Source organism: Aulonocara stuartgranti (assembly GCF_965226115.1).
Source record: "Aulonocara stuartgranti genome assembly, chromosome: 7".
Classification (NCBI taxonomy): Eukaryota; Metazoa; Chordata; class Actinopteri; order Cichliformes; family Cichlidae; genus Aulonocara; species Aulonocara stuartgranti.
In genome coordinates, this window is record NC_138945.1 from 56,576,915 (window position 1) to 56,799,972 (window position 223,058).

At 40.7% G+C, this 223,058-nt stretch overlaps 17 protein-coding genes and 3 long non-coding RNA genes across 32 annotated transcripts; 11 read left to right on the plus strand and 9 right to left on the minus strand.

Moving 5' to 3' along the window:
• Positions 1 to 755: 755 nt before the first annotated feature.
• On the plus strand, positions 756 to 9,658 carry LOC309711224 (thrombin inhibitor hemalin). 3 transcript variants are annotated; one of them, XM_082541383.1, is made up of 7 exons: positions 756 to 2,611; positions 6,296 to 6,385; positions 7,357 to 7,548; positions 8,002 to 8,178; positions 8,322 to 8,366; positions 8,515 to 8,593; positions 8,696 to 9,658. In XM_082541383.1, exons 2-7 carry the CDS (start codon positions 6,319 to 6,321, stop codon positions 8,778 to 8,780), a joined length of 645 nt encoding a protein of 214 aa, XP_082397509.1. In that variant the 5' UTR covers positions 756 to 2,611; positions 6,296 to 6,318; the 3' UTR covers positions 8,781 to 9,658. The 3 variants fall into 3 exon arrangements, with proteins under 3 accessions (XP_082397509.1, XP_082397508.1, XP_082397507.1); XM_082541382.1 differs by having other exon boundaries at positions 757 to 2,611; positions 6,207 to 6,385; XM_082541381.1 differs by lacking the exon at positions 756 to 2,611 and having other exon boundaries at positions 6,181 to 6,385.
• A 3,050-nt stretch (positions 9,659 to 12,708) lies between these two features.
• On the plus strand, positions 12,709 to 26,433 carry usp3 (ubiquitin specific peptidase 3). Its single transcript, XM_082541377.1, has 15 exons — positions 12,709 to 13,206; positions 13,469 to 13,529; positions 14,027 to 14,164; positions 14,372 to 14,455; positions 16,148 to 16,229; positions 16,493 to 16,572; positions 19,521 to 19,634; positions 19,871 to 19,984; positions 20,193 to 20,342; positions 20,552 to 20,658; positions 20,911 to 20,991; positions 21,110 to 21,228; positions 21,354 to 21,467; positions 24,609 to 24,676; positions 25,255 to 26,433. Exons 1-15 carry the CDS (start codon positions 13,116 to 13,118, stop codon positions 25,721 to 25,723), a joined length of 1,872 nt encoding a protein of 623 aa, XP_082397503.1. The 5' UTR covers positions 12,709 to 13,115; the 3' UTR covers positions 25,724 to 26,433.
• A 1,465-nt stretch (positions 26,434 to 27,898) lies between these two features.
• Positions 27,899 to 33,254, plus strand: fbxl22 (F-box and leucine-rich repeat protein 22). Its single transcript, XM_082539077.1, has 2 exons — positions 27,899 to 28,512; positions 31,472 to 33,254. The coding sequence occupies exons 1-2, from the start codon at positions 27,941 to 27,943 to the stop codon at positions 31,818 to 31,820; spliced, it is 921 nt and encodes a 306-aa protein (XP_082395203.1). The 5' UTR covers positions 27,899 to 27,940; the 3' UTR covers positions 31,821 to 33,254.
• Positions 33,255 to 59,288: 26,034 nt separating this feature from the next.
• Positions 59,289 to 67,832, plus strand: ciartb (circadian associated repressor of transcription b). Its single transcript, XM_082542120.1, has 6 exons — positions 59,289 to 59,453; positions 61,534 to 61,996; positions 62,343 to 62,418; positions 62,931 to 63,009; positions 64,658 to 64,787; positions 66,166 to 67,832. The coding sequence occupies exons 2-6, from the start codon at positions 61,574 to 61,576 to the stop codon at positions 66,556 to 66,558; spliced, it is 1,101 nt and encodes a 366-aa protein (XP_082398246.1). The 5' UTR covers positions 59,289 to 59,453; positions 61,534 to 61,573; the 3' UTR covers positions 66,559 to 67,832.
• A 7,093-nt stretch (positions 67,833 to 74,925) lies between these two features.
• dapk2b (death-associated protein kinase 2b) lies at positions 74,926 to 90,173 on the minus strand. The gene is made up of 12 exons (XM_082539027.1): positions 90,007 to 90,173; positions 89,267 to 89,440; positions 83,443 to 83,664; positions 82,550 to 82,688; positions 81,395 to 81,524; positions 81,230 to 81,278; positions 81,111 to 81,137; positions 80,868 to 81,020; positions 80,366 to 80,411; positions 77,373 to 77,462; positions 77,169 to 77,255; positions 74,926 to 75,857 (listed from the first exon to the last, which is right to left on the minus strand). The coding sequence occupies exons 2-12, from the start codon at positions 89,341 to 89,343 to the stop codon at positions 75,780 to 75,782; spliced, it is 1,098 nt and encodes a 365-aa protein (XP_082395153.1). The 5' UTR covers positions 89,344 to 89,440; positions 90,007 to 90,173; the 3' UTR covers positions 74,926 to 75,779.
• On the minus strand, positions 77,470 to 80,359 carry LOC309709976 (death-associated protein kinase 3-like). The gene has a single exon (XM_082539028.1). It carries the CDS (start codon positions 79,653 to 79,655, stop codon positions 79,038 to 79,040), a length of 618 nt encoding a protein of 205 aa, XP_082395154.1. The 5' UTR covers positions 79,656 to 80,359; the 3' UTR covers positions 77,470 to 79,037.
• A 147-nt stretch (positions 90,174 to 90,320) lies between the features above and the next one.
• tbc1d2b (TBC1 domain family, member 2B) lies at positions 90,321 to 105,659 on the minus strand. The gene is given in 14 exon segments (XM_082539847.1): positions 90,321 to 92,525; positions 93,078 to 93,199; positions 93,853 to 94,038; positions 94,266 to 94,383; positions 94,472 to 94,966; positions 95,644 to 95,840; positions 96,000 to 96,110; positions 96,251 to 96,676; positions 98,742 to 98,974; positions 99,083 to 99,216; positions 101,726 to 101,891; positions 104,301 to 104,451; positions 105,205 to 105,626; positions 105,629 to 105,659. Coding segments are annotated over 14 exon segments (2,973 nt in total). The 5' UTR covers positions 105,645 to 105,659; the 3' UTR covers positions 90,321 to 92,329.
• LOC309710420 (uncharacterized protein) lies at positions 105,586 to 111,871 on the plus strand. Its single transcript, XM_082539848.1, has 9 exons — positions 105,586 to 105,669; positions 108,409 to 108,532; positions 108,635 to 108,777; positions 109,193 to 109,359; positions 109,901 to 109,990; positions 110,312 to 110,477; positions 110,562 to 110,717; positions 110,827 to 111,516; positions 111,608 to 111,871. The coding sequence occupies exons 2-9, from the start codon at positions 108,478 to 108,480 to the stop codon at positions 111,653 to 111,655; spliced, it is 1,515 nt and encodes a 504-aa protein (XP_082395974.1). The 5' UTR covers positions 105,586 to 105,669; positions 108,409 to 108,477; the 3' UTR covers positions 111,656 to 111,871.
• Positions 111,872 to 114,789: 2,918 nt separating this feature from the next.
• On the minus strand, positions 114,790 to 126,607 carry cib2 (calcium and integrin binding family member 2). 4 transcript variants are annotated; one of them, XM_082539083.1, is made up of 7 exons: positions 126,293 to 126,607; positions 124,761 to 124,988; positions 123,461 to 123,495; positions 121,552 to 121,663; positions 118,010 to 118,157; positions 117,737 to 117,932; positions 114,790 to 115,661 (listed from the first exon to the last, which is right to left on the minus strand). In XM_082539083.1, exons 2-7 carry the CDS (start codon positions 124,809 to 124,811, stop codon positions 115,640 to 115,642), a joined length of 564 nt encoding a protein of 187 aa, XP_082395209.1. In that variant the 5' UTR covers positions 124,812 to 124,988; positions 126,293 to 126,607; the 3' UTR covers positions 114,790 to 115,639. The 4 variants fall into 4 exon arrangements, with proteins under 4 accessions (XP_082395209.1, XP_082395207.1, XP_082395208.1 ...); XM_082539081.1 differs by lacking the exon at positions 126,293 to 126,607 and adding an exon at positions 125,667 to 125,730 and having other exon boundaries at positions 124,761 to 125,162; XM_082539082.1 differs by lacking the exon at positions 126,293 to 126,607 and adding an exon at positions 125,077 to 125,208.
• On the plus strand, positions 125,720 to 129,962 carry lrrc61 (leucine rich repeat containing 61). 2 transcript variants are annotated; one of them, XM_082539078.1, is made up of 9 exons: positions 125,725 to 126,097; positions 127,059 to 127,154; positions 127,234 to 127,380; positions 127,492 to 127,552; positions 127,717 to 127,802; positions 127,883 to 127,948; positions 128,044 to 128,112; positions 128,260 to 128,385; positions 128,490 to 129,962. In XM_082539078.1, exons 1-9 carry the CDS (start codon positions 126,070 to 126,072, stop codon positions 128,594 to 128,596), a joined length of 786 nt encoding a protein of 261 aa, XP_082395204.1. In that variant the 5' UTR covers positions 125,725 to 126,069; the 3' UTR covers positions 128,597 to 129,962. The 2 variants fall into 2 exon arrangements, with proteins under 2 accessions (XP_082395205.1, XP_082395204.1); XM_082539079.1 differs by lacking the exon at positions 128,260 to 128,385 and having other exon boundaries at positions 125,720 to 126,097.
• A 303-nt stretch (positions 129,963 to 130,265) lies between these two features.
• idh3a (isocitrate dehydrogenase (NAD(+)) 3 catalytic subunit alpha) lies at positions 130,266 to 136,399 on the plus strand. Of its 2 annotated transcripts, XM_082542529.1 has the most exons (12): positions 130,282 to 130,374; positions 130,697 to 130,762; positions 131,242 to 131,304; positions 131,433 to 131,516; positions 131,713 to 131,827; positions 132,127 to 132,314; positions 133,941 to 134,074; positions 134,160 to 134,262; positions 134,372 to 134,436; positions 135,177 to 135,261; positions 135,381 to 135,533; positions 135,625 to 136,399. In XM_082542529.1, exons 1-12 carry the CDS (start codon positions 130,348 to 130,350, stop codon positions 135,706 to 135,708), a joined length of 1,167 nt encoding a protein of 388 aa, XP_082398655.1. In that variant the 5' UTR covers positions 130,282 to 130,347; the 3' UTR covers positions 135,709 to 136,399. The 2 variants fall into 2 exon arrangements, with proteins under 2 accessions (XP_082398656.1, XP_082398655.1); XM_082542530.1 differs by lacking the exon at positions 130,697 to 130,762 and having other exon boundaries at positions 130,266 to 130,374.
• Positions 136,400 to 136,486: 87 nt separating this feature from the next.
• Positions 136,487 to 142,163, minus strand: acsbg1 (acyl-CoA synthetase bubblegum family member 1). Its single transcript, XM_082542525.1, has 14 exons — positions 141,715 to 142,163; positions 141,022 to 141,089; positions 140,668 to 140,936; positions 140,473 to 140,561; positions 140,200 to 140,320; positions 140,046 to 140,126; positions 139,807 to 139,956; positions 139,442 to 139,618; positions 138,987 to 139,168; positions 138,637 to 138,870; positions 138,289 to 138,506; positions 137,979 to 138,118; positions 137,571 to 137,817; positions 136,487 to 137,403 (listed from the first exon to the last, which is right to left on the minus strand). Exons 1-14 carry the CDS (start codon positions 141,747 to 141,749, stop codon positions 137,327 to 137,329), a joined length of 2,088 nt encoding a protein of 695 aa, XP_082398651.1. The 5' UTR covers positions 141,750 to 142,163; the 3' UTR covers positions 136,487 to 137,326.
• A 599-nt stretch (positions 142,164 to 142,762) lies between these two features.
• LOC309711956 lies at positions 142,763 to 145,131 on the plus strand. Of its 3 annotated transcripts, none has more exons than XR_014278140.1 (3): positions 142,763 to 143,109; positions 143,495 to 143,673; positions 143,895 to 145,131. It is a non-coding gene; the product is annotated as an uncharacterized lncRNA (long non-coding RNA). The 3 variants fall into 3 exon arrangements; XR_014278141.1 differs by having other exon boundaries at positions 142,764 to 143,109; positions 143,533 to 143,673; XR_014278142.1 differs by lacking the exon at positions 142,763 to 143,109 and having other exon boundaries at positions 143,354 to 143,673.
• Positions 145,132 to 147,301: 2,170 nt separating this feature from the next.
• Positions 147,302 to 150,295, plus strand: dnaja (DnaJ heat shock protein family (Hsp40) member A). 3 transcript variants are annotated; one of them, XM_082542526.1, is made up of 8 exons: positions 147,302 to 147,407; positions 147,755 to 147,896; positions 148,354 to 148,528; positions 148,636 to 148,740; positions 148,827 to 149,054; positions 149,151 to 149,381; positions 149,504 to 149,604; positions 149,710 to 150,295. In XM_082542526.1, exons 2-8 carry the CDS (start codon positions 147,765 to 147,767, stop codon positions 149,923 to 149,925), a joined length of 1,188 nt encoding a protein of 395 aa, XP_082398652.1. In that variant the 5' UTR covers positions 147,302 to 147,407; positions 147,755 to 147,764; the 3' UTR covers positions 149,926 to 150,295. The 3 variants fall into 3 exon arrangements, with proteins under 3 accessions (XP_082398652.1, XP_082398653.1, XP_082398654.1); XM_082542527.1 differs by having other exon boundaries at positions 147,337 to 147,426; XM_082542528.1 differs by lacking the exon at positions 147,302 to 147,407 and adding an exon at positions 147,480 to 147,634.
• Positions 150,291 to 152,629, minus strand: rps27l (ribosomal protein S27 like). The gene is made up of 4 exons (XM_082542532.1): positions 152,514 to 152,629; positions 151,941 to 152,049; positions 151,049 to 151,159; positions 150,291 to 150,498 (listed from the first exon to the last, which is right to left on the minus strand). Exons 1-4 carry the CDS (start codon positions 152,517 to 152,519, stop codon positions 150,470 to 150,472), a joined length of 255 nt encoding a protein of 84 aa, XP_082398658.1. The 5' UTR covers positions 152,520 to 152,629; the 3' UTR covers positions 150,291 to 150,469.
• Positions 152,630 to 153,557: 928 nt separating this feature from the next.
• Positions 153,558 to 156,588, plus strand: LOC309711954 (ras-related protein Rab-8B). The gene is made up of 8 exons (XM_082542531.1): positions 153,558 to 153,864; positions 154,405 to 154,465; positions 154,569 to 154,629; positions 154,725 to 154,802; positions 154,952 to 155,041; positions 155,155 to 155,220; positions 155,313 to 155,363; positions 155,459 to 156,588. Exons 1-8 carry the CDS (start codon positions 153,741 to 153,743, stop codon positions 155,549 to 155,551), a joined length of 624 nt encoding a protein of 207 aa, XP_082398657.1. The 5' UTR covers positions 153,558 to 153,740; the 3' UTR covers positions 155,552 to 156,588.
• trpm1b (transient receptor potential cation channel, subfamily M, member 1b) lies at positions 156,144 to 176,309 on the minus strand. 2 transcript variants are annotated; one of them, XM_082542523.1, is made up of 27 exons: positions 175,742 to 176,309; positions 168,196 to 168,272; positions 167,310 to 167,505; positions 166,809 to 167,022; positions 166,376 to 166,500; positions 166,123 to 166,294; positions 165,622 to 165,796; positions 165,407 to 165,530; positions 163,815 to 163,887; positions 163,583 to 163,683; positions 162,914 to 163,090; positions 162,681 to 162,815; positions 162,510 to 162,560; positions 162,252 to 162,392; positions 162,128 to 162,157; positions 161,740 to 162,032; positions 161,393 to 161,621; positions 161,175 to 161,306; positions 160,956 to 161,087; positions 160,739 to 160,867; positions 160,393 to 160,644; positions 160,106 to 160,298; positions 159,434 to 159,454; positions 159,209 to 159,353; positions 158,907 to 159,112; positions 158,283 to 158,415; positions 156,144 to 158,197 (listed from the first exon to the last, which is right to left on the minus strand). In XM_082542523.1, the coding sequence occupies exons 1-27, from the start codon at positions 175,799 to 175,801 to the stop codon at positions 156,853 to 156,855; spliced, it is 5,061 nt and encodes a 1,686-aa protein (XP_082398649.1). In that variant the 5' UTR covers positions 175,802 to 176,309; the 3' UTR covers positions 156,144 to 156,852. The 2 variants fall into 2 exon arrangements, with proteins under 2 accessions (XP_082398649.1, XP_082398650.1); XM_082542524.1 differs by having other exon boundaries at positions 160,124 to 160,298; positions 175,742 to 176,308.
• A 4,431-nt stretch (positions 176,310 to 180,740) lies between these two features.
• Positions 180,741 to 181,508, minus strand: LOC309711747. Its single transcript, XR_014278091.1, has 3 exons — positions 181,039 to 181,508; positions 180,897 to 180,936; positions 180,741 to 180,803 (listed from the first exon to the last, which is right to left on the minus strand). It is a non-coding gene; the product is annotated as an uncharacterized lncRNA (long non-coding RNA).
• A 12,544-nt stretch (positions 181,509 to 194,052) lies between these two features.
• LOC309711443 lies at positions 194,053 to 194,528 on the minus strand. Its single transcript, XR_014277975.1, has 2 exons — positions 194,414 to 194,528; positions 194,053 to 194,216 (listed from the first exon to the last, which is right to left on the minus strand). It is a non-coding gene; the product is annotated as an uncharacterized lncRNA (long non-coding RNA).
• A 21-nt stretch (positions 194,529 to 194,549) lies between these two features.
• klf13 (Kruppel like factor 13) lies at positions 194,550 to 213,582 on the plus strand. Its single transcript, XM_082541771.1, has 2 exons — positions 194,550 to 195,714; positions 207,071 to 213,582. Exons 1-2 carry the CDS (start codon positions 195,237 to 195,239, stop codon positions 207,364 to 207,366), a joined length of 774 nt encoding a protein of 257 aa, XP_082397897.1. The 5' UTR covers positions 194,550 to 195,236; the 3' UTR covers positions 207,367 to 213,582.
• Positions 213,583 to 223,058: the final 9,476 nt, after the last annotated feature.

Sequence of the window (223,058 nt, forward strand, 5' to 3'; positions counted from 1 at the left end):
ACCTGAGACAGGAGATTTTCTAATTTATTACAAATACTAGATATGGGGTATTCATACTCATCATCATCATGCATTTGTTTTCTTTAAACAGGTGTGAGTAATGTGACAGCATCAAAATGCAATCTGGCTTAAATGAGAGGGCAGCACAAACATGACGCTTACAGTGGCTACTCTCAACCACCTCCTGTCTGCTATCACCAGCGCCATTCTTATTTCCTGATTAAAGAATATCTATCTCTATAAATTGCTGTTTCAAGATAATCCAGATATGATTTTCTTTTGGTTAATGCAGCGGTTACTTCAAAGAAAGAAGGTCCTGGATTTGAATCCCGTCTTGTGCTCTTCTGTGTGGTGTTTGCATGTTCTCCCCATGTCTGTCAGCTCTCTCTGGCTACTCTGAATTCCTCCCCCATTTCAAAGATATGCATGGGTTTTAGGTTAATTGGTCATTCTAAATTGACTCTAGGTGCAAATGTAAAAATGAATGGAATTTGTCTCTATGCGTTAGCCCTGCCATGGACTGGCGACCTACTCAGGGTGTTGCCTTTCTCTCACCTTATGACAGATAGCATAGCCTCTAGCTCCCCCCACGACCCTGAATTGCATAAGAAGAGGAAAATAGTTGGATGACCTTCTTTTTAAAGCCTTCGGTAAACATACCACAGCAGACACGATGACGTTTTTATGAACATGTTTTACAGCATCTTTTATTAACTCCGGTGGCTGCTACAAACACACTCAGTCGGCTGCAGCCTTCCAGCTCACAGCCCGACTCACATCAACAACAACGCAACCCTCAGGACCCAGTGCAGATTTTCAAGCCGGCGAGGCATGATTGCAGATGCCATGCAGGTGGGTCCATCGCTCCTGCAGTGGCACCGCAGACCACGCCCCATCACACCTTACATCAAAGATTATCATATATAAACACCCACTTTATACAATAAAGGTAATAAAGCTATAGCTCTGCCATTACCTTTGGAAGATGTCACTGTGCTATAGAAGGTCAATACTGATCACCCACTCTCACTTAGATAGATAGATAGATAGATAGATAGATAGATAGATAGATAGATAGATAGATAGATAGATAGATAGATAGATAGATAGATAGATAGATAGATATCGCAAAGACAAGGAGCAAGATGAAGCACCTTCTGTTTTGGAGGTTTGTCTTTTCAGCTTTCAAAATCTGACATTAAGACATTCTAGGTACATAAAAAGTTTTTCATTTTACTTTTCATAACGGGCCAGGTTATTAGCACATAGCTTGATGTCTTCTCGTTGTTTTCTGTCAGGGTTATGTTTAAGCTTGCGTCTGAACTCCTGAAATTGTTATTTTGGTTATAATTGTTTTTTACTGACTTCATGTTCATATTATGACTTGCAAGTGAATAATGACTGTCTTCCATTTTGACCATTGGTATTTACTGCACATTTAATCCCTTGGAAATGGTATTTACATATGTCTGTGAAGGTTCTCAGTCATCCAGGTCATCATAGTCTAAGGAGTTTGGAAAGAAAAGCGTCTGGACTTTAAGTAGCTTGAAGACGTCCCACCTCTCGTCTGAGAAGCTTCTTCAGTTCTAAGGTCAAATGGTGGAGAGTCCCAGATTTTTGCCCTATAGGAGTGTCCCCTCCAGAGGAACAATTGACCCCCTAATGATCCTCTACCTAATCACACGAGCCAAGGTGTCACCACGGGTGTAGGTCACAATTAGCCAAGGTTTCAGGTGACCTCATTGTGAAACCGAGCCCCACCCTATCACGTGATTTCCTGAGGTCAGAAGGCCCAGGATGTGAGTGGGCGTTAAAGCGTCTGGGAAGGGATCTCAAAACTGGATTATAGATGGCAGACAGTTGGTGTCGTAAGCCACCGCCTCTGTTCAAAGATGGTCGTTCAAGGTGGACATAGATGGCTTCTTTCACTCCTCTTTCAAACTATCTGCAGTGAACGTTACTTTTAAAATGTATTCCTCTACAGATTACAGAATACATGCCCAAAAATGTATTTTGTAACGTATTCCGTTACATTACTCAATGAGAGTAACGTATTCTGAATACTTTGGATTACTTAATATATTATTATGCTTTTTACAACTACACAAATGTACTATTGCTGGTTATTAACCATAGGAATACCAACTAGATTTTTAAATCTTAATATAAAATAAGTAACAGTAGGGTGGACATTAGGTAAGGCACTTTTTGCAGTGATCTCGTATAGAAAACTATTCCGCGCATATATGAAACAGGTCTGCGGCTCCAAACCGTAAAGGCATAAATCCGTAAAGGGGCCTCTGGCTAATACGTCGGGTTCCGTGTTGGGCTTGTAGCCGAAAACTAGCTTTACTTTGTTGTCTGGGTTAACTTTGCTAGCGAGGGACAGAGAGAGGCGTTGAAAGGCTGCTCCAACGGAGCTTATTGTTTCGGAGGAAAACACGAACACGGTCGAGTCTTAATAGCTTACTTACAACTTGGCTCGTCAGGCACTCTTTCTGGCTGCAGTGGTTATTGTATTTACATGCTTCCAGCTCCCGTTTCTGCTCGGTGACAACTCGTATTTTTCGACTATTTTTCTCCTTCCCTCGCGTTTACAGACACATAACAGGTATGGCAGTCCATTCTCCCTGCACCACGGACTACACTGCCCATGACGCTACATTCTTTAGGGCTATGCCTGTAACACTCTGCCTATTGCCTTCATATTAAATCATTTTTGTGAATAATTTAAAAAAATATTTCTTCACGTCATTATGCAAGTAGGGGTGACATGGCCCGCGAGATTGAGACACAGGCATTAGAGCCTCTTAATGCGTGTTTTGTTAAAAATACAGAGGGCACAGGAAAATACTGCTGTGTAATCCATTCATTTCAACAAAGTAACTGTATTCTGAATACCACCTTTTTAAACGGTAACTGTAACGGAATACATATTTTGTATCTATTATACTCATATTTTGTATTTTAAATACGTAACGGCGGTACATGTATTCCGTTAGTCCCCAACACCGTCCATCTGCATCTAAAGGACAAAGGTCACTCCTTCGAGCATGCCAATGTTCACTTTTCAATGTTCACTGAAGAAGTCACTTGGATGAGTGACGAAATATTTCTCCCACTGAAAAAGCTATGTCCAGATGAACAGAATCAACTTTTGGGGAGACTTGGAAAAAATTTTAATATCATCCAGATAAACAAAGATGAAAACATTTACAAAATTTCCCTAGTATATCGTTTACTAGAGCTTGAAAAATGGCAGGTAGTTAGTGAGTCCAAAAGGGATTACTGTGTGGCAGTGGCGGCTCCTGAAAAAAATCTCAGGGGGGGCAATTTTTATGATATCGACTAAAATGACCCATTTAATGAGTACATCAAACAACACAATTTTAATTTAAATTTAAAATGAACAACCATATTCTGGCCATTTGTATAGATTTGTAAAAATGAACAACCATATTCTGGCCATTTGTATAGATTTGTAAAAATGAACATGAACAGATTTTTTTTTGCCTCAAGTCGTGATCAATTGATGCCATCAAGTCGACTAAACCTCTAAAAATCCCTGGATTGTCTGAGGAATCACTTTCATCATGTCCCCGCATTGCTAGCTCAAAAGCACCACAAAACTTAATACAATCGATGATTTTAGATAAAATATGACGGTTTTTATCTACCTCTTCGTTGTGCCTTCTTAAAGCAATCCGATGTCCATCATCTAGCTGCGCCGCTATGCTAGTTTTCCCTAGCACAGCTAGCTTTACACTGTTGTCCATATGAACTCGTGAGCTTTCATGTTTCTTGATTCGTTCGGAGAGGTGCTTTAAGTCGGTTTGTCCAGATTGTGTCCACGTCAAATCACACTTGTCACTTTTGAACAGTATGCACGGGAAACAAAAAAGTGCATTAGCTGTTCCACAGCCTGTCAGCCACGACTTGCGCTGGAACAAACTCCGACAAAAAGTCCTGTTGTATGCTTTTGACTTCTCCTTCGTTGCCTGGGTTAGTTGAATTTCGGGCTTGTCAGGTCCCAACTCTTTAACTTGCAGTTTTTCTGCCATTGTCCTTCTGGCAAAAGGGTAGGTTAGAAGCGATCTAACCGAATTTGGGGGAGGCTGTGCCTCAACCGTTAACAATACCGCTGCCATCGTCTCTCTCTGACCTTATAGCTCACTTAGGCTACTGACTGAGGTAAAATTCTAGAACAGCAAATCTTCGCGCGTTTTCTGCAGGGGCGCAATTTTAAGCGCCCCCAAACCATTTAATTCAGCGACGCTGATAGGTCAAATATTTATTATTTTCCCCTGGCAACCATTTAATGATAGGCTATTTCGAAGCATATCAAGGGCGCTTTGACGAGCGCCCCAGAAGAAGAAAAACACCGTTTGTTGGTTGAACTTTAATGAGTCAGCTGGTGAAAATGTTAAAATACGCCTGGCTGTATATGGGCACACACATAGTAAAACTATCATTGATGAATTTTTTAAAAATATATATTTTTACTCCTCCACATTTGGGGGGGCGGAGCCCGAGCGCCCCCTATGGGCCAGCCGCCACTGCTGTGTGGCCTAAAGGAGCGTTGAAAGCTGTTTTCCATTTGTCGCCCTCCAAATGCAGAGATCGAGTTTGGTGAAAATAGTGGCCCCCTGAAATGGTTCAAAGGCAGAGTTAATGATCAGAAGAGGGTATTTATTCTTTACTGTAATTTCATTCACGCCATGGTACTCAATGCATGGTCGAAGAGTCTTATCCTTTTTGCCACAAAGAAAAATCCTGCACCTACCAAAGAAAGAGGACGGATGGATGATGGCTGCTGCCAGAGACTCACAGATGTACTCTTCTATAGCATCCCTCTTTTCAATCTCCCTTTTCCCTCAGGCAATTATTGATCCTGAGTAAAAAGGAAACGACGCTTTTTAAAGATGACAGTTCATCGTGTGAGTTAACTCATCCTTCATTTAGTGAGTGAGCGCTTCAACAAACTCTTTGGAGATAGCTGTGCGAATTGGGTCTCCTCGTCCTCCACAAAAGAAACACAGTTCCATACACTTTTATGTATTTGAATATGTAACATGACTTAATGAAGACAAAATATGGACAATAATATATGGAAACAGTGACTACTCTAAACCAGCGGTCCCCAACCTTTTTTGCGCCACGGACTAGTTTGTGTCCAACAATATTTTCATGGACCGGCCTTTAAGGTGTCGCAGATAATTACAACAAAATAAAACCAGTACAAGTACCAAAAAAAAGAAAGAAGATTTATTAATAACACATGGGAAAATACCCAGGGAAACCAAGTTAATGATAAAAATGATTTAGAAAATTAACAATAAAAAACGATAAAACCCTGAAAACCATAAATTTCACACCTGAGCCTCGACTCTCGCGGCCCAGTACCAAATAACTCACAGACAGGTAGCAGTCCATGGCCCATGTTTTGGGGACAGCTGCTCTAAACCTCTTCTTTAACAAAATGGGACCTATTTACCTCCACAAACAGCATTTTTACTTTGTGATTAAAAGGGACCCATCTATCTCTATAGTTTGCTGTTTCAAGTTATATTGACAAATATATTTTTCTTTTTAACCCAAAGTCTGAAATAAAAAAAAAATGTTCAAGAAACCAGTTTTTATAGATGTGCTTTCACCCCTCTGCAGTCTCTAATCTCGTTGCAGTGGCAGTGCAGGGTCTTCCGGTGTTGCTTGGGATGAATTGCTAATAGACTGCACATAGTGAGGTTTGGATAAACTGACTCTGGCTGACTTTGGAGAGCTCAGGCAGCTATTTTAGCTAATTTATTTATTATGTAATTTCAAATAAAACCTCTTATTTATGAAACTCTGGTGTTGGTCTCCATATTTATGTTGCCTTTGAGTCAGGTTGTAACAATATATATAAAAACTGGTTTCTTGAAGCTTTGAGCCTTTCTTATACTTTTGGATGCTCAGTTTGAAATTCAGAAGGTCATCTTGACCATATCTTCATATCCAAATCCATGAAGTTACAGCAATGCGATACTTCTGTTAGCAAGCATGAACAGCTGTACCTGAAAAAGGGTCGGTGAGTGTATATGTGTATGTTTCTGCTGTGTTGTACGCGATCACAATAACACAAAATAGGAGTGGCAATAACTGTTTTTAACTTCTTCTATACAGTAAATGTAATAAAGCACTATGACTACCCTTTGTTTCGATTAAAGGTGTCCCCATTAGAGAAACTCTGGTCCAAAGGTCAGTTATGACCACCCACTCCCACTGTAGTTTATAACCTTCTCTCACTCCATGAAAGACAGCACAAAGGCAAGCAGCACGATGACGGGCCTTCTGGTGTTGGGGATTGTGTTCTCAGCCTTCCAAATCGGCTATTCCAACATTCCAGGTATATAAAACTTTTTTTTCTTCTTTAACTTGCTAAACAAAAAGAATAGCCGAGCGCTTTTTTATACGTGAGATTTACTTTTCATTATCAACCAGGCTTTCAGCTCACTTAGCTCATCTTTAGTGAAAAATCACAAAGACTGGAGACTTGTGTTGCTGTTTTTTTTTGTTTAGTTTTTTAATATGTACATGATTGGTGACCAAAACTGAATCAAATAGATAAGCTTCACCTTCAGTCCTTTCAGCCCAACATGGCGATTCTGTTATCAGTTTTTCTGAGATGAGTGGATGAACTGCACCACGCACTGGTGCAGTGTGTGGAATCACATAGAGTGTTGCTTAGACCTATTTTAATCAGTTCAATAGGAAAAAAAATGTTTATATTTATTTTGCAAGTCTAACGAGACATAAGTCATGTAGCGACTTCCAACTGATGCCAACAATGACTGTTTTCACTCTGGCTGTTTACCATACTGTAAATGTTATTTACATATTCTTCACGACTGCACAAAGCACTGAGATCGTGTTTGTCTGAGCCTGACCGTTATGGACATGCTGAGCTAAAACGACACTAACGCACAACTTCATCTCACTGCACCACAGAGTAATAGAATAGGAAAGGGTGCAGCTTTTCAGCACCCAGAAGGTAATAGCAGGTTAAATTAATGGATATTTAATTGAATTAAAGTTTAACTATGTTTATAAAAAGTTTGAAACCACTTCCTTACTGTGAAACCTATGAAGGGCGGGAGAGCTGAAAATGTGCCATAAATGATACTTTTTATTGCCATCATAAAAACAGGGAGTTGGTCTCTGCTGATGAGGTTAGTTAAACATTAGCTACATTTCTGTTTGAACATTATATTTTAGAGTATACTATATTATGTGTATTATTTGAAAACCAAAACATCCACTCAAATTTTTTTTTGCATATAAAATGTTTCTTACATTATGTTCTTTCTCATCCAACAGAATTCTGTCGACTACCTGCTGATGCGGGTCAGGGAACAAGCTTCAACTTTGCTGTGTATTATGATGTCAGCAAAGATCAGTGCAGCCCTTTCCTGTACAACGGTGAAGGAGGAAATGCTAACCGTTTCGAAACTGAAAGAGAGTGCTTGAGAAACTGTTCAGTCAATGCAGAAGATGTCTACCCTATGGATGGTAAGAATCATTTTGAATAAATCGTTTTCTAACCACTTACAACTTAATATGCAAAATCCAATCCAAACACACACAAAACATCTTCTGAAGAACTTGGGAACATAAACTAGCCCTGGCCTAGGCCAGACAACTCCTTCAGTGTAACTGACTGAGAGAGAAACTGACAGAAGAAAAAAGAAAAATGATCATTGTGTCGCATATTATCAGCACAAAAACCTTTTTTAACAGTTTTGTCCACATGCAATTTCTTTAAGTCCTAAGCAGCTGTAGGAAGGACAGGGGCTATTGAGTATTTGCAATGCGCCACCAAGTGGTGAAAGAGCACATCTTCCTAAAAATAAGTAAATGACTCGGGTGATTTGCCTTACAGTTATAATTAATCAATCAGTTAATTAGCAGCCATTGTTATGGATACTCTCAGTGATCAGTGACGATGATGTTTTCTCCCCACAGCTAGGAAAGCTTGCCACTTTAAAAAGGTGGAAGGTACATGCAATGGAAAATATCTGAGGTACTACTATGACTCTGTTTATGACAAATGCAAAAGATTCCTTTGGACCGGATGCCTCGGAAATGGAAACAGATTTTTTGACTTTATCAGCTGCAACTCCACCTGTGCTGGCATCCATGGTGAGCACACACATCTCTCTTTTACTGTCACTGTTACATGTTAATATATCAATATGTTATTGAATATTAATTAATGAGTCAGTGTTAATTTAAAAAAAACACGCAGTGCGATAACATGTTTTTTGTTTGTTTTTTGTTTGAAGTTGATGGTAATGAGGCAGAGGAGGATGAGCCAGACACTCCAATTGGTCAGTAGACACACTTTAACCTTAAAGGACATAATGTGAGAAAAACAGATTGTTTTAACTATTATGAGTCAACTTCTCACTAGCTTTTTACTTAGCACCATATCCATTTACACAAACCTTATTGTTAAACTGCCACCCTCTTTAACAGCGATCATCTGTGGAGTTTTGCTTGCACTCATCGTTGTTGCTATCATCGGAACGGTGGTTTTCCTAACGCTTAAGTCAAAGTAAGAACAATTTTGTTTGCCTTAAACGAAAAGAAAGATCATTCCCCACTGGTAATGGCAATTTTTCTACAATTACTTTAATACTCGTTTTACTTCCTGTAGGAAAAAGAAGAAGGGTGCTGGGAAAAGTAAAGAGCCCCAGGCTGATGCGCCTCTTCAGGCAGAGAGAGACATTGAAATGTCATAGAAAACTTCAAAGAGCAACATTTAGATTTTACCAGCTTGGTTTTGGGCAATAATCCGTCCACTAGTTTTGATTTCCTTATAACAGTCATTACATTATTGAAATATTGTGTTTTATTTCATTTCTATCTCTTAATTATTTTTTAAGCTTTGATCAATAGAATTAGTCATTGTTAAATGAATAGAAAATAGATTGTTGTAATAGTAGCAATAGTTAAATAATCAAAAAAAAAACCCTGAAAGACTTGCATCAATAATTTGGGGTCATTAGAACCCAGGCAGTGTTTTACACAAGCATTCAAACATAGGCAGGAGACAGGAAACAAGTTCACATTCGTTTGTTGCTTGAAAGGCTGTTAGTAGTTTGAGCTCATAATATTTCACTGTTTCCAAAACTGCATCGACACCTGGGGATTTGATGAAAAAACGTCTGAGGTCTGAATGCACGTGCCAATTCGAAGCCCAGCACGTATATTTAGAACTGTTTTTTGTACAATGATGTCTTACGCACTCTCTGTGATTATGTTTTCTTACTCAGCATTCGTAACTCTTGCACAGGCAGTAATGATCTAAATATAAAAAACGCATTCCTTCCTATCTTCTCACATCTTCATATTCTTCATTTAGTATTGCTTTATTTTGTATTGTATTCAGGGTATAAAAAGTATTCACAGAACATGGAATGTTTGATTTTAATAAATGTGCTGGTAGAAATTGATCTTAATGTCTTTTTCTATTTTTTGTTAGTGAGGAGGGATAAATGTTCAAAAAGACTGGAAATATCCTGAGCGTTGTTTTACTTTACAGGGTGTTCTTCTTAAGGTGCTTTTGTACTGTTTGAGTTGGAGCAAAGTTGAAAAGTGATCAAATTCAACTGTAACATTGTCTGATTGGTTCAATAAAAGATGCTGTTTCTTTTATTTGGATGTTAATTTTTTTCACTGTTAATTCCAGAAATACAGCTGGGATATATGCAGCTGCATTATTGGCTAGAATGTCCCATGCTGCAGAAGGTGACTTTTCTTTAAAAAAAAACAAAAAAACATGGGTCCTTGTCCAATCTCGTCATCTGCACCTCCATGTGGCTAATTTTACAATTAGCTTTGGGCAAACAGGATAGAACTATTTGTAATCTGCAGAGAGGTAATCACAGATTTCGCAATATTGCATTGCAATCTTAAATCTTTTTCATTCATTGGTATTTCCTGACTTCCATGTGGGAATTATGCAAGTACACACATACAGTATCTGCTCTGGGCCTGATGCTGGCTGTAATGTGTACAAATGGACTTTGGTGTTTTCTTACCATCTAGGAGAGAGCTACACTACTCTCACAGAATCAGGGGTTAGGGTAGATAATCAACATTCTTTTGCTTCATTTCCATGACTATGGTAGAAAAAATACAGCACACTTTCAGAAAGTTATGTGGGCAGCAGGAGCTCATTTTTAAAAAAAAATCAGTAAACAACATGTGAGACCACTACTTTATTAGGGTGAGAATAAGGGTGAAAATTACTATTCATCTGACCGCCCGCCTTTTGACTCGTGTGAAGAGACACCAACATATTACTCCGGTGATTGCTTCCCTTCATTGGCTTTCAGTGACTTTTAGAATTAAATGTAAAATCTTACTTTTGACTTATAAAGCGCTAAATGGCCACGCACCAAACTATTTGTCTGACCTTTTAGAGCTTTGTACGCCCTCTAGAGCCCTTCGATCAAGTGATCATTTACATCTTACCTTACACAAGTCTAGGATGGTTCATAGAGGGGATCGGGCGCTTGTGGTTGTGGCGCCGAATATGTAGAACGATCTACCTCTCCACATTAGAAAGGCCTCAACTGTCACTTTTTAAAAATCCCATCTTAAAACATATTTTTTCACTTTGGCTTTCGATACTACATGAGAGTTACCAATTCTTTTTATCCTAATTTTCTTTTAATTTTCTTACCTGTTGTTGATGTTAATGTCACTGCTTAATTATTACTTCTTTTTTTTTTGGTCAACTCTGTGTTGTCATTAAATGTGCTTTATAAATAAATAAATGAAATCTGCTTCTTAAAGCAAACCTCTAATAAGAGAATCACATGCATGGTCAAGATGTCCTGCTGAAGTTCAAACCAAGTGTCAGAAGGGGAAACAATGTGATTTAAGCAACTTTGAATGTGGCATGGTTGTTGGTGCAAGACAGACTGCTCTGAGTATTTCAGAAACTACGGATCTACTGGAATTTTCCCACAGACCATCTCTAGGGTTTACAGAGGATGGCCTGAAAAAGAAAATTTATACAGTGGCAGTTCTCAGAGTGAAAATGCCTTGCTGATGTCAGAGGAAAATGGTCAGGCTGCTTCGAGCAGATAGGAAAGCAACAGTAACTCAGATCTTAGTCGTTACAACTGAGATATCTACAAGCGCATCTCTGAATGTCGAACATTGAAGCAGATGTACTACGGCTGCAGACGACATCAAGTGCCACTGCTGACAGCTAAAGGTGGGAAAGAGAGACTTCATTAAAAAACTGGGACAACAGAAAAGTTGGAAAAATGTTGCTTTGTTTGATGAAACTTCTGCTGTAAAATTTGGAGGGCAGAGTCAGAATTTGGGGTAAACAACCCCAAAGCATGGATCTGTCAATGGACCAGAATCTGTGATGAATGTTCAATCTATGCCAAAAAGGGATTAAGGAAGCACTGAAGCCAAAACGGGGTCCAACCTGGTACTAGAAATGTGTAACTAATAATCTAGAAGTGAGTGCATGATAACTTTTAATAATGGGGTGAATGCGTTGGGACCTTTAAAGGTGAAGAAAGATGAACCCTGCATTACTGCTTATTACTTGACACCTTCTGCAAAGGGGACCAGTGTCAAGATCTAGTTTTTCTTTGTTATTTCACTTTATAATGTATTCATGTGGAGCATAGTCCTAAATATGCTAAATAAATTTTAGCTATGTGTAGATTATATTAGAAACTATTCTCCAATATTCAAAAGGCACATGTTGCAGTTTCAGCTAATGTGGTCAGTGGATTAAGGCCCTAGTTACTGACTACTTTCTACATTTAAAGACACTGTGTAATAGGTTCATCTGTTAGTTGTTAATGGTAAAAGTTCACTTTTTTCATAGGTTACTTAATCAGTGATATGTAATTTTAACAGACCATGAAGCTTTACAGGTAGAAGTAGCATCTGTCCACGTTTACTCGGTTATTAAATGGTAACAAAATCATTAAGTAATTTTTTAGGTATGATTGAATAATAGTAATTTTTCATCAACATCCCAGTTGACCAGAATGATATCCACATAAAAAAAATCTTAAATATTGATAATCTTGTATCGTCGCGTTTTACAAAATTGATGTAAAGTGGTCGTGAGGCCCAAGAAACAAATTATTACATTTCCCTAATAATTTGGCAAACAATCTCTATCCTCAGATTTACTACAACTCAAATCCCAGCGATTAATTGCAGAGTTACGTGGTGACACTGTTAAAGTTTTTAAACGTTAAAGTCCCCTTTGTCACCTACAGGACAGCACACGATGCCGAAACACGAAAATAGACGTCATCATAAGCTCGCATGCGTGTTGGCGACCGAGGTTTAAACAAGGGAAACTTACTAATGACCTGCGACGAAAAACATAACAAAACAAAACGTTATAGAGGACGTGGCAAAAATTGATGTTAATATTTGTGTAACTACTAAGAACATAACCTTTACTAGTGTTATAAGCTATTTATGCGTTTACATGCAATTTCAAAATGAAAATAGCTGCTGTTTTGTTAAAAACTGGAGCAGCAAAATATCAGTAAACATGACAGAAAGAGCTGCTGTCCCAGAGTAAGGTCGATTTACAACGTGGCTTTGGCCAGCTTTAAGCAGCAGTTAAAAGGGGGGACGAAAACGGAAGTGGTGGGAAAAATTCTCTGGTTAAGTTTTTAATCTTTGTCTGTGTGTGTGTGTGAGCCGGCAGACAGTACGTCACTTCCTCAAGTTATTTCCATTTGTTTGTGGAAAGCGCCAGCAGTTATCTGGTACCTCTTAACACCAAGGATAAGGTTACGATTTCATCTTACAGTATGTGCGGGTGGAAGCAGCGGCTCTTTTTATTTATGTAAACAGTTTTAATGTGAAATTATGGAAGCTATACAATAGCTGCATAACGCGTCGGCGTAAGCAAAAGCAGGAAAACGTGCGTTCGCCACCAGAAGTAGTAGATCTGCTAACGTTAGCTAGCTAGTTTTAGGTTAATTGGCTAACTATTGTTAGCTTCCCGGGTCCCGGTACCGTTGGTGTGTTAGTGCTGGTTATAAAGTCGGTTCACTCACAATCGTGAGCTGATGGAGTGCCCTCATCTGAGCTCAAACATAAGCGGTGCCTTTGATTCTTCCAGGTTCCCTAACGGTACTCCGTCCTCCTGGTGTTGCAACGGTAAGAGGAGCGTTTTTCTGTCTTTCATTTTACTTCAGTAAAATTAATTTCGTTGTACATAAGCGTAGCTCGGTGCGCAGTATTTTTGGATGCCAACTTGTGAGCAGACTGCCATATTTCTGTCTGCTAGGTAAGCACTAGCCACGAGTCAACAGCAGATATCGCAAGGGCAAATCACAATTCGCCATATCTTTATGGCTGTTGAGAGAATTATTCATTTACATATGCGAGTTCATTAAACGGAGTCATCTTTTATGTTCAGTTTGCAGGTCTAATAAAAGTCCATGGATTTGCCTTACCTGTCTGATGGTTCATTGTGGACGGTGAGTTTTGGTTTTGTTTTGTCCGCTAAACCGCCCTCTTAGTAATTTTATTAAGGAAGCTATTGACTTTGGGACAAACAACTACAATCATTCAGTCACTTAAGGACACACTAAATAAAGCGGTGTAGACTGCAGCCGGTGGTCACTGAGATGACTGTGAAAAACCCTCAGTTGTGATTTTAATATGATCGATCCTACTGGCCCTAGCCTGTGCTTATTCTGTTTAATAAAACGTAAAAAAATATTCTGCCAAACCTTTTTTTTTTTAAACAAAAAATGTGTTTCCAGAATTCAATTCACATTTGTAAGCTTTATAACACAACAGACACTTGTTAAACTTCTGGGACGGGAAAAAACACTTCTGATTTTAAAACATTCCCCTTGTGTAATTGCGTAAAACCTTTTAACTAAAAATAAATACATTTTTGAGCATAACTATTGAGTCATTTCAAGGAAATTCCAGATGTGTGTTTATAAAGCTGTCTCTTTCCTCATAGATATGTCAATGGGCATGCAAAGAAACACTTTGAAGAGAATCAAGTCCTTTGTGTTAGTCAAAGGAAGGGTGAGAAACATGAAAAAGAGAAAATCCATCATTCTGTTTGCATGGACTGCAGCAGCTACAGTGTGTTTTGGTAAGTGTTCTCTCTGACTACAGTCTGACTCATCTCTTACCAGTCAGAGGATTGTGTTGTCATTTAAAAAAATAAAATGATCCAACTTTATTAAAATCTGTATCGATTGTAATAATTTCTTCCACATTTCTATGCTACCGGAGAAAGATGTAACAATATTAGTATATTTGTAATAATAATATTTTGTTGTTAATGTGTATTTAATAGTTACAGATGTGATGAATTTGTTGTGAACGACACCAAACTTGGGCAAGTGCAGAAGTTGCGGGAACATCTTCAGAGTTTAGAAAAGTAAGTATTAAACAATATGTTCCTCATTTTACTGTCATGGTTGCCTTTTACTGTTTAAAAAGGACAACTTTTTTTGATATCTCAAGAGTAGGGCTGCAATGATTCATCGAGTAGTTCGATTATAAAAAATTGTCAATGCAAATTCTTTGCTTCAATGGTTCATTTAACACACACACACACCATTGTGTTAAATGATATAAATACGAGTTTTTCACCTGCATTTGTCACGAAAAACAGAAATTCAAACATATTAAGGACCAGCATGTGAATAAAAAGTTTGACAACATTAAGCCCACACAGCTCCCAGTTTTGAACAAAAACACAACAGCAGCAGTGATGATGATGCCGACATAATTAAACGCGTAGCTGGAGTTTGTATACAGAGGTGGAGCCACGCTGAGCTCTGACTGAGTGAAAGAAAACACAGGAACAGTGATCATATGAACAGTGATCACCAATAAAATCCTTACTGGGAAACAGCTAGCAGGAGGTCGTCATCAAAGCACCTGATCAACAAACTCAGACAAACTTTGTAGCTGCTCCATCCACCGCCATTTGTTTTACACCGCGCAAAAATCTGCAGTAAACCTCCAGAAGTTGTATTAAAATCTGCAGACGAACTGTTAACTTAGTCTAACACCATGTTTAAATTATACAGCTTACTGAAGGCTGTTTTTACATTGAAGTGGAACCTGCAGCAAACAGGGATGAGTCTAAAGGGGGGATGGAGTGTAGTAAACTATAATAATTTCAAGGCTTTTGTAACACTGTTCAGATTGAAATTGAAGTAATATAAAATATTGTATTAATTAAATAGCTTTTTTTAAACAATACATGGGCCAGTACATTCTGAGTCATTGTCTTGGTGGTTGTTAAGCTGGACACTGAATTATTATCAGTATTAATTAATGTCTACAAGACGTCTGTTTTGACAACACTAAAACATCAACATAGGAAGAGCCTTCCAAGAATACAGTAAAGGTAAGTTTTTATGCCTTAGTTTAGTTTTAGAATCAGAATACTTTATTGATCTCTGGGGGAAATTATTTTGGTTACAGTGCTCCAGTATAAACGGTAACAAAGACAATACACTAAGTAAGAAATAGACACAATATATACATGACTTGTATGCATATAAGTCACTATTGATAAATAGCTGAATAAGAGGAGAGCATGTGCAAAAAGGGTGTAGCTATTGCAGTATACAGTGTGTTAAGTGGATGAGTTGTACAGGGAGATGGCCACAGGCAGGAATGATTTCCTGTGTCATTCAGTGGTGCTTTTTGGTACTCTGGTGCTCCTGTGACTGACCAGCATGTCATGCAGTGGGTGGGAGGTATTATCCAACATTGTCTTTATTTTGGACAAGTTTGCATATACATCTTGTTTTATTCAAGTTTGACCTTTGACTCTACTTGAGATTATTTCTATTGTTCTGCATTAAACAAAATGTTTAGTTAAAAATGTAATTCAGTATGGCATGTTTGAACAATCAGAGAGTTTAGTTTGTTTTTTCATTAGAAATTTTGTAAAACAGTTCAACTTAAAAATATTTCAGTATCGATAGATTACTTGATTACTAAAATAATTGATACCTGCAGCCCTACTCTAAGAGTATGCTAGGCAAGTTAAGACATGCACCAAAGTAATCTGCTTTATCCAGGTGACGCAAGTAATCTTTTCTGCTTACAGTTCAGCACTAATGGGTGAGCGACAGAGGAAAAGGAAACTTCAGGACAGCCCAGCAGGAGATGGCAAGCTGTTAAAAGACAGTGTAAGTAATAGTTCAAGGCAAATGTTTGCTGCCTTGAAAAAAGAAGTAAAGATAGCAGCTACTTTAGAATCACACTCCCAGCACAAAAGACTGCACCACTCTTAAAACTTTTGCAAGACTATTTTTTACACTGTGGTGCAGGGCTTCAATTAAATGAGTCACAGCGTCTTTATAGAGCTGTACGCCAACTGACTTTAAATGTTAGCTTACAGCAGAATTTTTCCATATGGCTTTAAACATGCACATATACTCGTCTCTCTCAGGATGGCGTGGCTCTATGTGCTACAGGCCTGCGCAACCTTGGAAACACATGCTTCATGAATGCCATTCTGCAGTCCCTCAGGTAAGTGCACTGAGGACGAGGTATGTGGGTGATGAACCGAGTCTGTGGCACAATTCAGTGGCTCTGCCCCTGTAGAGCCAGGGCCCCACGAGCAGTCATCCTTTATTAATATAGTCTGGGGCACAGTTAGGGGGATTACAGAGGCTGCTTGGAAACAAGACACAGTCAAAGGCCAGGTTTCCCTGATAATACACATTTAGTCACAATGCTAAAGGATTAGAGCAGTGGGGTTCCACATTTACAGACAACGAAGCTAGTATTCTTGCAAAATATCTTTTTTCTTTTTTTCATTTTCAATATATTGATTAGTAATTTGAACATCTAAAAAATGTCACGAATAAGCAAATTTGTTGCTTTGAATTTTATTTTGTCAGGTTGTCATCACCTGGCAACTTCTGCTGCCTCTTTAAAGTCAGTGAATAAATAATTAGATGTATTAAGACAGTTTCAGCTGTAGTTTTTTTCATTCATGGTTGCCAACAAACATGAAAACAAAGGTTAAAACCTTGTGTGGACCACAGCATGTTTTTTTCAGGTTTTCCACACTTACTCTTGCTTTAAAAGTCCAAAGGTTGGATGTATGTTAGGTTCCAGCATCATCCCTTCAAATATGAAGTTAACTTTGTTTGAAAGCATGTACATATATTATATGTAACTTTGAGCCACACCTCTTAATCAGTGAATTCAGACCCTTTAACATAGCTGTACAGTGGGGCAAAAAAGTATTTAGTCAGCCACCGATTGTGCAAGTTCCCCCACCTAAAATGATGACAGAGGTCAGTAATTTGCACCAGAGGTACACTTCAACTGTGAGAGACAGAATGTGAAAAAAAAATCCATGAATCCACATGGTAGGATTTGTAAAGGATTTATTCGTAAATCAGGGTGGAAAATAAGTATTTGGTCAATAACAAAAATACAACTCAATACTTTGTAACATAACCTTTGTTGGCAATAACAGAGGTCAAACGTTTACTATAGGTCTTTACCAGGTTTGCACACACAGTAGCTGGTATTTTGGCCCATTCCTCCATGCAGATCTTCTCGAGAGCAGTGATGTTTTGGGGCTGTCGCCGAGCAACACGGACTTTCAACTCCCGCCACAGATTTTCTATGGGGTTGAGGTCTGGAGACTGGCTAGGCCACTCCAGGACTTTCAAATGCTTCTTACAGAGCCACTCCTTTGTTGCCCGGGCGGTGTGTTTTGGATCATTGTCATGTTGGAAGACCCAGCCTCGTTTCATCTTCAAAGTTCTCACTGATGGAAGGAGGTTTTGACTCAAAATCTCACGATACATGGCCCCATTCATTCTGTCCTTGACACGGATCAGTCGTCCTGTCCCCTTGGCAGAAAAACAGCCCCATAGCATGATGTTTCCACCCCCATGCTTCACAGTAGGTATGGTGTTCTTGGGATGCAACTCAGTATTCTTCTTCCTCCAAACACGACGAGTTGAGTTTATACCAAAAAGTTCTACTTTGGTTTCATCTGACCACATGACATTCTCCCAATCCTCTGCTGTATCATCCATGTGCTCTCTGGCAAACTTCAGACGGGCCTGGACATGCACTGGCTTCAGCAGCGGAACACGTCTGGCACTGCGGGATTTGATTCCCTGCCGTTGTAGTGTGTTACTGATGGTGACCTTTGTTACTTTGGTCCCAGCTCTCTGCAGGTCATTCACCAGGTCCCCCCGTGTGATTCTGGGATCTTTGCTCACCGTTCTCATGATCATTTTGACCCCACGGGATGAGATCTTGCGTGGAGCCCCAGATCGAGGGAGATTATCAGTGGTCTTGTATGTCTTCCATTTTCTGATGATTGCTCCCACAGTTGATTTTTTCACACCAAGCTGCTTGCCTATTGTAGATTCCCTCTTCCCAGTCTGGTGCAGGTCTACAATACTTTTCCTGGTGTCCTTCGAAAGCTCTTTGGTCTTGGCCATGGCGGAGTTTGGAGTCTGACTGTTTGAGGCTGTGGACAGGTGTCTTTTATACAGATGATGAGTTCAAACAGGTGCCATTCATACAGGTAACGAGTGGGGGACAGAAAAGCTTCTTACAGAAGACGTTACAGGTCTGTGAGAGCCAGAGATTTTCCTTGTTTGAGGTGACCAAATACTTATTTTCCACCCTGATTTACGAATAAATCCTTTACAAATCCTACCATGTGAATTCATGGATTTTTTTTTTTTCACATTCTGTCTCTCACAGTTGAAGTGTACCTCTGGTGCAAATTACTGACCTCTGTCATCATTTTAAGTGGGGGAACTTGCACAATCGGTGGCTGACTAAATACTTTTTTGCCCCACTGTATAAAATCAAGCACCTATCCATGCACTCTTCCTTTACCAACATTTGTGAAAAATGTATCCAACTGTGTGGGAACCTTTAGAGAAGGGAGCTCGACTGTCTCGCAGAGCCCGACCTCAACCCTATTGAATAACTTTGGGATGAATTAGAGTTTAGATTGCAAGCCAGGCCCTCTTGTTAAACATTAGTGTCTAACCTCACAAAGGCTCTTCTGGATGAACGGGCAAAATTGTCAAAAGCCTGTTATACTGTATCTGCAAATAGATACAGAAGCTCCTGCAGATGTTGTCACCCAGTACGTTTGTGCATATAGTGTATTTGGAACTTGGATCCTCGATCCCTATAGTGAGGTGATCTGGTAGGTGTGTTATACTGGGGTATTTTTACTAGAAGCATTTCCATATTTTCAGGATAACACTGCTTCAGTTCATGGGGCATACTGGGACATTGCTATTTCAACTAAAGGTTTAGAGACTTTTAGAATGCGAAGGTGCTTTGAACCTGTTCTCCCAGCGTTTAATCGTCCAGCATTTTATTTTGACACTCTCCTGCTCTTTCCTTTAATTCGTGACCTGTCGGCTGTCTGCTGATGTTACGTTTGAGACGACTGATGGCAAAATTTGTTTCTTTGACAGCAACATCGAGCAGTTCAGCTGCTATTTCAAGGAGTTGCCTGCTGTGGCTCTACGCAGTGGTAAGACGGCAGGAAGAAGGATGTACCACACCCGCAGCCAAGGGGACAACAGTGTGTAAGGTCCTCTTCTGAAGGAGGGACGATTTATGGGCAATAATTAACGTTAATTTCAGCAAGTAAAATTGGCAACATTGTTAGTTGTGAGTGGTTCTGTAAGGCATCCAGTTCTAATGTTATTGCTGAAAAGGAAAAGATGGGTAGGCAAATGAAGAAGAAAAAATCAGGTATAATTTAAAAATCCAGAAAATTATTTCGGTTAAGTCTAAAATAAAGTTTCTTTATGTTGAACAGATCTTTGGTGGAGGAATTCAGGAAAACTCTCTGTTCCCTATGGCAAGGGAACCAGACCGCCTTCAGTCCAGACTCCTTGTTTTATGCCATATGGAAAATCATGCCAAGTTTCAGGTACACCCACATTGTAAAAACTGTTTTCTATAAGTTAAGCTGCTAATGCAGAGCAGGAAACTGTTTCCGTTTCACTTCTGTTGTTGTTCCGAAGTGTTATCGTTTTTAGTCACACTACTAACAAAGGTGCATTGTGTTTCAAAAAACTGCAATAAACCATTGTGAGTCATTGCATGAATGCAATTTAAAGCTGTGTTTGTGTGTGCAGAGGTTATCAGCAGCAGGATGCCCATGAATTCATGCGTTACTTACTGGACCACCTCCACAGGGAGCTACAGTACAGCCGTAACGGGGCGTCTCATCCAGTCTCACCTCAGGATGGAGTCAGACTCTCTAGTACAGATGGCAAATGCTGCACGTGAGTCCTTCTAACCATACACTGATTTTGCTTTTGTTGTCTCAGCGGGATCCTGAATTTTTTTGCATATAGTTAATATTTCCTACTTTTTTCCAGTTAACACAGACTAGTTGTAACAATATACTATCGGCATGACCATATTTAGCAGTAAGTCACTATAACTTGAATGTAAAAGCTACTGCATGTTTTGTTTTTTTTATTCTTTACAGAAATGGGACCGCCAGTGTTGTGACATCCATTTTTGGTGGTATACTTCAGAATGAAGTCAACTGCCTAATTTGTGGGACAGAATCTCGAAAGTTTGATCCATTTCTTGGTAAGACATAAACGAAACCACACACTGAGCGGCTTTTGTTGTCCCATACAGCAAAGTTCATGTGTCAGTGTTTGGCAAGATAACACAAAAATAAATTTGGGTTTCTGTAGCAAATCTTTTTATTGTTGCTCTACATCATAAAGCAAATAAATGAATGAAAAGCCATTTATTATAGAGTTATAGAGTTAAACTTGATATAGCCTGATGGTGCGTGACACGTCATGTTTTTCCCCTTGTGTGTTTTTTACTCAGATCTGTCTTTGGACATTCCCAGTCAGTTCAGACAAAAGAGAAATAAGGACCAAGAGCCAGTGCCAACATGCACTCTACGTGGTAAGTTTCTTGTAGTCAAAAATGATCTTTTATAGGCCTAGTTTCAAAGTTTGTGACACTAAAATTCTTCAGAGCTTTTCAATTTTTTTGTGTGTATTTGTTTTTGTTTTTCTTTAAGACTGCTTACATAGCTTCACCGACCTGGAAGAACTCGATGACACAGAGCTGTATTACTGCCATAAGTGTAAAAAGAGACAGAAATCAACCAAGAAGTTTTGGATCCAGAAGCTGCCAAAGGTTTTTTTATATATATATATATATATATATTTTAATATACACTTCACTGTATCTACTATTAAACTATAAAAACATATGTTTGCTTTTACTTCTTAAATAAATTGCACTTTTGTTTCTACTCATAGGTTTTGTGCCTGCACCTAAAACGGTTCCACTGGACTGCCTTTTTGAGAAACAAGGTGGATACCTATGTAGAATTTCCACTGAAAGGTCTGGACATGAGAGGCTACTTACTTGAGGTGAGCCCAACACTCACAGCCTTTTTATTTTCTTTGTTTTTCCACAACAGCTACATTTAAGAGTCAGATCAAATGCTGATCTGCAGTTTAATCAGGAGACCGTAAGATATGCTTTTAATGGCAGATAATACAAAGGCCAGAGTAGGTTGGTGAGAAAACACACCAGCTAAAATTCATAAAAACTGCAGTAAATGTTTGCAGAAATTTGCTACAATTTTGCTGGCTCCTAAAAACTCACAGTGCTGTATCAGTAAACACTTGTACAGCCAGTGATGATCATCTTTTTCCATTTTTCTGCTCTTACGACAGAAAAACAAGTTCACAGAAATTACCATTGTGGAAATTGTTGGTATCCAAGTCAGTGTGGTAGGAAAGATCACAACAGGAACGTAGTTTACTTATGCTAGTTTGAATTTTTTGTAATGAAGCATTATAGTTTTGTTACTTAAAAAAAAATACATTTGAAAAAAGTAACACACATTTATCTAAATAAGAATTTATATCAACACAATGGTAAAAACACATTGTGGTTGTTGGCAGTGACACTGATTGTGATTGGTTGATGAGGCTGGTGTCCTAAAATGTACACGAGTGCTCTGATTGATAATAAAGTATTAAAGAAATATGCTAAATTATTAACAGTAGTGCACAGACCTGGGTTGTTAAACTACCATCTGTAGCAAATGCATTTTTCATTATTGGATCAGTGGTTACCACCTGCATTTGTGACTTTCTGATAGATCTCCAGCTGGTTACGTAGGAGGTCCGTGCTTGTGTTCACAACTTTGCAAGATGCTGTGATGGCTGATTCACACCTATGTCTGATTCGGGGACATGGAGTGTCTATTTCATTTCATTTCAGAGTGCAAACAGTTTTATACTGGGCATAAACTGCTTTTGATTAGGTCTTTATGTAAGGTCTGGAATTCAGAGTACTTGTGACAAGTATTAATCTTGTTTGTCTGAATGCTCCAGAGCTTCAGGGGGTGCTATTCTACAGCAAATCGCTTTTCTGACCGCTGTGCAATAAGTATGTCAGTTTTTTGTTATAATACGAGAGCTTCTCCTAACATACAACCACAATTCCTAAGTAGTTGGGACACTGTAAAATGCCAATGTCTCATAAATCCATATTTGATTCATAATTGAACATAGAAAACACATCCAGTGTTTAAACTGAGAAAATGTACCTTTTTAAGCAATATATAAGCGAATTTTATATATTTTATATACAGCAACACATCTCAAAGGAGCAGAGACAGGGTTACATATAAAGTTTAGCATTTTTTTGCTGAAATATGCAAGGCCAACCTTGAAAAAGATGTCATATGGATGCTCTAAAACCCATATGTGCCTTTCAGTGTTGATGGTGTCTTTCCAAGGCCTATTTCAAGTTCCAGTCACTCGTGCACTCCCATACTGTCAAAAAGGATTTCAAATTTCGATTTGTCTGATTTGTCTGTCTTTTAAATGAGCTTTGGCTGAGAGAAAACTGCAAGGTTTCTTGATCAAAGTCACATATGGCTGCTTCTCTGTATGATGGAGTTTTCCATGACAGAATCATGTCTGTTTTTAATGCATTGCTGACTGAGTGAAGATCACCACATCCAATATGGATTTTAAGCTTTGTCCCTTTGTCTCCAAATTCTGTGAATCCTTTCATTATTATGTACTGCAGATAAAGAGTTGTTACACATTTTTTTAGATGCCATTTTTTGTGGATTGGTGAACCTCTGTCTACTTCTGAGAAATTCTGTCACTCTAAGATGCTCTTTTTTGCCCAATCATCTGTTGCCAATTAACTGGATAAGTTGCTAATTGCTTCTCCGGCTGTTCTTTTAATGGGGCATTCGTGAATAAGCCAGAATTCAGGATTTTTGAGTTCCCATATGGAATTTGATGTGGAATGCCCACTCAGCTTTTATTTCTCATTAGGAAAGTCGGTAGAGCCCACCAACCCTGAGTTAGCGATCCAAGATGGAGTTGAACGTAAACAGTAGTAAAACTTTTTTTTTTCTTTTTTGTTTTTACATTATTTTGGAATTGGGTTTGTACTTTAAAATTATTAGCAAACATAAATCTTTAATGTTTGTGTGACTTTTTTTTTTCAGTCCAAGAGCTCAGTTGCAGATCTGCTCCTTTTGCTCTGTCAACAGATAAAAATAGTCTTGTACATTGTTCTTCACACAGAAGGTCAAACAACACATGTACACAAATACAAGCAATGAGTGAGAGCCTGGGATGTTGGCAGCTAATTTGCTAAATAACAGGAAAAACTGGTCTAGTCAAAACGACAGAAAAATCCTCGGAAAACATTAAAAAGTGAACAGAATTTAAACCATTGCAAACACGCACTGAGTGAGATTGTTTTGGCTCTGTGAGTTCAGCAGTGCTAGCAGCAGTGACCTTCTTTTCTGGGAGCTTCCACATGAAGAATGTGGTCACACCTGGCCTCGGCTGCTTGGCTCTAATCCAGTTTATTCCGGCGAAGCTGATATACAACTGCTTTGTTTTATTTTTTGTTTGTTTGTTTTTTAAAACATCAAAATACTGCAAAACAGCCTTGTTACCATGGTTGTTACTTGCTTTAATCTGTTCAACTGCCATCGAAAGTGTGGTGAACTGGAAGTGGTCAGTGTCCCTGTATCCCAGCTCAACCAGTAACTGCTATTGTACATGAATAAAATAAGAAAAACAGGCTTAACTGACTCGTAATTCTGGTACTGACTAGATCAGGGGTGGGCAATCTCAGTCCACGAGGGCCGGTGTCCCTGCAGGTTTTAGATGTGTCCTCGAACCAACACAGCTGATTTAAATGGCTAAATTAGCTCCTCAACATGTCCTGAAGTTCTCCAGAGGCCTGGTAACGAACTAATCATGTGATTCAGGTGTGTTGACCCAAGGTGAGATCTAAAACCTGCAGGGACGCCAGCCCTCATGGACTGAGATTGCCCACCCCTGGACTAGATAGTGCAGCAGCGTTTAAACACGTAGTCCATTAATCGCGTACATCTCTACTCATAACTGAAGGAGTGTAAACTGTTTTGATTATTATCTGTCTGCCAGTTTGTGGCTTGTATCCACTTCCAGGTGTTAAGGGCATTTCCACAGCATTTTCCTTTTGCTCTGTTGTTTTTGCAGCCAGAGAAGTCATTACCAGGGAGCTGCCTGTATGACCTTGTTGCTGTCGTGGTGCATCATGGATCTGGGTGAGTAGTTTAACATTGTTGAGTCTGGCTTTCCTGATTTGTTAGATGGCGTAAAATGCGGTAATTACACAGCTTTCTTAGTCAAGAAGCATCCATGTTTAGAGGTCATGAATCAAAGCTATAATTAATAACTGATTTAACTTGATGACTAATTATTTCCTCTGGATAAAAGGGCCAGCTTGATCCATATTTTGTTTTTTTTGTTTTTTTTGTACAAGTGTATTTTTTGTGTTGTAGAAGAATAAGGAACTGAATCCTAACATGCATTCAAGACTGGGCTATGGATCTGTGCATTATTATCTGCCAGCTTTGAGTTACTGTATAGCCGGATCACATCCGCTTTGTGAAAGCTGCAGTTTAAAAATTTATGTAGCCGCTAAAAGGCATTAGGCTGCAAGTCCTTGAAAACACATTTAGATTCAAACAGAATCAAAGTGCTTTTGTCTTTGGCCTCTAGGTGGCAGTGTTGCACTGCTGATATATTGTCGAGCTGAATTCTCCCCTCTTGCTTCAGCAACAATAGATGAACTCTTGCATGAAAGCAGGCAGCAGAATATGACGTGTGTTTGTGTTCACAGGGTTGGGTCGGGGCATTATACAGCGTACGGCAGCCATGAGGGTCACTGGTACCACTTCAACGACAGCACAGTGACTCTGACCAATGAGGATACAGTGAGGAAGGCCAAAGCCTACATCCTCTTCTACGTAGAGAGGACTGGTCAGGTGCCCTCTGACACAAGCGCATCAAACAGCACAGCCACGAATAAGCCTGCCGTGGACGCTGCAGCTGTGGACAGTGTTTCTCCAGAAATAGTTTCTCAGGACACAGTCGTAGCCGATACGGTAGCTACAGATCTGGATTTTGCGGACGCAGCATCGTCACACGAGGACGTCGCGGGCGAGAAAGAGGAGGTAGATGTGAACAAAGACATGGCTACACTGGCTGAGGGTGACACAGTATCAGTGAAAGCTGCAGCAGATGCAGATACCTCAGACAAGGCTGCAACAGAAGAATCTCACCAAGCTCTACAAACTGTTGCACAATAAATAATTCTTTGAGATTTCACTGCCTCAGACCAGCTCGTGACTTTTGTTTCGACTTCACCTCAATCACATTTGTCACCGTGCTTGATTATAATTTTCACATAACATTCACATTTTCACTCTTGTGTTATGATTTGTTTGAAAGCGTCATGTTTTAACTTGCTGCTTAATTTGTTTAGTAGACTTTTTGCATGTTTTCTCTCGATGATGTGCCCTCATACCGAGGTAGACTTCTCCATATCCAATAGATTCCAAAGGTGATCGTTTAAAGTTTAACGTATTGAAGCTTTAGCCTTGGAAAACCTCAGTTGGTCCAATGTTTAGCCTAGACTGAAGAGATTCATTGTCAAGAACACTGTGTAATATTTGGCATTTCTATTGTTTTTAAAGTTTCACATGTCATATTTTTCACCTTAAGAGCCCAGTAGTTCTGTTTTCCAGTCATTAGAGGATATTTTAAGATTTAGAATGCAATGCATTTGACTGACTGGTGCTCATTAGGGCTTTAGAAAGTTGTTTTAACTTCTTGACCAGAACCAATGTAAAAAGAAGTGATCATTCTCAAAAAGTTTGCCTGTACTGATGCTGGAGTATCATGTAACATTTTATGTTGATTTGAAATGGCCATACACGGGGACCTGAAGTGAAATTCTCTTCAAATGTGTACCAGGCAACATGAACATGACAGAATACAATGGAGAACATTTTATTAAGATGTTTGTGTTGGGCTGTTTTTATCATCGACGGCAACCGGCCGACCCGCTGCAGTAAAAGGCAAACAAGACGCCACGGTTCACGTTAGGTGGTGGTTGCTGCACTGTCACAAGGAAAGATGGTAAGACCAAAACTAATAAAGTGAAGTTCCAAGTTAAGATTTTGCAGGAGTGAATATTGAAGAAAAACATGTATAGAAATCTGTTCATTAGTCAGGAGTAGGGATATTAACCTAGCGAGCAGCTCTGGAGGAATTAAAGAACTGCATCACTAATGTTTCTACACTAGCCTCTATTTTTAAGCTTATACTGCGAATCTATTTTGTAAACAGGTTCATGTACTTTATGCAAATTAAATATCAAACTATTTATTGACGCGTATGTTAGGAACAGTTTTTTCCATTTGTGTGTGTGTGTACAGTAGACACATGCATACTAAAATATATTTCATGTGTATTTCCAGTATACAACTGTCTCAACACCCTTATTATGCCTTGTAATGATTAACTGGCTTTGATATGACCCAAGTAGGACTTCTAAAATGAGAGCCTTTAAGTTGTCTTCCCCACACAAACACACACACACACACACTCGCAGAGTCACCCTCCCCCCTGCACACGTGCCACCCAGTGAGCCGTCTCACTCTGGCAGGAACAGGCACTCCTGTATGCCGAGGAGCAGCTGCTCTTCATCGCCTGCACACAGGTGGTTGCGGTTTGTTATTCTGTCCCCATCAGTGATACAAGTGCCCCCCTTGTTTTGTTGTTTCAGATTTTTTGATTATATCCCAAATGTGGAAAAAACAACGTTGGAGATCTTGTAAGGGGCGTCGTGACACGGTGACGCAGAGTACAGAATGTGATCCGCCTTCCAGCAGTGGAATTTCCCAGTGTCCTGCTTTTTTATAGAGATCGCCGATAAAGAGTGACGTAGAAAAAGCTGGCAAGGAAGTGTGGAGTGATGACATGGGCTGAATGGTATTTTGCATTTTGCCAACTCTGTACGTCCTCTGCGAGCCAACTGAACAAACACTCTGAGTTGTAGTACTGTCTGTTCCTTGAGGCAAAGTCCTGCGTACGGCTTGTGACTTTCACTCACATGAAGCGTTTTCCACGTTATGTGGCTCTCTGATGGTCTCGATCACAATGCAGGGAATGCAGATCCCTTTAAGTACATTAAATACAGACTTTTTTTTAAACATTGGTACATTTCGCAAAGAATCATTTAATGTAAAAATTTGACACTGATAAATCATCCCATTATTTTTCACTACCTCTGTTTTTAAAAGTATCACAGAATTTTTTCATAATTCTTGAGGTGTTTTAGGTTTGTTTTTTTCCCTCCAACTTGACCCCTAACCGTAGTTGTTGCACGGGTGTTTCTGCACTACCCAGTGAAGGTGTTTCTCTTTTTTTTATGTCTCTTAGTGTGTATCTGAGAACTAGGCCAGGACAGTGTAAACATCTGGCTGAATCCAGCACTTGCTGCCTGTTGAGAGCCATGACAGATGGAAAGGGAGCGTATGGCTCAAACACTTCCATCTTTGACTGCACAGCAGTTGTCTTCCCAAAATAGCCCGTGCTCTACGGCCTTATATGTGCAGGCCTGTGTGGTGTGCCTGAGGGGGCATCATGTATCTAGGCCACACAATACGGGCTGTGGGCTCATTGTTGCTGCTTACCAGCAGGCCTATCACTGCCCCAGGGACGAAGCCTATCTCTATGTCTCAGGACAACACACCATGCATCTCATTCAGCTCAACCGTGAGTGTCTCCTTCACCTTTTCTCCTTCCTGGACAAAGACAGTCGGAGGAGTTTGTCCCTCACCTGTCATCAGCTGCGTGAGGTCTTCCTGGACCCCTGTCTCTGGAATCTACTCCACTTCAGCTCCCCTTGTCAGCTCAGGAAGGACAACTTTGTGCTGGGACCCTCGTTGCGTTACTTAACTATTAGTTGGTACTCCAGCATGGTCCTGCAAGTGTGCAACATTGAGGACTGGTTGAAGAGCTCGTTTCAGAAGAACATCTGCAGTAAACACGAAAGCCTGGTCAGCACGTTCCTGGCCCATGTCTGCTATATGTGAGTGTTTGTGTGTGGCTCTACCCTGCTGTGTTGTGTGATCAGAATGACAGCTGATAAAAGCTGAGAGAGGACACTGTAATATCCTGTAATAATACCTCAAGCACTGACTTTTAAACACCTTAAAAGTAGAGTAGAATTAACATGACATTGGCACAGCTTGTGTTCATCTTGACACTGGCACGAGAACAAATTGCGTCTCTCTTTATGTGTCTTGAGGATGCTCACACAATTTGGGGGAGGGGATGTTGCTTTCAGGGTCATTTACACCCACATCAGGGAACCAAATGGTTTTCATTTAAAGGCACGTCGCTCAGTCTAACTGCCATGTTTAGCTGCAGGCAGCATGGAACATGATCATTAGAAACAGATGGCATATCCACAACTGGCTGTGGAGACAGAAAAATGACACATCTGTGGGACACAAGACTGATTCTATTAACTAACATAACTGTGGTCACATATCAAAATATATTTAATGAATGACGTGACAGTTGGACTTGTTAGGTCGCTGAAAAGTAGCCGTTTTGGCTTTTGGCCTTGTGTGCGTGGCCGGGTCCAGGCAGGAATCGTCCCGGAGAGGCGTAATGAGGTCTCTGGATAATTTCTTCAAGGCAGCTAGTAATAACAGTCGATGTGAGGGAGCTTGGCCACCACAGCTGGCCGGGACAAGAGGAAGGGAAAGGGGGAAAGGGGCAGTCTCAGTGGCGTGTGTACAACCCTGTGAGGACTTCCTGTATTGTGAAATTTGAGATTTGTGATGTGAGAGCTGTGAGATGAGTCAGAGTTTAGAACCACCCACTTCGTCTGAGGCTTGCATCTCTGTGTCCTTAAGGCACACTCTCTGCATACTGATAAACCCTCCCAAATTGTCAGAAGAAAGGAAGCGCACGTGACAAAGTGGGAGGGAACACAGAGGCTGTGGGGGTGATAAAGAGTGACTTGGCTCCAGACCCTCCCAGTCAGCTGCATAGTGGAGATTTATGCAGGCAGGTGGAGCCTACAATTGGCTCTTTGTTGCCGTCAGAGGAATGAACATGTGCTCTGTCTGTGCCTGCCTCTTCCTGGATAAGACTCCACGCAAACTCTGACGCCAACCTCGTGTCTATAGTCTCTTTTTTTATCTACATGGAAAAAACTATAAAACATAGCATGTCTTTGGGCCTCTTTTGCAGTGTACTTTCAGTGTAATACTCTGCAGAGCCAGAAAACTACAGTAAATCAATTTTCTTAAGGTCACAGTATTAGAATTATACAAGATTAATTAACATGCCTGATTTGCAGTATAGTGTGGGCTGCGCAGTGGGTGGCACAAGAAGCTTTGGCATGAGACTGGTTAAACATTTCTGAGTAGTTTTACTCCGATCTTTACTGTGCACCATTTGGATAAACTGATGCTTTCTCTTACATAACGAGAGCATGCGTGACTTTTGCTTATGAAGTGCTTAAGAGATTTATCTGACAGCTGCTTTGGAAAATATTTACTACAAAATCTAGAAAATAGAAGGTTCCAGCAATGTTTTAGGCTTTTTTTGACGCAAACCTTTCCCCTCAAACGACTGAAGGACACGAACAGTAAATGTACACTACGTCTCAGTTCCTTTTAGAGCTCACTGGATAATTTGACCAGACAAATTAACCGTTAGGAAACCAAACGGCTCATTACAGGCATGATTACAGGTTGGTGGTGTGGTGTTCTGCTTGTGCTCAACATAGACCAGTCTGCTCTTGCTGCTGTTTCTTTCAATGGGAACTACATCATGTCTCAAACATAAATTAAAGGCATAAAAAAAAAATTCTGAACATTTTAGGCACACACTGCTAGGTGGAAGCACTTATATTTGCCCTCGCTACTTTGAGAAGATCAAGGTTTTTGCTTTTCTTTCATTTTCATTCAGCTGCTACGTTCCTACAGTTGGCGAATATATGAAATATTATGGGAATGAATTTGAAAACTAGCTTACAGACGGAACAAACAAAGAAACCCATTAAAAAGAAATTATTTTCCACTTAAAAAAACAAGGTGCTATGAGGCGGTGCTTTAATGCGCCAACAACTAAATGCCTGTATGTATGTAAGTGCACATATTCTATGTGTGTGTGCAAGACAGATTCAGATAAGTGGGTATGTACATATTGGAATAGCACACAAAAGAGTCTGCGCACAGTGGAAGTTCCATGAGAGGGCGGATTATGTAATGGGTTTAAAAAAATACTACTCCTCTTATCTCTTGCTTCTATCCACTTCCTATCCTATGTCATTAAAAAAGACAAACGAGTCTCTAAATGGAACTGTTTCTTTTTAGTGCACTGCCCGACTTCCTCAATATTTCATTAATGTCAATAGCGTCCGATCACATGCTCTGCTAAAGTCTCACTCTGAGCCCATGCAACAATGCAGCAGGGCACATGGATCGACTGCATGCTCAGAGGTTACTGGGGCACTGCCCTCAACACTCGCAGGCAGCTGGAATATGTCGGGCTCACATGTGGTGAAGTGGTAAGATTATGTAAGTCTTTATGTAATCTGAATCTGTCAACATGAATGACACTCACTATCCCTTGCCATCCCGGTGCCTGTCTACCAGCTCTGGCCTGCCGCTAGGTTGCAGTGCACTGAATGACAATCCAGCAGTGCATGCATTTCACAGAAACACTTGACATTTTGTTTTCAGAAGCGGTTTTCTCATTAAAATTGTTGTCGGCTCTTTTTTTCTTCACTTACTCACAAAAGCTTTTTAAAGAAAGGAAACACACATGGCCCGGTGGGACTCGGTGTACACAGAAGGTCTAGGTATTTAACAGCTCTGTCATTAAACACATCATGTGTCCATCTCGCAGTATATATATCCCAAGGCATTATGAGTAAAGATGACACAGTACAGGTTTTGTACTCTATGTGTGAAAAGTGAAAACCTGCCTCAGTTAAGCGACATGACTTACGGATGTCTCTACCACAGGTGCCCCAACTTGCTGTCGCTAACCATGTCTGGCTGTGGACACATCACTGACCGGGATGTGATTTCTGTGCTGCAGTGCTGCAGGAAGCTACGCTACCTCCACCTAGAGAACTGCGTCCGCATTACTGACTGCAGCCTGGAGGGCGTGGTGGCTCACGGAGACAATCTGGAGGAGGTGAAGGTGGATTTTTGTAGGAATATCACTCAGGCAGGGCTGCAGCACTGTAAGGAGATGAAGCCAGCCCTTCAACTGACTGCTGAGAGGAGCGCTGACTTGATCCCCGACAGCAAGTCTGAGGAGAGGGTACCAATCAGGAGGACACTGCAGAAGGTCCTGCAGAATTCCTGATGGTAGCGGCTCACACCCACACTAACTGGGACCATAAAAGAGCATTCATGTAACTTACTGTGTAATGACTCTACTGTGATGTTTTGTATGATTTGTATTTAATTTTACTTTGTTATACCTTTTATATGACACACATTAAATATAAATTTCTTTTAAATCTTGAAGAAATAGTTTGACATTTTTGGAAAAACGTGTAGTAAAGATGAAGATGCCACCAGGAGCCGCACAAACTAGAAACGGGAGGGAGCAGATCGATTCTATCAAAAGGTTAAAAAAAGACATTTAGCAACTGCAGAAACACAAACTGTTTTCACACCGCAGCCCTGAACTTTTGTTGATTTTGAGAATGTGACAACACAAATGGATAGACATAGCTGGACTAGACACAAAACAATCTTTGACCTGCCAGCTCGCTTGTACAAAGTCTGTGCAACGTTCGATTGGGTCAGTCTGTGCCCGTGTGAGAGCAGCTGCAGGTATCAGTCCCGTGTATCCATGGCCTTTGCTCTGCTCTCTGCACTCTGCTCTCTCTATCCAGATAGTTCACCTGCCAAACACGCTAAACCAAACACAGTAGTGTCTGAGGCAATCTCAAGCTATGTCCCAAGTTGTTTTCCTGACATTGTCCAGAGTTCCCATGTGCCAAATAATGACAAAATGACAAAATTTGAGTTTGCATAAGGGGTCACGTGACCTGTCTCTTGGCCAGGACTAGTTGACAGGCAACAAATGGAAACTTCAGGAAGTTTCTTCTTCCAGCAAAGTAGCTGCTGTCACACTGAATGACAGATCTTCTTTTGCCTTGTCTTATTTCCAGCACAGGCATAGGAGTGTTATCAATCATCTCTGTGTATCTCCAAATGATTGAATAGTCATTTTCCCTAAATGTCAAACTATTCCTTTAATAGCATTTGATGGTTTGATTACATTTTTTACAACCACTCCAGCATTAAAAAGTAAAATACATAAAAAACCCTCAAACACGTGTGTGGTCGTGATCTCCATCCAGAGAGGAAGGATTCTCCCAAGGAAAAATGCCTTAAGCCTGAGTTGTCATCTTACGTAATAGTGACAAAATTAGGCTGAACAGGCGTGTCTGTAAATACCATGTGACAGATTTATGACAGGTGACTGCGGCAGCAGGGTACTCCTTAATCGCTAGTTTCCGACACCCAGTTTTCCAATTTTTAATTAACTGAAGCAGTTCAAGTCGAGTGAATTTGATATGATACAAAGATAAGATGTAAACCTCCAAAGCTTAAGCAATTAAACATCATCATCCAAAATCATGTGAACTTCACAGAAAACTGGCTTTTTTGGAGATTAGGAACTTGTTAAACATACAGCTTTTGTACTGAAAATTAAGCCTTGAAAGGCGATGCAGGCACCCCAAATTTTCTGATTTCTTGCAAGCCATCAGTCTATACCTAGATGGTTTGGTAACAAACTGTTATTACACTAATTGATGCGTTATTACGATAATACTGTACTGTAGGAAAGCAGAAAATGGTGAGAAAAAGGCAGGCAACAAAAGGAAGACAGACTGGTTAATCGAGAGTTTCATGTTACAGAAAGACTGTGACTCAAAACACAGAAAGAAAAGAACTAGATGGTAAGCTCCAACAGGTGAAAGACCTGAACTTAAACCCTATCAGGCTGGTTTGGGATTAACTGAATGGGCAGAAGAGTGAAAGAAAAACACTTGTGGGAACATCTGCAACGGTTTTGAGGGGGAAGAAAAAACTTTCCACGTAGTGTTTTATATCTATAGTCATAAGTCATAAGTAAGGCTGAGTGAGTGCAAATATTGAATGTTATTTATGAGACACACAGATTATGGGGGATTATGCTAAATTAAAGAGTGTATATGTATATTTGTATGAGTTTGACAAGAACATCTGAAAAGCACACAACTCACTACTTGTCCTTATCTAATTATTCCTATTTTCTTTTTGTTTGGCCATGCAAAACTGATTAAGCAGTGTAATGTGGTCCATGTGGTTTGGACTACAACGGTGGCTCTCAGACCACAGAATCCTGGACTCAGTGCAGCTGGGACCTTGGATGACCAGGTGGAAAATACAGAGTGAAACTAATAAGACTGTTCCTCCAAGTACAATGCAGCACATGTCAGTAATACCACAAACTCCAGAATGACCACAGAGTGAAATCAAAACATCTCTAAAACCAGTTCAACAAAAGCTGAACGTAAACCAGGTAGGGGTGGAAATCATAGCATAACTGTTAGACTTCATTAGCTGTAACTGTGCGTACCTAAAAATCGACAAGTCAAGTTTTATTTTCATCTACATGTGGGAGAGGATAGTCTAGCACGTACTGTTTTAATCTTGGTTTCCAACAAAGCAAGCCCCAAGCCAACTATAATTATCGTTCTGGACTGAAACACAGGTGCACTGTTTGGAGGCCAGACAACAAAAAGTGTATTATTTACCATCAAATACTGGCTGAAACTGTTAGGAGCTAAGTAGGGAGAAAAAGTCCTAATGCACATCCGGCTGCCTGCAGCAGTCATGCACACAAACAGCACTGAGTGTCAGACATGTAAAAACACGACTGTATCAAAGCATCACTGCTCTGCTTGTTTCTACCAGGGGCAGTGTTTTTATGGTTGGATGATTGTGAGGGAAGATAATGAAGAAAGACCTGAACACGTGTCCATGTGTTTTAGCAGCTACAGCTGATGTAATGTGATTTTTCCTTTACATGTGAAAAAAAGAAAAGGTTTTCACAGGACTCTTTGCAGTCCTGTGTGAAAAACTAAGTAAACCCTTACAGTTTCCCTAAAAATTAAGAGGATAAGCAGCAGCCAGGTGCTGCTAGTCAAATCCACTTGATGAACTGATCATCAGCAAGTGTGGGCATATCTATAAAAGCGGAAGTTCTGGCAGTTTGCTGGTCTGGAGCATTCAGGTGCTTGTTAACACTCCTTCCCAAAAGTGGATGTGGATGCAAAATCACACTACAGGCCTCAGTTAGTGTGTTAAATGTTAAAGTTCATGGCAGGGAAACTAGGGTTGGAAGGGTTGCCAGGAGAAAGCCTTTTCTCACTTAAAAGAACATGGCAGCATGGCTTATGTTGTATCTGAGTAAACCACAAAACCTCAGGGGTAATCTCCTTTGGGCAGACAACACCAAACACAACAAACACATCATGTCAACTGTCAGACACAGCGGTGGCAGGGTGGTGATTTGGAGTTGTTTTGCAGCCACAGGACCTGGTCACATGGTTGCAGTCATCCTTGAACTCCTCTGTATAACAAAGTCGTTTAGGGCAGTGTTAGTTTTTGTAGCAACTTTTGATTTAGTTTTAGACACATTTAAACTCAAATCATATTGTTTAAGTCATAATTCAGGCATCTAAATACCTTTAGTTTTAGTCCACTAATTATCACAAAACTTTGATTAGATTCAGCTGACAAAAAAAAAGTGTGAAAGTTTTTCATGTTATTATTTTTCATGTTTGTTATTAAATGGTAAATGGTCTGTATTTGTATAGCGCTTTTTACTAGTCCCCCCTAGGGACCCCAAAGCGCTTTACACACCCAGTCATCCACCCATTCACACACACATTCACACACTGGTGGAGGCAAGCTACAGTTGTAGCCACAGCTGTCCTGGGGCAGACTGACAGAAGTTACCGGTGAGAGTTCCTCAATGTGGTTCAACAAGGGCCTTACTTTCCTTGACGTCCAATGTGAAATGTCTCCATATGTCTACTCTTCTCTTCCTCCAAAGGGTTGACATTTTGGGGAGCATGGGGCTAGCTGCACCATTTCCCATTAAATGTGGGTGTACTACCTGACTGCACAAGGAGATTACCTCCTACCTAATTATCTTCCCAGATTATTTTCATAATGTCAATACATTTCATCATATTTTGTCCTTTTACATCAGTTTTTATTTAGTTATTGGGAAACAAAAAGTAATTGACCAAAACTATGACGAAAATTATTGAACGAAATTAAACCAGGTCCAGAGTAAAAGGTGAGGTTACAACAGAATGTCTGAAAAAGAAAAGACAGGAAAGAATAGCCCAGTTAAAGTCCGGACCTCAAGCACAGAAAGTCCTGTGAACAGCTTTCTTTTTCATATGAGTGTATGCAGTCGCTTCAGTCTATCTGGACTATGAATAAGGTATTCAGGTCCAGCCTTCACACTTGTGGATTCTGGGAAAAGTAATTAGCAAAAAAGGCCGTTTATGCTTTCTGTTTTAGATATCTTTAGAGGAAGTTACAGTCTAAACTGAGCAACAACTTTCTGTGTTTTTTCATGTATAAACCCATGTATCCACTGAATTTGTAGTCTTCTCGCTTCATGAGAGGACTGTTCATGAGAGTGCTGGTGAAATATAAATCCCCCCGAGATCAAATGTGAACCCCCACAAGCATATGTCTCCACTTGTTTAAGCAGTCCTGGGAGAGAACACAGTGGATTTGGGTGTTGTGGATAACTACATCTTCAAACAGACCACACTTTGCAATTATATCCCCATTTTATGAGAATAGCCAGACACAACTTTCACGTTCCAGCGTCTCAAGCTGAATATTGTGCAATTTTAAGACTGAACTGAATGGCCTTTGGTCACATAATCCACTCAACAGGTTGCCCATCTGCAAAAGGATCTCAGCAAAGGTATAAGGCATGAATGTCACTCAAATGAAAATAGGCAAACATTAACAGCAGAACATACTCATTATGCAACACACTGACCTCCTGTATGATTATATAATCATATTACCGGGCTATTATTATAACTGATGCATCCATGTAAGGCAGCTGTGTGTGAAGTAAAATATTTGTTGGTAAAATAGCATGAAAAGCACAAGCCCAAAATGTGTATGTTAAGTGCTTGAAAAACTTTATTTTATTTACCATTTTATTCCTTCCCCCCAAGAGGAAGCTCATAACAACAGTATGGCGTCAGCTTCACTTTCTGCAGGCTTATGTTCTTACCTGCCAAAACCTGCACGTTTAAGAAGGGAGCTGGAAATCGGTGTACTCTGAGGCCTCACCGAACGAAAAGCACAGCAAGATTTCAACTCTGTGATCCTGTCGGAATATCATATAAAAAGCAAATTGCAAGGGATTGATTGAATTTGTTAATGTTGCTCCATTAGAATAACAAATTTCATTAAAAATCCTCTGCCGAGGGACCCAGCTAATCATTTTAATTAGCTGCTCTTGTGGTGTCACGTGGAGAGATGAAAGACCGTGATGTTAATGATGTGGCATTTTCTCGTGTTTCATTAGGCAGTCTCTTACATTTTAATGTCCATCAAAAGAGAAAAAGGTCATTTTTAATTCCAATAATTAATTTGTTAGTATAATTTGTGTTTAAAATATACAGCATGATGCTGCTGGTCCCTGACAGATGAGGTAACAATAGCAGATTAAAAACAACAGTTGAAAATCAACATGTGAATAACACCGAGGCGCACGCTTCCAGAAACACGTTCTTGCAAAGTTTGCTCTCCGTGCTCTTTTGCCATGAAATTATTCTGTTTATTTTAGTCCCCCAGCTTTTACTTAATGACCTCTAAAACTGACAAAAAGGGAAAGTTAAAGCAATGGAAAAGATCCTGAACAGAGATTGTGTTCTTTTAAGCAAAAGAAATTCACTTTTTTTTCAACTTAGCCCTTATTTGGTGATTTAGGATTGCACTCACTTGGCAGGCTAGGAAAGGAGACGACTTGCTTTTCATCTGCTGTGATCAGTTGTTTCATTGTAAAAACAACTGTTGACGGTCTTGGCAAAAGTTTGCACTGGTGTTAAATGGACCAGCTGTGACTTGTCCAGTTTCTACTCGAGTATATTTTTCAAATTGCTTTGCCTCTGATGGGAAGCTTGACTAAGTCTCATAAACCTCTAAAATGTAATGATGCAAAGAGTTCGAGCAGGTCTCTCCACCTGTAAAAGGAATAGTTTGAATATATTCACAAACAAGTGAAGTTCAAAGTGACAGTTGTTAATTTAACCAACCAGCAGCCCCAAAGTCAAATAATTAAAAAAAGAAAAAAGAAAAAAAAAGCAATATAATGATTTAAAAATTGGAAATATTGAAATAAATAGGAAAATGCATAATGGGATTCATTATTGCAACAAAAGAGATCATTTGTGTGAAACACTAGAAAACTGTGAAGTTTCAATAGGATTTTTCTTTTCGAGCATTTCTTTGCCTAGTTTGTGTTTGTCTGCTTTGGATACATAATATATGTTATATAAAAGATGGAGGGACATCTTTTGTAACCAGTGAGTGATGTGACTCACTGGTTCATCCTTGAGCTGAGCATTTCAGCGGTTGCCGTCTTAGTTTTTTCTGAAACAACAGACCTCAGTCAGGGTTGGATCTGACTGAGAACCCTGGAAAGCTGCATCCTCATACTGCAGTGACGTGTCAATAACAAAGTGAGGTACACCATAAAGCATACATTCCTTTAGCCTCCTTTTTGATTATAATGGGGAAAATTATTTACAAAAGGAACCCCAGGCTGCTTCAAACACAATGGAAAACCTGCAACTGAGGCCAAAAACTTCTCAGAAAACCGTTCACTGAGCTTATAGATGATGTGAGCAGTAGGCTAATTTTCCCAGACTTCTGTTCCATTTAACTAGTGTTTGAGATCAGAGGCTCTATCCCCTCCTGCAATTACAAAGAATTCATTTCTAAAGTAACTGCACGTTGGCGTCAGAATCATAGAACTAGAATCATTTTTATATACATTTAGTTTATCTGACTCTAAGTATTCAGTCATACATGGCTAACACCCTAAACACCAATGGCAGCAGAGTGTCTGAATAATCCAATCTTGCACAAACTCTTTCTTTGCTTATGAATAGCCAACCAACTGTACAACCTTACATATGAATATACATGATATCCATGATACTGGGGTGATTGTAGCTCAGGACAGAGATCAGATTATCTATTAATCAGAAGGTGGAGGGTTCAGTCTGCATGCCAAAGTATCCTTGGGCAAGATACTGAACCCCAAGGTGCTCTCTGACGCGTAGAAAAGAGCTTGTCTGAATATACATTAGCTGTCAAAGTTACATTTCACTCCATTCATCCTGTTTCCTTCCACAGTAACTGTAAATTTGAGAAGTGGCTTTTTAAAAGTGTGTTTAAACACCATCCAATACTGTTAGATTCAACATTTGAACTATATCACCCTTTTATCCACTTTCACAAATAACCCAAAATATTCCAAACCATGCTGCCTCTTGGGGGTTTACATTTATTTTGTCTTTCTGGCTGTGCCTTCTTGGGAACATATATGAACACTATACACAGAAATTCTTTTATAGGGAAAAGTGCAACTCATCTCAGCATCTCAATTTGTATCCTGCCATTAGCAGAGGACACTCCCTGTCTATAACAGCACTCAGGATGACAGCTGGCAAAGAAAAAAAAAAAAAAGAAGAAGAATCTATGATGTTATCTTAAGAAGTCATGCTTGGAAAAGGCCTTTGTGGAGCTAGTAGAGTGGGCCTTTACCCTGTGTGAAATATGAGCTCACAGAGATAGGATGCTGACCGTAATAGTGGGTGGGGAGGGATGTAGCAATTGAGGTGAAAGGCAGCCCTAAATCCCCAAATCAGCAGTTTCCTGGCTGCCATATAAGGTCAGCCATGGGAGGCATTTCCAGTACCCACCAAGATTACTTTGGGATTGGGAGGGGGTGGACTAGGAAACCAGAGAGGACTCATGTTTTTGATGTTTCTGAGCTTCCCACTTTGTGTGTTTGGGAGTCGGTGACTGAGCGCTTGTCCTGAGTTGACTCAAGAAGGGGCTCTGGGCATTTTTCACTCTTTCAGTATAGTAAAAAACATTTTAAATCCAGTGCATGCTATTTCAACGATTGGCTGCTGGACTGCTGTGTTATATTAGAGGCAACAACACAAATCAATATATGTACTGCCATTTAAACAGTCCAAAGGTCTTTGTATAAGAATCAGTGGTATAACGTATGAGCTGGCTCCTCCCCTCCCCTCTCCTCTATGCAGTTTACAGAGCAAAGATGGGCAATATTTAATTGTCTTCATAAGAAACTGGGACTGTTGAGGAGGGCCACACCAATCAGCTCATAAAGATATCAAATTAATATTGAGTGATTTCAGCTTATTGGTAGAGCCCTTCACAACAGTCCCAGTTTCTCATGCAGCCTCTTGGGTAATTAACTCCCCATCCCTGGTTTAGAGATCAGTAATGCAATGTGGACAGTGGAAATAAAGTCTTTTACTGTGTGAGACAAGGTGTAAATAGGTTTTAGATCAGTTACATTTAGCCAAGGGTCTGCAGGTGTGAATACAAACAGAATCCAATGGTTCAAATTTACAAATCTAATTAACTCATGTTGTATTCACAGAAAAACTAGAAAATATATAGTGTTTAAAGATTTCACAAAAAATATTAAACATTTTGAATTTGATGGCAGCAACACGTCTCAAGAAAGTTGAGAAGGGCACAAAAATAGCTGAAGAACATTTTGCAACTAATTATGTTTATTAACAACTAGTCAGTAACATCAGTGGTCATAAAAGAAGACCTTAGAGTTTTTCAGAAGGAAAAATGGCAGAGACTTACCAATCTGCAATAAAATACGACTACAAATTGTGACAGAATTTAAGAAAAATGTTCTTCAATATAAAATTACAAAGACTTTGAGTAGCTCACCGTCTACATAATATCATCAATATAGTGTTATCACAATTTTCAGAAAGTTTCTGTACGCAAAGCATAAGACTGAATATTGGATGATTTCTGGATGATCTTTTGGCCCTCAGGAGACACAGTGTTAAAAACAGGAACACTTCCAGAAATCATTGTGAACACAATTCCCTGAGTCATCCACAAATGTAGGAAGATGATGGAGAAACGCTGTCATCTTTTCTGGGCCAAAGCTCATTTAAAATGGACTGAAACAAAGTGGAAAACTGTTGTGTGATTGAATTTTGACATTCTTTCTGATTTACACAACACAGATGCTGTGTAAATCAGCTTGTTAGTAACACTCAGCGGTGCCTATAAGGAATTGGTCACACATCTGGACGGGCACCATCAAAGCTGAAAGGTAACTACACATTTCAGAGCAACACAGGCTCCCACATCAACATCCTTTATAGGAAAGGCCTTTCATATTTCAGTAAGACAATCTTAAACCACATAATGCAGCTGTTATAATAGCATGGCTTCATAATCGAAGAGCTGAGCATGTGTCACATTAAAAGATGGAAAAATTTTTAAAAAGGCATCCGTGGACTGGTGAGCAGCTAAAATCCTTTGTGAGACAAGAACTGGACATCATTCCTCTCCTAAAAGTCCAGCAACTGCTCTCCCCAATTCCCAGATGTTTACCGACTGTTATTAAGAAAGCGGAAACATCAAACAGTGGTAAACGGACTTTATCTTTAACTTGCTCTATTGAAAATTGAATAGGAGTTGGAGAATGACTGAATTCTGTTTTTATTTGCTTTTCCCCAGCTTTTTAGGAACTGGTGTTGTTTAATTCAACACATTTTGGGGAAAACACTGTGTAGGAAATATATGCAGTTACTAAATTAGGACATTTTCTCACACAGCAATTTAAAAAGTAGCACATACAGTTAGCTTAAACTGCAACACTAATATTAAAATGCTGGTCAAACATGGGGCAAGAACAATTTCCCTATATTTCTCCCATACGTTTTTATTGTTTCAAGTGCAGGACTTTAATTTCTTATAGATGATGTATACACTGGGTAATTGCTACTCTTATTTAAAAGACCAACTTGCATTTCCTTAGTCAGACAAATTTTTTACAATTTTGGACGCTATAGTTGGTTTCAGTTTGTGTAGAAAAGTGTTTGGACGTACTAGCAGGGTTAGAGACACATGAGACAAATATATCTGTGAGAATGAGATGTCTGAATTCCCTGTTAAGAGTTTAATTAAATTTACTGCCTCATAAGTCTAATTTTGAATGGCATTTTAGTGCAAGTTGCATGAGTATTGTATGTATCTTTATGTTGTATCTGGCAGTAGGTGTGAGTCTGTCCTCAGGCCCCACTGTGCAGATGGAGAGCGCATATTAATAATATAGCAAAGCTTTGAAGCCCCTCTCTTGTCCTGGGATACTTTATTCTCCACATTTCCTGAAGGAACTCAAACACTCCATGCCTGAGGTCTCAGTCCTGAGGTAGCTCTCTCATGTCTACCCAGCAGCACAGGCCACAGTTCTAAATTATTTAGGTAGCCGTGCTACTGTAGCTATGTGTGTATATTTCTAGGTATTGCTCTCCACCATGTTGTACCTTTCTGCTTCCAGTTTCACATTCAGTTCTTACCTGAGAAACAGCTTCTTCACTCCGCTCCTGCTCTGACGCTGTGAGGTGTTGTGTACATGAGATAGCAGAGAGGGAAATACAGTGAAATAGAGGATATGCAGTGGAGCAGCTTTGCAAAAGGAAGCCAGCTCAAGGACACGTGAAGTCCGGGCAAGAGACAGGTTTTGCGTCTGTCACAACATGACAGCAAGAGAAAAAAGAAAAAGAGAAAAACCAAAAGAAACGGGAGTCGCAACACAGATGGAGGTTTGACTCAGTCATTGGCAGTCTCTCGCCTCCCACTTTCACACGCTGTGAAACCTCATCAAGATTTTATCCCGGTTTTATAGGCAGACTTTGCTGCGAAAACTCAATCTTCCTTCCTCGGAGCGAGTTTTTACTGAATGCGCAGTTCTGATATTACATTTCAAACCTTCACTGATGAACGCAGGATAATAACTCTAAATTAAATTCAGTTTCTACATTGGGCTGGCATTTTGCACACTCAGTCTCCAGATGTTCTTTCCGTGAGCTCTCCTTTGTTCTCATTACACGTAGCGCCAACTGTAAAATGTCTGACTAAAAAAGGAGGTCCTGCTTAATCTAATCACCACACGCACAGCATCCAGGAGGTCAATGACTGCTCGTTCTCTGTAAAAAGTGATACTCTGAATTTACTTTCTACTCTTACGTTATAACTATGCAGTTTTCAAGAGACCTGCAGGTTACTGCAGATCCATTTTAAAAGGTGACGTGAGGTAAATGCAGGCGGTGTTATTTCCCACTAAGCTGCTCCAGATTTCACCCTGTTATTGACAGAGAGATGAAAGCTCCAGAAATCAACCCATTTTCATAACAATATGTATTTATGCACACATTTTTCTTCGTCCCTCGATACTTTCAGTGTGATCTAATAATTCCAAATTTGATTTCCCTGTGGTTCCTTTCTAACTTGTTGTGGCCTGAGGCACAAAAGAAATAGGAGGCAAGAGCACACAGAAGTGGGGCTAGTGCTCCCCAGTGAGCCAAACGATGGGTCTATTTGAGGAGCTATTTCTCTTTCTGTCTGTCAGAGCATCTACACAGGCTGACGAGCTCTGGCCGGAGCACATGTGAGGCAGGAACTGGAGCACTAAAGGGGAAGGGATGATGGTCTTTGGCCAGGCGTGAGGCCAGGACAGAATTAAAAGCAGCGCAGGATGTGAAGCTGTACACTGAGCCGATATCGCACACCGCATGCTGTTTCCTTGTCCCCCCCCCAATGTGGCCTGATAATTAGACAGGCAGTATGAAGGGCTCTCTGTGTCTGCTGTCGATCACAGACTCTACATAGAGGTTTCATCCTCAGACCAGGCTGCCTCTCCAACTGGTCGCACTCTACTGGGAATGTAGGAGGACAGCCAGCCGCCTCTGACGTTAGAGGACAGAGCAGCAGATGACATGTGCAAATAGGAGTGGGCGGCTGAATGAAGCTTGCATGTGAGTCACAGCGTGCACACATGAGCGAGCTACTTATAATTGCAGGCTTTCAACTTGAGTTCATAATGTGTTCACTCTTTTGATGTCAGCTCTAAAATTGCAGGGGAAACATAGATGGAGAGGATTGAAAACACAGAGAGCCATAATGGCTTCCTAACCTTGGAGAACAAAAGAAACGCAGCAACAGCCTCTTGAGCTCGCAGTTCCTTGGGTTTAGTAGCCAAGGTCAATTACCTCCACCTGAAGAATAAAAAATATTCTGATACACACTAGCTGCAGCCCGTGGCATGAATTCATCTGTGAGCATGTCCTCAATATCGTCTGTTCTTCTGGGTGATCTGACCAAAACTATGCGATGGAACATGAGAGTGCCATAAACCTGTCTGTCAGATCATTAACATCCAAACCGCTTTCATGAGAAAACTTTATTGGACAAAAAGCTTTGGATAAGACTGCAAGAAAACTTCTATTCACTTTCAGGATATTCCATCGCAGACGGAGTACAAATTGTACAAACCCTTTTTTTGATATGCCGAATGACGTTTTCTGTGGATTTAAATGTTTTTATCACTAATGCATTGAAATGGGACTGCTATTTCTGGAGCTGGTCAAGGTAGAGTTCATTTAAACTAATGGAGCACAGCCTGCAAGCTTGTTCAGGCAAGCTGCACTTTCATGCTCACTCTCCTCACATTATATGCCAAAACACTCCCCACCTAACACCCTGCACTCCCCCTTCTCTTTAGTGGTCTGCGTTATTCTCCCATTTCTCCCTTTGACAGCTCATTGCTGCTGCCCAGCATTGCTGGCTGATCTTTGGTCTTCCCACCACCATGATGATGTTTGCACATCACTCCCCACCTTCCATATGTAATGTGATGAGCTCAGAGTCTATACACCAAACTCTAACTCTATTCTACTTTAGTAATAAAGAATTTCAAATGTGAGTGGTCCGACTGACCTTTAGTAAGTGGGAATAAACTGAAAGTTGAGATTAAAATTAAAACAGACAGAGCACTAAGAATATTTCAATTTTCTTTCAAATCAGCTAATCAGAGCAATCTGTAAAAAACTGTATCATGTACCCATTTTAAATAAAAACAATTTTAAATCTCTTTAAGAAGCCAGTTACTGTCTATAATCTCTGTAGAGGATAATCTTGCTTTGCTAAATAATGCATTAAAAGCTAATAATCTGGCATGTATAAAAACAGATGCGACACACACTGCTGCTACCAGCCTGTCTTCTGCATGGTTAAACAGTGTGATGCTTTTCATAGGGAATCCTGGGACCTCTGACCTAATTTTTGTGACTCTCTCAATGAGCTGTGACATTTTGGCTGTGAACATTTTAGAAAATGAACTCTGACAGGTCAGACAAGAACACAGGTTTCCAGTTGCATTCTGCTCAAAAGCCAATGCCACCCGTCAAGTCAGGTGTATGAGTGTATGAATAGCTCAGTTTTCTTTTCTCGTCATTACCTTCCTGCAGAAGCAGAGGGGAATCAATAGTTTCATAGGCAATAGAGGCTTCACCATAACATGGTAGAAAAGAGGTCCAAGTCCATTTATGCAAAATATATTAATATTTTGAGTGCCTTTTTTTTCAAAGATTATAAAATAGGTCGTATTGACTCAGTGATTAAAAACGACCCAACGTTTTATAGGAGGCCATGCAGACTGAGAGTTTATAAAGAGCAGAAGGACGAAATGCCAGTCAGTCCACCTGCAGCTCAGACCAGAATTAATGTTTTCTTAAGAGATGAGCAGCAAAGCTCCACTGAGACCAGGAACAATGAAAGGTCATCATGTGTTAAGGACCAGCCACTGCACAGCCGTGTTATTTCACAAGTGTTTCCGGATCTGCTCTGAGAGAGTCGTTGTTAAGATACGCAGCGCCGTCATTGCAGGTAGAGCTGCTGATTGCTGGCAGGGCTTTTAATAGGTTTCCCTCTGAGGTGCTGAAGCTCATTACTCGTCTCTGTTGCTATAAACCTCCACGCTGTCGTACATCTGTTTTTGAGATCACATCAGTGGAAATGAGAAGGTTTTCATCCACATTTCCATTCATAAATACAAGCTACTTCGCTAATTGGTAGCTCTAAAATAACTTGTGAGATGGCTTCACATACATTCACCAGTATGCAGAAATGTACACAAACTCGGTGACCCGCTGAAAGCCCATCCCCCGGTTGCTGTTTCTCTTTGTTCAGAAATACCAACTACCAGGCTCAGCCATCTGTGACTCTCTGAACCCACTGACCTTGTGGAAAAGCAAATCCTTGAATTATACTAATGCATTTGGCTGAACCTTTTCCTCCTGAGGATCAGTTATCAGACTCACTGTGCTTAGCTGTGTTTTGGCGCCACTTCCCCTCCATTCAAATCCCTTTACCGCCGTACAAATGCATCTGAGAGAAACGCTCCACTGATCGTTATTTATCCTCATTGGATAAATATATGACTTTCCCTTCCAGGTCCGTACAGTATGTTCATTATGCATGCCATAGTGCTGTTGCCCTTTGCAAATGCGCTTCGCTGTTTCCAGGTGTTGATCTTTGCAAAAGGGAAGCATAATCAGAGGAGTGCGCATAAAGATATTTATCACAGGGGAAGTTGAGAAGGTGTATCTGGAAAAATAACACACAGTCTAACTGCATCACGTTTCACTGACTATATGAAAATACCACAGAGAGGATGGGCTTAACTCTGGCCGCCCAACACAGTTTGAAATCATAAGCAGAGGCTCATTTAACAACTATAACAGGGGAAATTTAGTGCTTTCAGGGAAACGAAAATATATCATTCAAAATCCCAGAGACCTAGAGGAAAGAAGATTAATTGCAGGATAAATTGTTGTAATGCTGAATATCCCTGACTGGCTTAGTTTGTGGCTATACATAATTACCCGCGTGGCCTTCAAACTGTTAAACTGAGATCTGCTGAGCAAACAATACTGAGTGGATTTCGCCCTTTGAAAGGTAATGGACCAGGAGAGGGCTCAGGCTAAAATTAGTTACTGTAACGGTGTTTTATCCTGACAATGAGCTTTCTGCCCAAAGTCCACACAACACCTCACCACTGCCTCCCTCCTCCCTGTCACCACTACTCTTTAGGCTGTTGGCAGATTCATTTGCGCTTGACCTAGTTAATGTCTCTGGAGAAATGGAGGAGTAAACACACACATGCAAATGCTCCACTCCAGAAAACCTGGAATTTTCCATTCTTCCACACCCAGTCCACAAGCCAGACCACGGGAGGAACATTTTGGGCATGTGATGCACTGCACGTAACAGCCTGATAACATATTGACAACACCAAGCCTAGTAGTGAGGTCACCTGTAGTAGTGAGGTCATCTTCTGAATTACCTTCAAAATGCATTTGATATTTACTTGATTGTCTCTTGAAAATGTTTAAGGTTTCAATTATTTTAAACTACAGCAGAGTGAAACTGAGGTTCATATTATTCTTCAGGCATGCTAGATTTCATTTGAGTATGCCACTAGTGGGAACTCTTTAAAAGAAAAGTCAAGGTAAAATAAGGAGCGCGTGTATAATATGTGCAATGTAACTGGAGACTAGATTTCCCTGGTAAAACAATTTGATCAAATTAACAATGACTAATAAAATGAGAGCAAAAGCCATCTCAGCTTTTCTTCAGTTGTTTTCTTTTGTTTACTGCCATCATTTCTATCCACCGAAAAGCATCCTGCAGATGGCAGGTCTGGCTGTAAATAAATATGACACCCAACATCTGCCCAATATTTGCATTTTCATGAAAACTGGTCTGATGGGGTTATATTTTCGTGTCCGTATCAAGTAAGCGCTGTTTAATTGTTCCGCCCAGATAACTGCCCATTCTTCTCTTTGATATGCCCATGGAATTATGGGAAATTCAAACGTTTAGCAACTCCAATAACGTGGCTGGCAATATTTTACTTGTGAGTCTGTGTGTCCTCATGGCAAAATCTGGTTCTGGTAACACCCACTGCAGTAGGGACACCTCAACGATATTCACTGCAACAGCACAATAGTTTTGCATCTGTACATTCGCATAGAATAAAATAGATTGTGTTGCAGAGATCAAACTGTAGTTCAAAGTTGTGTGCACTTCTATACATGTGTACTGAGTAAAGAGCTGCAATGTAAAGGGACCAAGGGGTTTATTATCTCCCACAAATCTGTCAACTACGGTGTCAGAAAATTGGTGTTTATTAAGTGTTGGGTTAAAATGGACTGATTCTTTTATAGTGCATTTCTACTTGATCACATGCCTCATTCATCCAAGCAATTTTTCTTTGCCCGAGTGCTTTCTATCTAACATTCCCACTCTGCTAAACTCATGGGAAAGCAATTTAAGACTCAGTATCTTGCACAACAATACTTTGGCATGCAGATGGGAGCAGCCAAGGATTAAACTACTAGCCTTCCGATTAATAGATGATCTGCTCTACCTAATGGGCTACAGACACCCCATAAAATAAAAGCACAAGATTTGGTGTGACTAGTCCTAATCTCAGCGCTACAATGTCAGCGCTTACTTTTATACTAGTTCTGAGCTGTTGTTATTATTGTTAAATACAATAGCAGGAAAAACACAAATAGCTCAGTAAGTCATAATGGTGTCACAGTGAGCCGGCATAAACAATACTGGGACACTAAAAATGATGCACAGCAATAACTTTCTTATGTGAAATGTAAAACGATCTAACATACACACTTACAAAACACTTTAATATATACATAGTAGTATCCAGTAGCACTGAGTTGAGATTTTATGTGCATCAAATAACAAGATGAAAAATTTATAAGCTGTAAAATTTAGACTCTGTGCTTATGTACGCTGCCTCTCTCTATCTGTCATTACTAATGCAGATGCCTGATTTGATCTGATTTAACCTGTGCTTTACCTGCAACGACTGTTTTTGTGTTCTGTTATAATGCATCACTGCGTCTCTTAATTTAGAAATAATTATCTGTAGACTGTAGTCTTCAGCTAAAATCCATTGTATGGGCACAGAAGACAGGAAAGACTGACAAATGGATACAGTGCAAACTCTTATGTGGATAAATTAAGGTTCTGGGGGTCATAAGAACTTTTTAAAGTAAACACTGAGTCACGGGCATGGAGATTTAGTCTAAAGAAAAATGTCACCCTGTTCGCTATCTGCTGCAACTGGCAGCTAAAAATTGCCATCTGGCTCATTCAGCACACTCTTGAGTATATTTCTTGAGTGTTACTGCTTTCTGAAGCACATAATGTGTTAACAGAAAAAAAAAAACAGTGGCACACTGCAGCTTACATCATCGCTTCTGGTAATAAGCCATGTGCAGTCTATTTTTAAGAAGATTCACAAACTTCTGCATTTTTGCATTTGCAGTTAACAAATTGAAACATGCCAAACATCACTGTTTGTGTGGCACTACAATGTTAAACTTCACATGGAACAAGGATGCTACTGAGCATGTGTGCTATTGTGGGGTAAACAGGATGAGGAAATGGGCTTTGAGATGAAGTCTGGCTGGAAGATCACTGAAGGAATTACAACAGGGGTGTGAAAGTGTCAGAAATGGCAGTGAGGGGGCTGGAACAAGATTCACAAACTGTATACAGAACGATAGGAGGTATGTGTGAGTGAGAGAGAAAGCTGAGGACAGGAGACTGCAAGAGTGTCACGTGTATGCCAGAATAAGCATAGAGTGCTGCAATCTCTGGACACAGCGGCAGCAAGTCAGGCCCTCAGTCCCTCAGGTTCCTCATGCTCCTTCCACATGTATGGGTGATCGTGGCTCAAAGAGTTGGCAGTTCATTTTGTAACCAGAAGGTTGCCGGTTCAAGCCCCGGCTTGGACAGTCTCGGTTGTTGTGTCCTTGGGCAAGACACTTCACCTACCGCCTACTGATAATGACCTGAGGGGCCGATGATGCGATATGGCAGCCTCGCTTCTGTCAGTCTGCCCCAGGGCAGCTGTGGCTACAACTGTAGCTGGCCTCCACCAGTGTGTGAATGAATAGTGGAATTGTAAAGCGCTATATAAATGCAATCTATTATTATTATGTAGTTTTCGTAGCGTCCACACTTTCGTCACCCCTCCTCTTGCTTGCCTTATCTAACCTTGTCCTCTTTAAGATTTGCGCTCTAGCTGTCTTGACAATTTCCTGCCTCGTGTAAACTGCTAACACGAATCAGAAGCATTTTGTTGCTGTAACTCGGGCTTATTTTCACTCCACTGATAAATTTTTGTCTATGACGCTACAAGAATGACTTCAGCTTTGCATGTATACATATACTACAGTACCATGCAAAAGTTTGGAGTCCTCCCTAATTTCTTTATATTTAGCTGTCCAGACTTCTTGAATGAGATTCAAAGCTCTTCTTTGAATGTTGGCTGCCTTTCATTCAGTTCTCTGTCTAGATGATCCCACAGTGCTTCGATAATGTTGAGGTCCAGACTCTGGAACTCAACATTACTGGTCCAGTAGGTACCTCTTGGCTAAGTATAGCTCTGGACCCCTGACTGAAATGCAACCACAAACCATGACAGAGCCTCCACCGTGTTTTACAATTGACTGTAAATGCTCACTGTTGTACCTCTCTCCTGACTTCCTCCACACATGTGGATGTTTTGAACTAAAACTGCATCTCCATAAGAACTGCTGCCACTGGCTTCAGTCTAGTTCTTGTGTAATTTGGCATAACTCAGCCTTTTCCCCCTGTTTCCATTTCCTAATATTGGCTTTTTGTCAACCATATTGAGACCATTTCTGATGAGACTTCAGTGAACAGTAGATGGATTAACTGAGGGGCCAGATGCATTTCTCAAGTCTTTTGTCAGCTAAATTTGCTTGTTTTATTCCCTGTTTGTTTAGTAAATGACTTTCAGATACTGGTTATCTACTGTATATAGGTTTTTTTTTAATTTTTTGAGCCTGTTACTTCTTCTTTTGTCCTCAGTTGTTTTAAAGACACTCACCTAATCACTCTTTGGAAATCATCTTGATGGTGCAAAAATACTATTTTATGCCCATCAGAGTGAACTAAAAAATGAGAAAAAAAAAGTTTTGTGACAGGTTGCTGGTAAAAATGCCCAAGATTGAATTTAAAATGGGTTCTTTGCTAAATTGTCTGTTGTGGGAAGACTCAACACAGGTTCATCCCTTTAGTTAGGTGACGTTTTCATGCTTCAATGATTCATAGATCAATGTTAAGTGGTTAAAAAATACATTCCACTAAAAATGATCAGGTACAAGGACTGGACTGAAAATGAGTTGAAAAGAAGAAAATGTACAAAGAAAAACTTTGACAGATAGAGAGAGCTATTGCTCAAAGCCGCTTTTAAAATTTAAGTCTTGCTCCTCAGAACCAAAACATAAGCAAATGAGGAGGTGACTCAAGACTTCTGCACAGTACTGTACATATATACTCCACATTTTGAGTGCACATGAGCTTGATGCAGACTAACTTTACTGTTATGTTGTTGGCATTTGAAAGCCATTACACAAACTCTTTTATGACCATGCATTAGAGCAGGTCCAGCAGGTGCCCCTTGGCTAAGTATAGGGTGCAGTCACTGCTTAAATGTGCCATCTTGTTGTTTCTGTTACAAAGAAGCTGATGGAGGAGAGTAGGAGTGTAACACCCCTCTGTAGCCCTCTGAATCTCAGCACTACTCCTCCTCAGAAGAAGAAGACTGGAGAGATGCCAGGTACTTTTTTTTCCCACTTTAAAAGGTTGGGATGACATCCAAACAAAAGAACACAAGTCCTAATGTGGGCCTCACAATGTTATGCAACTATATTACTGCAGCAGCAGCATAATAAAAAAAATATACATAAGGCAAGTTGAAGCTTTTCTGTTCCTATTGGTGAGCAAAACACAAACCTCACTCCTGGGGCACGGCCAAGGACACGTGTTAGCCACAAACAACCCCTGCTATTAAAGGTTTGTTCTGTGTGGAAATTTCAGCCTGACTCTTCAACCACACTGTAGAGCACTCTGAATGGGTGACTAATGCATGTGTGCTACTCTGCTACACCAGGGAGTTGTGACAATGAGATCCTGCTTCCTGTGACTCCATTTCAGCTCATACGAGCAATATATTACCGACATTAAACGTAACTAAATCACACTGGCTTAATGGTTGAAGAAGACCGTTCAAGGAATTAAATGCTCAAATCCACCATGGCATTGTCCAAAGTAACCCCTGAAGTATGCTTCCACAGCTACATATTTAAAAAGCCTTCTCACTAATCATTCGCATAATGAGAAATGTAATAAAATCTTTGCTTTGCTGTTTAACAGCCAGCGCATAGACTTTAACACATTCTTAATGGCTAATTTCTAAGTGTCGTAATGTAATGGAGGAAGCTGTAATTGATTCTTTAATTACCTGATATTCCTATAACGGCATTTGACAACTGACATGGCTGTTCTATATCCCCTGTTTAAATGGCTATATCTTTAATTCATTAAGACAAATACAAGCAGTATTGTGTTTATGTTTCCTCAATAGTTAAATATTGATCAAAAAATTCATGTTAATTATTTATAATTAACTGTAGGATGTTCAAAAATAATTATATGGGGCACAGAGACTAAAATAGAATAAAAAAGCTAAACCTTGACTGATTAAGGCAAAGTTCACAAAGTCCAACAAAGGAGTGACACAAGCTAGGAATTCAGAACTGAAGTGTAAGAAACAAGTGGTTGACAACAACAGGATGATCTGACAAAGGGTAAAGGGAGGGATGCACCCAAGGCCAGGACACACAGTCACACAGTTAATGTTAACATGGTGCTCATATTAACACAGAGTCGCTAAACACAAAGAGCCCCCTTAGGACATTCCCGGTCGTTAAGTGATGACGTGAGGAATCCTACTTCCGGGCCTAAAGTAGTCTGCGTTTAATATGGCTTTTGTGTTGTTAACATGTTTAATGTTATGTATTTTCTTCTATTTAATCTCAAAAAGCTCCTAAAACAGTCATTGACCACTGTTGACCTCCCCCTGCTTTTATTACCGCTAATCATTTATTTAAGCTCAGTTTTTAAAACCTTAGGATGTAACTACAGCCCAGCCCTTGCAGCAGTATATGAACGACTAACCTCGTATTGTGGATGGATTATCTCAGTTGTTCTCCTGGCTGAAGTTTGGTCCTTTTACAGCATCCTGCCATGCGATTACATTTGTTCCTGACCACCGAGAACACTCACGTTAACTTTTATCAAGTGGAAAAAAAGTTAGCTTGTTTATATTAAGCTAACATAGCTGTGTCGCTAGCGGTCACGTAGCACATCATTATATACCAGCTAGCCAAACTTCAGTAACCCTACAAACGTCACTGCTGTTTAGTTTTCTGTCTTCATTTATGTTGGAAGTGATAACATAGCTGTACGTTTTAATTTGTTTCCAAAACCCCGCAGTCAGGACATGCTATATTGTATTTAGATAGAAGCTAGCGAGCTAACTTCCTGCTAACTTCTAACTCCGTTAAATGTCATAAATTCCGTTTTCATGGATGCCTGGATGGTAAACTCAATTGTTACAGCTGGTAGAGCAGAACGCTGATCATTTTATTAAAGATGAAAGACTTCACAGTTTTTCAACTCTCAGTAATGCCATAGTGATCGTTTGATATATGGACCTTGTTACGAAATCAGGTTCACCCCGGTTCTTTTATTCATCGAAACTTCCAGAGACGGCACCGGAACTCAGTAGTTATTTCACAAAACCTTTATTCATCGTTATTCATTTTCATTTAAGCATGCACTTCTAGAAGGGAAGATGTGAGTGCACTCATGTGCCTATGTGAGTGCACATGAGTGAGTGTGCGTGTGGATGTGTGTGCATGACAGTTAAAACACTGTGGGTGTAGGTGACTCCCTAGAGGTCATAAAACCCATCTCCCTTCCAGACCACAGTTATCCAGTTACAAATGTTGAGACCTCCACCCAAACATTCTCTGGGGAATTTCCACTCAGCATTAACTCCTCTCTGTTTTACTTTCACAGTTCAACTAGGGAGGGTCTCCTATACTCTACTCCTAAGTTCATGACACAATCAGGCCTTTATTACATTGAGGGCAGTGTCAGTGTCTCTGCAATAATTCTAGATTCTATGTTAACACATTTCTCAACTCTAAAACAGGCTACACATAATTCTACATTCTATGTTAACACATTTCTAAACTCTAAATCAGCTAAGCATTTCTACAACCTGCAGCGGAGATTAGGCCCAGACACGGCTAGTGAAGTCAGACTTAACGACCGGATTCCACGGAGTGCTTGACATTGTGTTTGTGTCACCTTTTGTTTTACTTTTGCACGTGTGAACCTTGATCTCATCGCCTGACCAGTCCCTTTGACCCTTTATCTTTTGTCACTGTTGTCTTATTCTTTCATTCTGGCACCCCACGATCCCCTTTATCAGAACCTTTTATTCTCTGTATTTAAATGATAAAACCCACTGTTTTCTGTTGGACATCCCCTTCTTATCTCTAGTATTCTTGTAGTAGCTAGTCCTGTGTTGGCTAACCTTCAAGACGCACTCTCTTGGCTGGTAAACCCACTGTGTACCAAAGTACTTAAGCCTAGATTAACCCTTGATTATACTTCCTGCATCTGCAAGGCCATTAGGGCCCACTAGGGTCTGCTTTCGTAATCAGCATTCACATGCGTGGCTGTTTTGTTTGTGACCTAAATGGGAATTTACATAACAATGGCCAATAAGACTTTGCATTGCATTACATTACAATTGTAATTTAAATTCTAAAGTCACAAAAAATGTATGTGGAGCTCCCAAGAGCTCATCGTCTGATGACAAAAGTCACTCGAACCCTAGAGGGCTTGGGGACATTGAAAGCTTTCAATGAAATCCTGAGGAACTACACTTGAGTCAGATTGCTTAATAATCCAGCAGTAATTGTTTTTATCATTTAAACTGATATTTCACATCTCTGAAAAGACACATGCTGCTGTCAGAAGAGGCCTGTGAGGAGATTTGGGGTCGAAACTCATTGCTATGAAAGAGCTATGATCCTCCAAGTGAGGTTAGATACTTTGCTACAAAGAAATTATCAGCCCATATCGCATCACTTCTAGTTAGGATCTTGCACTAAAACGCCCACATGATGATTCCATAAAAGTGGCAGCAGCGGGAGCGTGGGCAGCTCTACGTTGGACATAAATTTGGCGGCTAGCCTGTTGTCACTCGTCTCATCAGCTCTCCACAGGGAGCCTCAAATACAGAATTGGTCAACCTATGTAATGGAAGTCCAATTATGTGCTTTATTTGTTTTGTTTTGTCATCACAACCCACAGATACATCTTTTAACAACAGTAGACGAGTGTGAACAGAGTTGTCAAAGCTATTGCCGGGTAACTTTTTTTGGACTCGTGTTTTTTTTTAATCTCTCAAAAATCCCCTTACATAACCCTAACCTTCACATTAAGATTATAGGCTATTACGCTGCTGCTACTAACTCACAATATTACATCATCTGGAATCAATATGGCTGCATGGCAAAAAAAGCTGTAGTAACAATGAATCACAGGAGGCTAATATTTTTAGGTCTTTTTTTGACGTGGAACCCGATACTTTAAAGATCGTTTCTCTGAGGTGTAAACTGGCCAAAGTTCCAACCTAGTGCAGGAATTATTCAATGCTTGTGGTGAGCTCACAGTGCTCTGCATCATGTGTAGCCCTCCTCATCTGTGCTTGGAGAACGCAGGCTGGAGCACTTACATAACCTAGTTAAAATATACCCCAGTCACATGTAACATTCAGCCCTGCAGATAGATATCCCACTGTCGCTTGAGCTGCTCTGGCAGCCGTTCAGACACTAGAGAGAGTATAAACATGCACGCACGCACACACACATACACAGAGCCATAAAATATTTGTCAGTGGTTTGCTGCCAGACATTCTCAACTGCCTGCATGTGAACTGTCTGTGTGGAAAATGGTCAGGGAGCTTTTTCTCTGGATGAAGCACATGTGACTGAAGTTGGAAGAGGGAGAAGGTGCAAAAGGAAGAGGGAGGGTGTATGACGGGGCGCCGGAAGTCCAACCCTTTAAAGCAACAAAAATGCAATGAGTATCACTCTGACTGCATAACCTCTAATATCAAATCTAAATGCGATTGGCTGCGCATACAACTGACACCCCACCCCGCTGCAGCGTGCCCACAGTACATGCAGTTACTCTTCTAGTGTGTGGGTGGGGTTTATTTGTAGAAGTAGCATTTACTGTAACAGGATGACATATCTGGAGGAGTAATATGCTACACTAGGGAGAAGTGGAAGACATATTTTCTAACCAAGATTAAAGCTAAACAGGGTCCAGACATGGTGAAGGATTGCCCAGATTCAGATTAAAGTCTAAAGCAATTTCAGGCATTCTGTTATTGTCACGTGGAACATCTGTGAAGATCACTGTAAAAAACATAAGCAGAGAACGGGATCCAAGTCACAAAGTTCATCTTCAGCTAGATTGATGGGAAAATTAGGTTTTATTCCTCAAAGCTGACATGCTCAATTGGTGGCTGAGACTTGAGGGAGGTAGTCCAAGGCTTTGCAAACATTACAGGAAAAAAAGTTATGTAATCCTGTTATTACAAGTCTATGAATCACTGCAAGGACCCAATATTTTGTACCGATGTCAATTATGTGCAGCCAGAGGACGTTTTTAATGTCTGGTGCACCTTTGTGTTTACATTTGTGTTCCCTGCAGCAGCTTTAGTTGTCGTTAACACAGTTATGGACATTCCTGTCGGTTTTCTCCTCCATCTGAGCTCCAAACCAAAACCTGTCCCTAAGTCGCACTCCTGCTATTAGTGGTGAGCAGGCATAACGTGAACAATGGTGTGGGAAGTCTGTTGTTTGCCGTCCCAATTTAAAGAAACCATGCATGTGTGTGTCACCATAGGTCAGGTTTTGAGTTTGGGAAAGCATATGGAGCAAAGCCAGGGTACACCCAGCTGAGTCATATACACAGTTCACGCGACAGATGTTGATATAACAGACACAAACGCAAATACGCTCCCGTGCAAATGGCACCCAAACACTCTCACATGTATGCCTGCGTCCCCTTGCAGCATATTTACCGGTAAGGCCACAGTCTCTCTCATTCCCTCACTTTATGCAAGTGTAACACGGGTCAGTTTAGGTTATTGGCTAGTGCTTTTGATGGCAAGTCATTCCATTAGACATGTGACGCTGCCTGAAAATGAGAAACAGATTTTACAATACCGTAAATCGTGCACACATGTACTTGAGTTCAGAGCTGCCTTTAGTCCATAGGGTGAGGTGCGGTTGATGCTCCCCACGCACACGTGCTGCGTCTTTATTTTTTCTTTTTTCGAGAAGACAGGGTTAGACAGGGACAGATGTTCAGCGTATGCCCTATAATAAAGTGGGTGTGAGTCTCTGATTGGTCTTTTATTTTTTATGAATGAGAGCGGGAGAAATCCAGTCTCTGTGGGATATGTTTTCAGCCTGCCTCTCTGACAAATTGAAAATCGCAGTGCCAGTTTGTGTCATGTGACTCATCTTGGATCCTGACAGGAAAACGCACAGATAAAAAGAGTTCCCTTTTGTGAACAGACTGCAAATTGCTGCTGTTGTTCTTTATGCGAATGACAGATTGTGAAAATTGGAGAACGGCTCCGTAGAATTGGATTCGTGTTAAACACTTAAGCATTCCTGGCGAGTACACAAAATACTGAAACATTCACGACAATCTGTGGCTAAGGTTTCTATATGTATGATGCCATGCGTGCGTGGTTCAGAATGCTGAATGTATGAGCCCAATAAAAGCTCTTTGAACATCAAATGCATGCAGATATGTCTGTTTCCTGTGCTTTGAGGTGAATATGATATATATATCACAGTGACAGCCTCAAAGACAAATAAGGGAAATGAGAGTTTGCTGGAAAGCTGTAGGAAGCTCTCTGTCGTCACAAAGTCTGGGGTCACCAGGGGATCAGAGCCTGGGGAGCAGAACAACAACAAGCTGTTTGTGGGATGTGTGAGAGACCGCTGTGACTTAGAGGACAATTAAAATTCAAAATGAATCTCTAACCATGCCAGTAGGTGTGTCACCTTGACTGGTTTTAGAATGCATTCTTCACAGCAGGATGTGATTACAGGCTCATCCGTAGAGAGCAAAGCTAGTGTTTGCTGGTGCCCTCATCCTGCCTGATCTTCATTGTGACGGCAGCACATAAAGCAAAAGTAGCCACATATGCTACTCTATGATCACTTGACCACAAATTGCCTTTTCAATCTAATTACAATGGTACAAGCTCATTATAGAAGGCAAAGATGACAGTCCAAGAAGTCCTTCTGCATTATATCTCAGACAGATTTGCACCCGGTTGTTAAAACTGTCTGGGCAGCGTCCTCGGCTCTGTAAACATCTCGCGGAGCCTTTTCGCATGTGACCTGTTTACTCTGGAGAGAGAAGGGGGGGAAATGTTTTGTTTCAAATCCTGTCTATCCGCATTGTCAACTGAGGGAGATGAGGAGACCAGGCCGTTTGTGCTTTTTGGGTGGGCGTCTCCCGGGCGCACGTGATCTCTCTCCCCGCCCCCCACCACTGTTTGCTGTGAAAGGGTTCGTGACTCACTGGCTCCAAGCTCAGGATTCTTGTCTGGCCTCTGACAGAGGGCACTTAATCCTACTCTCTCATGCAGTCAAACAGAGGTCCTATGAGTCATCAGTTTTACCATCATTGTGCCTAGAAAAAAAATAAATTATAAATTTAAAAAAAATACAGAGCTATGGTCAAGAAGAAGCAGCTTTGCGTGTGGAAAAGTGGTTCTGGTTTCGTGTATTTACCTTCTCAAGAAAAGCAAAATGAAACAATTAATGACTAATTCCACTAATGATTCATCTTAATGCATTATTTACTTAGTCACTCACAACTTGGAGACATCTTATGTAATGTCTTGTGGTATGCAGAAAGCATTCATGTACTTACACAAGTACTGTATAGTTTCGCAGCAGGTACTTTCTCTCGTCTATTTCTCCTCTATTTTCTAAAAGCTAGTTACTTTGCAGGTCATTCAAATTAAGCGTGTTATCATTTTATAACGTTAAACGATAACAAAGTAGCCTTATATTACAGATTTAAATGTCAGAAATGACCTAATAATATATATTACATGGACAGAATCTTTCTTATAATAAATACATGTGAATCGATCTTACCAGTTGCCCTTTACTTTCTCCCCCCCCCCACTCACCACACCACCACCATTAGCAAACATATTTTAAATGTGCAAAAATAAGTGCCTGCTACACTCTACCGAAGTGTCCTTGGGCAAACTCATTAACTCTCACACTTGTTCCTGAAATTGCTGACTGCGCCTTTAGCAGTGCCGCTCAGCTTACTGACATGCCTCAAGTCAAGCATCATCATCCAGATGATATAATGCCCAAGAATGCCTGTAGAATGACCACAGCCAGCCCTGGCTTGACTTTTCACCCAGCTGCTGAAATGAAACCGATCCGCGTGTCCACGTGTTTGTGTCATTTCCATGTCATTTGCATATGTAAACCGGCCTCGCCTATTGCTCCGCGACTGCACTGAACGGAGGAGCCGATTGGACAGTCGGAGCCGCTCGAGGAGCAAATGGGAGCGCATGCTCCTGCTAGTCCCGCCCTCCCAGACACGTTGCCTTGGGAGAAGCAACACGGGCCGATCACTGGGTGTTCTGCCTCCTCTCTCTCACGCCGCACGTCCAGCACATCAGCTGCTCTCTGCCTACAGTCCTACTGGATTTACCGCTAAACAAAGGAAGAACGACCAGCCGCTCCATCCTGGGAAGGTAGGCACCCATGCTCATCTCCTTTTAATGCCCAGAGCCTCCCGATAAATATCACTTACTTTGTGTTTCTGAGGGGACTAAGCGATATCCTAGTAATATTATTATTTTAAATCATCCAGAGGCATTTCACACAGACAACCTGGTCAGAAAAACAAAGAGTTTGCGGTTGTGTTTAGTGCTGCGATATGGTAGCCTTCCCGTGACAGGGACTGGTATTCCTGTTTCATTTCTTTCTTTATTGTTTAAATATATATATTTATATTTTACAAATTCAGCATGCTGCCAAATTTACTGAGACTGATGAGGAAGTATATTGTGTCTGTTACCCAACTGATGTGAAACCCGCATTTAGGCGGACAGATCAGACCTGCCACCTTATCTTCCTATGCGCGTTTTCTCTGGCGAGAGATAACGACGTGTGAATATCTGAAATATTCTCGTATATTTCAAGCATATCGGCGTACGTGTTAAGCGCTGGGCATCTCTATTCAGGTGCCCCACCTACACAGGTAGATGTAGACGTCGAGGTCGCGGAAGCTAACTGGTATATATATATTTTTAAATTGCTTTATGGGACCACCTTTCCTTTGATTCAGAAATCCACGGTGTTAGCTGTTATCAGTACCTCCTACTGCTATTTAAAGTGTTATTAGAATATAACTGTAGGCCTATATGAGCATGCAAAGGCCCAGGGCAAGTGAATATTTAGTAAGCTCGCCATGTGTATGCTGTTTTTATCACAGAAAGAAATTAGTAGTAGCGTGGAGCTAGTCATGGCACATATATGTTGATATATTTTCTCAGTGCTATTGGATTCATTTAGAGTTAGTATATTAATAAGAAGGGCGACTTTTATACAATTATAGAGAGAAATTAGATTTTCTTTTTGCTACTGCAGTGTCTGTGCATGTTTTGTGTTGTGTAATACAGTATTACACAACACAAAACAGACTGACATTGCAGTAGCTTGGAATTAGATTCAAGATTCTTTGGGACTTTGCTGAATCTCTTCTATGGCGCTCAATACTCACGTGCTCCTGTAAATCATTGCTTTGATTTAGAGCAATGATGATGTATATGTTTTGCGTTTTATTCAGTATATCAGTAAATGTCCGCTCCACCCCTCCTCTGTAACAATAAGATCAGAAGGCGACAAAGAATCAGGGAGCAATTAACCCCTCTACCCTCAAATTTTACAGGAAGCAAGAGACATGGCAGTCCTTAACTCTGGAAATCCTAAAATGATCTCTGTGCTGAAAATGCTGTTCTCACTTCCCCTCTTGTAATAAACACAGAGGGAATATACTGCAATTAAGCCTCCGTGAAGAGCCTTTAGTTGGATTTTCTTTTTTATTCAGAAGGCGTTCATTGCTGAAGAACGCTTCCCATTTTCTTCAATCTCTTTTTTCACCCCACAAGTGTCACTTGTGTTGATGGGAGGTCTGCGGTTCGTCGAACTACTAGTCGTCATGGTGGCAGACCTCTGCCCCTTTGAATAAGCAAGCGAACGAAGTGTATGAATGAATGTGGTGGTAGCAGCTGGCAGGCCAGCTGACAGAAGCGGACTGAGGGTGGTGGGGGGGATAGTCAGGGTAGCAATTGTGAAATTTAGAAATGTGTTTGTTTGTGATGTGAAGACGCTTGAGGGTTGCAGTGAAAAAAATTTGGAGGGACAAATGACGTGAGCCTCCCACCCACCACCCTCCGAGTATTGGATGGGGCACGGGACCGTTTGCTGTTTGCTTTTGATGGTGGCTGGCCTGTGTTTACTGGCTCAGGTGTTGCATCTGCAAAACAAACAGGTCATTGTGGTCCCAACAACTGTTATCTCACTGCCACCATCTGCTCCGAGTACACTGCTGTCCCTCCTCTGTCTTTATTGTTATTTCTGCTTGGCTGGAGTTTTTTTGTTCTTTCTTGACTTTTTGCTCGAGAACACTACATTTGATTATTTTGGCTAAAGGCCTTGATGTAGTTAATTTTTAATTTACTGTTTCTCGTCTCCGCATCTGTTATCGCTGCTCCCTTTAATATGTTTCGTGTTGTTGCAATGTAATAACGGTGAGTTTCTCTTTGTCAGGTCGGTGATGGTCAGTGCTATTTAGACCCTGCAGCTGAGGATGTCTGCTACAGATTCGGACAACTCCATTGACTGGCTGGCTAGCGACAATGAGGATAATGAGAACGAGCAGGAGCCTGACTGTACCAGAAAGCACAGCCAGACAGAAGCTCCTTTATCCCCCTGTGCCTCTTCGCACCTGGGCCCGACTGACAGCAGCTGCCGCTGGAGCAGCGACTTGAAGGAGGGCGACGGTAACTGGAGCGGGGTCAGGGAGGTCTCCAGCCGGGGATCTCCCGGCTGCATGGAAAAATGGGACAGAGACACCGCCACTGGACTGTGTAAAACACAGCAAGGAGAAAGAATGAATGGCAACAACACTCAGCAGGCACTGAAGAGACCCCGCGGCTCTACAGAGGACGAATGCAAAGAACGGCAGCTCATTGCCAACATGTCAGAGAAAGAGAGAATTTTTAGCAGCAAGGTGAGCGCCTCTGTGGTTCATGTGTGCTTTCCACAGACAGTGGTTGACAGTGTCAGCAAAACTAGCGCGTACCCTGTCACCCAGACTGATTCCCGTAGTGGTTTTACAGAGTGCTTCCTGCATGACATTTCCAGTAAAAATGACCTTCCCCTATTTGCTATCCGTTTCTAAAGAACTAGACTTTTTCTGTCTTAAGTCAAACAAAGCTAGTTAGTCATGGAAAGTTGTTGTCAATTAATATAACAAAATGAACTGGGGGGAGGCTGATTTATTATGAGCTTATCAGAAAAGGTTTTTAAGTTGTTTTATTACCCACTAACACTAATAAATCTGTTATTATTTTCAGTGCATGGAGTTACAATGCTACATTCATCCATTGTCATCAATCTTGAATGGCCTTCGTTCAGGGAGATACAAAGAAAGTAAGTCAGCATTTAATATGTCTTCTGCTTCACACACAAGATATTAACCTGATTGAACACAAAATGTCTTAGTTGAGTCTGTTTTTCACGGTCTCTTTTGTCTCAGAAAGAAAAAAACAATAGAGCGCATAGACTACGCAAGTCTTTGTGGAATAGGTGTCCTTGAGATATGAGCGCGAGACGTCTGAAACATGCATTGTCGTAGGACTGTCATCTAACCACAAGCATTCCTTGTATATGTGCGCATGTGTGTGTAAAGTGATGCAGTTCTTGAGTCAGATAGGCATTATGAGGATCTCTGAAAGAGAGCACCGTGTTCAGGCGGGCGCAAAAACTGCTTAGTTTGGGATCTTAGTCAAACCCGAACCTTGTGTGACCCAGCACTTCCTGGCCACAGAAGCAGGGAGTCTGTTCCTTCACACACACATTTCACACTACCCATCTGCTGAACAGACTCAGCCCTGCTGTCAACACAGTTCATGTGGCTCATGCTACAACTTTCTTCTTGCCAGGACTCAGCAGTTTCCAGGAGAGTGTCGCCATGGACCGGATTCAGAGGATCATGGGTGTTCTGCAGAACCCCTACATGGGGTAGGTGACCCACATTCTGCCCTACATGAAACAATGATAATCGGTACTTTGACATAAATGTGTCAGCGTAGAAAATCTGTGTGCTCTTTTCACTTGTGGTTTCAAACCCGTGTGAGAACCACAGTGCATCCCCCAGCATACATATACAAGGGCTACCCAATACTGCTTGCTATCTGTGGGTCGAAGTGGTCTCCGTTATGTTTCTGACACATGGCTCACAGCAGGTTGCTGCTACCCCCGCACATTCAGGATAAATTTACTGCAGAGATGGCTGCCTCTCACTAAAGCTGGGCATCTTGTTAAAAATGTATCAGGCTTCACTGTGAGAGCGGCCCACTTGTGTCTGTGTGATTAGCTCTCCACCGGCCAGACAGCATAATGGAATATGCTATCACCCCTTTCAAGGAGAAACTCTTATAGTCCCTGTTTCCCAGTCAAATTTAAAATGTTTTGATATTTCACATTGTTAAATGGAAAAAAACTACCAATTCTCAAGTCCTTATGATCTGATTTTTAGTGCAGTTTTTTCCCCACACATATAAAAAAGAATATCTGTCCATTCATTTGCGCATTTTCTTAACTGCTGAATAGAAAACTTCCATATCTGATGAACGTTGCTATCAAAAAATTCCAGAAACTCGTGTAATATATGTTTCAATTATCTGGAAACAGGAAACTGTCACATTTGAGAAGCTGGAAAGTTTTGAGTTTTTGATTTGAGTAATCACTTTAGAGCATAATTTCACAGAGCGATTGCACTCAGCGATCGTATCAATACTATTTGATTACACTGAAACGAAATCCCAGCATCGTGTACAGTTTAGCTGTGAAACTGAATAGGAATCTTTGGGGTGCAGTTAGCACAAGGCTTTGCATCAAGGTATATTAGACAAAGTGCTCCTGAGCCTAGCGCAGACTAATTGGAGCCCTCACCCACCAGCTGCTGCCTCCATAAGGGAAACAAAGAGTGGGTGTGGCAGCCTCCCTGCAGACAGCCAGGGCAGAGGCTGGAAGGTGGACTAAACCCCTCCCTCGTGTCTCTCCTGGTGTCTGCTCTGTGTTGCCAGCTGGCAGCCCCTGGAGCAACACAATGGTAGATAGGATCAAAGTGACTTTTTTTTAGCAGCCACTGTGGCGGATAATCTTTCACATGAATTTAACATGGGTTGGACTGAATATAGCAGGAAGGTCCCGATCGTACGGCCCAGGCTAATCCCCGCTCGCCATCTGGTTCTGACGGGCAGCAGTTAAGGGGGATTCTGACTGCGCCCACCTCCGACGTGAACTGCGTCAACTGTTTTATTTTTACACTGACGCTGTGGGAGAACGTTGTGGCTTTGGCGTTTATATTTAGAGGCGAGCGGGAGTATTATACGCCAGTCCACGTGTGAGCTCAAAGCATGTGAGAAATGTACTTAAGACAATGTTCCCCTCCCCACACACGGAGAGCAGGCTTTGTTGAGCGAGCGAATGTGTTCGCTTGCTTTTCAAGAGCGCATATTTCCTGTGCGAGCTTGATGGGGAGGTAGATTTCAGAGAAGAGGTTACCAAGATTTTTGCTCGATTACTCAGATTCGCGCGCGATAGCTTGAGTAAATAGCTCTCTCTCACTCTCTGTTTCTTTTCTTTTTTTCACCTCTGCTTCCAGGGAGAAGTACATTAATATCATTCTTAAAATGGAAGAAATGCTGAAGAGCTGGTTCCCTAATGTAAAGCTTCAAGAACACCCACTCACTGTCACCCAAACAGAGGAAGCTGCTCCCACCAAGAAACTGAAGGTAAAGTTAAAAAAAAGAAGCTGTTGTGTAAGAGCTCTTCGCCTAGATAAATCCCGCTGCCAAGAACATATGGTGACGACGCAGTGAAAGAGCGACTAAAATATCTATTATTATTTAATCACAGGTCTGGAACAGGGACAGGAGGATTAAAAGCTATTTTTACTGAGGTATTACTGCAGTCTCAGGTTCACTAAGAACAATGACAGAGGAGAAAAGGTAATTTTGGAGGAGTGTCCCTAAGGGGATAAGAAAGGTCAGGATACTTTAGAACATTCCTTTGCATTTAATTGGTGAGGAATTAGTCCCGACACACCCTGTCATGAACAGGATTTTATGATCTACATTAGGTTTTTTTTATTCTTTATAACTGACTACACCCACTATGATCGATACTGCTCATACCAGATCCCTACTACCAAGTCTGATTGCTACAGTGTGTAAATTATGCAGGTGGTGCAGCTCAATCGGAGGAGGTTCCCAATTCAAGTATTTCTAGTAGCGCGAGCGTGGCTGAACGCAGACTATGTCTTGCTCTGTGCTACGTGTGAGAAAAGAAAACTGGGGGAATTCTCACGGATTATCTAAAGATGGTGTGTTTAAACAAATACACAGAGAATTATCGCCCTCAGAACCGTGCTCATAATTTTGGTCTTATTCCTGCCACGCTCTTCAGCGTGTTATTTACTTTCTGGATAAAAACATCTCATTGGACACTTAGTGTCCGGCACCAGATGGCAGACAAAATAAGTAGCTTTTCAACAAGCTGGGGCTTCTAGTAACTAAACAACAAGATCCTCAAGAATTAGTAGAGGCCAAATTACGGTTCAGAGAGAATATTTTAGAAACAAAACTCAAAATTAATGCCAGTGTTTACCCCTAATGTTAGATATTAAACAGAGGAAATTAAATCATTTTGAGGCGCTAATACACTGTGTACATGTGTGTTCGGGTTGTTGCAGCGCCCCACCCAGATTTTGGGGCTTATTTGCTCTCGGGCCATTTTTATGGCTCCTGCAGTGTGTTTAGGGGTGGCTGTAGCTCAGGAGGTAAACCAGGTCATCTGCTAATCGGAAGGTTGGTGGCTTGATCAGAGTGTGAACGTTCGATGGAAAGCACTTAGAGGAGAAAAGTGCTTGTGGTATAAAGTGCTTTGAGTGCTTGAGTAGGAAAGCGCTATAAAAGATCAAACCATTTACCGTTTTAGTGTTGCTTTCAGCCCTTCCATTATCTGGGCCTCACTCAGATTTCTGCACGATGAATATATTATTTATATTTCAGGGTCCTTATAATAACTAGATGGACAGCAAATGAAAATTAGGTCTTTGTAATCAATTAGAATCATCGCTGAATAATAAAACTTTTTTGTCATACTCAACAGCTGTCTCCAGTTACCACATCTGCAGCAGCGAGCGCCATCACTACTAGCGATCCTCCAGCCACCGCCAAAGCCCTGAGAGTCACAGATCTCACTCCTCCTGGAGCTTACTCTGCCAATAATCTGAAGTGGCTCCACACGTCACCCATTTGCTCTCCCACAGCAGAGCAGGCCCAGGCTGGTCCCAGGCCCCTGCTGACCCCCAGTGACAGAGACCTAACGCAGGACAGCGCCGTGTCCTCCAGCACAGACAGCCAAACTAAGACAAACTTGGTGCCCAGAGGCCCGCCGCCGGGCAAAATCAACGCGCCCTGTCTAGAGAGGCTTCTAAAATCGACGGACAGCATCATCACACGTAAGGGAACAGGGCGTTTGACGGACAGCAGCTGGTCCTAGTCCACACAGAGGGCTCGGTGTAAGCAGCGCGCAGAGGAGCCCCGCCTTGCCCACCCTGCAGGGAGCCAATCAGCTCACTTAGCTCATTCCAGCCTTCAGGAGAGATGAGAGCCTTCAAAAGGGATGTTACCGATTCCTCTTTTAATATGGAAGCGGTGTCGATGAACAATGTGACTTTTCTGTACGGCGGTGTACCCTCTCTAACACGACAACTATCTGCTTTATTTCCCTTTTTGTTGACTTATCTCTTCTTTTTTTCCCCCCTCTTCTCTCTTTTTATTTTTGCACTCTTCAACAGCGTGTGTGAGAGTTGGAAGGATAAATTTCACATGCCGTGATACCGGAGAAAGTATTTTCACAACTGAATTTGTTCGCACTGGCTTGTAGATGTAAAAAAGAAAAAAAAAATACAGTCTGAGTATCTGTGAAGCTGCCATTACGAGTGAAAGGGAAAGAACTGAAGGAAAGGTTTGTGCTGAAAGGAAGGAAGATATGTCAGTGATCTACATATTGTTGTGCTGAAAATGTGGGTGAAATGTGATGTTGTTCCCCTCCCCTCCCATGACTCCACTCTTAAGTTTATTGATGTGACTGTTACTCATTTGTATTCTTTATAAATAACTCTTTTGGTACAACTGTTCTACCTCAGCGAGCACCACGTCACGGTTAGTGAGTAAGAATGTGAACACTATGCTCAAAGTAAGGACACCTCGACAGAGCTACGGTGAGCCACCAAATGGCCTCTGACGACAAGGTCTGCAGCGCAAAGTCTCCCCTCTTCTACAAACGGAGGATGCTGTCTCAGTGGGGATGCTCTCGTGGCCTGACTGGTGCCAGTGTAAAGAATGTCAACTGCAGATTTCTTTTTCGAGTCTCCCAGTAGAAGGCAAACAGTGCCTGTAACGTCAAGCTGTGCCTGTAAGCTGGTTTAATAAAGAGAAAGAGAGAGAACCGTTTGGAAACCTTGCTCCTCTGTCCTCTGTGGGATGTACAAATCAGGAATTCTCACTCTCCTGCCGTTTTCCTGTTTTGAGTAAGTTATTCAGATCTCGCCAACTATTTTCTGTGGTGAAGCAGAACAATAGCTTTTTTTTCCTTTTTTTTTTTGCCACAGAACTGGACAGTATGTTGGACCAGCGGAGAGATGGACAAGCTTTTTTGTCTGTGTAAATCTTACAGGAAGGTTGTCAATTTACCCTGAAAAGTGGCCTTTACAGTGTGAAATTTTATACTTTCAAAATAAATGTGGTTATATTTGTTTGATGCAAAACAAATGGCTACAGATTCTTCTGTTGTGAAATTTCTTAACACTGTAAAGCCTAAACCATGAAACACTAGTGTGTTTATTGAACCTTCTGACAAATCTTTATTAGAAGAATTTAAACATCAAACTATATATGAGTATTAATTTACAGATTTTTGTTGCCTACTACAACTTATTCCAGCTCTTCAGGGAAAAACAATCACACTGATGATGTAGAGGTCTCAAAACCTGATAAAAATCCAGGTATTCAATATGACACACTTGGTTTTCACCAAAGGTCTTTCAAAGGTTGACGTATAAGCAAAAAGAATATACACAATGGCCTGAAAATAATTCTCAACCAAGAGCTAAACCCGCTCAATTATGCATCAAAGACCCCCCAAAGAAAGAAGAAAAGAGTGCTATCTGATTAATGTCGTAGTTGGGCCAATTATAGGGTGAGTCACTCAAAGCGAGCCTACTTCCTGAGGGAATAAAAAGATTTATTGTTTGCAGGGTAGGGTTTCATCTTCTTTGCCTCAGTTGTGCTGTACAGGCAAAGTGAAATTACTGCTTGCAGGGCTCAGTATCACTTCACATTTCTCAGAAAGTGTTGCCACGCTGTGTTTTTACATGCCTGTAGACAAAGAGGAATTCCAAGCGCACAGTTTTTCACAACCTGCAAGAAAGAGGGAGAATGGCTCTGCCTGTGCCAGATTTCACGTTTGATTTGCAGATTAGTTCATGAAAAAGGCAAGAAGCAAGTCTTTTATACTCTCGTGTGTGGCCACGATATAAGCATTTAGCTCCACTTCTAAATGTATTTAGAACATATTTGCAATCCAGCAAGCAAATGCCTCATGTTTGACAAAAAGAAGATGCTTTTTTAATTTTATTTGTTAGGCCCAATTTTTGCTTCTGAACATTTTGTGAAACCACTGATACCTCTGACTGTGGATTCACTTTCACTCAGCTCATGTCGAATTTTGTTTCTGTCAGTAAGAACATGTCATGGCCACGAGGTCTGAAAATAGAAGCATGTGGGAGTTCTACAGCCTCGAAAACAACCGTTCAGGAAGTTAAGGAGAGAAAAAATGGTAGCGATCTACCCCATTTTCATTTGTGCTTCACTAAATTACACATCAGCGAAGCACGTGTCTGTTTTTCCGAGCTGAAAGGCTTGATTTGGTCGATTAGCCGCACTGCTTTGTTTCAGTGTTGCTGCCCCAGATCTCATCTCTCAGGAAAAGGCTAATGGTCTGGACTCACGTGCACAGATGACCTGACAGCGTTCGTGTCCATCGACAGCTGGCACAGATCGCCCAGAAAGTTGTTGTTATGAATGATAGGAAGCGCTGCATCAACAAAAGACAGAACTCTCAATATAAACACCCTGCCAATAATGAACTTGTGATGTGATGTAATGTGCTGGGAAAGTGCATGGAAAGCAAAGTGCTATGAATATAAAAGTAAGTAGGTGCAGGATTCTGCAGACTGAGATGGGTGAGTTTAAAAGTACTACGAGAACATGCTCAAAAAGTAAGACTAGAATTTCTCATTTAAAATCATTTTAATAACTGTGAAAGATCAAGAACTGCCTACTCTACTAGAGAGTTTAAGAAAAGGTAAGTTGTAAGTGCACAAAAAATAACCAAGTACCAGAATACATCAAAGTGATGGTAAATTAGATCCTTAATTTTTCAATTATGTTCAACAAAGCGGTACCAGAGTCACCAGATAACATTATAGACCAATTCTACCATGGACAAGAAATCTCATTGCTTTCCTTTTTAAAGGTCCACAGAGGTTATGCTGCACAAAACTGATTGATGTCTGAGGGTTTTTTTGTATGTATGGGCAGAACTACAAAGACCTAATCATTACTGCAGCAGCAGAGATTGGAGCCTTTTATCAGAAGCATTCAAAGGCGAGTGGGAGAGAAGAAAGAGGGTGGACAAGGGGTCTGTGGTTCCAGTCACAAAAAGCCACAAGGAATAATAAATAGGGCTTCATTTTCTCTAGCTGCTCTTTTATTGTAAAAAGGCCCTGATTTGAGCTCCAGCTGGGTTTAAAATGACGAAGGGGGTGAGACTGAATCACAGCTAAGGTGGCAGAGCTTCCCCCAGCAGTAGTTATTTATACACCTACTGTATTTATAATCCTCCCATCCAGAAAGAGCCAGATGTGGTGAGTGTGAAATCACTAACAATCCAGTCAATTCATGATATCAAAAGAAAGGCCAACTGCTGCAGTACAGGCAGTGAATAAAGGGCAGATATTTGCTGATGGTGGCATTCGTTTAAAAAGCTTCATGAAATTGTTAAGCATTCAAACCTTCTGTAATGTAATCATTCCTTTTGTGCTGATGCTCACCGTGGCTCTGCTCTTTTAGACTGTAGTGTTAAAAGACCCAATCACACCATTATCACAGATATTACATAATTACATGTTCTGAACTGCCATCAGCATGTTGTGACCTAGCAGCATGTCAGACCTAAACAGAGAAATACAGCCGTACACGTTTGTCGCTCACGTGATCATATAAGTGCAAAATCTATAAATAAATAAATGATTGATTCTCTAAAAAATGTGCACATTCTTGCACCGGCGGGTGAGCAGCGTGTGACTGTCGCAGATTTTGATTTGGGCTGTGCAAAGCAACAAATTGACTCATTATGTTATTATGAATTGCGGCTGATTCATTCACACTCCACAGAAATAATGGTCTCATCTGTCAGAGGGCTGAGCGCTTTTAATTAAGAGACCTGTGAACCCAAAATATCCCCCGTCCAATTATTAGAAGAGCAGGTTATACAAATGGTGAAAGAGCTGCGACAATCCATGGCTGCTCCTCCGCAGTCCTCGGTTTGCTTATCAACCCTCCATGTGCAGTTTAATATGAACTTCTTGTCTCATCTTCCACTACGCAACCTGAAATTGAATTTGGTGTATGGTTTGTTGTTACGTTTGATTTCACAGTTAAGTGATACGGTATAGTATGAAGTCAGATGCTGTTTTTGCTTTTTTTTTTAACTGATATTGCACTGGGAACATTCTGGTCTCCAGAGCCAAATGACCACCAAGTACATCGATGCAGACACCAGGGGTCTCTGCAATTCAGTACAGCGCTATTGATTTTCCTGTCTCCAGAAGGTTATCCTTAGCCCTTTCAGAAAAAAAAAAACCAATGTTCGAGCAGCACCACCGCCATTCCGCGTGGGTTTTACCAGCAGCACCTTTTTTTTTTAAATATTTCAAACATCAGCAGCAAAATGCTGAACTACATCTTCAGAAAACAAAACGTTTAAAAGACTAAACATAATGTGAAAGCTTCATCACAAAAACTGTAGTTATCAAGGACGCTCTTCTATGAACACTTTCAGTGCATGCTGGCAGCAGAAATGATTGGGCTCATAAATGTGATACTTAAACATTTGATGCAGGAATGATAGCTATGGTGACAAGTCTGTTGTTTTTTCAACACAAGGCCTCAGAGACTAATTATGTGAGCAAAACATCATCGCGCCCTGACACCACCACCATCATCCACATATTGCCAGCTAATTGTCTGCACTTAGTCTTGTAGCTGAGGAGAAGAACTGATTCCTGTATAGACTTACTTGAAATATGTGAAGTATAATCTGGGAAGTCCTTTAGTTTCATATTCTGATCTGTTTCCAGACATCTACACGTGACAGGAGGCAAAGTGTTCCTTATAGCAGAGTGCCTTTGGGAATACTTTCATATATAAAGGTTCACAACACTTTCAACAACCACTTCACACAATCAGACGTCTATTTTAACTTCACGGGAGGCTTGAATCGACTTGTTAAAGTGGGTTAGGATAATCATTGTGGATATGTAGAAAGGTGGAACGTGTAATTTGTATTAAGAACATAATAACATGCCTTTGGCAAAAACAAAAAAAGCAACATGATGATAGATATTTGTGTGAGCCACAGTTGTTTGTCCAGGTGCAAAGCATACTAACTTTGATGAAAAGGTCAGCCAATCAAATTTCCTTAAAGGGGAAGACTTGTCATTCTCGGTATCGCAATGAGCAACACTTGTCACCTCCCTGTGGTCTAATTGCAAATGTACCTGTGATGCACATCGCTAAAGATGAAGCAGTGAGAGAGATGAGATCACTGATATGCCACCCAGTGACATATCAAGAGCACAACCACCCACACACTCGCCCACCCATTAAGTCTCATTTCCAAGAATAGGGGGCAGACTGTGCTCTTGTAGGTATGAATAATGAAAGCAGCCTCCAGGAGCTCATTTCCAGAGAGTGATCATCAGTAAAGTACGGCCTAATGATCACACAGATAAAGTGAGAGGCTGGCATTCATGATTAATGCCCTCAGGTCTGTCTCCACAGCTACACGGCCTCTGCCATCAGATCTTCTGATGCGCACTGACCACAAAGCATCAGGTGCATCAAGGAAAATAAGATAGACCATAATTTACATGAGTCAGCGCATCGCTTCGTTCCTATAACAAAACTAGCTGTAATATATCATAGAGCAGATATAAAGAATAAGAAAACATGTTAGTTTCAATAAAGCTGTAGTATTTTGTTTTATCTGATATGTAAATGCTTTTTAGGCACCAACCTATCACTTGATATGATTTTTATGTAGCTTGTTTAAATGCCTGTGTGCTTTTTTGATGTCTAATTTACAAAATAAACTCATTTTTAAAAAATTCCTGATGCATGAATATCTTAAGTAGTCTTCAGGAATAGTTTTCCAGGCTTCTTAAAGAGTGTTTCTTTTGATGTTGGCAGCTTTTTGTTCAGTTGTCTGTTGAGATGATCCCACACTGTTTCGATAATGGTGAGTTCCTGGTTCTGGGGAGGCCAATCCACGAATGATAGCGTGTGAAAAACCAGGCTGTTGCCAATCAGATGCTTTCCAGGCAGTGTTGTGTGGTGAATAAAAATCTGACAGTACTTTCAACTGAAGGGCCGGATGCTCAGATCCTGTGTCAGATCTTTGCTAAATCATTTCCTATTTCTTAAGGACATAACTTTTAGATACTGTTCATCAGCCGTGGCAGGCCACTTCTTCTTTTGCCTTACACTTGTCCAGTTGTCACATTTTTTTAAGAGCAGACTACACACTATGCCATATGAGCATATGAAATATGCCACATTCTCAGTTAAATTCTCTTTGGGAATCACCTTGCAAAAAATACTGTGTTATCTTTGGCATTTTTTGTAGAATGAGCTCAAGAAATGGGATCAAGCAATGTTTTTGTGACAGGCTGCTTGTAACAAAATGCATAGAGCTACAATTTAAAATACAATTTTACAGTTTTGCTAAGTCCTCTTTTTGTGTAGACATACGGAAAACACAAGTCATCCCTTGAGTTTGGTTGCTTCTTTGCTTAAATGATTAACAGGTCAGTGTTAAGTGGCTTAACAAAGAACAAATAAATAAAAGGCACAAAGAAGAGAATGAAAAAAATAATTAAAACAAAACCTTTTACTCAATACTGTATATGCATGGTTTTCTTTAGTTTAATTGATTTCTTTTTACTTTTCCCCTAAAATAATTTCTTGTAACTATTTATTTCAGGGTATATGGTTGTAGTTTTTGTTATGCCCACTAGATGGCACCATAGTAAAAGAAAAGCACAGCATATCACTTTTTTGCTGCAGGCAATGGCCTCAACATCGCAGACACAGTTTTTTAATGGTAAATTATTTATCTACAGCTCACCAGCAGCAGCATTCATGTTCCATTAAAAATAATAAGAATACCAATAATGGGCCACAGTAGCACCAGGGGCCTGACCCATTTAAGTGGAACGGGGTCATGATGTAAATAATTACACCTGTGTTTCCATGTCAGAATGGCTGGGTAGCTGAAAAGGGCCTATTATGCTCATCATGTGCTAACACTGACACATCTCTGAGTCAAGCACTGTTCCAAAGACACCCTGAAGGACACACTTTGAGCTGACAGCCCACCTTATTTGTCTGTGTGAATGGATCATCAACCGGATCATACCAACGTGAGTCGGCTGGAATTCCATGATCCCACAGAACTGATCCCACCATACCAGCCGTGGCTCTCTTACATGAGATGCAGACCTCACTGTAACGGCTGACTGGAAAGCATGTCATATCACTGTCTACAAAAGACTCAGCTCTTATTTCAGTGAGACATGGCAGGAATATTTACAGTCACCAGCTTGTGTCATCAGGGCGAATAGAGACGAGTGACCCAAACGTGCACTAAATGTTTTCTCTCGTCTCATCAAAGGCCAGTAACTCACAGGCTGTCATTAAACAATAACAGGAGATGTGCTAACATGGAAACAGACTACAGGAGTTTTGTCTGACATAGCGAATTAAATGTGAATCTAAATATTTTGTGCTGCTATAGAGAAGGACAAGAAGGCACATTGTTTTCAGACTGACCCACTTGTTGATTATGACACCTTTCTCAGTATTTGTGTTGAGCTGGCCCAAATTGTGTAGGTCAGGCCAAATTATCCCTTCAATCTCTTTCAGCTCAGCTGAGTCCAAACAGCGCCACTGTTGTGAGGCTAAATAACCAAGCAGTGGCCAGAAGAAATGGCAGCGGCCAACAAAGTAGGTGGATAACACACTGATATTGAGATTATTATTCCTCGTCAAGAGCTGCTTTGTATTTTTTTTTTTAACTTTAGTGTGTTTGGCATATTTATGGTTGGGATTTCTGGGTCATCTAGACACAATCACACTTTCACTGTGTGGGAAAATCATTTTACACTTTGCTTGGCCTTAAAAGAAAGGAGATGGTGAGAGTTTAATATCCAGGACTCAGAGTGTAGTTGTCACTGATGCCTCACAACAAGGAGGATGTGGGTTTGAACTTCATGTTGTCTCTGTGCACACAGTTTCTTCCCACAGTCTAAAGGGATGCATGTTATGTTAATTGGCTGTAGGTATGGATGTGATCATGAAGGCTTGTGTGTCTCTCTGTGTAAGCCCTGTAGGCCGGTGACCTGTGCAGGGTGTAACCTACCTTATGCAAAGCACCAGCCCAGACAGGCACCAGTCCCTTCCACAGCGTTAAGAAAATAGATCAAATCAACAAGTTCTGGTTTCATAAAAACGGTCAAAGTAACAAGGTTCATTAATTTATTTAACACATTCTCAATTTACACTTTATACACATATAAAGAAAGTAAAATGCTTCTTGAAAACACTGAAGGCTAAGATACAGGCAAAAGTGAACTTAAGACATGATGTATATCTATTTATAAATACATGAAAGTATTGCAAGACTTATCAATTCCATTTAAAACTGCAGAATTAGATTCACATATTAGGCATACCGTAGATACATGCAGTCAGTGAACTCGTCAATGAAACACAGTTACAGTCTCAGAAAAATTTGCACAAATTAAAATATCCTATGTAAACATATAGTATACAGATGCTTTAGGGGCTTATATCTTGAGGTTAACAGTTAATGATAAAACATCGTTAAGCACAACACGTAAACATTTGAAGATCTGCTGTCATGTTGTTATCCTGCAGCGCTAAACCCTTTAATTTAACACTCTGGATGCTAACATCTGTTAAAATATATATCAATCAATCTGTATCAATACTGTGCCAAACAACAGCTTGAGAACTTTTTAGACAGAAGCTGTCTATAGCATACACATATATATATGCTCACATATATGCTAACATACACAACAGTTCCTGTCAACAGCAATCAAGCTATAGCTACTAGTGCAAGATTAGCACATGTTTAAACATGCCGGAACGATGTCCGACATACAGCAGAAGTTGTGCTGATTCAGAATGAAGAAGTTGCCTTAAACTCTAAAAAAAAATCTACTTTTACTGCTGTCATGTCAAAATATATTGTAACTATGCTTAGTGGCGTATAACAGTTGCAGAGCATGCCCTAAATAAAGGTGCAAAGTCACTGTTCTGCATGTCTGACGGACACTCTGAGGGTTGCTCTCAGGAAGTGCTGCTTCTCTTTCTGGTCCTTGGTCTCCTCTTCATAGTTTCTTCTTCTTGGTCGCTTTCACAATTCCTCTGACAAGACCAACACATCCCAGTTAGGAAACAGTTGTAACATAGTTACTGTTTGTGGTGATTGTGACAATTGTGAGTCTCCACAACTGGAGACAGCTCAAAGACTCTAAGCATTCTTTTACATATCTCTCTCTATTTTTTTTTTTTTTTTTTTTTAGCTCCAGCAGCATATAGCAGGATAAAACTGTGCTTGCTACACTGCAACACTGTGGAACACAATGTCTGTTGTAAAGATACTCCCAGAGAAATAGTTAGACATCTACATCTGTAAATGCTGTGGAAATAGTGTACAATAAAAGAAACTCATCACCACATTAGTAAGTGCACCTGCTTATTAAGTAAATATCTAATCAGCCAGCCACATGGCAGTATGGTGCAATGCATTTTGGCATGTAGACATGCTCAAGACGACCTGCTGAAGTTCAACAGGAGCATCAGAATGGGGAAGAAAGGTCATTTAAGTGATGTTGAATGTAGTATGATTGTTGTTACCAGAGAACTAGTCTGAGTATTTCAGAAACTGCTGAGATTCTTCCTGCACAACCATCTCTAGGAATTACAGAGAATGGCCAGAAAAAAAATGTTTCCTATTGACCAGGAAACATAGACTCGCCAAAATTGTACAACAGAAGATTGAAATATCATTGCCCATTGTTAAGTCCAGATTTCTGCTGTGACATTCAGATAGTAGAATCAGAATTTAGAGTAAAGAACATGAAAGCACAGATCCATGCATGCACGGATTTATCAGTTTAGGCTGGTAGTTTAATGATGTAGGGATAACTTTTTTGCACAATTTAGTTTCAAATGTGCATCGTTTAAAAAAAAACAAAAAAAACCCCCACAGCCCGCTTTATTATTGTTGCTGATCATGTCCATCTCCACAGAGTACCCATCTCCTCATGGCTGCCATGTCACAAAGGTCAAATCATCCTAAACTACCTTTATGAACTTAATGACTTCATTGTACTCAAATGCCCTCCACAATCACCAGATCTCAGTCCAATAGAGCACCTTTGGAATGTAGTGGAACGGGAGATTCACATCATGGATCTGCAGCCAATAAATCTGCAGCAAGTGTGTGATGCAATCACGTCGACATGGACCAAAACCTTTCTGAATCTCTGCCATCAAGAATTAAGGCAGTCCAGAAGTCAAAAGGGTTTAATCTGGCACTAACAAGATGTACCCAATAAAGTATCTGGGGAATGTATTTGCAAAGTTAAACTAACCAGCTGTTGGTTGAAGCAATATAAATGAGAGCAGCTCAATGTGTGTCAGTTTAATGTAAACCATTGCACGGCAACCTACCCCGTCCTCCTCAGGCAGCTTCTCATTCTTATGGTTCTTCATGATTCGTGTTAGGTGGTTGCACAGAGCCACAATTCTGAATGACAGCTATTGAAACCGACAAAAGTAAAAAGAAATGGGTTACAAAGCAAGACATGTGCAATTTTTTTTAATGCAATCTTCCTTTAAGTAATAGTCCAAGTTGGTACCAAGGCTGCATTTTACCTTCCACCTGCGTCGAGCATACTGTCTCTTGAAGTTCTCCAAGTTGACCACTGATAGTCTCTTCACCAAGGCCTGTCTGGGGTTCAGAGGCTGCAGAAACACAGTGAGATGTCAGAAAGCAGAACTGTCCCTCACGTCAGCTGTGCGCATGTGCTTGTCTAATATAATCAGCTATACCATGAAGACATTTCAGATCATGAATGACAGAAATTAAAAAAAAAAAAAGAAAAAAAAAAGAGTCATAATTTCTAATTAAGATTTATTTCATGGTTGACAAAAGTGTAAAATGTCAGCGCACAAAGACAAAAGAGTGCTGAGTGTTCAGACGCTAATACTGGCAAAGGAAGTGAGAAATTTTTAGATAGATAAGATCTTATCATAGATGTTGTTTTTATGGTTAGCGCAAAAACATCTCAAAGAAAGAAATAGAAAATACTTTTGAAATAAATAACTCAACCTTCAGCAATAGAGCACATTAAAATCCATAAAAAAGATCCTTTCTTTTAAAACACTATCATTTACAAATGGAGTATTAAATAGGATTAATTATTATTTCAATAAAAAAGAAAATTGCAATTAAAAAAAACTTAGATCAGTCAATAAAAAAACATTTGAACTTATCGTTCACTCCACTGAGAGAACCATTGCACAGTACATTTGTTTCATTTAGTTTTACTAAATCAGCTAAAATAATCTGCTAAATGCTCAGGCAGAAAACACCAAATTAATAAATAAACGTAGTTTAATAAATCCATGTGTCACAAAAATAAATAAATAAATAAATAAAATAAAATATTGTGCCACTTATCCCAGTTAAAGGACTAATCATGTTTGCTGCTGTACCTGCTGTTAAGATCAATACTTGTCTGTCATTTAAAAAGCATTCCAGAGCCAGTAAGAAATTAAAGCTCAGCTTATCTTTGGCCTACTAAAGAAAAAAGGCAGGCCGACTCTGTCAAAAGTCAACAAAAGAGATGTCAACGCTCGGGGCAGCAGTCCATGAGCAGAGGCAAAACCCCCTCTCTCTAGTCACCTGGGGGTTAGGGTTCAATGGGGGTTTCTGTAGGAACCTGAGGCATTCCAAAATACCTAAGAGATATAATCTCTCCGGAATGATTTAGGTCTGCCTTACGGTCTCCTCCCAGAATGTAGATATTTGTTTAAAATAATGGCAAAACCTAATGCACTAAGATTTCTATAATTGATAATGTCCATCCATTTTCTTCATTCAGTTCAGGGGACTGGAATCTATCCCAGCAGAAGCGGGGTATACTCAGGACAGGTCATCAGCCTGTTGCAAGGCTAACACTGAGAGAGAGACAACTATTAACGCTCACAGTGGCACCTTCAGCCAGTTTAGAATTACATGTACATGTGCATGTATTTGGACTGTGGGACGAACCTGGAGGGTACTCACGGAGGGAGAGGGAGAACATGCAGAAAATAGTGTTTATAATGTGTGTTTATGTTTGTTTAACCTTCGGACAAAGCCAGGCTAGCTTTATTAACTGATATAAGCATCTTCTCCTTTAACTCTTTATCTTTTTTGTTTAAACAATAAAGAAAATCTACAAATAAATAAAATTTAAAGAGTGCAATTTTAAAAAAAAAAGAAAGAAAAAAAGAAAAATTGTTGACTCTTAGAAGATTTTTCAATGGTTTATGTCAGCCAGACTCAGTGAGGGGCTGTTCAGCCTCAGAGCAGACTTCTCCTTCACAAGTCAGATGCAGCAGGTCCTCCATTGCTTTCTTTACATGTGTGCTCAGACTTCTGTTATGGATGCTACCACTGGTTCCCTCAGGATGCAAAGAGCCCATCAGATCCTGGAGCCACTGGAGCTCAGAGTTCAGCTCCTGCCTCAGAGCATCCAGTTGGCCCTGCCTGTGGTTGTACCTCTTGCTGATGCTCTCCAGACAAACATCTACTGCCTTCATGTCTTCTTGCACCAGCTTCCTGGTGGCCTCCACTTTGCGAAACTCGTGGCAGGCTTGCAAGAGCTGTTTCTTTGCGGTGTCCCGCTCCTCCTTGTACCAAGCTTCCTTGTCATTGTGAATGGAGAGCAGTGCTTCTATGTCACCCTGCAGGGTGCGGTAAGCTTCCGCCACCTCGGACAATCCCGTCTCCATTAATCCGATGTCTTCCAATACATGGGCAAAACGCTCAAAGTTGGCATATGTGTTGTTTTGGGACATGCTGGAGTGCGACTGGATAGTGTACTCTTTAAGTAGTTTTGTCTTCAATTGCTTTGCTTTCTTCTCAGAGGCAGCGCTGTCCTCCTCCATGTGGCCGCAGGACTTCAGACAGAAGGGTAGGGGTGGGGGAGGGAGACTGAGTGAGAGGATGTCTTATTGTTGCATCTCGAAAACACGTATAGCAGTGAAAAATCCCAGCAGACGTGGCACTGGAGGATTAGTGTGTGACCCCAGAGCGAAAGCCACGGCTGATAAGGGGTGCCAAAAAACAGCAAACATTCCTGGTGAGCGTGTAAGGTTTCCCGGATCCATGCTTGCATCAAAACAGGATGAGGACTTCACAGCAAAACACCACTCACATGCATTTCATCAGCCTGAGTGGGAGGTAGACGGCTTCACCACAGCACAATGTTAAGTTTCTATTCCATTAAAATACAATTAGCGAGATATTGCAAGAGTCAGACCACTGACTTTGTAGACAAAAGGAATATTGCAGATGGCGTGAAGATGGATGAGATGAGTGTGAGATGTGAAGGGAAAAACAAAAATTCCCAAACAGGAACAATATACATACTTTAACTGTGGGACAGTATGGAAACATCTATCCAGGACAAGTACACAGTTAGTGGGAGTGAACACTGGAGAAAAAAAAAAGATCCTGCTACCCCGTATGTTACCTTTGACATTAGCTGCAATAGATTTTACTCCTCGTAGAAGGGGGGGCAGGGGGGAATGAAGTGCTGACAACAGTCACAGATTATACAAACCATGCAACACTACTGCATAAATCATGTCCATACCTTAATCCAAGGATGATTCAGTGCATCTTCTATTGTCATCCGTTTTCTAAAAGAGAAAATGCAGCTGTGTAAATATGCCAGAACAACTCCATCAGACAGGGCACGTAGGTCAGTCGTGCAGCAGACGGTGACTCTAAGGATTACAGCGAGACCAAACTTCCACAGAAATATTCAGTTTCCCGAAGGTGCACGTAAACACTTAAATGGAAACACATGTCAGAAAGTAAGAAGAGGATCACATTTTACAAAGAAAGTGTTTTTGCAACATTTTGTAATAGTTTTCTTTCCTGGTTTTATATATCACACCGTGCAGCAGAAATATATCCTTACTGGCTGGCTGGCTGTTTATTCTCATGTGGGTCAGGAGTGCACTTCATTAGGATTTTATAAAGCATAGCCCCGCCTGGTACTGGGCTTTGTAATGAAATTTCAAACCTGACCTTTGGCCTTGACCTATTTGTTAGTAACCTAATTTCTTTCTTCTTCTTTTTTCCTCTTTTACCTCGTTTCCTTTTCCAGGAGCCCTCTGATAAAGTTCTTGGCCAGCTCACTGGTACTGCTGAAGAACTCTTCATCAAATTCGTAGTTCACCGCTGAGATGTTTGCTAACGTTTCCTGCTTTGTGTCACCGAGGAAAGGTGACGCGCCGCTCAAACTGAAACAACAGCACAAACGTTTGCATGCGTGACTCAGTCGATAATCGTAGATACATTAAAATTCCCAGACGTTGTGAATCTCAACTTACAGTATATATGTGATGACGCCAATGCTCCTGCAAAAAAAGGCGCAAGATTAATCCAAAGTTATGCACTGCAACCTGTTGTGCAGATGTCAGCAGAGTCAGAGGTAATTAAAAGCTCTTACCACATGTCTGCTTCCAAGCCCAGTTGCTCATAGTTGACTATCTCTGGAGCTGAAAATAGACAACACACACTCAACATCACAAACAGCGTCTGGCCAAACATCAAGCATCTCATTAAAATCGTCAAGCTCAATAAAAAAGAAAAAAGAAAAGAAAGAAAAACTTACCAACAAATTCAGGGGTGCCAAAAATGTTTTTGAAATCCGTCCCATCTTGTATTTTGTGTGCTAGTCCAAAGTCTATTATTTTGATGCGGGGTAAGGTGGCATCCCTGTCCAGCAGCATTATGTTTTCAGGCTGCACCAATGCAAATAAAGAAACAAAGCATGTATGTCAGCACATTTCCACTAATAGCAAGGCTCAGTAATACAGACAAAAGCAACAAGTTACCTGGAGAAATCCTCCTTTTGTGGAAGCATTAGAGAAAAACAATTAATCACGCTAATTAGTGTAAAGGTGTGTCAGTGTGAACTGAAAATCAAGGCTTCAGGCATGAATGACTCAAACACCTAGTGCGTTGTTATTTTGCGTACCTAATCCACCTTCAGTTATCAACACAAAAGCATCATCAGTGAAGAGGACTCACAATGAGCCATTCTTACATTTCTACTGTTATATGCTCACCAGATTCATATGGGGCATAAAGGGAACAACAACAAAAAAGGAACACTATCACCCAGTTCTGCATTCAATTAGTAAGATGTGGCCTCTTGTGGAAACTTGTCAAAGGGGCTCCCTGTTTCCCAGCGCTGCCCTTTGGCTCTGTGCAATATAATAGGCCTGCAAATCAAGAACCATTCACATTGACTTTGAAGGGTTATGGTGCTGGGGTTGGCTTGTGTTTATTTAGCTGTTCTGAAGCTTTATTTTAATCAAAAAGGGGGATAAGAATTTCTCAAGTAAAATTCCAAGTCAAAATGGGGTTAAACAGGAGGGTTAATGGGTGTTATAGCTGACTGATCTGATGAAAATAGACCTTGGGAACGTAGATGCACAGCTAGAAAAAAAATCAGACAGGATAGCGACTTTCAGATAGAAACGTGGGCGATACAGCTCTGAAACTAAAGAGATAACTTTGAAGTGTCGGTATCTGAGAGTTTGGATGGTGGCCACAAACAACAGGAAGGATGTGTGAATCAGAATAGCAGAACTGTGCAGTACGTGCATTAAACACCTGCTATAGATAGATAGATACATATACATAAGGTCTTTATGGCATTGCTTGTGCGTAGTAATACAGTTGCTATGGAGGTAAAGAGTTTAACTGTTTCACAGAAAACAAATGCAGTTTAAGATGCGCAGCACAGGAGAAGCACGTTTACCTTTAGATCAAAATGTGCAATCTTCTTGGAGTGGAGGTACTGCACTCCATGTAGGACCTGCTTGATAAACTGAGTGGCCTCCTCCTCACTGAGGCTCTCCTTTTGAGCTAAGAAGTCAAACAGCTCTCCTCCAGAGACCCTGCAATACGCACAAACACACACAAACTGACACTCGGTGACTGTGGGCTCAGACAATCTGGAGCAAGCCCTTGCTAGCATTTTTATCTAAAGTGTGTTCTCAGGAAATTTGATGCACAAGCCCTGGATGCCTGAGATATGTTTGTCTGTGGTGCCAACTTGCTTCTGTTTTTAGTCCATTTGCCCTACTTATGGGCCAATGTATTTTTCCATAAACATAACTGAAAAAATGGTATTGAAACCTTGGCCCATAAGCACAATGTTCTCTACCATTCATACAGAGAAAATGAGAATGAAGGACAGTGCGTTATTCTGCAGCCATTAGTCATATTTTTTGTTTGAGTTTTTCAATTAGTCCTAATCAGGCCTGCCATGTTTCTCGGCACTCAGCGACCCCAGACGGGGGCCCTTTTTGGCCTCTTTTCAGCACAAGCATTATTGACTTTGCAAGAGACATTTGGTTCTTTCTGGCAGACATGATCAGGGGCAAATGGTTTTCAGCAAACACAGCTTCAACAAACAGAAATAAACTCACAGATGAGTGGACTTTTGCAGTTTTACAGTATTCCTGCCAAACATTCAAAAGACTGCACTGACATAACTTTTCAATCCCAATAAAACACATTTTATGTTATGCAGGCTCTTATCTATTGTACATAGATGTTTGGAGTTTTCAAGAAGTAAAGCATGATAAAACTTTATTGTTGTGACTGTGTGGATATTGCAATGCATTGCAGAATCTTGTGGTGACTCACAGTTCGAGGATAAGCACAACATCTGTCCGGTTCTCGTAAACATCGTGGAGCGCTACAATGTTGGGATGCTGGAGCTGCTGCAGGATGTCCACTTCCCTCGCAATCTCCTCTCTTTTCACACCCCGTCTGCTGGCCCCGCTCAGGCGCTTCTTGATGAACTTGGCCGCGTACTTATTGCCTGTGCTCTTCTCTATGCATCGCTTGACAATCGCAAACTGCCCACTGCAGACAAAAGAGAAGCAATCACCACAAAAAGTGCCAAGAGAGCATACAGAGCACGGGAAAAGCAGTAACATCCTGCATCTTGGTGGAGGATGTGATCTCTGAACACTCTTCTTGTTACACCCATTATCATTCAACGTGACAACTGATTTACGTGCATCAGGATTTGTAGTATCTACCATCTTTTTTTATTTTATTTTATTTTTTTTAAAGGAATAGAACTAATAACATTCTTTGCATTTAGCCACAGGATATTGGTGAGGAAGCTCTGGTACACAGATGACTGAAAAATTGCGGTATGGTCCATCACTTCCTGTTTCCTGGCGAGACAATGAGACAATCTGGTGGTGCTGAGAGAGCCTCTGTCCTCCTACTCCTTTTAACTTCCTGTCAAGTTTAGTGGAGCAAGCTCAAGTGTTTACTCCACTGAAAGAAAAGCAAATCACAACAGAGGTGTGTCTTTGACAATATTGTTCAGTGAATCATTGCGTTCTTGTTTTGAATGTTAGTTAGAAGTGATAGTCAGACATGAGCTTACGACATCTTTAATGGCATCTTATTATTAATGAGCTTCAGTACTGACTCCAGTTGGTGGAATATATTCCTTTGATTTCACTCATCCCTAACATAAATCATAACACTCATAACTTGCCTACTGACAGATTGAACAAGAAATATGAGACCATTTTCCATAGGAGGGGAATTTCTGTGGCTTTAATATCAGACCAGCACTTGAGTAAGCTTGCTGTCATACTACTGCTGCTTTGTTGTTTCCTGTTGCTGGGGGATGACCTGCCCACCCTATTGTGAACACAAGCTTCTCATCCTTCTGCGTGATGCCACAACGACATACAAGGGCTTATGTGGTGACAGAACTGGCAAGAGTTTTACTGAATAGGAGGGAATGGTTGGGTAAAACACATTAAAGCTTGAGGACCGAAGAATTTTCATGTTTGAAGCACAGACACATTGTGACAATGTGGAGGGAAAAATTCCCAAAGAGGGGGAAAGACAATAATTGGCAGGCATTTCATGAATTTTGGACATAACTGTCCACACAGAAATTCCAGAGTGGCTGTGAGAGGCTGTCCAATCTGTGTCTAGAGGGCTAAGAATAGCCAGACTGAAACAGAGTCTTGCTTTACCTGCCACATTTCTTCTGCTGTTGGTGAGTGAGAGCCCCCGCTTGAACTGCAGGAGTGGAAAAGAAAGAAGGGCAGAAAGGAGGTGTGCAAGGAAGATCTGTACACCCACAACACACTACAGTTCACACTTGTATTTTCAGGGTGTTTACAATGTGCACCCAGAAACAAATTAAGGGATTAAATCCTATCTTTGTGGTTTTAAACCAGCTACTGACTCTGTAACCCTACATCGGTGCGAGATGGTTGAGCCAGTTTTCATGTTTTTGTGGCACGCCCTGTCCGGTGCTCTGTGATCACACCTGCTGTTACATTGACTATGCTAAGCCTCTTATGAAACATGCTCAAAAATAACAATGTAAAATTATGTAAATGCGGGACCACATAAACCCAGACTTTCAATTACAACCTCAATGAAGAGATTAAGTCTAAAACCTTTAAACAAATATGACGCAGTCTGATACAGCAGCACTTCAACAAAAAAACTGAACATCTCTGATACACAAGGGGAAAAAAAACAAGCGTATGAGTTTCTTTAAAGTGCTGCAGTGCTTGATGCAAGGGGATTTGCACTGAACTACATGTGGTTGTTTCACCTGTGCGTCTAATAAGACAAGGGAATCTTTAACTTTAGATTGATTTGATGCATTTCCTATAGCTTTCAGGTTCTGGAAACACATTAAAAGCCTAAAGTCCTTGAAGTTATTATTGAGATCATTTAATTCATGTGTGAACATGTCCCAGCAGAGACTGCAGGGGGAAAAAAGAGAGAGTGGGGAAACATACGTTAAGGCAATAATCCACAAAGAATCCCACGCACATTCCTTAAAAGGAAAATAAAAAGAGAGCGGGTGGAGTGATAAAGCACAGCTTCATGGAATCTCAAATCCTCCCTCTGCCTGATCTATTCACAGGACGTCTCCACCCTCGAGTCCTCCCTGTTAGAGATGATAATGTGTTAACTGAAGAGGTGGGGAAGTCACTCAGTGAATTCCACTTGCAAAAACATCCATCAATTACCCCAAGGGGAGGAACTGATCCATCACTGGGGCATGAGCAGTCCCCTTGATTTGCCTGATAACTAATGGCAAATAGAAAAAGCCCTTGAGATGATAGTTGTAGTTCATGTGTGAAAAAGCACCCAACACAAATGTCAGCAGAGGGGCTTTACTCCAGCATTGCTACGAAGTGCAGAGTAACAGCGGAAAGAGATGCTGGGGGAGGTGGTATTCCACAAAAGGCCAGGCGTGCCGTCTGTCTTAGCCCTAAGCCGGCCAGCGGGGCTGAAAGTGCCATCTCTCCGCAGAATTTCCACTTCCAACAGCTGAAGGTCATTAGCCACAGCCAAGGTTGAAGGAATGCTCCGACAAGTGGCGCCAACCCAATATTTAAACATGTTTCTCAACTGAGCAACCACCAGGATGACGAAGAGCGCCAGATTCGCTGTTGACCCAGAAAGCTGTTCCTAACCAGGCAACTAATCAAATGCCATTGAGGGCTGCCGGGACGCAGCTCCAACTTTTAAAATTCTACCGGTGCTTGAAAACCCAATTTGTCTCCCACATTTTCTGCTTTTTACGCTGTAAGTGAAATCTTTCCGCATTTAAGCCCTAAAGTAATCTCTAGATTCCCACTGGTATTTAAGTCCAGCCACACACGCACACACCAGCATCTGTGAGGCATTAGTGTTGTTTGTAATGGGACAATTTCTGTCAGTATTGGAACTCTGGGGGATGTCCAAAAGGTCAACATGGAGGTCCTTCAGTTAGGCTGCAGCAAATAAACTCCCTTCTCTCTTTATTTCCCCAACTTACACAACAGCAGGAATGTTTCGAAGCTATAGAGACAGAGAAATTCTAGTACTTTTTGGTAATCTGAAACAGCTGTGTGCCTGCCCTGTGGGCTCTTTTCACTTCAACGCATTTATTGTTCGAGCACCGCAACCTAAAATTTGCATCACTGCCCTCTGGATATTCCATAAAGAAAACTTGTAAAATGGTTAGTCCGAATCATTTTCTCCTAAATGAACCCACATAGATACTGGAAAAATATTTTGCATATCAGGAAGATGCTCCTGCAGTGTTTACAGATTGGAGAGCAAAAACTCTGTGAACCTGTGTTAATGGACAGATGAGTTTTCACCTCAATGTCAACTTAAGCAGTGACAAACATGCTGCTGTTCCTGTCAGTATAACTAATGTTTAAATATCCATCTCACCGTCAAGACAGAGTATAGGTGTCTTGTGAGTTTCTGCAGGTATTTTGTAAGAAGCCACACATTAACAAACTGACCAGATTCAATTTAAGGCATCATTAGAGTCATACAGTTCACCCTGGGATCACGTCACTCGCTGTACCTTTCATACATAGCAATAAAGACACGGTGGTGCTAGACGAAAAGTCAAGGGATTACCATTAGAAGTCAACATGAAAGCATTCAGGAAGTCAGAGTGAAACCATGGTGTAAAGTAAATTCAGCATTCAAATTTTGGGGAAAGTCTGCATGTTTTTTGGGGGGGGAGGGCGGGTTTAACAGATGGTAGTTTCTTGACACTGACTCACTACGCACTACTTATCTACTAAAAGCTATCAGTTGTTATGAGCCAACAAGGACACAAGCTCACTTGTAAACAGGGTCCAGCATCTCAGATGAAGACCTTTTTCTCAGCCTTACCTTGATGCTCAGTTACAGCTCACCGCTTCCTGTTAAAGGCATCTTTTGGTTCGGACTTTAACACTTTGTACTGTATGATGTCATAAGTGTCATCAGTCGAATGGAAAGAAAGGTACACTTGTCACAGCATGCCCCGCATGTCAAAGGGCTGACAGGTTTACCCAAAACTCTGTCATTAGTGGAAACAGTCACTCAGTACTGCTTTTCGGGGCTGTGAGACATTGAAACCTGTCAACATGATTAATTCAATTTCCAGAAATGGTGCAACAGTACCACAGCACAGGACATCTCAAATACGTCACACAGTTTTTGCCTCCCTCCGCCAAATTTCCCCACACTCTTAAAGGACAATTGAGTAACAGTTCCACTGAGGTATGTGAGTGGAGGGCTCTGAACCCGTGAGGCTGTCAAAACTGTGAGTGGGCTAAAACACATCCCCCGAGGCTCACCAGAAAACTGTGAGTGTGAGTGAAAAGTCTTTTGCAGAAAGATAAAATGTAACAGGTTTGGTTACTCAGAAAGCTAACCAGGGCTTTTAACCACAGTAGCTTAAAGGGTCACATATTTTCAACATGCTGATGTTAAACATGCACTCAGCCCACAGCAGAGTCCCCTTTGCTTTTCAGGCAAAGGTTTTCTCATGAAAACCAGCTCAGCTTTGAGCAACACATTCCCATGTCTGCCATGTCTTGCAGGGGTTTAAAGGGTATTTCAGCTTTTTTTTTTTATATAAGTTTTTAAAAGTCTTTTAAAGGAATTTCTTAGGTTTATTTATTAGGTTACTTGATGTAACCTAATAAATCATCTACTAGTCTGTGGTGATATGAGCAGCTTTTGAGTTGCCTCTGTGCAAACAGTACTTTTTTTGTTTTAAACGGTGCTTACAATCTATTTACTTTGCAAACTACGTAAAGTATTAGATAATTTATTCATTTTATTGATCAGCTAACTGTTCGTGAATCATTATTTTTAACCATCAGATGTGAGTGCTTTACTCAAAGCCTGATTACTGTAAAAATATTTCATATTTATACATTTGAACTTTTCATGCTACACGAGGCCTTTGCTGAAAAGTCTTCCTCTTCTGTTTTTTGTTTGGGTTATTTTTTTTATAGTTTTGAAGGAGTCATTTCAACAGCAGGTCTGGATCAGGGTGTGTCAAAGCAGCTATGTCCCAACAAAGACTGGGACACAGTGCATATTGGGATTAATGGTGAAAGGCTACAGGTCAGATGCTTTGCTTTTACACCCGCTCAATCTGTTATCGAGTGGTGCACATGCCCAAGCTGTCCTTCCGTGCAAAATTGGCGTAGCTTCCTCAATCCATATTGTAATCTACCAACTTCCTGTAACTTATTTCCTCAGTTTCCTTCACGTCTGCTCTTTACGGGGTTTATTCACAGCACTTCGACACCCTGGTCCACCGCCCCACAGTCAGACCATGCAAAGCAAATCGCTCACAATTCATTTGCGTTCCTGGACTGACAAATCTGACCCCCAAACAGGGCTGTTTTCTTTTCTTCGAGTGCGTTTAGCTTTGGTACGTTATCTCTAGCTGTAAAATTCAGCCCACTTTAACCCAACGACACTCCCCAGTTCAAGCTTAGACAGGCCAGCTGTTTGCATACCTACATACACAGGACCACCACCGGATCAAGCACTTGCAAGGGAAACTGACTCACCCTCTGACTCACACAAACTGTGAAGGATCATCTTCTAAGAGGTGGGGATCAAATAACCTCTCATTGACATCCTTCATAAAAACTAATCGTGAACAAATCCTCACCTTCCCAGTGTTTCTCCAATTTCATAAAAATCCTCCACGTTCTCTTGCTTGAATACCGCCATGCCGGGCGTCCTCATTGATGTAGCTCCTTAATATGTAAAACAGATATGTAAAACAGCCTCTTCGATATGCTCCAGTAATGCCAGTTGTTGTGCCTCCCCAGGAGTACTCTTCCTGCACACAAAGATGAGTTGGTTTGTGAGCGCAGTGATGAAAATGTTTACTACAAGTTGCAGCTTGCTGTAAGGTATTCGTTTACTGAATTAGAGCTACTTTCACCTTGCTCTTGGGAAAGCCTTAACACCGTAACACAGCACAGAAAAAAGGGTCCTCTTTGTTCTTCACTAGTATTACAGGCTTTAAACTACAACTTGCACAACAGCGTCTGAGCAGCATAACAGTGTATAATGAGGATTACAAATGAAAAGAACATTTCTGGCTAATTAGGGCAGGGCATCTGTTGTGAAACATTATGTCTGGTTAAAAAGGTTGAGAATGGCAGTTACACAGGCTTTGTAAATATCAGAACATGGCCATTGTGACAATTGTGAATAAGGATTTAGAGATAAAATGTAACTGTGCAGCATGGGAGTGAACACGTATGTGTACACAAAGAGATAGAGAAAAAAAAAAAGATGTTCACAAGCTGAATTACCACAAACTTCCTCTCTGGCAAGTTTCATGAGTTTTTCGCAAGTGTATCAACAAAACTGGCTGCAGTTAAAAACACCGGGTCTTACCTTCAGTCAGCTGCAGAGCTGATGATAAAGGTGCATCAGTGTCCACGTCTCCTACAGTTGGTCTCCTCGTCTCATAGCTGCAGCTGGGGCCAGAAAACAGCTCCTCCGGGGTGGATGGCTGCTGTTTTCTGTCACCGGTGGTATCACCATCAGGCTTTTGTGTGCGCGTAAAGTCCCTCCCTCTGATGGCTCTATTATGAAACTGCAGCGCGAGCGTGGCAGGCTGTCAGTAAAGATAGCTCGGATAACTGCTCGGTGCGTCCTAACAGACGTGTCTGAACGAGCATTTGAATTAGGAAATTCACATCAACACATTCAGCCAGCAAATTGTTTATTGAACTAATATTACAAACTTTTTTTGTTGCATCATTAGGTGAAACAGGCTAACAATGAGCAAGATGAGAGATATGCATACAAAAAGGTGAAGTGCTGATATGATATTCGGAAGTCATACTACCAATAAAATTGTGCAATACAATTCTGGGAAAAGCAACACAGAAAAGAAACAAAGTAAAGTTAAAAAAGAGAAGACTTTTAAATGTAGCTTATTCTGTGAGGGGGGGGGGGGGGGGGGGGGGGCACTAGCCTTAAAAGAGAAACTGAGTAAACATAAAATCTTACTGTATGAGCCTTCTGACAATGTGTGGACATTTATATATTAAAAAAAGCAAGTTTAACTGTAAACCAATCAAGATCTTTGTGAGAGACCTGCTCTCACAAAGGAAGAAATACAACTATATGCTTCTTTTTCATTTGATTATCAAAATATTTTTTTGTTGTTGTTGCCATTTGTTCATTGGATCAGGTGAACAGTGGGGATGGGATCAGCTGACAAAGCTGCAACTGACAGCAGATCTCTTGTTTCTGTAAACACCTCAAGACAATCTAAAACTAAAACTCGAGCAGGGTGTAAACAACACATCAGTGCACAAAATCCCATTTAAGGAGACTGAAAAGTTTCACTTAACAGCTGATTGATCAAATATAAACAGCGTTTGAAGCTTGGAATATCAGCTTTCCTCCACGCTGCTGTAAGAAACAGGAGATCCCAGTGAAGAGGAAACTTTAAAGTACCCGATTATGAAAATGGAAGAGATATTTGGCAATACGGTGAAAAGCTTCCCTCATATATTTAACATCATATTTCCATTTTTTTTTTCTTTTAATACAACAATCATCATGACTTTACAGCCACTTCAAGTGCAGTCAAACTGCGAGTAGGGTACCTGTGAGCCGAGCGTAAATACCAGGTAAACCAATGTCACACTGCCACACTGAGGACAACAAATGCAATTACAATCAGCATTTACACCAGCGGCTCAGAAAAATCTCAAATAAAAACAAATTGCGCACAAGGAAACTGGACCATTTAAACATGTAACACAAACACAGAAAAACCAAGAGCATGCAAAAACTGAGTAACCCACAACAGCGTGAATGGATTAACCGATCCTGCCAATACCAGATACTCAACTGATTAAATCCAGTGCAATACAGTTTGGACTTTCTAGATATGTCTTTGTGAGAACGTGAACAGTTCCTAAACTACTTTAAACAACACGAATAGCAAAATCGATAGCCAATAAAAACCTCCCAAATAAAAATGAACTGATAATGCTTAAAAAACAGACAATACTGGTTCACGTTAGTTTGATGGCTTATAGAAAGTGCACTGCTGCTCAGCAAGTTCCAGATGCGCTTTCTAGAACTGATAATACCATGGAAATGTGGCTTTTGACGCATCCCTTGAAGGAAACTACAACTGGAAATGTTACATACACGCTTGAAGGCCTTAAGACCTACGTTTCAGCAACGTTTTCATTTCAGCATAAGTGATTTGTGTGCACGCACGTCTCAGTGGCAATTTAGTGGAGGGAAAAATTGTGTGAGTGTAGAAGATGACAGCACAAATGAATGACACAATAATCCTTCAACACATTTAAAAGTCAGCTATAAAAAGGAAATGGATCGCAGCCATTTGTTTGAAAATACTGATTTGTGCTGCAGGTTGTTTTGGCCATTGCATGAACACGTAAGCGTACAGAAAACAGAGGATTTACAAGATTTAATTAAAAAAGAAATGGCAGGAATACTGATAATACTGATAGGCCCTTTCGGGCTTGTGACATTAAGTTCTTTTGATGTGGTTGTTGCTTAAAACGTATAAAGTTGATAGTTCCAGCTCTGATGCAGAGACCAACTCCAACGATTAGGTGTGGGAAAAGCGCTCCGTTCATCACTGCAGAACAGCGGCGCTCTGCGGAGATGATCTCTTTGTCTCCGTGCTTTAGCCACTCAGCCTAGAAATGCGACAAGTCCGAGGTCAGTTTTCCTCCTCGTCGTCGCTGACAAAGCTCCTTCTATCCTGACTCGTCTCTCGCTCCCTGAGGAAGGTCTGTCGGATCGCTTCCAGCTCCGTCAGCTCGAGACGGACTTTCTCCAGGTGGAAGGCGCGCCGATTTTGGATTTGCCTCATGGGGAATGGGTTCATGTCCACAAAGGCAACGCTCATCAGCTTCCTGGAAGATATTTTTTTAGAAGAAAGAAAAACAGCATAATCCTGTGAGCCTGGATTTTTTTTTATGTCTTTGAAATTTAGTAAACCCATGCATCCTTCTTTCAGCATCAAGCATACACCACTGGAGCTGATACATAAAACTTTATTAATAGGTAGGTTATTATTACAGCTCCAAAAATGGCCACTTGAGGCTAGCTCCAAAACAGAGTCTGACCAATAAAATGGTATAAAACAAGCATGCACAGTGCAATTTTAAATGTAAGGGCTGCTACCTATAGCAATCTATTTAACAACTGCATCTCAGCATGCCGCATTTAGTCCAAACCATGGCTGTGCTCAAGCACCGTCTCACAGAGCTGCTGCAACACCTGCAGTGTGAGAAATGAAGTTTGCACAGGCACAAAGCCGATACACTGTGGGTGATGTGATCGTACACTTTAGCTACAGTTCAGGGAGACCCGGGAAGCTGTTTCAAGGTGATGCAGATACTCTGTCCACAGAAACTTCATTCTTTCACAGGACTGGAAATACGAAAACAGTGCAGCTACTGTACCTTGAATCCAGGATCGTGCGTGTGAAGTATCTGAGATATTTGAAGATGGCTGTGGAGTCCTGCAACTTCAAAAACTCCTCTTCTTTGTACTTGAAGAGCGCAAGAGCAAAGCGGAATATGATCTGTGGAGAAAAATGGCGTAAAGTCCTGTGTGACTGTAGCATGAAAATATTTACTCAGGAACATCTGACCTTTCTTCTGTTCCCTAAGCAGGTCCTCCAAATATAGTCAATACCGCCTTAATCTGAGGCAGTTTTGTTTGACTGGGTTCATATCAGGTTTCTGTTAAGAGTTAGGCTCGACAGCTTTAGTGTTTTAACTTGTATCGTTCAATCAACACACAATAGGGCACATTTTTGCTTTAACAAGTTTGCTAAAATGCTTCCCTTAAAAATTCTATAAGGGGATGCTACGTCAAAATCGGTTATTGCATGCGTTTTCTTTTTTTTTTTACCTTTTTACCTTTTTTTGCATGTCATTAAGCTGAAAAGTTTAGAAAAAATACAAAACTTTGTAGGGGTGTAGAGTGGGGTTAAAATTTAGCTTGCGTACACAAAAAATAACGATTTATTAAACTAAAGAATTTTGGTTCCTTGGTGGCAATAAATAATTCGTTTAATAGCGTGCAATTGGATCCATTTGGCAAACATGCACGGTTGTGTGCCGGCACGTAGCTTGAGAAGTGATCTCTCGTCACCGGTTAGTCATTAACTTTAAAACAGTTTCCTGCTGAGGCTAGAATTCAGGTTTATGAGAGCAGAATCAAGCCTCTTACCTTTGGTCCTTCAAACAGAAACGCATCCCAGATCTTGAAGAGGATGTCGCTCACCACACTGTCCACAAACACCACCAGGAACCAGTTAAACGTAATGAGGGAAAAATCGACTTTGTGCTGCTCAAAGTGGGCGTGTAGCCGCGGTAGCTTCTCGCTCATCAGATCCTTGAACACACGCTGGTCAACCTGTACGAATCAAACCAGGGCTTGATTTTCTAAGGTGGTCAAATTTAGCAGACAGACAGAAAAACAAAGACTGCTGATGTCTGCATTCCTGCTCTGTAAGTCATCAACAGCAGTCACGTGAATATGATATCACTGACACCAGGGAGGTTTGTCAAATCTAATAAATAAGCAGTACCTTGTCCCTTCTTGTCTCATGGTACAATAAAATTCAACTGTTTTTTTGTTACCTGTGAGCCAAGGAGAGTCTTAGTGTAATAGTCTCTTGGCATGAAGACCTCCACAATAGCTATAAGGGTCCAAAAAGCATCCTCTTGATCTAAATAGAGCAAGGCAATTGCTGCCAGCCTGAAGAAATAACATGCAAGAAAAAGGTTAATGGTTACAAGCCAGAAAAAGAGAGACAGAAAGAAAGTACACACTCAAGCTCTAGTACCTGTTCAGTCCTTGACAGTAGCCGATATCTGGATTCCTCCATGAGAAAGCCAGCAGGACGTTCCTGAGTTTTTGGATGCCGCCTGCACTCGGAGAGGCATAGTGCTTGTTGTTGGGCAAAGTACGCAGCAAGTCCAACTCGATCTGCTTCGAGGCCGGGTTGGGCTTCTCCCTTGCTACGTTTAATAAGGTGTCATAATAGTCTGGGGGCAAGTGGTCACGAAACTTCTTCACGTGGAAAGAAACACACCAGCGCCACACCTTGGAGCGGTGCCCATGTGGCACGCCACAACGAATCAGGGCCTTTAGCTCAGGGGAGTGAACCAGGTCTCTGTTCATGGTGCTGGACAGAAAGTTCTCCCACTTGACCCCGACGGAAACCTCCTGATCCGTCATGGACAGGGACTTCAGCTCCAAGGCCCTCACCTTTGCGATCAGCTTCTCCTCCTCTTCCTCCTCCTCGGGGACGGTCTTGAAGCCGTACACGTCATACTCGCTAGCATTGCATCAAGACAGAGAGACAATTCATCAGTGATGCGGGTGAATTCCGAAAGCCGCTCAAAGCTGCAACAGTAACATGTTCACATCCTGGCTTCTGCATGTTTACATCACTGAGCGGTTTCCAGAATGTGTAAATACATTTTTGATGAGCCAAAAAGGGCATGCCTGGGCTTGCAAAGAATTCAGAAACTGAAATACAGATTAGCAGAACTCGTTCTCACAGTCAAAAAACATGCGTAGGGACTCTTAATGCAGTTTATTTTCTCTTTCAATAAAAACAACAACAACAACAACCAAAAAAATAAAAAAAAAGCAGTGCGTCCTCTGATGAATTGGTATGGTGCTGGCTCTGGTAGAAATGCTATAACTGCTCAACATTATTAAATAAAGATCTGCTACTTTTGACCCTCATATGATTGACAGTGGAATTTTTTTAGTAAGCCACAGCACTGAGTATGGCACGTAGCTGTGCTAACAACACCTACATTTGGCCATTTATTTTCATATCTGCTATAAATGCCGGAAACCAGACGTGTGGGCTCTCGCAACCTCTTATCAAAACTCAAGATTTCTCTTTTTCCATCCCTAAAACTCTGATCAAGTAGCCGTTTTTAAGTAATTTCTTTTCAAATCACCTCCAAAGCATCTGTTAACGAGGCTTTCGGCACATACCTGACAGTGTTTGGTTTGAAGATCGTGTGCTCCTGCTGGTCTATGTTCTCGCCCTGCAGTGCATCTTCTAACAATCTGGAGATGACCTCCCGGGCTGGGCTCTGCTCTGAAGACGAACATACCGGGTTCTTCACCTCTTGAAGCAGAACCAAGTACTTACTCTCCACCTGACACAGCTTGGCCTCAAGCGCAGTGCACTGTGGAAAAGAGGGCAAAATAAAGTCTCAGCTTTAAATTTAAATTACGTTTTAGAAGCACCAGCTGAGCTTCACACTGGACTTCCCCTAAACCTACTCAAACTTCCTGTTTCTATTAACAGGATAATGCACCATTAAATATAAAACACAAGAGAGTACCTTTGCTTCTAAAGCCTTTTCTCGACTCTCTGCATTTCTGCGCAACACCGTCAGCTCCAGGATCTCTTTGTTCAGGAACTTGTTCTGGGATTTGTAGCCTTGAAGACTGTCCTGAAGGTGAATAATAAGACAGACGGGGTGTCAAGATGTTCAGGCAGAATTTCAAAAGCTACAGAAAAAAGAAAATCAATGTTGATGGCAGTTTAAGATCAAGATAACTTGAATCTTATTTAAAGTTTTGCCATCTCTACCTTGAGGATGCTCAGCTCCTGCAGCTCTTTGTGAGGTGGTGGTGATCCAGCGTCGTTTGCATTTCCGCTGTGCTCGGAGTTTTCCTGTGACAGCTTCATGATGATCTCATCCTTCGCCTGGATGGTCTCCATCATCATTCCAAGCTGGTCGTTTATCTCCCCCACCTTAAGTTTCAGGCTCTTCAGCTCTTTTTGCAGACTCTCCTTCTCCAGGGCGAGACGCTCCATGTGACCGCACATGGACTGAATCTGACCATCTCGTTCCTTAAGCAGATCCTCCAGCTGTGCAACTTCTTCCTGAGTTGGTACTGAAGTTCGGGTCTGGTCTGAGGCTGCTGACGAATCTGGAGACGGAGCTGGACGGCACCCGGTGGGCCTTTCGCTCTGGGAGGTCCTTAAAGTCTGCTGCAGTAGCCTTACCAGCTCCTGGATGATAACACATCATTACTGTAAATTAAGCATGGTATATTATTTACTAGGGCTGCCACGATTAGTCGACTAGTCACGATTACTATCAAAATCGTCGACGACTGATTTAATAGTCGACGCGTCGTTTGAAGCGTTGTAAGATCACAAAAGACGCAGGAATAAGTAGTGGGACTTAAGAGTGTAATAACGGACTAAAACAGAAGATGGCAGCACTGCATGTACAAGGATGCCAGCTGCCGTTAAACCCCGAAGAAGAAGAAGTAGCTCTGTGCCAGTGTTGCCAACTTAGCGACTTTGTCGCTATATTTAGAGAGTTTTCAGACCCCTTAGCGACGTGAAAGCGCGTATGGCTTTTACTCTCAAAAAGCAGCGGGTGCTGTAACGCAGTCAGTTCTTCTTTTACTCTTATGCTGTTTTGTGGATCACAAGGTTTAAAACTACTTATAAACACACACACCAAGTAACTCCACCAGAGTGCCTATTTCGAGTCACTTTTTCCGATCCAAGCCCGGGTAAAGGAGCAGGGTTGGAATTGTGACATTAAAAAAAACAATAATTGCTAAAAGAAATTTAACTTGTAGTTCTAAATAAACTCTAAATGCATTTAGGACGTTTTTTACTCACTTTATGTCTCTTCCACGATGTTATTTCTCTCTCCAACAACATAGGTTACAATTAGATTAGCATGACCAATTATGTAAATTAGGCGATAACGTCATTTAGCGACTTCTAGCGACTTTTAGGACAGCCAATAGTGATTTTCCTCTGTTCCAGAATTCATAGCGCAGCCCAGCTCAGTTTCCAACAATGGCGGCAGCTAGTTAGTTTTAATATTACTCTTATTATTCTTTCTGGGTCACAAAATAAACGTTTAACATATTTTAAGACGAGAATGTAACTGTGTAAACCTCAAAAATATCCGCTCAGTTTATCAAGACACCACATATTTTCAAAAGCGCTCCGACGTTTTCGGAGACGTCTGTTACCCACTAGCTCGATAGCTAGCCGGGGGCAAGGCTCACTAGAGCCCGTGAGAACACCGGACTCCCGGCTAATTGTTTTCAAACCCACCCCTGTCTTTCGCTACTCAGGTTAGACATATATAAGTCATTTAGATAACTTAAAAATGTTATTGTTTGGCTTTTTTTTAGTATTTTATTTGTTCCTGAGTAAATCGGTTTGGCTGAGATTAAAGTTGTAGTTTTTACACAGCTGAATAAACATCAAGCAGACTGATTATCAGAAGTGTGAGATGCTGGAGAATATACTCCGGTGTCCCGTTATATTTTAGATAGCAAGGAGTTTATTAAACTTCACTGAAACAATGTGCAAATTTCATTAAAATTTAATAAACTATTATCTTATCTTTATCTTTAGTTAGCACATACCTTAAACACTTAAAGCTGTAAGCTAATGATAGTTATATAAGAGCAGATGCATGCTGGTGCAATAAGCTATACGTTTTACACCCAATGGATGCACGATCTGATTAGTCGACTAATCACAAAAATAATCAGTGACTAGTCGACTATCAAAATAATCGTTTGTGGCAGCCCTATTATTTACAGAAAACATCAATTTGTTACACTTTTTTTCGTTATCATGCTCCTGGTACAGATTTCATAGGAAAACAACTATCAATCTTTTGACCAGGAAGTAAAGCACAGAGGTAAAAAAAGGTATTCACTAAGTAAGTATTCACTCTTCTGCCTAGTCACAGCGGTTTTGACCAATCAGCCAACCTTAAAATAGAGGGGGGAAAAAAGAGAACAGAAAATAAAGAGAAGGAGTGCGACAGCTGTGAATGCTGTCTGCTGTTTCTTTGCTTCTTGCTAAAACATGACTAATCATTTGCTGACTTCTTGTAATAGTGAGAGCATCAGTATTATACCAAGGCACTTGGTCAGACACCACAAACCTAGGCTTGTGGTGTATAACAGACACTACAAACAGGGATCATTCACTTTCAGTAGAAACAGAATATTACATTTTTATCCGATCCAATCCATAGACATGTGTTATGCTGTTATAAATAACAGTAGTAGAAGAGATCCAACTATACCTTCTGGGTGGCCAGCTCTTCCTTGAGCTTAGCCTCTTCCTGCTGCAAGCGACTCAGTTCTTCCTGCTGCTGCTGGCTCTGGAGGCGAAGCTGCATTTCCAAAGACTTGCTGCCGTTACATTCCACCGGCGAGCTTTCGGCACTGCGGCCTAACTTTCCAGAGCCCAGCAAAAGCTTCTTAGGCCGCGAGGGGTTGCGCACAAAATCAAAGGTAAACGCCGATCCAAAGGAATCTGAGGGAAAACACAAGTTCATCAGCTGTTATCTGTGACCCTCGGGAGAAATGTACGCTGAGGATGAGTGTTAAACCCTGGCAGAAGGGTGGGTGGGAGTGGACGTACGTCTGTGTGTGTCCAGATGATGTTTCTGTTCAGTAAAGTCCTTTGGCGGATCCACGAGCTCCCATTCCTCCGAGGGACTGTTGCTAGTGTAAAACACGCTGCGTCGTCCCCCACGCAGGTGAGACATGGAGTTCCTGACAGAAATCAGGAGATATTTTTTTTTTTTTTTTTATTTCACAGGTTTCTCACACATTTCATTGCAACAAAAAAAAAGGGGGGGGGGGGTCTTTAGAGATTAAAGAAAACACGGTATGAAAAGTGACAAATCCACAGAGATCTACGATGAACCACAGAGGAAAACTGATGCTGCTGCAAAAGGCCGACGGGATTGCAGCGTTGGACAAACAGAGAAAAAACAAAGATAATAAACACAAAGGCATTTTTGCAAGAAGCTAACATTTAGAGGAAAAAGTAAAGCTAATGGTGTCAAACTTGTTTTTCACACCTCACCATTGCAACATGTCAACAACTGTTTCTGCTGTATGCAACACAATGAAGCGCAAGTCTGCCTCACACATCAGCTCTCTCTATATATTTTTATAGATATCGGATGTGTTTAAACCACACGTTTCTGACTTCCACCTGGCAAAACCAAAGTGACTAAAGAGCGCTCGTGCTTTTCTCAAACTTTATGGGTATAAACGTGACAAAAGCAGTTAACGTCACAGTACTGGAGTATTCTAAAGCCACTTCTTTTCTAATCGGGGGGAGGGGTTTCTAGCTCCGAGAGCTGCAATTCTCGCAGATTCAGTCACATATCAGGCAGCTACTATACTGATACCTTTGTTACTGTCAAGTCAAGTCAAGTCAAGTTTATTTATAGAGCACATTTAAAAACAACCAAGGCTGACCAAAGTGCTGTACAGTAAATACAGATAAAAATACAATAGAACACAATTTCGTAAAACACCTCGCTGATCAAATAAAAAAATAAATAAACAAATAAATTAAACCTTTCTAAAAGCCAATGAAAAGAGGTGAGTTTTAAGAGCAGTTTTAAAAGTTTCTAGGCTTTTGGAGAATCTGACGTGAGGAGGTAAACTGTTCCACAGTCTGGGTGCAGCCACAGCAAACGCCCTCTCTCCCTTTGTCTTTAATTTATACCTGGGAACATCTAAAAGCATCAGATCGGCTGACCTCAAAGATCTCCTGGGGCGATAAGTAGGGCTGGGCGATATGACCCAAAATTCATATCTCGATATTTTTTAGCTGGATGGCGATATAAGATATATATCTCGATATTTTTTTTAAGCCATAAAGTAAGAACAAAAAGAGTTCTTAGTCAAAGCTGTGTCCCAGATGTCACACAGGCACTTTTATTAACATACAGCACAGATGTACATGAAAAATTACTCAAAATTAAATTATGAGCATTCATTAAATAATAATGCTCCATAAATAAAAGAAAACAAGGTTGTTTTTGTGCTAAACAAAGAGCTCACAATTGTGCAGTCAAAATGTAAACTAAAAGACGCTGAGCGTAATAACAAAGACAGACAGATTTTACAGCTGCTCTGTTCCCAAGTTTTACTGTGTGACTGATAGCCTGGAGTTTGAAATCCGCTTCATAACCACGTCTCTTACAGGTGCCATTTATGGTCCTTATACACACACAATACGGTAATATTACGTTGATGCACAGTACGTATCACTCCGCGAAGCTCCTCGGTAGCCGTAATGCGCCGACAATCTATCAAGCGGTGCAGCTCCGTAGCTTACCAAAGTCGTACTCAAACATTTTTGACAGATTGCTGAACGCCGTGTACCACATAAAATCGGTTTGCGGCCACCAAGCACAACCAGAATTCATACATAAGGCGCGCTATCAACTTTTGAGAGAATGAAAGGATTTTAGGGTTAGCGCGGTTAGCTCGTTAGCATGTTTAGCTCGTTAGCACGTTGACGCCGTCCAGCCCCACGCATGGGGCGATGCGCAGTAACTCGTTAACGGAGATTTGCCGTGTCCGTCTTGTCGCTGCCTGCACGTGAAGCGATGGGGTAGGAGGGGGAGTTGTCTTCAGTGAAGGCGAGGCGGAGTAACGTTGCGTAGAGACAAAAGTGGACGAAAGAGAGGCAAACTTGCGGCTCCACAACTATAATTATAACGTAACATAGACTATATCGATATAAAGGATATTGTCACATCTTATATCTCGTATAAAAATATATCGATATGTTTTAAAAACTCGATATATCGCCCAGCTCTAGCGATAAGTACTAAGGAGTTCTGACAGGTAAGAACTGTGTATAAAAGGCACCGTGGTGTGGGTTTAGGAGCAGTGAAACTCTGGGACTCCAAGACTCCCTTAATAAGGGACACATACAAAGCAAACTCCAGTCTACATGTCACATTTTTAGGATTGCAGCATGTTGCCTCTTTTCAATAGATGTGTTGTACATCTCAAAAAGGGGAACTGCTGATGGTTGCATACTAGAAAAACAAGTGAACCATGGATGTAACCATTTCCTCTACTGCAACCAGTGTCTGGATGAACTAAGAAGTGCTTTCTTTGCTCAACACAGCAGACAAACTAGTCGTGCCTGTTTGGCGGCGACCTTAAAAAAAAAAAAAAAAGAACAAGATTTTATAGAGCTGTATACTTGCGTACAGATTATTTCCTGGAAAGCTTTCGTTACACTTACCTGAGCTCCATGCCAAGGTTTTTCAGGGAGAAATTGAGGGGGTTCGTGGAGGGCCCTCTGGCTGTCTGGGCTCCCACCATTCCAGCGCCCTCTGTTTCGTCGTCCATGGAGAAATCACTGCGGACCTTCTCCATGGTTTCACATGGCTTCTCAAAGCTGAAAGCATCTGAGAAAAAAAAAAAAAGACCAAAAGAACTTAATTATCTGTTCTAACGAAACAAAAATCAAATCAAAATGACACCAAAGACTGACTTCCCAAGAACAAGATGCACAGCCGGGTGAAACCTATGCAAGTTAATACCTGCTTACTAACGATTACTTCTTTCTCAGACCACCAACCCCCTTCTTAACATGAAATTAATTAGTAAAAAGAAGCTTTTTTATTTGTTAGATGTGTCATAAAAAGTGATGCTACTGCAGAAGTGGTTTAAACTGCCAGCAGGGGGTGTCTGAGTCATACTTGGAAAAATGAAGTCTGTCTGTGGGAAAACACCTCTTTCTGCTTCCTTTGTCTGTGACTTCAGTAAACACTTTCCTGATGAGTTCATGATGTCAGGCTCTAGTTGTTAAGCTTCAATGAATACTGCTTCGTTTTCATATATTATGCTTCTACTTAGACTAAAAAATAAAAAGGATGATTAAGCAGCGGATGCGCTGGCCTACCTTGCGAGTGACAAATCACTTCCATATGAGTGTGCGGCAGGCCTCCATTTCTCATCGACCCATGCCACATCTGGCTTTAAATCATCGAGGTAGTGATATTAATAATGCTGTGAGACTTCACACACAGACTGTGGCCAACAACATGTAGTGCAGCCAGCGCCACGCACCTATGATCAGACTCGCGTGGCTCTGATAAAATCTTTGAAGTCTTTGAAGTGGCATCTCCAAGAATGAAAATAAAAACCAACGTCCTTTATATGTCTAATTTATTATGTCTTTATTACGTGTTACTATGTCTACTTCTGAACCAGTTTTAACTTCTGAACGTTGCAGCACGGTTTCCTTTTAGAGCTTCAAAAGTCGACACTTACTTAGACTTGCTAAGCCCGGGCATGTTAGTCTTTCGCTATAAAAAGTGCGACATAAAAACACAGCTCGAGGGATCGTTTCAGCTGACGCCAGACATCGCTGATCTCACAGCTCTCTCGTGCACTTCACTGCACCGAGCAGGTTCAAGGCGAGACCGAAAAGCAAAACGCAAATGAATACGAGAACAAGGAACAAAAGAGTGTTCATTCCGAATCGTCAGAGAACTCAAGAAGTCGCGGAGGGTTAGACGAAACACGGCGACAACAGCACTGATAAGCGGTGATAACCAAGGCGTTTGTGGCTTTTGAAGACAGATGTGCACCGAGAACATTCTGGGAAAGAAAGACATGGACAGGAAAAGGATTCACAGGTCGTTTCACTCAGCTAATCACAAAGCATGCAGAAGAATCCCTGTTTGCAAATGTAAACAGGCTTAAAAATGCTTGTGTCCTCATTAAAGTCCTTTATTAGCCACAGATATGGATGTACATATTTTCTTTTCCACTTCTGCTGGATAACAAATGAGATTCATATTTTATGTAGAGTCCAACAGATACTCATTCAAACATATCAGCACTGGCGTATACAGTCATTGGCTACTTAATTAGGTACACCTTGCTAGGACCACGCTGGCCACCATGTTGCTTCTGGAGCTACATAACAACAAGAAACATTCCTCAGAGATTCTGGTCCATGCTGACATGATAGCATCACACAATTACTGCGCACACATGATGCAAATCTCCCGTTACAGCGCATCCTAAAGGTGCTCTGTTGGATTGAGATCTGGTGACTGTGGCCGTTTGAGCACTCACTGAGATCTTCAAGACCATTCAAACGCTTAAATCATCAGCTTTGCATGATGCGAGCTTTGAGACATGTCACACAATCAAACTGGAAGCCAGCATCGGTGACTGTGTTCTGATGGCTGCTGCGGTAATAAAGGGATGGAAATGCTCAGGAACAATGCTCAGGAAGGCTTTCCTGAGTATAAACAATGCTCAGTTTTTATTAACGCCACCTGCAGCAGGCTGTACTGACATAAGGCAAGATGACACCATGCTTTCATGGTGTTTATGACAAATTCTGACCCTGTCAATCTGACATGCTGTGAAGTGAAAGACCCTCGTCTGCATACTTTTCTTCTGTTACTGTTCCCTTCCCATCAGTCTGGTTGTTCTCCTCTCAACAATTTATATTTAAAAAAAATTGGAAAACAAATAAACATATCATTTTTGTCACAGACCATTACTTGACTGCCTACTTTATATTTGTTTAGACGTGAGGTTACGATACCAGCGCCTTTGCTTCACAGCTCGAAGGGCTTTCTGCTTAAAACAAAACACAAGCCGAATGATGTCAATCTGAACTTTTACCCTTTCGAAACACTCAAACACTTTCCTGCAGAAACTTGGTAACAAAATACGCGAGACTCTTGTGATTTGTAGCGCTTGTGTAAACTTTCAGTTGTTGCCCGGATATGATGAAATGACCGACTGATAACATATCCACTGTATGTGTGAGTGCGTGCGAACCTGCCTACCATTATCTTTGCCTACAAGGCCGGTGTGAGGATAGGCCAGCGTCGGGGAGCTCCAGCTGTCTCTCTGACCAGAGCCTCGCATGTTACTGTACTCCCAACGTTTCTGCTGCAACTGCTGCAGCCAGTAGTGCATCACCTGCTTACTGGGAGCCTAGAAGGACACAAACGCACACTCAATTAGACTTTAGATCTTTGAAATCTTTAAGCACGCCATTTTAAAGACAGCAAAGTGAGCGAGATGACGTTTTAAAAGGCATCTCCATGAGGAAATCAAGGCAGCGACAAATGGAAAGGGAAAATGAGGACAACTTGACACTATTAGGATCTGTCATGTGAATGAGCACAGACACTGGTTTCAGTCTCAGTTCCAGCTCTCTCTCTCTTGGTATTAAGCATAGACACTTAAAAAAATAATAAGACAGACTAGAACTGACTGAGTGAAACCAGAGGCACCTGTCTTGGTGCTGAACCCGTCACAGTCATATGACAGCACCAGGACACCGTCACATGAGATGCTGTGACCCGTGAAGGCAGATGAGCTCCTGTGTAAAAATGTCTAAACACAAAACAGAGGACTGACGGTGTTTGCAGGCAATCAGCTGGAAGAATGCGCTGATTAAGCGCTTGGTTTGTGCGAGAAATTGATTTGTCTTTTAAAAAACAAACAAACGGATTTTCTTCTTCTGATCGCGTCAGAATCGCATCAGATCACGTTGTTGCCGAGCAGAAATATGTACTTTGTTGCCTAAAAACAGCTGAGTCTAAATCTGTTTTCTTTAAAGGAAAGAAGAGAAGGGCGTGTCTGCCTTTTCCAAACGAGAAAGGAAGTGACAAATGACATGAAAAGCAGACCTCGTTGCAATGCTGTCAACACACGTTTAATGAAAGAAAGAAAAGTTCCTACCTTAAGTAGAAACTCTTTGTCGGCCGTGCGGATCTCAAACTGACCCTCTTCCCCGTCCAAATCGTAGCTGAAACACGCATCGCATATTTCGATGTGTCCGAGCGGCAGGGCATCCTGGGGAGACTTGAAGTAATACAAATAGCATTTCCTCGGATCATACACAAACCACTTCGGCTTGTACCCCCTCAAGGGCCCCTTGCCGGACAGTTTGTTCAAGTAGCCACACAGTTTGGAGGCCTGCTCCTTCGCTCCCTCGATGTCGGCCACATCCACGGACCTGGAGTTCACGAATCGCGAAGCCGTGCAGGAGTGCGCCTCGCTGCCATCCTCCTCTTCGTGCATCTTTCCTCGAAGTTTCTTCTTCTTGCAGCACAGCGGATGCCCACTCCTGTTTCCATCCACATGACTGTCCGTTTCTTTGACAGAGGAGCATGGGACATGTAGTTCAGCTCCGAGGATGACGTGGTTGGTTTGCTGGTTGGGGTGGAGTGTAGCGGCTCTGTGGGCCGCTAGGTGGCGGTGTGTGATCAGATGAGCAGCCAGCTTTGAGGGCTAATGAGCAGCAATCCTCCAACGAATTGTAAAGAAAAAAAAACTGTAATCAAAAGATAGAAGAAAAGATATGAGGCCTACATAGGAAAGAAAAATAAAAAATGCATTCTGTTATCTGCCCTCGGCACAAAATGATCTGCGGTGCCCACACCCACACCCGTGTCACGCGCAGCCGATCTTGTAATTCTTGTTCTTATTATGCTAATTTCAACTGCTTTGTACTGTTCATGGCAGTGTGTGTTTCACAATTTGTATCTATAACCTCGAACAGATACTGAATATGTCAGGATACAGCTGTAAATTTTAAAAAACTTAATAAATAGCTCAGGTAATTTTATTAAGATTGCACACTTCATTATACATAGATTCAGTGTGCTAAAACGTGAGATAAAAACATAAATCTAAGTAGGTTTTGCAATGTCTTAGGACAATGGCAAACATTTACCAGATCTCCACCTGACAGGTCTGACTGGGTTATAAACAGTGAGCAGGTCAGAGATCTACTGGAAATCCAAACCACTGGGAGCTTTTTGTCACCTCAGAGTAGCTGCCTGTATTGCCTAGCTGACGGTTAAAAAGATGACAAATAATATCAGTATATCTTCCTCCAGTTTTTAGCATTTCCATGCTTACATGACAGTCAAAGCCCTATTAAGGCTAAGAGAGGTGTTTAGAGTTATCTAATGTTAGAAATGCACAGAGATTTTGAGCTGAAGAGCATTAAAAATGAACATTTTTGGAGATACAAACAACCCTCGCCATATTTTGTTGATTTTTTTTTTCACCTCCAAAATAAGCAGTAAGTATAAAGCCACAGATGCCATAAAGTGTGTCAGGGTGTTGGGTTAGTGCTAAAGTGCATGTAACCACAGTGAGCCTACTTTAACTTTCTTCTATCTCACTGTCACTTTTCTCAATCTGTTCTAATAATGGATGAAAATAAATACATAAATAGTGGCATTATTTACAATTTAAGTGATAAGTCAAAACAAAGTAAAGAAATGTTCCAATAAAATATCACCACCTGAAATGACGTACCTTTCCACTTTTCATAAAACCTACAGCATATATGTGACTAAGTCGAATCCATAGCTCGTTTAACTAGAGTGCGAAAGAGGAGCTATTGAAGTGATTACAGGAAATTTGTCTCCTGGATTCAGAGCTGGCAGAAGTTTCACATGTTCAGGATGTTTTGGTGACTAATGGTTGCAGATGTGAATATGATTTAGTTTTGCCCCAGTGCTGTGGGTAAACAGTGGATGATTTGTCTTATGCTGGGAAATACACCTGATGTTTCCCCACTTGAGATGTCAAAGATAAAACAGCAGCTTAAAAAAACAAAATGCAATACTGTAATACTGTAATAACAGTAACCTGCTAGTTTTCTTACAATTAGAAGTATTTGTGAGGTTAGGATCCTTGTTTTGCTCTGAGGTTTCAAAGGACACTGTAAACAAAGGTGATGTGCTTCCGTTGCAATGACATTTTGCATTTGTTAAACTGACTTGTGACCTTTTATAAGATCCACATCCCCCTCATAGGTGTGTTAGGCTAAAAAAAAATTATCAGCCTAGACATCCTCCTGTCTGGCACCTTTTTTTATATGTGCTGTAGATCAAATAAATTTCTGCCGATCCTTTTACGTACAGCACACAGCGCGATCGGTCGAATGTAATGTTCATTGGATTCTTTACAAACACGGACCGGTGATAACATTTAACCCCAAACCTTACTACTCCCACAGAGGAGCACATAATGACTCACAAAGAACAACAAGAGCCGCCTTAAGAGAGTGTTGAAATTCTAGGCCATGGTACTGTACAGCAGCTCTTACTCATTTGTGGAACATAACAGTTCAGTTATTGGCTCTGCGTTCATTCATCTAAATTAAATTAAATTACACTAAATGACATTGCTGTACACAATACCCAAGTGTTTGATCAGTTGTGTATAAACAGGAAACATGTTTCCAAATTGTAAGTGATGTTAAAATCCAGTTGTGAAATCCCATCTCATCCTGCTCGCTATGACACAGACTCTTTCTCGTTACTGCATCTCCCCCTGTGGGAGTTCCTACTGTTCCCCACAGAGCAAAAACTGCTGGAGGTGATTCATGACGCCTGTCCCCAACCAATGGGGGGAATGAGTTAGCAGGTATTTACTGTATGTGAACCTGAAAAACAAGCTTGGAAATACCTCATCTTACTGGGGCTTTGTTTATTGCCCCGCCCTCTACCCTCCAAATCTGTTCAAACATACACAGTCTTTCCAAACATTTCCATTCCTACACATTTTTGGTCCAGCTTTAGCAACAATGATCTGAACTTACTTCAAACCCAGATCAGAAAACACAAAAGATCAACTGCTGACGCAACTTATCTCCCATTACTCTGGTAATCAGACACTCCGTGGGTTAAACATCTCCTCTTGCAAACCAATGCACTCGTGTGCACACAAACCACAGTTTCTGTAAAGCTTACTTTCCGTTTCTCTTCAGGAAGCTCTCACATTGTTCAGCAGCCTTCAGCTGTCTTTTTGATGCAAATGAACTGTTTGAACTGCGCCTTGCCCGTTGCCATGTACCTCTACTTTCCAGACCAGTGGAAAAATATGTGTAATTGTAAATGTCATCTGTCTATATCTCCCATGTAGTGTCATACTCCCTCAAGACACTTTCAGTTGGAGATTAGAGACGGTTCAGAAGTTAAGAGAAGTATTTTAATGTTTGCTGAAATGACACCGGGTTCAAACCATACAGTGACAATCTCAAGGAAAGGTATGTGCTCTCGCCATTGTTAAATACTTTATAGGAATATTGTATGAACTTTATAATTAAATTATTCATAATTAAATTAATTTTCTGATCTTTTCTTTCCAGGGATTGAAAGGAATTGCTGTTTACTTTACAGACAACAGTATCCCAGAATTGAAAAGGTGTGCCGCGTTTCACAGTCGAGACCAAAGGATCAAAAACAGACAAAATCTCCCTGCATCAGGACCTATTTAAAATTTTGCTTCAAGGTAAGAACTGCTTACAAGTCTTTTTCGAACTAGTCACTGACTGTTTTAGTGACTAACTTGCTTTTATGTGATGTTTGACTTAGAGATAGATTATAAAACCTCAAAGTATTATTTGAGTAAAACGAGAACATTGTGGATTTTGAATATTTTTTCTCTAAAACATCAGATATCATGTAACAGCAAATAAATGCTGTGTACTAAACTAGAAGCTCGCTTTACGCAGACAGGTGTAACCGGACTTTTCCAGCAGCCAATGACTTTCATTTAAAGCTATGAGAACATTGAGCTGCTTTCAGGCTGTGGTTGACGCCTCCTGGAAAATAAGCAAATTAGACTGTTAAAATGCTGCCACACAGCAAACATTGGGGAATAAATGCTGGTTGTCTTCAGCGGATGACGGTGTGTTTTTAATCAGGATCGGACGAGGATGGAGCAAAGGGACACAACAGGGGATCCTAATGCAGACGGGACTGAAGTCAGACTCAGGGAGCTGACATCAAAGTGGTTCATAGAGACTCAGGTGCCACTCATGGTCAGCAACGGACTCCTTCCAGCTTGGTTCCTGGGCTTCATCACAAGACGGTAAGGATTCATAAAAGGAAAAAAATGGAAATAGCAAACTGAGAAATAATCATTTTTTACACCCAGTTTTTTTTTCTAAAACCAAATCATATCCTCTAAGCTACTAAAGCCACATTTAAAAAAAAAATTTCTTTACATATAATTTAAAACATATAATATAGTAATGTAAAAAGACACGAGGCTTTTTGTTCATATATTTATTTTTATTTTTGGTCATATTGTGAAAATGTATCCAAAAAAATAAAAATAAAAATAAACCTTTCCTCTGATGGAAAGTGTCCACTTTGTAATACACCCACTGGCACCTACTGGCCTTTCCTCCAGCACACACCCACATTCAGTGCACACTTACGTGATTGGCAGTGGCAAGTTTATGGAAAGGGACTGTAACGAAATAGAATTTCCACGGTGCAGCACACAATCCACCTCGCTATGCCCATAATCTACCAGGCTGTTGCTGTAAATGTTCTCTAAATGTCTTTGAAACACTTTTTAAAGTTAGGAGTTGGAGAATTTAACACTGTTGTTGGTCTGTCTACAGGGATGCTGAAGAAATTCTTAAAGAAAGGGAGCTCGGCTGTTTCCTGATCCGTCTTAGTGAAAAGGCCATCGGGTACATCCTGTCCTATAGGTGAGTGGTGGTTTAGTCTAAAGAACACTAAAGTAGGAGTTGTGTAGTGTTGTTGTGCTGCTGAAGGTAAACTGCTTTGTTTCACAGAAATTATGACTTATGTATATATAAAGTGTCTTAAAGATAATGTGTGTCAAATCGATCAAATCTATCTATTTTCTAACCCCACTTCTAAGCTTTTGTTTGGTGGCTTATTTTATTGGAGGATATTCATGTTTCAAAAGTCAGAAAGTCGTGTGAATATATGTTATTTTAGTTTGCTCCAACTATAAAATGTGTCAATGCTTAACAAACTTTTTGTTGTTGTTGTTGTTGTTGCAGAGGCAGGGATCGTTGTCGACACTTTGTGATAAACCAGAATGAAATGGGGCAGTTTGTAGTCTATGGAGACACCGAGGTACACGACACAGTGCCCAGTCTGGTAGATTACTACAAAACAAGCCCCATTGAACCATATGGAGAGTACCTGACAAATTCGTGTTTTGAGGTGAGACAAAACTCTTCTTTTGAGTTCTTTTTTTAAATGCCAAAGGTGAAAGATAGAGGTCCAAGTGATGTTTTGTTCTTTCAGGCCCTGGATGAAGACCTATATGATGTTATCCAGATTAGCCCCAAAGAAAAACCTGTTGCCGCTGTCAGCGCTGTGAAGAACAGGCAACGAAAACAGATAAACTCGAGTTTAGATGAGCAGCCTAAACGGCCACCAAAGGGCAACAGGGCGCACGAGGTGAATACAGTCAATAAATTATAGAGCTGCTGTCCAAACTAATGTGCTGAAAATAGTTCCATTGTTTATTTCACCTCACTGACTTTTAGAAACTTGTTTTGTAAAACAGGAAGGTCCGCCGTTGCCCCGAAGGAGCAGGCACCTCGATAGTGCCACCATCAACGAGCATGAGGGGGTTTTGTACGCCCAACTCAGGAAGCAGTCGCCAAGGGTTACACCCAGAGACCAACACATGCATCAGGACAGTTTACCCAGACTTAATTCGAGTTCGACTTCCAAGGATCAAATCAATGGCAGATGTAGTCCTCCGTCACATCCAGAATCCGTTTACTCGGAGCTCAGCATCCTAGACAGCAAAAGCAGGTCTCTGCCACTCCTGGACAGCAGTTCTGACGGGGAGCAGTCTTACAGACTGAACGCACCTCCCGACACCCCTCCGAGACTTTCCCCCAGGCCAGTCAGACAAGGTAACGGCAGCAGCTCCCAGTCAGAGAGGACAGATTTGGGCAGCAGACCAAGCAGCAGCCACAGCCTGGACTACTTGAGTGATAATGCAGTTTATCACCTGGCTGGCAGGCCCGGGAGCCCACACACTACGTCCTTTGACACTAGATTGTCAATACCAGAGGAGCGCACAGATTCTGTGTATGCCGAGGTCCCCGGCGAAGCCCCCGCTGACTTCACATATGAGCCGATTCGCGGCCACAAGGAACCAATCAACCCTAAAGCCAGCAGCAACACTTACGAGCCTCTGGAGGACATGAGACGCAAACAGACCAACTCGTCCTGGGGATTTAAGGTTTGTAATGTTTTCAAAGCACTTTAATTAAAAGAAATAATTCTTTTGTGTGTCATACTTGTATTATAATGAATTTATTTACCTCTTACAGAACGACAAATGGAAGTGGCTCTTCCCTGAGAACAAGAAGAAATGGTAAAGAGGCTACTTTACAGCGTACTGAGGAAAACGTTTACTTGTTTTGATGATTTCACACTACTACTACATAATACACTCTGGAAAACCACTGTTATGTATTAACGATTTAATGAGAACTTATGTATGGTTTTTTTAACGTATTTATTTAAAAATATAACGATACGTGTGTAGTTTCCTTTCCACGAACAGGTTTTTACATGTGGTAAAAACTGTGCTACGTGTATGTCATATTAAAAGCAATCTACTGTATAAGAGGCTCTAAGATCATTATTATGCCATTACTGTTATTAGAATATTACTAAATAATTACTTTCGGGGTGGGGAAAATGTACAGCAGTGCCCTACGCAGGTTTCAGGGGCCCCAATGAAAGTATGACTGTAAAGGGGGAAAAACCTGCTGTTCAGTCCACAGCATGTGATTCACCTTGAACTGCAGCTTATGTTGAGGAGAACTGTTTTCATCTACTTCTCATCAGTGCACACAAACCTGGGCGTATATGCTACACTTTCCTGTCAACATGTATCCTGTAGATGCATATATGTATGCAGATATGTCTACGGGCTGTAGGTAACGGAGAAGAGGATAACTGTGAAGAAATGGGGATGTGCGGTTTAGAGCTGCTGTGGAGCGATGACAGCATTTCCACGTGTGGAGCTCGAGATGCAAATAATAAATAAAAATAAATCAGGATACAACAACGTACAACTATTATCACTGCTATGAAAATGCTTCCACCTTTAGCTTGCCTTGGCCATGTAATGCACTCTGATTATGGTTTTCCATCGCTCACTCAAAGAGCATTCCCTGAAAACACTAAATCATGTTGTCACAGAAAATTACCATATGTGGAAATTCATCTCATGGCACCGTGTTTACAGTTGATCTTTAAAAATGTTACATGCTGCTTCCGTCAGTTTTGCACATTCACAGGAAACTTTATTTGCATACAGTTTTCAAACGTCTGTTTGTGACACCAACGGGGAAGTGGGTTAAAGGTTTATTAACTTCTATCATTTGCTTTTACTTTTTTAATTATACTTTTACTGGGGCCAGTAAAAGTACAATAAAGGGAATACTTAGTGTATATCTTTCATGGTTATCCTCTGAAGCAGTAAAAAGAAAAAAAAGGGGGAGAAAAGTAGAGCTATTGTGTCGTTTCATGTAGGACAGTGTGACAGATGTTAGGAAATAAGCAGTTCCTGGTTTAAGTCAGGCAGTGCAGACTAGGATATGCTAAAGCTCTTGATAATCAAACATTCAGCTTGGCAGATCATTAACTTTGTGGCATTTCTGTCGCCTTCTGTTTCACAATTGAGATCTACATGATAAAGCGTCACTGGAAAACATGGGGTAATGATTTTAAAAACTTATCAAAGACAAGAGTCATAACTGCCTGACTGTATTTCTGCACATCTGAAAGCACACTGACATAACAAAATGCGTAAGGTTGACAGCGATTAAGCAGTACATTCTTACAATTATATAAATAACTACTTTATGTAGCATTAAGAAACACTTAAGGGTAACTGATGTGTTTGACAGGCATTGCATATTACACCGTTACTAACAGCACAGTGTATTATTGTGTTTAAAGCTCGTGAAATTGTTGAAGCTTGAAGGCTTATTGTTGATCGTATAATAAATGTAAATTGCATTTAAGGTCTACCTATTAGTGTGAGAGCTTTCACCCACATGTCATTAGTGTCTTTATCTCGACAACGTTTTCTCAGTTGCCATAAAGAATATTCGAAACAATCGCAAACACACAGCTTACTCACTTAACGCTGTCACTGATTATTTGTTATGGTTTATGTACACTTTTGAATGTATATTTGGCTCAAGTGAAGTGTTTGAAATTGTTCACAAGTTATTTCATTTTTAAAGAAAAGCGAGAAATCTTCACCGCTATGCTGTCGAAGCAAAGCGAGAGAGTTTAAATCAGATCAAATTGAGCTCTCAAGCAGCGAAACCAGCGTGGGTTTCACACCCTGTTGGGCCGCTCTCACCCTCAGAAACAGTTGCTTAAAGTAATGGCTGTTTTACAGCATCATAATCACACTGCAGCAGAAAGTGGCTCTGCCGAGATCATAACTAACAGATGTTCCCTGTGACACCCGTCATTAATGAAGCTCTGCAATCAGCACTCTACTGCCCTGAATATTTGATGCTGTCCTCATAAATGAATCTTCAGATAAGACACTGAAGAATTAACTAGCTGCTCTGGTGATTGCTTATTAAACTGAACACAACAGCTGAACAGATTTTAACTGTCAGTTAAAATAAGGCCCTCAGTTTCCCTCTCTTCATTTTTCAGAGTACAGTTGAGGAGAATTCATTCCATTTACTGCTGCACTTGTGTTTTATCCAGATGAGGTGTTGCACATAAACATGGAGTTTGCTCAGATGCACCATGCATACCTTTTCTGCCTGTTGTCTGGGCCTGTGGTGGCATAGGAGCTCACAACACTTTACAGTTTGTGTTACCAATACCAAAATGCTTTCCACAAAACACACAACATCAAACGGTATCTCTGCGTGTGACTTTTCTGTATTTGAGCACCTCAGCACTTGGCCAAGGCTGTCTTTCAACTTGTCAAGACCATTTTGCAATCATTGCACTTGCCAAAAAGAAAGAAAAATCAGATTTAAGCCTCAGCCGACCCAATCTCCTTAGTGACTGTGAAGGTCTGCATGTATGGCTATACCTATCAACCAATTCTGCAGTACGACTCATGAGAACTACCGAGCTAAACATCAAATCTAAAACACAATACACCATGTGTAACTGATGCAAATCTGTATCCTCCAGCCAAGAAACCACCACATGTTAATCATCAACCAACATAGCCAAAACCATTTCCTCCAGCTTTCTGCTGAAGTTAGCCGAATGTGCAGGATGTTCAGAGGCTGGTGAACGCGAGGCAGCTCTGTCTTAATAATCACATCCTCCCTAAAAATGTATTATAGCTCACATGAGAGGCTAAGCTGAAGCACATGCTTCCTAATTTTTAATGTGCAAACATCTTCATATTTTGTTATGAGTAAATTACAAGTGCATTAAGTCAGAGCACACTGGAAAACAACATTTATTCAAAGGAAGACAAATACAAGACATTACATGAAGTCCTATAAAATACATATCCAAAACATGGCAGTAACTGACATCTTGTGTAAATGGCAGATGATGAAAGCTACCACAAAGAGTTTGGATGACAAAGCCCTTCATCTAACTGGAGAACAGTACAACATGACTGTCATTATATTCAAGCAAAGTACAAGCACAATAACAACATAAATACTTAATTTATTGCATAGCTATAGAATATCCCCTAATCCTGCTGCTGTGCTTCAAGTTTTATCTGTAGCTCTATAAATACTGGATGTCTCTGAAGGTGCCACTGCAGAAAGACTTCACAGGGAATCATGTGCAATGTAGTTTCAGTGATAATGGTTTTGAAAGTGTTCCTGAGACCAAGCAATGATATTCATTGCTGATATGTCTGGTTTTAACACAGTGTGCCGTTCAGTATTGGTTTTTAGTTTTGTCCTTGCATAGAGAGACATCTCTTTGAGAAGACAACATCTTCTCTGAACTTTTGATTAGATTATGTAGTACAATTAATAGCTAATGCATTTCTCAGAGTTGCTCTTTTTCATTATACCCGGTCACATTACTATTTAACTATGATACTTTGTAGCTGTGATAATTTTTTTTGTGTTAGTCAGCTTTTCATTTTTCTAGCCCTTCTTCTTGTTTTTAGCATCAAATTCAAACATTTGATATGCTGCCTTTTCATGGTTTCAAAACAATTACAGGGTTTAGAAAATTTGCTATCATCAGAATCCATCTTCTCAAGTTCCGACTGCAGTAAAGGTCAGAGAGGGACGATGGATAGTGACAGACAACCACTGTGCTGTGATCAGGACATGGCTCAGGTAAAGTCTTGAGGTCCAGCCAACTTAGAAGCTGTCCATCCAACCCTCTCAGATTCTTATATGAAAGGTACTGAAAAAATAATAAAGTTGATTATTAGAAAAGTAACAATTACTGTGCATGAAACATTTTTATCCTTTACTCAACCTGAGAAATAAGATTCTTCATTTTTAAAATGTCATTTGCGAGAGTGTCCTGGCCAAGACAGACAAGATAACAGTTTAATCAACAGTGGTGACACAGACATTAATAGACACATAATTAAACACAATGTAAAATACACAAAATAAGTTTAAGCATATACATAAGATTCAATTCAATTCAGGCTTAGTTATTTTAGCAGCAAATCACAACAACAAATAAGATAAAGACCTTAAAGTATTCTGGAGAAAGCCCTGACATTCAAACAATCTCCCTTGGCACTTGGTGACAGTGGAAAGGAAAAACTCCCTTTTAACGGGAAGAAACCTCCAGCAGAATAAGGCTCAGTAAGGGGCAGCAATCTGCTGTGATCAGCTGGGGAGGGGTGATTATTCAAAACTGTTTAGGAGTGAGAAGGATTTCAAATTCAATTCTGTATTTAACAAAGAGCCAGTGAAGAGAAGCCAATATGGAATAAATGTGATCTCTCTGGCTCTTGTTCCTGTTTCTACATTTGCTGCAGAATTTGGATAAACTGAAGGCTTTTTACAGAAGTTTTAGAGCAGCATGATTAAATTACAGCAGTAATGAATACATGAACTGGTTTTTCATCATTTCTCTGTAAAGGGATAGTTCTAATTTTGGAGATACTGCACAAATAAAAGAAAGCAGTCATATCCTTTTCCTGGTACTGTTTTTGACCCAGCGTTTTGAGTTTATTTTGGATTCATGATTCTTTCTTTTGCATGATGAAGATTGTTTTAAGTTCAAGTTTTGTACAGTTTAGTCTTGAGTTTAGTTCCTTTATTGCCTCTAAGGTTTATTTGTATTTTTGGTTTCTTGTCTGTGCCTTTAGTCTTTGTCTCATCCCTCTTGTCTTGTGTTTATTTATCTGTTTCCCCGGTTATGTCTCTGTTTATTCTCTCTGTCATGTTTGTTTTCGCTCTGTTCCCCTCTGCCTCCGTCGCTCTCTCTCTCTCTCTCATCTCTAGCTCCCTGGCTCGCTCTGTCTTTCAGCTCTTTCATGTATGTCTGCTGTGTGAGCTATTTTTTTCCCACGTCAAGTTGTGTACCTTAGCCTGCGCCTTAATGAGTTTCCTGTCTTATTTTGATGGCCCTTGTCTCATGTGCTTGTGTTTAGTTTTGCTTCCTGTTTCTGTGTCTTATTTGTTTCAGCTATGTTTCCTTGCTGTCTCCGCTCTCTAATCACCTGTGTATTCATTGTGTCAGTTCCCTGTTGTCCCTTGCCGGAACGCAAGTTCATTTCCCTCCTTGCTCCATGCTCCATGCACAGTTTAGGTTGTTGTTAGTCTGAGTCTCATTTTGCCTTTTGTTTTGCGTTTTTGTTTGATTTTCACCCAGCCTAAATTAACGGCTCACTTTTTGTTAAGCCCAGTCCTGTCTATAAACGTCTGCAGTTCAGTCCTCTGTTCAAAGCGCAGTCTGCGCCAGCAGATCATGACAATCCTGGTCAAGGCAGGGCAGGGATAGCTCAGTAGGTAGAGTGGTGGCCCCATGATCGGAAGGTCGGGGGTTCGATTCCCCTGAACAGCTACTCTGAGGTACCCCTGAGCAAGGTACCGTCCCTACACACTGCTCCCCGGGCGCCCAATGGCTGCCCACTGCTTCACTGAGTGAATGGGTTAAATGCAGAGAGGGATTTTCTCCACGGGGACCAATAAAGTATACACTTTCTTCTTCAAACAATGGCTCCAATATTCATCACAGTGTTACTTGAGGCCAAAGTAATGCCATCCAGAATAAGTACCTGATTAGGCACAATGTTTGTGAGATTTCTAGGGCCAATTATAATCACCTCAATTTTGATTGAAATCCAGGCCTTCTTCTTTTTACAACGTGTCTGCATGACATGGTTTAAGTAATGACATGCCACCCAGTTGTTTTATTTTAACCTAACAAACATGTCTTTGGACTGTGGGAGGAATCCAGAGTCCAATTCTGTTTTTCATTTATCAATGTTGTTGCAATAACATGAATTTATTTACCTTAAAAAATCCGGGGCCCTGGATATCATATTTTCAAAGTCAGCAAAAGAAAGTTTGTGGTCTCCGTCCAAATCTGCCTCCTCAATGGTTTTCTCACACACCAGCTCAACTTCTTCAGGAGTCAGCTCCTCCTTTGTCAGCTTATTCAGAGTCTTTTCCAGGTCCTCTTTGCACAGGTAATTATCCACATTGAAATCTATCAGCAACAGAAGTTAGAATTAGAACATTTTAATTAATGAAGTTCTATAACGTACTGATGCTTTGAAATGTTACCGTATATTTTAAAGGCATATATGGCCTTGAGTTCTCTAGGAGCCATTTCACTCAGGACTGAAAACATGTCCACAAACTCATTGAAGCTAAGATTTCCCATCCCGTCCTCTGAGAATGACTCCACGATCCTGTTGCGGAATGGATTTTCCTGGAGAGAAAACATGATTGTGTTTAACTGCAGAATTTTGTTTACATCTAAACATAAAAATCACTCATCAAAAAAGCCCTACACATTTGCAATGGCAAACATAAGATATTTTAATAAGAAAACGATTTTCTAAAGCTTTAGAGCACCCCAATTTTTCTAGTTATTTATTGCAATTCAGGTCGTTCAAGTCCAATGAATAGTTTGAGATTAGGAATCTGGAATCTGGAGAACTGGTGCCAGAGGAACAACCTCCTTCTAAACGTCAGTAAGACAAAGGAGCTGATAGTGGACTTCAGCACTAAGCAGGAGAGGAACTACCAGACCCCCGTCATCAACGAGTGCCCAGTGGAGAGAGTGGACAGCTTCAAATACCTCGGAGTTCACATCACGCAGGACCTGTCATGGTCCTGTCACATCAACACTGTGGTTTTAAAGGCCCGACAGCGTCTCTACCACCTCAGACGCTTGAGAGACTTCCAACTGCCCTCCAAGGTGCTCAGGAACTTTTACTCGTGCACCATAGAGAGCATCCTGGCGGGAAACATCTTAACCTGGTTCGGGAACAGCACCATGCAGGACAGACGAGCTCTACAGAGGGTTGTGCGGTCAGCTGAGCGCACCATCCGCTCCGAGCTCCCTGACCTGCACTCAATCTACAGCAGGCGGTGCTGGACCAAGGCCAGGAAGATCGTGAAGGACCTCAGCCATCCCAACAACAGACTGTTCTCTCTGTTGAGGTCAGGAAAGCGATTCCGCTCCCTGAAGACCAACACAGAGAGACTGAGGAGGAGCTTCTTCCCGCAGGCGATACGGTCTCTCAATCACACCACCACACAGTACTGACCCACACATATGGTTCTTACACACACACTGGACTTTCTGGACATTGTTTTTGCACAACACTGGTCACTATATTCTTCATTTCCAGTTAATACTTGTACAGCTGCTGTTATTGTGTATATATTTATTTATATTTAGATTTCTTCATACATTCTTATATAGTTCTATATTGTGTATTGTGTATTTTGTTGTACAGTTATTTTATTTTCAACTTTAATTTATATATTTTATCTTATTCTTCCCAGTTAAATTTACCCTTCATTCTAATTTGTGTTGTACAGTTATTTCATTTTTAACCTTAATTTATATTTTATTCCTTCCTAGTTAAATTTACCCTTTTTAATTTTTCATATTTATTTCCTATCTTATTCATAGCCTTTCCTTTTTTGTTTTCTTTAGGTCACGAGCAGTTGTCCAAGCATTTCACTACATATCGTACTGTGTATGACTGTGTACGTGACAAATAAAATTTGAATTTGAATTTGAATTTGAATTTGAATAGCTTGAAATGGTACAAAGGCAAGTGGTGAACAGCAAGAGGTAGAAAAAAAAGGTAAGGTAACTCATAACTGAAAAATAATGTATGTTTCAGAATTATACAAAAAGTCCTTTTTAAGGGAACACAAAATGGGTTAACAAAAATGACGAGAAAAAAGGCAATTAACAGTAAAAGAGGGTTGATGACACTTAAAAATGTAGGTCTTTCTACAGAGAAATTACAAAGAAAGTCAAGGTGTCAGTAAGTAGAGTTTTCTCCACCATCAAAAGGCACTCAGAAACTGGAGCAAAATCTGACAGGAAGAGGTCTGGCAGACCCAAACCCACAACTAAATCAGAGGACAACAGCTTCCGTGATAGGTGGCTCACACGACAACATATAGTAAGCAAGCCTCAGTTTCAACTGTGAAGAGAAGACTTCGAGCTGCAGGTTTGACAGGACGAGTTGCAACATGAAAGCCATTGCTAAGATGTCAGTATAAGACAAAGAGGCTTGCCTGGGCCAATGAAACACAGCCATTATGGAGTGATGAATCAAAATTTGATGTCGATTGCCTAATGTGAAGAGGAACATTATTCCAAAGCTTTGGAGCCACAATAAAGAACACTCGGTCTCCTCTCAGTTTCAGCCGTGATTTGGGGACTGAGAGCAACAGCTCCTCAGCTGACTGGAGCAAACGAGTGGGGACATAGGGCTTCAGCAAATCAGACAAATATGCAGGTGCCAGATCATTAAAGGATTTAAAAATCAAGAAAAGGACTTTAAAGTGAATCCTAAATTCAATTGGAAGCCAGTGCAGGGAGGCCAGAACCGGAGTAATGTGCTCTGAGTAATCAACTGTAAAGGAAGTGCGATGGTCTGGGGCTGTTTTGCTGGATCCAGGGTCAGTGACTTGTACAGAGTGAGACGCACCCTGAACCAATACGACTACCACAGCATTCTGCAGCGCCATGGAATACCTTCTGGTATGCGCCTAGTTGGTCAAGGTTTCAACCTACAGCAAGATAATGACCGAAAACACAAGTCTGGGCTATGCCAGAACTACATAAGGAAAAAGAACAAGGTAAGCTTAAAAACATGGAGTGGCCAGCACAGTCTAAAGACTTAAATCCCATTGAGCTGGTTTGTGATGAACCGGACAGAACAGTGAAAGCAAAGCAACCCACAAGTGCCACACATTTATGGGAACATCTGCAACAGATATGGGGAAGAACTTTCTGAAGAATATTTGACTTCTATTGTAGAAAGAATGGCACGAGTGTGTTCAGCTGTTATATCTGCCAAAGGTGGCAAAAGTTTAGAATACATTCTGGTCTATAAACTGATTGATTGATGATTTCCTTTTTAACTTCAATTGCTTATTTTTAAAATGCTTTCATTTCAGAGTGCAATGAAACATTACACTGCATAAATTTCAATAAAAAACTGGAAAAGTTGTGGTGTTCTAAAACTTTTGACTGGTAGTGCATATTCACGATATTCAAGACAATGCTATTAAATCAGAGTTTGTAGTTCAGTGAGTCCAAATAAGAAAGTGTTATTGCCCAGGGTAAAGTTTGAGGTCAATAAATAATCAGCTAAATAGAAATATATAAAATAGGATGACAAATTTATAGTCATGAAGTTGTAGAGGACCAATTGTGTCTTTAGTCTTCTCCATCTTTTTTCTGCTATCCTTATAACCCAGCCTTATTGTGACAGTTTTACAGACAAGGCCCAATCATGCTGAGAGGAAGGGTGCATCGTGAGTGTCTGTGGTAATACTCTGCGGGGAATAGGGGCTTCATATTAAAGGGTATGGCATTCATGCTTGTTTCAGAGAAAAGCTGAGGTAAATGTGGCTGAGATGTCACAGTGTGCAAAATGGCATTTGAAATTTATTTTTGATTTACTTTTAGAATCAGTCAGAGCAATTCACGGCACATAAACTTTCAAAAGCTCACACAATGTAGTGGAGTACAGCCAGACGGGCAGTGTTAACAATCAGTTCTACACACACAAGCATACTGCTCACATTGACAAAACAGAGCTTTAAAACAGCGGTGGGGGGTTTACCTTTAATTCTGGCATGTTGACTATTAAGGCTAATGGGATTTTACAATCAGGTTCATTGGTGTAGTCCATTGGTACAAGATGTGGAGCCAGCTCATGGTATCTGCCATGCAGCCTAGGAAAAGAAAATAGACCTTTGACTTTTAAGTCAATACTTTCAGGGCATATCTGAGTATTCATCAACAGGGACGCTAGTCTTTGAGAACAAACTTACTACAATTAAACTAGATAAACCTGTCAAAGTGACTGAGTTTCACTGGTAGACTGCTAGGAACAAGTGAGGTTTACTGAAACAAGTAAACCTGTTTAAATTTAACTGTTTTTTCATATATGTCACATACTTCCTCTAACAAAAATGAACAATATATCTTCTTTTCCAAATTGCATTTTGTTTTCTGAATACTTTTGTGCAATGTCAATAAAGTTAAATCCAAAGAAAGAAGTGTTTTTTAGCACCCTATTGTGACCTCTTTTTAGTATCCAGCACTACTAGCTTTGGTCAAATTGATGTCAATGAGGAGAACCAAGTACACAAAGAATTCTCAAATGCCTTATTTTGTTTATTTTGTTGTAAAAATAAATGCAAATTAGTAAAGAATTTCTTGCTAAAAAAAGAAAAGAAAAAATCTAATCTAACATCTAGAACAAACCACAGCCAAAAGAGAGTGAAATGCAAAGGTACAGTAAGTGCTCACTTCTGTTAACGAAAAAAGCGAGTCATTTGTGCCTGTCATCAAGTGGATAAGCAACAACAGGAGAGAAATTAAGCCGTCCAGTGAGTCGTGACAACTAGTGTTATCATATTTATTTGATTTAGTTTTTTTAATGTATAAGCAGAAATGTGACACCCTTTTTGAATGGCTCTGAAAACGATACGGCAGTCAAAAGGTCAACGTGAATTTCAAAAGGTTTACCTAACATACTACAGCTACAGCTAACGGACAGAACCTTCTAGATCGTCACTAACAAACACCTGCATGTAACAGCACTGTTTACAAATCAGAAATCCACATACTTTTCCATTCATTGACTAAATGGTATATTTGCCTGTATTTCATACTTTAAAGAGACCAACATTCGACCTTTGTTGGATAGTGAATGAAAGAGGGAATGGAGCCATTACACTATAAATAGCAGCACTGTGCTACACTATGCAGATTTATATGCATTTTGTATATGAAATAAATCATAATCCACATTATGTTTACTGAGTGAAACATCTGTATATCCATTGTATGTCTGTTCTAGCTGCTCAGATGTCAAGCTGCATGTATTTCAGCAAATCTCTGAATCTTGTTCTAGGTCTGTTACCATGATTCAAACCAAAATATTACAACGAAATGAAGTGAAAACTTACAATATAGTGAAAGCTTTTAATGTTAACAAATATACATATATAATTGGGGTCATACGTCACTGCACATAAGTTACCATTAACACTCAGTTGGAAACAATTTTATGACATAAAACAACACAACGGCACACACAAATATATGCATGCCATTTGGTAAGTTACTGGTGTCTCTAGGCCAAAACTCAGCTTTTGATTTACTGTAAATCAGCAAATCAGAAGCAAACAGCCCAACCAACTCCAGGAATACCAAGGTAATGTTGGTCATGTATGCTAGCTGTAGTGTAGTGATCTATTTTATACAAAGCGATGTAATGAAAGAATGGATGAAAAAACTTAACATACAGTATTAATTGCCAAATCCTGACCCAGTTAAAGCACACATAGTCCAAAGAGCAAAGAAATACCCCAGGAAAATAAAAGAAAGGCTTATAACAACATATTTGCATCTTCTTATGGTCAGTGTAAGTGGTGAATTTATGTGGTTTAAATGAAAGACAGTGCAACATATATCTGCGAGTGATTTTTCAGAATAAAAAGGAAAAAAAATCAAAGTCTTACTGCAGAATTTCTTTCCGAGTAAAAAACGTGCAATCCTGCAATGAGAGAAAAACAGCATGTGAAAAACAAATACTTTGAATTGAAGGTTTTATAGCACTGAACATGATGACAAATCCTTTAAGGTGCAATCGAAATTTGCATAAAATGCTCACAATGACACATCTGTGAAGAATCATTACTGTAAAACACTGAGCGGGGTGTCTGGTTTCTCCTAAACGATGATGCGTTTAAGTACATGAGAACATAATCTGCTGTTGTCTGACATGCATGTGCTGGCACACGCATTATCCAACGGCTCTACCGGGGGCACCTCAGTTTACATTTGTCTTTTGTATGAATTCTGTCTGAGCTACTCCCCTGGGTGTTAGAGTGCAGTCAGATGAGCTCAAGGGACTGCACCTTTTGCTTTCACCGATACACCTACTAAAGTCAACCTTACCTGCTATGCTCCATAACACGAGATAACAATGTGCTGACACTTAGAAATGCCATTACAGTCATGCTTAAGTTATAGCTGTTGGGTTCTAGATTCCCCGTTGAATGAAGCACGCTGATGCAGTATCCAATGATCTATTTGAGCCGAAGAAAGATATAAATTCAAGTGATACTCTAGAGATAACAACTGTTAGACAAACAGAAACGGTACTCTAGGAGTAGTTGAAGTAACCAGAGAAGCTCTTGAGAAACTGTGTCCTGAGAGTAGAGTTTCACGGCACATCATCGCTGGCTTTGGCATCAATTATTAAGCCCACAGCGAATCACATGATAAACCTGTGCATATGAGGATGTCTTTCTCTCTGGGAAAACCTGGATTTTTGTTACAGGGAACAAAAGGTCAGATCTTCTTAGATGATCAGTTTACATGATATCCTCCAGTTTGGAATGAAATCAAGACCTTTTGCTATCTGCTTATCAATATTTAAATAAAAATGTGGCCATAGCTGACGACACTATAGTAGGAAATTGTTTTTTGTCTGTCATAAATGAAATTGATGGGGGGACTAGGACCAACGAAACACCCTAGAGATGGTAATAATCAATATTTATAAAGTGACTTTCCCTCTTTTCAATATCTGAGAAAATAAAAAGATAAATAAAATGATGATTTGTGTTAGTCTAACAACAGGAGTGCAATAATCACACACAAAAAAAAACATGTTTAATTTTTACTTCACTTAGCCTTCAAAGTTTTCCAGTGATGTGTTTATTGGCTGCACATAATTAAGACATTAAAACATTATTCACTTGAATGAATTGCTTGACATCCAGATTCCAAACACAGGTATGGACACAAGCTTACCTGATAAGCATCAAGCTGCTCGTCGGTAAATATCGTTTGTTTATTACCCATCTTGATCAAGTAATTTGTTGCTTGTACACATTCACAGCACTGAATGTCCAAAGCCCTTTCTCAATGAAAGGCATTTAGAAGGTCCGCAGAGACAAAGTCTCCGCACAAGATGAATTTATATCGTTGCAAACTCCTATCAAAGGGTATTGGTGTCCTTCCAGACGATGTCCTCCACGACTGCAAAAGTAGATGAAGTGCGTCAAGAATATATCTTAGTAATAAAGATTTTCGTTTAAGTCGGAGCCAGTGGATGTTGTCTGCTGACCCCAAGGAGTGCAAAGTGATCTGTTTCCCCTCCTTAAGTACCCAGATGGTGTCCACCGGAGTCCAGACAAACCAATGGGACCGGAGCTAAGAAATGAATAAATAAAAAGGCCTACTTGTGAACTAGAAACTGCTAGCAACAGGAATGATGTAACCTCACCTTGGGGCCACTTAATTACACACTAATTAAACATCTTTTTTCTTCTTCTATCTTACACAATATTGCGAACAGACTATTACTGATATCACTGATAAGATGCAATCTGTGCTTTAAACCAGTCCGCTATTGCTAAATTGTAAAATTTGGGCACTTTTTTTGCTCGTTTTTAAAAAAAAAAAACATATACATTGTTAACCTGCAGTATGCACAGTAAATACAATGATAAAAGTTATCTTACAGGTGACTATGCCAATGATATTTAATATTACAATATGTCCACCTCAGATTTAATACAGTACAAGCCCAATATTATATTTATATGTATAGTAATTACGAGAAGAAAAACTTGTTGTTTTTTTTTGGCTCCGCTGCTAATTACCATTTGGTACAATGCATAACTATTCTGCTATATACATATAGTAGTAGCATACCACAAATGCAGAAACCCCAGCATAGTTATTATCGACGGCACAGTAGCAAGACGACAACTTTTAATTGACCCGAGAACCTGTTGCACAGAAGCGGCATCTAATATATGTGCATTTCTTATTTATATATTTAATTAAGCAGGTGTGCAGCTTCTTTCAGCAGCCTGCTCCGCAGATGATCGCCTCCCCCATCCCTCTGCCGGCTGCGGAGACTGAGGTCCGTCTCATCCACCTGCGTGCTATTTACAGCACGGCAGTACAGTGAGCGTATCCTGACTGCACACCAGGACAGATGATAATTTCACATTCACCCCACAGAGCCACTACCTCTCCTAACCACCACACTGGTTAAAAGTGTCGCTCTTTACCGGGTTAGGCAGCTTTGAAGGTAGCAAAGTTGCCCAGGATGGACTCCAAGCGAGAGAAGGACCAAGGTAAGTTGTGATGGGTAGCTTGTTGCTACGTTGCTTTGCTAGCCACTAGCTGCTTATGCTAGGTAGCTGTGCTTCCAGCTACAACATAACCCCTTTTTGTTTGTTACACAACATTTTGCTTATATCATCTCATGACAAAATAAATAAATAAAACAGACGGGGAACGTTTTTAATTATATTCAAGAACCCACCCACTTTCATCCGGCTGAATCATCCTCATGATTTAATTCACGCAGCCGCTGTCTCACGAATATAGCTAACATGGGCTAACAAAGTCCCTTTAATGCCTCTGCTAACAAGTTGTAACGTTATTGCTGGCAGACTGTGCGGTAATCTAAACATCGTGACCTTTCTTTCTGCAGGTGCAGTGCAAAACATTAGTCTCTGCTTACACCCAATCCATTCTCTGTCATATTTAAGGATATAAATCCATGTCTGTCAGTGCTCATTTAGTTTTTAAATAAGTAAATAAAAATTGTGCTGCATATCTGAAAATATAATAAGAGGATCACCAAGAAAATAACAGAGCCCTACATCAGCATCATTATCATCATCATCTCTGGTCAACCGTGATTTCCTTTTACCTCTCTTAATAAGAGCTGGCTGACACTGCCTCAGGGAATCAAGCCAAATATAACTCCCTGGGTTTCTTTTATTTATGCATACAACTGGCGAGATAATACCACCCAGCAGCACATCTGTTTGTGACCCTATCCTCAAGAGGACATCCCAGCGTGCAGCCAGATATGAAATTCAGAAACTGCTTGTCTGAATTTTTTTTTGTCCCCTATTAGAGATGATTGCCTGGATTATTTGCTTATACTGTAAGCAGAACAGACACTGTGCTTCTAGCGTTTTCTTTTGCTGTGCTGACTCACGAACAATGACAGAGTGGGTGCATGCAAATAGAAAAATAAATATGCTTTGCTCTGCTGAAGTCTTGTGACTCGTATTCTTTCAGATGCAGACCATGAAAAGATAACTGCCGTGCTGCTCAAGTCACGTACCGGGGAATTTGATCTGGAGTCGATATTGTTTCTCAAATTAAGAAATCTCGGTAAGATGGAAATAATATATTAGCATTTCATTCTGCAAAATTTGCATTTCATTTATGATTTAAATTGTATGTCTTGTAGGTATACATGATCTTGGATGCACTGGGGAATGTATAAACCTGGAGAGACTGGACCTCTCTGGAAATAATATCACAAATTTGGCTCCTTTAGCATCTTTACGGCTTCTTTCAGTCCTCAATTTGTCTAACAACAGGGTCTCCAATTTAGGTACAATTTTAGAAGAAAAAGATTATTTATTTCTTGCATTATTAAGATGATTACTGTCATGAAAAGGCTTTAAAATTTCTCATAAATTGGTCACTGCTTTTGTATTTCCAGAGCCCCTGCGCACTTGTGACGTTTTACAGAACTTAAATGTGGCTGGTAATATTATATCCAGGTAAGACTAAATAACCACTGAATGTCTTTTTTTTCCTGCAGGTGATTAAAAATGTGAATATGTCACAAGCGGCTGTGTTACTGACATAAAAGCAGAAAAGCTTTATGCATAAGTTACTATGTTGTTAGGCATTTTAAGAGCATGTCTGTTTTGCTTTTCAACAGTATTGAGAACCTACACTGCCTTGTTTCTTTGAGAAAGCTAGAAAATATACGTCTGAAAGACAACACATATAATTACACTAATCCAGGTAATTTTGGTGACTTTGAACATATTCCAGTGGATGGAAATTCTCGATTAATGAACTCATGTTAAGTTTCTTTATGGCAGTGTGCAGAAACTCTTCATATAGAGCGGTAGTTCTCGAGATGTTCCCCAATATCAAAGTCCTGGATGGTAAGTTTTTTTTCCCCATTCTTTGGACATTTAACTGCTCAACATTAACTTGTAAGAGTTTCGTGTTTTAATGAATTAATCTGCTTAAATTGCAGGTGAAAGAGTTGTTGGGCGTGGAAGCGATCTGTATCAGTTATGCAAGGACATTGATGATACCATAAAAGGTATATTTTAATGAACTTGTTGTCACACTTTGTTTACTGGATTAATTTGGTGATTGTGGCACCGCTGACAGTTGTGATGCATTTGTGTTTGCCTCTGCTTGTATAATATACCGAGACTGATATTTACTTTTTTTGAATGATGATCAGCTGGTCTGTACAAGAATGGACAGCTTGTTGAACATTCTGATTGCAAGCCATGGGTGGAAGATAGTTACTGGGAGATAAAGAGATCTAATAATGCCATTATTGAAGAAGCCTATAAGCAATTTAATGGTAAGAGAATATCTGCAGACCTGTTCCTAGATATCTAGCTGGTTGCTAACAGTGTTAGATGCATAGTGCATTCCTTGACTTTTTATGTATTTTTCTTTGTACAGATGTTCTTCATGAATGCAGACTCCTCAACAACAGAGCCACTCATGTGATTTCACAAACTGAAAGATCCATGAGCCTGAAGAAGCAACCAAAACAATATGCCATCTGAGCCGGCCTATTTCGAACACATTTGTAGGCAACATTTATCAACTTCTCTGCTTGTGTGATATACCATGGCTAATGTACTGTAGATTTTTGCAGATTAACCACTCTGTATCGAAATGCTTGACATTTACCATTGCCTGACACACGTGCGCTGTCTTGCAGTGTGTGGCATTTGCTGACCTTGTACTCATCCTATGCATTGGGTATTGGACAAAACATGTAGGTGGTGTGAAAACCTTTACCCGTACCGACAGCCCTCAGTTTGGTTCAAAGATGTCTTTTACTTGCACAGTGTGCATTTTGTACCATATTGTAGCCTCCATTTATGCTGAGAGCTGTTTTATGCTGCTTAAGATTTTCTATTGGTTCTCAGTAATTTATAGCTTTTTTCCATTTTGCATTGCTGGAGAATTCGGGAAGTTATTGTGTCCCATGCTGTGTGCTTTCTTTGCAAGTTCAATTTCTGCAAAAAGAAAAAGGTGATTTAATGATTGCTTCAGCTGTTTCTACTTGTTTTATACCATAAAGTTTATTATATGTGCAATCAAAATGTGTAAAATACAGTGCGTATGAAGCTTTAATGGTGTACCCCCGCTTTTATTTTTACTAATATATCTGTATATATTATACAAAACATGTGTGTGATATGTATACAACTCATACATATATTCATACAGACCCATGTTTGCTCACTCTGAACCAATGAACATGATTTTAAAACATAAAGCAGAAGGTTATAGCCTGCAGAAGTTGTTCCTCGGCGTGTTAGAAGCGGTCCACTGGCGCCACCTGCAGGCGGTAATAGTGTTGCAACGCTAAGCACCTGCAGACATTCACTATTATTATGCTATTTACAATATAGCCCATATGAGAAGCTTGCATTTAGTTTTAGTTTAATTTAGTCTTTTTTCATTATCTTTATCCTGAAGTTAGAAAAGTAAGAGCCAAGAGAGATCCTGTCTTTGAGTTTTACATTCCATTTGACATAAAGACGTAATCAGCATACACAGGAGAAATACTTTCAATACTTTTAGTAGTTCAGTCGATGCAATCATAAGACAGTTAAAAATAACAGTAAGTTCAGATTCAGCTTTATCATTGGCCGCTTTACAGCACAGTTATTGGGACTTTTTGATAGTCAGCAAACACTTTATGGCTATCAGCACATTATGAAGTTAAAGGAAATGAAATGGCACATATGACAAAGGCCAGAAAACGTCTTTCATGTCAGTAGGACAGAGATAGAGGGCTTAATACGGCGGAAATGGAGGAAGGGGGATAAAAAAGGCAATGGGAGTAAGAAAGCAAAGGAAGCTGTTTTTACAAAATCTGAATGAAGGCAGGAGAAATGAGAAGCTCAAGTGGGAACAGGCGAGTCATATATATATATATATATATATATATATATATATATATATATATATATATATATATATATATATATATATACATATTCTTTTAATTCTTATTCTTATTTTTATTTTCATGTCTATTTAAGTGTAATTTATGACAGTATGTTTGCACTGAAGCACCGCAGCAATTTCCTAATGTTGTAAACCTGCTCAACATTTGGCAATAAAACCCTTTCTGATTCTGATTCTGAATCCTACATATATACATAGGATTCGAGGTTGTCCACACTTCATACCAGTTGGTGGCAGTAATGCACCGTTTCGGAGGGTGTAAAATACCGCCAACAAGAAGAAGAAGCTCGACAGTTGCTACAGCTGTTGTGTCGACCTTGGTTCGTTCAGAATGGCAGGGAAGGCGTGGAGGTCAGCGGTATGTGCGTTGAAACTTATGGAAATGTGTCATAGTTGCACTAGATCAATTTTGTTTCAGTTCATCAGCGAACACTTATTGTCTGTCCCGCTGACAGCATACCAGAGGCAGAACATCCACTGCTAACTACTTAGCTGACCGCTAACGCACAGGCTATATGCCCGTAGTTGCTATAGCAACCCGACACGTTTAGCTAGCAGCTATTTAGCCAAGTGTATGTTCTCGTGTAATGCAATGTAGAAGCAATTTATGGCTTCGTTGCTCTAGTTGAACATGTTTTTATTAAGGTTGCGTTATGGAAACACATGTCTATCATCTACAGATTCTTAATCTACTAACAAAGTTGGGTTTATCGATCAATGGCAAGGATAAACTCAAACCACAGGAAGTAAGTTAAGTGTACCTAACTTTAAATACTGTATATCCTTGCTGCACTGGAAAAAGAGCTCGCAGGCAGTTACTCTCGCTTCTGATGTGACCACATCTGGAATAGAGACTCTGTTTTGTAATCTTTTCAAAGTCAGGGTTGCCTTCGGCTGTTTGTCTGTCTGCCTGTCTTCCTGTCTCTCTGCCTGCTCACATAGGAGCTTCATGCAGTTGCATTGTTTTACATATTTAGATCACACTGACAATGTAATCGTTTGCAAAACCAATACAAACTTGCCAAACAGCTATACCAGTCAAAAATGTTTTACTGTTAAACACAGCAGTGCACAAATTTGGTCATCATCATTACTCAAGACATCTGTTCAGTTCACCTCACACTATACACAGACATGTTTTCAGTGCTTTTTCTTATTTCCATAAATAAACAGCAGAATAGTGTTGGGAGGAAAAAAATCAATTTGTGTTTTGTGTTTTTCTCAGTTGTCACAGGTAGTTGGGGCTTTGAAGAATGAGACTCCACAATCCAGGACTTTCATCCGTGGGGTATTTATTTTTCCTTGTAAAACTACAGACTTTTTTGTGTGAAGGTTTTTTCTGTAACTTCGAGGTTATATTAAATTTGAACTACCTCATCAGTGTGCAATAAAACTTGTGTTTGTCCTGCCTCACAGATTCAGACTGTCACTTTAATCCCCGGTGATGGGATTGGTCCAGAGATCTCCAATGCTGTCATGAAGATATTTGAAGCAGCTAAAGTTAGTACTGAAAAACAGTTTAAAAAAAAGAAAATCATTAACATGCATATTTATTTTTCAGATTTTATCAGAGAATAATATAATGCTTGAGCACTGATACCACATAAATCATATAACAATAGAAATATGATTAGTATAATTGTAGATAACAAAGGTTCTGGGAAAAAAGAATGAATTGAATGTCCTTTTGATATAGGCACCTATTCGGTGGGAAGAGAGAAATGTTACAGCCATTCGGGGACCTGGTGGAAAGTGGATGATACCTCCAGATGCCAAAGAATCAATGGACAAGAACAAAATTGGCCTGAAAGGTAACCTGATTGATTTATCTATATGGGGGTTTTTTTGTTTTGTTTTTTTAAGGCAAAGTTAAACAGTAGGACAGTTCTAGGTAATGGTGTGTATATTGGGAATATGTACTAATCTCTTTATTCCAGGAACTTCACTCTCATGTGTTCCCACATCAGCAGCTTGGAAATTAAATTTTATTAGGGGCATTAATTAATTTGGCATGCTTAAGAGAGAAAAACTTCCAAACCAATCACCAGGTTTTTAGATATATTCTTTTGGTTTGACATGAAATATTTTTGAATTCTTTAACAATCTAAAGGCCCTTTGAAGACACCAATAGCTGCTGGCCATCCCTCCATGAACCTGTTGTTGAGGAAAACCTTCGACCTCTATGCTAATGTGCGGCCCTGCGTGTCCATTGAGGGCTACCAGACCCCCTACACTGATGTGAACCTGGTCACAATCAGGGAGAACACCGAGGGAGAATACAGTGGAATTGAACATGTTGTAAGACCTTTATTAACATTACCTTTTGACAAGCTTTCTTGTAATTTCTTTAAACAGTTTTCAGGAATAGTTCTCTAGGCTTCTGGAAGAACATTCAAACCTTTTCTTTGGATGTTGGTTGAGCTGATCCTACACTGCTTCAGAAATGTTGCGGTCCAGGCTCTGAAGAGGCCAGTCCATGACCAATAGTGTTCCACTGTTTGTTTTTTCCTACCCAGTATACATTTACTGCATTGGCGGTGTGTTAGAGTAGATTTTTCCCATATCGTATCATTTGCAATCATACCGGTATAAAACTTTTACATCAAATAAAAATGTTATATCATGATATCATTGCTAAAGCAGTGACACTTGCATAACATCCCTGGTGTGGGCATCTGCAAGACACGCTTGGGCACATTAGAGAAAGAGTCAATCTCGGCCTCTGGTTATAATTTACTGCAGAAAAAAACAGAGCTTCTTAAAAAAAGAAAACATTTCTGAAAATTGTTTCCACTAATGTTGGAAGCAACAAACACATTTCACCACTTGAGTACAACTTGAATACAAATGAGGAAAAGGTAAGTTTTGCAAGCCAAAAGTAAACAAATGTCTCAACTGAACATTGCTTGCTAGTTACACTCCATATGATAGAAAGAGAAATGACTGAAATTACCTCTTAATAGGCCACAGTTATGATGCCAGTCCAAACATGGGGGAAAAAGGCCTTAAGCAAGTGGTTAAAAAACTCGAGCCCAGCTACATCACCCCAGGTAGAAAATATTGTTCAGTTTTATTATTTGACAGTATTGTGCAGCTACTCATGAGTTACAAGGTTTAGTTACTGCTACATTAGTTGTTGTTAAACTAAAGGGTTAAGCAGTTATTTATACTTTACATTTCCTGGGAAAACACTCCATGGGTTACTTTTGTGCTCATATTTAACTTGTCTCAGGGTCACAGGTGGGCTGGAGGCCATCCCGGCTGTCATAGGCCAAGATGTGATATGTACTCTGGATGGGTCCCAAGTGTGTCACAGGGCAAACACAAAGAAACAGACAACCATTCGCAATCAAATTCATTCCCAAGGGCAATTTAGAATCACCACTTACCCTAACTTCACTAATTTCATGTGTGGGCTCTTTCTGGGTACTCCTGCTTCTTAACAAAGTTTAAAGACAACAAAACACCCCTCTGAAAATGGTCGGGGACAAAGACTGAACATTGGCTGCTTTTTCACACATTTTCAGTCCAAAGATACACTTTGAAAGAAAACTCAAAGAACTACTGGTCAAGACCACTTTAAACATCTAAAGTAAAATATAAATTACCTAGCAGGGACCACATCTTCATTTAGGTTTGACAGCATTTCTTTAAGATAACAGCAGATGGCATAAGCGTGAATTGAGACTGGGGAAGGCCTCAGAAGGGATTGGCGGTGGGTCTCAGGCCACTAATGAGAGGTGAATTAATTTTGAAACAGGCAGGATAGGGCACGAAAACAATAACAAACAGCTTGCAATGCAGGAGGTTTATATATGAGGTGTGGTCCCACTCCTGAAATTTGGATAAATTATCTCCAAGTAATGAGGGTTGGCATTTGCACAGCACTGTAGTCGTGTTCACTCTTCATTCTTTTTATTTCAGATTGTTGATGGTGTTGTACAGAGTATTAAGCTCATCACCGAACAAGCCAGCAAACGCATTGCAGAGTACGCTTTTGAATATGCAAGAAACAATCAGAGAGCCAGTGTTACAGCTGTTCATAAGGCGAATATCATGTAAGTATATTTTAGCACAAGTTAAGTCATTTGTCATTGTGAAGCTGCTTGAAACTACATTTTTGCTTCTCTTTTTTTCATTTAGGCGCATGTCAGATGGACTTTTCCTACGAAAATGTAGAGAGGCCGCTGAAAAGTACAAAGATGTGAAATTCACTGAGATGTACTTGGATACCGTGTGCCTTAATGTATGTCCCAATAGCTTTGTGGTAAATTAGTCCGAATATGTTTTAGATGGCTATAAAAGAATGCTTGCTGTATTTTTCTTTTAATGTCCTTATTCATCCAAACTTATAGATGGTGCAGGATCCCACACAGTTTGATGTACTAGTGATGCCAAATTTGTATGGAGATATCTTAAGGTACACAACTGTCACCAGTAAATCTTTTATGTTAAAATACTCATAAGAACAAGGCAAATTATGAGTCTTTTCTTTTGCACTTTATCAATCAAAGACGACATTTTTCAACTGTGGCTCACTAGGAAAAAGGGAGGTAACAGAATGAACAGGAGAGTGCTGAGGAGGTGGATCCTGACTGTTCTAAATGAAGAAAAAAGTGTAATTAAATCCTATGTTTTCATACCAAAAATACAGTAGTAGTAGTAGCACCTCTAAACCTAGTGTCTCTAACAAAAAACTAACACCTAACTGGTCCTTACAGAGGCAGTATGGTAAATGTAGTAAACCCTATTCTTGTAGCCAACACCAAACAAAACAGTAAGGAGTTACTCGAAGTCACAGCCTGGTTGAATGAAAATTGGATATCCCTTTAAACAGCTGTGATGATTCGTGATGCAGCTTGGTGGTGCATAAGATCAGACACTTGTCCAGCCTGTATCAACAGTGGTTAGGTGGAGCAAGAGCAATCCATGGAGGTACTCATTGTGAACAAGAATACCCCTGCACACACTAGTTAGCATACAAAACAGAGAGCTGAAACACACATGGGCGACAGCAAAATTGTCTGGAGTTGTAAAAAAGCAACAAAAATATTGACACAATATTAAAAATGTGATTGCTCATTCATGTTATGAATTTATGTTAAATCCAGTATATGTTTTATGAAATCTAAAGGTAACCCAATGTGTTTACCATTACAGTGATCTTTGTGCCGGATTAATTGGAGGTCTTGGAGTGACTCCTAGTGGAAACATTGGTGCAAATGGTGTGGCCATATTTGAGTCGGTATGGGGTCATTTTTGTAAAGTTGCAGATACATGATCAACATACAAGTTGCACAGAAAATCCACAGTCTATTTGTGTTTGTTGTTCTTTAAAAATATCAACTTTTTCTGTAAAATCAGGTTCATGGAACTGCTCCAGATATAGCAGGAAAAGACTTGGCTAACCCCACCGCCCTGCTGCTCAGTGCAGTCATGATGCTGCGGCACATGGGTCTTCATGGGCATGCCAAGAAGATTGAAAGTGCCTGTTTTGACACAATTCGAGACAGAAAGGTAATTACTTCTTTTCTGGAGAATTGCAGTTTGGGTTATATGGTGTACACCTGTTTTCTAATTTATAATGCTTATGTTATTCATCTTCAAGGTTCTGACCAAAGACCTGGGAGGGAACTCAAAGTGCTCAGAATTCACAGAAGCAATATGTCAGAGAATGAAGGATATGGACTAAAAGGACATTAGTGAGATATGTTTGTTAATTGTTAGGGTTTTGCCCACTTGACCATATCATGCTGTATCTGCACATTTCAACCAAAAAAGAAAAAACTACTCAGGAGTTTGAGATCCTGAATGTTTAATTTTTCTCTCTGCACAATCCAAACAACTGTGTTAACAGTGGTTTGTGTATATGGAATATGCATATGTGATTTTCCTGTGTATCAGTGGTGAATATTATCTATTTATTGGTGAAATGTGTTTAATGTATTTGACAATAGTATTTGAAGACACAGCCACAAATTCCACTTGACAAACAAATCATATGCTAAGAAGTCAAACTCTGCTTCACATTTAGTTGCTTAGATAATCCATCTGTAAACACATTAGAGATTTTTTTCACTAAATGTTTTTTGAAAACTTACTGTTTGCTTATGTAATTATTGTAAAATTGGTATTACACTGACATGAGAAATGCCATAATTTTTATTCAGTGTTATTCAAATGACTCTGATAGCTGTTATAACTGATTTCTGGGTAGAAGCATGTCTTTCTCATCAATGTTATAAAGCACTTCCACCAATTTTCCTGTCAGGCAAGATGATTGGTATCATTTTAAAGAAGTCAAAATCAGTGTTGGTAAGGTAAAAGTTGCATTAAAATGGTGTAACTTTAAACTTATTAAATAAAATATCCTTTAAACACTATGTGTGGTTCTCTTTTTTTCATTCTGCAGAATAGATACAATAGTTTTGAGCCACCCCTCATTTCTTTATAGTATGCAGTGAAAATGGAAAATCAATTATTTTTTGAAATGTGCAAACTTACAAGAAAATACAGGATATAAGGCAAAAACAGTTTGTACAGTTCAAATTGGTATGGCCACAACTTTCTTAAGCAAGTGTTCTTGTAATTTATTTAAATAGTCTTCAGGAATATTTCTCCAGGCTTCTTGAAGGATATCTCAAATCTCTTCAGATTTGATCTCTTTGTTTTATTCTGTGTCAAGATGATCCCACACTGCTTCAAGAACGGTTAGGACCAGACCCTTGGGAGGCCAAACCCAACTGAAAAGTGTATTTTGTTTTTGTTTCTGTCTAGGAATGCTTTTACTACTTTGGATCATTGTCATGCTGAAAAATGAAGCCATTGTCAAATACTTTCCAGATGCTCTTGGATTATGAATCAGACTCCAATAGTACACTTCTGCATTCATATTTCCATCCATTTTGGAAAGATCCTCCAACACCAATGGCTGAAATGCAGCCCCAAAACATGACAGAGCCTCTATCGTGTTTTTCAGATGGCTGCAGACACTCACTGTTGCACCTCTCTCCTGACCTTCATTGTACATAGTGATGATTTGAACCACAAGTGTCAAATTTGGATTCATCATACCTTAACACCTGTAATCACAATTTTTCAGCGCAGTTCTTGTATAATCTGACCACTCAAGAACACTTCAAAAAATGACAAGAAAGTCTGACTCATTGGAACCAAAATAAAAAGAAATGAGGGTTGGCTCAAGACTTTTGTGCTGTACTGTAATTACATTTTATGCATGTTCACAGGGGATGAGATGAAGGAAAATGACACATGATTTCATACTAACAGTTACACAGTAGAAAGTGACTTTATCCTTGATAAAGGCTCTCTATAACTTTGTGGTACATCTCTAAGACAACTGGACGGCGAAGCTTCATTGTAGGACCTGGAACAAGAAAATAGTAAATCATTTATAGATTCTCTGCAATGTGCAACTGATTCGATACAACTTGCACCTGTATTGTGTTACATGGTCTTGATATTATGGTATACCAGCATAAACCTTTATTGTATAGTATTAATCTTTTTTTAACACTGTTCTGCTGAATTTACCCAGTTCTCCTCCAGAAACAGAGAAGTCCTTTCTCAGAATGGTCCATTTTTGTATGCGTTGGGCGTTGGAGGTGGCTGCAGAGTTGACTCTGTCAATCCCCTTTTGAATTGCCTGGTACACTTCTTTGTCTTTTCCACCGGTTATGTCAGACATTTTGCTTGCTTGGCTGCCCAGCTGTCTGCAAAACTCCACAGCTTCCATACTGAGTTCCTCTGTTGGCTCCATGGTTTCGGTATTGCTACAACACTGAAAAACGGGATAAATCCCAACATCATATACATAGAAATTATGACATTAGGGTTAAATTGATCATTGTCACACCTGTAAGTGAGAAAGACATTTAACAGTTCTCTTGTCACTATTCATGCTATGTTGCTGGAGAAATCAGAACAATTACAGCAGATTACCTTTAAGGTTAAAAGCATGGACAAAAACTTCTTTTTGTCTCCAATCAGCATGGCATTGCTGATGATGGGTAGCTCCTTCTTTACTGCTTCTTCTATGGGAACAGGTGGAACATTCTCTCCTCCAGCTGTGATGATCAACTCTAAATGCAAGGCGTAGACAACCTGACATTTCAGCTGTTTGTGACTCACTTCACAGAGAAAGAAGTCTTATTTCTGCCCAGAACACCATGCTCTTTCCACAGTGTGTGTCAGTGACCTAAAATGTCCAGTTACACTCTCACAATAGTTTTGTTTGATGGGATTATGCTACCTTTTATCCTTCCTGTGATGTACAAGAAACCCTCTTCATCAACCTTCCCCAAGTCCCCAGAATGCAGCCATCCATCTTCATCCAAAGCTTCTCTTGTTTTGTCTTCCATGTTGAGGAAACCCATGAAAATGTTGCGTCCCCAAAAGCAAATTTCTCCTGTCCCTTCACAGTCTACATTGGCCAATTTGTATCGACAGCCAGGCACCACTTTTCCACAGCTATAGGTCAAAAAAGGAGTTTTCTGTGTCTTAGACTTTATTACAATTCAAAACATAAGGACCACAAACACAAGTAATTTTTTACAATTCTTGATTTTGAAAAAAACATTATTATTATTATTTTTTTTACCTCGGCAGTTTATAAGCTTTTGGACCTGACATGAAGTGAGGTCCTGTGCTCTCGCTCATGCCATAGGCTTCATACAAGCGGATGTTCAGACCCAGGAAAAACTGTACGGTTTCACTACTGATCGGTGCTGCTCCTGAAAAGAACTTCTGACAGCAAGACAGGCCCAGCTCATTCCGAAGCTTCTGCAGCACAAGGCTGTCAGCCACGTAAAAAAGGAACGGTTTTTCATCATCCCTAATAAAATTGCAAATGAAACTTTTGAATGAAATCATCTCTTCTGGGAAAATTCATCTATTTACACGTATATGCACATTTTATAAATAATTATTGAGAATCAAAACTCTACTCACTCATGCGTACACTTTTGATTTGTTTCCTGGCTGACTGACATTGCCCATGTAACCAGTTTCTTTTTCAAATATCCACACTGACTAATCTCCTGTTTTATCTTCTCCATCATTTTCTCCCATACCCGTGGGACACCCATGTGGGATGTTGGGCGAGCCTCCCGAAGTGTAGTTATCAAGCTTCCCTACAGAGCAAATGTGCAAAATGTGAAAAAGAATGAAGGGGGGGGGGGGGAGACACCATTGTGGGTGTGGGAATTCAGTCTGCACAATACTGCATTTTTACAATATCTTATTCAAATGATTACCTCCACAATTACTAAAATGTTTATTTTTATCTGAGCCATGAAAGTGCACCTATTTTCATGTTAAACATCTTGTAGTACTGAATGCTGTCGAAATGCATATTCTTGTGACACATGTTAGAATCACATGATCAAATATTTTTAACTACTTACCTTTAAGGCATCTGGCTGTGCAAAGTATACCAGCTCACCCCAGTGGATGCCTGTCCAGAGATCATAGATCTGAGCAGCAATGTGGCTGAGAGGCAGGTAACTCACTAGTGACTCCTGTTTCGTGTCGGCTGGCTGCATTTCTCCAGCCCTGCTGGCATGAATGGCCGTCCATGTGATCTGTAAATTCATTCAGTGCAGAAAATTGTTTGTTTTACCTCAAACAACAACACATTTCTGAGGTATTTCTACGTTTTTGCATTTGATCGTCTTCGCTTTCAAGTAGCTTGTCATAGTTACAATAATAAGATTTGTTAATAGACACATTAGGCATACAAGCACACATTGATAGCCACATGAAAGCTTACATTGTCATGACTGAGCATGACTCCTTTCGGCTTGCCTGTGGTGCCAGAAGTGTAGATCAGGACACAGCACTGGTTAGCTCTCTGACTGCTGATAATGTCATCCAATTGTTTTTCAGAAACATCCAGACCCAGCTCCATGAACTCCTCCCACTACCCAAAAGCAGAAATATACCATTTGGAACACAGGCTCAACAGTCATAGTGGTCTGTATCATTTTATGTGCTGTCCTGAGGACTTACAGAGTAGAGATTTGAGATCTTCTGCTGAACCTGTCCACTGTACTGCACTATGGCTTTTAAATTGGGTAGTCTGTCACATATCTGTAATAGCAAGGGAGAAGATGTTTTCGCTGTGGAATCAAACCCACTGCATGTGCATATCATTGTATAGTACCTGCAATATCTTCTCCAGTTGCTTCTGATTTTCTACCACAATAATGTTGGCTTTAGAGTCACTAGCCACATAATGGCACGCGTCCGGTGAGTTTGTGGCATAAATTCCTGTCATTATTCCTCTGTTACAGATGTAGGAGAAACAAAGAAGTTATTGAATGTCTCACTGCAACAGGAGATATACACCTATATGGTATTTATGTGCAGTGATTGGCTGAGTTTGATTAGTGCTTAATCCAGGTCTAGTTGTTGATGTGTAATGTGCGCTTCTCACCCTGCCATGATTGCACCGACTGCAGAGAAGAACCATTCTGCTGAATTGAATCCTAGTATTCCCACTCCATGGAATCGCTCTAAACCCAGCTGCACACATTAACAAAGTTTTGGACTTTTCTTTGTAAAAGTCTGATCATTGACAGTGTAGTCTAGCACGTACCTAAAATGTAATTAGTTCTTTTGTTTAATATACCTTTAGAAAGCTCTTGGCTGTTCTCCGGCACAACTGGTAATACTCTAGGAAAGTTATCTTTTCCCATTTGTTGTTCTTCTTGCTGGCAAGTGCATGCTTGTTTCCATATTTTTCAACTGAGGATTTAAACAACTGGTGAACTGTGTTGGGTTCCTCTGTACATCCTTCTTCTATTCTCAGCTTGACTGAACCTCTAGCATCAGTGGTCCAAAGAGAATGGGCTGGAGCAAGAGGTGTGCTGGAAAATGCCTGACTTACATCTATTTGTCCTGCGATAAGAAAAAAAATCATATCTGAAATGCAAATGCAATCACTGGGCACTAAAAGTCTTCTTATTCAGTGCTCATAACTCACCTATAAAGGTGAGCTCTTCACTATCTGTCTGCGTGTGTTCCGTAGTCTTCTGAGCTGGCAACATCACACTGAAACACACAGAGGAAACACGGGCTTCAAGCACACTCGCACGCACTCCACCTCAAATTCTGGCAGGGGTTTCATTTTAGCTTTGTTGATCCAACACAATGCCGGGGCTTTGCCACAGGAAAAGCCCCTTGCTTTGTTTGTCAAAAAAAACAACAACTGTCTGCTCCCACTCGTCAATATTGTTGTCATGGTAAATGGGGAGGAGCCATTGCAAATCAATATAAAGACTGATCCAAACATTGATCACATTTCTCTCCCAATTGAGATGACAATGTATTCAAAGGACAAAAATAATCAAAATCAATTCAAATTAACACATCTGGATGATTCTGGAAAAGCACATCCTTGATCACCATAATAAAAACACACATGAGTAAAATCTTTTTGAGGAATTGGGACTTGTGGACTCAGTGCCAAGGTTGGGTGCAAAACTATATTATAATATGAGGAACATTCATTCAATAACTCTGGCAGAAGTGACTAAGTGGTTAAACCATCACCACATTTATGCACTGTGCATGCATGCTGGTGAAAGTATTAGAAGCTATCTTACAGTTAAACTGTTAGAAAAAAGGTGAAGGCAGGTGAAAGAAACCAAAAAACAGTTCATCTTAAGTTGCTTACCTATCCTCAAGTTGATGATCGACCTTCTTTTCCATTCTGAACTTGCTCAAAAATGCTGCTTTCAAAACTTGGACGAACGTGATTTATGGGAATATACTGGATTAAGAAAACAAAAAAACACCAAACAAACTTGCAGTTCAGCAAGCCTTCCCAAGTCGCTAAAGGTTGTGAAACAAACAGGAAAGACCATGTGGGTAGTGCATTGGAATCAGTTGCTCAAGAACATGTCCTGAATTCAAATCACCTTCGCTTTTCACATGTAAAACAGCCTTTCCCAATTCACACAATGACACGTTCAAAACTTAATCACACCACTCTGCATTTAATTTTAATCAAGCTTAATGCACATGAGTTACAGGGTGAAACAGGCTTTAGCACTCCTAAAAATGTAATAAAATGTGGAATTTAGGAGCACCTAATCTGCAATAAATCTGTCAATAATAAACAACAAGTATACACATTTGTAGCTCACATAACAAATATTGCAGTTATTTGGGATGGAGTATTGTTTCTGTTTTGCCAGACGTGTGGGTGTAATTAAAGAATATTCTAGAGAAGGTTATATAACATTTACAAAGCAGGCTGTATCTTATGGAACTCCAAAGTGTTCAAAATTAAATAAATAAATAGGTCAAGATGAAATAAATAACTATGTGAATAAATAAGACACAGATATGTAATGTGAGAATGATATTGTGAAATAATGGAACACATTTTGAAAACAATGCTCATTATTGTGAAACATATTACATTCTGCTATATAAATTTTCTTATTATTGTGAAATATTATTTCATGGTCATTATTTTTCACAATAACAGAGATTATTCCTGAGGCATTTTATTTATTTCCAGCCGTTTATATTCCAAAATGACCTTTTTTCAAAGTCAGTCTTTATTTCAAAATCCCGTTTTTCCCGATGGTCTATTTATTTCATAATGCGACTTTTCAGCAGAATGACTTTGTCTGTCAATCAAGAAAGACAGGGCGGAGCCAGTTGTGTGATTGGTTGCTCCTTTACTCAGACGTAAGTAATAGCACATGAATTGTCGATTTAGGTTTAATGGTGCAATGCGTCTCCTATGCAGCTGGCGGCAGTATGCAGCTCAAAATAAACTTAAGGCACCGACAAATGCAAAACACTGGGCGCGAATAACGTTACAGGTGTATCAATTCTTGTGAAGGGCATGGCTGCAGGAAACAAGTCCGTTTCTGAGTTACTCAGAGAACTTGCTAACCGCTTAGATTGAACGTCTTCACCTCAGTCTGCGTATTGCAGCAGTGTACTGGAGATGAAGTGGTCCCTGGTCCAAGTTCTCATCACAACCGCACAGTGTTAACGTTAGCAAATGCTAACGCTATCACAGCTAGCTCCACTCCATGAAACGCTGTTCAGGGTAAGTAACGATATGTTATTATTGCTTGGTTAGTCTGTCTGTCTGGCAAAAATGAGCTTTTTAATCAGTTTAGTCACAGATTTTTTTTAATACTGTTTTTTATCATAGCAAAGAATTCTATAAATTAGGTAAGAGAAAATAATTGTCTTCTGGGTTAATGTCTGTATTACTATTTACATTGTTGTAGGTAATAGTTATTCATGACTGTTTTAAAGTGGCTTATCTTTTGTGCTAATATGGAAGACAAGTAATCTATGTGAAAGAAAAGAAAGCAATTTTAGTTCAACGTAGTGATTTTGTAAGTGGGTATAATTTGAAAATGCTTTTACTAGTACAGTGGATGTTCTTTAAATATTTAACATTTAAAGTGTGTGTCACTTTACAGACTCCAACTTCAGTTTTGGTTTGGTCTCACCGTTGTAGGTCATAACACAAACAAGTCGTCAAGTCAAGCAGCTGAGGAAAGGGCTTAAGGAAACCATGGTATGGCCGCTTCTGACAGAAAGATCAGACATCATTCCTCCTTTCTTACCAAGGGAATCAGAGACTGCTCCCTGTTGTGAGGTAAGGTCAGGTCACATCTTTTAACATCTGAATAGTAAAGCTATTTGGTTAATTTATGAAGGATGAACATTAATTGTTGACACAAAACACCAATATACTGTTTTGTATGCGTGGGTTAGTTGAACAGCTGGGTTACATTTAATAAAAATACACCTAATGTTGCTGATGCTCTTAAGACTACAAGATAAGTAAAGCTATAAAATGACTGTGGCCTGCCACAGAAGATGAAGATGAGGAAGAAGAGGAATGCTCTCGAGGATAAATGCAGAGTGGCAGGTTACCTTCGGTCCTTCATTGAAAATGGTAAGTCTGCTGCGATAGGTATTTTGCCATTGGTTTTCTCTGATTATACTTTGGTAAATTACATACAGTCCAGTGATCTTGGGTCATTAACAAAGTACACTATAGTAGAGCTGGGCGATATGAGATTTTTTCATATCACGATATTTATTTTTATTTATTTTTTTATAAAAAGGACAAGAGCGGTGAGGTCTATCGCAATAGTTTAATTTTTCTATTGAGAAAAAGTTATTTCGCAATACATATCGTTATCGTTCTATCGCCCAGCTCTACGCTATAGTATAATTTTGTTTTGTTATTTGCTCCATGCAATACATAAGAGTGGTGGCATTATCAGTTGCACTAGAATTGTATGTAGACTACTTTTAGCTTTGTTAACATAAAAATATCTATAAAAGCTACAACAGCAATTTGAGTGGGGCAAAAATGTCTGGTGCCCTGTATGTAAGTGGTCATCTTTATGGTATTTCTCCATAAAAGATTCAAAATAATGAATATAGGATGTCATTATAGTTTAAAACAATCTTCTGTTGCAGCATCTTGTGGACAACAAAAAGCCCTCATCAAGTTTTGGACAGGATGGGAAGTCTTGCCGAGAAATGACTGTGGAAGTGGTCAACAGCAATCTTCCAAAGTCTTCCACCGGTTTTGAAGTACTACGTCTTCCTGCACACTACTGTACCTATGAGTCATTTCTAATGGACATTCAGGTGTGTCTCAACTCTACTGACTCAGGTTTTGGTCTGGTTTACGATTGATTCCATAACCACATGGTAAAATTAGACCATTTCTTCTTTCTTGCATCACATTACTGTACTCGGTGTTCAAAGAAACAGACAATCTAGTGAGTTCTAGTTCTTTTTAATACACTTGACAGTGAAAAATACAGAGTACAGGTGTGCATTTATGGCTTTTTTAATATAAACTGATGAAGAGTTCAGATATCAAAATCAGTTGTTCACTGTACATTATAAATTACACAATATGTTTTGTTTATACTCGCTACTGATACAAAAAAAATTTCTAGAAAAAATTATTTGAATTAAGATGTTACACTACTCTACTGTGTTCATTGTATTAAATCTGCTCAGAGTTGACATGTACTGTATATCCAACCAAGAAATGAATATCATTAAAGTGACAGCTGTATAAAACAAATCCTGTTTTATAGCCACTCACTGTTTTGTTGAAAATGAAATTGGTTATGCTGTTTTGAGTCAGTATTAGCTACAAAGCTGTAGAAATTTAAAAAAAAAAAAAAAAAAATCCTCCTGACATAGAAACTGATTAAATGTAATAATGTCTTTCTACAAGTGATTTTGAAGTATTGGTAGCACAGCAGGGTCTTGTTCATTCAGTGCATCTGGGAGCTGAATCTCAGGAATGGTGATCTCATTTGATGGGCAGCGATTATGTTGTCCTGTCCAGTCCACACCATAATCCTCATCAACCTGAAAGAGCATGCACATGTTTTAAATCTAAACTGAAGAGGTGTTTCCTGCAGCTGTTCCTAGATGGACTTATTGAGTCTGCCAGGGCCTATGTGAGTTGCTTAGGCATTGGCTACCAACTAATTATTCATTCACCCATTCTAGGTCAGGATTGGTTCTCTTCAGGTATAACAAATTTAACTTTGTTTAAAGTATTGCCATCTATACCTGACAGGTGGGATAAAAGAGAATGGCTTGGGAGGCGCACAGCAAATCTCAAAGTTTTCCAATTAATGCTGAAAGAACCAAGGATGTAAATGTATTCTTGTTTTAGCTTTACCGAAGACACCAGAGAAAGTATATCTATAATGCTGCTGAAATAGACAAAACCATTTCAATAAACTCGCTATTTAACATCAACCTTGTTATGCGTTATCAGAGAACAATCAACTGCAAACAGCAATGAAACATTCAACTATGTACTATTTAAAGCACTAATGACCCTGCTGTCTAACAAGATGTGATAAGTAAGTAGACTGTGGAAAGCTGGTGGGTCTACTCTCTGTGTAAAAGGTTCCTACAGGCTCCACTGACCCCAGTCTCCGAGTTAACACACTAACAGCTAACACTGCTAAACGTGTCTCAACGCCGAGATGGCGCCGATAGCTTTAGCCGTAGCTGCCCCACTTAGTTTAGACAGTAACAAAAAAAAAGTAAGCGATAACAATTCATTGTCAAACGTCATAATTAAGGTCAACACCTAAACAATGCTGTGTACAGAATCACACAGGTGCTCAATTACAGCATAAACTTACCTTAGACCATCCTCCGTCATTTTCCTCCTAATTGTGCTCGGAGACACAGAAAATGTATCGGCAATTACCCCGACGGTTATCCCGGACAGCACTAAAGTCCTGAGTGCTGCACTGGGATTTCTAGACGTGGACGGCCAACATTTGAAGACTGTTCTTCCTCGGCGTATTCCAAACGAACACGGTGCTGAATTGATCTTAAACCTTTGACAATGCTGTCATCGATGCGAACATCTTGAAGAGCAATTATCATCCCAAGCATTTCAGAAACATCTAAACGACTCAAAACAGTATCTACAGGTAAATGATCCCTCTCTATCTGATTTGCTTAAATGAGCAGAACTGGCTGAAGTTCACACCAGTCCGCCATCCTCCGTGACTTTTGACCTATTACGCTGTTGCTAGCTGCAGTAGCCGTCCGCGGAGCCGGTATCCAGGAAAACTAGTCGATGGTAAACGATAAGCCAATAGGTGCAAAGGTCCAGCCCACTTACATTGATTGACAGACAAAGTCATTCTGCTGAAAAGTCGCATTATGAAATAAATAGACCATCGGGAAAAACGGGATTTTGAAATAAAGACTGACTTTGAAAAAAGGTCATTTTGGACTAAAAACGGCTGGAAATAAATAAAATGCCTCAGGAATAATCTCTGTTATTGTGAAAAATAATGACCATGAAATAATATTTCACAATAATAAGTAAATTTATATAGCAGAATGCAATATATTTCACAATAATGAGCATTTTTTTCAAAATGTGTTCCATTATTTCACAATATCATTCTCACATTACATATCTGTGTCTTATTTATTCACATAGTTATTTATTTCATCTTGACCTATTTATTTATTTAATTTTGAACGCTTTGGAGTTCCATAGTATCTTATTAGAGATCATACATGCTATATTTGTTCCTTTTTTTCTTGCCCTTGCCCCACTGGACTCATAGAGACATCTAAGGCAATGTAACCATTCGAAAAAGTAGGTCACGCTATATAAGAAGGAGATCTAGTAACGTCCACCCCTCCCTCGTCCCCCTACTCGGGTCCCTTCTAGACTCCTCTCTCTCCGCCAACGAAACATCCGGTCCCGCTTCTCGAAGCTCTCCAGAAAGTTCTGCACTGCAAAGCGGCTATAAGTACCTCCCACTTTCGCTCCGCACTCTCACAGCAAAGGCGACTCAAAGCTTGGTAAGGCAGCATCTGGAAAGTAAGGCATAAAGACTTCAATTTAGAATAATAATTATCATTGTCACGAAGAAATACCAGCAGTTTCATTTAAGGTTGACTATAGCTAAGGCGAATATGGGCGACATCCGTGTGTCTTTTAATGCCGGTTGTATTGCTTTCCCGTAACGTGTGAGGCATACTGAAATTTAGCAGTCCGTTATCGCTGGGTTTAACGAGATAAAACAGAGGTTAGCCCCTGTTTTGCAGCTAGCGTGCGGTTTGCTATTTGTTTAATATCAGCTGTCAGTGTGTTTCAAGCTGTAACCTTGTGTGTAACGTGTTCGTGGTGTGTGTTATTTCCTCTTTAGGACAGTCACCATGGTTCACGAAACCGGCTACTACGATCTTCTGAGTGTCGAACCCAATGCTTCACAGGATGAAATCAAAAAAGCCTACCGAAAACTTGCCTTGAAATATCATCCTGACAAGAATCCAAACGAAGGAGAGAAGGTGAGTTTTAAACGTGTTTTATTGTAGCAGTTCAGCCGTTTACGTGCTATTGTTAAAGCCGCTTCTAATTTTAAACCGGCTACTTTAAAGACCAGTTGGAACTTTCTGGAATGATCTATGCGCAGCTGACTGCGTGTGGCTACAGGAAGACCTGCACGCTTGAACTGACTTGATGTTTTTTGCTACTGTGCGAAAGTAATGTTTAACATTAAATGTGTTGTTATTGTATTCTATTTTATTCATCATTTATGTGACTTTTTTAAGTAGCATTGTCACAACACAAGTCGTACGTTAAGTAAGCCTAATAAAGGGTCGAAGCAAATAAACTAACACAAGTTATAATCGACTTACTATGACCTTGATGACTGAAAATCTACACAAACTCAAGTTATAGCTTTAGTGGAGTCACTCATTCTCGCTTTTAAAAGTAATTCAATTATTTGTTTTATATCTGCAGTTCAAGCACATTTCTCAAGCATATGAGGTGCTGTCAGATCCAAAGAAGAGAGACTTGTATGACCAAGGAGGGGAACAAGCCATCAAAGAAGGAGGGATGGGTGGCGGAGGTTCTCCGATGGATATTTTCAATATGTTCTTTGGAGGTGGAGGACGAATGCAGAGGGAGAGAAAAGGTGAGGTGGCTCATTGAGTTTTCAAGCTAGATGCAGTTTGAAGTGATGTGTATTCCTGGCATTTATAACATGAATGTTGTGCTTTTTTTTATTTATTTGTCCTTTAGGGAAGAATGTAGTTCATCAGCTTAGTGTCTCACTAGAGGAGATGTACAATGGTTCAACAAGAAAGCTCGGACTCCAGAAGAATGTAATTTGTGAGAAATGTGAAGGTGAGTACCAACTTAATTGGAGAAAGAAAAATACCAGTGTTTGGAGTAATAAAGATATTTAATTCCTTTTTTCCTTCTCATCATAGGCTATGGTGGCAAGAAGGGTGCTTTGGAGAAGTGCACAAACTGCAAAGGAAGAGGAGTGCAAGTCCGGGTGCAGCAGGTGGGACCAGGCATGATTCAGCAGATCCAAAGCATGTGTCCAGACTGTCAGGGACAGGGCGAGAAATTTAACTCAAAGGATCGCTGCAAGAACTGCAATGGCCAGAAAGTAGAACGCAAGAAGAAAATCCTTGAAGTTCATATTGACAAAGGTAAAGCTCTCACCTATCTGAGACATTTGTATTATAAAAATGCTTTTCTTGTTGTTTTCAAAAGCAAGTTTAGCTAATGATGCGTCTCTTGTGCAGGTATGAAAGACGGTCAGAAAATTACATTTCATGGAGAAGGTGACCAGGAGCCTGGCCTGGAACCTGGGGATGTGATTATTGTGTTAGATCAGAAGGATCACCCAGTTTTCCAGAGACGGGACAATAACCTAATAATGAGGATGGACATCAAACTTGTCGAGGCACTGTGTGGATTCCGGAATACCATTCAGACTCTAGACAACAGAACGCTTGTTATCAGCTCACAACCAGGTAAGTGTTTGAATTCAGCTGGCCTTGAGTGCTGGCTTTTCTGGTGACCGATTGTGAACAATGGTAATATAGATTCCAATTTTTTTTTAATTATTTTTTTTTTTCTTCCTTCAAATCAACAGGTGAAGTCATTAAGCACAATGACGTCAAATGTGTTATGAATGAGGGCATGCCACTTTACAAAGAACCTTATGAAAGGGGACAGCTTATTATTCAGTTTCAGGTAAGTTGAACATCATTTCAACAGTGTAACACAATTCTGGATTTAAATTGAAGCCACAGGGTGGGAAAACGTTTTCAGCTCACTTGAATTCATTTAATCCTGCAGGTGGAGTTCCCAGAGAAAAACTGGCTCCCAGAACATCTGATGTTCCAGCTGGAAAGACTTCTTCCGCCCAGAGAGGATGTGATGGTCACAGATGACATGGAGGAGGTAGAACTAAGCGAGGCCGATTTGCAGTCACAACAGAAACACTACAGTGGTGAAGCTTACGAGGAAGACGATGACAATCCCAGAGGTGGCGTCCAATGTCAGACACAGTGATTGTAGTCAAAGTCTATATGCAGAGCATGTGGGTTTTGTTTTGCAAAAGGAAAGGTTTAACCCATGCCTTTGGTCCCTTTCACACTGTAAATTTGTGACATCACATTTAAAACTGTTGCCAATCCCTTTTTTTTTTTTATTAAACTTGGGACACAAATATGCAAGTGGAGAAGGGTGCACCTAAAGTTGTCAGTGGTTTGTTTGTTTTTGTGCATGTTATGTTCTTTTTAAGTGTGTATTTTGTTTGTTTTCCGAAATTTACAGTACAAATTTCTTCATATGAACCTAAATGATGACTTGTATGCTTTCTGTGAAGGTGAAATTCAAGTCAAATGCTTTTTTTGTACAATAAATACCCAGAATGCTTAAACTTTTTTATTGCTGTCTTTATTTACTGAGATTTGCGTATTAAATTCTGCCAGTAATTTTTTTTGTCTACAAGTTAAAATTTGTATGATAACTAGTCATTGGACACCATTTAATCAATGGAAAGATTTATAAAAAGGCACTGCTTAAATTCAGTCATTAAGTTTCCAATGTCCATCTAATGTTGCTTCCTCCTAAAAGAGCAACCTGTGGAACAAAAAACATAATTACTTCATCTGTTTTCACATCTCATTTATGCACAGTTAAAAGGCCCCAGTATACCTGCCACTGGTTGCATTGCACAGCAGTGGTAATGCATTACTGTTGCATCTAATTATGCTTACTGTAACAGCAGGCATCTGCTGCAGTATAGTGAGCCCACAGTATAACTACCTGATAACACCTCCACATCAGAGCTGATATGGAAACCAAAAAAGTATGACATATAAGACTATTCTTCTTTCAAAGGTTCTTTTTTCCCCGTAATGTTTTTCAAATTGTTGCAATATCTCTGAATCTGAGCTCCTTTACTGTTATTAAAACATCAGTAAAAACCACCACAATTGTGCACTAGTCTTCAACTCGGCTGCAGGGGTGATGACAATATTCCAGATTACAAAAAGCACCACTGGTAGAAATGGTGGCTTTGTTGTACAGTACATTTTGCCAGGTGCCACACAGCAGGTATAATGGTGCCCATACACTTACGATCAAGTATTTACATCTCTATTGGTACAGAATGTTCTGGATCTTTTACCCTCTGTTAGTCTGGCCTTTCCTCCTTTGGGCTGGCACAGCACTGTTGAGCATCCCACACAAAGTACCACAGTCTGTGCATGACTGAACACAGTGGTGATCTTGTAGCAGCCTGCAAAGAAATGGTGTTAAATATTTACTGTTACATTTCTGTGATTGCCATATATGTAAAACGTGATTAAAAGACAGCCATGGAACGTGTGAATAAGAAATGGCTTAAAATCACAGCAGCTGCATAACTTATTACTCTTCTATGAGGACTTGGGAGTACATGTGTATTTTCAACTAAATTAGATCCAATCAAATACTGTATTTGTGTGGGACACATTGCTAACTGTAAAGCAGATTTTATGTGAGCTTCCCAACTCCCTTTTTAAGTATATACATCTAGAATAAAATTACTTAATCTTTTTAATCACAAGTGTTCTCCTTCTTACCCCAATAACCTTTAAAACTATTATTTCAGTTGCCGCTCTGCATAGTTATCAATTGCCTTTCAGTGCAAATGAATCATCAACTGGCTCATGACATTTTGAGCTATAGTCAAAAACAAAAAACAAATACTGAGAGTCGTCAGTCACCAGTTTCACTGGGTTTTTAGAGGTTTCTGAGCCTTTCCTTTTATCTCTGCCAATTTCACAAAAATCTGCTTAGCTTGTGTTTTTTGGTGACTTGCAATTTTCTACCATGGCCGTAGTAGGCAGCAAAAGACTGTAGCATATAAACCTGCAGGAGTGTGCTACTTTTCTTCCCAGTTGCTTTTGAAAACTAGATCCAATCAAAATGTGAGACACTATGTCCACATGTAGGATCAAAGGAAATAATAAAATGCTGTTAAGACCCACATAAAGAGGGACATCTGGTGACCATATAGTATAAACTTTATTGTATACCTGGGCATTTCACGTCCATAAAGTAGGAGTTGGGACTCTGAACAAGTCTTTTCTTTTTATGTTGTCGTCTCTCATGGTCAAGTGACGGGTGGAGAAGGTCTCTGGCCAACTGAAATGAAGGGAAAGGTCCAGTCAAATAAGTGGGATAAACCGTGTTTTAACTTTTTAGCTCACTTTGGTAAACCTTCTTTTAAACACTAACTATTGCATTTACATCTTAAGTAAGCACCACAGTTGTTCGTGTGTACTACAGGTGATTGGTTAAACGCAAAAAAATGCAGTCGTGAAAGTTTTCAGGCGATGACTACTTTTTGGTCCGACATGACTACGTTATAAGTTACATCACACAACTACTAGTTACATACCACGGTGTTTCAGCAAGTAGTCGCCACCCGTCGTCGGCTATTGTTAGCTAGCTAACCCCCACTCCATGTGTTGCTGCTGCAACAATGTCAACAACACAACTGCGAGGTTTCACGTTGTAAACACGGTAGGACATCGTCTCTGAAATGCACATATGGACCTACCATGTTGAAAAAAGCATACAAATTAATACGAAACTTTGTAACTTACAGGCATTTTCGCTGTGCAAATCTCTGCGCATACGTGCGCCGATTAAACAGATAGCATCTCAGAGCAGAGCAGCGGGGAATGACTCGCAATCATACAGTGTGCTGAAAATGGTGAAGAGCATGTAGAAAAATAAAATAAATAAAAAACAGAAAAAATAAAACTTCCAAATATATTATATATATTTTATTTTCCCCCAAAATATATAATATTTTAGTATACTAAACATTTATAATATCTTCGTATTAGGGTTATCACTTAAAAAATAAAATTATATATACACTAGTCAAAGGTTTGGGCACACCTTCCCAGTTATTTATTTTTTTCTTTATTTTCATGACTATTTATGAAGATTGTAGATTCTCACTGAAGGCATCAAAACTATGAATGTATTGAACAATTATGTATTGAACAAAAAGTGTTAAATAATTCATATTTTTATATTTTAGATTGTTCAAAATAGCCACCGGTTGCTTTGATTACTGCTTTGCATACTATTTGCATTCTCTGAGCTTCATGAGGTAGTCACCTGAAATGGTTGTCCAACGAGATGTTGAGCACTTGTTGGCCCTTTTGCCTTCTCTCATCCCAAACCATCTCAGTTGGGTTTAGGTCAGGTGACTGTGGAGGCCAGGCCATGTGGCCCAGCACTCCATCACTCTCCTTCTTGGTCAAATAGCCCTTAGACAGCCTGGGGGTGTGTTTGGGGTCATTGTCCTGTTGAAAAATAAATGATGGTCCAACTAAATGCAATCTGGATGGGATAGCATGTCACTGCAGGATGCTGCGGTAACCATGTCAGTTCAGTGTGCCTTCAGTTTTATATAAATACCCAACAGTAGCACCCCCACACCATCGCACCTCTTCCTCTGTGCTTCATGGTGGGAATCATGCATGTAGAGGCCATCAGTTCACCTCAGTTGGGATATGTAAACCCAGCGGACAGCAATATCAGGAAGAAGGCGCACAAGAAATCAAAAGTACCAGGGGCATTAGGAGCATTTCCAAAACTGGAAGTCTGTGTCCAGAAGTGATGGTTAAAATCTAATTGTCCCTTTAAACTACAAAGCCCCACAATGCCAAGCGGGAACTGACGTCACATTTCTCGGCACCGGGCTGTCGCTAGTCTGCCCGGGTCTGCAACAGACAGCTGAGGGGTTTCCAGACGGGGGATCCCAGCTTCATTGCGGCCTTATAATATCGAAACGCAGAAGTCTGAAGTTTATTTCAATGGCGAAAACGTACGATTATCTCTTTAAACTCTTGCTTATCGGAGACAGCGGAGTCGGCAAGACATGTCTGCTGTTCAGATTCAGCGAGGACTCCTTCAATACCACCTTCATATCTACAATAGGTGAGTATTCTGCTGACGCCCCCCAAGGATAAATCTAATAAAACGAATGCCGGCATCCACATAGTCTTGCGTTTTACTGCATTGATCTGTCAGTAATAGAAGCTAGTGAATTTTTTCATGAAAGTAAGGAGAAGGACAAACGACCTAAAAGGGAAATAACTGCATATGAACCAGACAATAGGAGTGTGAGACTAATGGATAATGCTATTCTGTCCTTGAAGACTCGGATGCCCTAGCAGGGTTAAATACAGAATGAAATCAAAGCCACAGTCAAGACTTTTGACTTCTGTTACACTGTAGCCTTTATGCTGAAAACAGTATTGTGATAATTATGTTATAAACCTGATCGGCGCTGCAAATTTACACTGCAGCTATTTCTGCTTATTCCTCAAAATATGTTCCTCTAAAACGTGACACGAGATCACATTTTACCATTAATTGCAGAAATGCCTGGTTTCCTGTGTATGTGAGGCATGTGACAAACTGGATAGTGTAAGGTAACCGATTAAGCTTACGTGGCTCTTACTTGCTTTAATACAGGAATAGACTTCAAAATCAGGACAATAGAGCTGGATGGAAAGAGAGTCAAACTTCAGATATGGTATGTGTAATTTGACTGAGCTTTTTCCCTTTTTTTTATTGGAAAGTCTGACTGACCTGCACTTTAACCTGCTGCCTGTGTTGTTGATTTGATGTGTAATTAGGGATACTGCGGGCCAGGAGAGGTTTCGCACCATCACTACAGCATACTATAGAGGAGCAATGGTTAGCTTTTTATTTCTCACCATGTTGCTATATATCTAACTTACCCTTGCACGTCGGGGTTCATAAATTGTTATTATTATTATTTTCCTTCCCAGGGTATCATGCTGGTCTATGACATCTGCAATGAGAAGTCCTTTGAGAACATAAAAAACTGGATTAGAAATATTGAAGAAGTGAGTTCCAAATTTAGTTATATTATTAGTATTTTTTTGCAATTTAAATTCTGTGATTGTTAATTATAAGTAAATTATAGTTGTTTTTAATACTCATAGTATCATACTTTAAATAACCATAAATAATGAGTCTTATTTAATTCTGCCAGCATGCCTCGTCTGATGTGGAGAAGATGATCCTGGGCAACAAATGCGACATGACTGACAGGAGACAGGTGTCTAAAGACAGAGGTGAAAAAGTGAGTCTGAAGCTAGTCGTTACCAAAAAGCAAGCATCAAGCTAATTCAGTTGAAGTTATTGCAATTTTCAGCGTTTGGCATAAATATAAATCTATGTTTTTATTTCACCTAGCTGGCTATTGATTATGGAGTTAAATTCTTGGAAACCAGTGCAAAGTCTGGCTTGAATGTTGAAGAGGTAAGCTGGATGTTTTACCCTTTACCATAAAGCATGACTTACACACAGTATATGGATGTGTAATATTTATTTTGTCTTTTATGTCACACAAGGCTTTTTATACCATGGGAAGAGACATACTGCATAATCTGAGCTCAAAGTCGGTAAGTTGAAGAAAGTTTCATTAATTAGTCGCTATCCCGTACTTTGTGTCACAGTCTGTATTTACATTTCTTCACCGTCAACTCTTTTCTTGTAGACTGACAACAGTGCTGGAGGATCAGGCAAACCGGTCAAGATCACAGAGAAAAAGTCGAAGAGAATTAAATTCTTCAAGTGCTCGCTCCTCTAAGCTGCTCACGTATGTGGCGTGACATTGGTGTTTTGGAGGGTTTCCGCCTTTTGGCCTTCCTCGCTGCGGAGGCGGCCGTGGTCATATAATCATGGGGCCTTATTGCCAGCTGGACTTACAGGTTCAGGGGAGGCTGAGATGCTACCCTGATCTGCTGACCAGACGAGGATCAATGACGAACGAGGCTTTATATGTGTTCATGCAAAAAGACTGATGCATGAATATCAGCAGTGGTTTGTAGCTCACCCTGCAGTGCCTGCTGACTGTGGACATGTCTGTAGGATGTCTTAAAAAATATCTGTTACAAATATTGGTCTCATAAATGGTAAATGAAGTATTTCATACAACGTAGCATCATTTTATACGCCCTACCTATTGTTACATTTACTATGACGATGCTGTAAGATAATCATACGGAGTTTCAGAATTGGTTGTAATTGTGTGAATTCATATATGTTAAGATTGTGGTATCCAGTGTTAATGCCATCATTTCTAATTGCACATGTGTGCCTATTTAAAGTCACAGTATTGCAATAGAAAGACAAAAATATGTAAAGAAAAAATAGCAACAACAAAAGAAAAAACAACCTACTGTTTTTTTACTTATTTTTAATAGAACCTTTATTTGTACAGGGTTCTGTGTCAAAACAAAGCTGTGAAAGAGTTTGTTTCTTGGAAGCTTGTACTTAATACATATTGTTACACAGTTGTCAGTATTTGCATGAAAGCTGTAGGGAGACCTCAGACTATTAAGCACACAGTATCTGAAATAGAAAATGTTTACAGACAGTATTTGAAAAATGTTGAGCATATATAGGAAGTGAAAGTTTTTGCTGTTCACATATTTTGTGTGTAATCACAAGTAGCAGTTGTGTTCTTGCTTTTATTTCCTCTTGAGATTGTAGACACAGAGCACTTTCCCTTCACGCGTCCAATATGAAAACACAACGACTGGAGAAAGCTGTAATGTGAATGATAGTCCTTGTAAACTACTGTATGTTACATCAGTGAAGAGTAAAAATGGAAAAGAAAGTAGATCTTTATGGGAATGTTGATTTTTTTTTTTATACACAACTACATTGCATGGTTGAAAATGTTTTAAAAAAAGAAAGAAACTCTGGTAAAGCTTTTTTTCCCCCGTTATTGTCATTTTGTTTGTATCTTTGTATCAGAAACTCACTTAGTAATGATTTCTGATGGCAGGCTACATGTCCACTACTTTAATCATGGCTTTCTGTTTATCTTCTTGCTATTTTTTCCACTTCATGCTGGTTTATTTTCTCTTTTTAAGGCTCTCATTTTTACTCCTGGACATCGTCTTCCTTCTTCCCTACATCTGATTTTGTTTCCTCATCTGCCTGTCCAAAAGTTGACACCTTTCTGCTTTCGTTAAGGACTCTCTCGCTGCTAGATGCAGCTAGCTGCTTGCTAACCATCATGGACTTGGCTCTCCTGTCGCTTGCGTTCCAAGTCTGTGATCTGTGAGAGGGTAAATATTTTTCATCAGCAGCTGTCAGATACTCTGTGGTGTTCGAGAGGTTTCTCTTGATCGTTTTTGGATCCTCTGGAGTTTCTGTTCCTGGAAGAGTCCTCGTACTTTCTGTAGGAATTGCCTCAGTCTGAGTTTGATATTGCTGGGTGAGTGTTCTGACTGTTGATACTTTAGGCATTTGACCCAAAGTGGTAGGATGCACCTGATACGCTAAATTTGATGGCCACTGATTTGGAGTTTTATTAATGTGCTCTACCAGTGACCTGTACTCTGCAGTTTGCATCATATCATCACCAGCCTCAGCTGGAGTGTAGAGGATGCTGCTCATAGCCCTCTTCTCAGTGATGGGAGAAGTCTGGCTTTGGTTTTCAGTAGGGATGTACCTCAGAGATTTAGTCCTCTTTGGCGAAGAGGAGTTTCCTAGCAGACTCTGGACTTTGTCTATGGGCTCAGGAGCTTTCTGTGGTTCATCAGGGGGGTTCATAATGATGGTGCTCATAGACCTCCTCTTTGTCAAAGGAGAAATGAATTGGTCTTCAATTGGATAGTGTTTCAACGATTTTGTCCTTTTTGGAGGGGACAAAGGCCTCAGTCTGTTTTTGTCTGGTAGTCTGTCTAGAAACATCGTGCTGCCTTGTTTTATGTTTGTTATTGTTTCTTGACTTGATGTTGCAGAAGAGGGCCTTTGTTCACACGGAGATATGAGAATATCTACAACTGAGCTTGGCGGAGGTCTCTCGAAACCTCCGGACTCTGAGCTCTGACCACCTTCCTTGGTGTTGAGAGTGCACATACTTGAGGCTTGCCGCAGACTCCGCTGTCTTTCTAGGCCGGTTTTTGTTGTGTCTTCTGTGTCCTTCTGCCTGGATGCAAACTCTTCCATATCCATGTGGAAGCGGTAAAGACTGTAACCGTCAGCACTGTTAATACTGCCTTGGCGAAGGAGATTGGAAGGGTCGCACACCGATGAGTTTCGCGAATAGGTTCGAGTCAGCTCTAACCTGTCCACACCTGCAAGCTTTTCAAGGGCGGTTGCCATACGTCCATGGAGCTCCTCCAGCTGGGCCAGACGCAGATCCACCGTCTGCAGGGAGGCCTTCATCGTGTTCTCCCTCTCATTTACCTCTTCCAGACGCATTGACATATTCTCAACTCTGCCAAGAAGAGTTGAGAGAAAAATAGTTTTTATGGAAACAGGAACCAATTTGAAATATTTGAACTACTTTTAAAAGTTTGTACCTCTCTGAAGTAACCTTGATGCGTTCGTCACTGGAAGACTGTTGCTCGTCCTCTTTCTCTCTGAAATATTCCTCGACACACTGTTCTTCAAACTCGTACAGGAATTTTAGCTCCTCTGGATTCAGCCTGAGCTCTGAAGAAAACACATGACAGCAATTTTTGTTAAAAAAATCAGTTCCAGCAGTTTCTTCATGTTTATAGGCTACAGAATCATGAAATTAATATTTTGATGTGGTTTACACGCTTAGTGTGTATTATTAACCACTGAAAAACTGCATAAACTCTTTACCCTCATAAAGATGGCATTTGAAAACCTCACCTGTATCCTTAGTGATGAATTTTAACACCACAGTGTATATCAATAAAGATGTGGTTTGTCGACCATTAGAATAGTTTCTGTTTTTTATAGGTATTTGCATAGACAGAGACCATCCCCACTAACTTCTGATGCACACACACATACATTTTGTTCTACAAGCACGCCTGAAATTTGATAGAAACGGCTCAATTTAGAAGGCAGTTTCAAAGGATACTCCTAGGAGGCTTTCAAGGGGTAAAGAGTTAATTGCACTTAAGTATTAAGTATAATGATAAAATTGTTTTGGTTTAAAAAAGGAGACTAACTGAGGCCACGGTCTTTCTCATCTAGCTCTCCCTCCTGTTTCTTCCTGGCACATCGCTTGAACATTCTGTTGAAGAGGATATAGAGGTGGCTGAGGATGATGAGAGGTGGCGGTAAAATGGGACGGTCATGGAAAGTCATGATCAGCTGATATCTCTGGAACTTCCACACTTGGTTGGAAATTGACTTGACTTCAAAGAAGGTGTTGCTGTGGGACAGGACATGCAGACCAGTGAGTAAAAACTGTAAGAGGAGATATTTTCTTAGAAACAATAGAACAAGTAGACATTGGAAGTATAGTTACTTGAAGACCGCAATGAGCAAGTTGACCAGAAGAATGTTTGCTACGAGAAGGTAACAGGCCATAATGGCAGGTGTGAGCCAGGCACCGGGGATACATGGGGGGAGTTTCTTCCCATCCTCATCATATAAATGTTCACCACATGGAGCTGCAAGAATGGGAGATTAAAGTTATACATTTATATAGACTTTAATGTAAATAATTAGAATACCATTCATGATGACTTACGGTTGATTTCCATTGCATAGACTTGGAAAAATCCCCGAAAACCACAGTTCCGCAGGGAAATGGAGAAAGCGTTAAAATCAATAGACATAAGACTTTTATGTCATATTTCTGTCAAGGTCAAGCTGTTTTGCTTTAAAGGGTGGACTGGTCTTATCAAATTGTTCATTGCACTTTTAAAAGTACTCAAACATACCTAGTTGCATACTTTATATCCTTGACATATTTTACATTTTTACATTTTTTTATACAACCTTGTTCATAAAATTAAAAATGAATGAAGACAAACATCCGAATTTCAGTATCAATTAGACCACATGTTTAACAGCACCTTCCAGAAAAGGTTCAATACCATCTTCAATATCATTTCTAATTGAGGCTTTTTAAATAGTTGCTTGTTGCCTTCACCTTGACAGAAGAAACATTAACAGGAGAAGAAAAACTTGGAGGCAGATGATCATGACAGAGGAGATGACATACAGGCATCTATTCTGCTCTTAAGCAGTGAAACATTGTGTTGTACTGAATGTATGTATTGTAGTAAGTGCTATTCCAAATGTGCCAGCAGAGGGAGACAGAGTATGTCAAAGTGTGTGACATTGCTAAGACAGATTTTAAAACAGAGAAATAATGCAGTACTGATCATCTGCCCAGAATCAGGAAACAGAATCTTACTATGAATTCTAGTCTTACGGTCTATCGAGTCTGCAAAAACCTCCCCATAGATCATCCAATAAGGCATGTAGAAAATGTTTCTGGCCAGGCGCCATGTTGGCTCCTCATCTGGATGAAGTATGGCTTGTCGAGCCACTCCGAAGCTCATAAGCACCACCAGCATGATCACCACAAAGTACATCATATCAATCATCTGAAAGGAATCAAACAAAGAGAACATGCAAGCTCAGTGTGTTCTCTTTCTTTTTGTGTGTGTGCATGCCATCTGTGATTCGTTGAACTATTACCATTTTCCCTATCATCATCACATAAGGTCCCAGGTATTTGTTGACTCCAAAGATGTCCAATACACGAATGTACCAGAAGATGATGTCTATACAGTAGATAACCCTGCCATAGCCCATGTACGGTTCAGGCTGTAGCCGTAGCATTAGCCCCAGAAGGAACGTGGATATGGCAACCAGGTCTGTGATGTTCCAGTACTCCTCCATCCACACACTTATCTTTTGTTTCAGCTTCCCTGGTTCTGACATCAGAATCTAGACACCAGGATTAGGAGATCACACAGTATTCATTACAAGCCCATAAAACCGCTTGGAATTTAAGATATTCCGACTCTGTAAAGGCTCATACCTGTCGGACTTTTTCAGTGCCAAGTGTGAGGATGTATGCTATGACCATCCACTCTTGTATAGATGGCCATCGCTCCATTTTCACCAGGATAATGTAGTTGTACAGCATCAGATAGCCCAGATAGGAGATCTGTCAAAACAATAAGGTCATAAAGCTGTTTGTTGTTGTTGGCGGTCATTTTTGAAATGCATGCTTCACGCATCAGAAGGGAACTTACTGTGTTAAACCAGAATTTGGTGAAAGGTGCATTATAAAACTCAAAGAATCTTTTGCCAACTGGGATTTTATGGATTTTGGTGCTATCCACTTCTTCGTCTCCTTTTCGGGAAGTTGCATCAGTGTTGGCATCCTGCAGCATCACAGCAAACAGCAAGCTTACAATCATTCACCCTTAAATTAGGCATATGTCTAATAAAAAAAAAGTATGAACAAGGACCTTGCTGGATTTTGTGTCATCATCTTTGTCCTTTCCCTCTTCTTTGCGTGCAGGTGCCTGATAAGAGGCATCGTCTCCAAGGCGGAAGTCCAACAGCAGAATCAGAGGAGGGAAGATGATTCCCAGAATAACCTGAGTGAGATAATCATTTTTCAAGTATTTCCGCTAATAACATTCTTCTTGTAAATATTATTGTTTTAGAATTTTTTTAAGTTAACCTTCAGGCCCGGGCTTTTTCCAATCCTCAAGCAGCCCATCCACATATCAGTGAGCAACATCTGGCTGCAGGTGTGAGCGATGAAGTCACGTTGCTTAGCAGCCACAGCCAGCTTCAGACAGGTGGAGTTACTCCAGTTAACCAGCTCATATGTTAGGAGTTTCATGGCCACCTGTTCATCGTGCTTGTAGGACTGGTCCAATACTTCGTAGGCCAGTTGTCCAAATTCTCTGTGAGAGGGACACAACAACAATTATTTCTATATAGCACTTATCAAAGTAGTTTAAAGCAAGTAGAAAAAGACATACATCGTTACAGAAAGTATAAAAAGCATTCTGCATCACTCACTTGGAGTTGTTTTCCAGATCTTGGGAGATATCATCCACCAGTTCACTCTCAGAGCACTCATGAGCCATGGCCTTATACAGTTTACAAGCCACTAAAGCCTTTGCCATAGCCTCTTCGCCACGCTGCCAGAGAAATAGTGCCATCTTCTGGCGCTTCATCAGCACCCCCCACAGCATCAGCTCGTGGAAGGGATACTTGAATCGACAGACTTCAGGGTCATCCACATCAATTTCCACCTCCTCCTCTTTCTTCTTTTTGGCCTTTTTCTTGCCTTTTGACCTAGGTTCATCATCCTAACAAAAACAAAACAACAACAGCTAGATAGATTGTGCTTCTGTGTGGGTTTGATTAGTTAAACTATTTTAGTTGTTGCGAAAGAAAACCCTACCTCCATTCCTAGAAGCTTCAGAGCTTTGGGCTGCAAGAAGAGAACAAAGCGTTGCAATTAATATAAAATGTTACTTAATATGATGACAAACCACTGTCATTTATTTCCTTCCATCCATGCGTACCCTTTTTAGTCCATATAGATTATTGTAGAGGTTACGGAAAGCTTTCCTGGTGTAATTGCTTCTGTAAGCTCCGCCCATGAGGTATTCCAGCACAAGACCAATATCAATCAAAGTAATTTGATAATCTGGAGGAAGGTTTCCCTGCAGAAGTCATATATAAGAAAGCACGACCTTAACTGCTTTAAAATAATATTGAACCTGAAATAAACTGAAATGATTCTGCTGAATGTTTATTGTTATAAGCAAAGACTGTCTTACCTTTTTGACATCCCTAACCACAGCGTGCAGGGTATTTGCCGGGCCAAGTTTCTGAAAGATGTGAGAACAAGAAGGAGAAGTAGGGTCTGTATATTTTTATCCATCAAAACTCTGTGAATTAATTTTTTTTCCCCCTTTTGCTGGTGTTGCTCAGCATTGTAGAACTCTCACCGTGTTGTATAACTCTTCCAGCCTGGGAATGGTGAGGAAGTGGTGAATGTTGACTCCATTCTCGAGGAGCAGTTTGACAAAGTCCACTCTGTCCAGCACCAGAGCATCCATCATAGCCTGCTCCAGTGAGTTCACCTGATAGAATAGATATATAATATAATTATTTTCTCTATGTTCACTCTGTTGTCTCATATTTCCACATGTAACATTTGCATAAACTTCATTATTCCTACCCAGCGAATCAACTCCAACTTCCTTGGATCTGTTTCCTCTGGTGGTTCAGGTTTTGCCTTTCCCTTCCCTTTCCCCTTCTTGGCCCGAGTCTTGCTGCGAGGAGCGCTCGCAGGGCTCCTCTGTTTCTCCTGAGACGGGGCTGCAGTGGTTGTAGTGTTGGCAATAGCACCAGCAGGCTGACCGAGTAATAATAGAAAAAAATATCAAACATCAATTTCTACTATGCCTCTAACTTGATCATATCAGTTGCCAGTTTTTGTGTTTGAGTGATATGACACAATTTATGTTTGCTTATATATGTATTTGCATGTGAGGTGTGTTTTTTTCCAGCAAGAACTGATATCACCAAGCTGAAAACTCTCCTTTGGTCTTCAGTCAATTCTTTTCACAATTTCTTCATCTCATAAATTCACTCTCCGTGGATACCTGCTGATTGCTTTGGGGTTTCACATCACACTTGTGTAGGCTGCTTCTTTCAGCAGATGAATTTGAAGCATTTGCAAATGCGTCATTCTAAACTTTCATCAACTCTGTTTCACACTTTTTTCTTTCTTTTTTTTATTGGATTTTCAAAAACAAATTATTTCCTTCAGTCTTGAATCCATGTAGTCACAAAGCACTGATGTGAAATGAATAATTTACACTGTTCAAAAGTGAGGAACACTCACTGGCAAATTGTGTCCGTAAACAAAGATGTGATTTCGTGCGATATCCACTCTGTTCCAGGCCAGAGCCAAACTGAGCTGGTCTGCTGCTGATGCGTTCGTTCCTGATGCAAGAAAAAAGACGGAGACGTGACGAGAGCCGGCATGTGTGGCACGTCGTAAGAGAATCTATTGGAAATATACAAGGAGGCAAGCTTCGAGTGGGATAACCACTGGTGTTGGTGTCTGATGATACCTTTTAACAAAGCAGTAAGGATGGCCATTTCTATATCCTGTTGTCCCTCAGACCCCATTCGAAAAACTGTAATCTATATGTGAGAATAAAAAAGGAAGCGAGGGAATGTTACACTGTAATAATTGATAACTGATAACAAACTACACAGATGAAATGATTGATGAAAGAATGAATTTTTGCCACTGATTTTCAGCAGGGCTTCTTTCTCCAGCACCCTGTGGCTGACCTTTCGAGCGCAAACAGCCAATTTAATCGTCAGACACGGCGATAGCGCTTGCCTTGTTACAGACTTGATATCAAATGAAATTACGCTGACGGGTCTGTCACATGCGCAGCCATGGTGAATGGGATTAGATTGGCACGAATATGTGGCACGGTGCCAGAGTTTTTCCAGCACCGGCCTCAGGATGCGTTAATAATGAGCAGTCTGCATCAGTATGAACACTGAACACTTTTGTTTCTCTTTCAGGAAGCTGCAGGCTGCCTTGTTTGTGTGCGTGCGGACACTTTTATGATATTAATTTTATAATTCGGTTAAATGTTGCATCCTGGTGTTACATCACAGCAAAATGTAGCCCTCTAAATCAGTGTTTTTATCTGCCCAGGCCAGATGTTCACATTGGATGCACTTAGGATGAAAGGATTATGTGTGGACTAGACAGTGACACTGATTCACCTGTAGGTTAGTTACCGCCCTTTAGTTTAAGATTTATACATAAAGAGCTCAGACGACTTGGTTGTTCTGCCGCTTTGTCTCGATAGAGAATCAAGGAAAACTAAATAGTGTTTAATAAAAAACAGTACAATTCAGTATGATCTTTCAAAAAGCATTTTAAGTTGCTTATGTGAGTGTTTTGGAGCATTAGGCAGTCTAATACGTCTGGGATTGAGAGTTTCAGAGTGAAGTGGTAAACTGATAGCACTCTGGGGACTGAAAGCCTGCGGAGTGGATAGAGCAACCTGGCTGAGGATTAGGGAGCTGGATCCTCTCCTCCATCTGTGTGCTGTATGCTTCCTGTGAGTAGATGAAGTACGAGCTAAGCAGTTGATAGTGTGTGTTGATCTTTTCCTCTCAAATGTATAGATTATAGAGATTATATAGCGTTACAAACTGTTTATCACATCAATTATGCCTTCGGGAATCTGCAAGAGATGCACAAATGCTGCTGCTACTTAGGCATTCATCTTGAAGAATTACTCTCAGCTCTGGTTTTTTTTTTCTTTTTTTTTTGCTGAAAACCTTTACCAGGTGTGTGCTGAACTGAGTTGGAGTACATACCACCATTTGACAGCTACGCACTTGCATGCGTCCTTAACAGTTAATAATATCCTACAGTAAAGCTGTAAAAGTCCCGGATTACGATATAACGCACATGACCACAAAAGAAGGTGAAATGACATGCAGGTAGCGGGGATTATGTTTATTCAGTATGTTAATGGACATAAACAAATGAGTGGAGTGGCGATGAATGACGATGGAGACCAGATGCTTCACAACTCAAAAATATTTATTGATTGACACAGACATGTTGCTTTAAAAATACATGGCTTCACTCCTACAATGGTTTCACTCACTTTGTTCCTCTACTTACCAATTCCCTTTTTTTCATGCACTCCATTACCATGAGCAGGATCTGCTGCGACTGGCTTTTGCTATAATTGAATGTCTTCTGAATAGTCACTAAAAGCTGGTCTCTGACATCGTCATTAACCAGGCTGCATGACAGGATAAAAAAAGCACATTTTTGTTTTTGGTTTTTTTAAAGGATTGATATCAGTGTAAAAGGCAAATCAACTGAAACCTCACCCTCCATCCTCTGAGAACTTGTGCGCAAAGGAAATGATGTCAGAAGCACGGCCGCTGCCATCGCACACCACCACAGGGATGGGGGGCTCATCTCTCAGACTCTCCAGGGCAATGGAGATAACGTTGGGACCTCCCTCTACTATTAAACACACCAGAGGAACCCCCTGACCCAAACCTGGAATGAATAGAGAGAAATAATCATTTGTTCCATCCTTTCTTTTCTCTGTAAAACAGTCTGAGAGTGAAATGATGAAGCTTATGTTGTGCTACGATGCCATGTGTGAACAGACAAACCAGAGGAAGGAGGAAGTGACGTCAATGGTGACAGCTGAGCATCCCTTTGCTGTCCCTGCCTTATCCAAGTTCCAGGCATAGGATGACAAAGGGAAGCCCACATGTCACAGAGGAGCTCTCCATCCATGTGTCCAACAAGATTTTAGCTCACATATGCACATCACAGTGGGCAGATTATTTAAAAATTCAGCACACTAAACAACTTACGAGTATTGATCTTCTGCAGAGAGATGTGCTTCTCCAGCAGTCTACGGAGTTTGACCTCAGAGCCGTACTTCCCGCAGGTTCCGTTGTCTGTGAGGATGAAGTGGGAATGGCTGTTGTTGAGCACAGCCAGCTTGCTCAGTGGGTTTGCCATCGTCTGATAGGGTCTTGTTACCTGGAAAAAGTTACAAGAAGAGACATTACTTTGAAAGGTCTTCTTTTTAAGGAGACCACATGCTGGTGCAAATGTCCTTACATCTTTTCCAATGAGGTCTTCTTTGTTTTCAAGGATCCCCCATGGAGCAATCCCTATAGCACACACCTTTCCACGTGACTTAGAGGAATGGTCCTTTAAGGCATCTCCAACATGGCGGATGACCCCTAAGTTAAAATTGGCAAAATAGAGCAATACAAATAAAGCTCTTTTGTGATGGGGCTGAATTATGGAGCATAATGTGGTAGTATTGCAGTAACCTCACGCAATATCCATCATTTGCAATTAATTTTTCCACTAAAGCTCTAATTATAGTGCCTAAACCTGTGACAATGGATTAGTCAAATCTCCCCCAGGAAATTGCAGAGTAGTGTTACGTAATAACAATTTGGAGCAAAGGTAATCTTCTAATGTCACAAGCTGATTGTTATTAAGTGAACATTAAAAGCATTATACTAAACCATCAGCGTCCTACCTGTGTTAACTCCACCCGTGAAGATCCAGGCTCCAGTTGTGACGGCCGCTTTAATCAGGCCTTTGCCAAACACTTGTTTGAGTTTGGGCTGGAGGTCAAAGTTCTGGAGACCCCCGTGTACAGAGATGAGCAAGGTGGGCAGCTCCAACTGCCAGTCCTTTACCATCAAATGCAGTAGGTTGTCAGGCTTGGTGTCGTATGAAACCCGGATATACTAGAAAAAACAAAGTTGGGAGGTTAATTATCACTTTTTTCTAGCTACGTCGTGTGCGTTAAGTACAGTTTAAAAACTCTAAAGCTCCTTGACACTGCATCGTATCCACTCACTTCTCTGATGTGAGAGAACTAACGGTATAAAAATGTGAGTAAATAATATTCCTTTACAAAGGAAAGGTCCCCACACTTTAAGATTCTACTTTAATGATTACATTCTGTTTTTAAGGCACTGCTTGTATCCACAGGATCGAAGATTGAAGCAGAACCTTTTTGACTGAGACTCACCATGGCTTTGTTGATGAATCCTCCTCCTTGGAACTCAATGATGCCAAAGGCGTCCGTCGGGTACGTCCTGGTGTGCTTGATCACACTCCATTTATCCTTTGGGGTATCAATCTGAACCAGCTGGTGGGTTTCCTCTAAGGAGTTGGCACCGGGAGGGATGGCCACGTGCTGTGTTGTCAGCTGACCACAGGCACATCTAGACAGATCAGAGGGTGTGAACTGCAACTTGAAGAAGCCAGTAAGACACACCTTGCACACATACTTTCATTGCTCTACCCATTTCTGGCAGACAAAGGGCTCACTGCCTGGCTGCTCTAGCAGCCCTGGAGTTTTCGCCGTGACTTACAGACGCATTGTTTAAATCCTGATAAATGCGGGATAGGCTGAAGTCAAGGGTGTCATGATTTCAGAAATTAATTAATTAATAAGAAAAATATTTGTCAGTTAATATAGACCCGAATGCCAGCTTCAAATGCTATTATATTATTTACAGGATATTATTTATATAACCACCACTGTCATAACTCACACAGCCCATTTAACAAGAAAAATGTACACCGATGCATGTGATCTAATTCTTAATGTTTTCAGCTTTTTTACTTTTTAACATAATTTAATGGATATTAATTTGCATATGGAAAGCTTTTTTTTTTTTAAAAAAACAACAACAACAATACATTTTATAAAAATATGCTAAAATACACTCTAAGAAAAATGAACATTGCATGAATTTGCTTCAAGCTAGAAAAAAACCTGTTGTAATTCTGGAATAATGATGTGGATAATAACAGCATACCTGCACTTGCAATCTGAGGACTTATATTTCTGACTTGTAATTTTTTTAAAGTACAATTTCAGGGTAAATTTCAAGAATTGAAGTAACTACCTGGTTGGGTCTTTGCTGGGAAATATGTGTATACATTCTCTTTTAAGAAAGGTCCTCTCAATCCATACTTTCTGTGCCTGGGAAGACAAAAAGAAACATAACAAAAGTGTTATGCAAAAGCCGTTTTCCAAAGAATCCAGAAGTTGTACTTGATATGCACAAAGACATGAGCATGGTGAAGGAGCTGTGGCACTAAAATCATGCATGCTCTGTCATTTCTCATGTTATTGCGCCACAGCTGATGCTGGTAAAATTGCCTCCATTGTTTGTTCAAGTTTCATAAGCAGCCAGTGAAAAGCACAAAAGTACTATTCCCCCACACTTTGTCAAATCCTGTTCTGATTGCTTTCTGATCTTTTTCCAGTTGCCGATCAAAAATAACCAGAGTTCAAGGCGAAGGTTCTCAGAGGGCTATTGTTGACGGTGGAAGCCCAATTAACACCGAATCAGGGGAAGCAAAGCTTTCCAAGAAATCACCAGGAAGTGGGGTTGAAAACAGAATTTGAACCCTTGACAGCATTATTATGTAAAAACAAATTAAAAATCTGTTTAAACTTTACCAGTAAGCCTGAGGTCAGATGAGTAAGGATGAAAGACCTTATATAAACCTCACTGAAGTCTTGTGATGATCACAAGTAGCCATAACACAGAACAGTTACTGTTCTCGCCCTGTTTTTCTGCTCAAATGACCCCCTTTGAGAGCAGCTGGACCGCAAAACCACAGACTTTCCCGGAGTGTCTACTCGCCTCCGCTTTAAGAAAAAGGGAAACCTTTGCATTTATTTATTTTTGTTTTTTTGCCTGTGCAGATGTCATATGATCCAAACCAAAAATATACACGAATGCAAATAGATGCATGTATTACTTTTAATCTGTTTTTATTGCATGTATGCCATTTTCTATTATGACTGTTTTCCACCAGTAATTCTTCGTGGGGGTTTTTAACGCTTGTTTTTCAGTTCAACACTACTACTGTATACATTTGGTATAAATTGTTTAAAATTATACAAATACATAGATATCAGCCTTACATATATTATCTGCTGTTACTACAGTGCTCTTTCAAGAATGATGTTTTGGCGCAGCTTCAAAACAACTACTTTTTATTTAGCATGGGTTTTTGTAAAAAATGTTCCCATCTTTATTTCTCAGTGTCATCATGCATCAATAAGCACCTAGACGTCCCTCAGTGCTGCCTGCTCACATTTACCTCATCTGAACTCACTTTTCACGGTCTGCAATTAATACAACATCGGCCGCTGCTTGGTAAAATCCTAATAATGCAACTAAATAAAGTTTTTAAAGGGTTTCGACTCACGTACAATCCTCTTGACGGAGCTTCGAGGTCCTAGTGCTGCTGGAAATTAAGGCTAGGGAGTGCAGGGGAGCCAGAGCTTTCTCCTGGTGCTGCACTCCCAGTGAAGTGGCCTCATTGAATCCCACAGGACATGAAACTTCTTCACTTTATGAGGGCCAGTTAATATGATGAGCATGTGAGCAGGGTCTTTGTTCACCCAAGTCTCATGACTCCAGTTCAAGGTAATCCTTTTGGGAGTCCCATGACCCGTTCTCCATGCCCAGAGGGTATTTTCATCATTCGCTTGAACAAGGCACAATAAATCTACTTTGATAACCGGCTCCTAATCTCCCAATTTGTGTAAAACTCCTTTCTTTGTGCTCGCTTCACAGTTTCGAAAAACTTCGCCAGTGTGAGACGATGGAGAAGAGCGACTAACCTAAAAGTACTGCAGCCTCGTTCAGAGGGTCCCCAACTTCTCGTTTGAAAATTTTCACCCCCTCCAAGTACTTTGATTTCAACCCAATTTGCATAATTGAGAGAATTGGATGCAGGCATTCTTTTGGAAGGCGCCTTGTTATGACTGGTCTCCAGTTGGGGGTCAGTCAGTGCTAATTGCAGTTAATCTTTATTTCCACCCACTATGTTTTTGTGGAGAGAAAGAAAAGGCAGCAGTCCAGATATTCAGTATTCCCTTAATCTTCCTGTTTAATGTCAGGTATGTTAATTTGATCTACATTTGAAAACACCCTTTTTTCATAAAAAAAGAGACTCCCAGTGCCCTTTTGTTATCATATTTATCCTCCTGTTTGGGTATTTAATAAAAACAGTCGTCAAGTTATAAAGGGATTGCAGATGCATTCCTAATAACTAGAGATGGAGCGAACTGGCACTAAGTAGCAGACGTCTGCTTAAAGCCTTTCTCATGTGAATGATTTGATAAGCACTCCTTTTATGGTTGAAGTGAGCAGTTTTAGCTCCAGTAAAAAAAAAACAGCAGAGGCTGGTGGTAGATGACAGAAAGACAAAGAGAGAATCCTAGCATCCCCCTCCAGTTTCCCACTTTTCTTCGTGCTCCAGTAAAAAACGCACGTGGGCCAATGTTAATTATAGCCGGACAAAACAAAGCGCATTTCCAGAAGGGTTTGGCCAGTGTGACGCAGTTATTTCAGCTTACTTAAACTCATTAACCACAGCAATTAAAACCAAAATCCAGTCAGCAACCAGCTGGCTCGTTAAGAGCTGCCTTTGAGCACTTAACAAAGAAAAAAACAACAACAACAAAAAAAACATTTTAAAAAACTCTTGAAGAATGAGATAATGCAGGATCTGATTGTGTCACACCAAGCAAATTAACAGGACTTAAGACAAGCCTGAGAACAATCAACAACATTCATTCCAACATGCAGACTTTGGAAAATTAGTGCTTAAAACAAAAGACAGCTATATGAGACGGAAATTTAAAAAAATATATTTATTATTAGCCGTACTGATGCAGTGTTTTCCTGTCAAACTTTGACCATGCTTAGCACTTTAATACAATGCATTGGACATCGGAGCAACAATGTGTATACAAAGGTCACATTCACAGTATACCATACATTCATTCCTTTTTATACTGGAATCACATGGTCCTGGTCTCCTGACCCACAGCTTAGCAACAACTTGACCACAGCTAATTTGTTCCGGTAAAGCTTTAATTACACTACGCAGTCCCAAAGGCTCATATAGAGAAGGTATAATGATGACTTTATATCTGTATGTGGATACCTGACTGGCAGCACATGTTTGGTTAAATTCTGTAGCTATATCAGTTGAAAATCAACGTGTCAGATATTCACAGTATTGCAGTAACAATGGCATTCATACAACAAAAGCTTTGTGAGCACAAGTGAAAGAAAGGATTTTGGGTTCCTATAAGGAATGTGATGTTACCCGGGTTGAAGATCAAAGCAACTAATTGCTCCTCATTGGTATTGAATAGCTATGCTAGTTAGAGCTTGATGCATTGTGACAGGAAGAAAACCCATGTAGGCTCTGTTAACTGTCTAAAAAAAAGCGTTTCAGACTCATGGTAAACCACATGGGCTGAATATAAAGCTGCCTTTTACTTGTTTTTACTCGAGGAGAAAAGATATTTCGTCAAAGTGGCACACTCCACTTCCAGGATCTGGATGGGCAAATTTGCATTAACTGTGCAGCAAACTGTTTTCAGTCAGCCCTGCTTGTAAATGCACTCTTTGTCCTCCTGAGTTGAAAAATCCAGTTAGCCATCACGAGTCCAACATGTCACTGATTATCCCCGAGATTTGAGGGAGTCATAAGACATGTTTTAAGGCTGCTGTTTTTCACTTTTTTCCCTAAAGCAGTCTGACTGAAATAGAGACCAAAATCAAGGAATCGCAATAAAGTTAGGGCATCCTAAAAAACTAGCGACATCTGAAATCTTTCTGTTGTGAAAGTGAAGGAACTTACTCATTATGGCTACAACAGTTTAAGTAACGTAATAATTATCAATCACGCAACTAAAAAATAACCAGGTTACCCAACAATTTTAAGGATTACAAGGGTTCATTTATAAGCCTTACTCTACATACATAGCAGCCTCAACAGATGTTACAGGGATTCGACACCCTGATGAATTCATGATTTGAACTACTTACAAAGAAATGAGCTGAATGCAATTTCAGTTGTAGATGTATGTTAAGAGTAAATGATAACTTTTCAACTAAACAAAAGAGAAAAAAATTGTTGTCGTTTGAAATAAATGTGCATTTCTGTTTATTTGGGTCAAGTATGCCAAGTTTTTCATTGGCAACAATTTAGGGATTAACAGTCACCAAGCCAGTATCCACAGTGGATTGCACTATTGTGTGGATTATAAATATACCTGGGCCCCTAAGCAGTCCCTAACCTCATCACCAAGGCCAAAGAGCTCTGGGTTGACCAGTACAAAAGCTGCAATGGGCTAATGGATCACCAAGGCAAGGCAAGGCAAGGCAAGTTTATTTGTATAGCACAATTCAACAACAAGGCGATTCAAAGTGCTTTACAGAGACATTAGAAACAAAAACAAATAAAAAGCATGATTTAAAATTGATTAAAACAAGCAAACAAACAAACTAATTAACAAACAAACAAAACAGTATATAAAATCAAAACAGATCAAATCAGAACAATAGATAAAATCAGTAGTTAAATGTAAGTTTTGAAATTTAAGCTTAAAAGTGTGGATTTGGTGCTTTATTCAAATGCAGCTGAGAATAGGTGAGTCTTCAGCCTGGATTTAAATAAACTGAGTGTTTCAGCTGATCTGAGGCTTTCTGGGAGTTTGTTCCAGATATAAGGAGCATAAAAGCTGAATGCAGCTTCTCCGTGTCTGGTTCTGACTCTGGGAACTGATAAAAGACCAGATCCAGATGACTGGAAGGTTCATACTGGGTCAGGAGGTCACTGATGTATTTTGGTCCTAAACCATTCAGAGCTTTATAGACCAGCATCAGAACTTTAAAGTCTATCCTCTGACAGACAGGCAGCCAGTGTAAAGACCTCAGAGCTGGACTGATGTGGTCCACTTTTTTGGTCTTAGTGAGGACTCGAGCAGCAGAGTTCTGAATGAGCTGTAGTTGTCTGACTGATTTTTTAGGTAGACCTGTAAAGATGCTGTTACAGTAATCAAGCCTACTAAAGATGAATGCATGGACTAGTTTTTCCAGGTCCTGTTGAGACATCAGATCTTTTATCCTTGATATATTCTTGAGGTGATAGTAAGCTGACTTTGTTATTGTCTTAATGTGTTTTTCTAAGTTTAGGTCTGCATCCATCACTACACCCAAATTTCTCGCCTGGTTTGTGGTTTTTAGGTGTATAGATTGAAGTCACCAGTAAGCATCTTGGTGACACATTGACAACTGTTGGTGTGATTATTCTCACATTTAAGACACGCAAAATTACAGTCAGTCACTCTCAGTCTGGTGCTCCACCCATGATCTTGTCTCATGCAGAATTAATGACCATAAGGAGGGCAAGGCATGACTCCCAACACTGCATGGGAAAATGCAGACGGGACCACAGTCACCACCTTTGTTAGGAAATAAAACTTTTTGGAACAACTTCATTCAGAGTGTCTTAAGGGAAAAAATGCTGACTTTGACACCAAGAGCATCATCCCTACTGTCACACGTGGCAGTGAAAGCATTAAACTTTGGTGGTGTTTTCCCATCAGTAGTACAAGATAACTTTATTGCAGTTTATTGCATTTATTGCAACCTCATATACTCGAGCATGAGGAAAAGATCTGAAGAGAAGAGTGGTCGAATATATCTACAGAGACTGTGCTTGCCAACAACGGTTATTCCACCAAGTACTAAATCTTGTGCTCCAAGGAGATCAAATGCTTTCCGTCACTAAAATTCACATTATTTTGTAGCCTGTATAGGATGATTTTGTCATTAAAATTTATCTTAGAGTTATTCTGAATTTATCAGCTGCCATATAAATTAAAAACTTTGTTTTTATGTGAGTGCTGTTTCTGTTGTTTCTGCATGTTTTTGCCTTGAGAGGGATGTATTCAAAGAATTTCTTTTTTGCTTTGACCATATCTTTTGTAATAGTCTTTTGGTGTGCGCTTAAATAAATGCCATTTAATTTCATCAGAGGCGAACAACTGACTGTGAAGGGTGGTTGGGTGACTCATACATCACAATCTCATATGAGGTGCAAACCCAGAGTGAATCTGGTAGGATATACAGATTCAGATTTTTACTGGTTGTTGCAGTTTTTATTACTAATGTTTAGTGTCTGAGTACAAACTCATCAAAAATTAGTCACCCCCGTTAACCTGCGGAGAATTCATGAATATTTCTTTTCAGTATTTTCTAGTGATTACTGTTTTTTATTTAACTAGACATAGATGGAGATGAATACTTTGCTAATTTCATCTAATTTATCAGGTAATATTTTGTGAACACATCTATCTAAATGTGTTCTCTGTTGGAGGTTTTCAACACACTTTACGTTTAAGGTGCTCTCTGGTGACTAGAGGCCAGCGTTCACCATGATTTCAGCTTTATGATATGATCAGCAATGATACTCAGGTAGGGTCTGGTATTTAAGTGATGCTCATTTGCTACTAAGGAGCCCTAAGTGTACCAAGAAATTATCCCCCACACCATTACACCACCACCACCAGCCGCAGCAGCCTGAACATCATGCTTTTATGTTGTTTAGATCAGACTCTGACCCTGCCATCTGAATGTTAAAACAGAAATCGAGACTCATCGGACTAGGCAACATCTTTTCAATCTTCTGTGGTCAGATTGTGAGAATTGTAGCTTCTTTTTCTATCCTTAGCTGAGCACTCACCAATAGTCTTGTGTGGCATCAACAACACATTGTTACCCAGAGAAAAGCTGCTCGATGGATAATTTCTCTTTTTAGGATCATTCTCTGTGAATCATAATGATGATTGTTTGGGAAAAATCCCCGTGAATCAGCAGTTTCTGAAATACCTAGACCAGCCTGTCTGGCACAACCATGCCACAATCAATGTAGTTATTTAATCCGACTTTCTCCTTCATTTAAATTTAAATTGAATTATATTTGTCCTTAAAAATTCTGTGCTCATGAGCCTACACAAAAATAGTGCAAACTCTCTTAATTTGCAGTTCACATGCTCTTCTTCTGGGATATGTTGCTCAAATATTAGGAAGAGAAATGTATGAATGATTACATATTTTTGCTTTCAGGGTCTTTTAAATACTTTTTTAAAAGACTTTACAAAGATATAAAAGTCAGTGGTTATCAAAGCTGGGTCATTAGGATTGAAGACTGTACTGGAGAATGTGGCTGCAGTTTTAAATAGCACTCAACTTTTAAAGGCTGGTATATGAGCAGCAGTTCTTAGAGACTTTATGCTAAAGAGAAAACCTCTAAAATGATTGGACGAGAAGGGCTGAGGCTAGATGACAGTGTTGGCACCATGTTGCATATCCTTAAAGTGATGACTTGAGTAATCATACAGTTTGTGTTTGCAAAAAGTTTGCTAAAAAGCTAAGATAAACTTCCTTTTCTTGAGAACAACATCATTTATAAAAGTTCCATTAATAATAGATTACAATTCAATTTTAAAAAATCCTTTAAAACATTTTTTTAATCCTAATTAAAATCCCAGAGTGGAAAAACGTCTGAAAGGTAATAAAAATTAATAGCTGTTGAATGTGACATTGATGCCTGCACACTTCATCTTACCTTCTGCGAGCCAGATGTGCTGCGTTTGAGGGAGGATCTTTTAAAGGTGCCAGTGTCCATGCTGAAGACTTAACTCAAGAGAGGAACCCTTGGAGAGTGGCGACAGGTCAGGGGACGCCAGCAACGTCGACATTAGAGACAGACAGAAACACTCAAGAGCCACTACAGCACCAGGTGATGGCACCAAGCCCTGGATTTACACTTTAAAACTATTTTGCTTCACCTTCAGTAAAGGTTTCAATGCTTCTCTCTCCTCTATGCGGCTTATTCCCGACTGACAAGACAGAGATCCCTGCCAGGGATATAAATCACTCGATGACACACTTGACACATAGACCCTTTTCCACTGCCGAACATCCCATAATCAGGCTTAATGCAGCCAGCTCTTACGAAGCCTCAGAGTCTAATGGATAGAGATTTAATAAATGGTTATTGAAGGTAAATCTACTTTGGCACACCACAACCCCCCAAAAAGGCTTAGAGAGAGATTGTGCAAGCTGTGAAGCTAAAGTTAGCCAACAGAAAGCCAAAAGATATCCCACCAGATGAGATCTGACAAGGGAGACAAGAGGGTGCCATCAGGGTGCAAAAACATAGGTATGCATAAGCAGAGAGTACTTAGACTCATTAAGAAATAATAAACAGAAGGAAGGATAAAAATTCTTGAGTGTTTTTTATATTTGGGGATCTGAATAAAACGACACATTTAATCTCTCAGCATCTTACATGTAGGTTTTCCCACCACATTAAGTAGTTGTGCAACACATGTGGAGCAGCTTGTTTCATAGTATTAGTAAGAGTTTGACCTCTTACTAATACTAGTCTGCAGAGGGTCCCGGTGATGTGGAAGACATCATGCCTCGTCCCTGTACCAAAGACGCCTCGTCCCAGTGGCCCCCAGGATTACAGGCCCGTGGCACTGACCTCCCACATCATGAAGACCCTGGAAAGGCTCATCCTGGACCAGCTGCGACCCATAGTAAGACCACATCTGGATCCCCTTCAGTTCGCTTATCAGCCTCGTCTCGGAACAGAGGACGCCATCATCTACCTGCTCAATCGTGTCTACACCCATCTGGACCAGCCGGCGAGCACTGTGAGGGTCATGTTTTTTGACTTTTCCAGTGCTTTCAACACCATCAGGCCGACCCTCCTGGGTGATAAGTTAGCAGCGATGCAGGTGGATGCTTCTCTGGTGTCCTGGATTGTTGATTACCTGACAGGAAGACCACAATATGTACGTCTCCCACAGTGTGTGTCTGACAAGGCGATTAGCAACACAGGGGCACCACAGGGGACTGTCCTCTCCCCCTTCCTCTTCACCCTCTACACCACAGACTTCAGCCACTGCACAGAGACCTGCCATCTTCAGAAGTTTTCTGATGACTCTGCGGTGGTTGGATGCATCAGCAGGGATGATGAGACAGAGTACCGGGCTGTGGTCGACTCCTTTGTCACGTGGTGTGAGCAGAATCATCTGCAGCTCAATGTGGCAAAGACCAAGGAACTGATCGTGGACTTCAGGAAGACCAGGAAACACTTGACCCCTGTTTCAATCCAGGGGGTCAGTGTTGACATTGTGGAGGACTATAAATACCTTGGAGTACACATTGACAATAAACTGGACTGGGCTAAAAACACCACAGCACTTTACAGGAAGGGCCAGAGTCGTCTCTATTTTTTGAGGCGACTGAGGTCCTTCAACATCTGCCAGAAAATGCTGAGGATTTTCTATGAGTCTGTTGTGGCCAGTGCGATCCTCTATGCTGTTGCATGCTGGGGGAGCAGGCTGAGGGTCGCAGATGCCAACAGACTTAATAAACTGATCCGTAAGGCCAGCAATGTTGTGGGGATGGAGCTGGACTCCCTCAAGGTGGTGTCGGAGAGGCGGATGCTGTCCAAGATAAAGACAATGTTGGATAACACCTCCCACCCACTCCATGACATGTTGGTCAGTCACAGGAGCTCGTTCAGTGAGAGACTGAGATTACCGAAAAGCACCACTGAACGACACAGGAAATCATTCCTGCCTGTGGCCATCTCCCTGTACAACGCATCCACTTAACACACTGTTTGCTGCTACAGCTACACATGTTTCTTTTCCAACTATTTATTTATAAGTGACTTATGTATGTATGTATGTATATATATGTATATATTGTACTATTCTTAGTTAGTGTATTGTCTGTCTTGTCTTAATGTTGGTTTAAAATGGAGCACTGTAACAAAAAATAATTTCCCCCAGGGATCAATAAAGTATTCTGATTCTGATTCTGATTATATAAGACTTTAAAAATTAATGGAAATTCAAACTATCACTTGTCAGCACTATAAAAAACACTGCATTTAGCTTACCCCGAGCAAATATTTTTTGGGTATTCATTAAAATGGCTAAAAATATGGACAACAAAATCAAAAGCCTTTAGGTCTTATACAGAATCCAACACTTCAACACCTGCTCTGCTGATGTAATGTGATGATGACTTGTAATGTTTGTTGTCTGCACTTTTTTTTGTAGCAAAAACAAAACAAAAAAAGTCGACTTTGTTATAGACGGTCTGAAAGTCAAACCCAAGAGAAACCAGTTTAGGAGCATGAATTTCATGTCCAGCACCTCCCTCTGCTGGACACTAAATAGAACAGTTTTAAGGGTGATAAATAAGTAAAGGATTACCAAGCTCACCAAGATTTGAAAGTGGCAAGAAATGATGCACACAGGCTGGATGTAACAGTCTGTGTAACTCAATGTTTGCCTTACAGTAAAATAAGCTGTTAATGTAAAAAAAACAAAAAAACAACAACAACAACAGCCCTGTCACAGTGAAGTGGCCTCCCACAGAGACACATTGCAACACAGGAAACTGCAACGAGTGTGAGTGAAGTAATGAGCTACCTAATCAGCTAATCCAAAGTATGCACGCACCAAGCATCTGCTTTACTCTTACAACTATGAGCTTTGGGAAACAACTGTACCTTGCGGTGTCAGTGAAGACAGCTGGATGACTTCATCAGGTCATAATCTCAAACAATAAACATGAACCTTGAATGAATGGTTACTTTTTCTCTGCTCGACTCCAGCCATGTGTCTAGGTGCTGTCTGCCTCTTAGAATGGATTATGTGTAATTTCTCCTTGTAAGCAGACACAAATGAGCTTTATCTTCTCCTGGTGGCTTTGTATTGGCCAGTGTGGGGAGATTATTTGTCTCCGAGAGAAGTTATAGCACTGAATGGAGCAGAAGAAAGAAGGAATGATGAAAGACCCCAAACCAGATATATTACTTAGACATGCGACTGATGTCAGACAGAACTCCAAATAAACAACTAATTTTGATATCTGGGATTCTTTAAATTGATTTTTTAAACTATTAGTTTCTTTAAATCAGAGGTTCCCTAAACATACATGCAAGCTTTTACAAAACCTAACAGAAAAATGTCAACTTTAATAATAAGACTCTTCCACTGCTTTGATTGGATATAAAAAAGAAAATAAAAATAGATATTCTGTTGCACAGCACAACTTAAAAGTGTGTGTTGAAAAAATTCTGTAGTCAATCACTATCTAATCTAAAGACCCATATATGCTTTTTTAGAACTTGATAATGTTGCAGTTGATGATTACTCAGTTGCATCACAATTAGACTACGGTACTATGGACCTCGTGGGTTTCCCCTGCACGACCCTAGAAGAGTGTCAACAAGATGCTGATACTATTCAAAGTAAATCCAACTTGAGAAGAAAACAAATAATGTGATGAAATTTCAATACATTCTCTGATCATTTTAATCTAACAAGCAACAGTTAGATATGTATTACATTTCTCTGCAGCAACCAGGTGCCAGCTTTAGCCACAAGAGGGCACTCTGATCCCTCGTATAGGCACAACAACAGAGTTCAAAGTGGTCAAGGTGGTTATCACTTTAATTGGGTCAAATGTTTTTGTTTATTTCTTTGTATGTTTTATATATCAGACCCATCAATACAACCAAAATCATGGGACGAAAGGAAGCATTAGTTCCATCTATGCCAGAGCTAACTTTCTCCTCAGACCCCCCCCCCCCCCCTCTCAGAAAACACACAATGAGTGAAAGGGTGTAAAATATTTGGGAACTGTGTTTGAATCTAACACAAATGTTAATGTTATAAAGACACTCACTGACAGTATGACCCATGCAAACTTGGCTTTTATGGTATAGCAAGGATGCTGAAGTGTGCTTTAAAGTACCGCGTATATTTCAAATATTTGACATTTTTCTTTTATTTCCTGGGGTAATTATATTTCTGGCCCCCCCCCCCCCCCAAAAAAAAAAAAAAAGCTGTGTGCAAAGAGTTATTACAATAGGTTAAAAAAGTGGCACAGTTATATATAAAACACAAGCTCATTATGTCCTGATGTAATGAGTTTCTGATTAAATTTCATCTCACAAAACATATACAGGAAAGTTTTGCCTTATTCCTAAGACTATCAAATCAGTAAAAAAGAGAGATACCCTGATTTTGTAATACAAAGATAAATACATATAAGTATACATACAGCAAACATGTCCACTTTCTAGTGTGTGTTGTATAATCCCTGTTGATCGTGTAAAACCTGTCCTCACTTCCCATTAAGTGTCATGTGAGGGGTAAAGAAAACATGCTACACATTTGACGTTTCGCGTGCCAACTGCCTCAGATCAGGCTCAATGTACCTTCAGTTGTTTTACTTGATAATTTGTAAATGTCTCATGTGACTAATCTCATCACTTAAGCCAGATGGCATGAGGCCAGCAGCGGTAAAGAAGGTTAGGGTGAAACTGCTTCCACATGTGATTTTCTGGAAGGAGACACCACTTAAAGAAGAAGAGAGGTTTCACTTTGAAGACTTCAGCTGTGGAAGTCGCTCTTTCTTCCTAAACGTGCTTACTACCCCCAGCAAGGAAACCCAAACATTTTCATGCACGGAAGAAGAGTTCTGCAGAAACCTGTGGGTTTAAAACACTAAACAAAGCCAACCTGCCTCTCCTTCCTCTTGTGTCTGCCTTTCCGTGTTTTTGTTGCCGTTTCTGTGTAATATTCGGCGACCTGCACAAACAAGGCGATAAAACTTGAGTGTTTGTGAGTCTCCAAACAGCCAGTGTTTTTCCCGGTTGCCCAGGCAATAGACTACACCCTCACCTGAGACCTTTTTGCTGCAGGTGTGTTCAGTCTCTCAGCACTGCAGAGGAGGGCAAACACAGTCGGCTGATGCACACAGTTGGATACAAAATAATTAAATAAAGAGCTCTAGATTACGTATGTAGAAGGAGATAACGTGTACCTGTTCTGAGGTTTTGTTTCTCTGGCCGAAGTTCAGGCCAGGAAATGGTCTTAAGTGGTTTTGTACCAGCAGGTCATGTTAGGACATGTTCCCTGTGTGCTTTGCTTGCACATGAGAAGCACCTTGAGCTCCGCACCAGTTAAAAAAATGCAAGTTTAAAAGATGTTGACATTGGTTTGTTATTTCTTAAAAAAATACTTTTTGGTAGGAAATGAACAATTCTTGCAAAGCTGAATTGATATTTTCCTTGTTCTATTCTGCCTCACTTGGTGCGGTGTATTAGAAGCAGTTAATACCGTTACTACTCTTTCCACTAATTCCTACTTGTAGTTACACTCCCCGCTGATCTGAAGAAGCGCAGACGTGCTCTCGGTCGTCGTAAAAAAAAACAACCCATAATCTGGTTAAAGTCTGAAGTGCATTTTGTACTAATATGTGGAATTACAATAAAATTAAATCTAATCATCCAACCCTGTGATATTTGGCCCCTCTGTTCTCTGTTGTCAGCATAAAATGTATTTTAGGGAAGTAGTCGGGGAGGAGGCGTGGCACACTTATAGGTCTGCTTGTGGCTAACAGCTTCACTAGCAAACGCCCAGTCATCTGCTGCTGTGCACATGTAGCTAAGGGCACTCTGCTAGAGTAAAACTGTCTTCAGCTTTAATGTATAGCTAATGTGCATATCTCTATTGTGCTAGTCTGAGATCACACTGGTATAAAGAATTTCCGTGGTTGACCTGGGGCCCACACAGAGGTTAACAAGGAATCCATATGCAGCAGCGGGGCTGTAAAACAGCAGCTCTCTTAACCTGCAGGAAGTTACTCCAACCACTGACTTTATTTCACAATCTGTCAAACTGAAGTGGCTCCTTCCTTTGATCAGAGGTGTTTCATAAACCTCCATGTTTGCGACGTGACTGCATATCTGCGCTTTCCCATGGTGCATCGAAACAGCTCTTTCTCACTGAAAGAGCGGGTGTTTTGCGTCTTGGGCTCAGCTGCATAAACTTCCAGAACCAGCTCATCGGCCAACATCCAAACAACCAGATGTGGGATTCACGCTAAAAAAAAAGAAACCCTGTATTTTCTCACATTTCCCCTGACCTTTTGAATGACTGACATGGTCGGGATCAAAGAAGATCTGACTGCCCTACAATAACATTCTAGGGATGCAAGATGGGAACAGACAGCCAGACAGACAGAAAAAGAGCACAACTGCTGATCATCACTTTTGCACCAGGAACTGAAGCCACATGAGGCAGCTGTCTTTGCGTCAGACTACGACCACAGCTTAATAGACGTAGATGAGTTTCAGAATCGCACAAAAACAAGCAAAATCAAAGCTCGCTGCCTTTTGTTTGATTACCTTGTCAACCAAACAGCTGCTGCGAGCATTGCTGAACATCACACGCCGAGCACGGTCACTGTTTACAGTGCTCCATCTGAGCCACAGGCTGCTGTTAACGCCAGTGCAACTTTCTGTAATCCGCAGAAATGCTTCTATTGTTGGATCATGCATAAACACTATTGTTTGGCATGAGAAAACCATGAGCTCTGACTATGATTTTCCAATCTCAGTGGACTAAACATTAAGATCTAGAACAGTGAGACTGTTCTGTTTATGTAAGGGACACTTATGGATGTTGATTAGGGCGATGAAAAATGATTTAAAAATTCAGAATAAACAGCAGTAAATAAAGCTTATCTTTCATGGCTCTAAACCAACAGTAGATTGCTAATCAACATAACCACACATTAATGTGGTTTCAGGCAATGCTTGAATAGTAATTTAAAAGTTGAAATCTGCATATGTAACCACCTCTTTTGCAATAAACATTTTATTTCTGGCTTGAGGGCCTTACTTTTGGTTTTTTGGGCTTGACTGATAATTTCTACCTTCAAGTGTGATGCAAAAAGGAATAAAACTGTCAGAAAACGAAAGAGATAAATGTTCACATTACGGGTTTCCTGGCATTTAGATTTTAGTGTTTTAAAGTCGTGATTTAAAATGTAGATTCTGCCACTAAATGAGGAGCTAAGGGTGAAAGTTCATCTTGTCAAAATCCCAACATAAGTTATTTACAGAAGTGTTAGGCAAAAATAGGTTTGGGATACCGTTTTAGGCTATGCGGTCTTAACGTTTTGGTGACTGATCAGAGTCAGGAACACATTTAGTTAGTGTCCATTCAGAGAATGGTGAGTTTTGACTGTTTGTTTGTTTTTTAAAACTGTTAAAGAAGTGCAGTGTCTTTGTTTCATTTCCACTCTGGAGTTGTTGCACTTGCAGGCCACACTAAATGTTACCAAGGACCGCTAATGACCCATGAACCACACTTTGAGAACTGTGATTTTTAGACAAATTATCACCATCAATCTCATGATTCAGGTGGCTGCGGCTTATCACACAGTAAGAGGAGTCGGTGACTTCACCTCTTTGCATATCAGAGAAGTTGCACTCTGTTGCACATAAATAGATGAGTATTGTTCTTGGATAAAAATCTTAGATATATAAATCCTCGAGCATTAAAAGATTAATCCATCATCTTGACCAGACTCTACTATGAGTCTCTTGGAAGACCACATGACAGGCCATTACATTTACTAAATAGAATTACATTATTTTATTCATGCCATAAATGACAACACACAGCTCTATAAATGTGACAAACACTTGTTTGTTAAAATAATCTCCATTGTTATCTGTTAGAAGACAAAGAGTGAGAGAAATTCTCCCCTGCTCGCTGACTGTTCAGGTTGCATTACAGACCATAAAAAGTCCAAGTCAAAGCAAGTCGACAAGCACCTGTCTAATCCTGCTGATCATAGCAGCATTGTCATTATCTATGGGCCCTAGCCTATGACTGTAATTAGAGCTGCCTTGGATGATCTGAAACACAGATGGTGGTGGGAGGCTAAGCAAATAGCACTAAGGTAATCAGTCGGGGTTGTGGGAGCAGACAAATCTTTAAAGACCTGAAGTGAGAGCCTAAACGCTCATTCAGTCGTGTCAGGACTAGCCGGCAGAGCTTTTCATTTTGGAGACATGTTTTCAAGAAGGCCTCCGCAGATTTGTTGGACGCTGCCTGATGATCCTCGTATGAAATTCAGGAAAGTGAAGTGCAGTTAATCAAATGAAACCGCTGATGACTAAATGGCATGAAGTCATGTCCTTGTGGTGTTCATTAACCTCTTCAACCTCACCACGCATATGTTGTGCATCTAGTCACCATTCAAAGCCAAAGGAATTTTAGTTGGACCCCAAAGTTATTCCTGGTTTTGAATGCAAGCACAAGTTCTGCTGACGCCCATCCAGTACGTTTCACGCAAGCCTCTTAATCTCTATAATTTCGTTGTCTTGGAAAAACGAAATTATTTCACTTATGGCAAACAAGCCGTTTTAATCACACTGGATCTGAAAGAATACAGACACCCAGTGCAGCAAAGCACGTACCTTCATGATCTGGCATGAATGAGCTAAACTCACTATTAAAGAATGTATGATTTCCCAAGCTCTCGACACTTGAAATTTTTTTTCAAGCATTGTTTATTTTTAACTTTGAAAACAGCAGATGATGAGTTTCTCCTGCTTTCCATAGTCAAGCTTAAGCATCAACTCATTATGCATGACAAACTGTCAAAGTTGGGTTGTCTGAATAAACTTACGGGGACATACGATCCAGCGCCAAGCTACAGAAGATGGGAATAAGAGTCTCGTACTATTTTCTATGCCTTTTTGCATAGCTTGTCCCTCTACTGCTTCATGCATCAGCGTTATTTCAGTTTCTGGGGGAACATTTTATTTAGCATCAACCTGAGCTGAAAGCCTCAGCTGCAGAGGTTGTGGATGCAGGTGTGGAGGTACTATGCAGTCTCAGTATGGACTGAATACAGGAGAGAGAAAATGACTGGAAGAAGGCACTCGCCTGTCACGTTTCTTTTTCTTTTACCAGCAATGAGTAAAAATCCCCATTTTTTCCCAAAGACAGTACTTCCAGTGTGCCTTTGAGCTACCGATGCTGTTTTACTGTTGCTGACCTACATACAACTTGCCATGTCAGCCCCCCCCCCAAAAAAAAAAAAAAAAAAAAATCAGCCTGAGCTAGATCCTCCAGACAGGAGACTCCCAGTGAACATAGCAACAGAAACTCTCCTCCCATCTCTCTCCCCACCCTCCCTGCCTCCCACTGGAGCGATGCGGGCCAGGCTCTGTAGCTACAGCCTCACTTGGCTTCAGGATTGGGGGAAGGGGAGTGAGTTAACATATGGCTTATTGTGCATTGTAGGCTATGGCTTTCAGCTCGTCAACACTGGCACGAGCTGGAAAATTGCACTTGTGTTCAGCAGCTGAATCTTTTCTTCTTCTTTTTTTCTCGCGATATTTGTTTGGTGAAATACCCACTCAGAATGCCATAAACCCAGCCGCTTTGTCACCAAAACTCCCTATAATGTGCAGAGTTATTGTCTCCCAGACTCGTCTATCATCACCTTAATAGCCACGTGTGTAACACTTAAAAATGGTAATCACCTCGGCTGTAACACCCGCAGACAGCTGCTGGAGAACGATGACTACCTGTTTTATAACCATGTTTGCTTTGGACGAGAGTGTGGTGCTGGCATAATTTGTGGTTCAGTTGCGTGTCAAGCAAAGCGGTCGGCCACAGTTTGGTGACGCAAGGGGAACTATTAATATCTCGGGAACGGGATGTTCTTGCTTCGGCATCGGGGTCATTCGAGGATAAACAACGTGTTGACGGTGTGGTTGTGGGGAGTGCGACAGAGCGATCGTCTGAGAGTTTTAAAGGGGGACACGCCGAAGTTTCCCTCTTTCCTTTTCTTTGTCCCTTGCACTGGGCGCATGCCCGCGGTCAAGCTGGTTCACGCTCCGTGCCGGGGTTGTGCACTTCAGTCCGTGTTGAGCCTCGCCCACTTGTGAACCCGCTGACTTCTGAGCACACTCTGGTCGAAGTGGTGGAAACAGTCATGTGATGTAACAGTGCCTCTTTGGAAGTCGTATGTTTTGAAATTCTGCCTCGCTGTGTTTTTTTGTTTTCACTTTGAACTTTCTCTGCGCCAAATGGAATATAAAAGGGAGGCTTATGTGCGCATTCCGTCCAGATTACAGGCCCGCAAAGCATCATAACGGCGCACAACTGCAAACAAAAGTTTGGTATTGCAATTAAAATGGAAACCTGCATTAGTTATAGGCAAGATGGATTATTGTCATGTAGTGCACAAGTCGGGGGGCTTGCACCAGCAACTGGTTGTTTATCATTATTATAAGAATACATTTTTTATTTTATTTATTTATTGGCGTTTTACAAATGAATTATTTTGAGATAAACAGTCAAATATAAAGAAAGACCAAATTTTAATATGAGGGAGCTGTCCGAGACACAACAGGAAGAGTTTTCTTACCGTGTCAGCACTTATTAGGAAGTCTTCTACACAGAGTCGGTTCATCAGCGACTACCTCCAGAATTTGGGTGTTGAGAGGATGGAATGGCGTGCCTGCAGTCCTGATCTCAACCCCACTGAAACCTTGTTGGATCAGCTCGGAAGTGCCAGAGTGACCAACACAACCATGGTGGCTAGGTTAATCTTGGCTGAAGATGCCATCCCACAGCAATGTGTAACCAAACTGGTGACCAGCATGAGGAGGATGTGCCAGGCTCTTGTGGCTGTGTATTAGTCTTCCTCATGCTACTGAGGCCTCTGTTTGTTAAATGAATAAACTGTTCAATTACTAGCACGTCTTGTTTCTTCAGACTTAAATCCCCCAATCCAATAAACAACACCAAACAAGAGTCAATAGCAGAATTAGCAGCTTGACATTGGCAGAGAAAATTTGTCAAATTTCTCAACTCTGCTGCTCAACCCACAAATGCGTTTCTGGATTCCTCACAAATATGGCAATATCTAAGGGGACATAAACAGGCTTTCCAATTGTATAACATTTATTGCCGTAAGTGTATTTTGTAAGTTTATATACAACTTTCAGTTCTGTTTTTTATTGATCTTTGATTTTTGTAACCGTTGAGTAGATAAAACAAGTTCAAAGACATAAGCTCTGGGAAATGATAGTGAGATCTGTCATTATGTTCTGAGATTCTTTCCAAATGGTAATTTCATTCTAATGTTTTATTTCAGCTTACAGTCCATATAAAGAGAAGTGACAGAAAAAAAACATCATGACCTTTATTAGGCTACCACAAGCCATGAAAAGAGCTCCAGTGCAGCGTGGCACTGTTTCTCTTATTGTCTGAAACAATACTGGATATTCCCTCATTTATCATGTGGTAGAGAGTGCTGTCTTTCACTTCAGTCCAAAATCTCCCACAGGTGTCCAACTGTGTTACGATCATATGGCTACAAACACCACAGTAAACTGTTTATCATGCTAATGAACCCAATCAGTGACTCCTTGAGCCCTGTGGATGGGGAAGTGAATACTCCATCAGGATATAAATGTTCTTTCACTGGATACCAGTGATCAAAGTAACTGTACTGCAGTGATCCTCCCCTCTCAGTGAACCATGTAACCCTTATTGCTGGCATAAAGTATTTAGGCCTGCCCTCATCTCTGGATGTACACAACATGTTCACATCACTTGCTGATTGTAAGGTTGGTGGTTTGACTCTCACGTCCTCTAGTACATAAGTTTGAAGTGTCCGTGGGTCAGATGTTAAACCCCTCAGTCAGGGGCTGTACACAAAAACACTAAAACAAATAAGAACATGAAGTTCCAGAATAGCCAATAAAAAGAATTAATAGTACACAATAAAATAAAAAAGTTTTTAAATAAATAAATAATAATAATTCAACAAACAGAATGCCGATTTAAACAAAAAAGTTTGCCCGATTGTGTCTAAAAAGTGCTTAGTACTCACTTAGAGCATAAAAGCACTGTAAGTACCAGCCCACTGGCCATTACTGTAATATCCCTATATAATTATGGGTGCATTGTTCTTGCAGACGAGTCTTTTCACACCCTGCATAGACAGCCTCACTCACCTGAGGAAGAGCTACTCTTTAGCCTTGCCTTGCATGCACCAATGCAGCATCGCAGTCATCAAAGCTGCACTGCTGATGACAGTTGCCACAGATTTAAATGTAACTTGTAGCCATTTTTTCAAAGTGAAAACTTGTCAGACTGAGAACTCTGTCACTGAAGCTCCTGTAATTCATCCCAACAGTGAACCCTTTTTCACCATCATAAGAAACAGCAAGTTTTTTGGTTTGAGTTTAACTTAATACTATGCAGTGCACCAGCTTGGAAGCATGCTTGATTTGCTTCTACACTCATTTATTTATTTTTTTCCTCTAATTTTAATCTCGATCGGTGTCAGTAGAAAATGACTGTACTGCAATGACCTGTACATCTTGCACACACTCAAACACTGACCATTAATAATGGACTGCATGGCATTTAAGTGCCTCTGCTGAATGTCCCACCAAAAGAGATGTTCATCTCAAAAGCATCAGCGCAGTGAGCTAATGCAGGCCCCCTGCAGACTCACCGCCCAGATGAATAGTGCATTTCAAAGTGTTGTCCCCTCACCGGTGCCCGCGAGGCACATCCCTCTCCAGCCGTCACACCAATCAATGCATTTTGAATAGCACCAGCACTGACCAGCAAATGGGTGCAAAAACAAAACTGTGTCCGCTTCACATTGCTCTTTTGAGCTGTATTGTGTTGAGCAGACAAAGCCACCATGTCAAAGGAACAATGATGGCAGTGCATACTCATGGCTAAGCATGGGCCTAGGGTCAAGCGAGTGACGTACAAATCAGCTTGTGATTATGAACTCAAGTCTGCATGCAAGACAGTCGTCACTCTCACGTCAGAGCACTTGTCTACTGCTTTCAAATTACGCAACAGAAAAAATTATCATGTTCTGCCAGTGATGCTGGACAGCTCTCTGTTCTTTATAGTAGAGTGCCGGGGAGGCGGCACCGAGGCGGGGGAGGAAAGCAGGATTAACATAGTGGTAAAGAAGGTTGCCTCTTGTGTGGCTGAACATTGACGGCCTGGAGGCAAAAAGACAGAGAGGATGACAACCAAATGGGACTCCCATCTAAACAACACCTCCCACCCTTCTGAGAGCTCGCGCAGTGACCTCTTCTCAGCCTAAGCCCCCTTTCTGCAAAGTGCTAGGAAGGGAGTTGAGCACTGTTCTGGTCTTGTTGTTGTTGAAAAGCAGCACCTGAATGACGCTATCTATGAAAGCTGTCATGGGCAGCTTTTATGAGTTAATTTGTTTGTTGTTTATGTGCACAAAGCCCTGTCTTTAGATAAGATTTCTCCACATGAACAGGTGTTTGCATGGGGCGTTTTGTGCACATGTGTAAACTGCACATTACAGTTTCTTTTGTATGAATAATTTGCAGTTACTGGTCGTAATATACAGAGCCTTTGCCTCTTATTATGACAATTAAACTATGCTCTTGCTAGGAGTTGGCTTAGCTTTGCGTGATGACTATGAATTCAACTGTGGGGGGAAAAGAGCTTAAATAGGGTCATTTGTGGGACTTGGCACATATCCTTGGATAGAGCCAGTGTCCAGGATTTATACTGCTTCTTTTTCGTCTTCTTTTGGTTTCTCCCTTTAGGGATCACCACAGTGGATAATCTGCCTCCATCTAACCCCTGTCTGTCACACCAACTCTCTGCTATGACCTTCTTCACTACATTCATGAATCTTCTCTGTGGTCTTCATCTTTGTCTCCTACCTGGCAGTTCCATATTCAACAGCCTTTTGCCCAATGTATCCACTATCCCCTCTCCACATGTCCAAACCATCTCAGCATTGCCTTATCCCGTTAATATTGTTCATTCACTTTAACACCTTCAGCTTGGCCTTCTGTCTTTTTGTCAGTACCCCTCTCTCCAAACCATACCAAATGTCTCACTGCTACCTTGTAAACCATCCCTTTCACCCTCACTCTGTGCATGTTTCCACCTGTCTCCGTCTCATTCATACACACGTATTCTATCCTTCTTCTACTGTATATCATACCTCTTCTGTCAGAGCATACCTCCACCTCTCCAGACAATCTTCCACCTGTTCCCTGCCCTCACTACATATCACATGTATCGTCTGCATACATCATAGTCCTGCTTGACCTCGTCTGTCAGCCTGTTCATCACCAATTCAAACAAGAATGGACTCAGAGCCAATTATTGATGTAATCTTACCTCGAATCCTATCACACAGTTTACCACTGTCTCACTATCTTCACACATGTCCTGCACCCCCCTCACATGCTTCTCTGCCACTCCTGACTCCTTCGCACAATACCGCAGGGTTTATGCTATGCTAAGCTAATCAGGAGCTTCCTAAAGCAAATATCTAGTTTGGACACAGGAGAGGTGTTCATTGTATTGGCTAACATTTGGCAATGAAGTTAAGAAATCATCTCTGCGTTACTGGTGAGCCTTTAATTTAGAAATGTGGCTTAACTTGTCAGACTTAAAGTTCAACACCCTGGAATAAATTAATCACCAAAGTACACTTTTTTGGATGTTGCCCAAGAGAGTGTATTCTGTATCTCGTCTGTGAGAGATGCTACAAGTTACCTTAAAAAAAGGACACCCTGTTCTCAGAAAACATCAAGATTTTTGAATACCTAAGGAGGAGGGATGTGATCTTATATTTGTTCGTGTGCCAAGTGGTCATTTACCATTTATTGTTCCCAGTAGCGTTTGCTCAATCTGATGTTTGCACTTGTGTTCCTAATGGTAATGTTATGACAGTAAAGTGTTGATAAGGACCCAATAACTCTGTAACTTGTATATCCTGCTAGACAGCAGGAAGGCTGCACTTTGTTATGATAGCATGTAGTTTGGACTTGTTTACCCATCTCATCGACGCCTGGCTGACTCATTGGACCTGGTTTTATTACTGTACGCATACGTGCTTTACATAATCGGGTGTTCTTTTCTCTCCTCAGCAAAGGGAACAAAGATCAACATTTCACTTGTGCCCTGTCGAAACACAAGCGCAAGTGGTTGGCTGTTACAGAGAGGTTCACGTGGTGGGTGTACGCCCTGCTGACTCGCACGTGTTACACTTACATCTTTACTGTTTAACACTTGTGTGTCGTCTGTATGACTAATCCTCGTTTTTTTCTACACAGGTAAAACCCAGCCTGTTTCTGTCATCATTAGTCACGGGGCTGCTTGTCTGTCACAAAGGGCTTGGAGAACAACAAGAAGAGGGATATATTATAGTGCAGTGTCCACACTATAGCACCTTCAGCTCTCTATCAGTCTTTATTCATTCATTCAAACCAATATTTTTTATAAAATATATACTGTATAAATTATATATCGTGACTTAGTCTCTCATTTTTCCGAAACCACAATTGAAATCTTGATTTTTTTCTTAGGAGTCAATAAAAAAAAACTTGACATTACCAGAAATACTGGTTTGGCGATATCTCGGAACTATAACAGTCTTAAGTGTTTTACTGCTTCTTCTGTTCTGATAAGAGGCTCTTTCCATTTCAGGGACGTTTACCAAGCAGTTGGACTGCCCTTCGAAACTCACAGCTGGATTAAAGGAAAGAAAGGCAAAAGGTCTTAGTTAATAAATGACTGAGGTTTATGAGTAGACAGCATTTTAATGATAAGCAACATAAGAGTGACTATTTTAACCAGACCCCCAGTTTAAGAACCACGTGGAATTTGATACTTTTGTAAGTTTTTCAAAGTCTTCAGAGGGCGGGGTCTTGCCTTGACACGACAGCCGAGCCAGAATGTTACAGTGTTCAGGCTTCACTGTGCTCGAAGAGGATATCTCCCATTGCAAACAAAAGTGAAGAGGCCAATCAAATTGCTGTTCCTGCCTGAGAACATTATCTCAGTGCCAGACAGTGTGCTGTTTGGACACAGTGCACTGGGGGTTGGTGCTGGGATTTGGGAACGTACAAAAGGTCTCTCGAATCATCACATTGCAGCAGCCACAGACAGAGATACTCCACTGTTCCCCTCTGAGTGAGATTGTGAAAGATATGATCACTTCCACAGCTGCTTGTCACCTTTGGAGGGGTTCCGTTGTTTGAGCTGCAGCTGATTTCCTCGCTGTCTCTTTTGGCTTTCGAGCACTTGACACCCAAATGGGAGTTGATAAACACATGCAGTTTCTACGCAGCTCTGGGAAATAACCCTGTGAAAGAGGAACTATCCCCTTTTGCTGCGCTCTCATTAGAAAAGATCGCCAAAGCACTACATGAAACACAAGAACACCACGTTTTTGTGGTGAAAGAATATGTAAAATAATACAGCCAGATGGCCTTCTGAATGCCACATTGCCGTGAACACTGGGAACTTTCTAGTGTGGGCTTTTGTGCACAATGCTGAAAGTGTGCATTCATTCTCACAGGAGAGCATCAGCTGCTGCAGGAAAGCAGGTCTAATCCTGTACTGGTGGAGTGCAACTTTACTCCTTTTCTTAAAAGAAAAAGAAGTTTTGTGTCCTTTGTCTGTTGCTCTTAAAGCATGCCACGTAATATCCGACACATATTCTGGTACATTCAAAATCTGAGCTAAACAGATCCTTGAAACTTTTTTGATGAAACACTGGAGTTCATGTGGGTCCACACGAGGTTAACAGGGACATTCAAGTGTGTCCTTGTGCTTATAATCAATAGCATTAGCTGGTTTGTTTTCTGCCAGGACTTTGTAGCTAGTGACATGATAGTTTCCAGCATGCCTGGATTTGATAACTGTTTATGGATTTATTTACAGGTGTCTGGAAAAATGATCAGATTGATCCAGCTGTAAAGCTAACGCCATTAAAATGTCCAACACTGACAAAAACTTTGTATCTTGACTCCCTTTTTTTCCACCATAATGGTGTCACTTGTCTCTTACTGGAGAATAAACCAAAGAAGACAGTGCCTGTGGGAGCTGGCTGGATTACAGTTGGCAGAGACTGAGAGTTGCTCAGAGGAAGGTTTTGAGGTAAATTGCTAGTTTGCTGAGAGAAACCACCATCTTCCAAAAAAAACAACAAAACAACAACAACAACAAAAACACAAGCTGTTCATTAAAAGAAATACTGAACTATAAAATAGATTATAATCATAAAGCCTGTCAACTGCTGAAAGTCATTTTTGAGTCAACAAGTCAAGTCTGATGAAACTTTTGTTATCAAACCTGCAAGACTGAGAGGAGAATAGCACAGACGTTATCAGCAGGGTCGAGCAGGATTTAAACAACTTACTGCTAGTGTTGTTGTGCCACTCTTCTGTCTTTGAATGAAAGTTTAAAAAGCAGTTTTGGAAACAACTTATTTTCTCTGTCTAACATCAGCTGGTTAAACCAGTACTTTCTTCGCTGAACTCTCTGCCGATGCACTGTGCTGCTGGCCAGAGGCCCACTAGAGATATTCATAAGAAGGGGAGTAAATAATATTAAAAACTCTTGCTGAATCTTGTTGCTTCGATTTGAGACTTTGTTCACATGACTTTTGCGCTTTTAGTTGATTGTTTTCGTTTTTGAGTTCAGATAATGTGTAACGGAGGAAATCGGTGCAATCACATTTTCAAATAGTCACCTCATCAGTTTTCTTCATGACAAAAATTGCACATTCAGAGCATAAAGGGGAAATTGCTCAAATGCTGTATTTCAACAGTTAGTTCTCATCAAATAAAGCTGCTTGTATTTGTGCCTTTGCAGAAAATCAGTTAAAAATGAATTAGCTAATAAGTAGGTCTTTTCCGTCTTACATCACTGAGAGGGAAGTATATTGGGGGTTTGGACTCTGGGTGCTCAACAACTAATTTCAAGTCCAGTTTGGAGAAGGGGAAATGTTAAAAAACAAACAAACAAACAATAAATTATATTTTAAACATTTACTTGCAAACCAACAGCATTCAGTAGATTTTTGACAAATATTGCAACAAGTGTCAGTCCTTCTGCATACAGGATGACTGACCCTGATGTACTGCAAATCAAATCAATCTGTACAGCAGTGTCCCCAAAAATATACACAATATCCCAAAACAAGTGCCACGAATAGATTTTATTTGTGAATAAACTTCACAGAGAACCCAGGCAACAGGAAAAAAGACCTTTAATAATAGTTTATCTCAGGAAGTCCTGGCAGGTAGGTTGTTCCAGCAGCTGGAATTCTTCTTCTTCTTTACACTCAGGGTTTCTGGGTGTCATCTTCTGTGAATATAAGGGCTCTATTACAGATTTATTACACAGAAAATGATGACATGCAAGAGTTTAAAACAGTCATTTTATCTTTTGTATAATTGTTTTTCAAAGTGTAAAAAGGGATTTATAGCTTAACCTTTAAACTATAGTAGATCATAAGCAGAAAGTAGAACAACAACACCTTAAATAAAGTGAAAGTTGCAAACCTGTACTTGTATGCTCTCTTCCAATGGTGCTGGGCACTGTAACGCTGCTCCAGACCAGTGGTGTTGGTGGCGCTGTGGACACGCCCACGTCTGTGGGCCGCATACCACATGTTGGACGTATTCCTCTTATAGCTGTATATTCAGGCTATATTTGCTGCAGAATGCCTCTCGGATCTAAAGACACCTCCTTACCGATATCATCGGTGGACAAAACTCCAAAGCGCCTGGAAGCTTTTTTGCGCCACTCCGCACGATTCTGTTGTATGTTTTAAGATCTGTTAACTTTGCAGCCTGCGAGATATACATCATGTGAAATGCGTGGAGGCAACCTGTGGTGAAACTTTCAAGTTTGGTGCATTTGGGGACAGACAGCGCCCAATGAATGAGCGGCTACTCTGACGATGCTGCCCGGTCGTCGCCGGTCGACACGCCCCCAGCATGGATACACCGAGCAGGAACAGGCGCTCAGGAGACACGCACTATGCTGGAGACTGTTTGAAGCCGCGATGGGAGTTAACGCATCCAAGTTTCTAGACTTCTTGTTCTTACCAGCGTCGTTGCGCTAAACAAAGACTTTGGGTTTCTGTTGTTTTCTCGCTCGCTCGCTCTCTCTAAAGGGAGGTTGTCTGCATTTCTGTCCTAGGCGTTTCTTGCACAGGATGTTGATGATATTGGAAAGCCGGGTAAGATCATAAAGTCAGTTCTCTCTGATGAGAACGACCTCCTCCTCTCCACCACCACCACCACCACTACACAAAGGGAACCACGGAACAAGTTCTTTTTCTTCCCCTCTCACGGGATCATTTTTATTTGATTTTTGTGAATGTCATTAAGAAGCAGAGGGGGCTCTTTCAAAGACAAAATGGATCACTTTGCAGCAGAGTGCCTTGTTTCAATGTCCAGTCGTGCAATTGTTCATGCTCCTAAAGGGAATAGGGAGATTAAACCAGAAATCCCATCCTCCTCCAAGAACGGGGAGGAAATTAAGGAACCTTTGGTGAAGGATAACTCCTCTCTTTTTGTGGTGGCGCGGATTCTGGCGGATTTTAACCAGCAGACTCCCAACAGTGTTGCCGAGCAGGCAAAAATAAAAGATGAGAGCATGCCGAACCTTAGAGATGATGGAAAATCTGCCACACCTTCCACCATCTCCGATCCTTCGCTCAAACAAAGAGGCAAAAAACCGCGGGGACGAACTGAGCAAGAGCCGCCTCAGAAAAAGCACAAATGCCACTATTCAGGTTGTGAAAAAGTTTATGGCAAATCATCCCACCTCAAAGCCCACCTAAGGACACACACAGGTCAGTTTCATTGGGTGCATTGGATGTTTGTTGCTGTGAATGTGGGTTTCCCTTATGTATCTGAGAACGGATGGGATGATTTAAAACACTGAGATACCAAAAGTGTGGATTCTCGTACATTCATAGCGCTATGTGTACAGAGGAGGTGATTGCTGTGTTTCGAGTCAGTGACTCATAAATATTCACCCACGGATCCACCCTGAATGGATACTATGAGCATATCACTTTAGCAGTGGCCTCTATAGTTTCATAATGCAGTTGTGCGAACTTTATGAAATGTCCTTTTAATTTCGGTTGCGGGGGTTAGAAAACAGTGCCACTCCCACTCATGTCTCAGAGCTTTGTGACGGCTTTCCTTTAACCCCCCCCCCCCCCCCCCCACCTTACTCACGCACACGCGCGTGCGCACACACGTACTCACAAACAAACCCCACCGCATGGAACACTGTGTTCAAACTGCAGCGCAAATGCAGAACAAAATTACACAGATCAGATTTCGGGCGTTCTTCTGTTCGCTTTAATTAAAATAAACTTTGGGTTGTACCACGGCAACACGAGAGTCGAAACCCTACAAAATACAGCCTAATGTCCCCATTAGAGAATAAGCCAAGTGTGCAATAAATAAATGTGGGCATGCTGAAAGTTTGCAGTCCAGCAAGTGCGCCGTCACACCGCTGAGACAAACCCTTGCAAATGCGCTCCGGATCGGCAGTTTGCTACCTGTGACCTTCCCAAAGGATACCTCCACATCTGCGCTTTGCATTCCGCAGAATATTCTACTGAGATAGTGAAGGATGTAGATCGACTCAAATTGGGGGGTTGATAAGAGCTGTGCAGTAGCCTGTCTGCCCAAAGCCCTTTGTTGTGATGTGCCACACCCCCGCTAGACAGACTGCCAGCTGATCTGGCCAGCAACAGACTCAGCTAGTTGAGCCTCGACTGAGGAGCCTTTGCTTTTCCCCTCCTGCTCTGTATACTGCAGTTCATCATCTTCTACACACATATCGAGCTGACGGACCAGAAACAAAACAAAACCTTTATCACAGGAATCGCATACAAATTTATTGTGTGAACTTGACTCATCTTAATAATTGTTATGAATAGAGAAAGAAATTAAACCAGAAAATTGAAACTATGTGGAATAGATTCCCCCCCATCACTAGATTTACAGGGTGTGGGAAGAACTGTCCATCTAAAAATCAGGCTAAAATTAGGCACAGGTTGTGAAGATTTATACAATCATTTGCTGTTGTCATGTTGCAATCAAGTTTTCTAAAATTGTTATTGAAAGTAATAGTTTTTATTTATCAGCTGCAGGTGGTGGCAACTGTTGTAGTAGCAGTATGCAATCAGTGTTTGTCAAGGGAAGTTAAGAGAGTGAAACACAGATTTGGTGCATGCATATGCATAAAAAAGGGCTCTAGCTTTTTCTTCAGTTGCATCCTAAAGGAAATGAAAGGTCTCTCTACTGATGCAGTTCTATTGCTGTCACTCAGCCCTGTCCTTGTCCTTTTGCCTATTAGCCATTTCCTTTCTTCTGGGATTCACTCCTCTATGGCTTTGTGATTGGTTTGCAGTCTATAATTTCTTATAATTGGGCTGGTTTCTGCTTATTTTACCGGATAGTTAGAGAGCGTGAGTCATCTCAGTTAAGCTGCCTTTTTTTCTCAGCCAAACTTCCAGCAGGACTCTCAAAGAGCCAGCCTTCAGCATTCAGCGGTGCTTCTCCTGAGCCCAAACCATGTGAGCTTAGTGCAGTTTCATTGCTCCGTATTAACCCTGCCCTTGTCTCTGTGCCTATTAAGCATTTCCTTTTTTCGCCTGCCTTTCTGTTTGGATACAATTTGGCGTCTGGCTTCACGATTGGTTTATGTCCCATAAATTGTGAAAATAATGACTGTTTCTGCCTGTCTGATTGGATAGGCCCAGAATGTGGGTCATTTGAGTTCAGCCGGGATGCCTCAGCCAATCTTGCAGTGCTTTCATAGAGCCAAAATCTGGCAGCGTGCTTCCCTTCAGCCCCTACTAGCAGAGTCAAGAGAGAATGGATCCCAGCCCAGTCAGTTTTTGCCAAACACCACTATCTAATTGTGGAGGAAAACACTGTAATAGACACCAAACAAAGAACTGGGGACAAGACGTCCTTACTTGACTCCTGTAACGCCCAAAGCCTCATCATCCCAGCTTTTGCATATCTTATGAGTCTTATTCGTTAGCATCTTAAGAGAAGATGAAACCTGTAGGTTGTTTTTGTAAAGCAGTGTCTTCAGCACAATTCCATAAATAGGTCAAAACAAATCTTCCCCTTGAGTCACCATCATTTTTTATCATATATTTACATGTTTTATGTGTTATTTTATGAATGTCATTTACATGTGCTTACTTATACAGTTTATAGTAAATTTAATTAGAGTTTAGTGTACTGTAAATGTAATGTGTTTTTGTGTCTTAAACAAGCTACATTAGCTATGGAGCCTGTTTTTCCTCCAACCTGTAAGGTTTTAGGACTCTTTAGACCAGCCTTTTGCGGCCACTCCAGTTACACTCATAAACAGTGTACTGAGCATCCCTGAAATAACTGTGATTGGTTTCATTAATGAAAACTGTCCACAACAAGGCCCGTGTCACTCAGTGTGATGTTTGGGCTTTCATTTACTGTCTTTGTGTAATTGTTTGTCAGTAGATTATGTGGTTACTGCTGGCAGTAGAAAAATTTACCACTCAGGGAGAGCAAAGATGTTCTTGATCCCCTCAACGGAGATTATGAAGGGTTCATTGTAGGTTTCTTTTGAGACTCACTGTCTAATGCAGCAGACATCGAGGTACACACTGAATTTAAATTGCTCATTATGCTGCATTGAGTTGTATGGTGAGGAATGCGCAGCAGTTTAAGGGTCAAAGGTGACCAGACAGCTTTTTATCTGATCTCCTGGTGCAGGAGGTGGGCCTTTTCTGTGAAACATGCATTAGCCCTGCAATATGGAAAATGAAGTCATGTAACACCGATGTACATATAAACTATTTACGGTGTAACATTTGAATTCATTCAAATTATTTCTTGCGTTCCTTTTCCTCTTATTTTCATGTTCTTTCTGGCTTTTTAGCACCTTTTTCACCTCTTTTTTAAGAGTGATGCTCCATTTTCTAAATAGTGTGTCTAATAGTGTGTCTTGCTTCCATAGAGAGTACATGATGTTCTTTCTGAAGCCTCATTACTCTGTTGTTGTCATCTCACCCAGACTACCATCAAAGGAGAGATGGGCCTTGACTATTCTTCGGCAATAACAGCTCAGACTTTCTGTGTCCTCCACAGCTGGGTCGTACAAAAGGCCATCTTGTCAGTGTAGAAGACCTATTCAGAATCTACTGGAATCACAGGGAGGAACAGCGTCAATATTCCTCAAAGACAAAGAGTCTAATGCCATATTTTACACTTGGGTTAATGTTTTGTCTGAACCTCTTTTGTGTTCTGCTGGAGTATCTCTAATACTGCGAGATAGCTGCAAAGCGTGCCCTAAAAATTAGTGGGAGCACCTGGTAGACCTAGTTATTCATGCATGCTGTCTATTTCCAGTCAAATAACTGTGGTTAATTACGCTTTTTAAATGTAAAATTATCCCAAGTTCCGCATGGAAAAAGCAACAGGACTCTCTGATTATATATACAACTTCACTGCCAGTGGTTTTATATTTGGCTGCACTTTTGCACAGAGTGCACAATGTTCCTGTGTGGCTGGTGGCATTGATGAGGTAGCAGGGTGGAGATGGGGTTTTCCTGCTCTTGCTTGGGCCTTAACCTTGGCACAGAAATCGGTAAAAGCTCTACTGGGGCAGGTCTGTCTGATTTCCACCATTGCTCCCATTTGAGCTCTAATTCTGACATGTAATAAGAAGCTCGTGCTTCAGTCTTGAGACAAGTTTCCATTTGTCTCCATCCAAATGTTGTACGAGGGATGTGGTGTAACAAGCTACTTCAGGTTCAAATTGAAGCTATGGGATGGATTGCCTTGATGTTATGATTCCCTCATGGTAAAACCTAAAAAACCTGTGGCTTTTCCTGTTGTGTTAGCAGCAGGTTTAAATCTTTGTTTTTGAATTTACTGTCGCAACTTAACTGTTTGCTATTAGATTCGATTTGGGAGATTTGTACATGTTAGCTACTCTTTGTTTCAAGGGTCCTCTTTTCATTTAGCACCATAAACCTGTTGAAAGTATCGTTTCTCCAGCCTTTGGTCAGCTTTACTGCTTTATTTTTCATAGTAAGTAGCAAATGTTCAATGCCAATATTCGAAACCATGACAATATAGTACTGCTGTAATAGTGTACACCTTGTTCTCTAGTGATTAGCATGTTAGCAATGTCAATTTGACAGGAATTTACAGATGCAAACATTCAAGTGTTTGTTTTTTCTGTCGTAAGAGTTCAGAATGGCATCTCTCCTGCGCAACATGTTGTTGCCTTATAAAGGTCACATGTAGGACGGTATGTGTCGAGTAGAAATAAGGAATCCTTTCTACTAGGGTGTAAATAAAACCAAAGTGGAGCCACCATTTTCTCTGTTATTCTGCTGGTGCAGTGTTTCTGCTCCATGGAAGACATTTCCAAGGCATGCGCTGGTGCACGTGCTGTCCATATGCTATCCTGTATATGCACATGTAAAGCTGATAGTAGGATACTTCCTTGGTGTTGACATATAAACCTGATTTCACTGTGATTAAGCACCCAGGCATGCATAGAGGAGAATCATAATACTGAAAGGTCGCTGTCAGGCAGTACCCTGAGCTGTGCTGCTTTCAGTGGCCCACAGGGCTTGTGTATTCTTTAGTTAGCTCTGGAGTAGCTCTATAAAAGCTGCTCTGTCTGTTTCCCCCAGCAGCCCCTCCCGCCCTTTTCCAGCCTGAAAAGCAAAATAGGTGCTGAAGCCTGCTGTGTTGCGAGGCCGAGCCCGGCCACGTTTTGTGGTGTGGTGTTGATTACCAGCGGCAAGAAGAGAGGGATACAGACCTGTGGAACACTGTGCATTCTTCATTTTTTTCCCACCTCCACCGCATCTCGCACGTGAGGGAGGGATCTGTAGTGCAAAGACAGAATATACAGTGCGGCGTGGTGGGGGTGGGGTCAGTTACCAGGATATTCACTGTCAATGCCCTCCATTGATGTAGGTCATTTATTCAGCTGCATCTGCATCTAATCTGATTAACGTCTGAAGGGCTGCGACCTCAGCGGCAGAACCTGCTCCTGTCAGCCTGGCACTTGCAGTGTTCTGTATGAGAGTTAGACTCTGACTGCGTCTGCTGCGTTATATTAATCGCAGCTTGAATAAGAGAGGAATGGCTGTGAGCTAACGTCAGAGGAAGTGTTTTGTTTCTGGCTGTGCTTCTCGCTACAGTACATAAGGTGTGTCTCCTTTCTCTGCATGATAAATCAGACTTGTGGCAGACCATATCATCATGGGGTGTGGTCCCTGGGTGCAAAATGAGGAGTATTTCATGGAGTCTTTTGAGAAGGATGGCCTCATCAGTCACTGTAAGACATGAAAATATTTCTGTCCCGCTCACCATAAGAGCATCAGGCATTATACTGGGACAGTTGGTATTATCTGTCTGTCCTCTTATTTCAGTGTGGTGGGGCCTCTCAGGATCTAGCAGGGTTGTAGCCCTTTGTTTGATGGTGGTTAAGGATGTCTGTCTCAAATGAGCTATAGTGTGAGACTCTATCAGCAGAATAAGCTGGCACTGTACCGCGTCTATGCTCCCACCTGCTTCTGTGGACCAACTATAAACACCCTTTAATGGCAGCAGCTGTTTGCATGTCGTCAGTTTAACCGTTGTTGTTGTTTTTTTCTTTCTTTAAAGATAAGTAGGTTGCCTGCAACATATCAAGGCGACAGGTTGTTTTAGCATGCACTCAAGGCTGAAAGAGAGTGCCCATTCCAGCTAATTGAGGCAAATCTGTTGAGCTGCTGAATGCAGGCAACCCCTCCCTGCTTTTCTCTTAAACAGTTAAGAGGATGAAGTAATGTATAGCAAAGTGTGTGCAGGAATCAGATGCTTGCACTCGACCCCTGCTACATGTCTCCGTGTGAACGTCGGTAGCCCGGCGCGGTGTGGACCGAGTGGAGTGAGTTACGGTTAGTACTTGCAGCCTGTCTGATTGAAATGCATTACAGGAGTGCTTCTCCTGCTGGAAGAGAGTCTGCTGCTATTGTTCACAGCCTGACAGCTATAGGCCCCACAAGGATAGGCACGCTATTCAACCGCGAGCAAGGTTCCTCTCAATGACGACAAAAGATGATAATACGTTAAATACTCTTGTTTTTGAGCTTCTCCTGAAAAGCTTAAGCTGATTCTCGTCACAAGCACCTGACACACCCAGAGGTCCTTTGTTGCTCCTGGTGACTTATTCTCGTCTGCTGCAAACTCTGAATGGAGTCGTCTGAGAAAACATGTTTTGATTTTCTGGTAATTTGTCTGTTCTCTCACTCGGGTACGGCTGTAATTTTTCATAGACTAACATTCACAGAAACAGTTGGTTTGATCTCAAGTGTGCAGACCACAGAAAATTGTAAGCCTTTGTTGTTATTTTTGCTAAAGCGTTGCCTGCATATACCGCTTCGCGAACAAAAGAAAGGAGGAGCTGCAGAAGCCTTAATGTATATTTATTGTTCTGTGCACACATGTTAGTGTTTATATCACCTTGGCACATGATGGTGTGTGGAGGGAGAGGCTGGGCACACTTGGGTTAACCCTGTCTGCTCCAGTGGTTTATGTTGATGAGGGCCCCAGCAGTCATTTTAGTACTACCCAGAATCCCCATCAATGGCTGTCTGCTGGCAGCAAAGATGGCTTCTGGTTGTTTTCAGGTCATAGTCTGTTGTAAACATGGATCCAAATTATAGGATTGTGCTGAGCCCTACCATTGGAGTTAGTGGTGTCCCATTTCATGTTGCCAAGCTGGCTGTGCCACCAAAATCAGCCTTGAAGTGAGGTGGCTCCAAATGTAATGAGCCGTGATCTACAGCAAGGCTCCATACTTTCTCTTTGTGAATTGTTTGCCTCTGTATAGGTGTAAGGTGCACCTTGTTTTTCTTGTAAGCTCCCTGAGAAAGATATTTCCTGCTCTGGTTCTCGCTGTGCAGGCACAGTTAACTTCAAGGTGATCTCTGATGTATTTGCCCCCCTCCTCTCATTCTGCACAGGTATTTAATCTAGTTCTCTTATAGCAAGTTCAAATGAAGTTTGCACATGAATGCCGTGTGAGTTTGGACCATGCCTGAGGACACACCAGGAATGTTATCTGCTCTCGGTCGGCGACTGAGCTCAGTTTCTCCACTGCAGTGCACGTCAAGAAGAGATTTGATCTTTTCTTTTGCAGGCAGCATCCCTTACACCGGGAAGTCAGATTCCATTTCTCTTAAAGATTTCTCTTGAAACCAAGGAGCCCAACTCAGATATGAATGAGAGGAAGATGGAGGGAGAGGAGCAGAGATGAGCTGTTTATTCACTGACCCAGTGGACTCGCAGAGAACAGTTATACAACAAGAGTACCTGTGACATAATCTCATTGGCTTGGAGGGGGGACACTTGTGCGTAGTAGAGGTACAGTTGTGCGTGCATGATGTATGATGTAACTCATTTTATGGGTAACTGGGTCACTGTGTTCGTTAGGGAAAAGCTTCCCTCATTACCCACCCACCCCCCGCTCTGCTCGCCCTCTACACATTCGGAGAAAGACAAACCACACCCTTGGCATGGCATGATGCCAGAGATGGGATAACCAATGGGTGGGTCCTGGCGTCACAGTCACTATGGTGCTGTGCTGTGACAACACTGGAAGTAGATAGGAAGAAAAGCTGGGTAAGCGGAGTAGCTTACCGCATTCTCCTTTCTACAGAAATGCTGAGTAATAGCTGCAGTCTATTGAAAAATTCTGAAAAGTGACACCCTCATACCACACAGGCTGATAGGCTCTATCATTATTTCCACTCATTATGAAAGCGTTTTGTTCCCTAAACCATCTCAATGTTAGCAGAATATGTTTACCAGCTTCATGGAAATCCCAATCCCGGTGTTACGAAACGACACTTGATTGGGAAGTTGCATGCTTTTCCTTTATGGGAGTTGATATTTCAAGGCTGGCAGGTTTTTTCTTTTATATTAATATTCATATTGTTGGCTTTAAAACTCAAAGCTGCTCAGCGAGAGGTGAAAATGGGCACCACGTCTTTCTTTCTGCCCTTTCCAAGAAGTGACGGAGCTGCAAATAATTTGACCCATCTCAGAGAGTTGCTGCTGGATACCTGATGCTTCCACTACGCATTACTGTATCAGGGCAGATAGACTGGATATCTCAGTCTGGCTCTCTTGTGTCTGGTTAAATATTAATGTTGCCAGATCCGTTACACTGCTTATTTAGCTTTAAGCAGCCTGCAAAACTTAGCTGTGCTTTTAGGCCAATAACAAATTTTTGCAGTGCCAGGTGGCAGCACTGGTCTCTTCTTTTAGTAATAAAGCAGTGAATGAAATCACTCCATTATGAGCCATGTCAGCCAGATGAGCGCCTCACTGCTTACTTTTTCTCCAGGAGCTCAAACAAACATAGTCACGTCGTTCTTTATACATTGTAACGCTGCATCACGCATGAAAGGATGTGTGTCCTTGTTAGCTTTGCTAAAAACTATAAATAGTTGCTATGAAAAGGGGACAGGGCTGTGTTTTGGTGAGCGTATGCAAATGTATGCATGTCAGTTACAGTGTTTAAATATACTGAGCCTTGTGTGAGCCTGCAGGAACTATAGTGGGCAGGGCTGGCTGAGTTTGTCTGGAGCTGAGGTGAGGCGTCAGAGGCAGGAACACAGACCGGACTGTCTAGACTTGCACTGTCTGTTGGCGTGTTTTGTAACCATGCAGTGTATGGGGAGGTGGGGAGGTGGGGGGAAGGGACTGAGACTTGTGCACCGAGTTCTTGTTGTTGAGACTCTCTGGCATCAGGTAGCATTTGAGTGTTTGATGCTTAACAGCACTCTTTCCATTGTGGCCCAGAGGGAAACCACAGAACAAAGAAATCATTTGGCAGCCGTGTTCTGATGTGCCACCTATAAACATCCACGCATCTCCTTCCATCTTTTCCCTTTCATACTTCAAATCCCTGCCATGGGCGTGCACATTATGATTGATTATTCTTATTCACTAGAAAGAGCCTAACCATTAGAAGAACACATCCTGCGGTTTCCTTTCGCTCTGTGAAGCCAAGCTGGTAAAATTAGACTGCTGGATTTCACTATTGTTGGGCAGGAGCTCAGTAAAATGGGGCTAAATGGAATATAGTATTGACCAGTAGATGCAGGATGCTGCATTTAGGTTCACTGCATACTGTTTCCATATTAGTATGGTAGGAAAATGCAGGATATATTGCAGTATACTGTACCATATGGCCTTGAGTATATTTCTGTCAGAGCCCACTTTTATTGGCTGTTGGAGGAGGGGGAAGGTTGTAATTTCCCATGTGCCGAGTCACAGATAGTTGCATGCTAGAAAATGGGCTGGGTAACCATTGTGAGCGTGATTAGCATCTGGAGCTTAGATAATTAAACTGTGGCTGCTCCTCCAGTACTCTGCCAATTTGTAGGTGATTTACATCCAGGTCTTATCGCTCAAACCTCTTTTTTTTTGTTTGTTGCATGTTTCTTAACAGTTTGAAGTTATCTCTGTGGCTTTTAATATATTATGGAATAACCTTGTGACTGTTGTTCCAGGATGAGTCAGTACTAGCACTGTGGTGAGCTGTTTATTATGTGGCGAGCACCATTTGTGTTACCAGAGTGCCGAAATATGCACACTTCATCATCAGTTAGTTTCATTTGATTTGAGTGAGACTCACCAAAGCCTCTGATACATGTGAAAAGCCCCGATGCATTAACATTAAACTGTATTTAAAAGGCTAACAACGTAAGCGCTGGAGCAGCTTTGGCATGTTTCGGCTCAATTACCACAAATCACATATCCTGTAAAATCCCGACCCACTGTTCGCCCATTAGTTTTTAAAAGTATTTTCATTTCGATTCTTTTGTGTCGACCTTTACAGCGACCGCTGGCTCCCGTTTATTTCACTACAGTGGTAAAATCAGAATGCGGAGACTTGAAATGTGCTCGAAATAGCAACTCCATCATAACGCAGTGATCCCATCAAGTTATGCTTTGGCCCGAGTTACAAAGTTTGTGTTGAATTTTAAAGACGCTGGAAACCACAAATGGGTTTGAAAACATGCAATCATGTAAAACAGCAACTAGGCTGCTGGCAGGGTGACGTGTATGGGCATAAAACCATGGACTCGTTCTAAAGGATGAATACAACCACCTTGAAGTCACTCACTGGTTTCTGGTTTCTTGATTTATGGCCAAAACACTAGGTTTATGACCATCGCCATCTTGATTTTCCTGGAGCCATAATTTCTTAGCAAGCTTGATCAGCATACTGCATATATAGACTATATAAATGCAGCACGTAAAAAAATCCTGTCATTTCACTCACCTAAAATTCTTAGAAAAGCAAGCCATATTATATGTCAGCTTATTCCTGCAAAAGGCACCAAAACTGCAATCAAGGTCAGCCGGTGTTCTGGGAATCCATCCTACCTGCCAAACCATCCTACCTTTGTGAATGTGACCTACAAGTATACTTTAACAGCTAAAATTCAGTGGCCAACCATCCTACCTTTGTGAATATGAGCTAGAAGCATACTCTGACGGGCAAAATTAAGTGCCAAACCATGCTACCTTTGTGAATGTTACCTACAAGCATACTTTAACAGGTAAAATGAAGTGGCAAACCGTCCTGGCTTTATGAATATGAGCTACAAGCATACTCTGATGGGCAAAGTTAAGTGGCAAACCGTCATACCTACTTAACTTTGTGCTGGAATTACTATGTGACAGCAGAAATGTGCATAAACTACTTACGGTAGGACGTTTTGCCAAAGTAGGATGGTTTGTCAGAACACCGGTCCAGTTCATGTCTGAAATTAGCATAGATGAGACCTAGCAGGCTGCTGTGTGCTACTCCTGCCGGTATCAACACTACTGTCAAAGCAGCTACAGATCTAGCTTTAAGCCTTAATAAAATCCAAAAAGGTGCATTAAAAATGATCATTTCATCTCTGAGGTTGGGTATTTTTGCCATGAAAGTCTATGAGCATCTTGTGATTATTTGGTGGTTTTTAAAAGTGTCATTGGTTTCATTTTCTAAGCCCTAGTGCTGGTGCTTGCATGAAAACTGGGGAAATGATCAACTGAAATTGTCTTTAAAAAAAGCACGAATGTGGATATGGTTCGTCTGACGCTCTGCCTCTGTTTTTGCAGGAGAACGGCCTTTCCCATGCACCTGGCCCGACTGCATTAAGAAGTTCGCCCGCTCTGATGAGCTGGCCCGCCACTACCGCACCCACACGGGGGAGAAGAAGTTCGGTTGCCCCCTTTGCGAAAAGCGCTTCATGCGCAGCGACCACCTGATGAAGCACGCCCGGCGACACTCAGATTTCCAGCCAGGAATGCTGAAAAGACCCCACGGCGGCAGCGCCACACGTCCCAGCTCCCTCAGCGACTACAGCCGCTCAGATGCCTCCAGCCCCACCCTCAGCCCAGCCAACTCGCCTTAAACTGAAACCCGGTCGCACTTTTCTGCCTCGAGACTGTGAGGCCCGTGTTTTCATCATAACACTTTTGTTGCACAGTTGTCAGCTACCCCCCTTCCCCACCCTCCCCTTTGCTATTTCTGCGCTTGCTGTGGTGTACCATAATGTACATAACTGCTTATTGTAGTGCAATTAGTTGCGTGATCCTAAAAGAAGATAATGCCTTTCCCAGATGGCAATATCTGCATTCAGTCTGTGTGTTTTTTTGGCTTCTGATCACGGCTACTTGTTAAATGTATGGTCGCAGTCAGCTAAACAAGGTCTAGACGAAGAAAAAAAAACAGACACCCTGACAGATCTTCGAAACATTTTTGTTTGTTTGTTTATTTTTGCTTTGATTTTATTCAATTTATTTTTGATTTTTTGAAAGGGTTAGGAGAAGGGGTACACACACACACACACACCTCAGGATTGAAGACAGTTGTGATTTCTGTAAGACCACAGTACTTAACAGTACTCACATTGACTGCACAATATATTCATCACTTTATTCTGAAATTCAACAGGGGTTGAATTTTACGCCCTGCTCAGGGATGGCCTTGTTAGCTTGAAAGAATGAACACGGTGAAGAGAAACATACAGTTCATATATAGCAGCCTTACACTCAACACAATTTGCACTCTTTGTTTTCTTTTTTTCTTCTTTTTTCGGCTCTCATATTTGAAAAAACTAGCCCCGCTGTCATGTGTAACGCATACACAAACATTTGTTTTCTCCCTCGTGTTTGGGGAGGGGTTTCATATTTAATGTGATTGCTGTGTAATAATGGAACAATCAGAAAGGCCCCGCCACAGAAAACAAAACCCAAATCTGTTTCTTTTTTGCAATGTTAATATCTATTGACATTACACTGGGTTAAATGTGTACTGCATGAAATGGTTGTGTGCAGTGTAAACTGTGTGAATCTGCACTGTAGAAGGATTGGGTTAAGAGTTTTCTTTGTATTTATGAAGTTAGAGAAACGTTCCAACCACAGAGACAGTCAAGTTTCAAAGCAGCTGTTCATGCTTGAAAAGGAAGAGAGAGAGAGAAAGAAAAAAGAAAAAGCCGCCTCATCAGCCTACATTTCACTCAAAACGGACACAAAGGGACTTAAGTTGAAACAAGGTTTAGCCATCTCTCAAGCACATCGGAAAAAGTACCAAAGACAAGAATGAATGAAAGCTTTTTATTCAGTCCTGTAAGCCACCTTTCACTGAGGCCTCGAGCTGCTGGTTGGCAGTATTGCAGGTAGAGCCAGATGCCGGCTCACTTCCCTCCTCCTGGCTCTGCCTTTTGTGGCTTCCCTGGAGGAAACAGCTGCACCCAAAAGAAGCAATTCACAGCCTGCAGGAGGGGTGCTCGCATGCCATTCCCCAGGGAATCCTTACTCATCTGGCTCTACCTGTCCTGTCAAAAACCGGTAAAGCTCCGAGCCTGCTAAATTGCGTAAGGTTGCCCGACTTGTGGGTCAAATGTAGGCCACCGTGTTAGGCAGGCTTGAGCTGGGCTCTGCTGTGACACTGCAACATTGAGTACAGAAGGAAGAAAGCAGCTATCTGCTGTAAACAGGCAAGAGAGGGCAGGCCCTGATAAAATAAAATAAAAAAAAGAGGAGAGGTTTATCATGAGCTGAACAGCACAAAAGAGGAGACACCCAGTCGCAGACAACCCCCATTTCCTTCTCCTTCCCCAACTCCCCTCCTCCCACCAACTGTAGAAACAGCCAGAAGAAAAATGGCTGTAATTAGTGGGCTGATCCAAACTATAGGATAAGACTAAAAAGTCTATGAACAACAGTTCAAGCAGTGTGGGTGGGATGTATCCAGCTCCATCCCGAGCACAGACAGAAACCCCTGCTGCTGAGGAGTCAGATTTCACAATTCCAAGGAGGACGTAACAGCTCCAAAATTCATAAATCGGAGGTCTCAAACAGCTGCTTTCAAACTTCTTTCTCACAACGAGGGGGGCTTTTTAAAAACTTGTTGTCAAAACATCTGAACCAAAACGAACATATCAGCAAAAGTCCAGTGCTCACCAGCCTCACGTCGTCCTGCCTGTGAAGCTCAGATGTCCCGTGAGAAAGCTGACTTGTGTTTCTAGACAGACATGCCTCAATAGGTCAGGCGAAAGGCACAGTAAACCTTCCACGGAAACAGGCACGGCTATCAAAACTGCTGCTGCTGCGCCGCCAGTCTGTGTTATGCCTACATTTTCCTTTAATGCTTCAGCACTACAGTTGGAAATATGGTCAGCCTTTTAGCTCTGTCCGGTCAGACCCTTCCAGGCCGCTGTCATCACGAATCGCATGCGCTAGCTTCATCGTCTTGCCCCGCAGTCTCGTGCTTGACACTATATGCATGTTAACTTTGCCTTGAAAGCGTGGATCTTTCTTTCTTTTTTTTTTTCCTTTGAGGCAGTCTGGCAGGTGGAAGTCCATGAATGGCAGACCTTGTCCCCCTCGTTCCTCACAGCAGCCATCGCTCTTTAAAGTTGTGATGAATCAGCTCTGTCACATTCTCGAGAAAGAAAACAGCCATTATTTCGATCGAATGCAGTAGTTTTCTCTCGCGACGCCACGTGCAGCATAATTTCTCTGCCAGATGTTTCAATGGGTTTCCAGACTGCAAGATGACACTTTGAATGCCACTGATCAGCAGCTCTGAGTGACAGAAGAAGCGAGAGGATTTCACACAGAAAAGAAGAAAAAAAAATGCTGATTTTCACAAACTAATTCTCGAAATTGCTGTTGAACGGCTTTTTTGTGTCCATTTTCTTTTAAGTTTTAGGTTTGACCTGGTTTGCAGAGTAAATTTCTCTTGCAAAAAGCAAATATTTTCTCAGTTGCTCACCCTCAAGTAGGTTTCAGTAATCAGCTCTTAATCCATAATCTGCACATTTTCCTCAGGGTTGACATCTGCCAAGCAGATATGACACAGTTTGTGGATTTTGTTGTTAAATCAGTTACTGCACAGATAAAGTCTGCCAGCCTCCTCTGGTGGTCCTGGGTGCTTAGTGTTCACTGCTGGTCAGTGTCCGACCACACTGGAAACACAGGAATGCCTCGGCACAGGCTCGGCTCCTGCCTATTATGTCGTCATAAACCTACAGTCCCGCTATCGAGCACTCTGGAGTGAAATGTCCCTTTAAACACCTTTGACCCCTTAGTGTCAGTGGACTGTGTAAGGCAAACAGAGCTCCTACCATCTGAATTAAAGCGACTGTGACAGTCTAATCATCCCAGTATATCAATCCATCCAGACAGCACCGGTGACATAAAGGCGTCCACAGGCAGTTTCTCAAAACTTTTTCTCCTCACTGTACCAAATGTACTTGAATAATTCAAAAGAAAAGGCCATTGAACACAGTTTTGTACATGTCCATTTTTTACTGTACTTGTGTTTGTTGTCAAATAATTATTAACCTCTCTGTAGAAAGATGTATAGTCCGTGCTTTTCGTTTTTTTCCTTTTCGTTTTCCGAGATTTTGCATCGTCTTCAGGTCATTTCAGCTTTTGAATTTGGCGGTTTTCGCAGAGCAGTTCAAAGCACCGTTGATGCGGAAATCTCAATTTTAGCTCCATTCATGGGGTTCATCCCTTTAATCAGGAACAACTAATACTTTGTTGATGTCAGGATGCAGGTTATTGCAGTTAGCCTGTCGTCCAAAAAAAAAGAAGAAGGAAGAAAGAAAGAAAATGAAAGTTTTAGGTTTGTTTGGGGTGATTATAAGTAAAGAAACTTAGTGACCTCTGTGTAAGTTGGTTTCAGATTTCGAGTGGCTATTTTTCTTTATTATTTTCAGAGCTTTCCATAAGAATAGAGACCACCGCATTGTGAGTTAGCAATGTAGTCTTACTTTTGTTTTGCTTTTTTTTTTGTCTCATGAAATATTTAAGGTTGTATATTTATCAAAACTCATACCTCTTGAAATACTTTTGTTGTACTTTAATATCTTTTCAAAACATCCATCATGTAGCTTGCATTTTCTTGACGAGTAGCACAAATATTTGTTGGTTTCATTTGTTCCTACTTGAATGAAAAAGTAAAGACGGAGAGACTTTTTTTGTAAAAAAAAAAAAAAAGAAAGAAAGAAAGAAACAAAAAAATAAATAACCAAAACACTGGGCTACATTTTATATAATCCTTCGATAATGCCAAGTCCTGCACATACATCCTTGTGGATGCAAAAAAAGGTAATATTTCAAGGAATTTAAAAGCTGATTTTTCTGTTACAAAAATCTTAAAACATCCCTTCTCAATCTCATTTTCAGCTTTTGCTCATGTAATGGGGGTGATGTCATCTGTAAATTACTAGGAAACCTTATTTCAGCATTTCTTAATCCAACTTTATGATTGTTATCCCAGTAAGAATCGAGACTTCAACACCCGTGAGAGCAGAAGGACTTGCAGCCGCAACAAGATACTAACTGTTTACCAGTTAACATTTTCCTCTTGATTGTAACATATATAAAAAAAGTTAATTAAGTGTTGCCTAGTGTGTGAACAACTAACAATTTTATTTAAGGAGTTCATGTTAAAGACATCAGTATATCTCACAGAACTCTTCGTCACTGATCTCGAGCATGACGCGATGCAATTGTGTGCCAAAACTATAACGATAACTTCATAAAGAGGATATAAATGTTAAGGGTAAAAAAGAAAAACAAACAAAAAAAATAAAATAGCTACTATCAGACATTAAACAAACATGTACAGTTTTATAAAGTGTGACACGTCGTTATGTAATGTACAGGATTTAATAAAGCAACGCTGCGTATTTGATATGTAGGTGTTCTAAGTTAAATATTTCTTTTCCGCTTTATGTAAACATTTTGAGTGTTTAGCTTTGTTTTTGTTTGGTTCTTATTTACATTTTTTTCCCCTTTTCTTGCTGTTCAGTACTCAAGCAGTGTATAATGGCTTAATGCAGGTATTTTCTTTGACAAAATCAGTCTTAATGAAGACAGACACCCAACCATTCCAAAGGATTGACGCATTGCATTTACTATAAATGCGCTGCTTGCATCAACCCAATGCATTTTTTTTTCTTCGGTTATGACTAGAAGTCTGTCTCGACTGTGAGGTTTTACACATTGTGAGTTGTGCACAAGGTACGTTTCCTGTTGTCCCAAATCTAACCCCTTCTTTCTTCTTTTTGGGCTCTTTGTGCTCGGAAATGTTTAAAAGTTAAGGATGAATAAAGTCTGTCTTAGGCTTTTTTTTCTTTTCTTTTCAAGAAGCAGCCATAAAAGTATAAAGTGGTTCTTGATTGTTGTTACCAAAGGCTTTGAAGGAAAAGATGAATGTTGCAGTAATTGTGAATCCAACACCATTTGTACTTCTGGGTTCAGTTTTACGTGCTGTAATTGTCGATCAGTGGATGTTGTGCTCGATATGGACCTCCTTTCGCTCAAGTAAGCGACTTTATTTTGTTTTTGTGGTTTTTTTACAGCGTAAAAATAACTTGATGAATCAAATCCAATTTATTCATAAAAGTAAAAGATAATTCAGAATTTGTGAGTGACAAAAAAAGAGTGGTATGTTATGAAAAATTGCAGGCCATATTTGTTGGTGGTCTAAGCTAAGCTGATATTTCTGCCCTTAAAAGATTAATCTGTTCTAGGTTATACAGCTCACAGTGCTGTCAGTGACCTCACCTTGAATACAAAGAGGGAGCCTCTCACCAGCCTTTTGGTTCTGTTTCCTGTACCTGTTTGTCCTCAGTGTACCTCCTCAGTGTAACATTGCTCTCTTGATACCTCTGTGTGTCCCTCTCTGCCCCTCACCATCAGTTGCCTGTTGTAGTGACTCCATGGTGCTGCTTCCCCTCTAAGCACCAGTATAATCTATACTGTAAATAACTCTCGACTCAGCTATGGCCAGTACATTCTTCAATGACCTCATTCTAACCTTCAGGTGTCACTTGTTTTTTCTCTCACAGCAAACCAAAATCACTACATTCGAGTATTACAGTTGTACATTTACTGGGATTCTACACACATCTAATGTGCTGGTCTTAGCTGCTCTGCTGTACCTTTTTATGGCATTATTTTTTACATGTTAGACAATATATTGTGACCATGTCCTATGCAAATATGAAAATTAACAGATTGTTGAATAATGTATGTTGTCATAACTTGTATGCATGAAATAGTGAAGTTTACATTTGGAAATAAATTCATAAAATAAGCAGCCATAATTTGTTTCGGCATACTTTCACTGTGTGACTTTTTATTGAACTGCATGGTGACCATAATAGTAGGATATTAAAACAAGCGATTGTGTAACATTTTTACTAGTAGAGATATTAATTAAAGGAATCCGGTTGTTCAGTGATGACACGACGAATCCTACTTCCGGGCCTAAAGTAGTCTGCGTTTAATATGGCTTTTGTGTTGTTAACATGTTTAATGTTATGTATTTTCTTCTATTTGATCTCAAAAAGCTCCTAACACAGTCAGTGATCACTGTTGACCTCCCTCGGCTTTTATTACCGCTAATCATTTATTTAAGCTCAGTTTTTAAAACCTTAGGATGTAACTACAGCCCAGCCCATGCAGCAGTATATGAATGACTAACCTCGTATTGTGGATGAATTATCTCAGTTGTTCTCCTGGCTGAAGTTTGGTCCTTTTACAGCATCCTGCCATGCGATTACATTTGTTCCTGACCACCGAGAACACTCACGTTAACTTTTATCGAGTGGAAAAAAAGTTAGCTTGTTTATATTATGCTAACATAGCTGTGTCGCTAGCGGTCACGTAGCACATCATTATATACCAGCTAGCCCAACTTCAGTAACCCTACAAACGTCACTGCTGTTTAGTTTTCTGTCTTCATTTATGTTGGAAGTGATAACAGAGCTGTACGTTTTAATTTGTTTCTAAAACCCCGCAGTCAGGACATGCAATATTATATTTAGATAGAAGCTAGCGAGCTAATTCCCTGCTAACTCCGTTAAATGTCATAAATTCCGTTTTCGTGGATGCCTGGGTGTTAAACTCAGTTGTTACACCTGGTAGAGCAGAACGCTGATCATTTTATTAAAGATGAAAGACTTTAGACAGTTTTTCAACTCTCAGTAATGCCATAGTGATCGTTTGATATATGGACCTGCAGCTAGGGTTGCCAACCGTCCCTTAAAATACGGAATCGTCCCGTATTTAGAAACAAAAGTACACGTCCCGTATTGAGCTAATAAGGGACGCACTTTGTCCCGTAATACAGTGAGAATCAAAAGTAGTCTATAAATGTTAATGGAATTAACGCTTTGTTTGAAAACATAATTCCCAGCCCCTCTCCTGCTTTGTGACCAATGAGCTGACAGCACACATGACAATTCGAGTATGACAATTCAGATTACCGCTCATCTCATTGGTCGAGGAAAGGTCGCTTACGGAGAAAATACCGGAAGACAACAGATGACCACAACAAGAAGCATGGCCAACAGGGGAACAAACGCCGTCACTGCGGTGCAAGTCTCGGACGACAGTACACCTAAAGCTGGGCAGACACTGTGCGATTTTTTCAGTCGCGTTATTCAGCTCCTGCTCAAACTGCACGATTGACTCGCAGGGGTTAGAAGTTGGTAGGTCACGATGCAGGTCTCACACTATACCGCCCGATGCTCTGATGCGACCTGAGTGCTCACACTGTGCGTCCATAAAATTAAGGTTATAACAGAAAATCTGTCGCTCGCTCTCTGTCTCTCACTCACACAGACACACCACCACCATCAACTTTGCTAAATTGCTAATGAAAAACATGATCAGGCAGCTGTGATTTAGCAGCGATGTAGATCCAACTATTTTCACGGTTGTTGTGGTCGTGATAATTTTGTGAGGCCACATCGAAAAGGCTCGGATGAGCTTTTCAAAGTTCTACAAGTTGTGCCTCCATCGCTTGTGTCCAGATCACACGCTGCACAGCCGTGCTGCGCCGTCTTTTTCACGGCGTTTACGTGTTTGCGCGCGAGCAGTGTGAGCGGCTCACGAGCGATTGATGATCGGGAGCTGGTCGTGAGGTGTTAATCACTTCTCGTTACCCCACGTATACTACACGACGCACGATGAAGGCCAAAATCGGTCCGATCACTCAAAAATCGGCTCAAAATGGGCCTAAAACCGCACAGTGTGAGCCCAGCGTTAGAGCAGCAATGTTTGTTCCCCCTCAGAGAAAGGGAAGAATGGGAAAAGGAAAACACCTGGCTGGAAAAAGTTAATATGGGCATGTGCAGTGAATATCAGCGCTATGTGGCCAGAAGTGTGATAATATAATTTATTTTGTGTAATAAACGACTGCAAGGATAGATGATTACAACAAATAGATGACTAATACATAAAAGTAATACATAGATGAATAATGATGATGAGTTAAGATGCGTAATCATGGGAACAAGCGGGTTTTCAAACGGGAGCAGCTGATTAGCATTAGAAAAGCTGAAATAATACCTCAGCTGAAGCCAATTGTACTAAATGCACTAAATGTGCACTGTTACAAGAATATTTTTCTTTCTATTGTTTTCTATTATTTTAAGTTAAGCAGGACAGAGTTCTTTTAAAGAAAGATTTACTTATATTCTCAAAAGTTAAGCATGACAGGCTTCTGTTTAAGAAAGAGACCTGTTTTACTGTGTTAATGTTGTCATTTTGAGCTAAAAATAAATGGCTAAATGATCATTTGTTTCACATGTGTTCATATCACAAAGAATACACATCTACTTAAATCAAATTCAAGTCAAAGGGTTAAAAAAAATAATTTCACACACAAAAAAAGAGCTAGAAAATTCACCACACTGGGAAGGGTGAAGACAACTGGGTCGCCCGGCCCTGGCCACGAGGTGTCCCTTATTTATTTTTCAGGGAGTTGGCAACCCTACCTGCAGCGGAGTTTAGGTCCAGACACGGCTAGTGACGTCAGACTGAACAACCGGATAGCTTAAAATTTCATGAAATAGTCTACTGTTAGTGCCCCAAAAGACGACAGCACTGTCAGGTCTCTATGAAGCTACTCCCTGCAAACAGTTAGCTTAGCATAAAGGCAGGAAACACTGATCATATGTAAAAGATGGGCATAGCCACCTTATGGTGGTAGCTTTTTAGCAACTAGTGTCTTGGATGTTTTGGAGAAAGGAGTATAACCATATTTAGACACGAGGGTGGAATGCTAAGTAGTAACATGTTGCTGGTAAAACGAAATGACAGCTAGTAGCTAGTAGCTAGTAGCGTGATCGGTTCAATTCTTTGTTTTTCTTGGTTCAGTATGTAGTCCATCTTTTTTTGGGGGGGGGGGGGGTGAGAAAAATCGTAATATAAAATTTAAAAATATAAAAAATGCTGGACCGTTATTTATTAGGTATCGGATCGATACCAAAATTTGCAGTATTGCACAGCACTCCAGGGGGCAGCGTCACAAACAGTTAGCTTTGAGCTTTTCTTCGTGCGTTTTCCATTTCTTTAAACCAACCAGCGTTCAACCTACGCATAGCGTCATCCACCTCGTTTAACAGGCTGTTGGTACCTTGGAGGACTCCACACAAGTGCATTTGTGTTGGTTGCATACCACTTTGCGTAGACTCTGCGTAGGCAAATACCTACCCAAATGCAGTCCCATAAAACAAACATTAGACAGCAGGGAAAATCTCCTCAGAACCCTGAATTGGATAGGGGGAAGAAATGGATGGAACACTGTTAGGGCAATTAACTACAGAAAAAACTTCTTTTTTTTTTATCAGTCAGGTAATTACATTAACACCACAGACACAACCAAAAGGTTTGGTTTAGTGGCTTCAAATGAGCTCAGGTGACATGTAGCTAGAGACAACATGTCACCTGCTAGTCAAAGCAGCCTCTAAAAATGTACACCTTAGCCCAGTTTAAACAGGTGAATTATATAAACATTCAACTCTCACTATAGTGATGAAAGGGTAAATTAGATACTGTACAAACTACAAGAGTTGTTTTAACCAGGTTGTAATAATAAAGTTTTCTACTGGAAAGATGGGTCTTCTTACTTGGTGATTGACTTGGTTTTGGGGCCAGACTCAAGTGGCCATTTCAGAAAGTGCAGTTTTTGGCACCTCTGTATTTTCTTTGTTTTTCACACCTGCAGGCTGACAGGACTAGACCTGCAGGCCTACACAATGCTATACTAGGAAGTCTAGCATTGTGTAAAGGTAATATAATGCACCCCTCCAGCTAATAATGCATTAAATTATATGCTTGTCATTCCTAGTCTAGGTATAGATATATCAGAGAACTAGATAAGCAACTATTATCCAAGATTAGCCACAAGCTGAAGTGAGCGCTTCACTGCTTATAAGTTGAATTCAGTTTTATTTACTGAAGGGAGAATGTCTTTTTCTTTTTCAGAAACACATTCCTCATTTTCATATTGGCTAAATCCCTTATTTGAAATTGTAAAGTACTGCTAACGGCACAGAACTGTAGAAAGCTTTTTTTTCTCACCAGCCTGTCATGCGCTTCAGTATTATTCTTATAACAGGAAGTACACCTTGTTCCCTCATTTCACCCATGCAAATATTTACTGTAACTGCTGGGGTATCAACAGTGGGTGGGGCATCGAAAGCTGGGGACTCCTTCCTTCCTTATTGTGTTTCAGACCAAATAGATTGCGAACCATGTGAAGTTTCCTGCACACACGCATTCACACAGTGCGCTTACAAGAATGGACAATCTTCCTGGTGTACTTTAAACACCACATGACACAGATAAAGCAGACTGCCTCCAACCTTCTGCATTTTACTGTTCTGCAAAAACCCTGCCAATATCTCTTTATCCCACTCTTAAGCTAAGTTTGCCAAACAACATCAGCAGAGATCACAGGCGTGGCCTTTCCTGCTCATACTGAATCGTGCTGAGTGAGACAGGAAGGAAGAGGAAGAACGCAGGCATTAAAATTCTTGATGAGGAGCATGGTGTTCTCCCTGCTCATGCTGTACACCTCCCGTCTCCGAGCAGGTTGGAGCTACCAGCACACCACGCTACGCAAGCAGACAAGCTGGCACCCCTGGCACCACCGCACAGTGATGGGCCATCACAGCCGGCATGTTGCTTTTTTTTCAAAGCCTGTTTGTCTGGCAACATGAAGGCCTTCTGCATAGTTCAACATCATGTGTTTATATTAAACTCTCTCCCTTTTTTTCTTCTTTGGATTGTTTTAAGCATTGAATAAAGGCAGGGAACTACTGTCAAGGAAAATGGAGCTGCATCTTTCCACACTGTTGCAAAAGTCCTGCTAATGCAAGAGTTGAAGACGCAATGGAAACTAGTAACTGAGTTAATTCACACATATCTCTGTGTTACAAGAACATCTCAGGTGACGGCTTGGGTAACGTGTTTGCTCTCAAGATGAAACGTTGTCTACTTCTTAGTGTGTTATTTTGCTACAGACGCAGGGCAAAGTACAGACAGCTAAATGAGTAGCAGGAGCACATATCTGCTGCTGTTACCCTGCAGACAGGATGTGGGGGTGGAGGAGTTGGTTTCACTTTGACTGATTTATCATTTTAGTCGCACCTTTTCTTTGGATTATCTGCTCTAGAGCATCAGGTTTCCAGATGAAATCCTGCTTGCTGAGCAAACTTTGCTTTCGTGCGCGAGTTATTTTCACCGCGGTTGCTCAGTGAAAGTGCAGGACAGTGTGTGAGAGAGAAGGAACACAAGGATGAGGGGGCGGTTTTGGTGGTGCTACCCAGCGCTGATTGGCGCTTAGAAACACTCAAAGTCTACGGCGTGGGAGGCACTGCAGGCTGGAAAAGGGTCTATGCTCCACTGAGGTGTGTGGGCATCACTGACTTTGAGAATCTATAAAATTACTCCACAGAAAAAAAAGAGGAAGAGATGCAGTCAGCAGCAACAGCAGCAGCGGGCCTAATCACATAGTAGCCATGTGTGTGTGTGTGTGTGTGTGTCTTCCTACATGCCAAACCCCAGAAGGCAGCCTGAAGGGCCATGTGATGCCACCCACTCTCAAGTGCAGTGCATGGCAGGGCTGGCGCTAGTTCTTGCGGAGAGCGGGTGGGATGAGCTCAGATATTGGAGGCTGGCACTGGCTGAGAACAAGGCTTAGCTTTGGGGAGGGGGTGGTGCTGTGTGGGGCATACAACTCACTGCAGCAGAGACATCAAAGGCAGCAGCCCCTCTTTGAAACAGACCTGAAAATACTGCGAGGTGCTTCCAAACTTGAAGAGAAGTGTGCAGAGAGGATTTAAACACTCAAATTGCACGCCCATGGATATGCATATTTGTCCCACATTTTCATTTCACCATCATAATGAGACAACTGCTTACCCAACAAAAATCAATATTTATGGACTATTGTGTTCCTTTAAAGTCTGTAATGGGCTCTAATTATGCTGAGGAAAGAAACAGATGCGTCGGGGTGTTTTTTTAGCATGAATCACAGTTAGAAATGAGCTGAGTGAATTTGACAACATGGAGGCTGTGCAGTTTCGAGAGAAAAAGCAGGCCTGCCAAAATCCTGCTGTATGCCTGATAGAGCTCTTTGTCACTTTTGAAAACCAACAGGGGGGGTCTCTCCAAGGACATTCTGAGAAGATATTATCCAAGAAAGAAGACAATGCCCTCTGTCTTATTCAGTACTTGTTCATAATTCAAGAGCTTGGGGTATAACTGCTGTGATGACAGAGGCCCCTGTGTGTCATTGTGTGACTAACACTGGGCATCACGTGGAGATGTAATTCATCTTAAAGACCTGAAAAAGTCATTTCATATTCATATTCATTTCACATTATTAGCAGCCACAGTCCAAAACCACAGAGCAAAAGCTGGAGAGGTAAATCCATCCCACTTCATCATCGACTCAGTCACGAGACTATACACTCAGAAGTATGCAGTTCATCCCACACATTAGAGGACTGCTGCCCACCCTCACCACCAACTCCAGCCTGCTGCTACTGTACAGACTGCACATTTTAAAAGCCTGGTTTTTGCCTCATTATAGGAAAACAAGGCATTTGTTTCTCTGCTGTCTCGCGGTTGCATTATGGTTTAATTTTAAAGACTAAGAGTAAAGCTCTAAGGTCATACATGTCGCTTGAGGTTTTTCTGACACAAGCGGTGGGCAGCAGTGGAAGAAACTGAACTCAAACACTGGCTCTCTGTGTGAAAGGAGCTCTTGTTAATTGGTAACAGCTTGTTAATGCACTGGAATGAAACCTTTCTTACTTCACTATTGTCACAAGCACCTCCTGCTCCGTGCATTTAAAGATTAAATTGAGCCGTAATTAACTTCATCCCTACATTGCTGTGATGACAAGTAAATCTCTTTGAATATCCTTTGAGTCATTTTGTGTGTGTGGTGTTTGATGTTGCTAATCTTGATATATGACTTATGGCTCACGTGCAGAAAGCCCTCATTGGATTTAATCACTGAAGGCGGGGGGCACTTCTCAAGAATGCGCTTGGAGATTTGTTTGCTGTTTTGTGCCATCCTCTTCAGTTGCTGGGTGTCAATCCTCTTGCCAGTGCAGGCGTGTCTCCGAGGGGGGATTACAGCTCCGAGCCTCAAATGCTGACCTATTTTAGAGTTCACTCAAGAATCCCAACTCCATAACCCTGATTTCGGTGGGAATTTTCCCCTCGTTGTGTTTGGATTGACTCATTCAAAAAACGCTGACTCATGATTCACGACCAGTTTATGGAAAAAAAAAGATGCCTTTGTTTAAAAATAGGCGAGACTGCTGAGTTGTGTTGTGGAAAATGTCAGCTATGACCGATGAGTCTGACCCACATTATCAACCAACAGTAAGGATATTTCAGTGCAAATGTTATGAGAATTCTTTTAAAATGTTTTTGCCAGTGTTTATTTGTCATCATAAAGTTCATAAAGTTAAAGGGCACATTCTCATGTTAGGTAAAGACTTTATTGGTGAAGTGGATGTTGACAAATTTGAATTTTAGTGCAGATAAGGCAACTAGCATACTTATTTAATAGGTCAGTGCCCTACATTTATAAACTATGAGTAGCTTATTAAAGATAAACCTGATGAAATTCCTTTGGTTCTCATCTTGAGCTACAATATATTTAATAATAATATTTTACTCTTGTTCTTGTAGAAATCAAGTCTCCCCACTTGCCAAGGTGAAATCTTCAGATACAAATTCTGCGCAGTTACTTTAAAGTATTATCTAAATAAAACCCACATATAATATCACTGGTCAGCTCTGACAAAAGTGAACTGAACTGTTCAGTGTAGGATACTTTGTGTCCTATATCTCCCTCTCTCATCAGTTAATCTGTAATTGAGAAACTGTTTAACTCACCTTTATTTGGAAAACTGATATATCGTATCTTCAGTCGGTCAAGTGCAATTCTTATGTGAAAAAAAGCTTTTGAAAGACTAAGTGCATCCTTGCTCCTTCCATAGGAATTCAGAGGGTAAGTCATGTGCTGCTAAACAAATGTATTTGATTAACTAAACATCAGTAAGTGTGAGCACCTCTATAAGCGCTAAAGGTTTGGCAGTTTGTTGGTCGGGAGCATTTAGGTGCGAGTTAACGCAATGGAGAGGAGGAAAGAACAACGATCTCAAAGAAGCATTCGTTTCTGCCCATCACTCTGGGAAAGGTTATGAGAGCAAAGTAGCTGAAGTCCATCATTTTTCACTGAGAAAGAGTATTCACAAGTAGAAAACATTCGAGACAGTTGCATGGCGTCCTGGGAGTGGATGTCCCGAGAAATTCAGAGAGCGCAATGCTCAGAGAAACAACAAAAAACACCTCTGACTCTACAGGCCTTCATTAGTACGTTAAACAGTATAATCAGAAAAAGACTGAACATGTATGACTTGTATGGAGTAGTTGCTAAAGAGCTTTAAAAATACCTTCTGGAAAGTTACGCTTTAGAGAGGAGACCAAAGCAGAGATGTTTGGCAAAGACAGCGTATTGGCACAAAAACCTCACATCATCTATCAAGCACAGTGGAGGATGGATGATGGTTTGAACTCGTTTTTGCAGTCACAGGATTCGGGCAGTCGCTAAGTTGACCACAAACTCCTCTATGTACCAAAGTATTCAAGAGTTTAATGTAAGGCCTTCTGTCTGACAGCCAAAGCGTGGCTACAACTGGATTGTGCAACAGGATGTTGCATGCCCCAGCATAATACTTGCAAGATCCCAAAGCACAGCAGTAAATCTGCAACAGGATGGCTGAAGAAAAAAACTTAACCTGACAAATGCAAACCTCGAAGCAACCTTGAAATGAAGATTTGGAAAAGAATTCTTCTACAGTGATGTGACAGACTGATAAAATCCCACAGAAATTATTGCTGCTAAAAGTGAATCATAGGTTTTCTTAGGACTGTAGCCCTAATATGCTCATCTACAGTTTAGGGATGTTCGGTAATTCTAAGCAGTGATTATGGCAGGATAAATCTGGAACAGTTTAAATGATAAAAAGGGAACCAAACCAAACATCCCCTGCTTTTATGCCTCTAGAAAGAGGACCAAAAGGTAAAAAAAAAAAAAAGCAAGCAGAAACTGCATGTAGAGCAGATTATCACACATGACTCCAAACTCTGAGAACGCAGCAGTGAATAAAAATATTCTTAAGTCTCAAAATGTAATTTATCCGTCCAGATTTCTCCCGATCACTTTTTGGAGCTAAACAAAAATAACACAGACACACCACAT

Excerpts from the sequence above, each read along its gene's own strand:
- idh3a (XM_082542529.1), top strand. The coding sequence starts at position 130,348 with ATGGCAGGGAAGGCGTGGAGGTCAGCG. Across the intron at positions 131,305-131,432 it reads CCAGGACTTTCATCCGTGGG|ATTCAGACTGTCACTTTAAT; the intron begins GTATTTATTTTT and ends CCTGCCTCACAG. Across the intron at positions 134,263-134,371 it reads TGGATACCGTGTGCCTTAAT|ATGGTGCAGGATCCCACACA; the intron begins GTATGTCCCAAT and ends CCAAACTTATAG.
- usp3 (XM_082541377.1), top strand. The coding sequence starts at position 13,116 with ATGGAGTGCCCTCATCTGAGCTCAAACATAAGCGGTGCCTTTGATTCT. Across the intron at positions 13,207-13,468 it reads GTCCTCCTGGTGTTGCAACG|TTTGCAGGTCTAATAAAAGT; the intron begins GTAAGAGGAGCG and ends TTTTATGTTCAG. Across the intron at positions 20,343-20,551 it reads ACAGATGGCAAATGCTGCAC|AAATGGGACCGCCAGTGTTG; the intron begins GTGAGTCCTTCT and ends TATTCTTTACAG.
- cib2 (XM_082539080.1), bottom strand. The coding sequence starts at position 123,636 with ATGATTCTTCACAGATGTGTCATTGTGAGCATTTTATGCAAATTTCGA. Across the intron at positions 121,664-123,460 it reads ACTCGGAAAGAAATTCTGCA|GCTGCATGGCAGATACCATG; the intron begins GTAAGACTTTGA and ends TTCTTTTCCTAG. Across the intron at positions 118,158-121,551 it reads TCAACATGCCAGAATTAAAG|GAAAATCCATTCCGCAACAG; the intron begins GTAAACCCCCCA and ends TTTTCTCTCCAG.
- dapk2b (XM_082539027.1), bottom strand. The coding sequence starts at position 89,343 with ATGAGGACGCCCGGCATGGCGGTATTCAAGCAAGAGAACGTGGAGGAT. Across the intron at positions 81,525-82,549 it reads TTGCACATTTTGATCTAAAG|CCTGAAAACATAATGCTGCT; the intron begins GTAAACGTGCTT and ends GCATTGGTGCAG. Across the intron at positions 77,256-77,372 it reads ATGCTCGACGCAGGTGGAAG|CTGTCATTCAGAATTGTGGC; the intron begins GTAAAATGCAGC and ends CGGTTTCAATAG.
- LOC309709976 (XM_082539028.1), bottom strand. The coding sequence starts at position 79,655 with ATGGAGGAGGACAGCGCTGCCTCTGAGAAGAAAGCAAAGCAATTGAAG.
- LOC309711954 (XM_082542531.1), top strand. The coding sequence starts at position 153,741 with ATGGCGAAAACGTACGATTATCTCTTTAAACTCTTGCTTATCGGAGAC. Across the intron at positions 154,803-154,951 it reads GGATTAGAAATATTGAAGAA|CATGCCTCGTCTGATGTGGA; the intron begins GTGAGTTCCAAA and ends TAATTCTGCCAG. Across the intron at positions 155,042-155,154 it reads CTAAAGACAGAGGTGAAAAA|CTGGCTATTGATTATGGAGT; the intron begins GTGAGTCTGAAG and ends TATTTCACCTAG.
- LOC309710420 (XM_082539848.1), top strand. The coding sequence starts at position 108,478 with ATGTTTGCTGAAATGACACCGGGTTCAAACCATACAGTGACAATCTCA. Across the intron at positions 110,478-110,561 it reads TGACAAATTCGTGTTTTGAG|GCCCTGGATGAAGACCTATA; the intron begins GTGAGACAAAAC and ends TTGTTCTTTCAG. Across the intron at positions 110,718-110,826 it reads AGGGCAACAGGGCGCACGAG|GAAGGTCCGCCGTTGCCCCG; the intron begins GTGAATACAGTC and ends TTTGTAAAACAG.
- ciartb (XM_082542120.1), top strand. The coding sequence starts at position 61,574 with ATGTCTGCTACAGATTCGGACAACTCCATTGACTGGCTGGCTAGCGAC. Across the intron at positions 61,997-62,342 it reads AGAGAATTTTTAGCAGCAAG|TGCATGGAGTTACAATGCTA; the intron begins GTGAGCGCCTCT and ends TATTATTTTCAG. Across the intron at positions 62,419-62,930 it reads TTCAGGGAGATACAAAGAAA|GACTCAGCAGTTTCCAGGAG; the intron begins GTAAGTCAGCAT and ends TCTTCTTGCCAG.
- rps27l (XM_082542532.1), bottom strand. Across the intron at positions 151,160-151,940 it reads TATGGACGTGAAATGCCCAG|GCTGCTACAAGATCACCACT; the intron begins GTATACAATAAA and ends ATTTCTTTGCAG. Across the intron at positions 150,499-151,048 it reads AAAGGCCAGACTAACAGAGG|GTTGCTCTTTTAGGAGGAAG; the intron begins GTAAAAGATCCA and ends TTTGTTCCACAG.
- fbxl22 (XM_082539077.1), top strand. The coding sequence starts at position 27,941 with ATGGAAAGGGAGCGTATGGCTCAAACACTTCCATCTTTGACTGCACAG. Across the intron at positions 28,513-31,471 it reads CTGGCCCATGTCTGCTATAT|GTGCCCCAACTTGCTGTCGC; the intron begins GTGAGTGTTTGT and ends TCTCTACCACAG.
- LOC309711224 (XM_082541382.1), top strand. The coding sequence starts at position 6,289 with ATGAAAGACAGCACAAAGGCAAGCAGCACGATGACGGGCCTTCTGGTG. Across the intron at positions 8,367-8,514 it reads TGAGCCAGACACTCCAATTG|CGATCATCTGTGGAGTTTTG; the intron begins GTCAGTAGACAC and ends CCTCTTTAACAG. Across the intron at positions 8,594-8,695 it reads TTCCTAACGCTTAAGTCAAA|GAAAAAGAAGAAGGGTGCTG; the intron begins GTAAGAACAATT and ends TACTTCCTGTAG.
- trpm1b (XM_082542523.1), bottom strand. The coding sequence starts at position 175,801 with ATGGACACTGGCACCTTTAAAAGATCCTCCCTCAAACGCAGCACATCT. Across the intron at positions 167,506-168,195 it reads CCCAGCAAAGACCCAACCAG|ATGTGCCTGTGGTCAGCTGA; the intron begins GTAGTTACTTCA and ends TGATCTGTCTAG. Across the intron at positions 161,307-161,392 it reads GAAAAAGCCCGGGCCTGAAG|GTTATTCTGGGAATCATCTT; the intron begins GTTAACTTAAAA and ends TATCTCACTCAG.
- acsbg1 (XM_082542525.1), bottom strand. The coding sequence starts at position 141,749 with ATGGAAAAGAAGGTCGATCATCAACTTGAGGATAG. Across the intron at positions 140,937-141,021 it reads TGAAGAGCTCACCTTTATAG|GACAAATAGATGTAAGTCAG; the intron begins GTGAGTTATGAG and ends TTCTTATCGCAG. Across the intron at positions 137,404-137,570 it reads TGTTTCTGGAGGAGAACTGG|GTCCTACAATGAAGCTTCGC; the intron begins GTAAATTCAGCA and ends TTCTTGTTCCAG.
- dnaja (XM_082542526.1), top strand. The coding sequence starts at position 147,765 with ATGGTTCACGAAACCGGCTACTACGATCTTCTGAGTGTCGAACCCAAT. Across the intron at positions 148,741-148,826 it reads AATTTGTGAGAAATGTGAAG|GCTATGGTGGCAAGAAGGGT; the intron begins GTGAGTACCAAC and ends TTCTCATCATAG. Across the intron at positions 149,605-149,709 it reads AGCTTATTATTCAGTTTCAG|GTGGAGTTCCCAGAGAAAAA; the intron begins GTAAGTTGAACA and ends TTAATCCTGCAG.
- lrrc61 (XM_082539078.1), top strand. The coding sequence starts at position 126,070 with ATGGACTCCAAGCGAGAGAAGGACCAAG. Across the intron at positions 126,098-127,058 it reads CAAGCGAGAGAAGGACCAAG|ATGCAGACCATGAAAAGATA; the intron begins GTAAGTTGTGAT and ends GTATTCTTTCAG. Across the intron at positions 127,553-127,716 it reads GCTGGTAATATTATATCCAG|TATTGAGAACCTACACTGCC; the intron begins GTAAGACTAAAT and ends GCTTTTCAACAG.
- klf13 (XM_082541771.1), top strand. The coding sequence starts at position 195,237 with ATGTCATTAAGAAGCAGAGGGGGCTCTTTCAAAGACAAAATGGATCAC. Across the intron at positions 195,715-207,070 it reads CCACCTAAGGACACACACAG|GAGAACGGCCTTTCCCATGC; the intron begins GTCAGTTTCATT and ends CTGTTTTTGCAG.